This window comes from Salmo trutta, chromosome 10 (genome assembly GCF_901001165.1).
Source record: "Salmo trutta chromosome 10, fSalTru1.1, whole genome shotgun sequence".
NCBI classification, from domain to species: domain Eukaryota; kingdom Metazoa; phylum Chordata; class Actinopteri; order Salmoniformes; family Salmonidae; genus Salmo; species Salmo trutta.
This window is the reverse complement of record NC_042966.1, coordinates 35,568,589-35,840,994: the sequence shown is the minus strand read 5'-3', so window position 1 is coordinate 35,840,994 and position 272,406 is coordinate 35,568,589. Positions and strand designations below refer to the sequence as shown.

The 272,406-nt window shown below is 43.7% G+C and overlaps 7 protein-coding genes, 1 long non-coding RNA gene and 1 other non-coding gene across 16 annotated transcripts; 5 read left to right on the top strand and 4 right to left on the bottom strand.

Annotated features, from left to right (window-relative positions):
• Positions 1-572: 572 nt before the first annotated feature.
• LOC115201655 (metalloproteinase inhibitor 2-like) lies at positions 573-8,766 on the bottom strand. The gene is made up of 5 exons (XM_029765461.1): positions 8,271-8,766; positions 4,351-4,451; positions 4,142-4,250; positions 3,426-3,550; positions 573-3,321 (listed from the first exon to the last, which is right to left on the bottom strand). Exons 1-5 carry the CDS (start codon positions 8,398-8,400, stop codon positions 3,124-3,126), a joined length of 663 nt encoding a protein of 220 aa, XP_029621321.1. The 5' UTR covers positions 8,401-8,766; the 3' UTR covers positions 573-3,123.
• A 46,906-nt stretch (positions 8,767-55,672) lies between these two features.
• On the top strand, positions 55,673-68,301 carry LOC115201654 (inhibitor of apoptosis protein). Its single transcript, XM_029765460.1, has 3 exons — positions 55,673-55,813; positions 67,579-67,863; positions 68,152-68,301. Exons 1-3 carry the CDS (start codon positions 55,807-55,809, stop codon positions 68,166-68,168), a joined length of 309 nt encoding a protein of 102 aa, XP_029621320.1. The 5' UTR covers positions 55,673-55,806; the 3' UTR covers positions 68,169-68,301.
• A 1,128-nt stretch (positions 68,302-69,429) lies between these two features.
• LOC115201649 (cytohesin-1-like) lies at positions 69,430-115,486 on the top strand. Of its 8 annotated transcripts, none has more exons than XM_029765450.1 (13): positions 69,430-69,657; positions 92,347-92,429; positions 99,423-99,487; positions 106,869-106,935; positions 107,039-107,157; positions 107,937-108,017; positions 108,101-108,213; positions 108,315-108,463; positions 109,582-109,693; positions 111,473-111,549; positions 111,650-111,721; positions 111,851-112,005; positions 114,704-115,486. In XM_029765450.1, the coding sequence occupies exons 1-13, from the start codon at positions 69,627-69,629 to the stop codon at positions 114,780-114,782; spliced, it is 1,203 nt and encodes a 400-aa protein (XP_029621310.1). In that variant the 5' UTR covers positions 69,430-69,626; the 3' UTR covers positions 114,783-115,486. The 8 variants fall into 8 exon arrangements, with proteins under 8 accessions (XP_029621310.1, XP_029621312.1, XP_029621315.1 ...); XM_029765452.1 differs by lacking the exon at positions 69,430-69,657 and adding an exon at positions 75,876-76,570 and having other exon boundaries at positions 109,582-109,694; positions 111,471-111,549; XM_029765456.1 differs by lacking the exon at positions 69,430-69,657 and adding an exon at positions 76,178-76,366 and having other exon boundaries at positions 109,582-109,694; positions 111,471-111,549.
• Positions 115,487-115,564: 78 nt separating this feature from the next.
• On the top strand, positions 115,565-213,848 carry LOC115201650 (dynein heavy chain 17, axonemal). The gene is made up of 77 exons (XM_029765459.1): positions 115,565-116,743; positions 118,308-118,498; positions 118,592-118,784; positions 124,687-124,786; positions 124,882-124,967; positions 125,058-125,183; positions 125,390-125,542; positions 125,665-125,751; positions 125,896-126,063; positions 126,787-126,903; positions 126,997-127,265; positions 127,481-127,676; positions 128,029-128,175; positions 128,333-128,441; positions 128,526-128,629; positions 128,724-128,861; positions 129,499-129,642; positions 129,735-129,920; positions 130,048-130,302; positions 130,688-130,857; positions 131,179-131,401; positions 131,600-131,716; positions 131,836-131,922; positions 132,011-132,163; positions 132,405-132,653; positions 132,901-133,023; positions 133,137-133,259; positions 133,492-133,808; positions 133,925-134,051; positions 134,150-134,302; positions 134,422-134,547; positions 135,511-135,750; positions 142,769-142,929; positions 143,118-143,274; positions 143,387-143,491; positions 143,623-143,780; positions 143,966-144,104; positions 144,258-144,485; positions 145,000-145,137; positions 145,333-145,465; positions 149,490-149,617; positions 149,759-149,907; positions 151,895-152,177; positions 152,542-152,715; positions 153,871-154,244; positions 154,376-154,478; positions 154,646-154,793; positions 154,994-155,085; positions 155,297-155,458; positions 155,597-155,761; positions 155,937-156,128; positions 156,270-156,536; positions 162,660-162,821; positions 162,957-163,190; positions 170,079-170,339; positions 172,190-172,407; positions 172,564-172,771; positions 176,563-176,678; positions 176,942-177,134; positions 177,748-177,983; positions 178,081-178,203; positions 178,571-178,775; positions 192,540-192,704; positions 192,785-192,925; positions 193,045-193,215; positions 193,451-193,573; positions 200,246-200,439; positions 200,518-200,666; positions 200,761-200,888; positions 203,628-203,855; positions 204,464-204,655; positions 205,267-205,446; positions 205,529-205,711; positions 205,801-205,983; positions 208,836-208,979; positions 212,305-212,530; positions 213,513-213,848. Exons 1-77 carry the CDS (start codon positions 116,405-116,407, stop codon positions 213,758-213,760), a joined length of 13,383 nt encoding a protein of 4,460 aa, XP_029621319.1. The 5' UTR covers positions 115,565-116,404; the 3' UTR covers positions 213,761-213,848.
• On the bottom strand, positions 199,295-199,347 carry LOC115201795 (U7 small nuclear RNA). Its single transcript, XR_003879828.1, has one exon. It is a non-coding gene; the product is annotated as a U7 small nuclear RNA (small nuclear RNA).
• On the bottom strand, positions 212,680-240,866 carry LOC115201648 (CDP-diacylglycerol--glycerol-3-phosphate 3-phosphatidyltransferase, mitochondrial). Its single transcript, XM_029765449.1, has 10 exons — positions 240,631-240,866; positions 231,378-231,588; positions 231,022-231,196; positions 230,735-230,924; positions 230,455-230,633; positions 227,711-227,910; positions 227,259-227,550; positions 225,476-225,624; positions 225,065-225,203; positions 212,680-213,745 (listed from the first exon to the last, which is right to left on the bottom strand). Exons 1-9 carry the CDS (start codon positions 240,789-240,791, stop codon positions 225,084-225,086), a joined length of 1,677 nt encoding a protein of 558 aa, XP_029621309.1. The 5' UTR covers positions 240,792-240,866; the 3' UTR covers positions 212,680-213,745; positions 225,065-225,083.
• Positions 223,215-223,612, bottom strand: LOC115200884 (extensin-like; the record flags this gene model as incomplete). Its single annotated transcript, XM_029764000.1, has 2 exons — positions 223,215-223,325; positions 223,568-223,612. Coding segments are annotated over 2 exons (156 nt in total), but the record flags the coding sequence as incomplete, so codon positions are not given.
• Positions 240,867-250,379: 9,513 nt separating the features above from the next.
• LOC115201647 (suppressor of cytokine signaling 3) lies at positions 250,380-257,468 on the top strand. Its single transcript, XM_029765448.1, has 3 exons — positions 250,380-250,804; positions 255,558-255,975; positions 256,228-257,468. The coding sequence occupies exons 2-3, from the start codon at positions 255,880-255,882 to the stop codon at positions 256,801-256,803; spliced, it is 672 nt and encodes a 223-aa protein (XP_029621308.1). The 5' UTR covers positions 250,380-250,804; positions 255,558-255,879; the 3' UTR covers positions 256,804-257,468.
• Positions 257,469-258,099: 631 nt separating this feature from the next.
• Positions 258,100-259,444, top strand: LOC115201646 (uncharacterized). Its single transcript, XR_003879783.1, has 2 exons — positions 258,100-258,357; positions 258,413-259,444. It is a non-coding gene; the product is annotated as an uncharacterized LOC115201646 (long non-coding RNA).
• Positions 259,445-272,406: the final 12,962 nt, after the last annotated feature.

The window sequence follows — 272,406 nt, the reverse complement described above, 5'->3', positions numbered from 1 at the left end:
ATATTATTTTGGGTGATAAAACACTGATCACTTTCAATATTCACCATTTCCAGACTGTAGCTATTGAGTCACAATGTCAATTCCCTGAGCAGAACATTTCTTTAAAAGGTTTTAAATCGGTGTTAGCATTTTCATTGTGATGCATTTCCAATAAGCAGTGATCTTCAGAATGCCACATTGTTGACCACTGCAGGGATAACAATCAGCCCCAAAACCATTAAGATCTCAAATGTGGTATCCCTTATTCTCAACGTCAAGCATACTCAAATCCAAATTTACCATCCCTGTACTTGAAAGTTCATTCAACAGGCAAAGTACTTCAAGTACTCCGTGCAATTTGGGAAGCAGGCTGTTTTCTATTCAGTCAGCACCCTTCAGTCAGGTAACCACAGGAGGTTGGTGGCAACTTAATTAGGGAGGATAGGCTCATGGTAATGCAATCAACTGTTTGATGCCATTCACTCCTTTCCAGACATTATGAGCCATCCTCCCTTCAGCAGCCGCCACTGGGTGCAACACTTCATTTAAACCAAGGATTGATAACTACCAGCAGCACAGACACACAGAGAAAGTTATTTCAAAAGGTTTGGTTTTATTTGATAATACTGTTGTATATTTTTGTCCATCAACTGAACGTCCACAAAGGATTAAACATGCAGAGTCTGGATGTATTCAAACTCAACCCTTTTATCTCACTCTGCCTTTCTCCCACACACCCAATCCCCCCTCCATACCATGTGTACATCAGAAAGCTTTGGATAAGGTAGAAGAAATATGGCATTGCCTTCTGAAAGATAAGTCTGTGTTTATCTAGCCAATCTTCTTTAGATCTATGCAAGTGCCTTCCTTGCAAGTAGGTGGCTAGGAGTGAGATTCTTTCTCTCGCGTGCTCCCAGCGAAAGACATTCACCACGTCATCGTTATTATTATTATTATTATTAAAGAGACTTGATAGGGAGAAACAATCTATATGTAAAATGTAATCAAAATGGAAACAGCCCACTCTTATATTATGCTTCTGATACTTTCAATCCAAATGAATATATATAGCATTATTTTGAGATGTTAGGAGTATGTGTCCATCTAAGACACTATATCCTATTGACATGGTTTCCTGAGAGGTTACACACTTCTCCAGGCATCGGGGATTCGATCTTGCAACCTTTCGGTTACTAGTCCAACGCGCTAACCACTAGGCTACCTGCCACAATGTAAGATCTGAACACTTGCACAGCGCAACGGATTGTAGTTAAGACTGCCTGGAACGCGGCTGTCTGGTTGTGTCCCGTAAGGCACCCTATTTCCTATGTAGTGCGCTACTTTTGACCAAGGCCCATATAGTGCACTATGTAATGGAATAGGGAGCCATTTGGGACACACATCTTCCTGTCTGGGGTACTATATTAAGAACACTACAGAGAATCACACGGTTCTCTCTACTCAAATTCCTCTTCAAAAAGTATAAAATTGAGTTCTGACAGAATTATAAAAATACAAAAGTATATGCGTAACTCCTCCCACCAGCCTCCAATGAGGCATGGTACCATACAGCAGTGGAGGCTGGTGGGAGCAGCTATAGGAGAAAAGACTCATTGTAATGACTGGAATGGAGTCAAACATATGGAAACCACGTTTAACTCCCTTCCATTCATTCCAGTCCAGCCATTACAATGAGCCTATAGCTCCTACCACCAGCCTCCACTGCTGTATAGCCATCAAGGGAGAGAAGGGGTAGTGGGTGGAGACAGAGGGGGGGTGTTGAGTCTAGAAAGACCGTCGAGGGGAGGGCGGCATAGGGGTGAGGGTTATGGAGAGTGGGGAAGGGCAGGGGTAAAATGAGATACCATCAACGTCTGACATACTTCACAGACTGGTGAGACACGCATCCTAGAAGGTTGTTTTAAATGTTATTCACAGATCTGTCTCTGACTGGGATGCTTAGAGTACAGACAAAACCAACGCAATCACTTAGAAAAACTAAACTATTTTCTTTCTAAATGTCGATTAGAATAATCTGGGAAGCCCCACCTCACCAGCAATCTGATTGGTGATAACATGAGCATGAGAAGCAACATCAAATAGCATTTAACTAGAGGAGATAAACACAAAAAGGCAACTTGGATCAAACAGAATGAGGAAACATTGTCTAGCCATCATTGAATAGATATGGGGTTGTTCTAACCTGGGTAGTTTGAGAGAGGAAGGAGTTTAGGGGCAAAGAGTTGCACTTGATTTAGACCCCCCCCCCCCCCCAGCCCAACAGGTAGGCAGAGTTCTCCCTTTTGCAACCATTCCATACAGTAGGTCAAACGGTGAGTTCTCTGCCCAGGAGGTGCACAAAAGGAGTTATATCAAGTGCACCTTTCTCTTTAAGGGTTCTGTCCAAAATGGCACCCTATTCCCTATAGAGTGCACTACTTAACCTGGGCGCTGGTAAAAAAAAGAGAAAAAAAAGTAGTGCACTCTATAGGGAATAGGGTGCCATTTGAGACACCAATCGTTTAAAAAAATCAGTCCTCCTGACGCCAGCCTCAGGGGGGGATGTGAAAAATCACTCGACCAGTCTGTCTCACGACCCTAAATCTCTACAAACACCCTGAGCCAGTCTAGCTCCTTCCCCTAGCCTCTAACCCTTCTGTTTGTTGACCTGAAGGAACCAAGTATGTGTAAGCAATTTGACAAAATAAACATTCAGGGAGCTATGTGGATCGATTACCCAGGAGGATACAGAGGGGAGGACAAGTCATAATGTCTGGAATGGAGTCAATGGAATGGTATCACTTATTCCGTTCCAGCCATTACAACAAGCCAATCCTCTCCAATTATGGTGCCACCAACCTCCTGTGTATGCCATCACCATACTACAAATACAGCAGGTCCCTTCAGATCTGCAGACAGAAGGGGGTAGTAGCTAGGAGTTGTTTTTGAACCAGTAAACAATTTCACCGATCTCGCTCAAATCAATCAGCTTTGCCTCGTTATATTTTATGTGTATCATATTCATCTTGCCCTTCCACACAGAACTTATTTTCTCCTAATATTTCACTAAATTGTTTAGATTTATTTTTCTTAAAAATCAGGCTTTGCAGTGGGCAGCTGGAAGGGGGTGTTGGCAGGAAGTGACTAGGGGTCCTCGATGTCCAGGAACTCCTTCTTGGGCGGAGCATTACCGCGGTACCAGGAACAGGAGCCGTCGGCCCTCTTAACGCAGGCATAGTGGTTGGCTTGGCGACCATGCACCTGCTTCTCCATCATCAGGTCTGTCCACAGACACTCCTCTGGAGCGGAGATGGCACAGGGCAGGGAGGGGCAGCGCACAATCTACACAGAGACACACCAGGTTAAGACAAGTCACAGGAGATGTTTCCCTACCAAACAACCTCCTCCAAATCCCCATCCTGCCCTGCTCCCCACCACCTCCCTACCTTGCAGTCACAGCCCATCTGATAGAGCTGAGTCAGACTCTTCTTCTGAGTGTGGCTCATGGACTCCCAGGGAGTGATGTAGTCACACAGGGTCACATGCATCTTCTCACCTGCCTCCACCTTGCCTGCAGAAGAAAACATAAGGCAGGGAAGAGGTCCTCTTTAAAAAAAAAACAGCAACAGAAATGTGGTTCTGAAACACTAAATCAAACATGCTTTTCTTTTCCTCCCTTCCTTAGATGGGGACAGACAGCGGTTAGAAAAGGGAGAGGGTGTGAGGAGTAGAATGAGGAGAGGGGTGAGTCATTGAAAGGCTAGTCTTACAGAAAATGGTTTTCACCATGCCAAGGTCCATCGGGAATCCTAAAGGAGGAAACAGTAGCCTCAGCAGTCCCTGGCCTGGTGTTCCCTGTAATTAGGCTGTGTGTGTGTGAGAGAATGAGTAGGGAAACCAGAGCACGCATTGATCTAATGCCCCTCTGTGTCTCGCTTTACGTCTTGCCCATGTCTGCTCCAGTGGTGCTCACTCGGCACCTTCTGGCACAGCCTGATCACAGATCTGTTTGTGCCGTCTTGCCAACTCCTTATAACACTAATGCCTGTAAGAGTAGGCAAGGCAACACAAACAGCTCTGGGATCAGGCTACTTCTAGCACAGAGCGGAGGGAGATTAACTATGCCATCAGTGTGTGGTAGGGTCCAACAGACAATCCTCACCTGAAATCAGGTAATCCTTCTTGCCACTGGTATCAAAGGTAACGCCACACACAGCGGAGACCGGAGCAGTGAAGATCTCCTCAATGTCCTGGTCAGGACCCTTATACATCTACAACAGGTCAGATGAACACAAGTCTCATATCTTACACATCCACAGGTGACGTGTTAAAGAGGTCAGAGGGGGTTAGAGGTCATGGATGTATTCTCACCTTGATCTGTTTGACGTCATACTGTATCATGGTGATGGGGTTACCGTAGATATCATTCCCAGTATCTACCTCCTTCTCACCCACCACCGCCGCTCGGATCACTGCAGGGAGACAGGATCAGAGGACATCAACACACACAAGTCCCGAAAACAAAGCTTCTGTTTGAATTCCTTCTCCCACCACATCTAGTTAACCACCTGCAGATGGTGCCCAGGCAGCCTGAACAGCCTCTACTGCAGCCTGACGTTCCTACATCACAGTAAACCAACGATACAGGGAGTCAAAATAGTCTTCGTTGTTTTGACTGTTTCAGGATGTGAACAAGCTGCCAGTAACATTCCAGATGTTCATGCCCCAGATCACATCACGATTTGTTAGCACATATGATTAGGGAGAGATGTTTCGGCCAGTGAGAGCACAAGGCTGTGATTTAGGCACATTATCGAGAGAAAGAGACAAAATGTAGTGACACCGAAGGATAGAAGACAGATCTAGTATAAGCTGTAGTTCCTGTGTTTTAAAAGACTCACAAACGACATCATGCTTTAGCTATGGGAAGGGAAAATATGAGCAATACGCAAGAACGTAAAACTCACAGGAGAACAAATAAAATGTACACACTCCACAGGGGTGACTGCCATTGCCCTGTTCCCTCGGGTTCCCTTTCTGGCGTGGAACACAAGCAGACATGGGAGGAGTTCACTGCAGAGTTGACGTCCGACTCCCTCATTTCTCCCCTGGTCCAGGTCGCATGCTTTTCTGCACATGTAACCACTCCCCAAGTTCATAGAGGGAGCCCACTGAGGGTGATGCAAACACACGGAGCGCCAGCAGTATACCTGGCTGGCTCGATCTCCTGAATCCTGTGGAGTTTTTCCCCTCTCGTTTCCTGACCTCATTCAGACCCAGAAGCTAATGAGCACCAAGGACTCTGGGAATAGAACAGGGTAGACAGCACGCTCAGCTCAGGGAAACAGTGATTCTGTGATTTGGGACTGCTGCCTGTTTAATGGCATTTCCGGAATCATGTTTTCCTAAATAGGCTCCATTCCCCCCCTGCTACTTAACTAGGTCATATGATCAGCCATGTTAAGAGAGCAGAAACTTAGGACAGAGAGGTTCATGCACCTCAAGCCAACCATATGTAACAGTATAGCTTCCGTCCCTTTCCTCGCCCCAACCTGGGCTCGAACCAGGGACCCTCTGCACACAACAGTCACCCACGAAGCATCGTTACCCATCGTTACTCATCGCGCCACAAAAGCCACGGCCCTTGCAGAGCAAGGGGAGCAACTACTTCAAGTCTCAGAGCGAGTGACGTCACCGATTGAAAAGCTATTAGCGCGAACCACCGCTAACTGACTAGCCATTTCACGTCGGTTACACGCCATAGCTATGCAGAAAACCTATACATGCATACCACCAGAACTACACATTTTTCCACGAAAACCCCCATATGAACACATACCACATCCTGAGTTCCTCTAACCCTCCGCTCCGTTATCCACCACGCTAAATGAATGGACAAAGCCATCGATCATGTGACACCATTCATTCCTATGTGAAGACTCAATAGTGCCTTTGAAGCCCAGAAAGTCAGTTAAGATGTCTCATTTGGGATATTTATGTAGACATAACAGTTTGAGCTACTCCAGGAAGTGACATTGCAGCCTAGCTCAGTGTTGCCCCCTCTCATTAAGCATCTCAAGTTGAAGACCGACCGGGTACTGCAGGCTGCCATTAGCTACTGTAAATTATCCTTATATCCTGTGTGGTATTTTAAAATAATTGGTTCAAGGACATACATCTAGTGTAGTAGAAGCAATTATTGGTATTGTCACCGTCTTTGAGATATGCATTTACATGAAGATTGGCCTGCCTTCCACCCCCCTTTCACTATAAATGGGGGATAATGTCTTCTGCAAACAATGCCTGCAGTACCGGTTGGCCTTGGACTTCCATGTCTTTATGAGAGGGGGCGGTCATTCTCCCCTGGAGTAGACGGGCTAGGGTAAATGTTCATCACATAGCTGTTAATGTCACGCCTCTGTGGCCTACAGGCTCTGTTCTGTCTATTGGCTTAGTACACAGACATCTCATTTCCTCAGAGTATAGATGGGAGCTTAGCTTAAGCATATTCTTGGCCTCTCTGAAAATTAACTTATGTCGATGAGCTCATTTTAAAATGTTATTTAAACCTTTATTTAACTAGGCAAGTCGGTTAAGAACAAATTCTTATTTACAATGACGGCCTACCACGGCCAAACCCGGACGACGCTGGGCCAATTGTGCGCCGCCTTATGGGACTCCCAATCACTGGCAGTTGTGATACAGCCTGGAATCGAACCAGGGTCTGTAGTGCCTTAGACCTTTGCGCCACTCGGGAGCCCTAAACTTAGTGGGACTGCTACACCAAGAGGTACTTGTAGGTATGCATAGTCACTGATTAGAATGACCAGGAAGGAGATGACTTCTGAAGAGGAGTGAACAATGTTGACAAAGTCAGAGGATCCCACCCTGTAAGTCAGTCAAGTCTGTGTCTCCCTATTCTCATGGATACCATGTATATTTCTGAGAGGTCCTTGACTTTTATTACTTTTTCCTTTTGAGTACCCAGAACTGACAGCCAGATGTCATACACTGCCAGATGGACATATTCGTATGTAACTGAGAGAAGGCTATACATCCCAGTGGTGTGTACTGTACGTCTGTGCAGTCTTGGGCGTTACACTCAGTCTCTTTGAAGTGATGTGTGCGTCTGTTTTGCCATCCTGCTACATTAGGTCGGTGCAGAGCAGGAAAACCCCAGAAAGATTCCTGTCATTCCTCACAACTACACCCCAAAGAGAGCGAGAGAGAAAGAGAAAGAGAAAGAGAGAGAGAGAGAGATGGGGAGAGAGAGAGAGAGATGGAGAGAGAGAGAGAGAGAGAGAGAGAGGAGAGGAGAGAGATGAGAGAGAGAGAGAGAGAGAGAGGAGAGAGAGAAGAGAGAGAGAGAGAGAGAGAGAGAGAGAGAGGAGAGAGAGAGAGAGAGAGATGGAGGAGAGAGGAGAGAGAGAGAGAGAGGGAGGAGAGAGAGAGAGAGGAGAGAGATGGGGAGGAGAGAGAGGAGAGAGAGATGGAGAGAGAGAGAGAGAGAGAGGAGAGGGGGAGAGAGAGAGAGAGAGAGAGAGATGGGGAGAGACAGAGAGAGACAGAGAGAGACAGAGAGAGACAGAGAGACAGAGAGAGACAGAGAGACAGAGAGACAGAGAGACAGAGAGACTGCTGTGACAGACTTGTTCAGAGGGATTCAAGCAGAATTTATACTACCCTGTTTATTCCATCCTAGTTTCCCCTGCTCTCTCTCCCTCTTTATGCCTTCCTCTCCTTCATGTTCTATTTGCTGTGCCACGTCCACAAGGCAGACTGCTCTCCTAGTCCCAAGGCAGATCCCAAAGCACTCTAAACTCATAGGGGACTGTGTGTTGGTCCTCTGTTTTACTGTACATGGCTGCAGCATAGTCAGGTGGAGACAAGCCTTCAGGTCTCAGGCAAAGTTACTAATCATCATGAAAGCCAACCACCTCAGTTACACATTTCCTGTTGTATCAAGCAACAGGAAACCGCAAGTGTGCAAATGAATAAGTAAAGAATACACTTTGTTTACATCCCAAATGGCACCATATCACCTACATTAACAAGTTACAGTATGAACGAACAAACTACAATGTGAACGTACAAACTGACACGTCCATCATATGTATAGGCATAAGCCTGAGAGACTGCATAAGTGACCAACTAACTTATCCCACCGCTGCCACCAGTGTAGCGACAGACACACCACTACCTGTCATGAAGGACCAGACCTCTTGACAGAGGCTGTAGTAGAGAAACAACATGTGCACGTGAGGGCGTAGCCGTTGCCGGTCTATACTCACCTACGTCCGCGTTACAGAACGCCTGTTGTGGGTGCACCGGGGCGCAGCTGCACGCTTCAACGAGCTTCTCCGCCTGCCACAGAATCAGCACCGTCAGGGTGCAGAGGACGCCGTTAATTGATAACGGCATTTTCTCCCGCTGTCTCCGTTGTTTACCGTCTTTTGAAATGCGGGGGGGGGGTGAAATGCCCGTATAGAGAGTGAATTTCGCCGAGTGGGCTGTAGGTGTGTGTCTGTGTGGGTAGGCTATGTGTCAACGGCTACAATGACCGTTAACCAAGACCAAATAACGGAAGAAACCCGCAGGTCCTGAGCCCCAGGCGCTAGTAGTCCCTCGCAGGGAAAAAACAAGTGTGTGACCTTCACTTTTAGTCGTTGCACGTTTCTATCTGTTGGGCGCGTTATCATTTCTCTGTGATTAGGCAGCTTTTAAGGCTGCTGAAGGATGGACTCCTCCCCTCTCGGTGACGATTCGTCCAGCGGTAAGCGCTCGAGCCCTGGGTTAAAAGTTTTCCTATTCTCTTTGCCCGCCCGCCCGCCCGCCTGCTCCGGCCGAACGCAACGCCACGCCTACGGACGTAGTTTTTTCTCCACATTGAGGGGGTTCGATTAATCTCGCCCGGGCGCCCGTGTAGGCGTGTTTGGCACCGACAGAAAGTTGATTGCATTCGATTTGGAACCGGGCTGACTCCCGGGCATGGGGCAGGTGCCCGGCTCTGTACGACCTGAGAAGTCAGCTCAAAACAAAAGTGATGTAATTAAGCACGTGTAGTAATTAGTAGGATTCAGTGTTTTCCTATGCAAACGTGATAGCTTTGATAGATAGATAGATAGATAGATAGATAGATAGATAGATAGATAGATAGATAGATAGAGTGTATTTGATCATTTAAAACACAATACAACCACACATCTTGATAATGCATTTCAAATCATCAAGGATGAAACGATAACAAAAAAAATTGTGGTCCTCTTAAATAAATGGTGAAAATGTTTTACAAACATAACATAGTAGGCCTAGGCTAGAGATACAGTATAATAATAAATAATAATACAAATTTACTTGGGTTACAGATACAGTATGATAATAAATAATAATAAAAATTTACTTGGGTTACAGATACAGTATAATAATGAATAATAATACAAATTTACTTGTATAAAACGTTTTTATATATATATATATATATATATATATATATATATATATATATATATATATATACACAAACGGTTATCTGCCTTCCCAATGAAAACTAGTTAGAAAACTCTAACATTTATTTTGTGGAAAAGAGATGTATGTTTCTGGACAATGCAACATGCTGCCTCGTTGACAACATGGAACAATGGCGTAAATAACGGTTTGATTTGAGAAGGGTGCTCCTCCATCACTTTTGCCCTATGACATGATGGGCCTTTTCAACCCGGGCCAGTGTAAAATAACTCCCTCATTGAGCATGGATCTGAGTACTTTCTCAAGGAGTTCTTGAATGGAAATCCATTCTAGACTGTCTGATTGGTCCCAGGAACTGATGGATTAGGCCAGAGCCAGAATACAGGTGGTAAAGCAGTGTTTGAAAATTCGTCATTGGCTTTGATACTCTGATTGGTTAAAGATGATCCAATCACTGATGACTTTGTTTTGTACTGGAAGCGAAAGAAACAAACACCTGTTTAGGAGAGGTGCTGGCTAGCGGAGTAGAACACCTGTTTAGGAGAGGTGCTGGCTAGCAGAGTAGAACACCTGTTTAGGAGAGGTGCTGGCTAGCAGAGTAGAACACCTGTTTAGGAAAGGTGCTGGCTAGCAGAGTAGAACACCTGTTTAGGAGAGGTGCTGGCTAGCAGAGTAGAACACCTGTTTAGGAGAGGTGCTGGCTAGCAGAGTAGAACACCTGTTTAGGAGAGGTGATGGCTAGCAGAGTAGAACACCTGTTTAGGAGAGGTGCTGGCTAGCAGAGTAGAACACCTGTTTAGGAGAGGTGCTGGCTAGCAGAGTAGAACACCTGTTTAGGAGAGGTGCTGGCTAGCAGAGTAGAACACCTGTTTAGGAGAGGTGCTGGCTAGCAGAGTAGAACACCTGTTTAGGAGAGGTGCTGGCTAGCGGAGTAGAACACCTGTTTAGGAGAGGTGCTGGCTAGCAGAGTAGAACACCTGTTTAGGAGAGGTGCTGGCTAGCAGGGTAGAACACCTGTTCAGGAGAGGTGCTGGCAGAGTAGAACACCTGTTTAGGAGAGGTGCTGGCTAGCGGAGTAGAACACCTGTTTAGGAGAGGTGCTGGCTAGCAGAGTAGAACACCTGTTTAGTAGAGGTGCTGGCTAGCGGAGTAGAACACCTGTTTAGGAGAGGTGCTGGCTAGCGGAGTAGAACACCTGTTTAGGCGAGGTGCTGGCTAGCAGAGTAGAACACCTGTTTAGGAGAGGTGCTGGCTAGCAGAGTAGAACACCTGTTTAGGAGAGGTGCTGGCTAGCGGAATAGAACACCTGTTTAGGAGAGGTGCTGGCTAGCAGAGTAGAACACCTGTTTAGGAGAGGTGATGGCTAGCAGAGTAGAACACCTGTTCAGGAGAGGTGCTGGCTAGCAGAGTAGAACACCTGTTTAGGAGAGGTGCTGGCTAGCGGAGTAGAACACCTGTTCAGGAGAGGTGCTGGCTAGCAGAGTAGAACACCTGTTTAGGAGAGGTGCTGGCTAGCGGAGTAGAACACCTGTTTAGGAGAGGTGCTGGCTAGCAGAGTAGAACACCTGTTTAGGAGAGGTGCTGGCTAGCAGAGTAGAACACCTGTTTAGGAGAGGTACTGGCTAGCAGAGTAGAACACCTGTTTAGGAGAGGTGCTGGCTAGCAGAGTAGAACACCTGTTTAGGAGAGGTGCTGGCTAGCAGAGTAGAACACCTGTTTAGGAGAGGTGCTGGCTAGCAGAGTAGAACACCTGTTTAGGAGAGGTGCTGGCTAGCGGAGTAGAACACCTGTTTAGGAGAGGTGCTGGCTAGCAGAGTAGAACACCTGTTTAGGAGAGGTGCTGGCTAGCAGAGTAGAACACTTGAAAAATAAATGAGAGCCTCACACTCTAGGAGCTCAGATGCTATAATTTAATAACCTAATAACCATCGTTTTAACATAGAAGCTGTCTTCATCAGGGTATAATGACAAACACTGCAGGTCACTATTTATATAGTGTCAAAGGACACACACAGGTGTCTGTAATTATGGTCGGGTGTGTCTTGATATCATTGGTTTATTTACAGATATAATTAGAACTTATAAAAAACATAAATGGATGGCATTCGATCATAGGTACAATTTGGCTACATAGGCCTACAAACATTTACAATGAATAGCAAAATCACAATAATCACAAGAATGGCTTCAGATCAAAGTCTATGTTGAGACCGATGGGAGCAAGGGTCTTTAAATTAAAGATCCAGGCAGCCTCTCGTTTTAACAATAAATTGTCGAGGTCACCCCCTCTCCTAGGGAGGGTGACGTGTTCCATGCCGATATAACGTAGGGACGAAATCGAGTGGTTGGCTTCCAAAAAGTGGGCCGCAACTGGGTACGTCGAGTTTTTGCAGCTAAAGCTGCTACAATGCTCCGAGATTTGTACTTTTAATGCTTTGTTTTGTACAACACACCTCATTTTGACCTCGACACAAACGCCTTCAATAATGGCACTCTCAGACTGAAGTATGTAGCGAACAATAAAGCAGCGGAATAATTCAGTTTGAGTCGTCAGGGAACTATTCTCCTCTCCTGTAAGGGTCCTGTGTGTAGCTGGTGTAGAGAGTCAGGCGCAGGACAGCAGATATGAGTAGAACAACACCAGGTCTGTAAGGGTCCTGTGTGTAGCTGGTGTAGTGAGTCAGGCGCAGGACAGCAGATATGAGTAGAACAACACCAGGTCTGTAAGGGTCCTGTGTGTAGCTGGTGTAGAGAGTCAGGCGCAGGACAGCAGATATGAGTAGAACAACACCAGGTCTGTAAGGGTCCTGTGTGTAGCTGGTGTAGAGAGTCAGGCGCAGGACAGCAGATATGAGTAGAACAACACCAGGTCTGTAAGGGTCCTGTGTGTAGCTGGTGTAGAGAGTCAGGCGCAGGACAGCAGATATGAGTAATCAACGTACTTTACTCAAAAATACAAATATACAAGGTAACAACACGAGCCCACAAAGACGGACCGAATTACAATAAACAATCACTCACAAACACAACATGGGGAACAGAGGGTTAAATAATAAACAAGTAATTGGTTGAGTGAAGCCAGGTGTGAAAGACAAAGACAGAACCAATGGAAAATGAAAAGTGGATCGGCGGTGGCTAGAAAGCCGGTGACGTCGACGGACGAACGCCGCCCGAACAAGGTGAGGTGACCTCACTGTGCGAGGTCAAGAGGTCAGGATGATTTATATCTAGCTTTTTATGCTGTGATTGTTGGTCACCAGAGTTGGGATTTTACGACTGACAGTTGACCTTTAAAACAGAATATGTTGAAGTACATCTATGACAACAGTTGCATGTATGGGGGCAACCTCTGAAAGTGACTCACAAGATATAGACAGTATGACAGATAGTTCAGAAGTACAAACGTGTGTCACTGTCACCATGGAAACCCCAAAAGCGGTCGTCAACCCAATCCGGACAAATAACCTTATAACCTTACAGAATTTGTCCATCCCTTTTGCAAACACTCACACAAATATTTCTGTGCTTGTGTTTATAAGTGTTCTATAACAATGCACTACCAACTGAATGTCTCTGTTGGTGCAGATTATGTTGTACATTTCAGGGGTAAATGTGTATGACATTGGATTTGTGCATATAATACTGATATGGGATTTTATGGGATTTTCAATTGATTATGTATTTCTTTGTTTACTTTTGTTTCCATAAAAGCCCATTTGGACGGCTGTTGAAAATTAGCGCAAGCTAGAAACAATATAGTGCAATGCATCAGACGATTGTTTGTGCAATGTGTCAATGTGTTTGTACTTGTCCCTATCCGAAAATATGTGCAGGGTGTGTGTGTTTGTGAGAGAGAGACAGAGAGACAGAGAGAGAGAGACGGACGGACGGATGGACGGACAGCTGTAGTTTAGTGGATGTGGTGACCAACACAACTGGGAAACCATGTAGAGAATGTGCAGCGTGTGCCCAGATCGGGTGGTTTAGTCATCTCTGTGCTCTCCTCTATCTCGCTATGAAATGACCCCAAAACAAGTCATCTCTGTGCTCTCCTCTATCTCGCTATGAAATGACCCCAAAACAAGTCATCTCGGTGCTCTCCTCTATCTCGCTATGAAATTACCCCAAAACAAGTCATCTCTGTGCTCTCCTCTATCTCGCTATGAAATGACCCCAGAACAAGTAATCTCTGTGCTCTCCTCTATCTCGCTATGAAATGACCCCAAAACAAGTCATCTCTGTGCTCTCCTCTATCTCGCTATGAAATGACCCCAAAACAAGTCATCTCTGTGCTCTCCTCTATCTCGCTATGAAATTACCCCAAAACAAGTCATCTCTGTGCTCTCCTCTATCTCGCTATGAAATGACCCCAAAACAAGATGGCTGCTCTGTAGTCAAGTCATCATAGTCCATCTGTAAAGATCAGCACTATCATCGTCAGCACAGGCAGTTAACCATCACGATGATAATGTAGATGTGTGTGATAAAGTATACCAACCGGTATGGAGGCAAAAGGCAAGGCTCGTCATCGTATGAGGGTGTGACTTGGCACACTTCCTCTGTCACTTCTGCTTTCTGGTAGGTTGTTACAGGGTGAGGATGTTACACAGAAGTTGTTCCCAAAAGAGACATGTCGCAATGGCCAGGGCTGAGAATTGTGAAAGTGACAGCTAAGTTGGTACACACTCATACATACATGCATTCGCTCACGTACACAGCTTCTCACACACACACAGGTAATCACACACAGACACAAACTGTATGATGGTTATTCCATGAAACCGGTACGATTTGAATCCCTCTGACCTATATTTTAAGTATTGGGCCACCAAAATCTAATTTAAAAAAGAAATGTCCCCTGTAATGAAGTTTAAGAAAATCTTTAATATCAGAAAATATCTTGTTTTCAACTGACACCAAGCATTTTGTCATGTCCTCCATGGCTTTCATTGAATTTTTACTTATGACTAAAAAAACTTGCAAATAATCCATACATTTTGCCATTGATGTAAACATCTATTTGTGCTATTTTGCTGAGAATGCATTTTTCCAAATAAATCCATGATTATTGATTAAAATCACAATATTTAGTTACGTATCCTCAACCCCGCTACGCCAACCAATCTCCCCCCATAAAAATACTGAACTTATCCTTATGTGCAATCATCAACTGGAAGTGACATCATTACAAGCCTTCTGAACTGTCACACCCTGATCTGTTTCACCTGTCTTGTGCTTGTCTCCACCCCCTCCAGATGTTGCGCATTTTCCCCATTATCCCCTGTGCGTTTATACCTGTGTTTTATGTTTGTCTGTTGCCAGTTCGTCTTGTCAAGCCTACAGCGTGGTTTTTCCTGTACTACTATTCGCTCTAGTCCCTGTTTTCTAGTTCTTCTGACCATTCTGCCTGCCCTGCCGTTCTGTACCTTACTGACTCTGCCCTGGATTACTGACCTCTGCCTGCCCTGAGCCTGCCTGCCGTTCTGTACCTTACTGACTCTGCCCTGGATTACTGACCTCTGCCTGCCCTGAGCCTGCCTGCCGTTCTCTACCTTACTGACTCTGCCCTGGATTACTGACCTCTGCCTGCCCTGAGCCTGCCTGCCGTTCTCTACCTTACTGACTCTGCCCTGGATTACTGACCTCTGCCTGCCCTGAGCCTGCCTGCCGTTCTGTACCTTACTGACTCTGCCCTGGATTACTGACCTCTGCCTGCCCTGAGCCTGCCTGCCGTTCTCTACCTTACTGACTCTGCCCTGGATTACTGACCTCTGCCTGCCCTGAGCCTGCCTGCCGTTCTCTACCTTACTGACTCTGCCCTGGATTACTGACCTCTGCCTGCCCTGAGCCTGCCTGCCGTTCTCTACCTTACTGACTCTGCCCTGGATTACTGACCTCTGCCTGCCCTGAGCCTGCCTGCCGTTCTCTACCTTACTGACTCTGCCCTGGATTACTGACCGCTGCCTGCCCTGAGCCTACCTGCCGTTCTGTACCTTACTGACTCTGCCCTGGATTACTGACCTCTGCCTGCCCTGAGCCTGCCTGCCGTTCTGTACCTTACTGACTCTGCCCTGGATTACTGACCTCTGCCTGCCCTTGACCTGTCGTTTGCCTGCACCCTTGTTTTGTCAATAAACATCTGTGATTCGAACTGTCTGCATCTGGGTTTTATCCTGAGTCCGGATATGAACAACATGGTGCAAAGACAGGAAAGTTATCACATTCTTTTACATCTATATTTCATTGATTTTTATTGTTAGATTGGGGCCATCGAGCTCAACAACTCAACTCTGTTACATGAAATAAAAATATTATTTATTGAATAAATATATGCAATTTCTTAATTCAATACCTGACATGTGGTCTCCTGTTCTTCAACACATGAGAAGCAATGGTCATTTTGATCAAAAAAATTGATTGAATCCGACTACACCGGCTCTGACGTTCGTTGGATGTGGCAGGGCTTGCAAACTATCACTCATACAAAGGGAACCCAGCCGCGAGCTGTCCAGTGAAGCGAGCATACCAGACGAGTTCAATGCGTTCTATGCACACTTCTAGGTAAGCAACACTGAACCATGCATGAGAGCACCATCTGTTCCGGACGACACGCTCTCCATAGCCGATGTGGATAAGACTTTTAAACAGGTGTCGTGGAAATTCTTACACAGGGACACTCAAAGTCAATCTTAAATGAATCATCCTTTATTTGTCAGCACGGGGTTCAAACCAACTCAATGCACCATAGTACAGATGTCAATCAGGAGCTCTGCCTGGGCAGTCCCAGCAGTTGTCTTATATACGGCTGTACACAGACAAGTTATATTTGCATGATTTAACATAATTAATTAATTATTACCATTTTGTTTCATTCATGAACCAATACTGGTTCATAAGATGTGACAGACCAATACTTCACGAATCTTCTTCTCTCTAAGCTGAGACCTTGAAACTGAGTTATCTTTCATTCGTTCTCAAAACAAGATCTGGGAGCACTGCCAAATTTCAGCTACTGATACATAGTCCATCTGTACGTAGTCCATCTGTAAATAGCCCACCCAATCTACCTACCTCATCCCCATATTGTATTTACTTTTCTGCTCTTTTGCACACCAGTATCTCTACTTGCACATCATCATCTGATCATTTATCACTCCAGTGTTAATCTGCTAAATTCTAATTATTCGCTCCTATGGCCTATTTATTGCCTACCTCCTCATGCCTTTTGCACACACTGTATATAGACTTTCTTTTTCCACTGTGTCATTGACTTGTTTATTGTGTTATTGGCTTGTTTATTGTTTATTCCATGTGTAACTCTGTGTTGTTGTCTGTGTCACACTGCTTTGCTTTATCTTGGCCAGGTCGCAGTTGTAAATGAGAACTTGTTCTCAACTAGCCTACCTGGTTAAATAAAGTGTCTTCAATGAAATTTTTAACCTCTCCCTGACCCGGTCTGTAATATCTACATGTTTCAAGCAGATCACTGCATCACCCCATAGCACTCACATCTGTAGCCCTGGCTCACAGCAACACCATTCTCCCAGACAGTGGTGGAAAAAGTACCCAATTGTCATACTTGAGTAAATGTAAAGATGCCTTAATAGAAAATGACTCAAGTAAACGTGAAAGTCGCCCAGTAAAATACTTCTTGAGTAAAAGTCTAAAAGTATTTGGTTTTAAATATACTTAAGTATCAAAAGCAAATGTAATTGCTAAAATATACTTAAGTATCAAAAGTAAAAGTATAAATCTTTTCAAATTCCTTATATAAAGCAAACCAGGCCGCACCATTTTCTTGTTTTTGAAATTTACAGATAGCCAGGGGCATGCTCAGACATCATTTACAAACAAAGCATGTGTTTAGTGAGTCCACCAGATCAGAGCCAGTAGGGATGACTAGGGATGTTCTCTTGATATGTGTGTGAATTGGACCATATTCCTGTCTTGCTAAGCATTCAAATGTACTACTTTTGGGTGTCAGGGAAAAAGTATGGAGTAAAAAGTACAATATTTTCATTAGGAGTGTAGTGAAGTAAAAGTAGTCAAAAATATAAATAGTGAAGTACAGATACTAAAAAAAAAACAATTAAGTAGTACTTCCAAGGATTTTTACTTAAGTACTTTACACAACTGATCCCAGACACCCTGGACCCACTCCAATTCAGAAACCGCCCCAACAGATCCACAGATGATGCAATCTCTATTTCTCTCCACACTGTCCTTTCCAATTTGGACAAAAGGAACACCTACGCGAGAATGCTGTTCATTGACTACAGCTCAGCGTTCAACACCAGAGTACCCTCAAAGCTCATCACTAAGCTAGGGTCCCTGAGACTGAACACCTCCCTCTGCAACTGGATCACTGCACGGCAAGCCGTACCGATGCACCAAGTCTGGAACTAACAGAACACTGAACAGCTTCTACCTCTAAGCCATAAGACTTCTAAACAAGACGGCTAAATAAACTCAGAACAAAAAGAAATGTCCTGTGTAAATATTTGTATGAAGAGGAGTAGAGGAGTAAAACAAGGTTGTCCACTATCGGTATATCTATTTATTATTGCCATCGAAATGTTAGCTGCTAAAATTAGATCAAACAATAATATTAAGGGATTAGAAATCCGAAGGCATCATTGTACGCTGATGAGTCATGTTTTCTTTTAAAACCACAATTAGAATCTCTCCACGGCCTCATAGAGGATCTAGATACTTTTGCTATCCTCTCTGGATTAAAACCAAATTAAAGTGTACTATATTATGTATTGGATCACAAAAAATACTAATTTTACATTATCGTGTAGTTTATCAAAGAAATGGTATCTGAGATGGACATACTCGGTATACAAATTCCAAAAGAAAGAAATGATCTCACTCCAATACATTTTTATAGAAAGTTAGCAAAAATAGATAAGATCTTGCTACCATGGAAAGGAAAATACCTGATCACCCTGATTAATTCTGTAATCATATCACAGTTTACCTATTTGCTTATGGTTTTTCCTACACCTAGTGACCTGCTTTATAAATTATATGAACAAAAAATATTCAATTTTATTTGGAACGGCAAGCCAGACAAAATTAAAAGGGCCTATTTATATAACGAATATGAATTCGAAGGGCAGACATGATTAAATATTAAATCATTAGACCTCTCACTAAAGGCATCAGTCATACAAAAGTTATACTTAAATCCAAACTAGTTCTCTAGTAAATTGGTAGGAATGTCTCATCCTATGTTCAAGAATGGCCTTTTTCCCCTTTATTCAGATTACACCTGCTCACTTTCGGTTGTTTGAAAAGGAAATAATCTCCAAAATATCGTTATTTTTTAAACAAGCCTTAGAAAATTGGTTGCAATTTCAGTTCAATCCACCTGAACAAGAACAAATAATACAACAAATATTGTGGTTAAACTCAAATATACTAATTGATTAAAAAAAAGTATTTTTCAAAGAAATGTTTAAAAAAGGTCTAATTTTTGTGAATGATATCATAAATAGGACTGGTGGAGTTATGTCACACATGCAGCTAACACAGACATATGGAAATGTCTGCTCTACCCAAAATTACAACCAATTAGTTGCAACATTACCACAAAAATGGAAGAGGCAAGTAGAAAAAGTAAGGAACTTGTATGTCGGCCCTGAATTAAAGAACATAAATGGTTAAATAAAAGTGTGATAAATAAAAACATATACCAATTTCATTTATGGACCAAAAAACTGACAGCTGTGCCATATAAATTCCAAAATAGTTGGGAAGAGATTTTCGATGTACCCATTCCATGGCACATGGTTTATGAATTGATACGCAAAATAACGCCGGATTCAAAACTTTGAATTTTTCAATTTAAATTACTATACAAAATTCTTGCAACCAATAGAATGTTATATATTTGGGGGATACAATCTTCCCAGCTCTGCAGATTTTGCTGTGAGGAGGCAGAGTCATTTGATCATTTATTTTGGTATTGTCCATATGTAGCTCGTTTTTGGTCACAGGTCCAGGAATGGCTGAAGAACTACAACATTTACCTAGAACTAACGCTGCAGATAGCAATGCTGGGTGATTTGAAAAGCCATAGTCAATCAATCAATAATGTAATAATTGTTTTAGCAAAAATGCTTATTTTTATTTAGAAGCTATGAGAATAGAAAGGTTCAGTACTTTTGTGAAGCATCACAGCACAATTGAAAAATATATGGCAAATAGAAATCCAAAATGGATGATGTTGAGAGATAGATGGGAGGGGTTGAATGGAGCTGAAGGGCGGGACTAATAACAAAATAACCAATGTAAAACATACGGGGTCTGTAAAATGTATATAGGTTCAGAAATGTTGCGAAATAGCACAGATACAAATATAAATCAAACTGGATGGACATCAGAAATAGAAGAAGGACTAAAAACAAACAAAATATAACTATTATAAAATAGATTGTGTCTGTAAAATGTGTATAAGATGTATAAACTGAAGGTAGAAGTCTAAGTGTTTATTAGTTTACTCCAATTGGGGGAAGGGTGGTAGGGTTTGCGGGGAATAATAAAGGTATATTTATCTACATAGGCATGTGTATGTACAGTATATGGATATATCAATTTACCCAAAAAATATACGGGGGATTGGAAATGATGCAGACAATTACATTGATGGAAGCAACAATCTTTCCGCAATACTAAGCTGATCCACCCCTTTAAAAAATGTATATATATATATATTTGTATGAACATAACAAGATTCAACAACTGAGACATAAACTGAACAAGTTCGACAGACATGTGACTAACAGAAATGGAATAATCAAAAGTAACAGTCAGTATTTGGTGTGGCCACCAGCTGCATTGAGCACTGCAGTGCGTCTCCTCCTCATGGACTGCACCAGATTTGCCAGTTCTTGCTGTGAGATGTTACCCCACTCTTCCACCAAGGCACCTGTAAGTTCCCGGACATTTCTGGGGGGAATGGCCCTAGCCCTCACCCTCCGATCCAACAGGTCCCAGACATGCTCAATGGGATTGAGATCCGGGCTCTTTGCTGGCCATGGCAGAACACTGACATTCCTGTTTTGCAGGAAATCACGCACAGAAGGAGCAGTATGGCTGGTGGCATTGTCATGTTGGAGGGTCATGTCAGGATGAGCCTGCAGGAAGGATACCACATGAGGGAGGAGGATGTCTTCCCTGTAACGTAAAGCGTTGAGATTGCCTGCAATGACAACAAGCTCAGTCCGATGATGCTGTGACACACCGCCCCAGACTATGACGGACCCTCCACCTCCAAATTGATCCCTCTCCAGAGTACAGGCCTCGGTGTAATGCTCATTCCTTCGATGATAAACACGAATCCGACCATCACCCCTGGTGAGATAAAACCACGACTTGGCAGTGAAGAGCACTTTTTGCCAGTCCTGTCTGGTCCAGCGACAGTGGGTTTGTGCTCATAGGCAACGTTGTTGCCGGTGATGTCTGGTGAGGACCTGCCTTACAACAGGCCTACAAGCCCTCAGTCCAGCCTTTCTCAGCCTATTGCAGACAGTCTGAGCACCGATGGAGGGATTGTGCGTTCCTGGTGTAACTCGGGCAGTTGTTGTTGCCATCCTGTACTTGTCCCGCAGTTGTGATGTTCGGATGTACCAATCCTGTGCAGGTGAGTGTTACACATGGTCTGTCACTGCGAGGACGATCATCTGTCCGTCCTGTCTCCCTGTAGCGCTGTATTAGACGTCTCACAGTACGGACATTGCAATTTATTGCCCTCGCCACATCTGCAGTCCTCATGCCTCCATGCAGCATGCCTAAGGCACGTTCACGCAGATGAGCAGGGACCCTGGGCATCTTTCTTTTGGTGGTTTTCAGAGTCAGTAGAAAGGCCTCTTTAGTGTCCTAAGTTTTCATAACTGTGACCTTAATTGCCTACCGTCTGTAAGCAGTTAGTGTCTTAACGACTGTTCCACAGGTGCATGTTCATTAATTGGTTATGGTTCATTGAACAAGCATGGGAAACAGTGTTTAAACCCTTGTTACGTTCCCCACTTTCTGTGTTGTGGGTTTGTTTGTGTGTATTTCAGGAAATGGCTTCCTGAAGTCCAAAGCAGCTGATTGGTCGACCCCAGTGCAGATTGGAGCTCTGACCCCACTCTCTTGTCAGGAGAACAGCTGTTTTCAATTACCGACTCCTTCTGCAGGTTTAAAAGCCAAAGTTCCTTTGTTAGGAGAGAGCGTCTTGTTATGTCCTGTGTTGGTTGTTGCTCAGAGAGAGCGTCTTGTTATGTCCTGTGTTGGTTGTTGCTCAGAGAGAGCGTCTTGTTATGTCCTGTGTTGGTTGTTGCTCAGAGAGAGAGCGTCTTGTTATGTCCTGTGTTGGTTGTTGCTCAGAGAGAGAGCGTCTTGTTATGTCCTGTGTTGGTTGTTGCTCAGAGAGAGCGTCTTGTTATGTCCTGTGTTGGTTGTTGCTCAGAGAGAGAGGGTCTTGTTATGTCCTGTGTTGGTTGTTGCTCAGAGAGAGAGCGTCTTGTTATGTCCTGTGTTGGTTGTTGCTCAGAGAGAGCTGCTTGGGAAGTCATGTGTTTTGTTAGTCTGTATGAATTTTTGTAAAGTATTTTGTAGCCGGTCCCGCTGACGTTTGTGTATGCCATCGGACTGTGTTTTTGACTAGTGAAATTGTTCGCTTTAAGTTTATTCTGTTTCATTTGTTCCCGGGGGGGGGGGGGGGTGGAAGGCACCTTGGGAGTGCTTAGGCATGAGGCCTGCGGGCATAAATATACCCGTAGTATGTACTCTGTCTATGCACACTAGGTAAGACCTGGGCGGACCACCTCTGTATTTTGGTTAGTGTGCTAGTTGGGTAAGTTGTGGGTAGTTACGGTAGGAGAAGGGGCTCTTTAACTTTTACTTTCTTTGCTTTGGTTCCATCCAGCCCCTTCTCCCCAAATTACTGTGTGATGGGAATAAATTACATGTAAATTGTAATATATTCTGCCTCTGTCATCCCTACCCACACCTACAGTCACATACCTCTATACCTACAGTCACATACCTCCACCTACAGTCACATACCTCTATACCTCCACCTACAGTCACATACCTCTATACCTCCACCTACAGTCACATACCTCTATACCTCCACCTACAGTCACATACCTCTATACCTCCACCTACAGTCACATACCTCTATACCTCCACCTACAGTCACATACCTCTATACCTCCACCTACAGTCACATACCTCTTTCACTCCACCTACAGTCACATACCTCTATACCTCCACCTACAGTCACATACCTCTATACCTACAGTCACATACCTCTATACCTCCACCTACAGTCACATACCTCTATACCTCCACCTACAGTCACATACCTCTTTCACTCCACCTACAGTCCCATACCTCTTTCACTCCACCTACAGTCACATACCTCTATACCTCCACCTACAGTCACATACCTCTTTCACTCCACCTACAGTCACATACCTCTATACCTCCACCTACAGTTTCATACCTCTATACCTCCACCTACAGTCCCATACCTCTATACCTCCACCTACAGTCCCATACCTCTATACCTCCACCTACAGTCCCATACCTCTTTCACTCCACCTACAGTCACATACCTCTATACCTCCACCTACAGTCACATACCTCTATACCTCCACCTACAGTCACATACCTCTATACCTCCACCTACAGTCACATACCTCTATACCTCCACCTACAGTCCCATACCTCTTTCACTCCACCTACAGTCACATACCTCTATACCTACAGTCACATACCTCTATACCTCCACCTACAGTCACATACCTCTATACCTACAGTCACATACCTCTATACCTCCACCTACAGTCACATACCTCTATACCTCCACCTACAGTCACATACCTCTATACCTCCACCTACAGTCACATACCTCTATACCTCCACCTACAGTCACATACCTCTATACCTCCACCTACAGTCACATACCTCTATACCTCCACCTACAGTCACATACCTCTATACCTCCACCTACAGTCACATACCTCTATACCTCCACCTACAGTCACATACCTCTATACCTCCACCTACAGTCACATACCTCTATACCTCCACCTACAGTCACATACCTCTATACCTCCACCTACAGTCACATACCTCTATACCTCCACCTACAGTCACATACCTCCACCTACAGTCCCATACCTCTATACCTCCACCTACAGTCACATACCTCTATACCTCCACCTACAGTCCCATACCTCTATACCTCCACCTACAGTCACATACCTCTATACCTCCACCTACAGTCACATACCTCTATACCTCCACCTACAGTCACATACCTCTATACCTCCACCTACAGTCCCATACCTCTATACCTACAGTCACATACCTCTATACCTACAGTCACATACCTCTATACCTCCACCTACAGTCACATACCTCTATACCTCCACCTACAGTCACATACCTCTATACCTCCACCTACAATCACATACCTCTATACCTCCACCTACAGTCACATACCTCTCACTCCACCTACAGTCACATACCTCTATACCTCCACATACAGTCCCATACCTCTATACCTCCACCTACAGTCCCATACCTCTTTACCTCCACCTACAGTCACATACCTCTATACCTCCACCTACAGTCACATACCTCTATACCTCCACCTACAGTCCCATACCTCTTTCACTCCACCTACAGTCACATACCTCTATACCTCCACCTACAGTCACATACCTCTATACCTCCACCTACAGTCACATACCTCTATACCTCCACCTACAGTCCCATACCTCTATACCTACAGTCACATACCTCTATACCTCCACCTACAGTCACATACCTCTATACCTCCACCTACAGTCACATACCTCTATACCTCCACCTACAGTCACATACCTCTATACCTCCACCTACAGTCACATACCTCTATACCTCCACCTACAGTCCCATTCCTCTATACCTCCACCTACAGTCACATACCTCTATACCTCCACCTACAGTCACATACCTCTATACCTCCACCTACAGTCACATACCTCTATACCTCCACCTACAGTCACATACCTCTATACCTCCACCTACAGTCCCATACCTCTATACCTACAGTCACATACCTCTATACCTCCACCTACAGTCACATACCTCTATACCTCCACCTACAGTCACATACCTCTATACCTCCACCTACAGTCACATACCTCTATACCTCCACCTACAGTCCCATTCCTCTATACCTCCACCTACAGTCACATACCTCTATACCTCCACCTACAGTCACATACCTCTATACCTCCACCTACAGTCACATACCTCTATACCTCCACCTACAGTCACATACCTCTATACCTCCACCTACAGTCACATACCTCTATACCTCCACCTACAGTCCCATTCCTCTATACCTCCACCTACAGTCACATACCTCTATACCTCCACCTACAGTCACATACCTCTATACCTCCACCTACAGTCACATACCTCTATACCTCCACCTACAGTCCCATACCTCTATACCTCCACCTACAGTCACATACCTCTATACCTCCACCTACAGTCCCATAACCTACAGTCACATACCTATACCTCCACCTACAGTCACATACCTCTATACCTCCACCTACAGTCACATACCTCTATACCTCCACCTACAGTCACATACCTCTATACCTCCACCTACAGTCACATACCTCTATACCTCCACCTACAGTCACATACCTCTATACCTCCACCTACAGTCACATACCTCTATACCTCCACCTACAGTCCCATACCTCTTTCACTCCACGGGGAGTTGAGTGTAGCAGGGTGTTGCGTTCCCTCCAAGAGGCTTGCGTAACAACCCTTTACAATGAACATCTGAAGTCATTTGGATTTTACAAATTATCTTTGAAAGACCGGGTCCTGAAAAAGGGACGTTTCTTTTTTTTCTTTTTTTTCTGAGTTTAGCTAATCAAGTGGCTACCCGGACTACCTGCATTGACCCTTTTTTACCACTATCTCTCTTGCACTAACTCTGGACTCCACTCACACATACTTACATTGACAACCCAACACACACACACTACATACGCCCCCACACACAACATGCACACGCATGCATATTGATGCCACACACTTTCACACTCAACACATATGCTGCTGCCTAGTTACTTTACTGCTACCTACTGTATATGTACAGTACATAATGACCTCATACCCCTGCACATTGACTCGATACTGGTACTCTCTACTGTATATAGCCATGTTATTTTCTACTCGCTATATAAAGCCAATGGGCAGCCTGGAGGGGGGTGTAGACAATCTCAAGGACAGGTGAAACAGATCAGGGCGTGACAATCCCCCCTTTCACCCCAAATGCTCTTCCACATACTTCCAGGGGGATCTTTCCATCTGCACACAGTGTTAATTAACAGCCTGTGGCTCTGGCATAAGACAAATTATCTGTCCATCAGAGAACAAACAAATATGTTCCTTTGGACTTGGCCAGAAGAATTTGTTGATGCCATTCCGGTGCATGGACTTCACCTTAATGTGATCTTTCTCTACATCCTTGATGATGCCAGGGTATCCTTCATGGTCATAACTGACAACATACCACTCCCCTACGTGATTAAGTTCAACGGCGCCAGGTCGCCATGTGGTGTCAGCTTTATTATGAGATGCAGGGAGCTTGTTAGATGCTGCAGGGTCACCCAGAGTTGCCTCTTTGAGCTGAAAACAAGGACAATCCACTGCCACTGTCCTTCTTGCACAGACAAGTAATGTCCCTGTATTTTATCTGGCCTGGTGAGACACTGATAACCTGATGACTCTTCATCGTTCTTTTAGTGGCATCTAAGGCAGGCATCTGAGGTGAGAAGAGATAGCATATGATCTAAGGCAGGCATCTGAGGTGAGAAGAGATAGCATATGATAAGATATAAAGAGTAACAAACACCTTATACATTTCAATACTCAACCAGCTACTGTACAAGAAAAATGGCCCAGGCTGATTTTCAGGAGTTGAGAGGGGTGTTTGGGACTGCAGCAATGCCCTGGCTCTGAGTATCCTTTTAAATCTCTCCATTTCTTCCTTTCTGCAGACTGCACTCTGCCACTGAGTTCAGCTATTGCCTTCTTCTTCCCTGTCTCTTTATCTTTCCTCCATTTCTCCCTCTCTTTCTCTAGATACTTTCTCTCCTTTCTGGGTCAGTATTAGATCGTTCTCTGTATTGCCGCTGTCTTTCAGCTGCACTAAGAGGAGGTGCCATTCCTTCAGAAAGACCTGATTCAATTGATATTTATTTATTCTTAAAATACTATACATGCTATATATACACTATGTTATACAATTTATGAACAAAAACACATATTTTGAAACACATTACTGCAAGATATCCATTTGTCCACCCTGCTGAGTGCATGTCCACCCTGTTACGTGTACATGGATAACAGGGTGGACAATAACAGGGTGGACATTTTGAGCTAAAATTAGCAACTATGCTCCAAGTGATCGTGATGAAGCTAGGATAATGGCTGCCACTTGAAAAGGAATTTACATTATTTGACAAATATATTTTGAAACTATTAAATTCGATTAACATCTTTTGTATTTTTGCTTAACAGGGTGGACATGTTATGCTTCCCACATCACATCACCAACATATGATGATGAAAATGTAATAGTATGAAATCTAGATACTTTTTTCGCCAAGGAAGTTACATAATTTCCTGTTTGTAATGTCATTGTAGAAAATATATATTTTCTTAAAGTGCCAGTAACCACAATGTAACAGGGTGGACAACGATGTTGAGGATGTACAGAAAAAAGTCAATATTCTTATAAAAAGTGCAGCATTTAACATAAAAAGACTATACATAAGAACATTTATAGAAGAAAATTAGGAAATATTTTTTTTAAATGTTTAATTTTATTCCTAATTATTCTCGTTGAAGTTGATTGAGCAGCACTTGGGACATTGAAAAATGTCCTCCTTCCACTGAAATAAAATAGTGTAAAATGTACTTTGAGACTAAAATGTAAAGAAATGTAAGTCTGTCATTATGCTTCTGTTACCGTGGAGGCGTTTACACATAAGGATCCTTCTGAAATTTGATCCAGTGGATATTTTTTAGATACAATTTTGAATGATTGATCTTGAGGACATTTTTACATTTTAGTAATTTAGCAGACGCTCTTATCCAGAGCGACTTACAGTAGTGAATGCATACATTTCATACATTTTTTTCCATACTGGTCCCCCGTGGGATTCGAACCCACAACCCTGGCATTGCAAACACCATGCTCTACCAACTGAGCTACACGGGACAAAAATAACACTTCAGTGATATTGACCCACCGCTGAAAAAGGTTAGAAATGTTCACACAATTTTTTTTATGATTCTGATGACCTGTTCAGTGTGACCTGTTCTGACCTGTTCAGTGTCACCTGTTCTGACCTGTTCAGTGTGACCTGTTCTGATGACCTGTTCTGACCTGTTGACCTGTTCTGATGACCTGTTCAGCGTGACCTGCTCTGACCTGTTGACCTGTTCAGTGTGACCTGTTCTGATGACCTGTACAGATGACCTGTTTAGTGTGACCTGTTCAGATGACCTGTTGACCTGCTTTGATGACCTGTTCAGTGTGACCTGTTCTGACCTATTGACATGTTCTGAGACTGTTGACCTGTTCTGATGACCTGTTCTGATGACATGTTCAGTGTGACCTGTTCAGTGTGACCTGTTCTGACCTGTTGACCTGTTCAGTGTGACCTGTTCTGACCTGTTGACCTGTTCTGATGACCTGTTCAGTGTGACCTGTTCTGACCTGTTCTGATGACCTGTTGACCTGTTCTGATGACATGTTCAGTGTGACCTGTTCTGACCTGTTGACCTGTTCAGTGTGACCTGTTCTGACCTGTTCAGTTTGACCTGTTCTGACCTGTTCAGTTTGACCTGTTCTGACCTGTTCAGTGTGACCTGCTCTGAATACCTGTTCAGTGTGACCTGTTCTGTTGACCTGTTCTGACCGGTTGAGTGTGATTTGTTCTGACCTGTTGACCTGTTCTGATGACCTGTTTATTGTGACCTGTTCTGACCTGTTGACCTGCTTTGATGACCTGTTCAGTGTGACCTGTTCTGACCTATTGACCTGTTCAGTGTGACCTGTTCTGACCTGTTGACCTGTTCTAACCTGCTGACATGTTCTGAGACTGTTGACCTGTTCTGATGACCTGTTCAGTGTGACCTGTTCAGTGTGACCTGTTCTGACCTGTTGACCTGTTCAGTGTGACCTGTTCTGACCTGTTGACCTGTTCTAACCTGTTGACCTGTTCTGATGACCTGTTCAGTGTGACCCATTCGGACCTGTGACCTGTTTTGACCTGCTCTGATGACCTGTTCAGTGTGACCCATTCTGACCTGTGACCTGTCTGATGACATGTTCTGACCTGTTCAGTGTGACCTGTCTGATGACCTGTTGACCGGTTCAGTGTGACCTGTTTATTGTGACCTGTTCTGACCTGTTAACCTGTTCTGAAGACCTGTTCTGACCTGATGACCTGTTCAGTGTGACCTGTCCTAATAACCTTTTATGACCTGTTGATCTGTTCTGACCTGATGACCTGTTTAATGTGACCTGTTCTGATGACCTGTTCAGTGTGACCTGTTCAGTGTGACTTGTTCTGACCTGTTGACCTGTTCTGATGACCTGCTCAGTGTGACCTGTTCTGATGACCTGTTGACCTGTTTTGACGACCTGTTTAGTCTGATCTGTTCTGAAGACCTGTTCAGTGTGACCTGTTCTGACCTGTTGACCTGTTCTAACCTGTTGACCTGTTCTGATGACCTGTTCAGTGTGACCCATTCGGACCTGTGACCTGTTTTGACCTGCTCTGATGACCTGTTCAGTGTGACCCATTCTGACCTGTGACCTGTCTGATGACATGTTCTGACCTGTTCAGTGTGACCTGTCTGATGACCTGTTGACCGGTTCAGTGTGACCTGTTTATTGTGACCTGTTCTGACCTGTTAACCTGTTCTGAAGACCTGTTCTGACCTGATGACCTGTTCAGTGTGACCTGTCCTAATAACCTTTTATGACCTGTTGATCTGTTCTGACCTGATGACCTGTTTAATGTGACCTGTTCTGATGACCTGTTCAGTGTGACCTGTTCAGTGTGACTTGTTCTGACCTGTTGACCTGTTCTGATGACCTGCTCAGTGTGACCTGTTCTGATGACCTGTTGACCTGTTTTGACGACCTGTTCAGTGTGACCTGGTCTGACCTGTTCTGATGACCTGTTCTGACGAAATGTTCACTGTGACCTGTTCTGACCTGTTGACCTGTTCTGATGACCTGTTCTGATGACCTGTTCTGACCTGTTCAGTGTGACTTGTTCTGACCTGTTGACCTGTTCTGATGACCTGTTTATTGTGACCTGTTCTGAAGACCTGTTCTGATCTGTTGACCTGTTCTGATGACCTTTTATGACCTGTTGACATGTTCTGATGACCTGTTCTGACCTGATGACCTGTTCTGACCTGTTGACCTGTTCTGATGACCTGCTCAGTGTGACCTGTTCTGACCTGTTGACCTGTTCTGATGACCTGCTCAGTGTGACCTGTTCTGACCTGTTGACCTGTTCTGATGACCTGTTCTGATGACCTGTTCAGTTTGACCTGTTCTGACCTGTTGACCTGTTCTGATGACCTGTTCATTGTGACCTGTCCAGTGTGACCTGTTCTGATGACCTGTTCAGATGACTTGTTCTGACCTGATGACCTGTTTAGGGTGACTTGTTCTGACCTGATGACCGATTCATTGTGACCTGTTCAGTGTTCTTTCCTGCTATGTTTTTGTTTGTTTAGTATTTTACTGCAGTTGGATTAATACAACTCAGTTGATTTCAAATTTATATTTATGGTTATATCTATGAACTACAATGTTTATATGTTTAAATCTTGGAGTGAATTTTAGAGAAAACAAAAGCAATTTATATGGAAGCTGTATTTGTCTCTTCAACCCTGTAACCCTAGTCTCAACCCTGATACTCTAGTCTCAACCCTGTAACCCTAGTCTCAACCCTGTAACCCTAGTCTCAACCCTGTAACCCTAGTCTCAACCCTGTAACCCTAGTCTCAACCCTGTAACCCTAGTCTCAACCCTGTAACCCTAGTCTCAACCCTGTAACCCTAGTCTCAACCCTGTAACCCTAGTCTCAACCCTGTAACCCTAGTCTCAACCCTGTAACCCTAGTCTCAACCCTGTAACCCTAGTCTCAACCCTGTAACCCTAGTCTCAACCCTGTAACCCTAGTCTCAACCCTGTAACCCTAGTCTCAACCCTGTAACCCCAGTCTCAACCCTGTAACCCCAGTCTCAACCCTGTAACCCTAGTCTCAACCCTGTAACCCTAGTCTCAACCCTGTAACCCTAGTCTCAACTCTGTAACTCTAGTCTCAACCCTGTAACCCTAGTCTCAACCCTGTAACCCTAGTCTCAACCCTGTAACTCTAGTCTCAACCCTGTAACCCTAGTCTCAACCCTGTAACCCTAGTCTCAACCCTGATACTCTAGTCTCAACCCTGTAACCCTAGTCTCAACCCTGTTACCCTGTTCAGATGACATGTTCAGTGTGACCTGTTCTGACCTGTTCAGAGTGACCTGTTCTGACCTGTTGACCTGTTCTAAACTGTTGACCTGTTCTGATGACCTGTTCAGTGTGACCCATTCGGACCTGTGACCTGTTTTGACCTGTTCTGATGACCTGTTCAGTGTGACCCATTCTGACCTGTGACCTGTCTTATGACATGTTCTGACCTGTTCAGTTTGACCTGTTAACCTGTTCTGAAGACCTGTTCTGACCTGATGACCTGTTCAGTGTGACCTGTCCTAATACCCTTTTATGACCTGTTGATCTGTTCTGACCTGATGACCTGTTTAATGTGACCTGTTCTGATGACCTGTTCAGTGTGACCTGTTCAGTGTGACTTGTTCTGACCTGTTGACCTGTTCTGATGACCTGCTCAGTGTGACCTGTTCTGATGACCTGTTGACCTGTTTTGACGACCTGTTTAGTCTGATCTGTTCTGAAGACCTGTTCAGTGTGACCTGGTCTGACCTGTTCTGATGACCTGTTCTGACAATGTTCAGTGTGACCTGTTCTGACCTGGTGACCAGTTCTGATGACCTGTTCAGTGTGACCCGTTCTGACCTGTTCTGTGTGACCTGCTCTGATGACCTTTTCACTGTGACCTGTTCTGACCTGTTGACCTGTTCTGATGACCTGTTTATTGTGACCTGTTCTGACCTGTTGACCTGTTCTGAAGACCTGTTCTGACCTGATGACCTGTTCAGTGTGACCTGCTCTGATCTGTTGACCTGTTCTGATGACCTGTTCTGACCTGATGACCTGTTTAGTGTGACCTGGTCTGATCTGTTGACCTGTTCTGTTGACCTGTTCTGATGACCTGCTCAGTGTGACCTGTTCTGACCTGTTGACCTGGTCTGATGACCTGTTCAGTGTGACCTGTTCTGATCTGTTGACCTGCTTTGATGACCTTTTATGACCTGTTGACATGTTCTGTTGACCTGTTCTGACCTGTTGACCTGTTCTGATGACCTGTTCAGATGACCTGTTCTGACCTGTTCTGATGACCTGTTCTGATGACCTGTTCAGATGACCTGTTCTGATGACCTGTTCAGATGACCTGTTCTGACCTGTTCTGATGACCTGTTCAGATGACTTGTTCTGACCTGATGACCTGTTTAGGGTGACTTGTTCTGACCTGATGACCGATTCATTGTGACCTGTTCAGTGTTCTTTCCTGCTATGTTTTTGTTTGTTTAGTATTTTACTGCAGTTGGATTAATACAACTCAGTTGATTTCTAATTTATATTTATGGTTATATCTATGAACTACAATGTTTATATGTTTAAATCTTGGAGTGAATTTTAGAGAAAACAAAAGCAATTTATAAGGAAGCTGTATTTGTCTCTTCATCCCTGTTACCCTAGTCTCAACCCTGTAACCCTAGTCTCAACCCTGTAACCCTAGTCTCAACCCTGTAACCCTAGTCTCAACCCTGTAACCCTAGTCTCAACCCTGTAACCCTAGTCTCAACCCTGTAACCCTCAACCCTGTAACCCTAGTCTCAACCCTGTAACCCTCAACCCTGTAACCCTAGTCTCAACCCTGTAACCCTAGTCTCAACCCTGTTACCCTGTTCAGATGACATGTTCAGTGTGACCTGTTCTGACCTGTTGACCTGTTCAGAGTGACCTGTTCTGACCTGTTGACCTGTTCTAAACTGTTGACCTGTTCTGATGACCTGTTCAGTGTGACCCATTCGGACCTGTGACCTGTTTTGACCTGTTCTGATGACCTGTTCAGTGTGACCCATTCTGACCTGTGACCTGTCTTATGACATGTTCTGACCTGTTCAGTTTGACCTGTTAACCTGTTCTGAAGACCTGTTCTGACCTGATGACCTGTTCAGTGTGACCTGTCCTAATACCCTTTTATGACCTGTTGATCTGTTCTGACCTGATGACCTGTTTAATGTGACCTGTTCTGATGACCTGTTCAGTGTGACCTGTTCAGTGTGACTTGTTCTGACCTGTTGACCTGTTCTGATGACCTGCTCAGTGTGACCTGTTCTGATGACCTGTTGACCTGTTTTGACGACCTGTTTAGTCTGATCTGTTCTGAAGACCTGTTCAGTGTGACCTGGTCTGACCTGTTCTGATGACCTGTTCTGACAATGTTCAGTGTGACCTGTTCTGACCTGGTGACCAGTTCTGATGACCTGTTCAGTGTGACCCGTTCTGACCTGTTCTGTGTGACCTGCTCTGATGACCTTTTCACTGTGACCTGTTCTGACCTGTTGACCTGTTCTGATGACCTGTTTATTGTGACCTGTTCTGACCTGTTGACCTGTTCTGAAGACCTGTTCTGACCTGATGACCTGTTCAGTGTGACCTGCTCTGATCTGTTGACCTGTTCTGATGACCTGTTCTGACCTGATGACCTGTTTAGTGTGACCTGGTCTGATCTGTTGACCTGTTCTGTTGACCTGTTCTGATGACCTGCTCAGTGTGACCTGTTCTGACCTGTTGACCTGGTCTGATGACCTGTTCAGTGTGACCTGTTCTGATCTGTTGACCTGCTTTGATGACCTTTTATGACCTGTTGACATGTTCTGTTGACCTGTTCTGACCTGTTGACCTGTTCTGATGACCTGTTCAGATGACCTGTTCTGACCTGTTCTGATGACCTGTTCTGATGACCTGTTCTGATGACCTGTTCTGATGACCTGTTCAGATGACCTGTTCAGATGACCTGTTCTGACCTGTTCTGATGACCTGTTCAGATGACTTGTTCTGACCTGATGACCTGTTTAGGGTGACTTGTTCTGACCTGATGACCGATTCATTGTGACCTGTTCAGTGTTCTTTCCTGCTATGTTTTTGTTTGTTTAGTATTTTACTGCAGTTGGATTAATACAACTCAGTTGATTTCAAATTTATATTTATGGTTATATCTATGAACTACAATGTTTATATGTTTAAATCTTGGAGTGAATTTTAGAGAAAACAAAAGCAATTTATAAGGAAGCTGTATTTGTCTCTTCATCCCTGTTACCCTAGTCTCAACCCTGATACTCTAGTCTCAACCCTGTAACCCCAGTCTCAACCCTGTAACCCTAGTCTCAACCCTGTAACCCTAGTCTCAACCCTGTAACCCTAGTCTCAACCCTGTAACCCTAGTCTCAACCCTGTAACCCTAGTCTCAACCCTGTAACCCTAGTCTCAACCCTGTAACCCTAGTCTCAACCCTGTAACCCTAGTCTCAACCCTGTAACCCTAGTCTCAACCCTGTAACCCTAGTCTCAACCCTGTAACCCTAGTCTCAACCCTGTAACCCTAGTCTCAACCCTGTAACTCTCAACCCTGTAACCCTAGTCTCAACCCTGTAACCCTAGTCTTAACCCTGATACTCTAGTCTCAACCCTGTAACCCTAGTCTCAACCCTGTAACCCTAGTCTTAACCCTGTAACCCTAGTCTCAACCCTGTTACATGACCATTTTGTGACACCATTTTGGAAAGGTTATGAAATATGGAGTTAATGTTTGTTGAGCTCAGTCTGAAATGTTTAGAGCAATCATGAGAATATAGATTTTAGTTCAAATTCTGAAGTGAAACCATACTTTTGATAAAACAATTGAGTTCGCTTCACAGTGTCCATTTCAGGCTTGAGTATAGCAAAAGTATGAGATATTATGTACATTTTATATTTGCAATTATTGAATTAGTTTGAGGGACATATGATTAAAAGGGAAATTTTAGATTTTATTACAAGTATCTTTTATAATCACATTCAGACAACTTCCATAACGAGGTTGAAGACAAATGGTGTCCATATCGGAACAAAAATGTCCGTTAATAATAGGGTTTGGATGCCTGAGATGGAAAAAATGTCCTTTATGTCGTGGGGTGTTCAGAAAAATTATTTGTTTTTGTAAAAAAAATCAAAAAATGTCAAAGCCCAAATATGAAACATCTGTGAAAATGGGTATGTTTTAAAATGAATATATTGTTGAGGGGAAAAGCTTGTCCCTTGGAGCAATAGCAGCACCGTGTGGCATACAGGACAGAGTGCTGATACTTTTTTGCACTAGTCTGATTGCAAGAGAGTTGGCTAAAACAGAAATGGCAACCAGGCCAGTGTATAAAATCCTCTGGTTTTAGAGTCAAGTGTTATCCAGACAAAGATGGAGACTTCTAGAAATAATGTTTTATCATAATCATAGTATGATTTGATCTACAAGCACACAGGTAATCACACACACACACACACACACACACACACACTCATCATTCCACACGCGCACACACACACACACACATATAGAGCTAATGTGGATCCATAATAAATACAAATACACACATCCTACTACACCGGCTCTCTATGACCCAGTCTGTCATACCTACAGTACAGTTTCAACCACCATAGTCCCTGTGCCCAAGAACCCCAAGGTAACTTGTCTAATGACTATCGCCTCATAGCACTAGCATCTGTAGCCAGGAAATGTTTTGAAAGGCTGGTCATTGCTCACATCAACACCATCATCCCAGAGACCCTGGACACACTCCAATTCACATACCACCCCAAGAGATCCACAGATGACTCAATCTCTATTGTACTCCACACCAACGACAGGCCCGATCACCGACGACGATGAAACAACCTACAGGGAAGAGGTCAGAGACCTGGCGGTGTGGTGCCAGGACAACAACCTCTCCCTCAACGTCAGCAAAATATATGAGCTGATCGTGGGACTACAGGAAACGGAGGGCCAAGCACACACCCATTTCATATCAACAGGGCTGTAGTGGAGCGGGTCGAGAGCTTTAAGTTCCTCGTTGTCCACATTAAGGACCCATCATGGTCCAAACACACCCGCACAGTCGTGAAGAGGGCACAACACTGCCTCTTCCACCTCAGGAGGCTGAAAAGAGTTAGCATGAGTCTTCAGATCCTCAAAACATTCTACAGCTGCACCGTTGAGAGCATCTTGACTGGCTGCATCACCACTTGGTATGACAACTGTTTGGCATCTGGACCGCAAGGCACTACAGAGGGTAGAGCTCCCTGCCATCCATGAATTCTATACCAGGCCCTAAAAATGGTCAAAGACTCCAGCCACCTAAGTCACAGACTGATCTCTCTGCTACCGCACGGCAAGTGGTACCGGAGCGCCAAGTCTGGAACAAAAAGGCTCCTGAACAGCTTCTACACCCAAGCCAAAAGACTACACTTGTTGTGTTCGACGCATGTGACAAATACATTTTTATTATAATTTTATTTGAAATACCAATCATCTGAGTGCAGGAGAAAGTTTTAATTTTCTCTCTCTACAAAAGTAACCTCTCCCTTTCAACTGTGTTGGTTGGCATGACAACCAGGTTTGATGCATTTGTGAGAAGTGTCTGGGGTGGATGGATGGGTGAGAGAGAAAGAAAAGGGGAGAAAGAGGGAGGTAGAGAGAGGGAGATAGAGAGCTTGTGCTCACTTTCAGGGCCACTTACTGTAGTAAAAACATCTCTGTAATCTGGAAACAGACATACAAGCACTATTATAAGATAGCGGTGCTGAGGATGGTGCACGTCTTGACGGCTCTTGCTGGACTTATCTTTTTTTTTTTAACCCTTTTTTGTCCCCAATTTCGTGGTATCCAATTGGTAGTAGTTACAGTCTTGTCTCATCGCTGCAACTCCCGTATGGACTCGGGAGAGGCGAAGGTCAAGAGCCATGCGTCCTCCGAAACACAGCCCAACCAAGCCGCACTGCTTCTTGACACAATGCCCATCCAAACCGTAAGCCAGCCGTACCAATGTGTCGGAGGAAACACCGTACACCTGGCGACCGTGTCAGCGTGCACTGCGCCCGGCCTGCCACAGGAGTCGCTAGTGCGCGATGAGACAAGGATATCCCTGCCGGCCAAACCCTCCCCTAACCCGGACGACGCTGGGCCAATTGTGCGCCACCCCATGGGCCTCCCGGTCGCGGCCAGCTGCGACAGAGCCTGGACTCAAACCCAGAATCTCTAGTGGCACAGAATCTCTAGTCGCACAGCTCCCCCTGCGCCGCTCGGAAGGCCCTGGACTTTGCTTTTTTATTGCTATTTTTGCATTAATTATTACTTTGTTTGCTCAGAATATTCGTGCAAAAATGTCCTACGACTGACAAACACTTCTGGATCATGAATCAGAAGTTACATACTTATCTCTCAGCCTCCCAGATTTGGAAATACTACATTCACTCCTTTGTTCCAACTCGTGTCCTTTTTCAAGGCGCCGTAGATCACCAACACAGAGGATTGGAGTGATCCAATATCTGTAATAACTGTGGTTACATACATAACCTTCATTATGTAGCATTACATTGGATCACTCCAATATGGTATCACAATACCAGATTCATCGAGGAACTAGCTAAGGGCCAGACAGAAAACAAAGTCATGTTGGACTGAGCTCAGGGCAGTTATAGTTGCTGTGTCCCTCCGTTCCCACTCAGGGAAATGGAGGCAACACCCAGCACAACCATCCCAATCTCAATGTTGGGGGCAACTTGACTCGATAGTACCTAGAAAAGGCTCTAGAAGATGCCCAACTGGCCGAGGCGCAAATGTCATTGAGGGGAACTCCTCACAGCAGGGCCCACGATGTAGCTACTCCTCTAGTAGAATGCGTCACTACGGCAGAGGCCAGCTGGCCAGTCGATATGCTGTAGTAATAGTGTCCACAATCCAATGTGAGAGACTTTGCATCGATTGGCTCTGGCCCAGAACTCTCTCACCATAGCAAATGAATAACCAATCAGACATATTGCCTGTGTCTGTGTAATGTAGGCCCTGATCTGACACAGAACACTTGGGGAAAAACACCCAGCAGTCGCAGGAGGGGCATATGCGGAAAAATATAAAGGCCAGTTTACTTCTTTCAGACAGGACCTTCGGCAAGAATGAAGGGTTAAGATGGAGGGTGACACTCCTCTTGTCTGGACCCATTCGGAAAAAACATTCAGTGCTCACTGAAAAAGTTAACTCACCCTCTTAGTGGAAGTAATAGCCAACAGGAATGACACCTTCGTGGATAAGTGCTTCAAAGACATCGACTCTAAGGGCTCAAGGGCGGCTTAGCAAGTGCTGACAGCACCACGTCAATGTTCCAGCTTGGCACTGAGCAGGTCACTGCTGGACACAGACGTCGAACTCCCTTCATACAATTGGAGAGCAATGGATAGCCAGCCATGGGTCCCTCTTGGCTGTCGTCATGACCTGCCGAGATAGAGGCTAACACACTCTCAATGTGGATGCCGCTTGGCCCGCATCGAGCACTGATTGTGAAAACCGCTTGCACGTATGACTCTCACAACAGGTACAGAACATGCCCTACCGCATTTGATATGATGCATTGGTGGAAGAACACATGCTTAGTTTGTAAATTATCTCTGTGTGTTGGAGTGTGCCCCTGGCTATCTGTAAACAATCTCTGAGTGTTGGAGTGTGCCCCTGGCTATCTGTAAACAATCTCTGAGTGTTGGAATGTGCCTCTGGCTATCTGTAAACAATCTCTGAGTGTTGGAGTGTGCCCCTGGCTATCTGTAAACGATCCCTGAGTGTTGGAATGTGCCCCTGGCTATCTGTAAACGATCTCTGAGTGTTGGAGTGTGCCCCTGGCTATCTGTAAACGATCTCTGAGTGTTGGAGTGTACCTCTGGCTATCTGTAAATAAAAATAGAAAATGTGGCCGTCTGCTTTGCTTAATGTAAGGAGTTTTAAGTGATTTAGACTTGTACTTTTGATACTTAAGTATATTTTAGCAATCACATTTACTTTTGATACTTAAGTATATTTAAAACCAAATACTTTTAGACTTTTACTCAAGTAGTATTTTATTGGGTGACTCACTTTTACTTGAGTCATTTTCTATTAAGGAATTGTTACTTTTACTCAAGTATGACGATTGGATACTTTTTCCACCACTGGTCGGGACAGTAACATTAGTCCTTTAAAAAATATATGCTTTAAGGAATTTAAAAAAAATATTTGGGTATTTTTTTTTATTTGTTTGTTTAGCTCACATAATACAATTTAAAAGTATGCATTAAGGTGTTTGTAATATAATAAACTATAAATGTAGACATTTATAAATACATTTATATAGCTTCCATAATCTCTTTTTACAATGATCTACATCAATGGGACTGCATTAGAGAGAGCAGGCAGTTTTACATCACTGAGTACTTGACATGGACCAACAACACCACCACTCTTGTCAAGAGGGGGCAACAGCATCTCTACTTCCTATTTATTGTATGTATTTTTATTTTAACCTTTATTTAACTAGGCAAGTCAGTTAAGAACAAATTCTTATTTACAATGGCGGTCTACACCGGCCAAACCCAGACAAAGCTGGGCCAATTGTGCGCCACCCTATGGGACTCCCAATCACAGCCAGTTGTGATACAGCCTGGAATCGAATCAGGGTCTGTAGTGACACCTCTAGCACTGAGATGCAGTGCCTTAGACTGCTGCGCCGCTCGGGAGCCCTAAGGTGGCTGAAGAAATTCACCTCTCCAAATACTACTGCTGGACCATCGAGAGCGTCCTGACCAGTTGCATTATGGCCTAGTACAGGAATTGCTCCATCCACAACCGCAAGTCCCTCCAGCAGGTGGTGAAGATGGCCCAGTACATCACTGGGGCCGTGTTCCCACCCATCCAGGACATCCAGTGGTGGAAAAAGTACCCAATTGTAATACTTCAATAAAAGTAAACATACCGTAAAATAAAATGACTCATGTAAAAGGGAAAGTCACCCAGTAAAATACCACTTGAGTAAAAGTCTAAAAGTATTTGGTTTTAAATATACTTAAGTATCAAAAGTAAAAGTAAAAGAATAAATCATTTCAAATTCCTTATATTAAGCAACCCAGATGGCACCAGATGGCACGATTTTCTTGTTTTTTAAATTTACGGATAGCCAGGGGCAAGCTTCAACAGTCAGACATCATTTACAAACAAAGCATTTGTGTTTAGTGAATCTGCGAGATCAGAGGCAGTAGGGATGTTCTCTTGATAAGTGTGTGAATTAGACCATTTTGTGTCCTGCTAAGCATTCAAAATGTAACGAGTTTTGGGAGTCAGGGAAAATATAAGGAGTAAAAAGTGCATTATTTTCTTTACGAATGTAGTGAAGTAAAAGTAAAAGTAGTAAAAAATATAAATAGTAAAGTAAAGTACAGATACCCCAAAAAACTACTGAAGTAGTACTTTAAAGTATTTTTACTTAAGTACGGTACACCACTGAGGACATCTACTTGAAACGGTGCGCATCAACAAGGACCACATACACCCCAGCGTGAGGTCACTTCCTGTTCATTCCCGTACCATTGGGCAGACAGTATCGGAGCATGAGGTCTAATACCAACAATCTCAGAGACAGTTTCTATCTATAAGCCATTAAACTGCTGAACACTTGAACTGGACTGACCACCTGCACTGACTCTCCACACCTTAGCACACATGCACTCACACGCGCATGCATGCGCACACACACACACACACACACACACACACACACACACACACACACACACACACACACTGATGCTACCAGACTTTGATGTACTATTGCTAACAGTTTAAACACTCGCCCCCAAATTCCCCCCTTCCCTGATATGTGTAAATATTGGAATATACATTTTGCCTTCCTGTATTATAAGAGCAACCATGTACATAAGACTAATAAAACTTGAAACACGCTCACAGTGCCTCATTGAAACACGCTCACAGTGCCTCATTGAAACACGCTCACAGTGCCTCATTGAAACACGCTCACAGTGCCTCATTGAAACAGGCGACCAGGCCGGTGGTAACTGTTGTTTGTTTGACACAGAAATGTTCTCTTCAGTTTCCCACCAGGGCTCTTTAGATCTAGCTTGGCTGACTGGTCTGGAGTCAGTTTGGTATCAGCCAGACTGCTATAGATCTAGCTTGGCTGACTGGTCTGGAGTCAGTTTGGTATCAGCCAGACTACTTTAAATTTAGATCTGATTAAGTACTTATTTCACATACAGAATTTTGTTTTTTAGTTTCAGTGTTTTATAGATTCGGTTTCCCACCAGGGCTCGTTAGATCTAGCCTGGCTGACTGGTCTGGAGTCAGTTTGGTAATATTGTTATACAACCCTCTCACACACAATGCTGTATTTCTGCTTCTCTTCTGTTTCCGGAACAAGGATGAGAAGAATGAAAAGAAGAAGAGTGAAAGGAGGGGAGAGAAAGGAGGAGAGAGAAAGGAGGAGAGAGAAAGGAGGAGAGAAAGGAGGAGAGAGAAAGGAGGAGAGAGAAAGGAGGAGAGAGTGAGGAGAGAGAAAGGAGGAGAGAAAGGAGGAGAGAGAAAGGAGGAGAGAGAAAGGAGGAGAGAGAAAGGAGAGAGAAAGGAGGAGAGAGAAAGGAGGAGAGAGAAAGGAGGAGAGAGAAAGGAGGAGAGAGTAAGGAGAGAGAAAGGAGGAGAGAGAAAGGAGGAGAGAAAGGAGGAGAGAGTAAGGAGGAGAGAGAAAGGAGGAGAGAGAAAGGAGGAGAGAGAAAGGAGGAGAGAGTGAGGAGAGAGAAAGGAGGAGAGAGAAAGGAGGAGAGAGTAAGGAGGAGAGAGTAAGGAGGAGAGAGAAAGGAGAGAGAAAGGAGGAGAGAGAAAGGAGGGGAGAGAAAGGAGGAGAGAGTAAGGAGGAGAGAGAAAGGAGGAGAGAGTAAGGAGGGGAGAGAAAGGAGGAGAGAGAAAGGAGGAGAGAGAAAGGAGGAGAGAGTGAGGAGAGAGAAAGGAGGAGAGAGAAAGGAGGAGAGAGAAAGGAGGAGAGAGTAAGGAGGAGAGAGTAAGGAGGAGAGAGAAAGGAGAGAGAAAGGAGGAGAGAGAAAGGAGGGGAGAGAAAGGAGGAGAGAGTAAGGAGGAGAGAAAGGAGGAGAGAGAAAGGAGGAGAGAGTAAGGAGGAGAGAGAAAGGAGGAGAGAGAAAGGAGGAGAGAGTAAGGAGGAGAGAGAAAGGAGAGAGAAAGGAGGAGAGAGTAAGGAGGGGAGAGAAAGGAGGAGAGAGTAAGGAGGAGAGAGAAAGGAGGAGAGAGAAAGGAGGAGAGAGTAAGGAGGAGAGAAAGGAGGGGAGAGAAAGGAGGAGAGAGAAAGGAGGGGAGAGAAAGGAGGAGAGAGTAAGGAGGAGAGAGAAAGGAGGAGAGAGAAAGGAGGAGAGAGTAAGGAGGAGAGAAAGGAGGAGAGAGAAAGGAGGAGAGAGAAAGGAGGAGAGAGTGAGGAGAGAGAAAGGAGGAGAGAGTAAGGAGGAGAGAGTAAGGAGGAGAGAGTAAGGAGGAGAGATGTCACGACTCCCGCCGAAGTCGGCCCCTCTCCTTGTTCGGGCGGCGTTCGGCGGTCGACGTCACCGGCTTACTAGTTGCCACCGATCGATGTTTCACTGTTCGTTTGGTTTTGTCTTTATTGTGTACACCTGTTTTGAGTTTCCCTAATTATGTTCATTATTTAAACCTCTGCATTTCCTGTTTGTCTTGTCGGTGATTGTTTGTCTGTTTAGTGTAGTTGGAGGTGTTTCTCCAGACTATGTATTTTTCTGAGAAGATGGATTGATAAATTTTAGTAAACACGTTTTGTTTACCTTCATCCCTGTGTCCTGCGCCTGACTCCTCCACTTCTCTAAGAAAATCCATTACAGAATCACCGACCACAAATGGAGTCAGCAGGAGCAGCCAGTTCTCCTAGTCATATAGAGGAGCACGTTCAGCAGCAGGCTAAAATGATCCAGGATCTAATGACGGCCATGGATTGCGTGCTGCTGACCATGGAGAGAGTAGAGAGGAAAGGATGTCCCGTCGACCCAGCCACACCACCGCCCGGCACACCTCTGGATCCTATCCAACCGCCGTCTGGATCCGGTGGGATTCGGCTCTCGCTCCCGGGAGCGTATGACGGAGCAGCTGCCGGGTGTCAGGGGTTCCTACTCCAGCTAGAGCCAGCCGCCGCCCTCGGGACGCGAGAGAGTGAGCGCCCTCATCTCCTGTTTGACTGGTAAAGCCCTGGAGTGGGCCAACGCCATCTGGGAGGTGGAAGACCCGACTCGGGAAAACTACGAGGACTTCTCCCGCCGCTTTCGGGCAGTGTTTGATCATCCACCAGAAGGAAAAGCGGCGGGAGAGCGCTTGTTCCATTTAAAGCAGGAGATGAGGAGCGCTCGGGAGTTTGCACTGGATTTTAGAACTCAGGCTCTGTTTACCACGGCTCCAGTGCTGGCGCATCCTGATCCCTCCTTAGCGTTCATAGTTGAGGTGGATGCATCCAAGGCTGGAATAGGGGCTGTGCTATCTCAGCGCTCGGGTAACCCACCAAAACTCCGCCCCTGTGCTTTCTTTTCGAAGAAGCTCAGCCCGGCGGAGCGAAACTATGACGTGGGGGATAGGGAGTTGTTAGCTGTTGTCGGGGCTCTGAAAGCGTGGAGACATTGGCTTGAGGGGGCTAGACACCCTTTCCTCATTTGGACTGACCACCGAAATCTGGAGTATATTCGGGCAGCGAGGAGACTGAACCCTCGCCAGGCTAGGTGGGCTATGTTTTTCACACGCTTTTCTTTCACTCTTTCTTATAAACCAGGTTCCCAGAACGTCAAGGCAGACGCACTGTCCCGGCTGTATGATACAGAGGAGCGGTCCACAGAGCCCACTCCCATAATTCCAGCCTCATGCCTGGTGGCACCGGTGGTATGGGAGGTGGACGCGGACATCGAACGGGCGTCACGTGCAGAACCCACTCCCTCCCAGTGTCCCGTTGGGCGCGTGTACGTGCCGTTTGATGTTCGCGATCGTTTGATCTGTTGGGCCCACACATCACCCTCCTCTGGTCATCCTGGTATAGGTCGGACAGTGCGCTGCCTTACGGGGAAGTACTGGTGGCCCACGTTAGCCAAGGACGTGAGGGTTTATGTCTCCTCCTGTTCGGTATGTGCACAGTGCAAGGCACCTAGACATCTGCCCAGAGGGAAATTACAACCCCTTTCCGTGCCGCAACGACCGTGGTCACACCTATCGGTGGATTTCGTGACGGATCTTCCCCCGTCATAGGGGAACACCACGATCCTGGTCGTTGTGGATCGGTTTTCTAAGTCCTGCCGTCTCCTTCCTTTGCCCGGTCTCCCTACGGCCCTACAGACTGCGGAGGCCCTATTTACCCATGTATTCCGGCACTACGGGGTGCCTGAGGATATAGTCTCTGATCGGGGTCCCCAATTTACGTCTAGAGTCTGGAGGGCGTTTATGGAACGCCTGGGGGTCTCGGTCAGTCTTACCTCAAGGTTCCACCCCGAGAGTAATGGGCAGGTGGAAAGAGTCAACCAAGAGGTGGGTAGGTTTCTGCGGTCCTATTGCCAGGACCGGCCGGGAGAGTGGGCATCATTTATCCCTTGGGCGGAGATGGCCCAAAATTCCTTACGCCACTCTTCCACTAACCTTACCCCTTTTCAGTGTGTGCTAGGGTATCAGCCGGTCCTGGCACCATGGCATCAGAGCCAGATCGAGGCTCCTGCGGTGGATGAATGGTTTCGGCACTCGGAGGAGACATGGAACGCTGCCCATGTACGTCTGCAACGAGCCATCAGGCGGCAAAAGGCGAGTGCCGACAGCCACCGCATTGAGGCCCCGGTTTATGCACCGGGGGATCGGGTCTGGCTCTCGACCCGAAACCTGCCCCTTCACCTGCCCTGCCGGAAGCTGGGTCCGCGGTTTGTGGGGCCATTTAAAGTCCTGAGGAGATTGAACGAGGTTTGTTATAGGTTACAGCTCCCCCCTGATTACCGTATTAACCCCTCGTTCCATGTGTCTCTCCTCAGGCCGGTGGTGGCTGGTCCGCTCCAGCAGTTGGAGGTACGGGAGGTTCCTCCGCCCCCTCTGGACATCGAGGGGGCCCCGGCATATACCGTACGAGCCATTATGGACTCCAGACGTCGGGCGAGGGGCCTTCAGTACCTCGTGGAGTGGGAGGGGTATGGCCCGGAGGAGCGAAGCTGGGTACCGGCGGAAGACATCCTGGATCCATCGTTAATCCAGGATTTTCATCGCTTCCGTCCGGATCGCCCTGCTCCCCGTCCTCCGGGTTGTCCCCGAGGCCGGTGTCGGCGCGCTGCTGGAGCCGCGCGTCGGGGGGGGGGGGGGGGGGGGGGGGGGGTACTGTCACGACTCCTCTCCTTGTTCGGGCGGCGTTCGGCGGTCGACGTCACCGGCTTACTAGTTGCCACCGATCGATGTTTCACTGTTCGTTTGGTTTTGTCTTTATTGTGTACACCTGTTTTGAGTTTCCCTAATTATGTTCATTATTTAAACCTCTGCATTTCCTGTTTGTCTTGTCGGTGATTGTTTGTCTGTTTAGTGTAGTTGGAGGTGTTTCTCCAGACTATGTATTTTTATGAGAAGATGGATTGAAACATTTTAGTAAACACGTTTTGTTTACCTTCATCCCTGTGTCCTGCGCCTGACTCCTCCACTTCTCTAAGAAAATCCATTACAAGAGAAGTCCGAGACCAGCAGTCACATTAAGTTTATTTCCCACGCAGCAGAAAAGATCGTAAAGGATCGTCACTCTGAGCCCATGATTGATTCCGATCAACGATAGATTTACAGGTAATTTCCAATTGAGCCGGAATATGCACCGTTTACCGTGAATGTGGAAACATTGCCTTTTAAAGGTGCACAGCCGACAAAACATGATCAGATTTTATCCCGGCCTGACTCTGTGTGTGTGTGTGAGTGTGTGTGCGTGAAATGTTCTTAGAGAAAGTGTCACTGTCCTTGAAAGCGAAAGTAAACAAATAAACCAAATTTCAAAGGCTTCAAACCCCCCACCCAATTATGAATGAGTCTGTTGTTTCCAAGCAACTCCACGAGTGAGATAGACACAGAGATTTAATTAGCGATAGAAAATATATTTACTCTGAGAAAAAGATTGAGGCCTTTCCAAGTAGGTCCCCCATTCGTATGTTTGTGTGTGTGTCTGCTCTCATCCTTTCCTCCCCCTATGTCAAACTGCTCATTTTCAGAAGTTGGCTCTCGAGAGATGAAACCTAGAGCCTTAGGCATGTAAAGGCCAAGGTCAGTCTTAGTTAGTCAAGGTCAGGGGCAGTCAAGGGTGGTGGTTGAGACAGGTTGAATGTGGTCACAGAGGAACTGCACTAGAGTTCAGAACTAATTTGAATAAATAGGAAAGGAGAGAAGAAGAAGAGAAAGGAGAGAAGAAGAAGAAAAAGGAGAGAAGAAGAACAGAGAGGAGAGAAGAAGAAGAGAAAGGAGAGAAGAAGAACAGAGAGGGTTGAGCAACAAAGGGGAAACAAAGAACGAACAAATAACTGAAAAGAGAATGAGAGACAAGGATTTAGAGAGAAAAGGGAGGGAGAGCAGAAGACAAGACACTTGGAAAAAGTGAACCATTAAATCAAATAAATATAAAACGTTATTTGTCAAATGCTTTGTAAATACCAGGTGTAGACTAACTGTGAAATGCTTACGGACGGGCTCTTCCCAACAATGCAGGGAGAAAGAAAATAGAGAAACAATAGAAAAGTAAAACACGTATTAATAAAAGTAATAATAAATACACATAATGGTTATAATAACTTGTCTATATACACAGGGTACCACTACTTAGTCGATGTGCAGGGGTACGAGGTTATAGAGGTACAGACACTACATGGCCAAAAGTATGTAGACACCTGGTCGTGGAACATTCAGCCACAAGAGCATTAGTGAGGTCTGGCACTGATGTTAGGCGATCAGGCCTGGCTCGCAGTCGGTGTTCCAATTCATCCCATAGGTGTTCGATACGGTTGAAGTCAGGGCTCTATACAGGACAGTCAAGTTCTTCCACACCAATCTCGACAAGCCATTTCTGTATGGATCTCGCTTGGTGCACGGGGGCATTGTCATTCTGAAACAGGAAAGGGACTTCCCCAAACTGTTGCCACAAACTTGGAAGCACAGAATCGTCTAGAATGTCATTGTATGCTGTTGCGTTAATATTTCCCTTCACTGGAACTAAGGGGCCTAGCCCAAACCATGAAAAACAGTCTCAGACCATTATTCCTCCACCACCAAACTTTACAGTTGACACTATGTATTGGGGCAGGTAGCGTTCTCCTGGCAATCGCCAAACTCAGATTCGTCCGTTAGACTGCAAGATGGTGAAGCGTGATTCATCACTCCAGAGAACGCATTTCCACTGGTGAAAATGAGCTTCCCCAAACTTGAAACTCATGCGCTGCGTATGTATGCCAAATAGGCTCTACACCCGCTGTAAAGCGGATTAATGTGCTTAATTTTAAGAAGTTATTTGGCCACTTTAGTTGTGATACAACCCTTATCAAAACATATTGGCCTATGGGCTATGCTACATGAGGTGTGTGACTATGATTTGAAAAAGTCAACAACAAAAAAAGCATGCGCTGTTTGCCTTAAGCTGGGCATGATTCACAAGTCATAGGCTAATATTGTCACCGATCACACTATTCTTGATTTAATCTTGTCTTTACATATAGTAAATAATATATGTGTGAATTTTGTTTTGATTTAGAATGGACCATTATTATGCACCTGTCGGGCAGAGGGGGGAAAAAAAATTAAACTATGCATTTAAATAGCGAATGGAGGACGCTTTTCCTGTGGTTTATTTTCATGCCAGCTAGGTAGTCTATACTCCTGTTTTAAAGATAAGCAACGTGTTTAATATTAGGAAGGTTTAGAAATAAATGTAGTAGGCCTAGCATATAGAAAGCTGATGGGATCCTCTTCTTTTTAATAGAGGCCATCACTCTGTTTTCTCATGCAATTGCATAGCCTGTAAAAATGTTGCGCAACATGAGCTCATGGGCTCTCATTAAGTGTTTGATTAATTTTACAATTACATTTGCATTGATGTCAGAGTGATTAGAGGGACAATAGAGTGCTGAGTACCAGGCAGTTAGCAAGTTTGGTAGGCTACTAATGACCAGCAGCAGATTCAGAGCTTGGAAAAGACTAATTACCGTGATTAAATGGTCACATGGAATTTGACTGCCATCATGAATGGTGACTGCCGGTGTGGCGGTAATACCGTCACCGTAACAGCCCTAGATGTGAGCCATCACCAGACTTTCAAAGCTGTTCATGGCTAAAGATGTGAGTGCTATGGGACAATAGTCATTTAGACAGGTTACCTTTGCGTTCTTCGGCACAGTGACTATGGTGGTCTGCTTGAAACATGTAGGAAACATTATAAAGGGAGATGTTGGTGGGAATGCTACTAGGAAATAGCATTATAAAGGGTGTTGTTGGTGAGAATGCTACTAGGAAATAGCATTATAAAGGGTGTTGTTGGTGAGAATGCTACTAGGAAATAGCATTATAAAGGGTGTTGTTGATGGGAATGCTACTAGGAAATAGCATTATAAAGGGTGTTGTTGGTGGAAATGCTACTAGGAGATAGCATTATAAAGTGTATGAATTAATGGTTGGATTAGAATCGCCGTTAGAATCATTGGCCAGTATAGAGAATTAAGTAAAACCAAGTCCAAATCCCTATCTCCATCCATGGCTAATTTAGGAAAGGGACAATCTTAGCTAGTTAGCTAGCCACCGGAGGACAACACAACGAGATGCAACAATTCAAGTTGTTTCTGTCAATGCCGTATGCTCTCATGCAATTTGATAGGACTGAAGTCAAAATCCAAGCAAGCTTCCCTTGTCACTTTTTTTTTTTGGTGCACCAGGACCATTCACAGTTGCCCTCGCTCAGTTTAGCTCAACACTGATTGGCAAAGTTTTTATACTTTTTTTCTTCAAGGGAGGCCAAATGCTCGCTGGCTTCCCTTGCATTCCATTCAATGCTACGGGCAGCAACAATGTCATACTCGTTTGGACCAGACAGCATCAGATAGACGGCCTACACGTAGAGAGACAGAGGGGCGTTGTTTCACTCGCTCGGATGCTTTCTCCTGTGCAATACATTCAGCCTCTTGCAAATTCAAGGAAAATTATGAAACACAGAGAGACGAAAGCTACATTATTTTAATAGTAAAAAAGGGGAGCAGAAGGTGTGTGTGTGTGTGTTTGCTTGTGTAATATGTAATCCGTTCTAAGAATACTTCAGCAACTGCTAGAGAGAGAGGGGGTGTTGGAAAGAGAGTGAGTAAGCAGCAAACTGAAAAATAGAGGAGGGAGGTCAAGTAAATTAATGACAGTGAAGAGGAGAGAGAGTGGGGGGAGAGAGAAAATAAGAGCGCACTCATAGGAGAGTGAATTAGTGTTTGGCAGAGGACGGGAGAGAGCACTGGAGGTTGGATCATTCAGGGGAGCGCCTAGTGAGCTGGACCCAGAAACTGCGCCTCGACAGTGGGATTGATAAACCTGTGTGTGGAGGGGTGCTGCCTGTAGGGACAGACAGAGTCACAAGACAAGAAGAGAGAAACAGGGAAGAAAGAAGAGGACAGAGAAAAGAGGAGACACTAAGAACATCGGAACACTTAGCTTCAACACCTAGTTCAACACCTAGTTCAACACCTAGTTCAACACCTAGTTCAACACCTAGTTCAACACCTAGTTCAACACCTAGTTCAACACCTAGTTCAACACTTAGCTTCAACACCTAGTTCAACACCTAGTTCAACACCTAGTTCAACACCTAGTTCAACACCTAGTTCAACACTTAGCTTCAACACCTAGTTCAACACCTAGTTCAACACCTAGTTCAACACCTAGTTCAACACCTAGTTCAACACCTAGTTCAACACCTAGTTCAACACCTAGTTCAACACTTAGCTTCAACACCTAGTTCAACACCTAGTTCAACACCTAGTTCAACACCTAGTTCAACACCTAGTTCAACACCTAGTTCAACACTTAGCTTCAACACTTAGCTTCAACACCTAGTTCAACACCTAGTTCAACACCTAGTTCAACACCTAGTTCAACACCTAGTTCAACACCTAGTTCAACACCTAGTTCAACACTTAGCTTCAACACCTAGTTCAACACCTAGTTCAACACCTAGTTCAACACCTAGTTCAACACCTAGTTCAACACCTAGTTCAACACTCACACAGACACAGTGTAATGATGGGGACTGTCAGTGAGCTGTGTGCTTCCAGTTTCCAGGCATTTCTTTGTCCAACAGTCAGACCTGCAGCAACTAAAGGTAGGTCACCTCTAATCATCCAGGATAACAGAAACAAGTTTATTTCCTGCCAAAACAAGAGGACCACAATGGAAACTAGATAGTAATTTTCCATGAAGAAAAATTGGTGGGACTTGCTTTAACTCTTTACAAGTATGTTTCTGGTAGAGGAAGAAGTTTAAAACGTTTTACTTAAGCCAAGAAGTTAAATATAGTCAAAGTTAATTTAGTCAAATAAATGGTCTGATTACTTTAGATTGTGGGGCAGTTATATCACATATTTCATCACAAACAACTAGACTCAGACTAGCATACTACACTCTTATACACCATCCTACTAGAATACCACAGGATATGCAAACTGTAATAACAGAGTAGGAGGCAATTGTAAAACTTTATATTATCCCAAGCATTTATCCCTTACTTCAACCATACATTAATTTCTTAATCAAAGGATAAAGATGTTAAAAGGAAGTTATGACTGGATAGATAAATAAATAGGATGTATACATACATGGATAGATAAATAAATAGGATAGATAAATAAATAGGATAGATAAATAAATGGATAGATAAATAAATAGGATAGATACATACATGGATAGATAAATAAATAGGATATATACATACATGGATAGATAAATAAATAGGATAGATAAATAAATGGATAGATAAATAAATAGGATAGATAAATAAATGGATAGATAAATAAATAGGATAGATACATACATGGATAGATAAATAAATAGGATAGATAAATAAATGGATAGATAAATAAATAGGATAGATAAATAAATGGATAGATAAATAAATAGGATAGATACATACATGGATAGATAAATAAATAGGATATATACATACATGGATAGATAAATAAATAGGATAGATAAATAAATGGATAGATAAATAAATAGGATAGATAAATAAATGGATAGATAAATAAATAGGATAGATACATACATGGATAGATAAATAAATAGGATATATACATACATGGATAGATAAATAAAGTAAGGATATATACATACATGGATAGATAAATAAATAGGATAGATAAATAAATGGATAGATAAATAAATAGGATATATACATACATGGATAGATAAATAAATAGGATAGATACATAAAGTAAGTATACAGGGATAGAGAAGACCTAATGGATGAAGGGTTAAAATGAGGATAAGTTGGACTGATTTGGTATGATAAAGGAATTCATGTATGGTTGAAGATATAGAATGTTTTTAAAAGTTTTTAAAAGTTCCATGGCAGTTAATTCAACAGTGGGAAGTTAGCTAAATTATTTGACGTGGTTACTAAAACAGCTGTACCTCTTTAATAGATATTTATGTTCTCATTTCCATATTTTAATAGCATAGAAGTAGACCAAGATGTCATACCCTTTAATAAGTTTTTGTCTAAAAGTGCTGGGAAAGTGGTCAAAACGGCAGCTGTTTCAAAAAATGAAGATGAAAGTTGTTCATGCCGTTACTAAAACAGTTGTATCTGTACAATATATTTATGTTTCAATTCCAGATATGAATAGCAGCGAAGTAGACCAAGATGTCATACCCTCCACATTTTTTGTCAAAGTTCTTGGTTAAGTGAAATTGAAATTGGCCCAGCGTCGTCCAGGTTTGGCCTGGGGTAGGCCGTCATTGTAAATAATAATTTGTTCTTAACTGACTTTCCTAGTTAAATAAAGGTTACATTTATTTTATTTTATTAAAAAGTGGTCAAAACTGCAGTTGTTTGGAAAAAGTTTGAAAAAATGTGTTAATGCAGCTCCTAAAACAGTTCTATCGTTAGATCCGTATCGGATATTTTTATTCCGTGGACAGATTTGAATAGCAGAGAAGTAGACGAAGATGCCATACATTCTAACTTTTTATCTAACTTGCTCGGAAAGGGGCCAAAATGTCAGTTATTTAGAAAAAGTTACAGAAAATATTTTGATGCAGTCACTTGAACAGCTGTAATGTATGATTGGTACCAGATAATTCTGTTATTATTTCAGATTTGAATAGCAGAGAAGTAGAGGAAGATGTTATACCCTCTTTTAACGTTTTGTGTAAGTGTTTGGCAAAGTCATCAAAGTGGCTGATTTGTCTCAAAAGTTGCATTGTTGCATTTACAGTGAATGGAAGTGATGATGTCACAATGGGAGCTTTAGAATGTTGAAAAAAGTCACATTAAAGTGGATCTGACAGCATTTTAGTGAGCAGAAAAAAGTTATTTGTTTCTAGACATTTTGAGCCTGTATTTGAACCCACAAATGCTGATGCTCCAGATATGCAACTAGTCTAAAGAGGGACAGTTTTATTGCTTCTTTAATCAGAACAACAGTTTTCTGCTGTGCTAACATAATTGCAAAAGGTTTTTCTAATGATCAATTAGCCTTTTAAAATGATAAACTTGGATTAGCTAACACAACGTGCCATTGGAACACAGGAGTGATGGTTGCTGATAATGGGCCTCTGTAGATATTCCATTAAAAATCAGCCATTTCCAGCTACAATAGTCATTTACAACATTAACAATGTCTACACTATATTTCTGTGCAATTTGATGTTATTTTAATGGACAAAGAATTTGCTTTTCTTTCAAAAACAAGGAAATTTCGAAAGTGACCCCAAACTTTTGAACGGTAGTGTATGTAGATATGCTAGCCTATTAGCCACGTTATGACTGACTTGTGATCATTGTCCTTACTAGTTTGATTGTACTGACATTCCCAGACTTAGTTACATTTGTCAGTTTTTCCCCAAATGTTTTGTCATTGAAACTGAAACAGTACATCCTGAATGGAGGAAGCAAACAATGTACCAGGCCAGCTGTGATTTGCAACCTGATTACTATATTTTTGGGACTACCAAGAAATGTATTGGTGAATTATATTAATCATGCATTGAACTGCATCCATCTATTCTCCAACAATGCCTTAGTGTACGTCATGGAATGTTGAGTCAAAAAGAACCTATTTTTAAAACCTGCAAAGTTGCTTTTGTAGTATAAACTAGGAATTGTATATTTTTTGCTGATATTATGATTGTTTGTTGGTTTCATATCTGCAAAGTAGATCAAACGCTGTCAGTTCCACTTAAAGTGAATGTAGATGGACAAAAAGGACAAAAAATACAATAGTATATCAAATATCAAAAAGGTGTATACAAGCAGACTATTCCAGAGCAGTCTGCACATTTTAATGGTGTTTCTAGCTTAAACGATTATAAGAGGAGTAGCGTGCAGAAGAAGAAGTATGACAAAGTCAGGACTTTTGCTTTACAAGTCCCATCTAATAAGTTGATAAACTCTTTTGTGTTGTCCTCAATGATTTGAAATGCATTGTCTTCAGATGTGTGGTTGAATTGTAAAATAAATCAACACAAACATCAAAATCCCTCTACTGTGACCGTTAACAAATATACAAAGATTGATGTTGTGTCACAGACAGTTCCATATCAACGTTCTGTTGCCGTGGTGATTTATAGAATTCAGTGAAACTCCTCAGGCTGATGTGCTCTGTGGTAATGTGGGGGGGTGGGGTGACATTTCATGAGAGAGAGAAAGTGTGTGTGGGTGTGAGATAAGTGGACTGACACGTTTTGAGCCTCTTGTGGACCATGATCTTTCTTCCTCTATCTCACTCTTCTCATTTGCTTGCATTTTCCATTATTCAACCACTCTGTCCAATCTGTCCCTCTCCCCCTCTCTACTTTTCTCGATCTTTCTCTCGTTCTCTCCCTTCCTCTGTTTTAGTCCTCTCATGCCACTGTGGTTAATTCCCCATTCACCATGGCTTAAATCAAATTTACTGATAAACTCCTTAAGCAGAAAGTCAGATTTACTATTTATATACCTTACTTTCAGAGGCTTAAGCAAATATATTTTATTATATTTTCAGTTTTATACCTTCATTTCAGAAGCTCTTCCTCTCACTGTTCTCATACTCATTTTAATTTCCCCGTCTCCCCAACTCCCCGTCTCCCCGTCTCCCCGTCTCCCCGTCTCCCCAACTCCCCCTCTCTCTCCTGTTCTTTATGCCATATTTTCTTTCTCCGAAGCCAAACTCAGTTAATAAAGTTCTAATTCAAGCACACAGCTGCTAAGTCCCTCTCTACTTCCATCCTGTTTATCGGTCTCGCTTCTCTGTGTGTGTTGCCTCTTTAAAAAGAACAGCTCAACTATACTATTTTCACATTTCTATGCCAAGCCAAACCAAGTCAGGCCAAGCTGTACTGCATCCACCATAGTTGCTGGAACTGTGCTGAAAAGGACAATCTGTAAATATAATATTATAATCTGCACGGTACAGTTCTGGTTCGCACGATAGTGTCATCTTCCTTCATTTTATTTATTTTTTAATCAAACTTGTTCGTCCGTGACTGGGCTGCAACATGGTGTCATACACTTTAAATGATGTAACGAGAATGTCATTATAGTGAGTTAATGAACTGGTTTACTGGCCAGGTTTTTGTTTTATATTGTTTAAACCCGCCTTGTCTTGGGTTTCCACTAGATGGGCCAGCGGCAAAGTCAAAATTGTCTATATCGTAAATATTTGTCTAAACCAAAAAATGCTTTTTGGTCTTAATTTAAGGTTAGGGTTAGGCATAAGGTTAGCAGTGTGGTTAAAGCAAAAATCCACCCTAAAACTATATTATGGTATTTGTTTCATTAGTCCACTGTTGATAAAGTCCGAAAATGTTTTACATGTCAGCAATCAAGTTTTCAAGATCATACCGGCTGTATTTCTGTATATTGAAAGTTAAACTTTCTTGAAAACTTGATTGCTGACATGCAAAACATTTTCGGACTATATCAACAGTGGACTAATGAAACAAATACCAAAATATAGTTTTCCTTTAAACACACTGCTAATCTTATGCTGAACCCTAACCTTAAATTTAAATGAAAAAGCACATTTTGGTTTTAATGAATTTTTACGATGTAGACAAAGTTTTTGGGTGGAATTTTCCTTTAAGATTCGGGTAAGATTTAAAATCAGATGTTAAAAAGAGGCGGGGTTTATGACTTTGCCTCTGGCCCAGGCAGTAACAACCACAGTCTTGAGTAAAAGTTATAGAAATAGGCGGGGTTTATGACTTTGCCTCTGGCCCAGGCAGTAACAACCACAGTCTTGAGTAAAAGTTATAGAAATAGGCGGGGTTTATGACTTTGCCTCTGGCCCAGGCAGTAACAACCACAGTCTTGAGTAAAAGTTATAGAAATAGGCGGGGTTTATGACTTTGCCTCTGGCCCAGGCAGTAACAACCACAGTCTTGAGTAAAAGTTATAGAAATAGGCGGGGTTTATGACTTTGCCTCTGGCCCAGGCAGTGACAACCACAGTCTTGAGTAAAAGTTATAGAAATAGGTGGGATTTATGACTTTGCCTCTGGCCCAGGCAGTGACAACCACAGTCTTGAGTAAAAGTTATAGAAATAGGCGGGGTTTATGACTTTGCCTCTGGCCCAGGCAGTGACAACCACAGTCTTGAGTAAAAGTTATAGAAATAGGCGGGGTTTATGACTTTGCCTCTGGCCCAGGTAGTGACAACCAGTCTTGAGTAAAACTGTCTAACTTTCTCTTTCGTTTTCTTGCGTGCACACAAGGCATTTTCCGATTTTCAACAGAGTATGGCAGGTAACTATTAATCTTTTAATACAGAATGAATGTGATATGTTGCTGGGAACAACAATTTCTCTAATTTGTGTGTACTGTATCATAGTATTGTAAAGGGAGAGAATGCACTCAACTCTTATCCTCTTGCCTAAACAAATGATTGGGTGCTTGGAAGCAGATTCCAACAAATTATCACATCAAAAGTGAAAAATTCCAGCACTCACTTGGATTATGTTGCCATGAGAGAATGTAAAACAAAGTTTCAATTGTAATTTATATATTAGTGAGTGCTGGCCTTTTTTGTATTTTGTTGTATCATAGCAACCTGTTCTACTTGTTTGTGTGGTAAATATGTGTGCACCACTCCTATCATCACTAAAATGAAAGAGTTAAAACGTGTACAACTTGTTTTTAGTAAAGTAATGAAATTACTTCGGTCAGCCAGTCATCACACAGCAACGTATTCTTGCTTCATTGATTGTTTTTTGTTCTCTGAAGATAAAAGGGAGACGAATATGACAATATTACGGACGACACCTTTAAATACTTCTAGTATTATGCCGTGTACAGGGCTGTAGCTACGGTATGAGTAGTGACGGTTGATTACTCAGAGCTTCATTATCTGTTCATAATGCACATTAGTGACATCTGCTGGTCAACAATAAATGCAATGTGTGATTATCAGATATACATTCATTTTTGGTCTACTGTCTTCATCAGAACTCTGTGGCGCAGTGGTAAATGGTTGGCTTTAATGGTCAGTCAATAATCAGTTGTAGTATCCGGTTCGCATCTCATGCTTCCCTTTTTTGCCTTCATGTTTACTGATGTTCAAAAACTGAATCTATGCCATTATTTTGGGTGCTTTACACAGAAGCTTATACAATACCAAATAAAACAAATTATTTGAACAGTGCAGAAAGTGTGGTTTCACATTAAACAATTTTCAAAACAGTGTGCCTTCAACGGAATTCGACCTCATACCCTCACGTCCCTGAATGTTCCATAGTTCCCTTCTCTACCTGCTAAACTACCGGTCAGATAAAATTGACCGTACAAAATGCTTAATATTTTTGTAAGTACAGTGTCCAGTAGAGGTCGGTGTTAGAAAGCAGCTTGGAATCGAAGAAAGCACTTGAATTGAGTGGGATCTCGCATTTTGCAACACACGTTTTGAAAAAGCACGTGATCAAACACGTTCTTCTGATAAATAGATCCAGGCATCCACTCGCTGCTTCGAATTTATGCTGCGTTTAAGACAACTGGGAACTCGGGGAAAAACGAGCTCCAACTGAGAAAAATCGTTTTGAAGGGTCATCCAACTCGGAATTCCAACTCAGGAACTCTGCCCTCTTCCTAGAGCTCCAACTTTCCGATCTGAAGATCACTGACGTCATGATTTGATCTCATATTTTTCCGAATTCCCAGTTGTTTTGAACGCGGCATATGCCGGTTCCCATCGTCACGTATTTCATTAAAGCCGTATGACATCTTGACAGACGCCTCTCTCGATCAGTTTTGCCTTGCTACTGAACTGACAAGTGTAGCGTTTCCCTTTCGAAAAAAGATTGCCGTTAGAGTGCAGTACAACTGCAGTATGCTGCAAATACTGCGTCCAAAATAACACCGTTGTTTTTTACTGCAGTCATTTTGCATTGTAACTGCAGTTTTGTTTAGTTACTTTATTCTCAACTTGTTTCTCTAACTTTATTGCAAGTCAAGCTAGCTAGCTAAAAGCTACCACTGTAGCTAGCAACCCCCACCTAACAATTATCGTCAAAAACAAACGTCACTACCATTAGAGCCCGATCAATAAGAGATTTTAGGGAGGCAAAAGTCACCGATTACGATATATCTGCCAAAATATGGGTTTTTAGAAGTGAAATGAAAAACATAAAAATCTCACAAATTGTGCTACAAAGGACTAACAGATACTCTAAATTATGATTTCTTCACTAAGTATTAAGATGTATATTATTTATGAACATTGTAGTGACTAAATGCTACAATTAACATTATTCAAGAACACTATTTAAGAACATAAACAGCAACTATATCCTCTATAAATACAAAAGTACAGTTGAAGTCAGAGGTTTACATACACTTAGGTTGGAGGCATTAAAACTCGTTTTTCAACCACTCCACAAATGTATTGTTAGCAAACTATAGTTTTGGCAAGTCGGTTAGGACATCAACTTTGTGCATAACACAAGTAATTTTTCCAAAAATTGTTTACAGACAGATTATTTCACTTATTATTCACTGTATCACAATTCCAGTGGGTCAGAAGTTTACATACACTAAATTGACTGTGCCGTTTAAACAGCTTGGAAAATTCCAGAAAATGATGTCATGCCTTTAGAAGCTTCTGATGGGCTAATTGACATAATTTGAGTCAATTGGAGGTGTACTTGTGGATGTATTTCAAGGCCTACCTTCAAACGCAATGCCTCTTTGCTTGACATCATGGGAAAATCAAAAGAAATCAGCCAAGACCTCAATTTCCAAATGCCTGAAGGTACCACGTTCATCTGTACAAACAATAGTACACAAGTATAAACACCATGGGACCACGCAGCCGTCATACCACTCAGGAAGGAGACGCGTTCTGTCTCCTAGAGATGAACGTACTTTGGTGCGAAAAGTGCAAATCAATCCCAGAACAACAGCAAAGGACCTTGTGAAGATCCTGGAGGAAACAGGTACAAAAGTATCTATATCCACAGTAAAATGAGTCCTATATCGACAAAACCTGAAAGGCTGGTCAGCAAGGAAAAAGCCACTGCTCAAAAACCGCCATAAAAAGCCAGACTCTGGGTTGCAACTGCACATGGGGACAAAGATCGTACTTTTTGGAGAAATGTCCTCTGGTCTGATGACACAAAAATCGAACTGTTTGGCCATAATGACCATCGTTATATTTGGAGGAAAAAGGGGGAGGCTTGCAAGCCGAAGAACACCATCCCAACCGTGAAGCACGGGGGTGGCAGCCTCATGTTGTGGGGGTGCTTTGCTGCAGGAGGGACTGGTGCACTTCACAAAATAGATGGCATCATGAGGAAAGGAAAATTATGTGGATATATTGAAGCAACATCTCAAGACATCAGTCAGGAAGTTAAAGCTTGGTCGCAAATGGGTCTTCCAAATGGACAATGACCCCAAGCATACTTCCAAAGTTGTGGCAAATGGCTTAAGGACAACAAAGTCAAGGTATTGGAGTGGCCATCACAAAGCCCTGACCTCAATCCTATAGAAAGTTTGTGGGCAGATCTGAAAAAGCATGTGTGAGCAAGGAGGCCTACAAACCTGACTCAGTTACACCACCTCTGTCAGGAGGAATGGGACAAAATTCACCCAACTTATTGTGCGAAGCTTGTGGAAGGCTACCTGAAACGTTTGACCCAAGTTAAACAATTTAAAGGCAACGCTACCAAATACTAATTGAGTGTATGTAAACTTCTGACCCACTGGGAATGTGATGAAAGAAATAAAAGCTGAAATAAATCTCTCTCTACTATTATTCTGACATTTCACATTCTTAAAATAAAGTGGTGATCCTCAGTGACCTAAGACGGAATTTTTACTAGGATTAAACGTCAGGAATTGTGAAAAACTGATCTTAAATGTATTTGGCTAAGGTGTATGTAAACATCTGGCTTCAACTGTAAATATGAAACACTTGTTCATCTTACCTTCTTAGGTACAACTTAAAGATTTGTCTATCTATGGCAGTGGATAAGAACGCAGAAGTGTTTGTGCTGAAGCACCACAAGCACACTAATAAACAAGAAGGGCTGAGTGAATTAAACTTTGCCTTAAAGTATTTCTTAAACTGCACTTTTCAAGATCCCAAGATCACAAACTATGCAGGGAAATTATTGAGCCAGATACCTGCCAAAAGGTTGAACGTACATTTCTTTAGGATTGTAAGAAAAGCCATGCGTGAAACATGAAACGTAAATGTTAAAATAGATCTGTAAACGTTCAAACCCGATGTTACGACTATGAATTAACATTTACACATTCAATTCTTACTTTTTGTCTCCCTTTACTCGGTTACATATCTTTTTTATGAATACAAACTTTTGTCAGTAATGTGGCATCTGCAAAGGACATGAGCCGAACATATCTAGTCGAAGTCAGCTAGTCAATCAAGCAAGTCTAGCCCAGATGTTAGTTGCTTTGCAGCTTCTGGTTTCATTTACAAAATAAAAGTCTAGAGCTTGTTTAGAACTGCATTCAATAATGACATTATACCGGCAGAAGACATAGTATAGGCTTGGGCCTTCAGTAAATGGCTTGTGTGAGAATGATACTATAAAGACACAGAAGAGCCTTGTCTAGAATAACTGCCTGAGCTTCAAAATAGACAGTAAATATGATTTAGGCTAGGCCCATTCTGGTATCTAAATATGCCATGCTGTTGTGTGTTATTTAATGTAATCTTGTAATCCAAGATGGCGTAGCAGTAAGACGTCTTTTGTCCTCGTCTTGTCGTGGCCCGTGTATATATATTTTTATATATTTTTCTATGCATATCTTCTTATATTTTTCTAACCCCTTACTTCAAAATACTCTCTTGCAACCCGCCTCACCCAATGTGGTGTGGACCTGCTTTTTCTCTAAAGTATTTTTCTTTACCTCTTACTAGAATCTCCAACATAAGCTAGCCAGCTAACGGTCATCAGCTAACCTTTAGCTCGGAAAGCTCTCGCCAGTTTGTACAACGCGATTCAACCAGAGCATACCGGACCTATTTTTCTCTCCATATCCCCGGATTCATACCGCAAGCTCTGAACCTTCTCACCTTCCGACCTTCGCAGCTAACGTCCCCTGAATGCTAGCTGTCTAGAGCACAACGGACTGTTAGCTTACGAGGCCCATCGAATACATTCTGAAGCTACTAGCTAGCAGTCAGCTATCCTTTGCTAGCGGTCATCAGCTACCTGTATCCCGGACAAGTCTTGTCAGTCTGTACAGCGCGACTCAAACCAGAGGTAGTCGGACTTATTCTTCTCCATATCTCCGGATTCATACTGCAAGCTCTGAACCTATTTAAAAAAAAAAAATTATTATATATATATATATTTTTTTTCCCCACCTAGAATTATAGCAGCTAACGTCCCCTGAACGCACAACCTCTAATCCACGGCCTGCTAGCTATCTAAAGCACGCTGGCTGAAGAGGCCCTTCGGACAGATTTCTTTGGCCACTATACAGGTTTTGCCAATTGGCCTGGTTTACCACACGGAGCCCTGCTGATCCGTCCGCTGATGTAACTGCACAAGGAGGCCACAACAGACTTTCCTCCGTCGCGTCGCCCCTCCAAGGTCTTTCTGTTAGCCTGCTAGCCCGCCGCTAGCTGCCTGAAGCCACGCACTGGACTCGTATGATCACCCGGCTACGCATGCCTCTCCCTAACGTCACCATGCCTTGTCCATTGCTGTTTTGGTTTGTAACTATTGTTTTATTTCACTGTAGAGCCTCTAGCACTGCTCAAAACGCCTCGACTAACAATTTAGTTCCACCTCCCACACACGCAGTGACGTCACCTGGTTTAAATGCTATTTCTAGAGACAATATCTCTTTCATTATCACTATATGCACAGGTTTACCCCCACTGTATTCACATCCTACTATACCTTTGTCTGTACATTATGCTTTGAATATATTCTACCGTGCCAAGAAATCTGCTCCTTTTACTCTCTGTTCTGAACGTGCTAGACGTCCAGTTCTGTTAGCCTTTAGCCGTACCCTTATCCTACTCCTCCTCTGCTCATCTGGTGATGTAGAGGTTAATCCAGGCCCTGCAGTGTCTAGCCCCACTCCCATCCCCCAGGCTCTCTCATTTGTTGACTTCTGCAACCGTAAAAGCCTTGGTTTCATGCATGTTAACATTAGAAGCCTCCTCCCTAAATTTCCATTTCTAACTATAACATTTTCCGACAAGATGTTGCAATCTACTGCAAAGATAACCTGCAGAGTTCTGTCTTACTATCCAGGTCTGTACCCAAACAATTCGAGCTCCTACTTCTAAAAATTAACCTTTCCAGAAACAAGTCTCTCACCGGTGCCACTTGTTATAGACCACCCTCCGCCCCCAGCTCTGCCCTCGACACCATATGTAATCTGATTGCCCCCCATCTATCTTCTGAGCTCGTGCTGCTAGGTGACCTAAACTGGGACATGCTTAACACCCCGGCCATCCTACAATCTACGCTTGATGCCCTCAACCTCACACACCTTATCAATGAACCTACCAGATATAACCCCAAATCCGTAAACACGGGCACCCTCATAGATGTCATCCTAACTAACTCGCCCTCCAAATACACCTCTGCTGTTTTCAACCAAGATCTCAGCGATCACTGCCTCATTGCCTGCATCCGTAATGGGTCTGCGATCAAACGACCACCCCTCATCACTGTCAAACGCTCCCTAGCAGGCCTTTCTAATCGACCTGGCCGGGGTATCCTGGAATGACATTGACCTCATCCCGACAGTAGAGGATGCCTGGTTGTTCTTTAAAAATGCCTTCCTCACCATCTTAAATAAGCATGCCCCATTCAAAAAATTTCGAACCAGGAATAGATATAGCCCTTGGTTCACTCCAGACCTGTCTGCCCTTGACCAGCACAAAAACATCCTGTGGCGTTCTGCATTAGCATCGAATAGCCCCCGTGATATGCAACTCTTCAGGGAAGTTAGGAACCAATATACACAGGCAGTCAGGAAAGCTAAGGCTATCTTTTTTAAACAGAAATTTGCATCCTGCAGTACAAACTCAAAAAAGTTCTGGGACACTGTAAAGTCCATGGAGAATAAGAGCACCTCCTCCCAGCTACCCACTGCTCTGAGGCTAGGAAACACTGTTACAACCGATAAATCCACTATAATTGAGAATTTCAATGAGCATTTCTCTACGGCTGGCCATGCGTTCCACTTGGCTACCCCTACCCCGGTCAACTGCCCGGCACCCTCCACAGCAACCCGCCCAAGCCCCCACCATTTCTCCTTCACCCATATCCAGATAGCTGATGTTCTGAAAGAGCTGCAAAATCTGGACCCCTACAAATCAGCCGGGCTAGACAATCTGGACCCTCTCTTTCTAAAATTATCTGCCGAAATTGTTGCAACCCCTATTAGTAGCCTGTTCAACCTCTTTCGTATCGTCTGAGATTCCCAAAGATTGGAAAGCTGCTGCGGTCATCCCCCTCTTCAAAGGGGGAGACACTCTAGACCCAAACTGCTACAGACCTATATCTATCCTACCCTGCATCTCTAAGGTCTTCGAAAGCCAAGTTAACAAACAGATTACCGACCATTTTGAATCACACCGTACCTTCTCCGCTATGCAATCTGGTTTCAGAGCCGGTCATGGGTGCACCTCAGCCACGCTCAAGGTCCTTAACAATATCATAACCGCCATCGATAAGAGACATTACTGTGCAGCTGTATTCATCGACCTGGCAAAGGCTTTCGACTCTGTCAATCACCACATTCTTATTGGCAGACTCAACAGCCTTGGTTTCTCAAATGATTGCCTCGCCTGGTTCACCAACTACTTCTCTAATAGAGTTCAGTGTGTCAAATCGGAGGGCCTGTTGTCCGGACCTTTGGTAGTCTCTATGGGGGTGCCACAGGGTTCAATTCTTGGGCCGACTCTCTTCTCTGTATACATCAATGATGTCGCTCTTGCTGCTGGTGATTCTCTGATCCACCTCTACGCAGACGACACCATTCTGTATACTTCTGGCCCTTCTTTGGACACTGTGTTAACTAACCTTCAGACGAGCTTCAATGCCATACAACTCTCCTTCCGTGGCCTCCAACTGCTCTTAAACGCAAATAAAACTAAATGCATGCTATTCAACCGATCATTGCCCGCACCTGCCCGCCCATCCAGCATCACTACTCTGGACGGCTCTGACTTAGAATACGTGGATAACTACAAATACCTGGGTGTCTGGCTAGACTGTAAACTCTCCTTCCAGACTCATATTAAGCATCTCCAATCCAAAATTAAATCTAGAATCGGCTTCCTATTTTGCAACAAAGCATCCTTCACTCATGCTGCCAAACATACCCTCGTAAAACTGACCATCCTACCGATCCTTGACTTCGGCGATGTCATCTATAAAATAGCCTCCAACACTCTACTCAACAAACTGGATGCAGTCTATCACAGTGCCATCCGTTTTGTCACCAAAGCCCCATACACTACCCACCACTGCGACCTATATGCTCTCGTTGGCTGGCCCTCACTTTATACTCGTCGCCAAACCCACTGGCTACAGGGTATCTACAAGTCTCTGCTAGATAAAGCCCCGCCTTATCTCAGCTCGCTGGTCACCATTGCAGCACCCACTCGTAGCATGCGCTCCAGCAGGTATATCTCACTGGTTACCCCCAAAGCCAATTCCTCCTTTGGTCGCCTTTCCTTCCAGTTCTCTGCTGCCAATGACTGGAATGAACTGCAAAAATCTCTGAAGCTGGAGATTCCCATCTCCCTCACTAGCTTTAAGCACCAGCTGTCAGAGCAGCTCACAGATCACTGCACCTGTACATAGATGGGCTGTATACAGATGGGCTATCTACCTCATCCCCATACTGTATTTATTTAATTATTCTGCTCCTTTTGCACCCCAGTATCTCTACTTGCACATTCCATCTTTTGCACATCTACCATTCCAGTGTTTAATTGCCATACTGTAATTGCTTTGCCACCATGGCCTATTTATTGCCTTAATTCCCTTATTTTACCTAATTTGCACTCACTGTATATAGACTTTTTGTTTTCTTTTTTTCTTCTGTATTATTGACTGTATGTTCATTCCATGTGTAACTCTGTGTTGTATGGGTCTAACTGCTATGCTTTATCTTGGCCAGGTCGCAGTTGCAAATGAGAACTTGTTCTCAACTAGCCTACCTGGTTAAATAAAGGTGAAATAAAATAAAAATAAAAAAAGGCCATATAATTGCATAATACATAATACATTACATCTAATCCCCCCAAGTCGCTCTGGATAAGAGCGTCTGCTAAATGACGTAAATGTAAATGTTATAGCCATGTGGATCTATTGTGGTGATCATGTAACCTAATGAATCACACATTTTCAAGTATTTGGGAGCCTTTTATTAGCCATTTTGACTGTTGTACTTGTGAATTCCACTCAGTATGTAGACTTGTTATAGCCATTTGCGTGCGCAACCCCATCCCGCAGAAGCTATTTCCATATCAATAAATGAGACAAAACCAAATATTGATTGAGTCTTGGCTGTAACCTGTCCTGAGCGAAATAGCCAAAGGGTCCCAAAATGGTCAAGACTATCTATAAGCCTATTCTTATTGTCAGATCTGCCACTACATGTGCTTTCTGAACTATTTTGTTTAAAATGTCATTAGAGGCTATATTTAAAGGCCTGTGAGCTAGGGTCTCTTTTGCAGGCGAGCCCTTTAATAAAAACTGTTATAAAACACAAATAGAGTTCTAAAATTATTCCGCAAGACACCTGTACCCAAAAATGGTTGCAATGCCTACAAGTTGAAGGCCTATTTTTTTATTTAGATAAGGCCTAAATTAAACATTGAATTATTAAAGTGATAGGCTAAATATCTTTGGACAATTTTGATAATTTTGAATACACACATGGATTTCTATAAATAAATGGAGAAGACTGTTCTATTTCTTTTTCATTTAGTTCCTATTGCAACTCAGAGACTGACTGGATGACATACTGACTGACTGAACTGAATGAAGGATGAGTGAAATGTTCAAATATGTTGGAATGACAAGTCGCATACATCATGAATGCTCTGCACTTTATTTGGCTAGTAGGCAAATAGGCCTACATTAAAGTATAATGACTCTATGACTGCATGCCACCAGAAGGGAATCTTCTCAAGCTGAGGTGTGTTTTTCTGAAGGCTCATGGTGATGTGGTGCTGCATGGCGATCACAAGCTATTCAACTGGGCAGCAGTGTCGTGATGGAGGGAATGGCATTTTTGGAGACTACCTAAGACCACTGCAACAGAGTTATTGTAAAGTGTGGGAATAAGCTTATGCCAGACTTAGCCTATGTTTAACCTCTCCCTTGTTCATTTCAAAGTCCATATGTTCATGATCCGATTCATGTAAATCATGTCAAATTATATTAAATTCATTTTAACCGCTCCTACGGAATATGCTTTGGCAAGATTTTGAGTGATGAAAGAAATATTTAAATATTCTATAAAAAAATATTTTCAGTGGCAAAGACTCCAATGGTCATAAATAATTCATAGATTCACCAAACATCTATTATTATTTTATTATTATTATGATTCATTATTCCTGGTATCAAATCAAATCAAAGTTTATTTGTCACGTGCGCCGAATACAACAGGTGTAGACCTTACAGTGAAATGCTTACTTACAGGCTCTAACCAATAGTGCGAAAAAAAGGTATGTGTGTGTGTGTAGGTAAGTAAAGAAATAGATCAACAGTAAAAAGACATTTGAAAATAAGAGTAGCAAGGCTATATACAGATACCGGTTAGTCAGGCTTATTGAGGTAGTATGTACATGTAGGTATGGTTAAAGTGACTATGCATATATGATGAACAGAGAGTAGCAGTAGTGTAAAAGAGGGGTTGGCGGGTGGTGGGACACAATGCAGATAGCCCGGTTAGACAATGTGCGGGACCACTGGTTGGTCGGGCCAATTGAGGTAGTATGTACATGAACGTATAGTTAAAGTGACTATGCATATAAGATAAGCAGAGAGTAGCAGCAGCGTAAAAGTGGTGGGGGGGGGGGGCACAAAATGCAAATAGTCCGGGTAACCATTTGGTTACCTGTTCAGGAGTCCTATGGCTTGGGGGTAAAAACTGTTGAGAAGCCTTTTTGTCATGCGGTAGTAGAGAGAACAGTCTATGACTGGGGTGGCTGGGGTCTTTGACAATTTTTAGGGCCTTCCTCTGGCACCGCCTGGTGTAGAGGTTAAAATAAGGTGTAAAAAAATAAAATAAAAATACATAAAAATACCGATTACCGATTGTTATGAAAACCCGAAATCGGCCCTAATTAATCGGCCATTGCGATTAATCGGTCGACCTCTAATTTCCTCCAATGTTATAATGAAAAGGTGCCTCTCGTTCACAAAGCACACGTTTTCTGGAGACTTGTGGGAGGAGTGCTGATGACTTCGCCCACTGTATGTGCTTTCGGTAGCCTGATAGCATCCAGACAGAAGAAGATGCACACAATGCATCCCTGACCACCTCCTGAAATGGTCAGCCAGATCTGAACATAGTCAGACCACAAAGCGACTTTTGAGAGTCTAGACTCGTCTTTTCAATGCAATCTTCGTATTCTGATAGCCAGGAGACTTACATGCGACTTCTGCTATGTCCCTTATGAAAAAAAAAAAAAACGATTGCAGTTAGAGTGCAGTATAACTGCAGTATGCTGCAAATACTGCATAAAAAATAAACGTTTTATTTACTGCAGTAATTTTGTAGTGTAACTGCAATTAGAGTGCAGAATAACTGCATTAATTCTGCAATTACTACGTCCAAAACACTACAGTCGACTGCAGTTACTGCACTTTTACTGCAGTTTCAAAACTGCAATCTTTTTTTGTAAGGGGTAGTCTGTTTCTACATGTTCTAGTGCTTAATGCTGATTCAGGTGGTTTCAGGAATTTGTTTGTTACAGAGACTGACGGTATCAAACGTATGATTGTCAATAACCATTCTCTAATAATCATTCTCATTTGTTCTCTTTCTTTCAATTTGGACAGCCGAACTATTGAACGGGGAAAGGGGGAACATTGTGAAGGGATTGAACGAGGCCAACATCAAACTTCTGGTAGATAAACTCTTTAACCAAAAGGTGATCAATCAATTTGAGAAGGAAGCCATAATGGAGACACATGGGCGGGCAGATAAAGCACGTGCCCTTGTGGATATGACCTATGCCAAAGGTGAACATGTGTCTGAGCTCATGATCACCCTACTAAAGGATGTTGACCCCGTGCTGTTCAATGACGTCTTTTTAAAAGCGGATTCCATGGATGGATCTCCAGGTAAGGAAGGATAAAAGTTATTCCAGCCACCACATAGTTATTCCAGCCCACTGGGGTTACAAAATTCCGATAACGTACCCAAAATTCCCAGGTTTTTGAGAAATCCTGGTTGAAGGATTCCGGATTTCATGCTTATTCCCTCCTGATTCTAGGAATCTTCCCACCAGATTTTCTGGAAAAACATTAACATTTTGGGAAAGTTGTCAGAATTGTGCTACCCTACCTAATGTGTAATTTCAAACTAGTGTAATACTGCGGTTGTGACATGCTCTATTTTTCTCTCTGCAGTTTTCAACCTGAGGTGATGTGAGATGATTGAAGAGGAGAAAATAGCCACCTTTTAATACCACAATCTGGAACCTGTAGATTTTTCTGTTGTTTATACCTTATCATCCTTTCAAGGTTAAAAAGCATTCTCAATAAATAATCTACATTGAAGGTGTTGTTTGTCCTCTCCCTTCCTCTGCTTTTGTCCTCTCCTGCCACTGTGGTTTTCCCCATGGCTTAAATAATTTGACTGATAAACTCCTTAAACAGAACGTTAGATTTACTATTTATATACCTTCTTTTCAGCAACTCTTTCTCCTTGGTTCTGAAGATATCAGTGGCATTTCCTGTAATGCTCTCTCTCCCAGCATATCCTGTTTTCCTCTCTCTGTGGCCAAACTTAGTGAATGAAGCTCTGATTCAAGCACACAGCTGCGCTTTAAAACCCTCTCTCCCTCTTTTGTCCCATTTTGCCCCTACTCTTCATCTCTCTTCTTTCTCTTCCTCTCTTGTCTACCCACATCATTTTCTGTCTCTCTCTCTCTGTCCTTGCATACTCTCACATGTTTGCACTCTCTCTCTAGCTTTCATTGCTATAATGGAGAGTTAAAATGGTCCTTTAGCCTGTCATCACGTCATTCACCATTCAGAGGTCGAGCTCTATGAATCTGTCATCACTAGTTACCACAGCCACAGTCATATACCCCATCCATTTCTACAGTTTTTCTTCTTAAAATTAGATTTTAAACGTAACCCTAACCTTAACCACACTGCTAACTTTATGCCAAACACTAACCTTAAATTAAGATAAAAAAGCAAATATTTGTTTCCAATTTTGACTTAAACTGAGTAAACAAAATATTATCCAAGACAGACTGACCAGGTGAATCCAGGTGAAAGCTATGATCCCTGATTGATGTCACTTGTTAAATCAAATCCACTTCAGTCATTGTAGATGAAGGGGAGGAGACAGGTTAAATCATTATTTTTAAGCCTTGAGACACGAATTGTGTGTATGCCATTCACGGACAAGACAAAATATTTAAGTTCCTTTGAACAGGGTATGGTGCGAATGCAACGCTGCTGGTTTCCCATGCTTCCCAGTTTCCCATGTGTATCAAGAATGGTCCACCACCAAAAGGACATCCAGGAAACTTGACCGTTGCCACAACTGTGGGAAGCATTGGAGTCAACATGGGCCAGCATGCTTGTGTGACTTCTGGGGGTGGAGCTTAGCGAATATCGGGATAGCAAAGCTTCTGATTGGCTGCCCAGTAGCAAGTATTACTAAACCACGCCTTGTTTCACCGCATGGGACGCCCCAGTTCTGAGTCAATTCACAGCTGTTACACGTCAATTTAAGATATAAAGTCGACAAAAAGTCAGTTTAAAAATAATATATATATTTTGTATGAGCGCTCCAATTTAATAGTTGCTACGTGAGCAGCAATTTGTGAAGTTTTTGAAAAAGGATTCGTAGTTTACAGAAAGGCTACATGATGGTTCTGAAGTCGGCAGACGGAGTGGGTAAGTAGCGCCAGACTTAATTAGCCAATGCTATTTAATGTAGGCCCTAGCTTTATAAACAGTTAATACCTGTATGCTATTTCATCTAAGTTATTGCTACCTTGTTTCTGTTGGCTATTAGTCACATGTTTTCGCCGTGCTTTTTACGGTTGACTGGCTAAAATAACTTACCCAGCTTGCAATAGCGCAACAGGTCTTCATATGTTAATTTCCAGACCACCTTAGAACAAAAAGTTAATTTAGCGGACTGAGTTGAGGCCATGCAGCGGTGTGTGTATCACTGAAATCATAATGCGTGTGTGTCTACGATACATCGTTCCTACAACAGCCGAAGACGTAAGATGCGTTTTCCAAAACACCACGCAGCGAGAGTGTTTGCTAAGTGCGTTGTTGAGGCATGTGTCGATACTAATTGGATCAAAAGAAAAGCAGTGTTGCTCTCGGATCAGCTTTCTCCATTCAAATCTTACCTTAAAGAGCAACTGAAGGCAATAAAAGTACTTACTTTATGTTCGTATATCCATCTTTATTTATTATTGTAGCGTTGTCGAGAAGGAACCTGCAAGTAAGCATTTAGTTGGACGATGTATTCCATGCGTAACCAGTACATAGACTAATAAACTTCAACAACTTCTCTGGTAGAAAACAGCAGTTGTGGACTCAAGTCATATGACAAATGTGATGACTTGATTTGAGACATGACTTGAAATTACAAATAATTTGTAGACTGCAAATTGACCGCAAGACGCCCAAACAGATAATATTTGACTAAAACATAATAATTTCAAACCTTGCTTACATTTGCAGGGTTTCTTCTGGATCAGAATGGGGCTTAGGTGGTGGGGGCATGGCCAATGGTGCTGTCGCCAACTGAACATTTTAAAAGCCCTCCTGTTGGCCGCAGTGACAAGTATCCAGTTTTAGAGCTCATTTCCTGCAATTATACACATTTTGCAGTGAGGCTGAGAGAGAAATGTTAATTTATGCCAGGATTCACCTAGCCAGTCTATGTCATGGAAGGAGCAAGTGGGTGGGGGGGGCAAATAAAATCACGGGCTGCCAGTTGGGGAATCCTGGTGTACGTGGCTTAATCTACACACAGCCAGAGACAGTAGCCACAGCATTGCCCTTGGAAAATGAAAAAAAAAACACTGCAACAGATTGGCTAGTGAAACGCACACTCTGCACTCTGATCGGACCTTCAAACTGTCAATCAACACAGGTCGGGTGAGCTAGCAAACGGATATAGGATCGGGTGCAGTGCAAACGTCAAATTGTAGAAAGAGAGGATTGCCATAACTAAATATGCAGCTCCCTTTTTCGATCTTGTCTCATCGCTGCAACTCCTCAATGGGCTTGGGAGGCCATACGTCCTCCGAAACATGACCTGCAAAACCGCGCTTCTTAACACTTGCTAAACCAAGCCAGACGCACCAATGTGTCAGAGGAAACACCGTTAAACTCACGGCCGAGGTCAGCCTGCAGGCGCCCGGCCCGCCACAAGGAGTTGCCATAGCGATGTATTTGAAATATTTGCTTTTGCTTTCACACGTTTCTAATACTACAATAATTGCTAGCGTTTCATATTCCATTACCTTACTGTTTATTGCAACACGTAGACGTTTCTTGTTTGAAACAGAAATGATCCACTCCAATTTGCATACCGCCCCAACAGATCCACAGATAACGCAATCGCACTCCACACTGCCCTTTCCCACCTGGACAAAAGGAACACCTATGTGAGAATGCTGTTCATTGACTACAGCTCAGCGTTCAACACCATAGTGCCCACAAAGCTCATCCCTAAGCTAAGGACTCTGACTTAACACCTCCCTTTGCAACTGGATCCTGGACTTCCTGATGGGCTGCCCACAGGTGGTAAGGGTAGGAAACAACACATCTGCCACACTGATCCTCAACACCGGTGCCCATCAGGGGTGTGTGCTTATCCCCTCCTGTACTCCCTGTTCACCCACGACTGCGTGGCCAAGCACGACTCCAACACCATCATCAAGTTTGCTGATGACACAACGGTGGTAGGCCTGATCACCGACAACGTTGAGACAGCCTATAGGGAGGTCAGAGACCTGGCAGTGTGGTGCCAGGATTAAAACCTCTCCCTCAATGTGAGCAAGACAAAGGAGATGATTGTGGACTACAGGAAAAGGAGGGCCGAACAGGCCCACATTTAACATTGATGGGGCTGTAGTGGAGCGTGTCAAGAGCTTCAAGTTCCTTGGTGTCCACATCACCAACAAACGATCATGGTCCAAACACTCCAAGACAGTTGTGAAGAGGGCACAACGCCACCTTTTCCCCCTCAGGAGACTAAAATTTTGGCATGGGTCCCCGAGATCCTCAAAGTTCTACAGCTGCACCATCGAGAGCATCCTGACAGGTTGCGTCACCACTTGGTATGGCAACTGCTTGGCATCTGACCGCAAGGCGCCATAGAAGGTTTTTTATTTAACCCTTATTTTACCGGGTAAGTTGACTGAGAACACATTGTCATTTACAGCAACGACCTGAGGTATATGGCTCAATACATCACTGGGGCCAAGCTTCCTGCCACCCAGGACCTATATACTAGACGTTGTCAGAGGAAGGCCCAAAAAACTGTCAGACTCCAGTCACCCAAATCATAGACTGTTCTCTCTGCTACCGAACGGCAAGCGTTACCGGAGCACCAACTCTAGGTCCAAAAGGCTCCTTAACAGCTTCTAATCCCAAGCTATAAGGCTGCTGAACAATTACTCAAATGGCCACCCAGACTATTTACATTGCCCCCCCATCATCCTTGACTCAGTACCCCCTGTATATAGGCTACCTGTCCTTTTTTTTTTTTTTTTTTTTTTTTTTAAGAACACTGACTCATTCAAGGGTTTTTATTTATTTTTACTATTTTCTGCATTGGGGCGGCAGGGTAGCCAGTAGTGGTTAGAGCGTTGGACTAGTAACTGAAAGGTTGCAAGTTCGAATCCCTGAGCTGACAAGGTACAAATCTGTCGTTCTGCCCCTGAACAAGGCAGTTAACCCACTGTTCCTAGGCCGTCATTGAAAATAAGAATTTGTTCTTAACTGACTTGCCTAGTTAAATAAAGGTAAAAAATATAAAATAATAATAGTCAAGACATCAAAACTATGAAATAACTTATGGAACACATCACAACATCAACTGTTCAGAGGACACTGTGTGATTCAGGCCTTCATGGTCAAATTGCTGCAAAGAAACCACTACTGAAGGACACCAATAAGAAAAAGAGGCTTGCTTGGGCCAAGAAACATGAGCAATGGCCATTAGACGGTTGGAAAAGCATTCCTCATGAAGCTGGATGAGAGAATGCCAAGAGTGTGCAAAGCTGTCATCAAGGCAAAGAAAGGGTGGCTACTTTGAAGAATCTAAAATATAAAATGTATTTTGATTTTTAACTTTTTTGGTTACTACATGATTCCATAAATGTTACTTCATAGTGTTGACGTCTTCAAATATTCTACAATGTAGAAAATGGTAAAAATAAAAACCGTTGAATGGGTAGGTTTGTCCAACTGTCTGTCATGTGGGCGCAGGCAAAATTGATCATGCTGCAGGCAGCATAGAGAAGAAAAGTACATGTTTAAAACTGATAATTGATCACGTGGTGCAAGAATGAATGCAATGATGGACACAGCTTTGTAGAAACAAAAACATACACAGCCTCTGCTCAACAAAATGTAGAACAAATCGTTTGGCGTGCTGCAGTTCGCAAACGATATTGTGCTTATCACTCTCATGGCTATCAAGCGATACATTCTGCCAAAATAGTCATTCACAATCTAATCCATGTGCGGCCACAACTAGATCTTGTTTCAAAGTACCAATAAATAATCTTATCTGTATGCCTAGCAATCAAAAGTTTTAAAATCACGCTTTTACAAGTCTGTCACAAATGTCAGCTCCAATAAGCCCCTTATGGTGAACTACATGTGAATGAGAAGCTTGTAGAATCATGACTATTTCGAGTCATCGTTCGCCGGTAGGGGGTCCTGCGTGCCCTGGGCATAACTGACTCAAATTAACAAAATGAGTAGAAGGATTAATTAGCAGTAAAACATTGAAATCAGCCCTAGCCTTATCAGGAAGCCAATATAGAGAGACTAGCACTGAAGTAACATGATCAAATTTTGGGGTTCTAGTCAGAATTCTAGCAGCTGTGTTTAGCACTAACTGAAGTTTATTTGGTGCTTTGTCCGGGTAGCCGGAGAGTAGAGCACTGCAGTAGTCTAATCTAGAAGTGACAAAAGCATGGATTATCTTTTCTGCATAATTTTTGGACAAAAAGGTTCTGATTTTTGCAATATTATAAAGATGGGGGGGGGGGGGGGGGGGCTATTCTTGATATGTTTCCGTCAAAGAGCGATCAGTGTCCAGAGTAACAGTGAGGTCCTTCAGTTTTTTTCCAGACGACTGTACAACCATACTGATTTAATTGGCAAATCCAACAGCAGAACACATTGTTTCTTGGGACCTAGAACTAGCATCTCTGTTTTGTCTGAGTTTCAAAGTAAAAAATGTGTCCACATCCACAGGCTTCCAAGGTAGGCAATTTTGGGGCTTCACCATGTTTCATCGAAATGTACAGCAAGCAGTGTGTCGTCCGAATAGCAGTGAAAGTCGACATTGTGTTTCCAAATGACATCACCAAGAGCTAATATATATATATATATATATATATATATATATATATATATATATATATATATATATATATAAATAATGGGTCTAAAACCAGACTGATACATTTCATATACATTATTTGTCTTCAGGAAGGCAGTGAGTTGCTGTGCAACAGCTTTTACATTTTTTTTTTGAGGGGAACGGGAGATTCGATACAGGCAGATTTTATTTTTTAAATATAAAAATTCTTGGTCAAAGTTTGGCCTTTTCAAGAGAGGCTTTATTTACTTCCACTTTTTTTGTGTGAGTTTGATACACAATATGCAGCTTGACGGTTTAGAGGCCATGACTATTTCCATGAATGTGTTGAGATACAGGATTAAAAAACTTGAGTCTCCATTGATCCTAGGTCCTGGCAGATCTGTGCAGACTAAGGACAGCTGAGCTTTGGAGATATACACAGAGGAGTTTGTCATTTATTTTCTGATGATCATGATGTTTTCATCTGAGAAGTTCATGAATTTATCACTGCTGAAGTGAAAGCTATCCTCTCTTGTTGAATACTGAATAATTTTTTTTTTTTTTTTTTTTTTAGCTTTGCAAAAGTATCAAAACATGTTTTGGGATTGAGGGCTCTTTGATATTGCACGGTACTGTCTTTCCAAGCTAGTTGGAAGACTTCTAGTTTGGTGGAGCATCATTTCCGTTCTAATTTCCTGCAAGCTTGTTTCAGGGCTCTGTTTTTTTCTGTATACCAGGGAGCACATTTCTTGCGACAAATGTTTTGTTGTTAGGGGTCAAACTGCATCTAGGGTATTACGGAAGGTTACATTTAGATCCTCAGTTAGGTGGTTAACAGATTTTTGTACTCCAACGTCCTTGGGTAGGTGGAGGGAGTCTGGAAGAGCATCTAGGAATCTTTGGGCTGTCTGAGAATTTATAGCACGGCTTTTGATGATCCTTGGTTGGGGTCTGAGCAGTTTTGTTTGCAATGTAATAAAATGGTGGTCCGATAGTCCAGGATTATGAGGAAAAACATTTAGATCCACAATATTTATTCCACGGGACAAAACTAGATCCAGGGTATGACAGCTCTGAGATTTAACGATGCTCCTATGAAGGTTCTAACGATGAACTTAACCTTAAGATGCTTTTGGGAAACTGGGATCAGGTCTGTCAGAGGCAGCAGTCCAACCTGGAAGCACACATTGAGTAATAGACTCACTGCGGTTAATGTACTTTAGCATCTCTTAGAGGACAAGTTGTTCATGTAGCCTGATTTAAATTTTAAAAAAGTGAAATAATTGAAAAGAGTGCCCTTGTTGCATAGTGGTTTGTTTATCATTAAGTCAGAGATCATGTTCAGTGCTGGAGGTCATTGGTGTACAGTCTGACAGTTATGAGTACACATACCTAGGGCTATGTGTGAGAGTCCACGGGGTGGAGACTGTGTATAATGCTTGGAGGCAAAGAGGGAGGAGTTGCGGGGGAGGGTTTCCCTCCTGTAATGTCAGTGATTTCTCAACAAATGGTAGAGCGATTGAGCTGAACACGCCTCTGGTTCACACACATCTGCTCTCATGCTCTTCCTCTCTCCCTCTGTGGTGTGGTGGAGCAGCTAGCCTGTTACCTTGCTCGCTCTCTCACTCTCTCATTACAAGCTTGTAGTAGTGTGGTGATGTGAAAGACAGATGGTAAGCTTGGCAGGTAATTAGGGGTTAAGGACAGTCAGCCTGGTTGCAGGGGAGAGGGGGGGCCGTGTTGGTTATTTTAGTATCGTTCCACAGGATTGGAGGGCTCAGAGGGACTGGGATTGTCTGGGTTATACTGCTTGGCTGGACTGGGGCACTGGTGGGTTGCCATGAGACAGAAGAACCAGGCTAATACTGGTCTGCTGTACTGGGAGAGAAGTCTGGACTATATTATTGAGAGAGTACTACTACTGCGAGACTGGATTATACAAAGACTGGACTGTATTTTTTTTGAGCTGGAGTTTTTCTGGGCTGGACTGGGTGAGAAGTGTCTGGTACTGGACCTGGGAGAGTCATTCTACAGGTACTGGAGACTGTGTGTGAGTGGGCTCTGTGGAGACTGTGGAGACTGTGTGTGAGTGGGCTCTGTGGAGACTGTGTGTGAGTGGGCTCTGTGGAGACTGGTAGACGGACTAAAGGGTGAAGCAAGTGTTCTGGGAGAGACCTGCGTCTGGACCTGTGTTATACTGGTAACAGTGGGAGGACTGGGAGAGACAAACTCGCTCAGGTAGGAACACTACACGCTGTGTGTCTACTCATATTATCGTCACACTGCTAGGAAACAGCCACCTCTTGACATCAGGAAACACTCAGCAAAAATATAGTACATGCTGTATCAGCTGATAACGCAGTGTGTGTGTTAAGGTCTGATTTGAGAGATGCAACAGTAACTGCATGCTCTTATAAGTGCGTGGGCAGAACAGTGCATGAGTGTGTCTGTTTGGATGGACAAGACTACACAATGTAACCAAACTATGCCTCCCAAGCCTTCTCAATACCCACCAGAAACATTGAACTGCTGTAATATACTGGTAGCTAGTTTTAACAAATGTATCAGGTCAATGCTGATTGTAAAATATTCACAATACAAAAGATGATTCTTCATTGTTTTAAATGTATTTATTGATCAAGTAAGAGGAGCCATTTAGACTCCAAGTGGCCTTAACATAGACTCTTTACCATTACAGCACTATTTAACCCATTGATTACAGCACTATTTACCCTGTTAACCCAATCATTACAGCATTCATGGTGTTGTCACTGATACACCTTTCAAAGCAAGACGTTTTTCCGCCAACTTTAGCATCCCGCCTTCTTTTTGTCCACTTTCTTTTATATATGAAAGGTATTGCTGGCAACAAAGCTATGCATGACCTAGTCATGATTGAAGTAAATTCCTGCCTACGGCTTAGTATGAAATGTAGCCGTAATGCTGAGGCGAACTTGGCACGCACTACACTCTTAAGCTCTTGATGGTTGTTAGGCAGCGCCCGTTACTACTATCCTCCTGGCAGTTCTACACTTTACGAGGCATGTCACTTTACCCATCTCTTCACCAAATGCACTGTTTTCTTAACCACAACTGGATGGATCCATAGAGGATTACTGTGGGAATAGATATCACTGAATGACTAACATATTGGAATAAAGTAGGCTAATGCAATTGAAGGTTTCAAAATGTTGCTTACTAAAAGTCATCCAATTTTTGTAATACATTTGAAGCAATATTACCAGTGGTGTAGAGTACTTAAGTAAAAAATACTTTAAAGTACTACTTAAGTCGTTTTTTGGGGGTATCTGTACATTACTTCACTATTCATATTTTTGACAACTGACTTTTACTCCACTACATTCCTAAAGAAAATAGTGTACTTTTTACTCCTTACATTTTCCTTGACACCCAAAAGTACTTGTTACATTTTGAATGCTTAGCAGGACACATTTTCCAATTCACACACTTATCGGGAGAACATCCCTGGTTATTCCTACTGCCTCTGATCTGGCAGACTCGCTAAACACGAATGCTTCGTTTGCAAATCGTGCCGTCTAGGTTGCTTAATATAAGGAATTTGAAATGATTTATACTTTTACTTTTTATACTTAACCAAATACTTTTAGACTTTTACTCCAGTTGTATTTTACTGGTTGACTTTTACTTGAGTAATTTTTAAGGTATCTTTACTTTTACTCAAGTATGACAATTGGGTACTTTTTCCACCACTGACTATTTCTGCACCGTTTCATGCTGCTTTGAGACAAGCATGAGGACATGATAAATCAATCAATGTCTGATTTTTTTTTTTTCTTTCCACTGAATCTGTTTGGATATTGGTTAGACCAGAATTAGGCTTTGGAAATGTTATCTAAGTTGAGGTGAGTGCTGCTCATGATCATCTTGTCTGGTTGGCTCATTTTATTTGCACTAATCACAACATTTAGCCAGCATGTTATGTAGCTTCACAAGTGGATTATTTTGCTCTTCACTTGCAGTCGCTCAGTAGCCTAGGCCTACTCCCAACCAAAAGCCTGTGACTTGTCTTAATCAATTCAATGTGATTTTGTTTCACAAGAACCTCTATGTATATTTGGTTAATTCTCTGGCTGGGCCAAATACGTGGAGGTGGTATAGCTCATCTATTTGTTTGCTGATCTATCACTGATTTATAAACTGGGTGGTTCGAGCCCTGAATGCTGACTGGCTGACAGCCGTGGTATATCAGACCGTATACCACAGGTATAACAAAACATATATACATTTTTACTGCTCTAATTACGTTGATAACCAGTTTATAATAGCAATAAGGCACGAGGAGGTGTGGTACAGCGGTTCCTCCTTTAAAAGTAGCGAGCTTACACTGCGGGACTTAGAGGTACCCAGCGTCATGGCTTCATTGCTCCAGACCACCACAAGGGGGAGTTAGAGCTCTCATTATGCATTTGGGTCCCAAGGTTTTAATATGACCAATCACATTGAGTGGTTCCAATAACAAATTTGACGTGGGCCATCTGTCGCTGGTGACTTTCTTCAGCAAAGATGGCTGACAAAACATTACGGTGGAAGCTAATTTATGTAATTATAACGTAATAACGAGTCAAGCAAAAAATGTACAATTGAGAGGAATATGTTAGTTAATGTAGAGACAAACGATGGTGCATATTCTTTGTCATAAAGTACATTTATGAAAATCGCTATTTAGCAAGTTAGCTGACTAGCTAACATTAGCCAGCTAGCTAATGTTATGACATGAGTATGAAATTGGTATTCAGGTTGATTAATGTGTTGGGACTCCTGAGAGAACCTGCAAACCAGGCTGTCTTATGAAACAGTGGATGTAAAGAATCTAGCTAGCTAAAGCTTTTACTGCACATTGAATGTACAACTATTTATTTGCTTATTGTGTAGTGGAGGATAAAAATAACTGTATGCCTATGGATGTGTAGCTAGCTACTGTATATAGCCGATCTGTGTATGGACCCTAAAACATTTGGTATGAATATTACTTCAGAACCTATGAACCTCAGCTATCATAGTTGTTGTATCAACTTCAAGTCTGAATGGCATTAATGAAGCCTATGGATGGAGTAGAACATAATAACTTTATTGTGCCAAGGATGCAAGTCCTATATACACACACATGTACTGTAGTTATTACCACACATGAGATCCCCAGTGTAGCCTGTACATTGAATATATTCACTGATCATGTACTCTTCCTTGGCAAATAAATGTGCAGTTCAGGTATGAATATCTGAGACATTCTTTTTCAGTCATATCCAATACCAGGTGTATCAAACTCCATGTATGTATGTATGTATGTATGTATGTATGTATTACAGATATACACTTCAACAGTGTTTACCGCTCCTGGGACATCAATGATTACACAGTGTAACTATGCAATAGATTAGAAACATGATTTCAGTAAAAGCTGATTTTGTAATTCATATATACAGGGGGGAAAAAACACTACAACTACACTTCCTATGCATATCGAACTCCCTTCATCTGAGGACACAGGATAGGTGTAGTATTTCAGTGAGATACTTAATTTCAACCAGTGGAGAATGTGAAACGATTTATTGAAAGTTCATTATCCAGGTGTTTATAAATGCGTAATACATGCATTATAAATATTAAGTTCAATCAGTACTTCAATGCACATATGGTGTGCATTATAAAGAGGTGGGGAGAGGTATAGAAGACAGAACTAACTATATAGCTAGGTGTCATCTAAAATAACCCTAATTTATAAGACTGTTCTTATTTGATTAATGGTGGTGTGACCACATCTATGTGAAGCTAGCCACAATAGTGGACTTTGCAGTTAGCCTTCAAAATAAAAGTAGGGCATAATTTGATTTGTGTACATTTGCATTACTGTCAATGACATTGCTATTTTGAAGGCAAACCGCAAATTCCACTATTGTGGCTAGCTTCACAACACATGACCCGGTCCGGTCAAGCCTCACTAACCAGATGACGAAAGCTGGTTGCTTATAACGTTAGCTTTGGGCAACAGGATTAAGTACCTGGTTAGCTTTTTATTTTCATGAACTGAAGTTCAATTTCAATAGGCGAACAACAAGTGGCAACCTAGCTAATACTTACTCACAAGGATTCCTAAATCATTGCTTAGAATAATGAAAATTACTGCAGTTTCTACTGGTCATTGTTTTCAGGCTGGTTGTATTGGTGCTAGTTAGGTACCAAGCTAAAGCTAGCTACCCCAAAAGTTGCGGTCAAACAAACAATGCTTTATTACCAACACGATATTGTAAACACATCGTTCGAGGGCGGTGTCTTCTTGTTTGCAGACTTTTTTTGTACAGCTTTGACAGTGCTACGGTATCTTTTTTGACACGCAAAGACCCAAACGGCGTTCCATAGTATGTATGTTGTGAAGCTAATAGCGGTGACGCTATTACTGTGTTACTCCGGTAGGGCAACATCAGAAAAATAGCACACTTGGTAGTGTTAACCGGTGCTCGACAAGTTGGCGAAAGCCAACATCCCCCACAACAGAACGGTTGATTGTCAAGGGCAATGAATTCCATTATCTTGGCTTTAATGGATTTCGCCTTTGAGTTGTCTCACTGAAATTTTCTTACTCTTTCAAATGACTGCTCCACTTGTTGACTGCTCCATCCACATAGCAGACATTGTGGGCTAGGTTAGGAATGCTGTGTTGCACGTATAGCGCAACATTTTACGTCATGCACCTTTCATTACGTCATGTACCTTTCATTATATAGGTATGTCAGCTTTGACATCGGTTTTGCACATCGGGCGTTAAACTAGACATCGGCTGATACCGATGTTGGGATTTTTAGCTAATATCAGCCGACTATATCGTGCATCCCTAATTTCAATGTAAATCATCTCTTTAATAATACTTCCTGTTGACTCGACCAAGTGACCTCTCACCTATGATCATGCTGTGCCCTCTGTGTCAGCCAGTTCAGATGCGGGGGGGGGGGGGGGTTCACCAACTCAGCTGATATAACCTAGAAGATTTAGGGAGAAGGGGGAGGAGCAAAAGTCCTTATTAGACTTTTACACTACCAGATCACAAATTAATGCATAAATACCACTTGAAGCTTGATGATGACTTGATTATTTGAATCAGTTGTGTAGTGCTAAGCAACAGCTGGTGAGGTGTCAGGTTCACCTCTGTACTTAAAGGGTGATTATTCCAACTCTCTGAAATGCTGCAGAACTGCCTGCAGACGAGGTAGGAACACATATCCCACACAGAAGAGGTGGCTAGAATTTGACAGGTCAAGGTAGCCGTCTTCCTCCAAACTGTGCTGCAAGTTGTAGTATTGACATGTCACAGCACTCCAAACATCTCCCCATAAGCATTCCACTCTAACAGAGTGAAAGAAAAGGTTTTGCGGGGGAGATATCTAATCTCTGTGGCCATGTGGTTTTCGTCCATGAATAGTGAACACTGAGGTGGGTCCAAGGTTATAGAAATGCAAGTGTGTGTGTGCCTCTGAGTGGTTACTGACTGTATGTGACGTAGACACCTGTCTGAGTGTACCTGAAACATTTAAATATAGAGGGCTATGTGTCTCACCACTTGGTTATTGCAAGGCTAACACCCAGGGAAATCATGACTTGGCAGCAGCAGGGGCTTGATGGTCCAATGAAAATGGCTGAGTGTTTATGTGGTGTAAATCTGGAAAGGTTTTATTAATGCTTGTGAGACAGGTTCCATGTACAACAAGACAGGCAGAGGAAGAGAGGAAAAAGAACACAGAACAGTTAATTACCTCTGGTTATGGACAGAGGTAATTTTGCCAGTAATAAAGCTTCCACGGCCTGTTCCTCAGACAGTGAACATCTGGCTATATCTACATTTTCCACCCCTTGATCAGCTCTCCTTAACAATTTATGATTTGTATCAATGTGGATGAGAGACAGGGGAGCAGGACAGAGTATTTTTGCCGAGGAATGCAAGGAAGCTGGATCATTCTGGCAATGATATCTGCACCATCTACACGCAGCAAAGACTCCCTAACTCTTCTCTACAAAGACTCCCTAACTCTTCGCCATTGTACACGATGGCCCATTGCTCTGAAGACTTCCTTTGACCATTCTAAAGCCTGCATGGGGCATCCTTGCCTTAATGGCCCTGACTTTCTGGTCTAACACTTCATCTGACATATCAGAATAGCATTCCCTGACAGACATATTGTGTTCTTTCATCCTTCTGTAAAAAAATCTAACCGTTACACTGTCATAAAATGTGATTATATATCGACTATGAAACAAATAGGACATGGCCTACTTATGAGTTGCCATGAAAGTTAGATGAATTCAACTGAAAAGGGCGAGAACAGGTGTTCGTAGCTAAATGCTTTTGGTTAGCTTGAGAATAATAATTGCATTATTTATCATTCTACGGTATGTATGAAAAATAGTAGAATGTTGTGAACTGCCACTGAATCGTAGGAGCTATGTAGAAGTTGGACAGAAGAACGCCCAGTGGTGCTTACCCTGAGATGCCATCATCACACAGTCCTTCTTCGTAGGTGTCCGCTATAACTTCCTTTGTGTCGGAAAGAAAGGCTGAACAGTATTGGTTGTAGCCAAACTGACACTCAAATGGAGGGTGGTTGACTGCGAGTTTTGTTTTCAAATACATTTTTTGTTCTCAAAATATTTTTGGGGGGATAAAATGCATAAAGTTTTGCGCTCTATTAAAAAAATATTTGATTGCAAATGTTTGTTTTTTTACGTTGAAGCCTATTTTGCTTTCAGAACAATAATTTTGAATTTAAAACACACACATGGTGGAGGCTTAATCAAGCTAGTTGTCTTGACTACTTTCTTATGCCATTCTCTCTGGCACCAAAAGTTAGTGTTGATAGGGGACAGAATGCGGTCAGATCATCACATAATTGGCATATATATTACTCTTACAGAATTTCCATGTGGGTAAGGATATTAGAAATTGAATCAAAGCCTACTAGATGATAAATTGTTTATAACTAGGACAGAAGAATTTATAGCTGACTTTTTCAGACATAACATAGGTACAGCAGATCCCCTTATTGTATGGGACACTTAAATGTGCCTTTAGAGGCCATGCAATTCAGTACTCATCTATAAAACAAAAGCAATTTAGATCAAGAGTCCATATTAACAAAGGAAATTGAAGGACTAACAGTACAGTTGGCTAGCAATAAAAACTGTACCGTAGAGGCACAGAATAAGTTAGAGGAAAAAGAAATGGAGGAACTTAATCAATAAATATCCAGTGTAATATATTATAAAAAATAAAGTGAACTGGATGTAATATGGGGAAAAATTCACCAAATTCTTTTTCAATCTTCAGTATAGAAATACTACCAATTATTTTCATTTTTTTAATTGTAACTTGTTACAAATGATATTTTGAAAGAGGAAGTAAAGTATTTGATATTTTCGTTTCAGTCTCCATCTCCACTAACTGCAGCAAATTGTATGGATTATTTTCCTAATAATAATGTAAAATTAACATCAGTACAGAAAGACTCATGTGAAGGTCAAATTACAGAGGAGGAACTTCTTGATGCAATTAAAGCCTTTATGGCTGGGAAAACTCCAGGGCTGGATGGCATACCTGTGAAAGTATACCAAACCTTTTTTGATACTCAGAGGACCATTATTAGCATGTTTTAACCACTCCTATATAAATGGTAGATTTTCAGACACGCAAAAAGGTCTATCATTATTACTGAAACAGGACCCAAGTTGTGTGTGAGTGTGTGTGTGTATGGTCCATTTAAAAAATTGGAGACCTCTTACACTTCAGTGTTGTGACGCAAAATGCTTGGCGCATAGAATTAAAGTATTGTCAGATATTATTCATCCTAATCAGACAGGTTTTTTTTACGTGGACGATACATTGGAGATAGTATAAGACAAGTACTGGAAATGATAGAATACTATGAAATATCGGGGACACCAGGCCTGGTTTTCATAACTGATTTTGAAAAGGCTTTGGATAAAGTACGACTGGATTTTATATATAAATGCCTAGAATATTTCAATTTTGGGGAAACTTTTATAAAATGGATTAGATATGTATAGTAAATAATGGCTACATCTCAGAAAGTTTAAAACTATCTAGAGGAGTAAAACAAGGTTGTCCACTATTGGCATATCTATTTATTATTGCCATGGCAATGTTAGCTGTTAAAATTAGATCAAACCATTAATATTAAAGGATTAGAAACAAAGGTGTCATTGTACGCTGATGATTCATGTTTTCTTTTAAAATCACAATTAGAATCTCTCCACGGCCTCATAGAGGATCTAAATACATTTGCTGTCCTCTCTGGATTAAAACCAAATTATGATGAAGTGTACTATATTACGTATTGGATCACATAAAAAATGCTACTGTTACATTACCGTGTAGTTTACCAATTAAATGGTCTGACGGAGATGTGGACATACTCGGTATACAAATCCCAAAATAAATAAATGATCTCACTCCAATAATTTTTTTATAGAAAGTTAGCAAAAATAGACGATCTTGCTACCATGTAAATGAAAATATCTGTCTATTTGTGGAAAAATCACACTGATTTAACTCTTTAGTCATATCACAGTTTACCTATTTGCTTATGGTTTTGCCTACACCTAGTGACCTGCTTTTTAAATTTATGTGAACAAAAGAAATTTTAATTTTATTTGGAATGGCAAGCCAGACAAAATTAAAAGGGCCAATTTATATAACGAATATGAATTGGAAGGGCAGACATGATTAAATATTAAATCATTAGACCTCTCACTAAAGGCATCAGTCATACAAAAGTTATACTTAAATCCAAACTGGTTCTCTAGTAAATTGGTAGGAATGTCTCATCCTATGTTCAAGAATGGCCTTTTTCCCTTTATTCAGATTACACCTGCTCACTTTCGGTTCTTTGAAAAGGAAATCATCTCTAAAATATCGTTATTTTTTTAAACAAGCCTTAGAAAGTTGGTTGCAATTTCAGTTTAATCCACCTGAAAAGATAGAAGAAATAGCACGTTCGGTGAACAGGTCAGGGTTCCATAGCCGCAGGCAGAACAGTTGAAACTGGAGCAGCAGCACGGCCAGGTGGACTGGGGACAGCAAGGAGTCATCAGGCCAGGTAGTCCTGAGGCATGGTCCTAGTGCTCAGGTCCTCTGAGAGAGAATTAGAGAGGGCATACTTAAATTCACACTGGATAAGGCAGGAGAAATACTCCAGATATAACAGACTGACCCTAGCCCCCCCGACACAAACTACTGCAGCATAAATACTGGAAGCTGAGACAGGAGGTGTCGGGTGACACTGTGGCCCCATCCGACGATACCCCTGGACAGGGCCAAACAGGTAGGATATAACCCCACCCACTTTGCCAAAGCACAGCCCCCACACCACTAGAGGGATATCTTCAACCACCAACTTACCATCCTGAGACAAGGCCGAGTATAGCCCACAAAGATCTCCGCCACGGCACAACCCGAGGGGGGGCGCCAACCCAGAAGAAATGTTTCAAAAAAGGTATCATTTTAGTGTATGATATCATAAATGGGACTGGTGGAGTTATGTCACACATGCAGCTAACACAGACATATGGAAATGTCTGCTCTACCCAAAATTACAACCAACTAATTGCAGCATTAGCACAGAAATGGAAGAGGCAAGTAGAAGGGGAAAGTAAGGAACTTGTATGTTGGCCCTGTATTAAAGAACATTAATGGTTTAAGAAGTGTGATAAATAAAAATGCATACCAATTTCATTTAAGGACCAAAAAACTGACAGCTGTGCCATATAAATTGCAAAATAGTTGGGAAGAGATTTTCGATGTACCCATTCCATGGGACATGGTTTATGAATTGATGTGCAAAATAACGGCAGATTCAAAACTTTTAATTTTTCAATTTAAATTACTATACAACATTTTTGCAACCAATACAATGTTATATATATGGGGGATACAATCTTCCCAGCTCTGCAGATTTTGCTGTGAGGAGGCAGAGTCATTAGGTCACTTATTTTGGTTTTGTCCATATGTAGCTCGTTTTTGGTCACAGATCCAGGAATGGCTGAAGAATTGCAACATTTTCCTAGAACTAACGCTGCAGATAGCAATACTGGGGGATTGGGAAAGTCATAGTCAGTCAATAATATAATAATTAATTTAGCAATAATGCTTATTTTTAATTTACAATCTGTAGAAGCTATGAGAATAGAAAGGTTCAGTACTTTTGTGAAGCATCACAGCACAGTTGAAAAATGTATGGCAAATAGAAATCCAAAATGGATGGTGTTGAGAGATAGATGGGAGGGGCTGAAGGGTGGGACTAAACAAGATAACCAATGTAAAACATATGGGGTCTGTAAAATGTATATAGGTTCAGAAATTTAGTAAATTAGCACAGTTACAAATAGAAATCAAACTGGATGGACATCAGAAATAGAGGAAGGACTAAAAACAAACAAAATATAACTATTGTAAAATAGATTGTCTGTAAAATGTGTATAAGATGTATAAACTGAAGGTAGAAGCCTAAGTGTTTATTAGTTTACTCCAATTGGGGAAAGGGTGGTAGGGTTTGCAGGGAATCATAAAGGTATATTCTTAAGGTATGTATATCTATATAGGTATGTCTATGCATATAAAGTGGGGGGAAAAAGTGTTTGATCCCCTGCTGATTTTGTACGTTTGCCCACTGACAAAGAAAGGATCAGTCTATAATTTTAATGGTAGGTTTATTTGAACAGTGAGAGACAGAATAACAAAAATATCCAGAAAAACGCATGTCAGAAATGTTTTATAAATTGATTTGCATTTTAATGAGGGAAATAAGTATTTTACCCCCTCTCAATCAGAATGATTTCTGGCTCTCAGGTGCCTTTTATACAGGTAACGAGCTGAGATTAGGAGCACACTCTTAAAGGGAGTGCGCCTAACCACAGAAGAGTGGCTCAAGAAGAAGCACATTAAGGTCCTGGAGTGGCCTAGCCAGTCTCCAGACCGTAATCCCATAGAAAATCTGTGGAGGGAGCTGAAGGTTCGAGTTGCCAAACGTCAGCCTCGAAACCTTAATGACTTGGAGAAGATCTGCAAAGAGGAGTGGGACAAAATCCCTCCTGAGATGTGTGCAAACCTGGTGGCCAACTACAAGAAACGTCTGACCTCTGTGATTGCCAACAAGGGTTTTGCCACCAAGTACTAAGTCATGTTTTGCAGAGGGGTCAAATACTTATTTCCCTCATTAAAATGCATATCATTTTATAACATTTTTGACATGCATTTTTCAGGATTTTTTGTTGTTATTCTGTCTCTCACTGTTCAAATAAGCCTACTATTAAAATTATAGACTGATCATTTCTTTGTAAGTGGGCAAACGTACAAAATCAGCAAGGGATAAAATACTTTCCCCCCACTGTAGTTGATGTTGGAAGTTTACATAGACTTAGGTTGGAGTCATTAAAACTCATTTTTAAACCACTCCACAAATTTCTTGTTACAAACTATAGTTTTGGCAAATCGGTTAGGACATCTACTTTGTGCATGACACAAGTAATGTTTCCAACAATTGTTTACAGATTATTTCACTTAATTCACTTTATCACAATTCCAGTGGGTCAGAAGTTTACATACACTAAGTTGACTGTGCCTTTAGACAGCTTGGAAAATTCCATAAAATGTCATTAACATTTTAGTCATTTTAGCAGACGCTCTTATCCAGAGCGACTTACAGTAGTGAATGCATACATTTCCTTTTTTGTACTGGTCCCCCGTGGGAATCGAACCCACAACCCTGGCGTTGCAAACACCATGCTCTACCAACTGAGCCACACGGGCTTTAGAAGTTTTGATAGGCTAATTGACATCACTTGAGTCAATTGGAGGTGTACCTGTGGATGTATTTCAAGACCTACCTTCAAACTCAATGCCTCTTTGCTTGACATCATGGGAAAATCAAATCAAAAGAAACCAGCCAGGACCTCAGAAATTCAATTGTAGACCTCCACAAGTCTGGTTCATCCTTGGGATCAATTTCCAAACGCTTGACGGTACCACGTCCATCTGTACAAACAATAGTACGCAAGTATAAACACCATGTGACCACACAGCCGTCATACCGCTCAGGAAGGAGACGGGTTCTGTCTCCTAGAGATGAACATACTTTGGTTTGAAAAGTGCAAATCAATCCCAGAACAACAGCAAAGAACCTTGTGAAGATGCTGGAGGAAACAGGTACAAAAGTATCTATATCCACAGTAAAACGAGTAAAACGCTCAGCAAGGAAGAAGCCACTGCTCCAAAACCGCTATTAAAAAAAAGACAAGACTATGGTTTGCAACTGCACATGGGGACAAAGATTGTACTTTTTGGAGAAATATTATGTTTGGCCATAATGACCATCGCTACGTTTGGAGGAAAAAGGGGGAGGCTTGCAAGCCGAACACCATCCCAACCGTGAAGCACGGGGGTGGCAGCATCATGTTGTGGGGGTGGTTTGCTGCATGAGGGACTGGTGCACTTCACAAAATAGATGGCATCATGAGGCAGGGAAATTATGTGGATATATTGAAGCAACATCTCAAGACATCAGTCAGGGAGTTAAAGCTTGGTCTCAAATGGGTCTTCCAAATGGACAATAACTCCAAGCATACTTCCAAAGTTGTCAAAATTGCTGAAGGACAACAAAGTCAAGGTATTGGAGTGGCCATCACAAAGCCCTGACCTTAATCCCATAGAAAATGTGTGGGCAAAACTGAAAAAGCATGTGCGAGCAAGGAGGCCTACAAACCTGACTCAGTTACACCAGCTCTGTCAGGAGGAATGGGCCGAAATTCACCCAACTTATTGTGGGAAGCTTGGGGAAGGCTACCCAAAACGTTTGATCCAAGTTAAACAATTTAAAGGCAACGCTACCAAATACTAATTGAGTGTATGTAAACTTCGGACCCACTGGGAATGTGATGAAAGAAATAAAAGCTGAAATAAATCATTCTCTCTACTATTATTCTAACATTTCACATTCTTAAAATAAAGTGGTGATCCTAACTGACCTAAGACAGGGAATTTTTATTAGGATTTAAAGTCAGGAATTGAGAAATTGAGGTTAAATGTTTTTGGCTAAGGTGTATGTAAACTTCTGACTTCAACTGTATGTATATCGAGATATATTTACCAAAAAAAAAAAGATATGGGGGATATGGAAATAATAAGAGATGGGGGATTGGAAATGATGCAGACAATTACATTGATGGAAGCAACAATCTTTCTGCTATATTAAGCTGATCCACCCCTTAAAATAAAAAGACACAACTGTACCTCCATAGCATATATCAATCTGCATGTGAATAACCAGACCTTAATACAAACTTGCTATGCAGATGTCTTTTGTTATGCTAACTAGCTAGCAAGAGGTTGCATATCAACAGCATCAACTTCCGGTAGAGAAGGCAAAGAGCAAGTACGCTCAACTGAAAGTTCGGTTACACTACAATTAGGGTGTGGAAATGTTATGCCCCTTAGAAATGAATTTAGAATCCTCCAATCCTCTTATGCTGTAGCCTACTCCCGACCCTCACGTTGTACAGCACCATATTTTCCATTCTGTCCTAACGGAAACCCTGAGGATTTCATTTTTTAGTTTTTCTCGGAATAGAAACATCATATTAATCAAATTATTCCAAATTTCTTAATCAATCCCACATACTATGTTATTACAAATAAGGTTTTAAATGATCTGGTATTGCCAATATGGAAGACTATCAAATGCTTCTCAAAGATGCATTAACAAACTCAAAGATGCATGGTCAAACTTGCATTAACAAAAACTGGCTGACAAATGAATAACGTGCCACAGACGCAAGGTGTGCTGCAGTATAACACAACTTTTACATTTACATTTTAGTCATTTAGCAGGCACTCTTATCCTGAGTGACTTACAGTAGTGAATGCATACATTTCATACAGTTTTTTTTTTCTGTGCTGGCCCCCCGTGGGAATCGAACCCACAACCCTGGTGTTGCAAACACCATGCTCTACCAACTGAGCTACAGGGAAGGTTAAAGGAGGAACCACTGTATATTGCCAATATACCACGGCTAAGGGCTGTTCTTAAACACGGCTCAACACGTCGTAGCATGATAAACATGTAGCCTAACGTGCAGGGCTATTATTTCAGCCAGGTCACCTGTGATACAAGTCAGCATTCGACGTCCATCCATGTCTGAGGTAGGACTAGGCGGTATACCGTATTTTGCTATATACCAGTGTTGATGCACGGACCAGTTTGGGTTTTTACTTCTATAACGGTATTGGAATGTTTGGTTTGTTATTAAATGTGATACGCCGTGTGTAACGTTCATTTGTCAAGTCTACTTGAGGCATCCCTCTCCGCTCTCTCGCTCTCCATGCAGCTTTCCACACAGACCTAGTCCCACCCCGTCACTCAAGTAGCGCGTTTGTTTTTGCTTGATCACGACACACTTTCGTTCTGTCTGCAAGGTCAGTGCAGCTTTTGCAACAATGTTGACGACAAGGATGTTGTTTCCACTATTGATCTTAATATAAATCCACAGGCGTTCTATAATTACAATATTAATTTGTGCAAACAGCTAGTTTGTATTTTCTTAGCAAGTTAAGCTAAATCGTGTTAGCCACTAAGGCTAATCGCTAGTTAGCTGGCTAGCCAAAGATTATAGGGACCCCTAGGGAACACCTGAACATCACTTTGGTTCCTATCCTGTCACAATAACTCGTTCATGGCATTTTCATTCGTTGTCATGTCAAAAAAATAAGAATTTGTTCTTAACTGACTTGCCTAGTTAAATAAAGGTAAAAAAAAAAACCCACTGTATTCAAAGTGCCCACGATTATTTATTTTCTAGCTATAGAATTAGAATAAACATTCTCTTTCCATGATTCCAAAGGTTCACCCAAGTGTTTTGATCTAAATTGCAAATTTAGTTAAAAATAAGGCCTATTTTTTAAAAAAAAATTTTGCCCATATCGTGGCAGTGTGGAAATTCTCAAATGAGTGCAGGAAATGCATAAATTGATGGAAATGCAGGAAATAATTTTAGGTTGAATTGAACTGTATAAAACAATCAGAATGGAGAAAGACCCATTGAAATAATTTAGAATATATGTGTTGCCACCCTAGGGTCACTCACTACTCATAAAGCAAATTTACAACTTTTTTATTAATCAAAAACATAAAATACTGAAAAAGGCTATGATATTTTGGCCATATCGCCTAGTCTGAGGAAGTCGGAGATGAATGTGGAAACCAGCCACTAGGGGCAACAGTGAATGCTGTTACCTACAAGTAACTTTTGGTTTTGCGTTGTCGACGGGGATGGTGGCTGGGCGTTTGGAATCAGAGGCAGATGCTAAGGTTGTATTTATGAATCCAGCGATAGAAAGTCGTTTTTTCATATTTTTGCTTTAAGCATACCCCAAATCTTAATCCTTACTTTAACCATTCTGAGTGATTGCCTAACCTTAAGAATTCTGAGTTAATGCATAGACTTAACCCTAACCTTTTAAAAAGTGTGTGTGTGTGTGTGCTCGTGGAAGTGAGATGTTATTCTCGGCTCCAATTTTAAAATGGGAGCTGATAGTTTGGTCTCCTGCTCCAGCCTACTTCAGCTGCCCTATGGTGTAATGGGTGTGTCCTATGGTGTAATGGGTGTGTCCTATGGTGTAATGGGTGTGTCCTTTCTTCCTCCCCGATGGACATGTGGTTATCTCTTATCTTTGTACTGCATATATTGTTCAGGCCTGTGTGGGTGTCTGGAAGGTTTTGGTTGGTCTTGTGAGTGCTTGCAGGATGGGGGAGGGTTGGATGAAGAGGGAGGGATGTGGCTGGTTTGTAGTGTGTGCCACCCCAGTCAGTGGCTAGGAGGGTGTTGGGGTGGTATTATTTTGATTGATTTAGGCTATGTTGCCATGGTGACTCAGAGCACTGTTATTCTCACCCCCCCCCCCCCCCCCCCGCCCTTAGTACCTGATGATCTGAGTCCCGAGGAGAGACGGGAGTTGGAGAGCATCCGCCGTAGGAAACAAGAACTACTGCAGGACATACAGGTATTTACACAGAGTAGCAAACCGCTGGCACTTTCAAACCATTACGGCCAAATGCAAAGCGGCTGATTCTATTATGGAATGTCAACTTTCTCTCTCTGCGGTTTCAATTGCTTAATGAATTGTGAAATCCAAGAACCGCATGTCCTAAGAATGAGGACCTCCTCCCCTGCACAGTATGCCTCTTCACTAACCAGTCATGAGAGAGGGAGACAAAGAGAAGGAAGAAAGGAGGAGAAGGAAGAAAGGAGGAGAAGGAAGAAAGGAGGAGAATGCATTATGTCCACTAGAGCATTACACTCTTTCATGATAGATGAGGCTCTGTCCAGTGCTGTGTTTGTGTTTCTGTCTAGCCTAGTACTGCACTTCCCCCATACCCAGCATTTACCCTCTGATCTGGAAGAATTAGATCCTACAATGGGATTGTGTGTGTGTGCGTGCGTGCATACAGTACCAGTCAAAAGTTTGGACACAGCTACTCATTCCAGGGTTTTTCTTTATTATTCTACAATGCAGAAAATAGACTGAAATAACACATGGAATCATGTAGTAACCAAAAAAAAGAGTTAAATAGAAAATATATTTTGATTTGTCTTTCAAAGTAGCCATCCTATGCCTCTGACCGCTTTGCACACTCAACCAGCTTCATGAGGAATGCTTTTCCAACAGTCTTGAAGGAGTTCCAACATATGCTGAGCACTTGTTGACTGCCTTTCCTTCACACTGTGGTCCAACTCATCCCAAACCATCTTAATTGGGTTGAGGTCGGGGGATTGTGGAGGCCAGGTCATCTGATCCATGGTGGAAAAAGTACCCAATTGTCATACTTGAGTAAAAGTATAGATACCTTAATAGAAAGTTACTCAAGTCAGCCAGTGAAATACCACTTGAGTAAAAGTATTTGGTTTTTAATATACTTATGTATCAAAAGTAAATGTAAACATAATTTAGAATTCCTTATATTAAGCGAAGCAGACTGCACCATGTTCTTGTTTTAACATTTTACGGATAGCCAGGGTCACACTCCAACAGTCCAACATTATTTACAAAAGATGCATTTGTGTTTAGTGAGTCCGCCAGACCAGAGGCAGTAGGGATGGCCACGTGTTCTCTTGATAAGTGTGTGAATTTGGCTATTTTCTTGTCTTGTTAAGCATTCAAAATGTAATGAGTACTTTCAGTTGTCAGGGAAAATGTATGGAGTAAAAAGTACAACATTTTCTTTAGGAATGTAGTGAAGTAAAAGTAGTCAAATATAAATAGTAAAGTACAGATACCCCAAAAAGCTACTTAAGTAGTATTTTTACCTATGTACTTTACACCACTGCATCTGATGCAGCACTCCGTTTCTCTCCTTGGTCAAATAGCCGTTACACAGCCTGGAGGTTGTTGAAAAACAAATGGTAGTCCCACTAAGCGCAAACCAGATGGCTGCAAAATGCTGTGGGAGCCATGCTGGTTAAGTGTGCTTTAAATTCTAAATAAATCAGACAGTCACCCGCAAAGCACCCCCACACATCACGCCTCCTCCTTCGTGCTTCACGGTGGGAACCACACATGCGGAGATCATCTGGTCACCTACTCTGCGTCTCGAAGACATGGCAGTTGGAACCAAAAATCTAATTTTCACTCATCAGACCAAAGGACAGATTTCCACCCGTCTAATGTCCATTGATCGTGTTTCTTGTCCCAAGCAAGTCTCTTCTTCTTATTGGTGGCTGTTAGTGGTTTCTTTGCAGCAATTCAACCATGAAGGCCTGATTTACGCAGTCTCTGAACAGTTGATGTTGTGATGTGTCTGTTACTTGAACTCTGAAGCATTTATTTGAGCTGCAATTTCTGAGGCTGGTAACTCTAATGAATTTATCCTCTGCAGCAGAGGTACCTCTGGGTCTTCCATTCCTGGCACATCAGTTAATTGAAATGCATTCCAGGTGACTACCTCATGAAGCTGGTTGAGAGAATACCAAGTGTGCAAAGCTATCATCAAGGCAAAGGGTGGCTACTTTGAAGAATCTATAATATAAAATATATTTTGTTAAATAAATCACTTTTTTTTGGTTATTACTTGTTTCCATATGTTATTTTATAGTTTTGATGTCTTCACTATATTATTCTACAATGTTGAAAATAGTAAAAATAACGAAAGTCCCTTGAATGAGTATGTGTCCAAACTTTTGACTGGCACTGTATATACAGTGCATTTTGAAAGTTTTCAGACCCATTGACTTTAACGTTACAGCCTTATTCTAAAATTGATTAAATTGTTTTTTCTCTCCCCTCAATCTACACACAATGCCCCATAATGGCAAAGGAAAATCTGGTTAGACATTTTTGCTAATTTATAAAAAAATAAATGGAAATATTACATTTACATAAGTATTCAGACTCTTTACTCAGTACTTTGTTGTAGCACCTTTGGCAGTGATTACAGCCTCGAGTCGTCTTGGGTATGACGCGACAAGCTTGGCACACCTGTATTTGGGGAGTTTTTCCCATTCTTCTCTGCAGATCCTCTCAAGCTCTGTCAGGTTGGATGGGGAGTGTTACTGCACAGATATTTTCAGGTCTCTCCAGAGATGTTAAATTCCAGGCTCTGGCTGGGTCACTCAAGGACATTCAGAGACTTGTCCCAAAGCCACTGCTGCGTTGTCTTGGCTGTGTGCTTGGTACGTTGTCCTGTTGGAAGGTGAACCTTCACCCCAGTCTGAGGTCCTGAGCGCTCTGGAGCAGGTTTTCATCAAGGATCTCTCTGTACTTGGCTCCGTTCAGCTTTCCCTCGATCCTGACTAGTCTCCCAGTCCTTGCCGCTGAAAAACATCCCCACAGCATGATGTTGCCACCACCTTGCTTCACCATAGGGATGCTGCCAGGTTTCTTCCAGACATGACACTTGGCATTCAAGCCAAAGAGTTTTATCTTGGTTTAATCAGACCAGAGAATCTTGTTTCTCATGGTCTGAGAGGTGTCTTTTGGCAAACTTCAATCGGGCTGTCATGTGCTTTTTTTTTTACTGAGGATTGTCTTCCGTCTGGCCACTCTACCATAAAGGCCTGATTGGTGGAATCCTGCAGAGATTGTTGTCCATCTGGAAGATTCTCCCATCTCCACAGAGGAACTCTAGAGCTCTGTCAGAGTGCCCATCGGGTTCTTGGTCACCTCCCTGACCAAGGCCCTTCTCCCCCGATTGCTCAGTTTGGCTGGCCGGACGGCCAGCTCTAGGAAGAGTCTTACTGGTTCCAAACTTTTTCCATTTAAGAATGATGGAGGCCACTGTGTTCTTGGGGACCTTAAATGCTGCAGACTTTTTTTTTGGTACCCTTCCCCAGGTCTGTGCCTCGACACAATCCTGTCTCGGAGCTCTACAGACAATTCCTTTAACCTCATGGCTTGGTTTTTGCTCTGACATGCACTGTCAACTCTGGGACCTTATATAGACAGGTGTTTGTGCCTTTCCAAATCATGTCCAATCAATTGAATTTACCACAGGTGGACTCCAATCAAGTTGTAGAAACATCTCAAGGATGATCAATGGAAACAGGATGCACCTGAGCTCAAATTCGAGGCTTATAGCAAAAGGTCTGAAAACTTATGTAAGGTATTTCAGTTTTTTATTTTTATCTTAGCTAACTTGGATTAGCCAACACAACATGCCATTGGAACACAGGAGTGATGGTTGCTGATAATGGGCCTCTGTACGCCCATGTAGATATTCCATAGAAAATCGGCCGTTTCCAGCTACAATAGTCATTTACAACATTAACAATGTATACACTGTATTTCTGATAAGTTTGATATTTGAATGGACAAAAAAAATTAGCTTTTCTTTAAAAAACAAGGACATTTCTAAGTGACCCCAAACTTTTGAACGTGTGTGTAATATATATTTACACACACACACTGAACAAAAATAGAAATGCAACAGTTACAGTTCATATAAGGAAATCAATCAATTGAAATAAATAAATAATTTCCAAATATTTGGATTTCAGATGACAGGGCAGGGGCGCAGCCATGATGGGTGTGCCTGGAAGGGCATAGGCCCAACCACTTGGGAGCCAGGCTGACCCACTTGGGAGCCAGGCCCAGCCAATCAGAATGAGTTTTTCACCACAAAAGGGCTTTATTAAAGACAAATACTCCTACAATACATATAAGGAAATTAGTCAATTGAAATGTGTTTATTAGGCCCTAATCTATGGATTTCACATGGCTGGTCAGGGGCGCAGCCATTGGTGGGCCTGGGAGGGCATATGTAAGTGTCACACCTGCTCCAGCTCCCCCTCCCTGGCGCTCGAGGGCACCAGGCTACCCGTCATCATACGCACCTGTTACCATCATTACGAGCAGCTGTGCTCATTGGACTCACCTGGACTGCCTCACTTTGTTGATTTGTCCCTGCATATGTGTCTGCTTATCTGTGTTGTGCCCTGTAGTTGCATTGTTTGTCGTGTCGCGTTTGTGTCCAGACACTTTTCTTGTTCCGTTGCATGTCCGTCTATATTAAATCTATATTAAATCTATATTAAATATATTAATTATATTAAAACTCCCTGTACCTGCTTCTCATCTCCTGTGTTGAGCGTTACTAAGTACATACATATATACGTATGTACAGTGGGGGGGAAAGTATTTGATCCCCTGCTGATTTTGTACGTTTGCCCACTGACAAAGAAATGATCAGTCTATAATTTTAATGGAAGGTTTATTTGAACAGTGAGAGACAGAATAACAACAAAAATATCCAGAAAAACGCATGTCAAAAATTTTATAAATTGATTTGCATTTTAATGAGGGAAATAAGTATTTGACCCCCTCTCAATCAGAAAGATTTCTGCCTCCTAGATGTATTTTATACAGGTAACGAGCTGAGATTAGGAGCACACTCTAAAAGGGAGTGCTCCTAACCGCAGCTTGTTACTTTTATAAAAGACACCTGTCCACAGAAGCAATCAATCAATCAGATTCCAAACTCTCCACCATGGCCAAGACCAAAGAGCTCTCCAAGGATGTCAGGGACAAGATTGTAGACCTACACAAGGCTGGAATGGGCTACAAGACCATCGCCAAGCAGCTTGGTGAGAAGGTGACAACATTTGGTGCGATTATTCGCAAATGGAAGAAACACAAAAGAACTGTCAATCTCCCTCGGTCTGGAGTTGCAATGATCATGAGAACGGTGAGGAATCAGCCCAGAACTACACGGGAGGATCTTGTCAATGATCTCAAGGCAGCTGGGACCATAGTCACCAAGAAAACAATTGGTAACACACTACGCCGTGAAGGACTGAAATCCTGCAGCGCCCGCAAGGTCCCCCTGCTCAAGAGTACATATACATGCCCGTCTGAAGTTTGCCAATGAACATCTGAATGATTCAGAGGACAACTGGGTGAAAGTTTTGTGGTCAGATGAGACCAAAATGGAGCTCTTTGGCATCAACTCAACTTGCCGTGTTTGGAGGAGGAGGACTGCTGCCTATGACCCCAAGAACACCATCTCCACCGTCAAACATGGAGGTGGAAACATTATGCTTTGGGGGTGTTTTTCTGCTAAGGGGACAGGACAACTTCACCGCATCAAAGGGATGATGTACGGGGCCATGTACCGTCAAATCTTGGGTGAGAACCTCCTTCCCTCAGCCAGGGCATTGAATATGGGTCGTGGATGGGTATTCCAGCATGACAATGACCCAAAACACACGGCCAAGGCAACAAAGGAGTGGCTCAACAAGAAGCACATTAAGGTCCTGGAGTGGCCTAGCCAGTCTCCAGACTTTAATCCCATAGAAAGTCTGTGGAGGGAGCTGAAGGTTCGAGTTGCCAAACGTCAGCCTCGAAACCTTAATGACTTGGAGAAGATCTGCAAAGAGGAGTGGTACAAAATCCCTCCTGAGATGTGTGCAAACCTGGTGGCCAACTACAAGAAACGTCTGACCTCTGATTGCCAACAAGGGGTTTTGCCACCAAGTACTAAGTCATGTTTTGCAGAGGAGTCAAATACTTATTTCCATCATTAAAATGCAAATAATTTTATAACAGTTTTGACATGCGCTTTTCTGGATTTTTTTGTTGTTATTCTGTCTCTCACTGTTCAAATAAACCTACCATTAAAATTATAGATTGATCATTTATTTGTAAGTGGGCAAACGTACAAAATCAGCAGGGGATCAAATACTTTCCCCCCCCACTGTTTATGTCTGGATCTGAATGCGAGTGTGTGCTGCTCTCTGCGCGTACACGGCTTTGAGCATTAGGAGAGTATGTATGAGAAACAAGCCACAGTACCATCCCCCAATACACACATCCCCCTCTGCCCAGTGCTGCTGTGTAAAGAGATTGATTGAGTTCATTAGTGGGTTTGACTGGCTCCCCCCTTTTGTTTCATCTCTGTTTCTGTGTCTTTGATCTTAGCGGCTCTGATTAGCCAATCAGGGTCTTAGATTTTGACCTGACCCTGAATGGGACTGTGTGAAAGGGAGAGCGAGAATGCATATGACAGAGAGAGAAAAAATGTTAAACTGGTGTCAAGGGCAAAGAAAGCAGGGGATTGTAGATCTGGGTCAGGTGAAGGGAGGGCTGGAGGAGGGAGGGTTGGTCTGGTTTGACCCCAGCTAGTAGAAGGTGCACCAGTTACCTGTGGGGGACCATCTGTAGAAGATTCACCCACTCTGCACACAACCCATAGAACTGCCTAAACGTAACATCTCTTACACAACATGTACAGTACCTGTATGCCTCCTGTCAGAACCCTGGAAACCTCTTGTTCAGAAGCAGATATTTCACAGTTGGTGAAATACACCAATGACACGCTCTCTCGCCTTTATTCCTCCCTCCTTTTTAGTGCCTTGGGTATTAGTATTATCTGAAGCTGGAGAAAAGCTGCTCTGTGAGATTGAGGGAGGGTCAGATTTCTCGTGTGTGATTAAGTGACTGATAGATCTATTTGATCTAACTGTACCATATTCATTATCTTTCTCTCTCTCTCCCTCCATCTAGAGGCTGAAGGATGAGATAGCAGAGGTGACAAATGAAATTGACAACCTAGGCATTACCGACGAGAGGTGTGTGTTTCCATGTCCTGTTATTGCCTTTGTATTTGATTGTGTGCAACTCTACTGAGTAATGTACTGTATGTACTTTGTGTGGGGGAGGGAGTAGACACCGTGGTGTTGGGGGTAGACACCGTGGTGTTGGGGGTAGACACCGTGGGGGAGGGAGTAGACACCGTGGGGGAGGGGGTAGACACCGTGGGGAGGGAGTAGACACAGCGAGGATGGGTGTTGGGGGAGGGAGTAGAATCATCCTTAGTGAAGTGTCCCCAACCTCCCCACCCACTGACCCATGGTATCGGTAATGATGTGATGATGTCAGTGATCGTGTGTGCGTCTCTCATCAAAGACACTGATGGGTCTGGGACAGTGGTCGCCCCAAGGCTACAGACACTTAAATGAGTTAATGGGGCCTTTAATTGAGTGATGGTGTTAATTACATGTATGACGTCTTTAGAGCGCATAATATAACTCTATATATTATGAGCTCTAAAGACACTAAAAAGCCTTTGTAAACCATTCATAAAGCTTTTATACACCTTTATAGATATACCCTTTCTACAGTCGTGGCTAAAAGTTTTGAGAATGACACAAATATTAATTTTCACAAAGTTTGCTGCTTCAGTGTCTTTAGATATTTTTGTCAGATGTTACTATGGAATACTGAAGTATAATTACAAACATTTCATATGTCTCAAAGGCTTTTATTGAGAATTTCATGAAGTTGATGCGAAGAGTCAATATTTGCAGTGTTGACCTTTCTTTTTCAAGACTTCTGCAATCCGCCCTGGCATGCTGTCAATTAACTTCTGGGCCACATCCTGACTTATGGCAGCCCATTCTTGCATAATCAATGCTTGGAGTTTGTCAGAATTTGTGGGTTTTTATTTTTTCACCCGCCTCTTGAGGATTGACCACAAGTTCTCAATGGGATTAAGGTCTGGGGAGTTTCCTGGCCATGGACCCAAAATATCGATGTTTTGTTCCCCGAGCCACTTAGTTATCACTTTTGCCTTATGGCAAGGTGCTCCATCATGCAGGAAAAGGCATTGTTCATCACCAAATTGTTCCTGGATGGTTGGGAGAAGTTGCTCTCGGAGGATGTGTTGGTACCATTCTTTATTCATGGCTGTGTTCTTAGGCAAAATTGTGAGTGAGCCCACTCCCTTGGCTGAGAAGCAACCCCACACATGAATGGTCTTAGGATGCTTTACTGTTGGCATGACATAGGACTGATGGTAGCGCTCACATTGTCTTCTCCAGACAAGATTTTTTCCAGATGCCCCAAACAATTGGAAAGGGGATTCATCAGAGAAAATGACTTTACCCCAGTCGTCAGCAGTCCAATCCCTGTACCTTTCGCAGAATATCAGTCTGTCCCTGATGTTTTTCCTGGAGAGAAGTGGCTTCTCAGCTGCCCTTCTTGACACCAGGCCATCCTCCAAAAGTCTCTGCCTCACACCTGCCTGCTGCCATTCCTGAGCAAGCTCTGTACTGGTGGTGCCCTGATCCCGCAGCTGAATCAACTTTAGGAGATGGTCCTGGTGCTTGCTGGACTTTCTTGGGCGCCCTGAAGCCTTCTTCACAACAATTGAACCGCTCTCCTTCAAGTTCTTGATGATCTGATAAATGGTTGATTTAGGTGCAATCTTACTGGCAGTAATATCCTTGCCTGTGAAGCCCTTTTTGTGCAAAGCAATGATGACGGCACATGTTTCCCTGCAGGTAACCATGGTTGACAGTGGAAGAACAATGATTCCAAGCACCCACCCTCCTTTCGACGCTTACAGTCTGTTATTCGAACTCAATCATCATGACAGAGTGATCTCCAGCCTTGTCCTCGTCAACACTCACACCTGTGTTAACGAGAGAATCACTGACATGATATCAGCTGGTCCTTTTGTGGCAGGGCTGAAATGCAGTGGAAATGTTTTTGGGGGATTCAGTTCATTTGCATGGCAAAGAGGGACTTTGCAATTAATTGCAATTCATCTGATCACTCTTCATAACATTCTGGAGTATATGCAAATTGCCATCATACAGAGGCAGCAGACTTTGAAAATTAATGTTTGTCATTCTCAAAACTTTTGGCCACGACTGTACATTTTATAGGGCATAGACACTGAGTGTATACAACATTAGGAACACTTACTCTTTCCATGACATAGCTTTCACCTGGTCAGTCTATGATTCCTTATTGATGTCACTTGTTAAATCCACTTCAATCAGTGTAGATTAAGGGGGAGTAGACAGGTTAAAGAAGGATTTTTGTATATTTTTTTCAAAGCTTTGAGGCAATTGAGACATGGATTGTGTATGTGTGCCATTCACAGGGTGAATGGGCAAGACAAAAGATTGAAGTGCCTTTTGAACGGGGTATGGTGGTAGGTGCCAGGTGCACTGGTTTGAGTGGGTCTTAGAACTGCAACACTGCTGGGTTTTTCATGCTCAACAGTTTCCCATGTGTGTTAGGAATGGTCCACCACCCAAAGGACATCCAGCTAACTTGACACAACTATGGGAAGCATTGGAATCAACATGGGCCAGCATCCCCGTGGAACGCTTTTGACACCTTGTAGAGTCCATGTCCCGATGAATTGAGGATAAAAGGAGGGGGGAGGCGCAACTCAATATTAGGAAGGTGTCCTTAATGTTTTGCACATTTTATAGGGCAATCTATAAAGTGTGTATAAAAGCTTTATGAATGGTTTACAAAGGTTTTTTTAAACAATTTACAAAGGCGTTAGTGTTCTAAAGGCCGAGTGCTGAGTCGGTTCGGTTCGATTATTAATATATAATCCCGAATTTCTATTTTGGTTTTGATAATTTTTTTAAACATTAAATGCGTTGTGTGTTTGAATGCTTTAACAACCCATAATGAAACAATTCATAAAAGGTCCATGATGGTAGTGACTGATCATGATTTCTTACCTAGCAGGCTTAAAAGAAACCCAGACCAGACAAGTAACAGCACAATGGAGTATGGTCATTGTAGTTAATTATTACATTTTGTGCACTAAACTATGTAGAACATTGGCCTGTTGGAAACTACATCTCACAGTTCGGACATGAGAATTACTCTAGAGAAACTGCGGCGCATTGAGTTGACAATAATAAAAAAAATTATGCAATTCTAATAATTGAACCGACTTCGGTCAATTAGTTGTTTAAAAAACTAAAAATAACCAACATTTCTGTTAATCGCTCAGCACTATAAAGGCCATTTGAATTGTTTTCGAAGGCTCTATGCATGCGTTACTGACTTCAAGTGGAACTGACAGCGTTTTAACTACTTTGCAGATATGATACAATCATAATATCAGTCAAAAAAATAACATTCCCAGTTTGTTACAAACTTTATAAGAGTTTTTTAAAAATAGGTTCTATTCGACTCAAAATTCCATGACGTACAGTAAGGCATTGTTGGAGAATAGATGGATGCAGTTCAATGCATGATGAATATAATTTTACAATACATTTGTTGGTAGTCCCAAAAAAATACTGAACTTGAACAACCAGTTAGCATAGTTTGTAAATTCACTCTGCCTATCTACTCTGAATAATTTCAGAGCACTCTTGTCTGAGTGTGCCAGAGTGCAGAATAACTGATGAATTTAAGAATGCGCAACACCAGCTGAATATGACCGGTGTCAGTAAATGTGGGCAAAAAAGGTAAGTAGTCTAGAACGCAGCTCTACTCGGCCGAGTAAAATAGTCAGTGAAGTGTTCTTGTGTCTGGAAGTAGCTAGCAAGTTAGCCAACTTTAGCCAGTTAGCTCGGGTGCTTGACTGCCGTTGTGAGGAACGCTCGGATCAACCCTCGGCCAGTGTTAATCGTACAGTGTACGCGCTGTCTGTTTGTAAATTCAATCTGACAACGCTCTGAATTTACGAATCACTCCGAGCACACGGACACACTGGAGGCAGAGGCTATCTATGAACGCACCCTTAGCTAGTTGTCAGTCAAATGAATTTCGCATTGATCAAAATTAATAGGCGGGCAGGCAAGTTCACATTTTAAACGTGGGTTTGGACAAGCATGCATAGGCAGGCAAGCTGCAGAAGGACGAGCAGGCTACTATTTCCCATCGTTTATCAGTGCAACTAGCTGAAAATGTTTGCGAGGGTTTTTCTAATGTCCCCTAGCATTAGTTGTTGATCTTGTTGATGGGCATAAGTGAGGGAGAGAAAGCTTACCTTTTACATGGTTGTTTGATCAATAGGACTGTAAAGTGCCCAAATGTAAGAGGACTCCCGTGATATTACACCGAACAAAAATATAAGTGTAACATGCAACAATTTCAAAGATTTTACTTAGTTACAGTTCACATAACAAAAATCTGTCAATTGAAATAAATAAATTGGGCCCTAATCTATGGATTTCACATGACTGGGAATACAGATATGCATCTGCTGGTCACAGATACCTTAAAAACAAGGTACTGTAGGGGTGTGGATCAGAAAACCAGTTAGTATCTGGTGTGACCACCACTTGCCTCATGCAGCGCGACACATCTCCTTCGCATAGAATTGATTCAACGGTTGTGCGAAGTTACTGGATATTGGTGGGAACTGGAACAAGCGGTTGTACATGTCGATACAGAGCATCCCAAACATGCTCAGTGGGTGACTTCTGGTGAGTATGCAGGCCATGGAAGAACTGGGACATTTTCAGCTTCAAGGAATTGTGTACATATCCTTGTGACATGGGGCCATGCATTATCATGCTGAGATGTGAGGTGATGGCAGCAGATGAATGGCACGTTAATTAATGAGCCTCAGGATCTCGTCATGGTATCTCTGTGCATTCGTTGTCTGTAGCTTATGCCTGCCCATACCATAACCCCACCGTCACCATCTCAGACATCAGCAAACTGCTTGCCCACACGACGCCGTACACGCTGTCTGCCATCTGCCCCGTACAGTTGAAACCGGGATTCATCTGTGAAGAGCTCTTTCTCTACTGCACCTGCTGTCTCGAACTCTGAATGATCGGCTATGAAAAGCCAACTAACACTGACCTGTTGCACCCTCTACAACCACTGTGATTATTATTATTTGACCCTGCTGGTCATCTATGAACATCTTGGCCATGTACTGTTATAATCTTCACCCGGCACAGCCAGAAGAGGACTGGCCACCCCTCAGAGCCTGGTTCCTCTCTAGGTTTTGTTAAGTCGCGTCAATTCGAATCTGGTATCGGAACAAAATAGTCAGCACATAGTAACTTCTGATTTCTTTGTACTTTAATTAATGCAAACACTTGAAGGGTAAATAGGTGGTTCGTATATACGGGCTCCCTGTAACACCTCGCAGGGCAAAACAGAGAACTGAAAATGACATAAGTTCTTCCTTAAATACTTCTTGACAGACGTAGTTCCTGAGGGCCTGTCATAGTAGAGGCTTGGGTGTGGTTTAGACTTACTCCAGCCTATCGTTGGCGTGCAGGCTGGTCCCAGCCTCTAGACGCATCTTTGTTGCCAAGCATAGTTGTCTTCTAGCTTATCTTCGTGTGTGTACCCGAGAGTCAGACACCCAAGGACAGTGTCTGTTCTTGTGCCACAGCCATTTTCCCCTCTATTAGTTCCTCACATACACCTGTCCTTGAGCGGCCCCACAACCAGGCATTGTGTGTGTCACGAGTCTACTCAGCCTACACTACTAGCCAGCAACCCTCCAGTTAGTCATGTCTATTATATGTCGCTCAATCTATGTTAATACAATATAAATTTCTTATGTTTAGCATTAGTATTTATAATTTATGCACCACAACTCATTTTATTATATAGGTTTAAATAGTTGTATTATATTGGTTATGCAAACAAATAGTTGGTTAAACCCTAACAGTTTCTTCCTAGGTTCCTGCCTTCCTAGGGAGTTTTTCCTAGCCACTGTGCTTCTAAATCTGCATTGCTTTCTGTTTGGGGTTTTAGGCTGGGTTTCTGTATAGCACTTTGTGACATCAGCTGATGTAAGAAGGGCTTTAGAAATACATTTGATTGATTTGACTATTCCAGCGTGCCAGTGGCCATCGACGGTGAGCATTTGCCCACTGAAGTCAGTTACGACGCTGAGCTGCAGTCAGGTCAAGACCCTGGTGAGGACGACGAGCACGCAGATGAGTTTCCCTGAGACGTTTCTACAGAAATTCTTTGGTTGTGCAACGAACAGTTTCATGGGAGTAGACACCGTGGTGATGGCGGTGGGTGTCTACTCCCATGAAACTGTTCGTTGCACAACCAAAGAATTTCTGTAGAAACGTCTCAGGGAAACTCATCTGCGTGCTCGTCGTCCTCACCAGGGTCAAAGAATTCTCACCAGACGTCACCCATTGAGCTTGTTTGGGATGCTCTGTATCGACAGCTTGTTCCAGTTTCATCAGCTGTTTGGGAGGCTGTTCACAGGTGATCCTGCAGGTGAAGAAGCCAAATGTGTAGGTCCTGGGCTGGCATGGTTACACGTTGTGAGGCCGGTTGGACATACTGCCAAATTCTCTAAAAAGCTGTTGGAGGCTGTTTATGGTAGAGAAATGAACAATCAATTCCCTGGCAACAGCTCTGGTGGACATTCCTGCAGTCGTCATGCCAATTGCACATGCCCTAAACAATTGACATCTGTGACGTAGTGTGACAAAACTGCACATTTTAGAGAGGCCTTTTATTGTCCCAGCACAAGGTGCACCTGTGTAATGATCATGCTGTTTAATCAGCTTCTTGATATGCCACACCTGTCAGGTGGCTGGATTATCTTGGCAATGGAGAAATGCTCACTAACAGGGATGCAAACAAATTTGTGCACAACATTTTTGAGAAATAAGCTTTTTGAGGGTGAAACATTTCTGGGATCTTTTATTTCAGCTAAAGTGGGACCAAAACTTTACATGTTGGGTTTTTATATTTTTGTTCAGTGTACATATTTGCAGAAATCCATTCATGTTTATTTTGTGGCTTTTGGCGAATACGTTGTAATGCTCTGAAGTTGCGCTGTTGCTACTGCCTGTAAACACACAGTCCACTTCAAAGTGAATGGTGGCAAATGGCTTGTTTGCATAAAGGCCTACTGTAGCTCTAATTGGCTCTGGCGCACCGATCTGCATAGACTCCGGTCCTGGACGAGACAAATGGTTTTATTACCTGCGGTGTCTAATTGTCCAACCCACGGCCGCTTTCCCACTGTATATTGCTATATAATTTTCACAAATGCCTTACTATACATCATTCCCGAACATTCAAAAAATTAATGGAAATGTGAAACTGACCATATTTAAGCACTTGCTTGTCAGAAAATGTAAAAAAGGTGTCATTCTTCCAGGGGGTGTATATGAACAGATTTTAATAAGATTTCATGTTGCTAAAACACTGTCAGTTCCACCTTAATGACGGTTGTGTCTGTAGGAAAAGCATGCAGAGAAACAAGCAGGTGTCCATGGGGTGCAAGAAGTTTAACATGGACCCAAAGAAGGTGAAGCCCAATAGTAAACCAGCCTCTATCACCCACTCTGTCCTGTGATTGGTGCTCTGGCTGTGGTTCTGTGTTCTGATTGGCTGTGTGTACCATCAATCAGGGGATCCGGTTTTTGATTGACAGCGGTCTGCTGAAGAACACCAACGATGACATCGCACAGTTCCTCTATAAAGGGGAGGGGCTAAACAAGACCGCCATCGGAGACTATCTGGGGGAGAGGTGAGAAACGTGTGAGAGCAAAAAGTGAGCGAGAGTAAGAGTGTGGGAGAGACATCGAAAGAGATTGATGGATGAGCTATTAAGTGGGTTAATGCAGGGATTCCCAAACTCGGTCCTGGGGCCCCCCCTGGGTGCACATTTAGTTTTTTTTGTCCTAGCACTACTCAGCTGACTCAAATAATCAAAGCTTGATGATGATGAGTTGGTTATTTGTATCAAATCAAACTTTGTCACATGCGTCGAATCAACAAGTCTAGAGCTTACCGTGAAATGCTTACTTACAAGCCCTTAACCAACAGTGCAGTTCAAGAAGAGTTAAAATATTTTGCAAGAAACAGCTGTGTAGTGCTAGGGTAAAAACCAAAACTGGCACCAAGGGGAGGCCCCAGGACCAAGTTTGGGAAACTCTGGGCTAATACATTCTCAACTCAGTGATATTGATTTGGCCCATTTCTTTCTGGACACACACATGTGCTGGCCACAGAGAGGAGGCAAGGATTAGGAGATTATGGATTTAATCTATTAGATTATATTTGGGTATGTTTCTGGTTTCATAGCTTTTCTCTGATAAATCTCCTTAACTAACCTAGGTCCTGTTCAGTTGGCAAGAAACATTTGGATATGGAATGAAACATGAAGAAACCGCATTGAACTTGTCCAATAAGAAACACTACTTTTCAGTTTAAACGTTTAGCTACAGTATTCCCTACTGAATGCAACGCTGATCTATTCGCTTTTATGACCATACACCTGAATACTGTTTGTATGTGTTTCTGTAGAGAGGATTTCAATCTTGAGGTTCTACAAGCCTTTGTGGAGCTGCATGAGTTTACTGACCTTAACCTGGTCCAGGCCCTCAGGTAGCACATATACACACATGCTCACCACACACACACACACACACACACACCACACTCTTATGTTTGCGTGTCCTCTCCCCCAGGCAGTTCCTGTGGAGTTTCCGGTTGCCAGGTGAAGCCCAGAAGATCGATCGCATGATGGAGGCTTTTGCCCAGAGATATTGTCACTGTAACCCTGGCGTCTTCCAGCACAGCGGTATAGAAAGGCCACCGCACACACACACTTACGCAAGCACGCTCACACACACACACACACACACACACACACTAACCTCCCCGTCCCTCTCTGTGTTCCAGATACGTGTTATGTGTTGTCGTTTGCTGTGATCATGCTGAACACCAGTCTCCATAACCCCAATGTGAAGGACAAACCCTCCCACCAGAGATTCACCGCCATGAACAGAGGAATCAACGATGGCGGAGACTTACCCGAGGACCTACTCAGGGTATCTATCAATCTGTATCTCTCCCCATCACCCTCTCCATCCCTCTGTCCTTCTACCAAGCTCTCTCTATTCCCCCCCTTTTCCTTTTTCTATACCGGTCTCTTCCTCCCTCCCTCTATCCATAGTGTACTAGGATTGTCTGAGGACCTGAGCCCTATACTATGTACGTGGTTTGAGGAGTTAGCAAGGTAACTTTGGTCAGTTCTGAGTTCAACTCTGGATAAATGGTACCATGAAAGTCGCTCACCTTTTAGCCAGGTCAATTTCTATGGCAACGAATCCTTCAGAACTAACCTGCTCCCGGGTGGGTTAGCGACTAAGAAAGTTTTTTTTTTTAAGCCTCCCGCTTTTGGCTGGATGTGCCTGTGTGGTTCATCCATGCATCATCTGTTAGCAGAATTACTGTCTTACCTCAATTAGCCACGAAATCCCTAGTTTGAAAGCGACTGTTTTCTTGAATCTGTGCCGTGCCATTTTCCCTGCATTTCCCCACACGTGGGCTGGCCCCCTAGCAATTCCAGTTCTAGCCAATGAGCTTCAGCCCCTCGCATTTTCAGAGACAACTTTGGGTGCTACTCACAGAACTACTGGCTAAAAAGTATACAAAAGTACTGGAGAATCTATTTTTAATACTTTTATTTCATAAAAAATGGTGCTCACGATAAGCACACCAAAGACAGCATTAACGATACGTAATGAAAGAAAGACTGCTCTTCAACGAGCCTATATCACACCATAGCCTGCTGAATTTGCTAGATAACTTTTCTTTCATTTTGATTTCGGCACAAATGAAAATGTGACATTGACTCGCCCATGGATTGATCTTTCAGCATTGTCTCAGTATTGTCTCAATGAAGAGTTTGGCTTTCGACTAGCTACTTGTGACATGCATGCACAGTTACAAGCCTGCTAGATTTAGCGGCAGGTGGACAATCAATATCCAACGTCGTAGTACGGATAAAGCCTGAGCTGAAGCTAACTGAAGCTGGTTAACTTTAGAAAACCCTGAGTAGATCTAGCTTCAATTGTAGTATACCCCCATCCTGTGTTTGCATCAAACGTCTAATGATCTCTTTCTCGCCCTCTCCTTCTCTTTCCATTCCTTTCTCTCTTTGTAGAACCTGTATGAGAGTATAAAGAACGAACCCTTTAAGATCCCAGAGGATGATGGGAACGACCTCACACACACTTTCTTCAACCCCGACCGGGAGGGCTGGCTACTCAAACTAGGTGAGTGACAACTTTGTAGTTTACAGTAAGTGGAGAACAGGACAGACAGTTTTATTGATGTTTCCACTCTGGTGGACAGATGCATACCAACACTCTCCAGTTTGGTCTTCTCAGTCGTACATATATTGAACAAAGATATTGTCACGGGGTCGTTGAAAGGGGACCAAGGCGTAAAGTGCTCATATTTTTTTATTTTATGATAACACTTCAACAAAATAACAAAACGACAGCCAACAGTTCCGTCAGGTATGTAGACAAAACGGAAAACAACTACCCACAAACCCCAAAGGAAAACAGGCTGCCTAAGTATGGCTTTCAATCAGAGACAACGAAAGACACCTGCCTCTGATTGGAAACAATACCCGGCCAAAACCTGGGAAAACAAAACATAGAAATAGAATACTAGAAAACCCCCACCCATAAACAGAAAACCCAAAACCACCCAACACAACCACCTGTCATGCCCTAACCGCTCTACTATGGCAAATTACCTCTTACAAGGGTCAGGACGTGACAGATATAATGCAACATGTAAAGTAGGGGTACTCAACTCTTACCCTACGAGGTCCGGAGCCTGCTGGTCCTACCTGATAATTAGATAATTAATTGCACACACCTGGTGTCCCAGGTCTATATCAGTCCCTAATTAGAGGGGAATAAAGAGAAACTGGCTTTGAGGTCCAGAGTTGAGTTTGAGGGATGTAAAGTGTTGGTCCCATGTTTCATGAGTTGAGAAAACAAATCCCACAAATGTTCCATATGCACAAAAAGCTTATTTCTCTCAAATGTTGTGCACAAATGTGTTAATATCCCTGTTAGTGAGCATTTCTCCTTTGCCAAGCTAATCCATCCACCTGACAGGTGTGGCATGTAAAGAAGCTGATTAAACAGCGTGTAACCACGCCAGCCCGGGACCTCCACATCCGGCTTCTTCACCTGTGTGATTGTCTGTGACCAGCCACCCAGACAGCTGATGAAACTGAGGAGTATTTCTGTCTGTAATAAAGCCCTTTTGTGGAGAAAAACTCATTCTGATTGGCTGGTCCTGGCCCACGCAGGGCTGCACCCCTGCCCAGTCATGTGAAATCCATAGATTACAGCCTAATACATTTGATTTAAATTGACTGATTTCATTATATGAACTGTAACTCCGTAAAATCGTTGAAATTGTTGCATGTTGAATCTTAATATTTTTGTTCAGTATAGAATAGAGCCTAATTATGGTATAACATTTGTAGAAATATTAATGGCTTAATGTAGTTTCTTTTGTCTTTTTTCTTCATTTGTTTTGTTTTGGTGATTTTTGGTCTCCAGGAGGTATGTAATATGTATGTCTGGATTGGAAACTTTACCCTCCCCAGCCTGTATGTGCTTTGCTTCAGGTTGCTGGTCCTTACTACCCACCTCTCTGTCCAATTAAAATCTACTGTTAACTATGATTTCATTATAAAGAATGAAATGGTGTTTAATTGTTGGCAAGATGTGATTGATCTGCTCTGTGTTACTCATGCTGTGAGGTCTAAGGTTATCAACCTCTAAACGCAAACAACCTTTAAACGTAACCCTACCATCCAATCAACATGTCATCTAATGCATTGTGTTCATGGTCGACTTTGTTGTCGTCATGATGTGCCTTCTGAGAAGCATGACTGCATTAAAGATGACCTGGTACTGGCTGATGTCTGTGCTGCTGTCTGTCTGGAGTGCCTAGGGGCAACTTTAATCTGTGCATTTAGCTTCTATGAATCTTGATTGAACTCTGACCTTTAACCCCCTCAGGAGGGCGTGTGAAGACGTGGAAGAGACGATGGTTCATCCTCACAGACAACTGCCTGTACTACTTTGAGTACACTACTGTGAGTTGCTCTTTCTATTTCTCTCTTTTTCTGTCATGCTTTTTCTCCATTGCTTTCTTTCAATGTATCAATTATGAGCTATAACCTTCTCTCCCTCCAGGATAAGGAGCCTAGGGGTATCATCCCTCTGGAGAATCTTAGTATTAGAGAGGTGGACGACTCTAAGAAACCAGTAAGTTACTCTCTCTCCCTCTCTTTTCCTGTGCTCTTTCTCCTGCCATTCTCCCTGTTTCCTTTTAGAAGCCTCTGTCACACCTCTCTCTCCCACCCCCCCTTCTCTCTTTCTCTCGCTCTCTCTCAGAACTGTTTTGAGCTGTTCATCCCGGATCACAGGGATCAGGTGATCAAGGCGTGTAAGACCGAGGCGGACGGACGCGTTGTCGAGGGCAACCACACCTTCTATCGAATCTCCGCCCCCACAGCCGAGGAGAAGGAAGATTGGGTCACCAGCATCAAGTGAGATCTTGGCTGTCCCAATAACCTCTCCTTCTTTCTGAAGTGTACACACATTCACTACTCTGCACAAATTTAAAAGCATTGGATTGGTGTAGACATGGGCTAGGGGGACTTATACTATAATAAACAGATCACTGACCATTTCGAATCCCACCGTACCTTCTCCGCTGTGCAATCTGGTTTCCGAGCCGGTCACGGGTGCACCTCAGCCACGCTCAAGGTACTAAATGAAATCATAACCGCCATCGATAAAAGACAATACTGTGCAGCCATCTTCATCGACCTGGCCAAGGCTTTCGACTCTGTCAATCACCGTATTCTTATTGGCAGACTCAATAGCCTTGGTTTTTCTAATGACTGCCTCGCCTGGTTCACCAACTACTTTGCAGACAGAGTTCAATGTGTCAAATCGGAGGGCCTGTTGTCCGTGATTATTTTTAGTGCCGACTTCATTGATGCAGAAGTCAGTACAGTACAAGCAGTCAAAGCCAACTGTTTCTCCCTACCATCTAGACAGGCAGTATCTAGCAACTTGAAAGCTAACACTGCATCCGGGAGAACCATGTCGTACTTGCGCATCCTATTGTACCTCTGTTCCAAATCAATGATGTAGTCCGTCATTGCAAACTAAATATCTCTCGTAACACTGTCAAAGTTTGAATATGCCTCGTAGGCACGGTCTTTCTCTTTAAGAAATACAGAATCCAGTGCTCTGATCAAAGTTCCCATACCATCATCATTGTTCAAATCCTCAATGGATATTTCCAGTGCTGTATCTCTCGCTCTTCCCTCAAGCGATAATTCCACCGCAAGTGCTTGCTTTTTCGCGTCCAGATTAGTAACCCGTGTCCAGATTCCAAGTTCATTTTTCCAACTTTCGTACGACCTCTTCCCGTCGAAGCGAGGTGGCACATTGTAGTTATTAACCATCCTCTGCTACCAATGTTAACTCGAAATGACACAACGACAAGGTTCCAGTTTAACAAAGTTTACTATACCGTATGAACACACTACAAGGTAGCCATTCCACTCTCGGCTAGGTCCATCAACGAACAGACGTCCTGCGCAGGCGCACTCCTGACTGAGTGATAGCCCCGTAATAACAGAAATATAGGGATACTTAAAACATGAACTTAACAGTCCGGACCTCTGGCAGTCTCTATGGGAGTACCACAGGGTTCAATTCTCGGGCCGACTCTTTTCTCTGTATATATCAATGATGTCGCTCTTGCTGCAGGCGATTCCCTGATCCACCTCTACGCGGACGACATCATTCTGTATACTTCTGGCCCTTCCTTGGACACTGTGCTAACAAACCTCCAAATGAGCTTCAATGCCATACAACACTCCTTCCGTGGCCTCCAACTGCTCTTAAACGCTAGTAAAACCAAATGCATGCTTTTCAACCGTTTGCTGCCTGAACCTGCCCGCACCTGCCTGCTAGCTTCACCACCCTGGACGGTTCCGACCTAGAATATGTGGACAACTATAAATACCTAGGTGTCTGGTTAGACTGTAAACTCTCCTTCCAGACTCATATTAAACATCTCCAATCCAAAATCAAATCTAGATTCGGATTTCTATTTCGCAACAAAGCCTCCTTCACTCACGCCGCCAAACTTACCCTAGTAAAACTGATTATCCTACTGATCCTCGACTTCGGCGATGTCATCTACAAAATAGCTTCCAATACTCTACTCAGCAAACTGGATGTAGTCTGTCACAGTGCCATTCGTTTTGTTACCAAAGCCCCTTATACCACCCACCACTGCGACCTGTATGCTCTAGTTGGCTGGCCCTCTCGACATATTCGTCGCCAGACCCACTGGCTCCAGGTCATAAGTCTATGCTAGGTAAAGCTCCACCTTATCTCAATTCACTGGTCACGATAACAACACTCACCCGTAGCACACGTTCCAGCAGATATATCTCACTGATCATCCCCAAAGCCAACACCTCATTTGGCCGCCTTTCCTTCCAGTTCTCTGCTGCCAGTGACTGGGACGAATAGCAAAAATCGCTGAAGTTGGAGACTTTTTTATTTCCCTCACCAACTTTAAACATCAGCTATCTGAGCAGCTAACCGATCGCTGCAGCTGTACATAGTCCATCTGTAAATAGCCCACCCAATCTACCTACCTCATCCCCATACTGTTTTTATTTTATTTACTTTTCTGCTCTTTTGCACACCAGTATTTCTACTTGCACATCATCATATGCTCATTTATCACTCCAGTGTTAATCTGCTAAATTGTAATTATTCGCTCCTATGGCCTATTTATTGCCTACCTCCTCATGCCTTTTGCACACACTGTATATAGACTTTCTTTTTTTCTACTGTGTCATTGACTTGTTTATTGTGTTATTGGCTTGTTTATTGTTTATTCCATGTGTAACTCTGTGTTGTTGTCTGTGTCACACTGCTTTGCTTTATCTTGGCCAGGTCGTAGTTGTAAATGAGAACTTGTTCTCAACTAGCCTACCTGGTTAAATAAAGGTGAAATTAAAAAAAATACCAGTAATTTCCTTTCATATCCATGAAGGAAAGTGAACATGTGCACATTTGGGAGAAAGGAGATATTTTTGGGACACAACCCTTCTCTTACTTCCATCCTGTTCTGTTCTTGATATGTATGATCCTGCTCTAGTCCTAAGCCAAATGTAAAATCTAAATTGCTCTCCCCCCTCTTCCCTGTAGAAAAGCCATCAGCAGGGACCCCTTCTATGAGATGGTGGCAGCCCGGAAGAAGAAGGTGTCGGCTCTGACGAACCTATAGGAAAGGCCCAGGCTCCAGCACTTCAGCAGGAGAAGCAGGCCTCTCTCTACTCTATGGCCCACTGTCTATGGACAATGGACCTGAACTAAAGGACCTATGGAATTATGTACATAAGAAAGCAGAATATCCCCACAATCTGAAAGGTGGAAGCTGTCATATTGATTACATGTTGCTTTCTTCAGATTCACAAACACTGGAGGGGAAGGATTTTGAAGGGGCACGGGTTTAGGATGGAGATGAGGATTGGACCTCCTTCAGCGCCCTCTACAGGAAGTTACATCATGCAATATTTTGTTTTGATATAAAATGAACAGAGAAAGGTGCCATTAACCTCTTTTTACATAAATCTCTTCTCATAGTGCTGTCATTACTACAGAGCATCATCTCTTTCTCAATGATTCCCATAACAAACCACCACTGTTTCCTCTCTCGCCGTCTCTCTCTCTCTCTCTCTCTCTCTCTTCTCATAGTGCTGTCATTACTACAGAGCATCATCTCTTTCTCAATGATTCCCATAACAAACCACCACTGTTTCCTCTCTCGCCGTCTCTCTCTCTCCTCTTACAGGTGGAGATGATACTTTGTTGTTTGTTAAATGTTTCCGGGCCATTGGCCTGTGTCAGTGATCCGGGGTGAGATATGGGAGCTGAGTTGGCACAATAGTTTAAAAAAATACTGTCTCGGCTGAAAGCCTTGTTATGCCATCACTGTGTTAGTTCTGCTCTTAATTTAGTTTTTTTGTTTTGATACCTCTGTTACTACAACTGCACAGTCACGTGGTATGGAGGGAGGGGAGAAACAAATAAAGAAGGGGAGAGGGAAACAAAGGATCGTAATATATCACTACTCAGGTTAAAATGGTCTCCTATTCTGATATTGTGACGAGTACTTTTGCAGAAGCAGCAGTAAGTTTGCAGGGAAGGATAAAAGATGAAGACCTTTTACAGTTATTATACAGTTGTATGCTGTCTGTTACAAATGTGTTCTGTCATCAATGACCCCTTTGGAGGGCTCTGTTTTTGTTTTTCTTTGGCAGATAAATTAATCAGCAATTTTTTTGTTCACAATGCACTGCTTATGATATGTAAATCAAGCTTGAATTATTTGTTTATTTATCAATAATACATATAATTTCTTGTAAAGTTGTTTTGTATCATAAAGGTTTGTGCTTCTTTTTGCCATCATATTTTTGGTTATTTGATATCAGATAACCAGATCTCAGATGAACAAATCTCATGTTTGTCTCATATTTGCTTTGTTTAATATTTGACTTGATAGGTGAAGTTAACACACAACTTTAGAGATTTTTCCATTGGATTTAACCAAACAAGACAGAAATGGAGACAGCCATAGAGATCCACCTCTGGGCACAGCAATGACAGGATCAACATTCAATAGCTCGAGCCTTTGTCGCTCATTGACAGTCCAAACAAAAACCGTTAGGAATGGGTGAACGTTCTGAGCACGAGGAACGGATTTCACATTTGATTTCCAACGTTTTGTCAGTTGAAGTTTAGAAGTTTATCTTGGTAGTTAACGTTAATCTAACCAGCTAACGTACACTGACTATTAAGGAATAGCTAGCAAATAGCTGACGGTGGCTGTCAAAAGATTACGATAACATGGAGGGAGAAGATCAGAGGATCGTGTTTTTACAGAACGTAACTTTAAAGGCACTAAAGTTGAAACCGGACAAATGGCAGAAGTTTATTGCTGGGGAGGAAACCCGAACTTTGATCGGCAACTTCATTGAAAAATCCGACATCAATAGCCTTGTTATTTCTCTAAATGCAGCATCCCAACTTGTTTGCAGCCTTGAGTTTCCGCAAACAATTAAAAACAAAGCTGTATATTTTATCAAGAAGGATAAAGAAGTTATTACAAAAGACAATATAAAGAATGTATTTATTGGAGACGTCGCGAATTCCCCAGTGGACGCTACAATCGGCGCAATTGAGGGGGTGAGTAATGTTAGGCCAGGCCGCCTAGCTAGCCCAATGTCAACTAGTCCACAAGCCACTGCTTGACTTGGACTGAAATAGGTGCCGGTGTTGTACCGAAACCCCCTCCCTTCCCTTTGCGTTCTTCATTTCTGCGACTTGCATGCTAGTTGAGATTTCTGCTCTTCACTGTTCTCAGTTTAGCCTACGTTTCACCGATTTTAGTAGCAGAAAGCATTTTTGTCTTAAGTTTTCGCTTTGGCAAGTTGTTTCAAGTGTATGTGGCGGTTTATATTTAACGGTACAGTTGAAGTCGGAAGTTTACATACACTTAGGTTGGAGTCATTAACTTGCTTTTCAACCACTCCACAAATTTCTTGTTAACTATAGTTTTGGCAAGGTGGTTAGGACATCGACTTTGTGCATAACACAAGTAATTTTTCCAACAATTGTTTAAAGATTATTTCACGTATAATTCACTATCACAATTCCAGTGAGTCAGAAGTTTACATACACTAAGTTGACTGTGCCTTTAAACAGCTTGGAAAATTCCAGAAAATGATGTCATGGCTTTAGAAGCTTCTGATAGGCTAATTGACATCATTTGAGTCAATTGGAGGTGTACCTGCGGATGTATTTCAAGCCCTACCTTCAAACTGGGCTACCTGTGTGGCAGGTAGCCTAGTGGTTAGAGCATTGGACTAGTAATCAAAAGGTTGCAAGATCAAATCCTTGAGCTGACAAGGTAAAAATCTGTTGTTCTGCCCCTGAACAAGACGGTTAACTCACTGTTCCTAGGCTGTCATTGAAAATAAGATTTTTTTCTTAACTGACTTGTCTAGTTAAATAAAGGTAAAACAAATATTTGTAGACCTCCACAAGTCTGGTTCATCCTTGGGAGCAATTTCCAAACACCTGAAGGTACCATGTTCATCTGTACAAACAATAGTACGCAAGTATAAACACCATGGCTGAAGGACAAAGCCCTGACCTCAATCCTATAGAAAATGTGTGGGCAGAACTGAAAAAGCATGTGTGAGCAAGGAGGCCTAAAAACCTGACTCAGTTACACCAGCTCTGTCAGGAGGAATGGGACAAAATTCACCCAATTTATTGTGGAAGGCTACCCGAAACATTAAACAATTTAAAGGCAACGCTACCAAATACTAATTGAGTGTATGTAAACTTTTGACCCACTGGGAATGTGATGAAAGAATTAAAAGCTTAAATAAATCATTCTCTACTATTATTCTGACATTTCACATTCTTAAAATAAAGTGGTGATCCTAACTGACCTAAGACAGGGAATTTTTACTAGGATTAAATGTCAAAAATTGTTGAAAACTGAGTATAAGTGTATTTGGCTATGGTGTATGTAAACTTCTGACTTCCACTGTAGGTGCAGGAGCTCTGCAATATTTTTGAGCTAATATTCTAACTACAAGAGGAATAGGAGCTCAAGCAGTAGCTAGAACATTTGAGGTACTGGTACTCGGCTGCAGTGAGCTCCTACCCAAGACAAGCACTGGTTGTAGCTATTGATAAATTAAATGGTCGCTCATAAATTTAACAAGTGTTTCTCCAGATTGCATACCCTCTACACACCAACAAAGACAACACCAGACGCTGGCCCAGGGTGGTTTCAGATGATGTGTCTCGCCATGCACACAAACTGAAGAATGAAGTGTTCGTCGTTGGAGGTCAAATCAAAGGCAGAACATTCCTGCCATTACCAGCAAACGCAGATGCTCTTGAAGATTCAGAATACACCTACCGGTATTAGACTGTCACCTCCTTTAAAGACTCAAATCGCATAATACATTGACCGTTGAAAATAAACAGTACATTGTCTCCTTTCCCCCAATGCAGGCTCTCTTGCGCCATTGACAGTAAGTTGATGCATGCCTTTGAGACGGTGATAATCGACTGGACTCACCAGGTGACAGAGGTTCTTAGTAAAGACTCTGCCCAGCCGATCCTGGATGGACTGAACCCACTGCCCAGAGTGGAGTTTGATTTCTGGAACAACAGACTCATGAACCTGGAGTGTATTTATGCACAGGTACCCTATTTTACAATATGAACGATGATATTGTTGTTTGGAACGTGTGTCTTTGTGCGTTCTCAGTGCTAGGAGCTGTCCATGGTTCTGATTGGGTTAATCCAACAATGGGTGGTGTTGAATCGACAGCGAAAGGGGACCTGCATTAGCAGGTCTGGATTCAATCAGATCAAGCATCAACCTAGCCTGCTGTCTCACACAATTATTCCGCTGATCTGTCATTCTCTACATACTTTAGTCTGAGACTGCCATCATTGAAGTTGTTTGTGGTGACGAGGGGCGTTGAACAAAACAAAGTCATAAGCGATTGTATTGTCTCTAACCGATCAGAGTATCAAAGCCAATTACACATTTTCAAACCACCGCTTTACCCGCGTGTGTTCTGGCTCTGGTCCAACCCATCGTTTTCTGTACCAATCAGACGGCCCCGAATGTGCTCGCATTCGGTGAAGGGTTGGGTAGGTACTCAGATCTAGACTCATTGCGGAGAAGAAACTAACGTCTGTGGGTGTGGCGTAGTGTTTCGCCGGAGAAAGGAGTATGGATAGCCAGTAATAACCAGTGTTAACCAGCGTTGGCTGCAGTAATGGTGCACAACTCCAGGATTCTTGGAGATGACTCCGACTCCTGTGGTTGGAGTAAAAGGAGTCGACTCTTGCTCAACTCCGACTCCTGTGGTCGTAGTTGAAGGAGTCGACTCTTGCTCGACTCCCAAAACATTCTGAAACGGATGCGCACACATGTACACATCACCTACCTAGAGGACTGACATGAGCATGATGCTGCCCACTTGCTCATCAACTTAGCCTATAAAATTCCTATATTGTTTGAATTTAGAAGGTGATGTCTAGGAACTAGAATAAGTCAGATATTTCTGCTGTGCGCAGGATCCCAGAGCAGACGTTGCACTCTACGCTGATAAGCCTATTCTATGCCATGTTATAGCCCTATTCGGACGGGTATTACTAGAGATGTTGGCTATGTAATTATTATCCAAGCATGTGCATTATTCCAGAGGACGATTCACACAGGATATTTTTTTCCAAATTGCTCCGTAATTCTTATTTTTTCCCAATTTAATTGACTCTTATAACGGAAGCCTGGAGGTTTTTATTCTACGTGTGAAGATATTTCAACATCATGTCTAGACGTCAATAGTCTACACTGATAACTCGTGCTTGGCTGCCAAATGTATAGGTGTCCCCATAATATTTACAGTGGCAAGAAAAAGTATGTGAACCCTTTGGAATTACCTGGATTTCTGCATAAATTAGTCATAAAATGTGATCTGATCTTCATCTAAGTCACAACAATAGACAAACACAGTCTGCTTAAACTAATAACACACAAATTATTGTATTTTTCTTGTCTATATTGAATACATAATTTAAACATTCACAGTGTAGGTTGGAAAAAGTATGTGAACACCTAGGCTAATGACTTTTCCAAAAGCTAATTGGAGTCAGGAGTCAGCTAACCTGGAGTCCAATCAATGAGATGAGTTAGAGCTGCCCTGCCCTATAAAAAACACTCACAGAATTTGAGTTTGCTATTCACAAGAAGCATTGCCTGATGTGAACCATGCCTCGAGCAGAAGAGATCTCAGAAGACCCAGGATTAAGAATGGTTGACTTGCATAAAGCTAGAAAGGGTTACAAAAGTATATTTTAAAGCCTTGATGTTCATCAATCCACGGTAAGACAAATTTGTCTATAAATGGAGAAAGTTCAGCACTGTTCATCCTGCAAAGATGACTGTAAGAGCACAGCGCAGAATGCTCAATGAGGTTAAGAAGAATCCTAGACTGTCAGCTAAAGACTTACAGAAATCTCTGGAACATGCTAACATCTCTGTTGATGAGTCTACGATACGTAAAACACTAAACAAGAATGGCGTTCATGGGAGGACACCACGGAAGAAGCCACTGCTATCCAAAAAAAACATTGCTTCACGTCTGAAGTTCGCAAAAGAGTACCTGGATGTTCCACAGCGCCTCTGGCAAAATATTCTGTGGACAGATAAACTAAAGTTGAGTTGTTTGGAAGGAACACACAACACTATGTGTGGAGAAAAAAAGGCACAACACACCAACATCAAAACCTCATCCCAACTGTAAAGTATGGTAGAGGGAGCATCATGGTTTGGGGCTGCTTTGCTGCCTCAGGGCCTGGACAGCTTGCTATCATCGATGGGAAAATGAATTCAAGTTTATCAAGACATTTTGCAGGAGAATGTAAGGCTATCTGTCCGCCAATTGAAGCTCAACAGAAGTTGGGTGATGCAACAGGATAATGACACAAAACACAGAAGTAAATCAACAACAGAATGGCTTCAACAGAAGAAAATACACCTTCTGGAGTGGCCCAGTCAGATTCCTGACCTCAACCCGATTTTAAAATGCTGTGGCATGACCTCGAGAGCGGTTCACACCAGAGATCCTAAGAATATTGCTGAACTGAAACAGCTTTGTAAAGAGGAATGGTCAAAATTCCTCCTGACCGTTGTACAGGTCTGATCCGCAACTACAAAAAACGTTTGGTTGAGGTTATTCCTGCCAAAGGAGGGTCAATCGATTATTAAATCCAAGGGTTCACATACTTTTCCCACCCTGCACTGTGAATGGTTACACGGTGTGTTCAATAAAGACATGAAAACGTATAATTGCTTGTGTGTTAGTTTAAGCACACTGTGTTTGTCTATTGTTGTGACTTAGATGAAGACCAGATACAATTTTATGACCAATTTATGCAGAAATCCAGGTAATTCCAAAGGGTTCACATACTTTTTCTTGCCACTGTAAATTGATGGTGTGCTCATAATCATTATTTTAGCGATCCATGGTTGACGTCCTTCCTAATAACAATGCCCACATCTTGCTGATTTGAGCTTCTGAAAACCTTCAGGAAAGTAGCTCTCCAGGAACAGGGTTGGAGAACCCTGATCTAGGACATCAACAGCCAGCCAGGGTTTCATTAAATAAGCTTTAGGAATAATACTTTTTATTGCACATTTAGGCATAAACTGATGCATTTGGCGACTTTCAACTTCAATTCGCTGGCACTATGAATAATAGCTTAGCCATACTCATTCCTAGCCTAGTATATACTTTTAGTCAATTTACGAGGCATTGCAAGACAAGACGTTGCGAGATATACAGATTACCAAGATATAGCCTATGCGCACGGTTCTGACTGTCTGCCTATCTGCACCGATCCGCTCTCTCCATCGCTGGCTCCCCTGCGCTTTCTTTTTGCTATGAAAAACGCTAGTGTGTGTTTGGTCTTCGGTCTGTTGCGTGTAGAATAGCTCAGCCTACTCATTGATAGCCCCTACTTTAGTGAACTTGTTTGAGACATTGCGATAGTTCGACATTGCGATAGGCTACAGCATTGCGATAGCCAATACATCTTATTACCGATGTACAGTTCTGACTGTCTGCCTGGTGGCTGTCATGCCTACCTATGGCTGTACCCTTACCCTCTCTCTCCCTCCCTTTGCTGGTAAAGATACAATAGTTTGTTCTCGGATGTAGACAATGGCAAATAGTTTCCTCTGTTGCAGAAATACTGAATTTTATGAGGCGGAATCGAAGCTTGACACCCTCAAATGGAAGTCGACACCGGGAGTCGGCGGGCAAGGACTCGAAGAATGTAATATTTTGGAGTCGACTCCCCATCACTACATAGCAGATGTTTCGGTGGTGTCATTCACTTTCAATGGAAGGACAGCGATAGTGGGCGACTGAACAGGGCGGGACTCTCGAAATTAGAAACAATTAAATTGGCTAGTTCAGCTGTCAAGAAATGAGCGGGTTGTAAACTTGATCTTACTGCTACGATTGGATAGAGCAAGGCTGTATCTCTGCTCCCTTTCACATCTCCCCATCGCTCATATACTTGCTTCTCATATCACTTGCAGCTGTTTACTGCTAATATGAGAACTAGCTATATGGCGTAAAGCCACAAATGTGAATAATATTTAACAAGGAGAGCGACAGTAGGAAAAAAAGATAAAACAATGACGCACGTTCTGTCTGAATGACTGAAATCTGCCCATAGTTTGAGAAGTGAGAACACACACGCACACTGATCTAAAGTGTTCTTGGTCCATAAACATGTAGGAAGATTCTTAGGTAGCTAACCCTATTGACAACCTTTATTTAGGCATTTTAAAACACTTTATTCTTTCCCTATTATGACAATCATCTAATCCGAATATCAATTGTCTATTTACAGTTACGATTGCGGCTGGTTGATTTTGGTCACTGTGTCAATTCATCCAGTTCTCAATACTGCACCTTTCTGTTGGAGAATGAGCTAGCTTGCTGCTGCACCTTTCTGTTGGAGAATGAGCTAGCTTGCTGCTGCACCTTTCTGTTGGAGAATGAGCTAGCTTGCTGCTGCAGATCTTTCCAGCTAGACATTCCTCTGCATTGTGCAGGTGGTGAGTGGCAGCTGGCATAGCAACAATTTTGCTATGTAGAGGGACTATCGGCTAAGCCGGTAGAGAAAGGCCAATAGAGTAGAAAAGGCTAATATCGGCCCAGCTGATTATCAGTCGTTCTCTTGTCCTTAGACCTTAAGGAGTAATGGTAACGTTAGCCAGCAGCATACCACCCTGCATCCACTGCTGACTTGCTTCTGAAGCTAAGCAGGGTTGGTCCCTGGATGGGAGACCAGATGCTGCTAGAAGTGGTGTTGGAGGGCCAGTAGGAGGCAATTTTTCTTCTTGTCTAAAACAATATGCTATTTCCCTATGTAGTGTGCTGTATTTTGGATGGGTTGTTGAACAGGTGTCCTGTGTAATGCACTGATTTACAACGGTTATGTTTAATAACCATACACCATCGTCAACAGAACAATAAAATAAATGGGTCAAACAAAACCCGGTAACTACCAGCATACCGTGCACAAGCACTACAACAAACAATTACTGACAAGGACATGGGGGGAACAGAGGGTTAAATACACAAAATGTAATTGATGGAGTTGGAACCAGGTGTGATGATAGACAAGACAAAACCAATGGAAAATGAAAAGTGGATCGGCGATGGCTAGAAGGTTGGTGACGTCGAACGCCGCCCGAACAAGGAGAGGGACCAACTTGGGCGGAAGTCGTGACATCCTGTCTGTGGTCATTAAAGATCCCATGGCACTTATTGTAAGAGTAGGGGTGTTAAACCTGGTGTCCTGGCTAAATTCACAATCTGGCTGTCATACCATCAGCGTCATCTAACCATCCCAAGCTTACAATTGGCTCATTCATCTCCCCCGTAACTATTCCCCAGGTTGTTGCTGTAAATGAGAATGTATTCTCAGACAATTTACCTGGTAAAATAAGGGTAAAATAAAAAAAATACATTAGGTTTCTTAAGAGTACATTCTGGGCTAAGTATGAGCTGACATATTGATGAGTTGCTGCTCCTGTGTGTCACAAATGACTCCCTTCCTTATTATACCTACTGCGTTACAACTTCTAAACGGTGCTTGTAGAAATCACAGGCTCTATCGATGTTAGCTATAATGACTCTCGAATGTCAAACCATTGATGTTAGGCTAATGCATGTTTCCATGTTAATTTGGATGGAGGATTTATGGCAATCAGTCTAATTTGAGTGTTTGAATTCGTAAAGCAGCTGCATGAACTTCTAACGCGGCTGCGTGGGGTTTATCGGATTATAGTCTGTGTGGTTTAGTTGCATCCAATGGCAGTGTCCATGATAAGGTAACGCAACAGGCCGCTTGTGGATTTGACAGCTCTAATGCACTTCCGACACTGCCAAAACAACGCTACGTGGATGTCAATCTGATTGAATCTAGCCCAAACTCGAGCTGCGCTGCAGGTATCAGGAGTGTGAATACCGATAGGTCAATTGGTCGTGGTCCTTTCTTTTTTTCTGAAGTTGATGGATCCAAAAGTGTGCAAGATGGCAGAAATTGTTGAAAAAGCATCAAGTACCTACTGGCCAGCACTGAAGAGTATCTACAGGGATGTCAATGAAGGTTAAACAACGTTTTCACTAACTCAGATTTCTCTCTTTGAACACAAATGGTCGTGGACCTGCATGCATTTCATGTTATGCCACCCTCCTCTGTAGGTCGGACAGAAGCACGGGATATTGTGCTTTATCTGAAGCCACTGCAGAAGATACTTGATGAGATTGAACAGTTGGAGTACTCACAGGTGAAAACAGCTTCATGTGTCCATCCTTTTAATTCTGATAATTATCTTTCAACCTTCACTTTACATCTTTTCCCTCTGTCCTATTTGCAGCTGCCAACCTACGTGGGAGCTGTGATGCACACAGTGTGTCTAACCTGGGCTAACTCTGAGCACTACAGCCACCCTGCCAGGATCATTGTCATCCTCCAAGAAATTTGCAACCTCTTCATTGATATGGTAATTGTCAGTTATGTTTTTTCAAAGTGCATGTCTTTTCAATGTCTTTTTAATAACTCCAATCAGAATATACTTACCCCCTAGCCCCCCCCCCCCCCCCCTAGACACTTCTCAGACCTAGCCACTACTACAAAAACACATTTCACCTAGTAAAGAAACGGCTACATACGTTCATATTTTGGAGACTGTCCTCCTGTGTGCTGCAGACAAGGAACTTCCTGGGTCCAGAGGAGGTGATGAAGGGCCTTATGGGGGAGATCGACGAGATTCTGGGAAACATCAGGATGAGCATTGTCACCTTGGTGACCCTCAGAGAGACTTACAACCAGTGCAAAGTCGACATTGACAAATACTTCAAAGTAAGTATACATTCTTACACTCTCACCTATTTTACAACACTCAAGGCAACATTTCATCAAACCTTCAAGTGTTACAACTCTATGACTAAAGTCAACTATCTCGGTACATTTGTGTCTTCTAGAATGGAAACTCAAAGACCTGGGATTTCCCTTCACACCTGGTGTTTACCAGGCTGGATGCCTTCCTGCAGCGTCTACAGACCATAGAGGTACGCACACACACACACACACACACACACACACACACACACACACACACACACACACACACACACACACACACACACACACACACACACACACACACACACACACACACACACACACACACTGGGCTAACCTGCGTCTGGTAGGAGGTGTATGCGGTGTCAGTGGAGCTGCTAAAGCTGGAGAAGGTGGACATCCAGGGGGTCCGAGGCAGCGCCCTGGGAAACATGGTCTTCAGCATCTACGAGGAGTTCCTTGAACTCATCAAAATATTTGCAGAGTGCAAATACGACGCCATCGACACAGGCAACAAGGTAACCAACCTTGGCTCTGGACAAAAGTAGTGCACTACTAGGGAATAAGGTGTAATGTCAGACGCAGAGCCAGCTGTGTTGTTCAGAGTAGTGCACTACTAGGGAATAAGGTGTAATGTCAGACGCAGAGCCAGCTGTGTTGTTCAGAGTAGTGCACTACTAGGGAATAAGGTGTAATGTCAGACGCAGAGCCAGCTGTGTTGTTCAGAGTAGTGCACTACTAGGGAATAAGGTGTAATGTCAGACGCAGAGCCAGCTGTGTTGTTCAGAGTAGTGCACTACTAGGGAATAAGGTGTAATGTCAGATGCAGAGCCAGCTGTGTTGTTCAGAGTAGTGCACTACTAGGGAATAAGGTGTAATGTCAGACGCAGAGCCAGCTGTGTTGTTCAGAGTAGTGCACTACTAGGGAATAAGGTGTAATGTCAGACGCAGAGCCAGCTGTGTTGTTCAGAGTAGTGCACTACTAGGGAATAAGGTGTAATGTCAGACGCAGAGCCAGCTGTGTTGTTCAGAGTAGTGCACTACTAGGGAATAAGGTGTAATGTCAGACGCAGAGCCAGCTGTGTTGTTCAGAGTAGTGCACTACTAGGGAATAAGGTGTAATGTCAGACGCAGAGCCAGCTGTGTTGTTCAGAGTAGTGCACTACTAGGGAATAAGGTGTAATGTCAGACGCAGAGCCAGCTGTGTTGTTCAGAGTTGCTCCTCTTTCCCTCTCCCTCAGAGCTTTGATGAGAACTTCAGGAAGTTCCAGGACAAGATCTTGGACTTTGAGAGACGGTTAGGCACCATCCTGTGCCAGGCTTTTGATGACTGTGCCTCCACAGAGTCTGCTGTCAAGGTCAGTCTTAATGTAAGGTCTTCTGAAACCTAAAGTATGTACAGTAGTGAAAGTCACTCTTCAAAACCCCCTTCCATTTCCTCCTGCATGTAGATGTTGGACATGTTTGGCTTCATCCTGGAGCGCCCTCACATCCAGAACCAGATCTGGTCTAAGTACAAGGAGCTGGTGGAAATGTTCAGCTCAGAGCTGGACCACACCAAGCTGGTGTACGACGCCCAGATGGCAGCCGTGGAGACATGTAAAGGCTTCCCGCCCATTGCCAAAAACATGCCCCACGTTGCCGGGCAACTCAATTGGGCCCGGGAGGTACAAGACCGCATCCAGATCCCCATGAATAACTTCAAGGCTATCCACCACCCGTACGTGCTATAGTATGGTCCACCACTCATACTCTAGTATACACTACTGTCAGTGTCCTGGTTAACCATGCATAAAGCATCTGAGACCCCTCACCTATTCACCTTTTTTTCTATGACTACGCATGTTGAAATGAAATGCATTAAAATAGCCCAGCAGACAGTTGCTGTCAGTGTGTATTGGAGGCTAACAGTCCTGTGTGTTGTGTTGTATCTAGGTGTATGGACACGGATGAGGCCAGGCTGGTGTTCCAGAAGTATGAAGAGATGATGGGGCTGCTGCACCAGTACTGTGTGAGCGTGTACACAGAGTGGACATCCCGGGTCGGCACTGACTGCCAGTTCAACCTGGAGCAGCCTCTGCTTCTACGCAACACCAAGAACAACGTCCTCAGTGTCAACTTCAACAAGCAGGTCTGGCTGGGACACACCCTCTAAACACACACACACACACACACACACACACACACACACACACACACACACACACACACACACACACACACACACACACACACACACACACACACACACACACACACACACACACACACACACACACACACACACACACACACTCTCTCTCTCCAAACACACACACACACACACACTCTCTCTCTCCAAACACACACACACTCTCTCTCTCCAAACACACAGTCTGTCTTGACACTTTCTATAGATTGAACAGACTATGCTAGAGTTAGCCATATCAATGTGTGTCTGGTCTGTGAGGTGTGAAAGGAGTAACATGTTTATCTCGCTGCAGCTGGTGGCCGTTCTGAGGGAGGTGAAGTATCTAACCATCCAGGGCCAGCAGGACGTGCCTCCCAGCGCTGCTGAAGTCTTTTCCCAGAGTGAGACCTTCAGGAAATACGTGGGCAACCTGGACCTCATCGTCTCCTGGTACAACCAGGTACAGGACAGGATACTGGAAGGGAGGGCATAGACAGATGGATGAATATATGTATGTTTGGTTAACATACAAGGAGTGGAGTTTTAATTCTAAAACTGCAACTGAAAGACACAAACTCAATGTAAAAACCTTCTGAGGTGGTATCTATCATCCACAGATCCTAGCCACAGTCCTGCCAGTGGAGTTTCCGCTGCTTGAGGAGGAGCTGAAGGGCATCGATGAGAAACTGGCCCTGGCTGAGAGCACTCTGAGCTGGCACGGGGAAGGTACTGGACTGAAGGCTGATGATCACAACATTACTAGTCATATTCATAACAGATGGCCATAATGATCACTTATGTGTGTGCCAGGTGTGTGGGAGTACATCCAGCAGATGAGAGACAACTTGCATGACTTTGAGAGCAGAATCAACCAGGCTAAGACCAACGTGGAGGCCATGCACCTAATCATGGAGGTTAGCACTGTCTATGTGATACACCCCTGCTTTCCTCTCTGGACTGTACAACTGGAGGGGAGATGTGATGCTTGTATTGTGATGTGACTGACAGGAGTGGTCTGTGAGCCCCATGTTTGAGAGAAAGGACAATAAGGACTCTCTGCTGGACCTGGATGGAAGACAAGCAGCCCTTAACAAGAAGTACGCTGCCATCAAAGAGTCTGGCGAGAAACTCCACCAACTGACACAGGTAAAGAAACAACTACTACATACAGTATGTAACAAACAGTGAATAAGTACACTATGGGAGAGTGTTCAGTACACTGAGTGTACAAAACATTAACAACACATTCTATTGAGTTACACCCCCACCTTTTGCCCTCAGAACAGCCTCAGTTCGTCACGGCATGGACTCTACAAGGTGTCGAAAGCGTTCCACAGGGATGCTGGCCCATGTTGACTCCAATGCTTCCCACAGTTGTGTCAAGTTGGCTGGATGTCCTTTGGGTGGTGGACCATTCTTGATACACACAGGAGAGTGTATCAGCAGAGTTGCAGTTCTTGACACAAACCAGTGCGCCTGGCACCTACTACCACATCCCGTTCAAAGGCACTTAAATATTTTGTCTTGCACATTCACCCTCTGAATGGCACATACGCACAATCCATGTCTCAATTTTCTCAAGGCTTAAAAATTGTTCTTTAAATTGTTTCCTTCCCTTCATCTACACTGATTGAAGTGGATTTAACAGATGACATCAATAAGGAATCATAGTTTTCACCTGGTCAGTCTATGTCATGGAAAGAGCAGGTGTTCTTAATGTTTTGTAAAGTCAATGTTTGGTAAGTGTGCCATGCTGAAGAGACTGTGTATCTGGTGTCTGTAGGAGAATAAGAAGCTGTTTGGAGCAGATGAGAACACTGACTCGTGGATGGCCTACGTCGACTACATTGATGACAAAGTCCTGGACGGGTTCTACAAAGTCGTCGATGTGTCTCTCAAGTTCCTTGCTAGTAACATGCTCGCCAAGGTATAATTCATCCCGGAGACAAACACTCACAGATATATGTCGTGTTAATTCCCTTTATGTGCTAATAACTGGTGTGTTTTGTTGACTTGCAGTCGAGTATAAACCCACTGTTTGAGGTGCGTTTTGAATTGGAGGATGGAGACACATCGTTCTACCCGTCTTTGGTCTATGGCATATCTGATGGCTTTTACGATCTGGTTGAGAGTCTCATCCAGGATGTGTACAAAGTTTCTGAACTAGTTCCTCGGATATCAATGACCAACAGAACATGCTACGATGTGAGTACAACCCTGTGTGTGTGTGTGAGATTGAATGTTACCTATGTGTGTATCCCATTTTGAACCATCATACCCTGTGTAAACTATGGTGTGTGTCTTTGTATGTTTCTCCCATGTGTCCCTCAAGGTGGAGTTGGATGAGATGTCAGAGCTGTCAGACATGCGTGAGAATGTATTGAACCAGGTGGTTGGGGCCATGAAAGAGGCCCAGGAGTATCGGGACGTGCTCTATAAATACGCCTACCTGTGGCAGGATGACAGGGACGACTTCATGGAGCAGTTCCTCCTCTACAGCAAAGTTCTTACCCCAGAGGAGATTGAGGCGCACGGAGAGGACAGCGTGCCCAAAAACCCCCCCACACTGAAAGATTTCAAGGAAGAGGTACAGAAAGAAGTCCCTGGCTGCATCCCAAATGACACCCTATTCCCGTAGGACTTCGGTCAAAAGTAATGCACACTTTAGGGAATAGTGTGCCATTTAGGATGCACCCCTAAAACACAGTAGGGACTCTTAGCAACTTATGTAGGACATAGGAGGTTGGTGGTCCCTTTATTGCGGAGAACGGGCTCGTAGTAATGGCTGGAGTGGAATGACTGGAATGATATCAATATATCAAACACATGGTTCCCATGTGTATGATGCCATTCTATTTACTCTGTTCTGGACATTATTATGAGACGTCCTCCCCTCAGCAGCCTCCACTGATGTAGGAGTGTTAGGTTCTCCAGGGTTGGTCCCAATGAGTGCTGTGTGTGTTCCCCTACAGATCGATACGTATGAGAAACTGTACAAGGAGGTGAGCAACTTGGAGAACTCCCAGGTGCTGCAGCACTGGCTCCAGATTGACATCCGTCCCTTCAAACATTCCCTGCTCAACACTATCAAACGTTGGAGCCTCATGTTCAAACAGTTCCTCATAGATCGAGTCACCAACAGGTACAGACCAACAGTGACAGGACAATAGTACTGCTGGGTGTTGCGTTAAAGACCTTCAGAATGGGACTCATTGGTAAGATGAGGACTTTCTTCTACTGTTAATTGTCTGCTGCTGCTGTGTGGATGTGTGTGAGCGCATCTTTGTCCGCGTGTGTGTGTGTGTGTGTGTGTGTGTGTGTGTGTGTGTGTGTGTGTGTGTGTGTGTGTGTGTGTGTGTGTGTGTGTGTGTGTGTGTGTGTGTGTGTGTGTGTGTGTGTGTGAGCGCGTCTTTGTTTGCGTGTGTTTGTGTGTGTGTGTGTGTGTGTGTGTGTGTTCTCCTAGCCTGAGGGACCTGGACGGCTTCATCAAGGAGGTGAAGGATGGGCTGACCAAGACAGTGGAGGAAGGGGATTACCAGGGCCTGGTGGGGGTCATGGGTCACCTGATGAGGATGAAAGACAGACAGGCAGCCACAGACACCATGTTCTCCCCTCTCAAGGAAACCATCCAGTTCCTCAAAGACTTTGGAGAGGAGCTGCCTGACGAGGTCCATGCTCAGCTACAGGTAGGCGACACACAGATCTGACTCCATGTAAAAGTGGCACCTTACTACAGATTTAGGATCACTAGAGATATTGTTTTATAGCAGCTCTCTAAGCAAGGGCAGAACCTCTTTACTGCATGGGATTCCCTTCATCAATAACAAAACAAGAAGCTGAGCTTTATTTAGCCTTTAAACATGAAATGATGTGTCTTGGTTTAGGATCTTCCAGAGCACTGGAATAACGTGAAAAAGACATCCCTCCAAGTCAAACAGAACTTGGCTCCATTGCAAGCACATGAAGTCAACATCGTCCGAAGGAAATGCCAGCAATTTGAGGTAATTTTTAACACATCGGTATATGTAGCTACATCTATGTAAATCACATAGCGACGACGGACGAAGAGAGAGATACTGTATGGGCATGGTGTGAAGCTGTGTGTCCTGTGTGTCCACAGATCAAACAGTATGAGTTTAGAGAGAAGTTCAGACAGCAGCCCTTCTTCCAATTCTCTTTTGAAAACCCACACGGGGCTCTCGATGATGTGAGTAGTTCAAAATCTTTTGTGGATCTAATTTAAGCTCTGTGTTGAGTATAAACCCTAAACCTTCCAATCCGGTGGGTAACCACAGATTCAGATGAATATCATGGGCTTGGAGGAAGAGATGGCGGGCCTGTCAGATTCGGCCGGTCTGTTTGAGGTGAATGTTCCCGACTACAAACAGCTCAAAACCTGCCGCAAGGAGATCGTCCTGCTCAAAGAACTCTGGGACATGATCCTGCTGGTAAGACTCCACAGCTCACAGGCATACTGGTGTTTTGAAAAAAAGCATAAACATAATGGGAGAAAAATCTGGATGCATGCAATAGTGTCACTCTGGTTAATCGATTTTTATTTTATTCATCTTGTTTGGAGCATTCTCTACTCTGATCTTATGCTGACCTGTGTCAATGGTTAGATAATCAATGAGACTGATTCAATAGATTGATGGACAGTGAGTAACTGTGTGCTGGTTGTGGCTGCAGGTGAGTGGCAACATGGATGACTGGAAGACCACCCTGTGGAAGGACATCAACGTGGAGGAGATGGATATGGACACCAAGAAGTACGCCAAGGACATCAAGGGGCTGGACAAGGAGATGAGAGCCTGGGACGCCTTTACCGGATTGGACAGCATGGTGAAGAACATGATGACGTCACTGCGCGCCGTGGGAGAACTGCAGAACCCGGCCATCAGGGACCGCCACTGGCTGCAGCTCATGATGGCCACCAAGGTACAAGTCAGCTTCAGTCAAAGGCACCAATGCTCCTGTCCCAAATGGCACCCTATTCCCTTTATAGGACTATATAGGAAGTAGGATGCCATTAGGGATGCATCCAATGACATTGGAAAATGCTTCTCTCCATTTCCTTATTACATTCAGGACTGACGATGTGTCATAAAGAGCTGATACGTTATCATATAGCTAAGAGCTAGGTTATAAAGCTTTTACTGAACCTGTAATCCATGTCCACCCCCAGGTGAAGTTTGATATGTCTGAGAAGACCACCTTTGAGGACCTGCTGAAGCTCAACCTGCACCAGTTTGAGGACGAGGTGCGCAGCATCGTGGACAAGGCCGTCAAGGAGTCTGGCATGGAGAAGGTGAGGACACATATAGAAACTATAGTGGTTAGGCTAGTGATTATAGTGAACAGGCCTTTTAGTCTCTCTCCCCCTACTAACCCCTGCCCTGTGGTCTCCTTCCTTCCCCTCAGACTCTGGCCGAGCTGGACAGCACGTGGAGCTCCATGGTGTTTGAACACGAGCCTCATGGCCGGACAGGCACCATGCTGCTCAAACCCAACGAGGAGCTGGTGGAGACTCTGGAGGACAACCAGGTACACGACACACAACACACAACCACATCAAACAGGATTAGATAGGCAGTCACCACACTCATTTCATGCAGTGCCAGTAGTGCACTGTAGAGTGTCATTTGAGATCTGTCCATTGAGTTCCATTCACTGGGAGCTCCATCATTTGGCTCCCTGTGCAGATGTACTTCCTGATGACTATGGAGATGCATGACATCAATGACTAACCCCTGTTCTTCTTCTTTGGTGACCTTAGGTACAGCTGCAGACTCTGATGACCTCCAAGTACATTGCTCACTTCCTGGAGGAGGTGTCTGGCTGGCAGCATAGGCTGTCCACTGCAGACTCCGTCATCTCCATCTGGTTCACTGTGCAGCGCACCTGGACCCATCTGGAGAGCATCTTCATTGGCTCTGAGGACATCCGCTGCCAACTGCCCGAAGACTCCAAACGATTTGATGGCATCGACATGGACTTCAAGGAAATCATGGCTGAGGCAATGAAGGTTACCAACGTGGTGGAGTCCACCAATAAGAAAGGGCTTCTGGAGAAACTGGAGGGTTTGGAGACAGGGTAAAACAATGGCTTAGAACAGATATAGCTACATTATATAAGATTTCAATGTTGCCCTGGTTTGACCATGCCAATCAATGACTATAATGGTTATCTCCATGTGTGTTGCCCCTCAGACTTGCTATGTGTGAGAAGGCTCTGGCTGAGTACCTGGAGACCAAGCGTCTGGCCTTCCCCAGGTTCTACTTCGTCTCCTCTGCTGACCTGCTGGACATCCTGTCCAATGGAAACGACCCTGTGGAGGTACGCTTCTAGGCAGCCAGTACATCTACAGAACAAAGCAACATACCACATATTATCCCATATTTCCAGTGTGTGACTGCCTGTATTCCCATCTGCAGGTCAGCAAGCATCTGTCCAAGCTGTTTGACAGCCTGTCCAACCTCAAGTTCCAGCTGGACGAGAGTGGCAAGCCCATCAAGGTGGCCCTGGGAATGTGGAGTGAAGAGATTGAGTATGTCACCTTTGACAAGGACTGTGACTGCTCAGGACAGGTATGGAAACAGTCATATACTACTGTATAACTAAGTGTCTAACTCTTACATTATGGCTCTGTATACTACAGTCAATGCTATGCAGTATTTTTAGATGTTCCTTCTGTGTTTGTGTGCAGGTGGAGATGTGGCTGAACCGTGTGCTGGAGAGGATGTGTGCCACTCTGAGAGTGGAGTTTGGAGAGGCTGTCCAGGCCTACGAGGAGAAACCCAGAGAACAGTGGCTGTTTGACTACCCAGCCCAGGTCTGTACTCTCACCTATCTCTTGGTTAAACATGATTTTAGAAATGTTATCAAATTTATTGAAAATAAGATACAGAAATATCTCATTTACATAAGTATTCATGCCCCTGAGTCAGTACTTTGTAGAAATACCTTTGGCAGTGATTACAGCTGTGAGTCTTTCTGGGTAAATCTCTAAGAGCTTTCCACACCTAGATTGTGCAACATTTGCCCATTATTATTTTCTAAATTCTTCAAGCTCTGTCAAATTGGTTGTTGATCATTGCTAGACAACCATTTTCAGGTCTTGCCATAGATTTTCAAGTAGATTTAAGTCAAAACTGTAACTCCGCCACTCAGGAACATTCAATGTCTTCTTGGTAAGCAACTCCAGTATAGATTTGCCCTTGTAATTTATGTTATTGTCCCGCTGAAAGGTGAATTCATCTCCCAGTGTCCAGTTGAAAGCAGACTGAACCAGGTTTCCTCTAGGATTTTGCCTGTGCTTTCCTCCTTTACATGTATTTTTTATCCTGAAAAATGACCCAGTCCTTAATGAGTAGAAGCATACCCATAACATGATGACGCCACCACTATACTTGAAAATATGAAGAGTGGCCTCTCTTAAATATGGCGTTTGCCTCTCTTGCGGCGTTGCTTCCTGTTTCGAGTCCCGGGGATTAGGGCCTGGTCCGGAGTAAGCAGAACGTCCAGAGCTGCCAACACGTTGAAGTAGAAATTGTCATCCAAATTAAGTTTTCTGATCGCTGTTCTGATGTCCAGAAGCTGTTTTCGGTCATAGGAAATGATGGAGAGGACATGTATAACAAAAGTTAAGATCAGTGTAAAAAAACACAAATTAGGAGCCCGTGAAATGGCTGCTATCCACTGCAGCGCCATTTTGATTTGTGTGCAGATAACGCAAATCATCACAAAAAATGTTGTTGCATGTACATATCTCAACCTGTGTTGTGTTGTGTTCCAGATTGCCCTGGCCACCACTCAAATCTGGTGGACCACAGAGGTGGGCATAGCATTCGCCAGGCTGGAGGAGGGCTATGAGAACGCCCTCAAGGACTACTTCAAGAAACAGGTGACCCAGCTGAACACTCTGATCACGCTGCTAATTGGAAAGCTGTCCAGAGGAGACCGTCAGAAGATCATGACCATCTGTACCATCGACGTCCACGCTCGAGACGTAGTCTCCAAACTCATCAGCACCAAGGTAAGCCTAACCCTCTCTCTGTCGGGAACCACTGAACTAACAAGCAAAACAAAACTGGTCTAGGATTAGAGTTATTTTTTTAAATTATTCATTTCGATATCTCAAATGTGGGATTCTCCAGAATCTCAGAAGCTCGAAGAACCAATCACACACGTATGTCAGAGACAGACAGGTCAAGTAGCGAACAAGGTGAGCCCCTCCCCTCATCGTAAGGATCCACTCGCCCACCCTCTGGTCTTCTCACCTCTCTTCCTCATGAAGAGTACTACTCTAAGTGCTCCTTAGCACGACTTGATCTGTTTGCATGTTAAACTGTTCACAGGTGTGACATGAGGTTACAACACAGAGCACATGTTTTCAGCTTTCGTCTTCTGTGTTGGCTGACTTTGCCGAAAGGAAAGTTTTCACTTCAGGCAAGAATTTGCATTTCTGCTTTTTCTTACCATTGTCTCCTTTGGTAGCTAGCGTCACATGGCTTGGCTCGCTTAGCTGCAAGGCTTAGCTAACCTGGCTAGCTCGCCACAAGGCTTGCTATGTTACCGACTAGTTTTCTACCTGGAAGGGTAAAATTAATAGCTTTCTCTCTCATTAAGCTCAACCCACTACCATGCCGCAGTGACTAGATCGACGTCCTAGCTTCACTGCTTATTGGTAGAGAGCCATGCTTTTGTTTGTCGCAAGACCAACAAAGCGTTAGCTTCCTTTGGCTAACATTGTGCTAACTAGCTAGGCTACTTACCCACGAGGTGAACGCTAGCTATGTTTCACTTTGTTCTCGGGTTAGGTGTTTTCTGGAGCCATGGAGCCTGCTAACTCGGCCCAAGGAGTACCGAGCAAGGCCCCTGCCCGAGCACCGGCACATCCGTGCCCATGTGGGTCAACCATATCAGGCAAAGACACGCACACATTGGATGTTGTCTGCCTGGGTCTCGAACACTCGCAAGCAACGTTCGATGACCCCCAGTCATGCGTCCACTCCCCTCTCGCACCGTCCCAGGCAAGCAACTCCTTCCAGCTATCCCAGCTTATGTGGCGGAAGCCAAATGTAATTGGGATAAACCCCAAACTAGATGAACTTCACAGGGTGGTGCAAGTGCATGATTATCGATGCTTGGCTGCCGTTTGACAAATACAAATAATCTCTCTCTTTTGTCCATAATAATCTCATCATGTAGGCTTTACGTGCGCTCTAGCCAACAGCGAGCAGACTGTATCTGCACGTGCCAATACCAGAGTGGGCACACTCACTATGTAACATTTATTGTGAGAAAACCATCAGTAGAGTTGTAAATTTGATGGAAACCCATTTAACTTGTATTTTTTATTCGGTACAAGAAAATGTAAAGGTATTTTTATGTGCACTACGTCATCACGCATAGCCTTTTATCTGCAACAATTCAATTTGATGGAAACACATCTCTGGTGGGAAAATGTGTGTATTGTTTTTATCAGGATTTTAGAATATGCTCAATAAAATCTGTCGCAAATTGGATGGAAACCTAGCTATAGACTGACCAGATGAATCCAGGTGAAAGCTATGATCCCTTATTGATGTAACTTGTTAAATTCACTTCAATCAATGTATATGAGGAGACAGGTTAAAGAATGATTTTTAAGCCTTGAGACATGGATTGTGTATGTGTGCCATTCAGAGGGTGAATGGGCAAGACAAAAATGTAACTGTACTAGACTAAACTGTACTGTATGGTACGGTACTGTATGGTACAGTACGGTACTGTATGGTACAGTACTGCACTCTACTCAGGGCTTGACATTAACTTTTTTAGCCACTTGTCATTTGGACAAGTATGACAGATTTTTTACTGAAGCCCCCCCCACCCTAAAAAAAGTCAAACACCATCATCCAAAAGCGCGACTGAAAATGAATGAAGTACATAGGAGGAAACAGAAATAATTTAGCCTAGGCGCAGATGGAAAAAGTGACACTCATACCATGATCAGTTTCACCTGTCCTTGTGATTGTCTCCACCCCCTCCAGGTGTTGCTGATTTTCCCCAGTGTATTTATCCCTGTGTTTCCTGTCTCTCTGTGCCAGTTCGTCTTGTATGTTTTTCTAAGTCAACCAGCGGTTTTCCCGTTCTGCTTTTTGCTATTCTCCTTTTTCTAGTCCTCCCGGTTTTGACACTTGTCTGTTTCTTGACTCTGTACCCGCCTGCCTGACCATTCTGCCTGCCTTGACCACGAGCCTGTCTGCCACTCTGTATCTCCTGGACTCTGATCTGGTTTTGACCTTTTGCTTGTCCACAACCATTCTCTTGCCTAGTCCTTTTGGATTAATAAACATTGTAAGACTCCAACCATCTGCATCTGGGTCTCACCTTGTGTCATGATAGACACAGTCAAAGAGCCCTTCGCTGGCTGTGTGTCTTGTGATGGGTTGTAAATCATCATGGGCTGCGGAGCAACTCTGCTGTCCTCAGAACTGGATGATTATAAATTAATTAGCATTTTTTTCCTCCTCTCTTTTAATTTGTATTTATTTCACCTTTATTTAACCAGGTAGGCCAGTTGAGAATAAGTTCTCATTTACAACTGCGACCTGGCCAAGATAAAGCAAAGCAGTGCGACAAAAACAACAACACAGAGTTACACATGGGATAAACAAACGTACAGTCAATAACACAATAGAAAATCTGTGTACAGTGTGTGCAAATGAAGTACGGAGGTAAGGCAATAAATAGGCCATAGTGTCTAAATAATTCCAATTTAGCAATTAACACTCTTATTAGGCCTAGGCTACTATACTTGTTGTAGGTACAGTGAGGGAAAAAACGTATTTGATCCCCTGCTGATTTTGTACGTTTGCCCACTGACAAAGAAATTATGTCTATAATTTCAATGGTAGATTAATTTGAACAGTGAGAGACAGAATAACAACAAAAAAATCCAGAAAAACGCATGTCAAAAATGTTATAAAATGATTTGCATTTTAATGAGGGAAATAAGTATTTGACCCCTCTGCAAAACCCTTGTTGGCAATCACAGAGGTCAGACGTTTCTTGTAGTTGGCCACCAGGTTTGCACACATCTCACTCAGGAGGGATTTTGTCCCACTCCTCTTTGCAGATCTTCTCCAAGTCATTAAGGTTTCGAGGCTGACGTTTGGCAACTCGAACCTTCAGCTCCCTCCACAGATTTTCTATGGGATTAAGGTCTGGAGACTGGCTAGGCCACTCCAGGACCTTAATGTGCTTCTTCTTGAGCCACTAATTTGTTGCCTTGGCTGTGTGTTTTGGGTCATTGTCTGTCATGCTGGAATACCCATCCACGACCCATTTTCAATGCCCTGGCTGAGGGAAGAAGGTTCTTACCCAAGATTTGACGGTACATGGCCCCGTCCATCGTCCCTTTGATGTGGTGAAGTTGTCCTGTCCCCTTAGCAGAAAAACAACCCCAAAGCATAATGTTTCCACCTCCATGTTTGATGGTGGGGATGGTGTTCTTGGGGTTATAGGCAGCATTCCTCCTCCTCCAAACACGGCGAGTTGAGTTGATGCCAAAGAGCTCCATTTTGGTCTCATCTGACCACAACACTTTCACCCAGTTGTCCTCTGAATCATACAGATGTTCTTTGGCAAACTTCAGACGGGCCTGTATATGTGCTGTCTTAAGCAGGGGGACCTAGCGGGCGCTGCAGGATTTCAGTCCTTCATGGCGTAGTGTGTTACCAATTGTTTTCTTGGTGACTATGGTCCCAGCTGCCTTGAGATCATTGACAAGATCCTCCCATGTAGTTCTGGGCTGATTCCTCACCGTTCTCATGATCATTGCAACTCCACGAGGTGAGATCTTGCATGGAGCCCCAGGCCGAGGGAGATTGACAGTTCTTTTGTGTTTCTACCATTTGCGAATAATCGCACCAACTGTTGTCACCTTCTCACCAAGCTGCTTGGCGATGGTTTTGTAGCCCATTCCAGCCTTGTGTAGGTCTACAATCTTGTCCCTGACATCCTTGGAGAGCTCTTTGGTCTTGGCCATGGTGGAGAGTTTGGAATCTGATTGATTGATTGCTTCTGTGGACAGGTGTCTTTTATACAGGTAACAAACTGAGATTAGGAGCACTCCCTTTAAGAGTGTGCTCCTAATCTCAGCTCATTACCTGTATAAAAGACACCTGGGAGCCAGAAATCTCTCTGATTGAGAGGGGGTCAAATACTTATTTCCCTCATTAAAATGCAAATCAATTTATAACATTTTTGACATGCGTTTTTCTGGATTTTTTGTTGTTGTTATTCTGTCTCTCACTGGTCAAATAAACCTACCATTAAAATTATAGACTGATCATTTCTTTGTCAGTGGGCAAACGTACAAAATCAGCAGGGGATCAAATACTTTTCCCCTCACTGTAGGTTGCACATTGCTAGAATAATATGTCAATAGGCCTTGGCCAACTACGCAGTTCTTTCATAACCTTTCCTCAGCTGTAGCCTAAGTTTTCTTTTGACTCCTCATTAGATTTTTCCATCCATTGTTTAATCAGTATCACTATGGCCTAAAATATTTATTATTCAAAATAAATCTGTGAATGAGAATAGCATTGACACCACGGCTTTCATAATGATTCCCATTTAAAATCTGCAACTTTAGGACATTAAAGACTTTATTAGAATATTTTGGAAAATACTCTTCATAACTTTAATTTGTCTTAATGCTTTTATGCTATTTCAATTAGTAGGATTAGGCTTTTGGTAGTTTGGTTCTCAATGGCAAGGAAGGATGCTTTGCTCAACTTTAAGGTTTGTTCAAATTCAGATATTTATATCTTGTTAATGTTTCTTCCATCTCTCATTATTACCTTTGGTCTCCCATGTTTTGGGGTTCAAAAACAACTTAAAACTTTCTGAGCTAGCCTAGAACTCTGTTAGATTCATTCATTGTTTGATCATGAAATAGCACGGCAGAAGAAATGTAGCATGCATTAAACTGAAACAGTGGCTTAACAGGGCAAGTCATATTCATATCAAGTGTAGAGAAATTTGAACATTTTGGGTTATGCAACAATAAGACAGCAGATTTTCCGTGATAAAAATAGACTTTGGCTATTGGCCCAGATCATTTGGGACAGAGAAAAAAAAATAGTATTTTCTGACCAGATATTTTGCGCTGCTTTGGTGAGACTCTTAGCTCTAGCTACATTGTTCTCTTGCTTTGTGTAAATATAACCTATTTATTGAAATAGGCTATAGCAAATAGGAATATAGGCAATTCACTCAGAATGTCAACCATGCCCTGCTATGCGCTGCAGCAGCACCGCTGCCTGATCCTATTCTGATCCTAACTGTTTGTTATTGTGATTTTTTTCACTTGTCCATTCGGACAAATTAAATCTATATTCTGGTTGTCCGACTTTTTTTAACTTGCCCTGGACAAGTGGTCAAGCCTTAATGTTGAGCCCTGCTACTGTACTGTGCTGTACTATACTGTGCTGTTTAAACTTGGGAAACATAGAGGTCTATGATTGGTTCAGATTTGGTCCAGTCCGTAGTGGCCTTAATTTGACCCAAAAAAATACATCTATGATTGGTTCAGATTTGGTCCGGTCTGGACTGGCCTTGCTCCTTGAACCCTTCCCATTCTCATGCGTTCGCTCTCAAGGAAGACGGAGAGAATCGTCTCTAACCCCCGAGTGTGCCTTTTGTGCCATGGCTCTCCCCCCGGCACTAGTTCAAGCACTAGGGGAAGGCATCGGCCATCACAGTAGTACCTCTTGGCCTACTGAGGATGAGAACGGATGAGAAACGCTGGGTGTTTGCCCAACGTGTTTGCACAACATGTTTTCCCAACATCTGTGTACGCGGCGTAACCTCAATCGTCAGATAAAGGTGACCTCCGCATGGCTCTCAGTCACTGGAAGAGCCCCTTGATCTTCGTTTCTGGCACTCCGCTAGGGGTAGTGGTGACGACAGATGCGTCATTCACGGGCTGAGGCGCAGTTCACGAGGGGAATGCAATAAACAGAGTGTGGACCCCACAACTCCACATTGCTCACATAAATTACCTCGAATTGCTGACAGCGTTTCTTTCACTGAGACACTTTCTACCCTCCCTTCGGAATTGCCACATCTTGATCAGAACGGACACTACGACTGTGGTGACTTACATCCAACTCTTTGTGTCCTGGGTGCCTCCCTGCGAGGGAAGGCCCCTCACGCGTCAACAGTTATCACATTGGATTGTGGAAGCTATTATATTGGCCTATAATAGCAAGGGGTTACAGCTTCCGAAAGGCCTGAGGGCTCACTGAACCAGAGGTATGGCTACATCTAGAGACCTGTTCAAGGGCATCTCCTTGCAGGAGATTTGCAATGCGGCTTGTTGGGCATCCCCTCATACTTTTTTGAGGTTCTACTGGCTAGACGTCACTGCACGTTCTTTGGTGCGTACTGTTCTCAGTGTCGGGGCCTCTGAGGGTTGATACAATGAGACTATCTGGCTTCGGAAAGAGAGCACATTTGCGATATGCGAGTTGGCCATATCCCACATGTGAGATATCGAAACGAATAATTTAAAGATAATTTAAGATTATTTGCGTAACCCTGGTTCTCTGATATTATGAGTGAGATATCTCACCGCATTCCCTTACTTGCAAGAGTGTGAGGAAGTTCGGCATGCTCGAGAATGACCAGAGGGCGGGCGAGTAGCTCCTTATGATGAGGGGAGGGGCTCAACTTGTTCGCCACTCAATGTTTTGACCAGGGTCTCTGGTGTTTTGACTAGGGTCTCTGTGGTTTTGACTAGGGTCTCTGTGGTTTTGACTAGGGTCTCTGGGGTTTTGACTAGGGTCTCTGGGGTTTTGACTAGGGTCTCTGGGGTTTTGACTAGGGTCTCTGGGGTTTTTACTAGGGTCTCTGTGGTTTTGACTAGGGTCTCTGTGGTTTTGACTAGGGTCTCTGTGGTTTTGACTAGGGTCTCTGTGGTTTTGACTAGGGTCTCTGGGGTTTTTACTAGGGTCTCTAGTGTTTTGACTATATGCTCTGTCTCTGTCTTTTTGTTCCAGATTGATAACGTCGGGGCGTTCATGTGGCAGTCTCAGCTGAGGCATCGCTGGGACGACCATAACAAGCACTGCTTCGCCAACATCTGTGATGCCCTGTTCAGATACTCCTACGAGTACCTGGGAAACACCCCACGATTGGTCATCACCCCGCTGACTGACAGGTGCACAAACCAATCACAGCTCAGCTCATATGAATTCTATCTAATCCATCAAAATATATATTTTCACATTTGATCTTTACCTCAATACTCATTTTGTCCCAAAAATGACAAACTGACATAATGTCTCACTCCGTTCTGTTCAGTTCTGTTGTGTGAGCGATCATGTAGAGAGTTTCTGTCTCCCCCAGGTGTTACATCACTCTGACCCAGTCTCTCCATCTCATCATGGGCGGGGCTCCGGCCGGTCCTGCCGGTACCGGGAAGACCGAGACCACCAAGGATTTGGGCCGAGCCCTCGGCATCATGGTCTATGTATTTAACTGCTCTGAGCAGATGGATTACAAGGTGAATCTGTTGCTCAGACTTCTTATATTGCCAAAAAATGTCATCTTATTCAAGCATACAATAGATTCTGCTGTGGTTTCTGATTGGGCCTCATGTTGTCCTGCCTTTCCAGTCTTGTGGAGATATCTATAAAGGTCTGGCTCAGACTGGGGCCTGGGGCTGCTTTGACGAGTTCAACCGAATCTCTGTGGAGGTGTTGTCTGTCATCGCTGTACAGGTAAGTTACTCCTCTATTTCTACACCACAAACCTTGATCGTGATCTCTCTCCCCCTCCTCTCTTTCTTTCCCCCATCTCTCTCCCTCCTCTATCTCTCTCTCATGGTGACACTGATCCTACTCCCCCCCAGGTGAAGTCTGTTCAGGATGCTATCAGAGATAAGAAGATCATCTTTAACTTCCTGGGTGAGACCATCAAGCTGATCCCCACTGTGGGAGCCTTCATCACCATGAACCCGGGTTACGCTGGACGTGCAGAGCTACCGGAGAACCTCAAGGCTCTGTTCAGGTACCATACACATAGTGGATCTTTCTCTCTCTGCCTGTCTATCTCGCAAACTCTCTCCTTCTGTCAGCCTCACCATCGCTTTATCTTCTTTCTCCCTCTTTTTCGCAGACTGTTTCTCTCTCTGTCACCATCTCTTTCTCTCTTGCCCTTACTTGTCTTCATACCTGAGTGTCTCTCTCCTGTAGGCCATGCGCCATGGTGGTGCCGGACTTTGAGTTAATCTGTGAGATCATGTTGGTGGCTGAAGGCTTCATCGACGCCAGAGTCCTGGCCAGGAAGTTCATCACCCTCTACACCCTCTGCAAAGAGCTGCTTTCCAAACAGGTACAGTAGCTACCTCACTGCTTTAATACACTGTCACTCTCACCCTATTCACCCAGACTTGCTGTCTGCTCACAACCACAGAGATTTTACATTCTCACCATCTCTTTAAAACATCTTCATATAGTTTCCTTTGTGTTGTGTTTGTGTGTACAGGACCACTATGACTGGGGTCTTCGTGCCATTAAGTCTGTGTTGGTGGTGGCCGGCTCTTTGAAGAGAGGAGACCCGGGTCGCCCGGAGGACCAGGTCCTGATGAGAGCTCTAAGAGACTTCAACGTCCCCAAGATCGTGATGGACGACTCGCCTGTGTTCCTGGGACTGATTGGAGACCTGTTCCCTGCTTTGGACGTCCCCAGGAAGAGAAACCTGGACTTTGAAAAGGTCGGACACACACACACACACACACACACACACACACACACACTTGCCTCTCCTTAACTAGACAGAACACAGGACAGAGGTGGGAAGGGCAGAAGTAACATGAGCACTCATATAAATATACACCTGTGTTTATACAGTATCTATCTATCATCTGAAGTAAAAAATGGTTGTCTTTGTTAAAAAAGTAGTTTCTGATGCTACAGATGTAGGATCGTAATTTGATCACCCTGTTGCAGGATAACTTTTATGCAATGCAGGAAATGTAAAACTTGTAGTGTATTTGTGGTTTAAAAAGGCTTCTGAAATTTGTAATTTCCACATAGAAATTTCAGACTTGATTTTCCCTTACGAAAAATGTATCAGCCTCTACAACAAAATTTCCATTCATTATAATCCACATAATAATTCCAATTTCCTGATGCTTCAGGATTATTTTCCTTGCTGTAGCGAACTGGCTCAAATTAACATCCTACATCTGTAACTGAGGTATTTGTTGTGTGGGTGTGTATCTCAGGTAGTGAAGCAGTCAGTGCTGGACCTGAATCTGCAGGCGGAGGACAGTTTTATTCTGAAGGTGGTTCAGCTGGAAGAGCTGCTGGCCGTCCGACACTCCGTCTTCATCATCGGCAATGCCGGCACTGGCAAGTCCAAGGTACCATAAACCCTCATCCCTCTAACATCTATTGTGCTTTTCTGACTCCAGTTGTCTGGAAAGAGTCTGCATTTCAAATGCCACCCTATGGGCCCTGGTCAAAAGTAATGCACTTAAAAGGGAATAGGGTGCCATTTTGGATAGAGACAAATGTTCTGTTTGGTTAGAAGCCAAACTGTTGTGTTGTGTCTCCAGGTGATGCGCTCACTGAATAAGACCTATCAGAACATGAAGAGGAAGCCGGTGATCGTGGATCTGGACCCCAAGGCTGTTACCTGTGACGAGCTGTTTGGCATCATCAACCCTGCCACCCGAGAATGGAAGGACGGTACGATGGAACTAGTTAGGCTAAAATATAGTTGAAACGTGTAGTCAATGAAGCCCTAACAACACAATAAGTCAAGCAGCTTTGCATCTGGACTTCTCTCTCTAGTTCTAGTCACAATGCCCCATCTGTGCAACCTGAGTTAATAGTGTTGAAGTGTTTTTGAGTAGTGTTGCATGGTATACCGGTACCACATTAATATCACGGTACTAAAACGTCATGATACCAACATTTTAGAATACCGTAGTACCGTTTCATATGATACTACCGACTTTTTCATCCTTACCAATCTAAAGTTATAAAATGTTTATGAAGTCAGTTTTGTTTATGCATTCAGTTGAATTTAATCAACAGCCACTAGTCTCTTGTACTCATGTCCAATAACATCCACTTCACTTTCATGTGCATATCACGTGTGGCAGCTATAATCAACCAGCCTCATCTTCTACCAGCCCTCACTTACCTGTTTCTCTCCATCCGCTCTTCACATCCCCTACCAGCCCTCACTCACCTGTTTCTCTCCATCCGCTCTTCACATCCCCTACCAGCCCTCACTCACCTGTTTCTCTCCATCCGCTCTTCACATCCCCTACCAGCCCTCACTCACCTGTTTCTCTCCATCCGCTCTTCACATCCTCTACCAGCCCTTACTCACCTGTTTCTCTCCATCCGCTCTTCACATCCCCTACCAGCCCTCACTTACCTGTTTCTCTCCATCCGCTCTTCACATCCCCTACCAGCCCTCACTCACCTGTTTCTCTCCATCCGCTCTTCACATCCTCTACCAGCCCTCACTCACCTGTTTCTCTCCATCCGCTCTTCACATTCCCTACCAGCCCTCACTTACCTGTTTCTCTCCATCCGCCTTCACATCCCCTACCAGCCCTCACTCACCTGTTTCTCTCCATCCGCCTTCACATCCCCTACCAGCCCTCACTCACCTGTTTCTCTCCATCCGCTCTTCACATCCTCTACCAGCCGTCACTCACCTGTTTCTCTCCATCCTCTCTTCACATCCCCTACCAGCCCTCACTCACCTGTTTCTCTCCATCCGCTCTTCACATTCCCTACCAGCCCTCACTCACCTGTTTCTCTCCATCCGCTCTTCACATTCCCTACCAGCCCTCACTCACCTGTTTCTCTCCATCTGCTCTTCACATCCCCTACCAGCCCTCACTCACCTGTTTCTCTCCATCCGCTCTTCACATTCCCTACCAGCCCTCACTCACCTGTTTCTCTCCATCCGCTCTTCACATCCCCTACCAGCCCTCACTCACCTGCTTCTCTCCATCCGCTCTTCACATCCTCTACCAGCCCTCACTTACCTGCTTCTCTCCATCCGCCTTCACATCCCCTACCAGCCCTCACTCACCTGCTTCTCTCCATCCTCTCTTCACATCCCCTACCAGCCCTCACTCACCTGCTTCTCTCCATCCGCCTTCACATCCCCTACCAGCCCTCACTTACCTGCTTCTCTCCATCCGCCTTCACATCCCCTACCAGCCCTCACTCACCTGCTTCTCTCCATCCTCTCTTCACATCTTCTACCAGCCCTCACTCACCTGTTTCTCTCCATCCGCCTTCACATCCCCTACCAGCCCTCACTCACCTGCTTCTCTCCATCCTCTCCTCACATCTTCTACCAGCCCTCACTCACCTGCTTCTCTCCATCCGATCTTCACGCGCGTCTATTCCTCTGTCAGTTTTTTGGGATACAGACCCAGACCCTGATGAGTCTTCTGTTGTTAGATTTGTACGTGTGTTACATTGGAGCAGCGTGCAAAGTGAGCAATGTTGATACATTGTATCATTTTATCGCCTGTTATAACCAATAGCACAGACCAGTCTGAGTAGACTTTGCAAGTTCAGTGTCATGCAGCCTCTGAGTGTTAGAGAGGGAAAATGGAGCACCGCTTCGCAAGAGGCATGCTTGCAGCTTTACAGCAAAGAAAACGGCTTGTCTCTAGCCCAAACGGTTCAATGTGACCCATATTACCAGAGGTCTTGTCTCTAGCCTAAACGGTTCAATGTGACCCATATTACCAGAGATCTTGTCTCTAGCCCAAACGGTTCAATGTGACCCATATTACCAGAGATCTTGTCTTTAGCCTAAACGGTTCAATGTGACCCATATTACTAGAGATCTTGTCTCTAGCCTAAACGGTTCAATGTGACCCATATTACCAGAGGTCTTGTCTCTAGCCTAAACGGTTCAATGTGACCCATATTACCAGAGATCTTGTCTCAGCCTAAACGGTTCAATGTGACCCATATTACCAGAGATCTTGTCTCTAGGCTAAACGGTTCAATGTGACCCATATTACCAGAGGTCTTGTCTCTAGCCTAAACGGTTCAATGTGACCCATATTACCAGAGGTCTTGTCTCTAGCCTAAACGGTTCAATGTGAGCCATATTACCAGAGGTCTTGTCTCTAGCCTAAACGGTTCAATGTGACCCATATTACCAGAGGTCTTGTCTCAGCCTAAACGGTTCAATGTGACCCATATTACCAGAGGTCTTGTCTCAGCCTAAACGGTTCAATGTGACCCATATTACCAGAGATCTTGTCTCAGCCTAAACGGTTCAATGTGACCCATATTACCAGAGGTCTTGTCTCAGCCTAAACGGTTCAATGTGACCCATATTACCAGAGATCTTGTCTCAGCCTAAACGGTTCAATGTGACCCATATTACTAGAGGTCTTGTCTCAGCCTAAACGGTTCAATGTGACCCATATTACCAGAGATCTTGTCTCTAGCCTAAACGGTTCAATGTGACCCATATTACCAGAGATCTGGTCTCTAGCCTAAACGGTTCAATGTGACCCATATTACCAGAGGTCTTGTCTCTAGCCTAAACGGTTCAATGTGACCCATATTACCAGAGGTCTTGTCTCAGCCTAAACGGTTCAATGTGACCCATATTACCAGAGGTCTTGTCTCTAGCCTAAACGGTTCAATGTGACCCATATTACCAGAGGTCTTGTCTCTAGCCTAAACGGTTCAATGTGACCCATATTACCAGAGGTCTTGTCTCTAGCCTAAACGGTTCAATGTGACCCATATTACCCATATTTGATAACAAACAACGTTGTTCAGTCATGTTAGCTAGCTAGCTAACAACCTGGTAACTTGACAGTAGGTTTAGGTAAATTTAATTAGCACAGGAAGAAAGGAAAATGCTCTGCTACTCATGAGATGTGCTTCAAAAGGTAGGATTCATATAGACCTAATGTAAGCCTAAACTATATCAACAATCTATTTCTTTCTGGTGCACCTTAAATTCTGTTTGGTGCCTAACATTTTAAAAGTTGGGAGCAGTGTGTGTGTGTGTGTAGTGTGTGTTGTGTGTTTTTACTAGAGTGAGGGAGACAGAGAGTGTGTGTTTGTTAACTGAAGAGTAAACAAGGTTTCATGCAGTGTTTTCTCCTTACTGACACAATGACATGCAGATCATTATGCATGTATCTCACAGGAGGTTGGTGGCAGACACACACAAACACACATACACAGACCTTAATTGGGGAGGACGGGCTCGTGGTAATGTCTGGAGCAGAATCAGTGGAATGGTATCAAACACGGTTTCTAGGTGTTTGAATGCCATTCCATTTGTGCCGTTCCAGCCATTATTATGAGCCGTCCTCCCTTCAGCAGCCTCCACTGATGTACTGCTTATTCCTTCCTCCCATTGCTCCAGCCAAATCACAGCTAGGCCTTTTGCAAATATAAGCAAATCAGCCATTCTATGCAGTATTCTATTAAACGCTGAACAGTGTGACATTAAATTCAATGTGTTGTATTGAGTAGAAGTGTACATTTCAGTGAGAAGTTTTGGAGAACGTTTATAAAACGTGAACAAGCGTCGGGGGACGGGGCAAACAGGATGCTAGGCCACTGATTTCTTTCCACCGTGGTATCGTGATACTTGGCCTGGTATCATATCATTTGTAAAATGTTGATATCGTGACAAGCCTATTTTGGAGTCTGTCCGGTTGTTGTGTAATGTTGTGTGCCACGCTGGTTGCAGGTCTTTTCTCCTGTGTGATGAGAGATTTGGCCCTCATCAGCCATGACGGGCCCAAGTGGATCGTACTGGACGGAGACATCGACCCTATGTGGATCGAATCCCTCAATACTGTCATGGACGACAATAAGGTCTGTGTGTGTTTGTGTGTGTACCTTGACCTCAGGGTGATCTGGAACACCTCCAGGTTGGGGATTTTGGCAACGTGGTGAGACAGAGACTGCTTGTGTGTGTGTGTTTGTATGGTCCTAACCCCGTGTGTGTGTCTGTAGGTGTTGACTCTGGCCAGTAACGAACGCATCCCTCTTAACTCCACCATGCGTCTGGTGTTTGAGATTAAGGACCTGCGGACGGCTACTCCAGCCACCGTGTCCCGGGCTGGAATCCTCTTCATCAACTCTGCTGACCTGGGATGGAGCCCGTCAGTACCTCCCTACACATACACTATACATACAAAAGTATGTGGACACCCCTTCAAATTAGTGGATTCGGCTATTTTAGCCATACCCGTTGCTGACAGGTGTATAAAATCGAGCACACAGTCAATCATCTCTGTAGACAAACATTGGCAGTGGAATTGCTCGTACTGAAGAGCTCAGTGACTTTCAATGTGGCATCGTCATAGGATGCCACCATTCCAACAAGTCAGTTCATCAAATTTCTGCCCTTCTAGAGCTGCCCCGGTCAACTGTAAGTGCTGTTATTGTGAAGTGGAAACGTCTAGGAGCAACAATGGCTCAGCCATGAAGTGGTAGGCCACACAAGCTCACAGAACGGGACTGCGGAATGCTGAAGTGCGTAGCACGTTAAAATTGTCTGTCCTTGGTTGCAACACTCACTACCGAATTCCAAACTGACTCTGGAAGCAACGTCAGCACAAGAACTGTTTGTCGGGAGCTTCATGAAATGGGTTTTCATGGCTGAGCAGCCGCACACAAGCCTAAGATCACCATGTGCAATGCCAAGTGTCGGCTGGAGTGGTGTAAAGCTCACCGTTTCCACGCTCTGGAGCAGTGGAAACGCATTCTCTGGAGTGATGAATCATACTTCACCATCTGGCAGTCCAATTTGGGTTTGGCGGATGCCAGGAGAACACTACCTACCCGAATGCATAGTGCCAACTGTAAAGTTTGGTGGAGGAGGAATAATGATCTGGGGCTGATTTTCATGGTTTGGGCTAGGCCCCTTAGTTCCAGTAAAGGGGAATCTTAATGCTACAGCATACAATGACATTCTAGACAATTCTGTGCTTCCAACTTTGGCTACAGTTTGAGGAAGGTCCTTTCCTGTTTCAGCATGACAATAGTCCCGTGCACAAAGACAGGTCCACACAGAAATGGTTTGTTGAGATTAGTGTGGAAGAACTTGACTGGTCTGCACAGAGCCCTGACCTCAACCCCATTGACCACCTTAGAGATTAATTGGAACGCCGACTGCGAGCCAGGCCTAATCGCCCAATATCAGTGCCTGACCTCACTAATGCTCTTGTGGCTGAATGTAAGTCTCTGCTGCAATGTTGCAACATCTAGTAGAAAGCCTTCCCAGAAGAGTGGAAGCTGTTATAGCAGCAAAGGGAGGACCAACTCCATATTAATGCCCATGATTTTGGAATGAAATGTTCGACGAACAGGTGTCCACATACTTTTGGTCATGTAGTGTACATTAAATCGAACACCTCGGTGGTGTCTCATATGACACCCTATTCCCTATAAAGTGCACTACTTTTGAACAGGGACAATAGGGCTCTGGTCAAAAGTAGTTCACTACATGGGGAATAGGGTGCCATTTGGGATGTGGTCCGTAAGTCATATTGTCATTATATAACACGTTAGGGTCAATTTCATTTGAAATTCCAATTCAATTCTTGAATTCACTCATGAAGTGGAGAATTTATGTTGAATTCAATTAGAATTTCAACAATCTTCAAGTTATAGATTTGGAATTAGACTGTTTGAATTGGAATTGTAAAAATAATTATATTTGGAATTGATTTGAATTGGAATTCAATATTTGTACATTTTCCAGTTGATGGAATTAATGCATTTAGTATAAGAAATGGACTGCAATTTGTATTTCTATAGTTCCAGTATAGCTATGCTGACTGAACAGTGACATGATCAGCCTAAAAGCCTGAGGGAATTGAATTCTAATTGGAATTTGTAAAATTGTTGGGGATAATATTTAATTGCGAATTTAGTTATTGGAATTTACCTAACATTGGAAATCAGAGGAATTGAATTATCTCTGAATTCAAAGTCTGACCTAGAATTTGAGTTGAATTAAAAGGAATTTACAGGGAGAGAGAATTGAATTAGAATCCATGAATTTGTGGAATTAACCCTAAACCTGCAACACATATTTATTGACCTGAGTGACCGTGTGTCCTGTCTGTTTGTGTGTTCCATCAGGGTGGTGACCAGCTGGATCGAGAAGCGAGAGGTCCAGTCGGAGAAAGCCAACCTGTTCATCCTGTTTGACAAGTACCTGCCTACCTGTCTGGAGAAGCTCAAGTTCGGCTTCAAGAAAATCACTCCTATCCCAGAAGTCACACTGGTCCAAACCCTGCTCCACTTCATGGAGTTTCTACTGGTGCCTGAGAACACCCCGCCCGACTCCAACAAAGAACTCTACGAGCTCTACTTTGTGTTCGCCTGCATCTGGGCCTTCGGGGGGGCCATGTTCCAGGACCAGGTAGCTACCCACTCAGGACTACGTTCATCCTCAATGGGTGCAGGGTTCTCCCCAAGGGGTGCTGTGCCACCTTGTGGACTATGAAAAATAAAATAAAGTAAAAAGATTGCAGATAGTGGCAGTTACAGGTGTTTAAAAACGCAAAAATCTCGAGTCCAAAGGGGGTCACTGCACCCCTCTAGGGCCCTGGTCAAAAGTAGTGCACTATATAGGGAATAACATGCAATTTCAGAGGCAGCCAGGGTAATATTTTCACTGTGCGAAATGCAGACTCTCCATGAACAAGTGAAGGAAAGTGACAGTCAGATTCTGCTGAGTTCAGACTAACTTAACTTTTCTCTCTGTCTGTGTGTTTGGTCGGTAGCTGACAGACTACCGTGTGGAGTTCAGTAAGTGGTGGGTGAATGAGTTCAAGACCATCAAGTTCCCATCTGCAGGGACTGTGTTTGACTACTACATCGACAGAGACTCCAAGAAGTTCCAGGCCTGGACGGAGTTAGTCCCCAAGTTCCAGCTGGATCCAGACCTCCCACTGCAGGTCAGAGTTCTGTCTGTCTGCCTAGCAACTCACCCAATTAATGAATGACACGGTGGACTAACTCTTAGCTTCTAGGACTCTTAAGACATTGTAGTTTGTCTTTGCTAGGAGGTGTTCTGCAACAGTGTTGTAATAAGACGTTTCTCTCAAATAAATTGAGATTTTGGAGAGTTAATTGAGCTGACAGCCATTTTGCGTTGTTTCGCAATGGATTTAGTCATCAATTTAGCAAGAGGGTATTGTTTTATTAATGTAGTAGTGTGTGTCCCCCACCCCTAGAAAGCTACGGCCTTTGGCTTTCACCTGGAATAGTTTATTTATGTCTGACAAAAAAAAAAGTCAACCCATATGATCTAGTACACAATAAAAGTATAATAAAACATATAGAAATATGATGATATGTGACCCGTTTCAGGAAACTAGGCGTATGTCACAAGTCACGACTTGACAGGAGAGGGGTTATGATTAAAAAAAAATGTGAATGAATAAGCCTTTTCATACTTTTGCCAAAATTTGTTACATTTGTGAACGTCTAACATTTGGGCCATTTAAACAGCATGTGTACCGCCTACAGACAAGGGGAGAAGGGCTATGTAAAGGGCTTGGTTTTGTTGTTCTGAGCAAATGCAATGTGTCTGCCTCCGACGTAAAACAAATGTTTGACTTCAACACACAATTACTTCTTTACTTATTTTAGGTTTAAGAAAGTGTGTAGATTGTATTCTTTATCATAATGCTATGAAAGTTATGTATTTAGATCCGCCTGCTTGAGACAAATTCAACGATTGCTTTGCCATGTCTGTGGCATGAAGCAGCCGAGCTGGATAAATGTTTTTCTAAGGACTGCCCTTTTGATGTAATGTTGCAGTGAAGTGATATAAATCGATGTAATGATACAGCCGACCACCAGAGGGAGGCAAATACAAGTTTATTCGACAGAGGACGTTTACGTGCTCCTAGGAAAATCTGGATTGCTGTCTTCTGACTTATAAAACAGTGAGAAATCAATCAAATAAGTCCTGTAAACATCTACATATTTTTTTAAGGAATTCTAGTGCCCGATTTCAGTGACAGTCAGCTTAAGAGGATTGTTAAGCACCAGATTCTGAAGAGTTATTCTGCTGACCTTTACCCTCTGTCTCCTTTTCCTCTCAGGCGTCTCTGGTTCACACGGCTGAGACCATCCGTATCCGCTACTTCATGGACAAACTGATGGAGAGGAAGTTTCCTGTGATGTTGGTGGGCAACGCGGGCAGTGGCAAGTCAGTCCTGATGGGAGACAAGCTCCGCAGCCTCAGCACTGATTACTATGTGGTCCAGTCTGTCCCCTTCAACTTCTACACAACCTCGGCCATGCTGCAGGCCATACTGGAGAAACCCCTGGAGAAGAAGGCAGGTCGGAACTACGGCCCCCCCGGCAGCAAGAGTCTCATCTACTTCATAGACGACATGAACATGCCTGAGGTCGACAAGTACTTCACTGTGGCTCCGCACACACTCATCCGCCAGCACATGGACCACGGACACTGGTACGATCACAGCCATTGACTAGTCAACCACTACACAACATAACTACAATCACTGTTTTGATCCCTCTCTCTCTCTCTCTCTCTCTCTCTCACCCTCACTTTCATCCCCCTCTCCCTGCCTCCCTTCCCAGGTATGACAGAGCCAAGCTGACTCTGAAGGACATCCATAACTGCCAGTACGTGGCCTGTATGAACCCTACAGCTGGCAGCTTCACCATCGACCCCCGACTGCAGGTACTCACCAGACTAACGCTAAACACAAGGCTGGAGAAGAAGCGTAGTAGAAGAAACCTCTCTAGTTGTTCTGTTTTAGACCGCTCTTGACCCTCTGCGTCCCATAGATGCCGTATGTATGGTAATATACTGTAAACCTGCTCCCCCTCTCTCTCTCTCTCTCTCAGAGGCACTTCTGTGTCTTTGCGGTGAGTTTCCCGGGCCAGGACGCACTCCAAAGCATCTATAACTCCATCTTCACCCAACATCTGGACATGAATGGCTTTCTCCCCGCTGTCAAGAAGTTCTGCTCCACGCTGGTCACCTCTGCAATCAGTAAGAACACTACCTAGAAACACTGAGATAATTATCATGTCAACCTGAAAATGTAATGACTTAATTCAACATCTCATCCATCTCATTTTATGATATTGAACTTGTGTCAGAGATGGGGGAAACCAATGCATTATATAGGCCTACAGTATTTGCCCTGTTTCCATGTTCTTACCTATCTGTGTGTATATTTTCTTCTCCAGTGTTCCACCAGAGGATCTCCACCTCCTTCCTTCCCACGGCAGTCAAGTTCCACTACGTCTTTAACCTCAGAGACCTCTCCAACATCTTCCAGGTAAACCCTTCTCCCTTACATCTATCTATATGATGGGCATCTTGATCATACATCATAAAGTTGGTTTGAGACACTTTGTTATGGATTACTGAGGAGAGGAATGAGATATCTTGCTGTGTGTGTGTGTAAATGTGGTGAGAGGTCACCATCATGTTAGTGCCTGTGTGTGAGATGTTCAATTCGTCCCTGTGTCTCTCCTGTTTGCTGCCAGGGTCTTCTGTTCTCCATGCCAGAGTGTGTGAGGGCCCCTGCTGAGCTGGTGAGACTGTGGCTTCATGAGTGTGACCGTGTGTACGGAGACAAGCTGGTGGAGGAGAAGGACATGGTGCTGTTTGCCAAGATTGAGGGAGAGATCTGCAAGAAGTGCTTCGAGGTAAGACTTAACACACACACATACACTCATTGTCTGATATTGAGAAAAAAAATCTAAACTAAAGTTGAATAAAGTTATTCAATATTAACAGCAGATTTCTCATTGTCCATATTGCTGTGTATTTTCCTCTGTCTGCAGGAAATTGATGCAGGTTTCCTCTTTGAGAAGCCCAACATCTTTTGCCACTTTGCCCAAGGCATCGGCGAGCCTAAATACTTCCCTATTCCAGACTGGGTGGTTCTGAACAAGCTGCTACTGGAGGGCCTGGACAGCTACAACGAAGTCAATGCTGTCATGAACTTGGTGAGTCCACCATGACACACTACAAAAGCAAATACCTTGTGTTGGCATCGCGCCATCACTGGAGAGTACCCAGAGTAGTTAAAAACCTGATTGAGATGAAGAGAGAGTCTAGTCCTAGACCTTCCTGTGACCCTGTTTGTTTGTGTGTGTGCGTGCATATGTGTTTGTTCTTCAGGTGCTGTTTGAGGACGCAATGTCCCATATCTGCCGTATCAACCGTATCCTGGAGTCTCCTCGCGGTAACGCCCTGCTGGTCGGGGTGGGCGGCAGCGGCAAGCAGTCTCTGTCTCGCCTCGCTGCCAGCATCGCCAACCTGGAGGTGTTCCAGATCACCCTGAGGAAAGGCTACGGCATCCCCGACCTCAAGGTGTGATACTATGCTCTGGCCACCTGTTAACCTCTGTTAAGATGCTGACACACATCTCCCCCACTCCTCCCTTGCCCTCCTCTCTCCTCCTCCTCTCCCCACCCTCCCTCCCCACCCTCCTCCCTCCCTGTCTCCTGGTAGTTGGACGTGGCCGCCCAGTACATGAAGGCTGGGGTGAAGAACATAGGGACGGTGTTCCTGATGACCGACAGCCAGGTGGCCGAGGAGGAGTTCCTGGTGCTGATCAATGACCTGCTGGCGTCGGGGGAAATCCCTGGTCTGTTCCAAGACGATGAGGTGGAGAACATCATCGTTGCCATGAGGAACGAGGTCAAGGCTGTGGGCCTGCCAGACTCACGCGAAAACTGCTGGAAGTTCTTCATCGACAGAGTCCGTAAACAACTCAAGGTGATACTCAGTGTGGCCAGTCTGGCTTGTCATTGGGGGTTGTTGAAGGTTTTGGTCTGTATGTTCAGCGGCGTTACAGAGGGGTCACCCAGCTAGCACATAACGTTCTGAGAACCATATGTTTCTTAGAGCTTGGTTGAAGCGTGGTTGTCAATCAATGAAATGTATTTATAAAGCCCTTTTTACATCAGCAGATGTCACAAATTGTTTATACAGAAACCCAGCCTCAAACCCCAATTAGAAGGAATGCAGATGTAGAAGCACAGTGGCTAAGGCAGGAATCTAGGAAGAAACCTAGAGAGGAACCAGGCCCTGAGGGGTAGCCAGTCCTCTTCTGGCTGTGCCCGGTGGAGATTATAAGAGTACATGCCCATTATGGCCAGATCGTTCTTTAAGATGTTCAAACGTTCATAGATGACCAGCAGGGTCAAATAATAATCACAGTGGTTATAGAGGGTGCAACAGGTCAGCACTTCAGAAGTAAATGTCAGTTGGCTTTTCAATGCCAAGCATTCAGAGGTCGATAGACAGAGGGTCGAAACAGCAGGTCCGGGACAAGGTACTGTGTTCGGTGAACAGGTCAGGGTTCCATAGCCGCAGGCCGAACAGCAGAAACTGGAGCAGCAGCACGATCTACTCGGTACGGGGACAGCCAGGAGTTATCAGGCCAGGTAGTCCTGAGGCATGGTCCTAGGGCTCAGGTCCTCCGGGAGGGGAGAGAGATGGAGAGATGGGAGAGTTAGAGGGAGCATACTTAAGATCACACAGGACACCAGATAAGACACGAGAATTACACCAGATAGGACAGACTGACCCTAGCCCCCCGTCACATAGACTATTGCAGCATAAATAGTGGAGACTTACTACCCTGAGACAAGACGGAGTATAGCCCACGAAGATCTCCCCCACCACACGAGCCCGAGGGGGCGCAAAACCAGACTGGAAGATCAGTGACTCAACCCACTGAAGTTAAGTATATCGAGAGAAAAAAAAGCCTTGCATGATGTGATGCACCCCTCCTAGGGACGGAATAGGAGAGCACCAGCAAGCCAGTGACTCAGCTCCCGTAACAGGGTCAAGGGGCAGAGAATCCCAGTGGAGAGAGGGGAGCTGGCCAGGGAGAGACAGCAAGGATGGTTTGTCACTCCAGTGCCTTGTCATTATCCTTCGCACCCCTGGGCCAGACTACACTCAATCATAGGACCTACTGAAGAAATGAGTCTTCAGTAAAGACTTGCAAACGTAATAAGATGGTGGTCTGATGGTCCAGGATAATGAGGATTTTTTTTTAAAGATCCACAATATCTATTCCACGGGACAAAACTAGATCCAGGGTATGATTGTGGCAATGCGTAGGTCTGGAGACATGTTGGACAAAACCCACTGAGTCGATGGCTCCGATAGCCTTTTGGAATGGGTCTGTGGACTTCTCCATGTGAATATTGAAGTCACTAAAAAAATTTATATTACATGCAATGACTACAAGGTGCGATAGGAATTCAGGGAACTCGGCGGGGAACACTGTATACGGTCCAGGAGGCCTTTAAACAGTAGCTATAAAAAGTGATTGAGTAGGCTGCATAGATTTCATGACTAGAAGCTCGAAATACGAAAACAGTCATTTTTTTTCTTGTAAATTGAAATTTGCTGTCATAAATGTTAGCAACACCTCCACCTTTGCGGGATGAGCGGGGGATATGGTCATTAGTGTAACCAGCAGGAGAGGCCTCATTTAACGCAGTAAATTCATCAGGCTTGAGCCATGTTTCAGTCAGGCCAATCACGTCAAGTTTATGATCAGTGAAGGATTTAACAATAAGTATTCCTATTTTGAGATATGAGGTATTATCACAATCTCTTTCAGTAATGGCTAACAGCCTGCACCCTATCTCATTGTGGAGTTAGAGCCCTGTCTATGTTGATAGATAAGATGAGAGCACCCCTCCAGCTAGGACGGATTCTGTCACTCTTCCGCAGGCCAGGCTTGGTCCTGTTTGTTGGTGAGAACCCAGAAAGTGGTCCAGTTATCCACAAATTCGAAAAACTGTTTTCAACCAGCGATTTATGTGAGTCGGCTGTAAACCTCATCACTCCCCGTAACTGGGAGGGGACCAGAGACAATTACTAGATATCAACACATCTTTCTAGCTAAGTTACACACTCAAGTTATGTTGCGCTTGGTGACCTCTGACTGTTTAATCCTAACATTGTTGTTGCTGACGTGGATAACAATATCCCTATACCATCTACACCAGTGTTCCCCAACTGGCGACCTGCGGGCCGAATTTGTTTTCTGAGCAAAAACCAAAACTTTTTTTTGTGTGTGGAATTGTCATTGTTGGACATAAAATACAAAAAAAACACCAGGAAATCAGCTCCAATTGATTTTAATTTAAGAAATCGGTTTCCAAGTATCAATAATCAATATCAATGGAATACTAGAAAAAAAACAAAAAAAAAACATGAGAAATAAGAAATACACTATATATACAAAAGTATGTGGCCACACAAGCACACAGAATGGGACCACTGAGTGCTGAAGCATGTAGTGCATAAATATTGTCTGTCCTCGGTTGCAACACTCACTACCGAGTTCCAAACTGCCTCTGGAAGCAATGTCAGCACAAGAAATGTTCGTCGGGAACTTCATGAAATGGGTTTCCATTGGCCGAGCAGCCGCACACAAGCCTAAGATCACCATGCGCAATACCAAGCATCGGCTGGAGTGCTGTAAAGTAGATTTGTAACAGCCTAGACATTACAAACAGCTCTCGACCTTCGCTTCTCCCGAGTCCATACGGGAGATGTAGCGATGAGAAAAGACTGTAACAACCAATTGGATACCACGAAATTGGGGAGAAAACGGGATTAAAAAATGTTTTAAAAAAAGAGGGCTCGGCTGACTTTTTTCTGACTAGCGAATGGAAAAGTAACCTAGTTAATTTAAGTGAAAAAGTAGCCCGCTGAAAATGAGCCCTTAATCAGCTGTATAGCCGATAGCCGCGCTAGTGGCTCGTTTCTTAAAAGTTCAAACATGGTTACATTTAATGACATTTTTGGTAATGTTCTAGGAACGTTCTCCAAATGGTATGGCATTGGGAATGTTCTCAAATAGTTCAGAGAATGTTAAGAAACAACGTGCTTCTGTGGGATTTTCTGTACTCCAGCATAACGTTTCCTACAGGTTTCCTCATGGTTCTATTTAAAGTCATGTTCTCAAATTGTTCAGAGACCACTGGCTGTCACACTGGTGGTTATGAGTCATGGAGGCAGTAAAATTCCACGTGACCTTTTAGTCATGGTAATTAGGCTTCTCAAAGCTCTGATGCTGCTGCTTGTCATTAGTAGCCTACCAAACTTGCTAACTGCCTGGTACTCAGCACTTTATTGTCCCTCTAATAACTCTGACATCAATGCAAATGAATTCGAAAATCTAATCAAACACTTCATGAGAGCCCATGCTCATGTTGAGCAACATTTCTATAGGCTATGCAATCATACAATAAAACAGAGATGGCATGTAGCCTAGCCCATAGGCCAATATGTTTTAATAAGGTTTGTATCATAACTAAAGTGGCCAAATAACTTCTTACAATTAAGCACATTAATCCGCTTTACAAGGGGTGTAGAGCCTAACTGGCATACATAAGCAGCACTTAAGTTTGGGGAAGATAACGTTCTCCATAAAAATGCACCTTTATAATAAAAGCATTACATGCATAATTGCATTTGCGGTCACTTTTGCTAATGGTGTTTTCCACTAATGGAACATTTGCGCTTATAGCCTACTGCCGTGTGCGCATTGCTGCGCTTATAATGTGAAGAAATAGCTTAATAGTTTAGCAACATTTTAAGCTAAAAGTTCTGATCTGTTGTGTTAGCCCCATTGCGTAAATATTTGTTGGGGATGCTAGTGGTTGTATTAATTTGGGATCTATCGCATCCCACAACTGTCCCAGACTATGTTTGGAATAATTATTTCTCACAATTGGATAAGGACGCAGGCAATTGCGTCCCCGATGTGTCTGTCTTCACTTGTAGCCTGTGAGAAATACCCGATCACGTGACGGAGCACGCAGCACTCAGGGAGAAGGGCACAACGGCTACTGGCCGCAAAAGGCATGGATTTTTTAGGGTGCATCACGGCCACACAAAGGAGATACCGCCGTGAAATTCTAGGCATTATTAAGTGATTGTCAAATTGTGAATGAGTGACTGATGTAGTGTGTTCAGCCTGTGCACAACACAAAGCAGAGCTCATGCCTTTCAAGCAATTTTTTTCAAATCATCATTAGAGTTGTATCATGCAGCCTTACAATGTATTAAAAATAAAAAGAATATAGCCCAATGTTTGAAGAACAACTAAAGTTACATTAATAACTCTAAATTAAGCATATAGGAATACCTATTTATTTGTTAACCGCTCAAATCGTTTGGAGAAAATATCCTTTCTATTTCATTCAGCTTTGTTCAATTGTATTCTTAACTATAAAATAATAATGTAATTCTAAGCAAATCTTGTCTGTTCAATGAACTAGTGTAGCCCACAGCCATTTGGCATAGCCAGATGAGGACCTAACATAAGAACAACTCAGAGTAGGCTATTCTGTTCTTCTGAAATAGGCTACATTTTCTTCATATCATGCTTCTTTAGACCTGTCTAAAATAAATAATGGATTTATTGTAAAGGTGAAGGCTATAATACGTGGATTTATTAGACTTTTTAAAATGTAGTTGTTCCAAAGCTCAGCATCAGTGGAAGCAAGAAGATGCTATATTAGTTTATGTTAATTAACGGTCAATTACAGTGAGACCGACAGTTATTTGCTTGAAAATCACTGGCTGACGAAATTTCGTGACCGCCACAGCCCTATTGGTGCGGTCTACCCAACGCATCACCGGGGGCACACTGCCTGCCCTCCAGGACACCTACTGTACAGCACCCGTCACAGGAAGGCCAAAAAGGTCATCAAGGACATCAACCACCTGAGCCACTGCCTGTTCATCCTGCTACCATCCAGAAGGCGAGGTCAGTACAGGTGCATCAAAGCTGGGTCCAAGACTGAAAAACAGCTTCTATCTCAAGGCCATCAGACTGTTAAATAGCCATCACTAGCCGGCCTCCACCCAGCACCCTGCCCTGAACTTAAGTCAGTGTCACTAGCCGGCTACCACCCGGTTACTCAACCCTGCACCGTAGAGGCTGCTGCCCTATGTACATAGACATGGAATCACTGGTCACTTTAATAATGTTTACATACTGTTTTACTAATTTTACATGTATATACTGTATTTTAGTCAATGCCACTCAGACATTGCTCGTCCTATTATTTATATATTTCTTAATTCCATTATTTTACTTTTAGATTTGTGTGTATTGTTGTGAATTGTTAGATACTACTGCACTGTTGGAGCTAGAAGCACAAGTATTTCGCTACACTTACAATAACATCTGCTAAATATGTGTATGTGACTAATAAAATTGATTTCACTAGATCCATGGATAGATAACAGAAGATTATAGGATTTTGGATTTTCACTGATGCCATGTCACAATAAAAAATGCATGATTAATGCATGAGCAAATACATTTCCATGTGTCCTATCCGTGTTTGGAGTTCAACATTTTTTACCCAAAATAGTTAGGGGTAGTGATGAGGTATTAAAAGTCTTATTGAAACATTAAGTGAAAGGTTTAAGGAAGTTAGTTAAAAACCTCCAAATAACCTTAAGATTCCATTCTTAGAGTGTTAAGAAAACTTTCAATAATAACCATAAAACTTTCACAACATTTAGAGAATGTTCACACAATGTTATTTAATTACCTTCAAATCATTTCCATTCTCAGAGCATTAATAAAACCTCCCAGGCAGACTTTCAGGGAACCAGAGTAAAACGTTCTCAGAACCTCCCTGCAACCTAAAAATGAACATTCCCAGAACAGGCTACATTTTCACTTCTGTTCTCAGAACATTTAAAAAACATTTAGTTTTACCAGTCAGGAAACGTATGGCTTCGTTGCCACAACCAATGTGAAACCAAAAACAGACATTCCCACAACTTCCAAGGAACCAAATATGCTAGCTGGGTAAAGTGTGTGTGCGCATGTGTGTCGTCCTGTAGGTGATCCTGTGTTTCTCTCCGGTGGGATCCACTCTGAGGGTGCGAGCCAGGAAGTTCCCTGCCGTGGTCAACTGCACTTCCATCGACTGGTTCCACGAGTGGCCAGAGGAGGCGCTGGTGTCTGTCAGTGCTCGCTTCCTCTCCGAGACAGAGGGCATCATGGTGAGGAAGACATGTTACACCCCTCGACCCCGTTCCAAAACAATCCCTAGCCCCTTCCCTGAGTTGCCTCATGTAGACCCCTCATCTAGCTTTTACTGTATTCCTGTGTGTCCGATTTTCTCTCTTCCACCCCAGCCCGAGGTGAAGGACTCTCTGAGCCAGTTCATGGCCTTCGTCCATAAGACAGTGAATGAGATGTCCAAGTTCTACCTGCTGTCAGACCGTCGCTACAACTACACCACGCCGAAGACCTTCCTGGAGCAGATCAAACTCTACCAGAACCTCCTGGCCGTCAAGAGGGGCGAGCTGCTGTCCAAGATGGAGCGCCTGGAGAACGGATTAACCAAACTGGAGAACACCTCAGCTCAGGTCAGATATACAGTATACCACCACACACACGGTCTGGGAGTTAGTTATCCACCTGCACTACATTTAACACAAACAGGCTATTACATTTTATACTGTATCAATATCATATCTTCATTTTAAGATTTCGATATAATTTGTGCCTGTTCCATCTCTGTCCGACTGTGTTGAGAAAGCTACTCATTCAAATTAGTGGATTCAGCTATTTCAGCCACACTCGTTGCTGAAAGGTGTACTGTATAAAATCGAGCACATCGCCATGCAATCTCCATAGACAAACATTGGCAGTAGAATGGCCTTAATGAAGAGCTCAGTGACTTTCAACGTGGCACCGTTATAGGATGCCACCTTTCCAACAAGTCAGTTCGTCAAATTTGTGCCTTGCTAGAGCTGCCCCAGTCAACTATAAGTGCTGTTTTTGTGAAGTGGAAACGTCTAGGACAGTGGTTCTTAACCTTGTTGGAGGTACTGACCCCCACCAGTTTCATATGCGCATTCACCGAACCCTTCTTAATTGGAAAAATAAAATTCAAAACATAGGTATATATTTTACTGGTGCACAAAATGAACCGTGCATCAACATCAGTGTTCAAAGAACAAAACCATTAAAACATGATTTTCACACAAAAACAAAAACATAATAATGAATATTTACTGCAAATCAGTGTGACTTCTGCTGTTGCCTTTCAGAGACCAGTTCAGAAATGCGCGGCTTCACCTTGGCAAGTGCCACTCTCATGTCATTTTCGCAACAAAGTCTGTTCCTTTTCTTCGTTTTTATGTCCAGCATCCTCGAAAAGGATTGCTCGCAAAGATATGTTGTAACAAACGGTATGAAAATCTCCAGAGCTTTCTTAGCAATAACAGGGTACGTTACCATTTGTTGACACCAAAACGTTGAGAGCGTTGTTGTTCTAAAGAGTTGCTGTTGAACCTGGCTCTGCTGAATTTCAATGATTTCATCGAGGTATTCATCATTGATATCTGTTGTCTCAACACTAAACGTGAACGGCTGTCTCACCCATGCTGGATATGACTCTCTTGTAGGGAAGTATCCGTCGAGAGACTTTGCAAGCTCATCTAAGTGCGTGGCAATTGCTTCCTTGAATTCAGCGAGCGTTGTGTTCTTGTATTGTCCATCTCCATGCAGCTTAAGGAAGTGTTCTCTTAGTTTTACCGGTGCTAGACTAGAATTACTCAACTTGGCATTGCAAATCAGGCAGTTAGGACGCTGACTCTCATCACGTTCCGTTATACATGTGAATCCATATTGTACATATTCGTCCGACCACTTTCTTTTTTTGCTCGACATAGTTAGTATGAAGGGATTAAAATATTAAGAAAGAAATCACACGACGTACCATCACGACAGTCACAATTCGACTACTGAGCGCGCCAAATTCCCTGCAGCACAGATAGGCCAAGCGATGTTGCGTGATCACCTGCAGCCAATGATGGCCAAGCGGGGCGTGTCATCACGAATCATATGAGTCGGGTGTGTGTCTTGACCTCCGCCGAACCCCTGAGACTGACTCACCGAACCCCTGGGGTTCGATCGAACCCAGGTTAAGAACCACTGGTCTAGGAGCAACACTGCTCAGCCGCGAAGTGGTAGGCCACACAAGCTCACAGAACGGGACCGCCGAATGCTGAATAGCGTAGCGTGTAAACATTGTCTGTCCTCGATTGCAATACAACACTCACTACTGAGTTCCAAACTGCCTCTGGAAGCAACATCAGCACGATAAACTGTTCGTCGCCAATTTGTAAGTCGCTCTGGATAAGAGCGTCTGCTAAATGACGCAAATGTAAATGTTAATTACACATTATCTTAACATCTGACTCCAGAGTGCAATTTGCAGTCGATGACATTTCAGGTTTAGATATGATCATTTATCACAAAGTAGTTTGGATGTAGTGAACTAACTTTGGTTAAGTAAACTGTATTTTTCTTAAATGACTTAAATGTAATGTAAATGTAATTACATAAGGTTGGGCAGCGTACTCTGCTGTCATCGATCGCTAGACCAGAAATAGTCAAAAGTTGAAATTTTTTCCCTACTTCCTCGTTAAGCAGACATAAGCACACTTGGCACCATCGAGATGCGGATGTTTACTTTCTACACAAGTTGTTCTTTTTCAGTTTCGTCCTAAGAACAGATTGTAGTGGTAAAATTAAAAGGTATACATTTTTTGGTGCCATTTAGGCAAAATGGAATTCTAAGCGTCACTCCAGTTAAAACAGGCTCTGCGAACGTTCGATTCCATTCATGCATTTCCATCAATTACTGCACTCATTTGAGATAATTTCCACACTGCCACGATATGGGGGGAAAAACTAGGCCTTATTTTTAACCAAATGTTGCAATTGCGATTTAGATCAAAACACTTTGGTGAACTTTTGGAATCATGGAAATAGAATGTTTATTCTAATTCTATAGTTAGAATATAAATAATAGTGGGCACTTTGAATACAGTGTTGTTTGACATAACAACGAATGAAAATGCCATGGACAAGTTATTGTGTCCAAAGTGATGTGCAGTGTTTCCTAGGGGACCCTATAATCTTTGGCTACATTAAATCTTTATTCATGTAGCCAAGATATTCATGCTTCGCCTATTCCTCTTTGATTTAGAAGACACTGTTGCACAAACAACATGCTGATTTAGGTGCTGGTATCAGCTAGCATTAAGCATCTCCAATCCAAAATTAAATCTAGAATCGGCTTCCTATATCGCAACAAAGCATCCTTCACTCATGCTGCCAAACACACCCTCGTAAAACTGACCATCCTACCGATCCTCGACTTCGGTGATGTCATCTATAATAGCCTCCAACACTCTACTCAACAAACTGGATGCAGTCTATCACAGTGCCATCCGTTTTGTCACCAAAGCCCCATAGACTACCCACCATTGCAACCTGTACGCTCTCGTTGGTTGGCCCTCGCTTCATACTCGTCGCCAAACCCACTGGCTACAGGTTATCTACAAGACTCTGCTAGGTAAAGCACCGCCTTATCTCAGCTCACTGATCACCATAGCAGCACCTACTTGTAGCATGCGCTCCAGCAGGTATATCTCACTGGTCACCCCCAAAGCCAATTCCTCCTTTGGCCACCTCTCCTTCCAGTTCTCTGCTGCCAATGACTGGAACGAACTGCAAAAATCTCTGAAGCTGGAGACTCATAGCTCCCTCACTAGCTTTAAGCACCAGCTGTCAGAGCAGCTCACAGATCACTGCACCTGTACATAGCCCATATGTAAACAGTCCATCTATCTACCTACCTCATCCCCATACTGTATTTATTTATCTTGCTCCTTTGCACCCCAGTATCTCTACTTGCACATTCATCTTCTGCACATCTACCATTCCAGTGTTTAATTGCTATATTGTAATTACTTCGCCATCATGGCCTATTTATTGCCTTAACTTACCTCATTTGCACTCACTGTATATAGACTTTTGTTTTCTTTTGTTCTACCAGATTATTGACTGTATGTTTTGTTTATTCCATGTGTAACTCTGTGTTGTTGTATGTGTCGAATTGCTACGTTTTATCTTGGCCAGGTCGCAGTTGCAAATGAGAACTTGTTCTCAACTAGCCTACCTGGTTAAATAAAGGTGAAATAAAAAAATAAAATAAAAAAGTCAAGCATGTTTCCTCTGCTGAAGGTAGCTAACGTTACCAGTCTAGCAGTGACTACCATGGCATAGGTGAAATTGATTGACAGTGTGTATCCAAAAGATAGATAGCTAACTTGCCTAGTCCAGCTAGGCTAGCAAGCTAGCTAACAATATGTTAACTCTAATCGAGAATCTTGTGAAGAAAATAGTTATTGTATCGCATCGCTTCTCAGCTGTTGTTGAAATAGATTCCCCATCCGTTTAGCCTGAATATCCCTCTGATAATCTTTGGTCACCGTAAGCATCATTCTTGATAGCCACAAACCACTGGCAGCATCTGGGTAAATCTCTGGTTGGTAGAACAGTGAAAGATAACACATTTTTGCTCTTGTTTGTGATTAGCACAGCCAGACAGAACACCACACGGGGATGATGACAAACGTCAGTGAAAAACAAACGTTTAAAAATATAATTGCGTAGAGATGTTCTGAGATTACTGTGTGTCGGTGGTTCGAAGTAAACAATGCCATCAACCAAGTTTGAGTGCACACCCCATCCACCAAGCAGGGCTGTACCTGAATTTGCTATGAATGCCGGAATTTGTGCTTCACTATAAGCAGACGAATAGACAGAAAGTCGAAACTTCCCAATTCTATCAGTGAAATTAAAATGCGCTTTGGTTTGGATGTTTATGACAAAAACATAATGTTGTTAAAATAATACTATATGCCGTGGCAGAGCCAGAGTGAAATTCCCCTTTAAACCAAATGAAGTGTGCACAAGCTTTAACTAAGCTTAAGCCACAGATAATGTAAAGAATACATCTATGGTACAACTCTTTCTTACCATGTGCTAGCTGGCAAGCAACTGGCTATTTTGTCGGGTGGGTTCCACCACTGACGTGTGGGCTAATCACTAGCTAGCTACAGTGGCTTGCGAAAGTATTCACCCCTCTTGGCATTTTTCCTATTTTGTTGCCTTACAACCTGGAATTAAAATAGATTTTTGGGGGGTTTGTATCATTTGATTTACACAACATGCCTACTACCACTTTGAAGATGCAAAATATTTTTTATTGTGAAATAGGACAAAGAAAACGGACAACTTGAGCGTGCATAACTATTCACCCCCCCAAAGTCAATACTTTGTAGAGCCTCCTTTTGCAGCAATTACAGCTGCAAGTCTCTTGGGTTATGTCTCTATAAGCTTGGCACATCTAGCCACTGGGATTCTTGCCCATTCTTCAAGGCAAAACTGCTCCAGATCCTTCAAGTTGGATGGGTTCTGCTGGTGTACAGCAATTTTTAAGTCATTCCACAGATTTTCAATTGGATTGAGGTCTGGGCTTTGACTATGCCATTCCAAGACATTTAAATGTTTCCCCTTAAACAACTCAAGTGTTGCTTTAGCAGTATGCTTAGGGTCATTGTCCTGCTGTAAGGTGAACCAGTCTCTAATCTCTGGAAGTTTGAAACAGGTTTCTCTCAAGAATTTCCCTGTATTTAGAGCCATCCATCATTCCTTCAATTCTGACCAGTTTCCCAGTCCCTGCCGATGAAAAACATCCCCACAGCACGATGCTGCTACCACCATGCTTCAATGTGAGGATGGTGTCCTCGGGGTGATGAGATCTTGGGTTTGCGCCAGACATAGCGGTTTCCTTGATGGCCAAAAAGCTACATTTTAGTCTCATCTGACCGGAGTACTTTCTTCCATATGTTTGGGGAGTCTCCCACATGCCTTTTGACGAACACCAAACATGTTTGCTTATTTTTTTCTGGCCACTCTTCCGTAAAGCCCAGCTCTGTGGAGTGTACGGCTTAAAGTGGTCCTAGGGACAGATACTCCAATCTCCACTGTGGAGCTTTGCAGCTCCTTCAGGGTTATCTTTGATAATTTTGTTGCCTCTCTGATTAATTCCCTCCTTGCCTGGTCCGTGAGTTTTGGTGGGTGGCCTTCTCTTGGCAGGTTTGTTGTGGTGCCATATTCTTTCCATTTTTTAATAATGGATTTAATGGTGCTCTGTGGGATGTTCAAAGTTTCTGATATTGTTTTATAACCCAACCCTGATCTGTACTTCTCCACAACTTTGTCCCTGCCCTGTTTGTAGAGCTCATTGGTCTTCATTGTGCTGCTTGCTTGGTGGTGCAGACTCCCCTTGCTTAGTGGTGCAGACTCTGGGGCCTTTCAGAACAGGTGTATATATACTGAGATCATGTGACACTTAGATTGCACACAGGTGGACTTTATTTAACTAATTATGTGACTTCTGAAGGTAATTGGTTGCACCAGATCTTATTTAGGGACTTCATAGCAAAGGGCTGAATACATCTGCATGCACCACTTTTACAGGTTTTTTTTATATATAATTTTTTGAAACAAGTTCTTTTTTCCATTTCACTTCACCAATTTGGACTATTTTGTGTATGTCCATTACATGAAATCAATTTAAATGATAGGTTGTAATGCAACAAAATAGGAAAAATGCCAGGGGGGGGTGAATTATTTTGCAAGGTATTGTACTTGGCTTGCTGACTAGCTGGGGTTGTGGGGTTAAGCAACGTTAGCTAAAGCAAAAATAGCCAGTTGCCTAGCTGCAAACATGTTTGTTAAAACCAGATGAAGTGTGCACAAGTATTAACTAAAGAATGCAAAGAACACATGTATGGCACAACAACTATTAGCTTTCTTACAATGTGAACAAGTTTTCCACCAGCAGTTGTCTGTTGCCATCACCATTGTTTGCTATAAGGTGAGGGTGGTTGACTCGTGAAGAAACAAATAAATGTATGGATGAAACATGAAATACATTGTGGCCATAAGGATTATCTTGCAAGTTTTGACAACATTTTTGTTTGATTAGAGTTAGCAAGCTAGTCCCATGGGTGAACCCATGCTATGTCTTTGCTCTGCTAGCTATACGCCGAGTGCGGCAGGAAATGCTGGTGCGTTTATTTATTTTTACAAAAGCATGTAGAAAGCGGGTAAAATAAGTATTAAACGATATCATGACGTGCCTATGTCATCGATATCAAACAAAATCGATATAATCGAATTATCGATATTGGTGCCCACCACTAGTCATTACTGTATTAGGCATTGATAACCCACCAAACTTTAATTTACCAATGAAGTTGACTAAGAACATATTCTCCTTTACACCAATGATGAACAACCTGCAGAAGAGTTGCACAGCGTTGTCTTCTGTCTCTGATGTGTGTGTCGTTGTGTTCTGTTCCTGATGTGTGTGTTCCCTCCACCAGGTGGATGATCTGAAGGCCAAGCTGGCCGTGCAGGAGGTGGAGCTCAAGCAGAAGAACGAGGATGCTGACAAGCTCATCGAGGTGGTCGGTGTGGAAACAGAGAAAGTGTCCAAGGAGAAGGTCATAGCCAACGATGAGGAGCTCAAAGTGCAAGTAATCGCCAAGAATGTGGGAGAGAAACAGAGGTCATGTGAAGAGGACTTGGCCAAAGCAGAACCTGCCCTGTTGGCTGCCCAGGAGGCTCTCAACACTCTCAACAAGGTCTGGATGTGTGTGGGGGTTCCTAAAATCCCCAAATGTCCCCACAAGGATAAAACAAGGAAAATTCTCCCTGGAGGGGACATTTCCCACATCCCCATGAAGACAAAGGCTATTTTAAGTTTAGGGGTTTGGGTTAGAATTAGGGTTAGAATTAGAGTTGGGGTAAATGGTTAGTGGTTATAGTTAGGCTTAGGGAATTTGAATGGAAAATCATTTTAGGTCCCCACAAGGATAGAACATAACGTGTGTGTGTGTGTGTGTGTGTGTAAGTATGTATAGAGCTTTCAACACATTCTAGGATAGTTAACCTCTGGGCTAGCCAAATTCAAAACAACAAAAATCTCATAATTAAAATTCCTCAAACATACAAGTATTATACACCATTTTAAAGATGAACTTCTCATTAATCCAACCACAGTGTCCAATTTCAAAAAGGCTTTACGGAGAAAGCATTCCTTGCGATTATGTTAGGTCAGCGCCTAGTCACAAGAAAACATACAGCTATTTTCCAGCCAAAGAGAGGAGTCACAAAAAGCAGAAATAGAGATAAAATGAATCACTAACCTTTGATGATCTTCATCAGATGGCACTCATAGGACTTCATGTTACACAATACATGGATGTTTTGTTCGATAAAGTTCATATTTATATCCAAAAATCTCAGTTTACATTGGCGCGTTATGTTCAGTAATGTTTTGCCTCCAAAACATCCAGTGATTTTGCAGGGAGCCACATCAATTTACAGAAATACTCATTATAAACGTTGATATAAGATACAAGTGTTTTACATAGAATTAAAGATACACTTCTCCTTAATGCAACCGCTGTGTCAGATTTCAAAAAAGCTTTACGACAAAAGCACACCATGCCATAATCTGAGTACAGCGCTCAGACACCAAAACAAGCCATACAGATACCCGCCATGTTGTGGAGTCAACAGAAGTCAGAAATAGTGTTATAAATATTCACTTACCTTTGATGATCTTCATCGGAATGCACTCCCAGGAATCCCAGTTCCACAATAAATGTTTGTTTTGTTCGATAAAGTTCATCTTTATGTCCAAATACCTCCATTTTGTTTGCGCGTTTAGTCCAGCATTCCAAATTCACAAAGCGCGCGCGTTTAGTCCAGACGAAAAGTCAAAATAGTTCCATTACAGTTCGTAGAAACATGTCAAACGATGTATAGAATCAATCTTTAGGATGTTTTTATCATAAATCTTCAATAATATTCCAACCGGACAATTCCTTTGTCTTCAGAAAGGAAAGGGAATGTGGCTTGCACTCACGGCTGCGCGCATGACTGAGCTCATGCCTTTCTGCCAGACACCTGATTCCAATAGCTCTTATTCTCTCCCCATTCTCAGTAGAAGCCTGAAACGACGTTCTAAAGACTGTTGACACCTAGTGGAAGCCTTAGGAAGTGCAATATGACCCCACAGAAACTGTATATTGGATAGGCAATCACTTGAAAAACTACAAACCTCAGATTTCCCACTTCCTGGTTGGATTTTTTCTCAGGTTTTTGCCTGCCATATGAGTTCTGTTATACTCACAGACATCATTCAAACAGTTTTAGATACTTCAGAGTGTTTTCTATCCAAATCTACTAATTATATGCATATTCTAGCTTTTGGGCCTGAGTAGCAGGCAGTTTACTCTGGGCACCTCATTCATCCAAGCTACTCAATACTACCCCCCTTTCCCAAAGAAGTTAACAAGATTAGTAGGAATCGAGCATTGAAACTACTGTAGTGAGCCTAAAATGCCGAAGAGCGTATGTATGTGTTGTTCAGTGAGTTAAGTGACTCTGTGTGTCATATAACCTGTCTGTTCCCGCTGTACTGCAGAACAACCTGACAGAGTTGAAGTCGTTTGGCTCACCTCCGGAGGCGGTGGTGAACGTGATGGGTGCTGTGATGATCCTGATGGCCCCCGGAGGGAAGGTGCCCAAAGACAAGAGCTGGAAGGCTGCCAAGAACACCATGGCCAAGGTGGACGCCTTCCTGGACGCCCTGATCAACTACAACAAGGAGAACATCCCTGACACCTGCATTAAGGCCTTCCAGTGAGAAACACAAACCTAGCTGACATCCAAACACTTTGGCTGATTCATCAGGAAATCTTTATTTCTCTGAAGATTTGAGTCCCTTTTCCCCTTATTTTCTTTTATATCTTGTTGATGATAGATTTTGTGTGTATCTTCTCTTTATTCCCTGTGCAGACCGTTTAAGAACGACCCCACGTTCGAGCCAGAATACATCCGCTCTAAGTCACTTGCTGCTGCAGGTCTGTGTTCGTGGTGCATCAACATTGTAATGTTCTACGAGGTGTACTGTGATGTGGAGCCCAAACGCCAGACTCTGGCCCAGGCCAATGCTGAGCTGGCCGCTGCCTTGGACAAACTCTCCATCATCAAGACCAAGATCAATGTGAGAGAATACAATAGAATTATTACAAAACCGATTAACTAGCCTTCTAATATAGTTGCACTCGCTAAATCTAGGGGTCTTAGTCCTAGTTAACTGGCCTGTAACCTGATTTAAGATGTGCATCTACAGTGAGCTTCAAAAGTATTGGGACAGTGACATTTTTGGGGGAACTCTTTACTCCAGCACTTTGGATTTGAAATGATACAATGACTAAAAGGTTAGAGTGCAGACTGTCAGTTTTAATTTGAGGGTATTTTCATCAATATCAGGTGAACTGTTTAGAAATTATAGCACTTTTTGGACATAATTCCCCCATTTTAGGGGACCAAAAGTATTTGGCGAATTCCCTTATATATGACCGATCGGCTCGATTTGAAATTGTGTTTTTTACATTGGATAAAAGGAGAGACTTAGAGCTAGGAAATGGCATATCATACACTACAGTTGAGGAACAATGGGAAAGTAATTTTGCTTTGAAAGTTGATAAACTTGTAACCTCACTTTTGAGAAAATGGCACTATGTTTTTGTACCTACCTTCTTTGTTTACACCCATTCAGCATCGTTCACACCCTCTTAAAAGCTTTAGCCCCACCCATCTCTTTAAGGATTCACATGTGAGGCTATGTAGTAAACAACCAAAGATTTCAAGACTAAAGGCTGGCTTATACTATGGGTTTGTTCGTACATTTAATCTGGAGTGCCAGAGTGTGCTCTGGGTGTTCGTAAATTCAGAGTGTTTCGCCTCTCGGAGCGTTCAGAGCGCACACTGGACGCTCTGGCCGAAAAGTAGGGTTGGTCAAAGCGTTCTGACCCAACAACAGCAGTCAAGCACCCAAGCTAACTGGCTAACGTTGACTAGCCTGCTAGCTACTGCCAAACAAAAATGAGAGAACAGCTCACTCTGACCATTTTACTAGCCCTAGACCTGGTTAGGCTGTTTTATGTTATCCAGAGCGTTGGTGAATGCAACTGTGCTGCTGGCAACAATTTAATTATGCTTTTTGCCAATGTCTACTGACACAGCCATATTCAACGGGTGTTGAGCGTTCGTAAATTCGTCAGTTATTCTGCGCTCTGGCACACTCAGATGAGAGTGCTCTGAAATCGGAGTAGATAGCCAGAGCGAATTTACCAGTTACTTCAAACAACAGTTGTTGCAGTGACATCATAAACATTCTATTGAAATAGTTACTTGCATAGTAGAGTCTGTTGTTTAGACATGTAGCTAGCTAGCTAAACAATGAACCATAATCCCAACTCATAACGTTACTACCCTGCATGAATCTGCAGGTAGCTAACCAACCATGTTAGCTAGCTAACCTTAGGCTACAACTAGCAATGCAAATGGCTCTGAGATACAAATAATATTACTACACAGATCATACGCGTAACGTTAGCTAGCTAGCCAGCTAACGTTAGCTAGCTAGCTAACAGTACACTTTAACTTGAAATGAAAACAACTTTCTGATAAAATTAGAAAGGCGTAATATCTGAAAATGTAGCTTGCTAGACTCTCTTACCCGTATACATGGATGAATGCTTCTCCCTCTCTTTGTCACGGTTGCCTTTAGTTTGAAGATATAATCCGGAGACAGGTGTTTTATTAAACAGCCTTCTGTGTGTTCTCTTTTCGACTCCGTCTACATGTTTGCCATCAAACGTCAGAATTTTCTCCATCTCCTTTGCTATTATACTTTAATTCCATTGATTTCAAAACTCGGTCCTCCAGAAAGTGGAGAGCGACACTTATTCAGTTCTACTACGTGATATCTTTAAAAAAAAGCTGTGTTAGAAAGGATTACCCACACATATTGACCAGCTCATATTATAGACAGAAGGTGGACCAATCCAAACTCATCTCTCGGCATGTCCGGCCCACTCATTATCTCAGCCAATCATGGCTAGCGGGAAGGATGCTGTCTTTTTCCATGGCTAAACCAACTAGGCTCGTAATTTAACAATTGTATTTGCATTTACAGATGTCATACAAGTGTGTTATTAAGGCACATGAAAGTTCACATGTTCCAGAAGGCATTTCTGCCAAAAAACGTTCAAATGGCTCTCCTGTGAAGTAGTGACCCACGACATACACCTAGTTTCCTGAAACGAGTCACATATGTGTATTAAAGTAGTCAAAGGTTTAGTCCCATATTCTAAGCACGCAATGATTCTACAAACTTGTTGGATGCATTTGCTGTTTGTTTTGGTTGTGTTTCAGATTATTTTGTGCCCAATAGAAATGAATGGTAAGTAATGTATTGTGTCATTTTGGAATCACATTTATTGTAAATAATAATAATAGAATATGTTTCTAAACACTTCTACGTTAATGTGGATGCTACCATGATTACGGATAGTCCTGAATGAATCGTGAATCGTGTGATGAGTGAGAAACTTAGATGCAGAAATATAATACACCCCCAAAATGCTAACCTCCCCTGTTATTGTAATAGTGAGAGGTTAGCAATGCGTGTCTTGGTGGTATGATATTTGTGCATCTGTAACTTTCTCACATCATTATTTTTGATTAATTTAGATTCACCTGATATGGATAAAATTACCCTCAAATTAAAGCTGACAGTGCACTTTAACCTCATAGTCATTGGATCATTTTAAATCCAAAGTACTAGAGTACAGAGCCAAAACAACCCCGATTCTTTTGGAGCTCACTGTATGTGAGAAATCAGCGTATGTGCCAAGGTGTTGAATGTATGTACCCAGGAGACATCTACCTTACCTTAAAGGGCAGCTCCGCCACTTTTCAACCTCATATTCATTATCTCCAGCACCAGCCAGTGCTTTTCGGTCTTATGTTCCAAAATGAAATGGTGTTTCTGGCATTGGATAAAAGTACAGACTCAAAGCTTTAAAATATTATATCATACACTGCAACAATGTGAAAGTAATGCTGCTTTGAAAGTTGATCAAATTGTCACCCTACTTTTGAGGAATGGCCCTTGAAAAGTTTTTACACTTCTTTGTTCACACCTGTTATAAGCCTTAGCCCCATCCATCTCTTTAAAGATTCACATGTGAGCTAGTGTAGTAAACAACCAAAGATTTCAAGACTAAAAGTAGTGAAAGTAGTTGCCTATATTAAGGAAAAACTCCAGGTAAAAATACACTTTATAAAGACTGTAAGATCAATAAAAGTAGTGCTAATCATGTTGGTGGTAATTGAAATAATCAAAAGATGTTGTTTTTGCTTTATATACCAAGTGTTGTCATCGATTCCTTGTGGAGACTCCACACCGCTGCTTTTGTCACATGAGATGGCAGCAGCTTTGCGCCAATGTTATTGTGTTCTGGGTGGCGTCCTGGTAATACTATTGCATTATCCTCTGCATAGTTGTTGAAGTTCACAACTCGCTGCAAATCCTCATGCTTCAGGTGTAACCTGTACTTGCTTGGGCCGGCACTCTTTTTGATAGGAGGCATTAGACCATTATCCTTGCATCGTTAAGTTGAGAGGACTAGAAATCAAATGTTGAGTCAACTTAAAAAATCAAGGCAATCAGCTGCAATACGATTTCTAGTTTACTCAACTTTGACAAATGTGTTGAGACAACTCATGAATGTATGTTAGCAGAGATTTTCTTACACAAAGTTGAGTGAACTAGAAATCATATTGCAGCTGGTTTCCTTGATTTGACTCAAGTTGACATAAACTTACAGTGTAGAATGGAATAATTCCATTGTGAAACAGAAATGTGCCTTGTTGCTGTCTTTCTATTCTCACCCTCCCGGTCTTATTATCCATGAAAGAGGGATGTTGTTGTCTTGTATTTAGCAACTGAATGCTAACCTGGCCAAACTGACGTCGGAGTTTGAGAAGGCCACATCGGACAAGCTGAGGTGTCAACAGGAAGCAGACGCCACCAATCAGACCATCTCCCTGGCCAACAGGTGACGTGCAGCTACAGTACAGTACAGCACAGCACAGCACAACAAAACACAACCACAGACACGGGATGACACTCACTGCCTGTGCCTTCCTGGTTAAATTCAAACTGTCTCTTTGAACATTTGATTCAGTTTAAGTATAGAGATGATATTTTAATATTTTTAGAATTTGAAATTATATCTTTCATTTAATAAGATTTAGTCTACCATCTTTGATAACTGTCATATTGACACATGTGGTGTGACTGTGTTTCTCTCTCTGGCAGGCTGGTGGGAGGTCTGGCCTCAGAGAAGGTGCGTTGGTCAGAGTCGGTGGCCCAGTTTAAGATCCAGGAGAAGACTCTGAGTGGTGACGTCATGCTCATCTCTGCCTTCGTCTCCTACGTGGGCTACTTCACCAAGAAGTACCGCATTGAACTCATGGACAAGTACTGGCTGCCCTACCTCAAAGAGCTCAAGGTACACCACACCTAACACTACCTCAAAGAGCTCAAGGTACACCACACCTAACACTACCTCAAAGAGCTCAAGGTACACCACACCTAACACTACCTTAAAGAGCTCAAGGTACACCACACCTAACACTACCTTAAAGAGCTCAAGGTACACCACACCTAACACTACCTTAAAGAGCTCAAGGTACACCACACACCACACACTCCTAACACTACCTCAGCGAGCTCAAGGTACACCACACACTCCTAACACTACCTCAGAGAGTTCAAGGTACACTCCTAACACTACCTCAAAGAGCTCAAGGTACATGACACACTCCTAACACTACCTAAGAGAGCTCAAGGTACACCACACACTCCTAACACTACCTCAGAGAGTTCAAGGTACACCACACACTCCTGGCTCAGCACACAAACCATACGTCAGTAACAGAAACATCACAGTCAGACCCGGGTCACTGAATGAATAGAATGATAAATCAGTTCAACATGACTTAATCACCTGAAAGGAGATTGACTTGCATGAGTGTGTTATCAATTAAACATTTGCTAAACAGCAAAGTGATGCAGATGTAGTATACTGTAGTAATCTCCTGTTCCACTCCTCCCTCTCCCAGGTCCCCATCCCGATCACAGAGGGGCTGGATCCCCTGATGTTGCTGACAGATGACGCAGACATCGCTGCCTGGAGCAACCAGGGCTTGCCTAGTGACCGCATGTCCATTGAGAACGCCACTATCCTGTGCAACACAGAGCGCTGGCCGCTCATCGTGGATGCCCAGCTCCAGGGAATCAAGTGGATCAAAAGGAAATACGGAGACAACCTCAAAGTCATCCGGCTGGGACAGAAAGGGTCAGTCCTTCTCACACACAGTCCAGATAGAGTAGCCAGTGTGTGGTCTTGTAGACCAGGCATTGATATACTACCTATCCTGTGTGTGTGTGTGCAGGTACCTGGACAGCATCGAGAGCGCTGTGTCTAACGGAGACACTCTGCTGATAGAGAACATCAGTGAGAATGTAGAACCCGTCCTGGACCCTTTACTGGGCAGGAACACCATCAAGAAGGGCAAGTAAGTCACCACATCATCGCCTCTATATACCACTTACAGCCCTCTGACACCCCTCCCTGGGCCACTATGACTCCTCACAATGTCTGCATCCCATATTCCCTATTTAGTGCACTACTTTTGACCAGGTAGTAGTGCGATATATATTATTTTGACCAGTCAAAAGTAGTCCACTGCTTAGGAATACGGTGCCATTTCGGACACACACAATGGCTCCACATAGGGCTGGGGTGTCAAACTAATTTTCCTTGCGGACCACATTCGGTTTTCACTGAGGTCCGGAGGGCCACACCTAAAATTTATTATATTTCTTTGCTGTCCAATAAAAAAAAATTGTCCTTCAGTCTTTCTCATGCATTCTGTCTGGCAGGTACATCCGGATAGGAGACAAGGAGGTAGAGTACAGCCCTAGCTTCCGTCTTATCCTGCACACTAAGTACTTCAACCCTCACTACAAGCCTGAGATGCAGGCTCAGTGTACACTCATCAACTTCCTGGTTACCAGAGACGGGCTGGAGGACCAGCTGCTAGCCGCCGTGGTCGCTAAGGAACGGCCAGACCTGGAAGAGCTCAAGGTGACAAAAAGCCTTTTTTTATACCTAGAGCTAGCATGCGTCCTTTGTTCTGATCTGATCTACATTCTGATTGTAGCTGTTGCATCTACACATGGTAGTAAAATGTCTCTTATCCGTCCACTGTGTCCACATTGTGACCAGATATCCTCCCTGTATGCAAATTATTTGAAAGGTATTCTTCCACACTTGTAAGCCTGCATTTATACAGGCAGCCCAATTCTGATATTTTTTTACACTAATTGGTCTTTTGACCAATCACATCAGATCTTTTTTTTTTTTTAAATGTCAATTTGGCTGCCTGTATAAACGCAGCCTAAGATATCTCACAATGCCTGTCTGACTACTTCCGGACGTGGTCGGGAACATCTAATCACAATCCAATCACAATGTCTTTTAGTTGTCTACACCTGTAGAAGACATATTATAGGCAGGGGTGTAGAGCGTGGGGGAGCGGCGCTCCCTTACTTTTTCCAATTTGAGAATAACTAGAGGTGGCAAAACTATTTCTGGAAAAAGTATTCTAAATCAAATATACTAAATAACCACTCAAATTCCATGAAAAATTATAGAATGACAAACCAAATAAATATGTATAGCAGCCTAGAGTTAGGTAAATGGTGGTTTGTTCCCTGTCTTCTCTCTGGCGGTGGGGAGAAGAATGAAGAACTGTAGGCTATGGCGGAGGCCATGCTGGGTGGCGAGCTCTTTCGGTCTAACTTCGAAGCGCACTTTGAGCAGGCCAAATCCAACTTAACAAGAACAGCAACAGACAGAAAACTCTGAGGGGTTTGTTAAAACGGCTGTCCTCAAAACGGTTTGTTATGGACTTGGGCCGTCTTGTCTTAAATTCAGTTTTCCATGGTCTTAAAAAATGCGACCGGAGATGAATACAGTGTTTCCGCTATGTTGTGCAGCTGCTTAATTGTTGACACCATGACAAAATCCGAAATAAAAAAAATAAACATCAAATCATAGCCTACTCCTACCAAGGCGCATTTTCAAGATGCTAGAGAGCTCCCACATGTAGCCTACAACTCTGTGTGTGCATGTGCCTCTGCAAGTCTGCTGTTGCCAGATCAGAGAGTAAGGTAGGCTACAAAATAGATAGCCAATTCGAAACATTGCTTGTTGCTAGGGTAGTTAGTTCACTCGTTAGCTTGCTAGTTAACTATTTAGCTATTAAATGATTTGGTCGGGCCTCCCGAGTGGCGCAGCGGTCTAAGGCACTGCAGTTCTTGAGGCGTGACTACAAATCCGGGTTTGGTCCCGGGCTGTGTGGCAGCCGGCCGCGACCGGTAGACCCATGAGGCGACGCACAACTGGCCCAGCATCGTCCGCGTTCGGGGAAGGTTAATCCAGACGGGATTTCCTTGTCCCATCGCACTCTAGCGACTGTTGTGGCGGGCCGGGCGCACTGACACGGTCGCCAGTTGTACGGTTTTTCTTCCGACACATTGGTGTGGCTGGCTTCCGGGTTAAGCGAGCAATGTGTCAAAAGCAGTGCATCTTGGCAGGGTTGTGTTTCGGAGGATGCATGGCTCTCGACCTTCGCATCTCCCGAGTCCGTACAGGAGTTGCAGTGATGGGACAAGACTGTAACTACCAATCAGATATCACGAAATTGGGGAGAAAAAGGGGGGGGAAAAGAAAATAAATTGGGTGAAACAGTATAGTGCATTATCTTCATAATTCCTATAATGAAATGTGTCTGCCCTGCCCATGTGCCTGTTTCACTGGGGCATGCTGCAGTGATAATGAGCAAGCCACTTTTTACCACTGCGCTCCTGTAAAAAAAATGTTTTCTGATTCTAGCTATAAGAAAAAAACAGCTATCCTGTGTAATAATACTTGACACAGTTGAAGAGAGGATGTTCTCAGGTTTGTGCAGGTATATTTTTTATTTCTCAGCTGTGTATTTTACAACCAAGAGATTTGATTTGACATGGATTTGAGATACTGAGACGCACGGAATGAGGATTGGCCTCAAAATTTGTATTAAATTGCATTTCAAGTGGCATTAAAAAATTATTAAATTCAACTTGATGGAACCTGCAGATACCCTTGTAATAAATAAAATAAACAAAACACAAACAACGGACCCACATGAAAACAGAGTCAATAACACCTGAGGAGAGAACCAAGGGGAGTGACAGATATAGGGAAGATAATCACGGAGGTGATGGAGTCCAGGTGAGTGTAATGAGGCCCAGGTGCTCGAGACTATGGTGACAGGTGTGTGGGATAATCAGCAGAGGCCGGAGAGGGAGTATACGTAACAGTACCCCCTCCCCGACGCCCGGCTCCAAATGAACCCGGGGATCAGAAGTGGACCAGTCACCCCTGCTGATGTTCGAGAACCTGTCACGCCAGCTGAGGCGTGGGATCTTGTCGAGTCAGCTGGGGCGCGGGAACCTGACAGATTGGTTGAGTCAGGGGAGCCTGGCGATCTGGTTGAGGCATGAGAACCTGAAGAGCCGGTGGAATCAGGGGAGCCTGGCGATCCGGCGGAGGCATGAAATCCTGACGAGCTGGCTGAGGCAGGGTAGCCTGGCGATCTGGCTGAGGCATGATAGCTCGGCGATCCGGCTAAGGCAGGGGAGCCCGGCGATCCGGCTGAGGCATGAGAGCCTGTAGCAGTTCCCGGACCCGACGTCATTGCACTGACACAAAAAATGAAATACAAAAAAACACTCCCTGATGCTTCCCTTTGGTGAGGTGTTATTCTGTAACGAGTGCACTGAGAGTCGGGAAGCAAGTTCAGGTAGTGAGTGTTTTTAATAAATAATATAAACACAAACAATGCACCAACATGAAAAGAGTCAATAACACCTGAGGAGAGAACCAAGGGGAGTGATAGATATAGGGAAGATAATCAAGAAGGTGATGGAGTCCAGGTGAGACAGGTGTGCGGAATAATCAGCAGCCTGATGACCTAGAGGCCGGAGAGGGAGTATACGTGACAACATCAAATCAATTGCATGTGCTCTATTGCTCTGAATTTGCTCTCAATTGATAATTGATAATATTGGAAGAAAAAGTACAACAAAACAAAAATCTGTGTGGCCCTCTGAATGATTGTTTCAACCCAAAGTGGCCCCCTAACAAAAAATTGTGAGTAACACTGCTCTAGTGAAAGGAGCATAAACTGCACTGATTCCAGCAAAATATGCCAAGGCGCTGAAGAATGAGCTGCCTCATGCTAGCTAGCAGGAAAACAACGAGGACACATTCAATGTATTGGTATTTAGCTATGTTTTCAGCGATTGTAGGGCTCTAGCCATTAAATTCTGGTAATTGTCTCGCCCCCATGTGTTTCCTCAGTGAATGGTCCTTGCTATCCCTCCCTCTCTCCCCCCCATTGAAGTTGACATTTAAAATGGTAAGGGATTAAGGTTTAGCATAGGGACATCCCAAGGATCCCAGGATAGCACTAACCTTCAGTGAAAGGTGTCAAGTAGCTGGCTAGCTAGCTAGCAATTGTCATGTGAATTTGGACCAGTCCCTTACAAATGACAATGAACCCATACATCAAAACCTAATTCAAGAAGATAATTCAAGAACATTTAATTGCACATTCCTATGAAACTGATTGAATTCAATCAAATGATTGGCATGCAGTTTGGGTAAAAACAGTCAAAAGTGATTGACAGTGATGATGGCCTATTTTGAAATTAGGTGTGCCTAACTTAGTGTCTAAGGATATTAAAAGTTATTGAGACAATATGTGTGGGCATAGGCAGACATTGCAATTGGAGGGTGCATTTTAGCCATATTCTATATTGGTAGGTTACATCTGTCGGTAGAACGTTTGGGTTAGGAAATGATGACGTCAATTACTTTTTTTTGCGCTCCCTCAACTACAAAAATAGTACTACACCACTGATTATAGTACACAATAATATGCAATTATGAATGTGAGATGCATTCAATAGAAAGGTTGAATCTTACTACAGTATCCAGTGTTAACGTAAGGAAATAAGGCTTCAGACAGATGTGAACACAATAATGACTTAAAATGATATGCTGTATGTAATAGGCTTCTATTACATCTAAAGGATAATGCAGTATAAGAGAACATGAATTAAAAAGCAGAATACAGCTGCAGTGTCTACACTGCTACACAATACAAGTTATTCTATGTAAACATAGACGGTAAACTATAAAGTGGCCTGTAAGGACACGTGACCACTGCAAGGCGCAATAACTGCATACTCACGTTTTTTATTACGCCTCATGTCCACCAAATGCATCAAACTCTGCGTTTCGGCGGTAGTCATTGATTGTCAATGGAGCAGTCCACAACGCTACATTGGTGGTGCGGCACTAGGCTGCGGTGCGTTCTGTGTACCGCATGCGTTCAATACATTCAACTCCTGCACGTTGCTTTACAGTGCGCTGGCACAAACAGAAGTACACACACAGACTCCAACTAGCTAGCTTTTAGCTAGTTGAAAAGCAAAGCACATGTGCATCAAGTATGGAAAATGCGGGCTAGACATTGGGCAAAACACATGCATCTGGTGGACATTGCGCATTAGTCGTATAGGGATACACTGTCCAACGACATGCTTACTTGCAGGTATCTTCTTGACAATGCTACAACAATAAGAAATAATAAAATATAAGAATACGAACATAAAGTAAATTGCTTAGTAGAATAGAATAAACATTTTAGCATAAGTATAATACAGGAATGCACAATTTATAGTCCAATATGAACACGTGTTTTGGGGAAGGGAGGAACTGGAATGTTTACTCAAAACAAAAAGTTATAAAAGTATGCTTGACATTTAGAGAATAAATCATATCTAGTGTAACGGTCGTCGTACATAGTGGACCAAGGCACAGCGGGTCGAGGGCTCATAGTGACTTTTATTGAACACAAACAAAACAAGAAAAATGATCGATCGAACGAACAGGATTGCAGGCTACTCATACAGCTATGCAAACAACAACTTCCCACAAAGGGACAGGTGAAACAGGGCTACCTAAGTATGACTCTCAATCAGCAACAACGATGTACAGCTGTTCCTGATTGAGAGCCATACCAGGCCAACAAAGAAATACACAACATAGAAAACCATAGAAATACAAAACAAGAACATTACCCAAAAACCCCGGAACACATAAATCAAACACCCCTCTTACATAAATACATATCCCATTAAACCCCGAACCACATAAATCAAATACGCCCTGACCAAACTACAATAACCAATAACCCCTTATACTGGTCAGGACGTGACATCTAGTTTGATGATTCTGTGACAAACGGTGAATTAGTTATTGATTTATACATCTTTAAATTGCATTTTATAGATTTTATGTATTTCTATAAAATCTAAACTGGAATTTGTATTCAAAACAAAGGTTGTAAAAGCATGCTAGACATTTAGAGAATGAATAATATCTACTTTGATGATTCTGTGACAAGCAGTGAATTAGTTAGTGATTTTTACTATTGTAAATGGATTTTGGTGAATATCTGATGAATGTCTGATGAATGTCTGTTGAATGAGTGAATATAAAACCCACTTTACCTCGGTAATATTCTTATAGGCCTACATAAAGACACATAACTGCAATGCACCGTGTGCATGACGCATAGAACATTTTTAGCCTGGCTAACTAGCTAGCTAGTAATGACGATGCATAAGCAACTTACAACTCAATAATAACCCCCTCGAATTACTTCATCCCCCGACAGCATACAGAAAACATCACATACAGTATTACTACTCACTTTTAGATGCACGCACAAATACAGTTAAACATGCTGCAACTGACTGGAGGTGGGACTTAGAACGAGCAGGCTAAATAGAATGTCTCTGATTGGATAGAAAGTCAGGGGTGATTGACTGATGAGCTGTCGGCCATTCTAACTAAAGGAACAAACTAGGGGTGCATAGGGTAATCTAAATATGAAGACCTGAGTGGAAGCTCCTCAGAAGAGGAAATGAGGGAACATCCTCCTCAGTGATTTTCATAAAAATAAAAATAATGAAACATTAAAGTGATCCTTTTTAGATAAAACTATACAAAATATATTCACGTCACCAAATAATTGATTAAAACACACTGTTTTGCAATGCAGGTCTACAGTAGCCTCAACAGCACTCTGTAGGGTAGCACCATGGTGTAGCCGGAGGATAGCTAGTTTCCGTCCTCCTCTTGGTACATTGACTTCAATACAAAACCTAGGAGACTCATGTAGGGCTGGGCGATATGGCCAAAATATTATATCACTGTATTAAAAAAAATAAAAATGGATGGTATGACGGTATTTGACGGTACTTTTAGTTTTTGAATAATAAAAGTTCTACATTTGCTTTTTGAGTAGTGAGTGATCCTAGTGCTTTATGAGTAGTGAGTGATCCTAGTGTAACAGTATAGCTTCTGTTCCTCTCCTCACCCCTACCTGGGCTCGAACCAGGGACCCTCTGCACACATCGACGACAGCCACCCTCGAAGCATTGTTACCCATCGCTCCACAAAAGTCGCGGCCGTTGCAGAGCAAGGGGAACAACTACTTCAAGGTCTCAGAGCGAGTGACGTCACCGATTGAAACGCTATTAGCGCACAGCCTGCTAACTAGCTAGCCATTTCACATCGGTGTGGCAACACATACATTCTAAGTGATTTCAATGAGCCTTTCTCCATTCTTATTGTTTTATACTGTTCAATTCAACTTCAACCAAAACAAGTTTCAGCACTTATCATTTATGCATTTCCTGCACTCAGTTGCAGTGGTGGAAAAAGTACCCAATTGACATACTTGAGTAAAAGTAAAGATAAGATAATAAAAAATTGTAAAAGTGAAAGTCACCCAGTAAAATATTACTTGAGTAAGAGTCTAAAAGTATTTGGTTTTAAATATACTTAAGTATCAAAAGTAAATGTAATTGATAAAATGTACTTAAGTATAAAAGGTAAAAGTATAAATCATTTCAAATTCCTTATATTAAGCAAACCAGATGGCACCATTTTCTTTTTTTCTTTTTTATTTACGGATAGCCAGGGGAACACTCCAACACTCAGACATACAGTGGGGGTAAAAAGTATTTAATCCCCTGCTGATTTTGTACGTTTGACCACTGACAAAGAAAGGATCAGTCTATAATTTTAATGGTAGGTTTATTTGAACAGTGAGAGACAAAATAACAACAAAAATATCCAGAAAAATGCATATCAGAAATGTTATAAATTGATTTGCATTTTAATGAGGGAAATAAGTATTTGACCCCCTCTCAATCAGAAAGATTTCGAGCTCCCAGGTGTCTTTTATACAGGTAACGAGCTGAGATTAGGAGCACACTCTTAAAGGGAGTGCTCCTAACCGCAGCTTGCTACCTGTAAAAAAGACACCTGTCCACAGAAGCAATCAATCAATCAGATTCCAAACTCTCCACCATGGCCAAGACCAAAGAGCTCTCCAATGATGTCAGGGACAAGATTGTAGACCTACACAAGGCTGGAATGGGCTACAAGACCATCGCCAAGCAGCTTGGTGAGAAGATGACAACATTTGGTGCGATTATTCGCAAATGGAAGAAACACAAAAGAACTGTCAATCTCTCTCGGCCTGGGGCTCCATGCAAGATCTCACCTCGTGGAGTTGCAATGATCATGAGAACGGTGAGGAATCAGCCCAGAACTACACGGGAGGATCTTGTCAATGATCTCAAGGCAGCTGGGACCACAGTCACCAAGAAAACAATTGGTAACACACTACGCCGTGAAGGACTGAAATCCCGCAGCGCCCGCATGGTCCCCCTGCTCAAGAATACATATACATGCCCGTCTGAAGTTTGCCAATGAACATCTGAATGACTCAGAGGACAACTGGTGAAAGTGTTGTGGTCAGATGAGACCAAAATGGAGCTCTTTAACATCAACTCAACTCGCCGTGTTTGGAGGAGGAGGAATGCTGACTATGACCCCAAGAACACCATCCCCACCGTCAATCATGGAGGTGGAAACATTATGCTTTGGGGGTGTTTTTCTGCTAAGGGGACAGGACAACTTCACCGCATCAAAGGGACGATGGACGGGGCCATGTACCGTCAAATCTTGGGTGAGAACCTCCTTCCCTCAGCTAGGGCATTGAAAATGGGTTGTGGATGGGTATTCCAGCATGACAATGACCCAAAACACACGGCCAAGGCAACAAAGGAGTGGCTCAAGAAGAAGCACATTAAGGTCCTGGAGTGGCCTAGCCAGTCTCCAGACCTTAATCTCATAGAAAATCTGTAGAGGGAGCTGAATGTTCGAGTTGCCAAACGTCAGCCTCGAAACCTTAATGACTTGGAGAAGATCTGCAAAGAGGAGTGGGACAAAATCCCTCCTGAGATGTGTGCAAACCTGGTGGCCAACTACAAGAAATGTCTGACCTTTGTGATTGCCAACAAGGGTTTTGCCACCAAGTACTAAGTCATGTTTTGCAGAAGTGTCAAATACTTATTTCCCTCATTAAAATGCAAATCATTTTATAACATTTTTGACATGCATTTTTCAGGATTTTTTTATTGTTATTCTGTCTCTCACTGTTCAAATAAACCTACTATTAAAATTATAGACTGATCATTTCTTTGTAAGTGGGAAACCGTACAAAATCAGCAGGGGATCAAATACTTTTTTCCCCCACTGTAATTTACAAACAAAGCATTTGTGTTTAGTGAGTCCTCCAGATCAGAGGCAGTAGATGACTAGGGATGTTCTCTTGATAAGTGCGTGAATTGGACCATTTTCCTGTCCTGATAAGCATTCAAAATGTAACGAGTACTTTTAGGTGTCAGGGAAAATGTATGGAGTAAAAAGTACAGTATTTTCTTTAGGAATGTAGTGAAGTAAAAGTAGTCAAAAATAAAAATAGTAAAGTACAGATACCAAAAAAATGACTTAAGTAAAAATACTTGCAAGTAGTACTGAAGTAGTACTTGAATGTATTTTTACTTAAATACTTTACACCACTGCTCAATTGAGATAATTTCCACACTGCCACATAGCGCTGCACAATATGGGCAAATAATCTAGGATTTATTTTTAACCAAATGTTGCAATTGCGATTTGACTTGGGAATTCGAGCAAAACTGTTGGAATCATGGAAATAGAATGACTATTCTAATTCTATAGTTAGAATATAATAGTGAGCACTTTGAATACAGTGTTGTTTGAGATGACAACGAAATAAAATGCCAGGTAGGAGTTATTGTGACAGGGTAGGAACTGTTTTGATAAGAGTTTCCTAGGGGACCATATTAGCTTTGGCTACATTGCATGCTTTCTCTTAGCAACTTCGTGTAGCTAACATATTCTTGCTTTGGATATTCCTCTTTGATTTAGAAGATACTGTTGCATAAACAACATGCTGATTTAGGAGTTCACCATCCCTGGTATTATCAGGCTGTATTAGCTAGCTACGTTTGCTCTTACTCAGTACATTTATTTTCCAGCTAGCTATTAGTATTAGCGGCTAACATTTTGTGTCTCACAAGATTTAGAGCAACTTGCTAAGAAAAGACAAACTAGCTGATGTAAGAAACACAAGCTTCTGGTGTCATTGTAGAACGCTAGTGGATTTATATTAAGAAGCAAAGTGAAAACAGCATTGTTATCAACATTTTTGCATGTGCTGCATTGACCATGCAGACTAAACAAGTGTCTCGTGGTTGAGGAGCATCTATTGCGCTCCTTGAGTGACAGGGGGCGTGGCTAGGTCTGTGGAAAGTGGCGCGGAGAGAGATGACTGATGTAGCGAAGTACACTATAAACATTGACATTACACATGGCGTATCACATTTAACAAACCAAACATTAAAATACCGGTATAGAAGGTAAAGTAAAAAATCTAAACCGGTCCATGCATCAATACCTGATACGTTATACTGCCTACATGGTTCTCAACCCCTTCCATAGTACACAGTGATTATGCTAACTTCTGGAGGACATTCTCCAACCTTCAGAGCTCTTGCAGCATGAACTGACATATTGTCCACCCAATCAAAGGGTCAGAGAATTAATACTCGTACTGAAAGCATAAACTACAGCTTCTAACATTGTGGCAACAGTTTGGGGAAGGCCCTTTCCTATTTCAGCATGACAATGCCCCTGTGCACAAAGCGAAGTCCATACAGAAATGGTTTTTCGAGATCGGTGTGGAAGAACTTGACTGGCCTGCACAGAGCCCTGACCTCAACCCCAATTAACACCTTTGTGATGAATTGGAACGCCGACTGCGAGCCAGGCCTAATCGCCCAACATCAGTGCCTGACCTCACTAACGCTCTTGTGGCTGAATGGAATCAAGTCCCTCGCAGCCTTGTTCCAACATCTAGTGGAAAGTCTTCACCGAAGGGTGGAGGCTGTTATAGCAGCAAAGGGGGGACCAACTCCATAAAACCCATGATTTTGGAATGATATGTTCGATGAGCACGTGTCTACATACTTTTGGTCATGTAGTGTATCTGCAAATCAAATTTTGCAGCAACATGATCCATAAGGAAGGCTACTACGTTTTTTATTTTACTGTTTACAATTCACAAACTTGATTCCCAAGATTCTATTCACCGTGATTGAACCAAATCCCAACCACTACAGTGACGAAGCGAATCGGTCGATTCGTCAAAAGGAATAGTTTAAAATGAATCTGTTAAACATTTATTTGTATATTTGTTTGGGAAAAATGTTAAGCGGGGCATCTGTTATACATCAAGTCAAATTTGTATGGCCTTAGCTTCTCCTTCACACAAATCCAGATAGCAGATGTTCTGAAAAAGCTGCAAAACCTGGACTCGTACAAATCAGCTGGGCTAGACAATCTGGCCCCCCTCTTTCTAAAATTATCCGCCGCCATTGTTGCGACCCCTATTACTAGTCTGTTCAACTTCTCTTTCGTTTCATCCGAGATTCCTAAAGATTGGAAAGCTGCCGCGGTCATCTCCCTCTTCAAAGAGGGTGACACTCTAGACCCAAACTGTTACAGACCTATATTCATCCTGCCCTGCCTTTCCAAAGTCTTCGAAAGCCAAGTTAATAAACAGATCACTGACCATTTCAAATCCACCATACCTTCTCCGCTGTGTAATCCGGTTTCCGAGCTGGTCATGGGTGCACCTCAGCCACACTCAAGGTACTAAATGATACCATAACCGCCATCGATAAAAGACAGTACTGTGCATCCGTCTTCATCGACCTAGCCAAGGCTTTGACTCTGTCAATCACCGTATTCTTATTGGCAGACTCAACAGCCTTGGTTTCTCAAATGACTGCCTCGCCTGGTTCACCAACTACTTCTCAGATAGAGTTCAGTGTGTCAAATCGGAGGGCCTGTTGTCCGGACCTCTGGCAGTCTCTATGGGGGTACCACAGTGTTCAATTCTCGGGGAGACTCTTTTCTCTGTATATATCAATGATGTCGCTCTTGCTGCGGGTGATTCCTTGATCCACCTCTACGCAGACAAGCTTATTCTGTATACATCTGGCCCTTCTTTGGACACTGTGTTAACAAACCTCCAAACGAGCTTCAATACCATAAAACACTCCTTCCGTGGCCTCCAACTGATCTTAAACGCTAGTAAAAACTAAATGCATGCTCTTCAACTGGTCACTGCCCGCCCGTCCAGCATCACTACTCTGGACGGTTCTGACTTAGAATATGTGGACAACTACAAATACCTAGGTGTCTGGCTAGACTGTAAACTCTCCTTCCAGACTCATATTAAGCATCTCCAATCCAAAATTAAATCTAGAATCAGCTTCCTATTTCGCAACAAAGCTTCCTTTGCTGACGCTGCCAAACATACCCTCGTAAAACTGACTATCCTTCCGATCCTCGACTTCGGCGATGGCATTTACAAAATAGCCTCCAACACTCTACTCAACAAGCTGGATGCAGTCTATCACAGTGCCATCCATTTTGTCACCAAAGCCCCATATACCACCCACCACTGCGACCTGTATGCTCTCGTCTGCTAGCCCTCACCACATATTCGTCGCCAGACCCACTGGCTCCAGGTCATCTATAAGTCTTTGCTAGGTAAAGCTCCGCCTTATCTCAGCTCACTGGTCACCATAACAACACCCACCCGTAGCACGCGCTCCAGCAGGTATATCTCACTGGTCATCCCCAAAGCCAACACCGCCTTTGGCCACCTTTCCTTCCAGTTCTCTGCCGCCAATGACTGGAATGAATTGCAAAAATTGCTTAAGTTGGAGACTTATATCTCCCTCAGTAACTTTAAGCATCAGCTATCTGAGCAGCTCACCGATCGCTGCAGCTGTACACAGCCCATCTGTACACAGCCCACACACCAGTATTTCTACTTGCACATCATATGCACATCTATCACTCCAGTGTTAATTTGCTAAATTGTAATTACTTCGCTACTATGGCCTATTTATTGCCTACCTCCTTACTCCATTTGCACACACTGTATATAGATTTTTTCTATTGTTATTGACTGTACTTTTGTTTATTCCATGTGTAACTCTGTGTTGTTTTTTGTCGCACTGCTTTGCTTTATCTGTTCCAGGTCGCAGTTGTAAATGAGAACATGTTCTCAACTGGCCTACCTGGTTAAATAAAGGTGAAATAAATAAATAATAATTAAAATAAAGGGGCGTGGTTTTCTCACAGCTCACTTTGTGCAATCGTGGGTGAGAGTGTCATTCCAGTTTATCTAATCTGTTGTGTTATGTCATTAAATGTTTGGTATTTGGTATTTTATTAGGATCCCCATTAGCTGTTGCAAAGCAGCTGCTACTTTTACTGTGGTCTACACAAAGCATGACATAATACAGAACATGAATAAACAAGAACAGCTCAAACACAGAATTAAATACATTTAAAACAAGACAAATAGAACTAAATGATTGTGTAATGACTCAACACAGGAAAAAACAGAGACATTTTCTAGGCTTGCATTCATCTATTACGTTTACATTTTAATATATTGCATTTACATTCAGTAGCATCCATCAGTTAAATATGACTATGGCTTGTAACAAAGGCTTTGTGTCAATTGAGAACTGTTGACTAAATCAGTGGTTCTCAGTTCTCCTCAGGGACCCCCAGCCATGGCAGGGTTAGCACACCCGATTCAACTAGTCAATTAACACAATAATACACCTATGGAATTTTTACAATTTAATATGGCTCACCAGAATAAAAAACCCTGTATGGTTCTTCAAAAGGTTCTTTGTAGAACCTTTGAGATCGAGAAAGGTTATTTATAGAACCATTTTCCATAAAGATAAAGAACCCTTTGCTATTTAGAACCTTTTTAATGATTCTTTGTCGCTTAGGAAAGGGTTCTTTATAGCACCATAAAGGTTTATTTGAGAACCTTATGAGCATGGTTCTTTATAGTACCTTCAAATAAGGGTTCTATATAGCACCCCAAAAGGGATCCGCTATGGTTACAAGCCAAATAACCCTTATTTGGCACTGTAGAACCATTTTTGTGTGTGTAGAGAGAGGGCAAGCCAAATCAAGCAATGAAAAATAATATCCAATATAATTGATCTGGTTTGTGACAACAACAAAAAAGTCAGTTCCCCTGTGTTCAAGTGTATTTCTTCAGGATGAGTGGTAGGTGGTGTGGCTCCGGGGTGAAGTGTTGGGAACCACACAACTTGATCTAGGATCAGCTTCTACATTCCCCAACCATTTTATCCATTAGTGGGGAAAATGCAAAACGGACCCAACTCTACTCTACTCCGGGTGCTGTGACTAACCCGTCCCCGTTGCTCTGTGATGTGTATATAGGCTGAGCTGACCAAGCAGCAAAACAACTTTAAGATTGTGCTGAAGCAGCTGGAGGACTCTCTGTTGGCTCGCCTCTCGGCCGCCTCTGGCAACTTTTTGGGAGACACCGCCCTTGTAGAGAACCTGGAAATCACCAAAGCAACCGCCACCGAGATCGAGGAGAAGGTACACACAAACACACTTTCTCTAATGATGGTCTATTATGGTGTGAAGGTGAGTGGAGTGTTTGGGTTTGTGGCCTTCAGGTGCGCGAAGCAAAGATAACAGAGGTTAAGATCAACGAGGCCAGAGAGAACTACAGACCTGCGTCGATACGAGCTGCTCTGCTCTACTTTATCCTCAACGACCTGAACAAAATCAACCCCATCTACCAGTTCTCCCTCAAGGTAACACTCCACAGGACTTTAGAATCACACTCTCAATACTCATGACTTTATTATCAACCTCAGAACTAATATTTTATGAATACTTGGTTTTGTGTGTGTGTGTCTGTCTGTGTGTGTAGGCCTTCAGTGTTGTGTTTGAGGTGGCCATCATGCTTACAGAGCCGGCGGACGAGGTGAAACACAGAGTGAACAACCTGATAGACCAGATCACCTACTCTGTGTTCATGTACACCAACCGCAGTCTGTTTGAGAGGGACAAGCTTACCTTCATCGCTCAGGTCGCATTCCAGGTCAGAAAACACACCAGACAGACTAGTGAATAGAGTGCCCTATGAGCCCTGGTCAAAAGTAGAGCACTAAATAGGGAATAGGGTACCGTTTGGGATGCAGACAGAATGACTTTTGACAAAATAGGAACTTACAGAATCAAAGTGACATTTGGTGACACACATAGGCCCATATACTTACGTAGAACATTTCTGCTTGGTGGATGAGCATACTATTCATATATGTGTGTGTGAGTAGATCTTGCTGATGAAGAAGGAGATCAACCCTACTGAGCTGGACTTCCTCCTGAGGTTCCCGTACAAAGCTGGCCTGAGCTCTCCGGTCGACTTCCTGGCCAACCAGGGCTGGGGTGGCATCAAGGTGGGCACAGCCCAAACACACACGCACACATACTCTACACTCTCAGAAGAAAGAGTATGGTTAGGGTACAGTATTGTAACCAGGGGTACAAAAATATCAACATTTACATAATGTCCTTTCAGAGGTACACATATAATCTCACATGGTACTGTGCGGTACCTTTTAGGGTACATGTGCGGATAATCTATTATAATGGTATATTTTGAATATAAAGGTACAGTCATCACACACACTCAAATGCCTCACCCATCATTATAATATTTCCCAGCATGCTCTATTGCAAGTTTATTTTTTTGAATTGTTTGTTTGAATGTGTGTTTTTGCATGCACATTGATTGATCTTATGCTACACAAAGATAAATGAGAACAAAGAAGGAACCCGCACACTGTTCTTGATAGTATCACTGCTCTTTAATAAGCTTTACGTATCGGCCTCAAAAGCTCTGACGAAGGCCGTGAGGCCGATACGTAAAGCTTCTTAAAGAGCAGTGTGCGGATTCCTGCTTTTTTCTCATCTTATTCAACTGTTACCATGCACCTGCAAAAAAGATAGCTCAGACGTGCAAGTGCCTTTTGATTATTTTTTTTATTTTTTACACAAAGACAAATAACATACAATTTTCTAAACGAATCCAAGCTGTTAGAAGTTGGACTTATTGCCAGAGGTGGGACCAAGTCACTATTATTTGAGTCACAAGCAAGTCTCAAGTCGTGTCCCAAGTAGAACGGATCAAGACTCGAGTCAAAGTCGTGCATTCTAGGAGCAAGTCAAGTCACAACTTTTCAAGTCAAGTAAAAAAATATATATACACTGCTCAAAAAAATAAAGGGAACACTTAAACAACACATCCTAGATCTGAATGAAAGAAATAATCTTATTAAATACTTTTTTCTTTACATAGTTGAATGTGCTGACAACAAAATCACACACAAATAATCAATGGAAATCCAATTTATCAACCCATGGAGGTCTGGATTTGGAGTCACACTCAAAATTAAAGTGGAAAACCACACTACAGGTTGATCCAACTTTGATGTAATGTCCTTAAAACAAGTCAAAATGAGGCTCAGCGGTGTGTGTGGCCTCCACGTGCCTGTATGACCTCCCTACAACGCCTGGGCATGCTCCTGATGAGGTGGCGGATGGTCTCCTGAGGGATCTCCTGCCAGACCTGGACTAAAGCATCCGCCAACTCCTGGACAGTCTGTGGTGCAACGTGGCGTTGGTGGATGGAGCGAGACATGATGTCCCAGATGTGCTCAATTGGATTCAGGTCTGGGGAACGGGCGGGCCAGTCCATAGCATCAATGCCTTCCTCTTGCAGGAACTGCTGACACACTCCAGCCACATGAGGTCTAGCATTGTCTTGCATTAGGAGGAACCCAGGGCCAACCGCACCAGCATATGGTCTCACAAGGGGTCTGAAGATCTCATCTCGGTACCTAATGACAGTCAGGCTACCTCTGGTGAGCACATGGAGGAGTGCCAAAGAAATGCCACCCCACACCATGACTGACCCACCGCCAAACCGGTCATGCTGGAGGATGTTGCAGGCAGCAGAACGTTCTCCACGGCGTCTCCAGACTCTGTCACATCTGTCACGTGCTCAGTGTGAACCTGCTTTCATCTGTGAAGAGCACAGGGCGCCAGTGGCAAATTTGCCAATCTTGGTGTTCTCTGGCAAATGCCAAACGTCCTGCACGGTGTTGGGCTGTAAGCACAACCCCCAACTGTGGACATCAGACCCTCATACCACCCTCGTGGAGTCTGTTTCTGACCATTTGAGCAGACACATGCACATTTGTGGCCTGCTGGAGGTCATTTTGCAGGGCTCTGGCAGTGCTCCTCCTTGCACAAAGGCGGAGGTAGCGGTCCTGCTGCTGGGTTGTTGCCCTCCTACGGCCTCCTCCACATCTCCTGATGTACTGGCCTGTCTCCTGGTAGCACCTCCATGCTCTGGACACTACGCTGACAGACACAGCAAACCTTCTTGCCACAGCTCGCATTGATGTGCCATCCTGGATGAGCTGCACTACCTGAGCCACTTGTGTGGGTTGTAGACACCGTCTCATGCTACCACTAGAGTGAAAACACCGCCAGCATTCAAAAGTGACCAAAACATCAGCCAGGAAGCATAGAAACTGAGAAGTGGTCTGTGGTCACCCCCTGCAGAACCACTCCTTTATTGGGGGTGTCTTGCTTATTGCCTATAATTTCCACCTGTTGTCTATTCCATTTGCACAACAGCATGTGAAATTTATTGTCAATCAGTGTTGCTTCCTAAGTGGACAGTTTGATTTCACAGAAGTGTGATTGACTTGGAGTTACATTGTGTTGTTTAAGTGTTCCCTTTATTTTTTTGAGCAGTATATATACAGTTGAAGTCAGAAGTTTACATACACTTAGATTGGAGTCATTAAAACTAGTTTTCAACCACTCCACAAATTTCTTGTTAACAAACTATAGTTTTGGCAAGTCGGTTAGGACATCTACTTTGTGCATGACACAAGTAATCTTTCCAACAATTGTTTACAGACAGATTATTTCACTTATAATTCACTATCACAATTCCAGTGAGTCAGAAGTTTACATACACTAAGTTGACTGTGCTTTTAAACAGCTTGGAAAATTCCAGAAAATGATGTCATGGCTTTAGAAGCTTCTGGCTAATTGACATCATTTGAGTCAATTGGAGGTGTACCTGTGGATGTATTTCAGGGCCTACCTTCAAACTCAGTGCCTCCTTGCTTGACATCATGGGAAAATCAAAATTAATCAGCCAAGACCTCAGAAAAAAAATTGTAGACCTCCACAAGTCTGGTTCATCCTTGGGAGACATTTCCAAACGCCTGAAGGTACCACGTTCATCTGTACAAACAATAGTTCGCAAGTATAAACACCATGAGACCACGCAGCCTTCATACTGCTCAGGAACGAGACGCGTTATGTCTCCTGGAGATGAACGTACTTTGGTGCGAAAAGTGCAAATCAATCCCAGAACAACAGCAAAGGACCTTGTGAAGATGCTGGAGGAAACAGGTCAAAAGTATCTATATCCACAGTAAAATGAGTCCTATATCGACATAACCTGAAAGGCCACTCAGCAAGGAAGAAGCCACTGCTCCAAAACCGGCATAAAAAAAGTAGACTACGGTTTGCAACTGCACATGGGGACAAAGATCGTACTGTTTGGAGAAATGTCCTCTGGTCTGATGAAACAAAAATAGAACTGTTTGGCCATAATGACCATCGTTATGTTTGGAGGAAAAATGGGGAGCACGGGGGTGGCAGCATCATGTTGTGGGGGTGCTTTGCTGCAGGAGAGACTGGTGCTCTTCACAAAATAGATGGCATCATGAGGAAGCGAAATTATGTGGATATATTGAAGCAACATCTCAAGACATCAGTCAGGAAGTTAAAGCTTGGTCGCAAATGGGTCTTCCAAATGGACAATGACCCCAAGCATACTTCCAAAGTTGTGGCAAAATGGCTTAAAGACAACAAAGTCAAGGTGTTGGAGTGGCCATCACAAAGCCCTGACCTCAATCCTATAGAAAATCTGTGGGCAGAACTTAAAAAGCATGTGCGAGCAAGGAGGCCTACAAACCTGACTCAGTTACACTAGCTCTGTCAGGAGGAATGGGCCAAAATTCACCCAACTTATTGTGGGAAGCTTGTGGAAGGCTAACCTGAAACGTTTGACTCAAGTTAAACAATTTAAAGGCAATGCTACCAAATACTAATTGAGTGTATGTAAACTTCTGACCCACTGGGAATGTGATTAAATGTCAGGAATTGTGAAAAACAGTTTAAATGTATTTGGCTAAGGTGTATGTAAACTTCAGACTTCAACTGTATGTATACATGCAACGACTTGTTCAACTACAAATCTTTGTCTATCGAGGCTACAGGACAGCCCTTTTCATTATTTTGTCTACAACATATTTTTGTTAGCAGCCTATGTAATTGTAAAATATAGACCTTGTAGCAGCAGAAGGCAAGGCAGGTTGACGAGCTCAGAGTGTACATTTATTTACAGGTCTTGGTGATCCAATGGTGAAAGCACTATATCATACAAAATATACACAGGGAATAGTCTCTGTATCAGGCTTAAACTGCCCTATCTGAGAAACCAAATAGAATTTGTCTAACAGGAGCTCAAACAAGTAGGCCTATATAATAAGTACTTGGCCCCCAGGACCATACAATTACCCAATTGGCAATTATAACCAATAAAATGGTTCTACAATGTTAAAGGAAATTTCCACATCCATTGCTACGTTGGTCTTACGTAGACGTAATGATTATTAATGATATTCCAACACCATGCATACATGGAACAATCATTTGATCTTATTCAACGTTCTGACTCCAAAGCGTGGAGCGCAGGCCATGTCGCCTATTTGTATGCGCACTAAGGCGCAACAAAAATGACAGACATTGGACAGACACGCGCAACTCTGACATAACCCGGGAAACATGAACAAATGAAACTATATATTGAATTAAATAAATATAACTTCTACCTCATGAGTCTTGCGAATGTCCATGTGCACTATAAACATCACGCCCACTGTGAGCAGGGTAAGAAATGGTTGGCTATAAAATGAAAATGTATCGTAGGCCTATCAAACAAGAAACAGAAATGTCAACGTGTTGCAGTAAACAGTAAGGCAATGGAATGATGAAACGCTAGCAATTATTGTAGTATTAGATGGAATATAGATTTACCACATAGGGCCTATGCATTTAAACGTGTGAAAGCAACAGCAAATATTTTATTTCAACAAGAGGAAGAAAAAAAACTACTGGCGGGAGTCTGGAGATTGCACGTGAAGAGCAGCGCCTCTTCGCCACAGTAATATTTCATTTTAACAACACATTCCAAATACAAGCTTCATAAGTAAATTATCAATATTAAGCAATTGTTACATACCAAAAGACCAGTAGACCTATGCTAGTAATTGTTGCCACCATTGCTGGTGAGCTTGCAAAGTAAACAGTTAATATTCTTGATCACCAATTTTTTTTGGAGCTGCATATTTATTTATTATGGCAATCCTCTCACTACAATCTGACGTTTGCGCTTCACCGGAACCTATAGCTGTACAGAAAATCAACAATCTGTTGCTAGCTCACCCCTGTTTTGATTGACAGTTTGCTGGTCCAATCAGAGTGCCCACTGTGCGTTTCACTTGCCAATCTCTAGCGTTTTTTTTGCAAGGGCGATGCTGCTGCTACTGTCTCTGGCTGCGTGTAGCCACGTAGCCAAACCATATACTTGATGAATCTATTATGATCAAGATGAACAATCAAGCATGGAGCAATCAACTATTCAGTGACCTCTCGTGCCCTGTGGGTTGGGGCATTGTTATCCAATGGGGACATAGCTATGGTTGCCAAAATAATGACCTGCCCAACATTTTTGTACATGACCCTAAGCATCCCAAATGAAAAAATACTATAGTATACAATGGTATTAATTATATAGTATTTACTGTAGTGTTTTTGTGGAATTTACTGTAGGATTCACTGTATACTTTTTTAATACTGTAGTATTTACAGTTAATTATAGTATAACTACTGTAGTAAGATAACTGAAGTATATACTATAGTAATTAATGTAGTGTTTTTGCGGATTGTAGTGTACTGTAGTATTTTTGCATACATTACTGTAGTATTTACTATAGTGTTTTTGTTTTATTATCTTTGACATATAAGTGGGCTTTCTCCTTCAGGAAACCTACTGGAGAAATACTAAAAGAGTACATTTTCCAGTCTGTAGGTAGGTTGTACTGGGGTCTGAAAAGATAGTTCAGAGCTTCTGCTCTTTTCTATAACCTGTTGGGAACACAATATATACTTGGCATTTACTTGGCATTTAGCTTTCTCACTTATAGGTGTCACAAATTGTGAAATGGGGGAGGGGAATGGGCATGGTATATGCAAATTAAATACTGTAGTATTTACTATATTTTAAAAAGTGTAGTGTTTTTGCTGACTGCAGTATTTACTATAGTATACTACAGATTGCTAATTACTGTAGTATTCTATAGTAAACTTTAGTATTTCATGTGGGATGATGGGATGTTAATTGCTTAATTAACTCAGGAACCACACCTGTGTGGAAGCACCTGCTTTCAATATACTTTGTGTCCCTCATTTACTGAAGTGTTTCCATTATTTTGGCAGTTACCTGTATGTAATGTGTTGTCATAAAGAGTTTAATTTCAATGATCAAACCATGTCTCTGTCACTAGCAAAAACAGTCATGGGTGGTACTGGTAACTCAGATTTACTTGAAAGACACCCTGGGAAATATGCAAAAAGGCTTTACACCCTACAGTGTTAAAACAACACCCCAAAACCTTTTTGCCACTTAAAAGGAACAAATGACCTTGTCAATGTGATGGTACCCTAAAAAGGCAAGGGTACATTGATGTACCTATAACTAAAAGGTACAAATTACGTACCACTACAGTGACAAGCGTTTGTACACCTTTATTTCTGAGAGTTTACCGACAATCACACACACACACACACTCTACTGACACACACTATCCACCTGCAGAGCTGAGTAATAGAGGTTTGTGTGTGTGTGTGTGTGTGTGTGTGTGTGTGTGTGTGTGTGTGTGTGTGTGTGTGTGTGTGTGTGTGTGTGTGTGTGTCAGGCCCTGTCGGAGTTTGATGAGTTTAAGAACCTGGACCGGGACATGGAGGGATCTGCAAAGCGCTGGAAGAAGTTTGTTGAGTCGGAGGCTCCGGAGAAGGAAAAGTTTCCTCAGGAGTGGAAGAACAAAACGGGCCTCCAGAAACTCTGCATGATGAGGTGTATGAGACCGGACCGGATATCCTACGCAGTCAGGTACAAGACACACACTCCAGTGTAAAGGAAGCAGATGTTTGTTCTGGTAATGTTGAGTGTTTGTTCTGTGTGTTGTAGTACCTTTGTGGAGGAGAAGATGGGTACAAAGTACGTGGAGGGGAGGAGCGTGGAGTTCGCCGTATCATTTGAGGAGAGCAGCTCGTCTACTCCCATGTTCTTCATCCTCTCCCCGGGAGTCGACCCCCTCAAAGATGTGGAGGCTCTAGGTCTGTACACGCACGCACACACACACATACTTGCTGTAGGGCCTTGAACCCTATCTGTTTCATGTCTAACCTGCCATCCTTTCATTTGGTCCAGGTAAGAAGATGGGTTTCACCTTTGACAACGGGAAGTTCCACAACGTGTCTCTGGGTCAGGGCCAGGAGGTGGTGGCCGAGGCTGCTCTGAACATGGCAGCTAGAGAAGGACACTGGGTTATACTGCAGGTACACTGAATGGGCACCACTTACTCCTTACTCACAGGCTGGAGTTTGAACAGTATTGTCTTCATCTCAAATGGAACCCTATTCAACTATATAGACCGGAGAACAGTAGGTTCTTATGTAAATGGTTTATTTTTTGCCTAATTCCATACATTCTTTTCCCCAAATTCCATTTTCTCCATTTAGTTTTTTCAGGTTTTCACTCTCAAAATCACACTTTTTTAATAGAAAAACAACAACATTGTCTGTTCTAAGTCCACAACAATACTTAAACCACATCAGGAGACCTCTTTTGAGGTTTGGGAAAAATATAAGAAATTTTCATTTTTGGATGAAGATGCGCTTTAATTCAAGTGTGCACCAGCAAGTTACTTGTTTGGTTAGTGGTGTTTCTGTAGTGCACATGTGATTGCAGAGTTTGATAAACAAATCGCCACTGCATTAATGCAAATAATCATAATATTGTTCTGTCAGGTCCACATAGACTACTTTGTAGTTAACATTTAATTGTTGAAGGTTATCATTGGCATCATCACTAAAGGCCACTAGCCAGCAGATCCGACCCGCTTGCGTACAGCTGCACTAGGGTTGGCCAGGCTTCCTGTGTAGATTAAGACACTGCAGTTTACTTAAAGACTAGCAGTCGTTCAATCTTCTCGGTGTAACAGTTGGGATAATGGGACAATTCGAAGTACCCTGCATTTCTCACCCCTTGATTGAGGTACGTTTTCCGAGCCATATCTCATGCCAGCTCCTCTGTGTCTTAATCTACACAGGAAGCCTGTCCGATCCTAGTGCAGCTGTAAGCAAGCGCGTCGGATCAGCTGGCTAACGGCTACATAAAGTAGGCACACACAGAGGGGCATTCCCGCATTGCCTCTTCAGAAAGTTGAAGGAAAATAGGAATCAATGATGCATTTTGTTAATCTCTTATGATAATCTTGGGCAAATTTATACATTTTCTAATAAATTCAATATATTTAGTTGATTTCCTACTAAGTTCAATACATTTTTGAATATTATTGAATTCCGTTTTAATGTCTGAATTCCATGATTCTGTCTGCGTTCTCCGCATGGCAGATTTGATTGGGTCCTATAATAGGTGCCATTTGGGACACATCCATTGTCATGGAATATTTTGTTCCAACGTGAAGGATATTTTTTCCTAATGCTTTATATGGCTCTGGTTGTTATTAAACTGCATGTAACCTAATATAGACTAGTTATAGACTAACTACAATGAGCAAAAATATAAACGCAACATAGAAAGTTTTGATCCCATGTTTCATGAGCTGAAATAAAAGATCCCAGATAATGATCGATACGCACAAAAAGCTTATTTCTCTCAAATTATGTGGACAAATATGTTTACATCCCTGTTAGTAAGCATTTCTCATTTTCCAAGATAATCCATCCATCTGACAGGTGTGGCATATCAAGAAGCTGATTAAACAGCATGATCATTACACAGGCGCACCTTGTGCTGGGTACAATTACATTTGACATTTTAGTCATTTAGCAGACGCTCTTATCCAGAGCATACATTTCATACATAATTTTTTATTATTTTATTTTTAAAAGGCCACTCTAAAATGTGCAGTTTTGTCACACAACACAATGCCACAGCTGTCTCAAGCATTGAGGGATTGCAATTGGCATGCTGGCTGCAGAAATGTCCACGAGAGCTGTTGTCAGAGAATTTAATGTTAATTTCTCTACCTTAATTTCCTACATCTGAGACCAGCCACCGGACAGCTGATGAAACTGTATGTTTGCACAACTGAAGAATTTCTACACAAACTGTCAGAAACCGTCTCAGGGAAGCTCATCTGCATGCTCGTCGTCCTCACCAGGGTTTTTACCTGACTGCAGTTCAGCATTGTAACCAACTTCAGTGGGCAAATGCTCACCTTCGATGGCCACTGGCATGCTGGAGAAGTGTGCTCTTTACAGATGAATCCTGGTTTCAACTGTACCGGGCAGATGGCAGACAGCGTGTATGGTGTCATGTGTACGAGCGATTTGCTGATGACAATGTTGTGAACAGAGTGCCCCATGGTGGCAGTGGGTTTATGGTATGGGCAGTCAAAATCTATGGACAACAAACACAATTGCATTTTATTGATGGCAATTTGAATGCACAGAGATACCGTGACAAGATCCTGAGGCCCATTGTTGTTTTTTTCTTCCGCCGCCATCACCTCATGTTTCAGCATGATAATGCACGGCCCCATGTCGCAAGGATCTGTACGCACTTCCTGGTGGCTGAAAATGTCCCAGTTCTTCCATGGCCTGCATACTCAACAGACATGTCACCCATTGAGCATGTTTGGGATGCTCTGGATCGACAACTTGTTCCAGTCCCCAACAATATCCAGCAACTTCGCACAGTCATTGAAAAGGAGTGGGACAACTTTCCACAGGCCACAATCAACAGCCTGATCAACTCTATGTGTTGCACTGCATGAGGAAAATGGTGGTCACAACAGATACTGACTGGTTTTCTGATCCACGCCTCTACCTTTTTTTAAGGTATCTGTGACCGGCAGATGCATATCTGTATTCCCAGTCATGTGAAATCCATAGATTAGGGCCTAATGAATTTATTTGAATTGACAGATTTCGGTACATGAACGGTAACTCGGTAAAATCTTTGAAATTGCTGAATGTTGCGTTTATATTTTTGTTCCGTGTATATAGACTACTCGCCAGGTATTCAATAATAAACTCTCCCCTTTGTAGAACATCCACCTGGTGGCCAAGTGGCTGGGCAGCCTGGATAAACTAGTGGAGCGCTACAGCATGGGTAGCCATGATGACTATCGCGTGTACATGTCAGCTGAGCCTTCGCCCACGCCAGAGTCGCACTACATCCCCCAGGGCCTGCTGGAGAATGGCATTAAGATCACCAACGAACCGCCCACCGGCATGCAAGCTAACCTGCACAAGGCCCTGTATCTCTTCAACCAGGTAACACATACGTATGCTCACACACACAAACAGTATTTTTACCAGTTGGTGCTGAAACGGAGACAACTATGCATATACACTGAGTTTACAAAACATGCTCTTTCCATGACAGACTGACCAGGTGAATCCAAGTGAAAGCTAGGATCCCTTATTGATGTCACTTGTTAAATCCACTTCAATCAGTGTAGATGAAGGGGAGGAGACAGGTTAAGGATTTTTAAGCCTTCCCTTAAGACATGGGTTGTGTATGTGTGCCATTCAGAGGGTGAATGGGCAAGACAAAAGATTTATGTGCCTTTGAACGGGGTATGGTAGTAGATGCCAGGTGCACCGGTTTGTGTCAAGAACTGCAACGCTGCTGGGTTTTTCACGCTCAACAGTTTCCCGTGTGTATCAAGAATGGTCCACCACCCAAAGGACATCTAGCCAACTTGACACAACTGTGGGAAGCATTGGAGTCAACATGGGCCAGCATCCCTAGGGGGGGTGGAACTCAATATTAGGAAGGTGTTCTTAATGTTTGGTGTACTCAGTGTACAGTACATGCACACACTTAAATTGAATTTGAGTTGAATGTAATCTCTTCCCTATCTCTACGTGTGTGTTAGGACACTCTGGAAATGTGCTCTAAAGAGTCAGAGTTCAAGGTGATTCTGTTTGCGTTGTGCTACTTCCACGCTGTGGTGGCTGAGAGGAGGAAGTTTGGAGCTCAGGGCTGGAACAGATCTTACCCCTTCAACAACGGAGACCTCACCATCTCCGTCAATGTGCTCTACAACTACCTGGAGGCCAACTCCAAGGTGAGTGAGTGACTGGCATCACCAACTACCTGGAGGCCAACTCCAAGGTGAGTGAGTGAGTGACTGGCATCACCAACTACCCGGAGGCCAACTCCAAGGTGAGTGAGTGAGTGAGTGACTGGCATCACCAACTACCCAGAGGCCAACTCCAAGGTGAGTGAGTGAGTGACTGGCATCACCAACTACCCGGAGGCCAACTCCAAGGTGAATGAATGTGTGACTGACATCACCATCTCTCAATCAGCCTAGAGCTTTATGGCCCTGCTGCACAACAGCCATCAGCCATTGAGGGACTGCTTCCTTTGAAATCAATGAAAGCTGCTATACCGTTTGCGTTGCATCGTGTCCAGTGTCAGTTTCCAAGCTCAAGAATCGCTGAGGTTCAATGCTCGATGGCTGATGTGCGCATTCATTCTAATCAAATAAGTTGATTTTGGTTGGTTTCTGTGTAGCAGGTACAACGGCACATTGGTGGCGATGCTTGTAGTGTGTGTCTGACCCCACTCTCTCTCTCCCCCTTCTTCTTTCTCCATTTCTCTCTCCCTCCATTCTCTCACCCCACCTCCCCCTCTCTCCCTCCATTCTCTCACCCCACCTCCCTCTCTCTCCAGGTGCCGTGGGACGACCTGCGCTATCTGTTTGGGGAGATCATGTACGGCGGCCACATCACAGACGACTGGGACAGGAAGTTGTGTCGTACCTATCTGGAGGAGTATGTCAGACCTGAGATGCTTGAGGGAGAGCTGTACCTCGCACCCAGCTTCCCTGTACCACCCAACTCTGACTACAAGGTTTGGAACACACACACACACGATAACAACCTTGAAAACTACAATTATTGTTACCTATCAGTAACCCTCAGTGTGTGTCCAGGGCTACCATATGTACATAGATGAGGTGCTGCCTCCAGAGAGCCCCTACTTGTACGGCCTCCACCCCAACGCTGAGATTGGCTTCCTCACCATCACTTCAGAGAAGCTGTTCCGCACCGTGCTGGAAATGCAGCCCAAAGAGTCGGACGCAGCCGGGGGAGGAGGGGTGTCCAGAGAGGATAAGGTATGAAAAACACTATCACCACACCTCAGAGCCTTTAAGTAACCCCCACTAGAGTCCTGACCTGTGTGTGCCTGTGTTTTCCCCTACAGGTGAAGGGCATCCTGGATGAGATCCTGGAGAAGCTACCAGATGGTTTCAACATGATAGAGATAATGGCCAAGGTGGAGGAGAGAACTCCCTACATCATCGTGGCCTTCCAGGAGTGTGAGAGGATGAACTTCCTCACCAAGGAGATCACGCGCTCTCTCAAAGAGCTCAACCTCGGACTCAAGGTACGGGAGAGACAGAGTGTGTATGTGTGTAACATAACATCACAGTGGTTGTCTGTAGTCATACTGAAAGGAATGGTGTGACCGATGTTCTCTCAAATTCTTTCCAGCACTGAGCAAATTTCAGGTCTGCTGAGCGCAAATTTGAACGTTGTGAAAATTCTGTGCAACTTCCAGCGCACGTTTACAGTGAACAATCAGGCTGTACCCACTTTAAGTTACAGTTTTAACAGTGGTCAATTAGGCTGCTGTGGCTATTTGATCATAATGTAAACCTACCAGTGGCTTACCATCAAAAACAAATGGAGAAAATACATCCCATAACATTTTAACATGGAAATAGCTGTTCTGTCATTCAGCCTATAGTAGCAGCCGATGTGTGGTGTTCAATGTAGGTCTACATTCCATGGGTCTTTTGAAAAAAAACATGCAGGGCTTGACATTAACCTGTTTATCTACCTGTCCTTCAGACAAGGAGGCGACTGAAAATGTTGTTGTTTGATGCAAGAAACCACTTTACAAAATAAAATGCATAATTATTTCCATACCAAATTATTCTACCCTGTCTATTGACTACTTAGGTTATTCAAGCCTGTCTCAAAACACAACACTGCCCCTTTAAGACAACAAAAAAAGCTCTTTACCTGAATCGCTTTTCAAAGATGTCTAGAAATGTACATGTTTTATGTTCTTGTAGGAAGCAATCACTCCCCCATTGCTGACTACAAATCATCTATAACTGGGCTAATACCTCACTAACTAGCAAAGAATATGAACAAAATGTGCATCTCTCGCTTTCATCTCAAAACAAGCGCATCTACTCACGATCACTTATGCGGTAAATAAAGTCCAGTTCAAAGTAAATGGCACAGATCCATACAGTATATGTCAATGGTCTATTTGTATATACAGTAGCCCTACTGCAGCTCTGATTGTTTATGCCACACCAGTCTGTGTAGAGTACGGGCTGAGTAATGCGTGTCAATGCAATAGAATCCTACTCCGATGCGTTCTGCCTACAACAAAATCTCTTGCATAGTTAGTTTTGTTTCGGTATGTTGCATTGAAAGTGGCTAATATTGTGTTGATTCGATCCACAGTAAAGGGAAACATTGAAAGTGTTAACAGGGAAAACTCTAGAACAGCGGTCACCAACCTTTTCTGAGTCAAGATCACTTTGAGTCAAAATGCAAGCTGAGATCTACCGCTTAGATTGTTTTTTTACATGACTAAAAAACGTAAGCCTATACAACATTAACCAATTAAAAACAGTACTGTATCAATGAGGTTTGTGCAGTAAGCTATAGGCCAAATACATTATCACCGCATATTAGCTTTGCTTGAATTGCCCTGCCAATGCATTGTTGTTTCAAATTTTGAGGTAGGCTATATGATCATATCGGTAATAGATCCGTTGTTATATTGTGAGGCATAGCTGAGTGAGCATACATTTAAATCATTTAATTTATTTATTTTACTGGGCTGATGGTGCCTGCATGTGATGGTCAGTCTCAGTAGAGGGAGAGAGCAGCAGACTGAGGGTCTGCCTCTTAACACCCCTCAGCTCTCTCTTTCCTCCGCTGACACTGGCCATAAAGGAACACCGTCTTCCAGCTGATGGCGAAATATGAGTAGCACCTGTTAGGTTCTAAAAAGTGAAGGGCAACTATGAAAAGCTAAAACCAAGTTTATTCACCCAATGTGTCAGACAGCTGAACAGACAAAGACATGTTCCCACCAGCACATATACCCCAATTTAGGTGAAGTCTCCTCCTTCCCTCTAAACATGACATATTTATTGCTAGGTAGGAAGTTAAGTGATGTGGGTAATAATCTGTTCCTTCTCCTTTACTGTGACCTGACCTCGGCCCCTATTCCTCACTAATCCACAGCTCTCCACCTTCATCAGTGCCTTTACCTTACTTAGTAACATTCCAAGCCCCTTGCTCATATCCAACCTTAATTGACTCCCCCATATATATTCCTCCTACAGAAAACCATTAACTTCTGGTGTAACAACCAGACTGTGGCTCTTCTCCTTTCCATAGGATACCTGATGATTAACAATATTACAAGTTTAGAAGTCAGAACCCATCACACTGCATTATTTCTGCCTCATGCACAAATTCATGTTTTTACTCCAATGAACGGAGAGGGAAATATTCCTTGATATTAAAAAAGACCCAAACCGCTAATAATAACAACGCAAGCCTATAAATACACTTTCCTACTCATTCATTAGGCTGAGTGGATATTGGAAGAATGTGCATTTTATGGCTTATAAAAGTGTTGACAGTGCTGAGTCAAATTAAACTCACTCATTTAAAAAAAAGCAGCTATTTTCTGTATTTGTTGACAGTCTCTCTCTAGTCATGGTTTTAAACATATGGAAATCAAAGTATCAACTCTGCTGTAGCTTTCTTTTATGCCTGCTACTTACTACAGACACGGTAGTCTGAGCAATCTGATTGGCCAGCAGTAGGCCTATAGTGCACTTGATTTGCTCACTGGGCCCCCCCGGGAAGGCAGAGTCTGTACCTTCAGACAAATGAAATGGCAACAGTTCGCCTACCTGGCGTGCAGGGCAGCTATATCGGGTGCACCTACCGCCAACAGCCCGAGACTAATAAAAAAAAGAAAATAGGAACAAGGATTTTTAAAGAAATGTTTAAAATGGAAAAGGAATGCCATGGAGATCAATTGACTGGTTGATGACCACTACTCTATAAAGTTCAATCTCCTGCTTCTCTCTGTGGGCTGATATTTCTGCAAGGCAGTCCCGGGGGATACTGTGCGCAGCTCAGATGGAACATTGGGTGTGACGTTGTCTTGTCTGTCCGTCTCTGTGTCTGTAGGGTGAGTTGACAATCACAACCGACATGGAGGAGCTGGGTAACGCTCTGTTCCTGGACACGGTGCCAGAGTCCTGGACCAAGCTCGCCTACCCCTCCCTGCAGGGCCTGGGGGGCTGGTATGCAGACCTGCTGCTCAGGATCAAGGTACAACACCATAATATACTCTCTGATCAGGAGACATTTTTGCCCTCAGAACAGCCTCAATTTGTCGGGCCATGGACTCTACAAGGTGTCAAAAGCATTCCACAGGGGTGCTGGCCCATGTTGACAGTTGTGTCAAGTTGTCAGGATGTCCTTTTGGTGGTGGATCATTCTTGATACACACGAGAAACTGTTGAGAATGAAAAACGCAGCAGCGTTGCAGTTCTTGACACAAACTGGTGCACCTGACACCTACAGTTGAAGTCAGAAGTTTACATACACTTTAGCCAAATACATTTAAACTCAGTTTTTCATAATTCCTAACATTTAATCCTAGTAAAAAATTCCCTGTCTTAGGTCAGTTAGGATCACCACTTTATTTTAAGAAATTGAAATGTCAGAATAACAGTAGAGAGAATGATTTCTTTCAGCTTTTATTTCTTTCATCACATTCCCAGTGGGTCAGAAGTGTACATACACTCAATTTGTATTTGGTAGCATTGCCTTTAAATTGTTTAACTTGGGTAAAACGTTTCGGTTAGCCTTCCACAAGCTTCCCACAATAAGTTGGGTGAATTTTGGCCCATTCCTCCTGACAGAGCTGATGTAACTGAGTCAGGTTTGTAGGCCTCCTTACTCGCACACGCTTTTTCAGTTTTGCCCACAAATTTTCTATGGGATTGAGGTCAGCGCTTTCTGATGGCCACTCCAACACCTTGTATTTGTTGTCCTTAAGCCATTTTGCCACAACTTTGGAAGTATGCTTGGGGTCATTGTCCATTTGGAAGACCCATTTGCGACCAAGCTTTAACTTCCTGAATGATGTCTTGAGATGTTTCTTCAATATATCCACATCATTTCCCTTCCTCATGATGCCATCTATGTTGGGAAGTGCACCAGTCCCTCTTGCAGCAAAGCAACCCCACAACATGATGCTGCCACCCCCATGCTTCACGGTTGAGATGGTGTTCTTTGGCTTGCAAGCATCCCCCTTTTTCCTCCAAACATAACAATGGTCATTATGGCCAAACAGTTCAATTTTTGTTGTTTCATCAGACCAGAGGACATTTCTCCAAAAAGTACGATCTTTGTCCCCATGTGCAGTTGCAAACCGTAGTCTGGCTTTTTTATGGCGGTTTTGGAGCAGTGGCTTCTTCCTTGCTGAGCAGCCTTTCTGGTTATGTCGATATAGGACAAGTTTTACTGTGGATATAGATACTTTTGTACCTGTTTCCTCCAGCATCTTCACAAGGTCCTTTGCTGCTGTTCTGGGATTGATTTGCACTTTTTGCACCTAAGTACATTCATCTCTAGGAGACAGAATGCATCTCCTTTCTGAGCGGTATGACGGCTGCACGGTCCCATGGTGTTTATACTTGCGGACTATTGTTTGTATAGATGAACGTGGTACATTCAGGCGTTTGGAAATTGCTCCCAAGGATGAACCAGACTTGTGGAGGTCTACAATTTTCTTTTTGATGTCTTGGCCGATTTCTTTAGATTTTCCCATGATGTCAAGCAAAGAGGCACTGCGTTTGAAGGTTGGCCTTGAAATACATCCGCAGGTACACCTCCAATTGACTCAAATCATGTCAATCAGCCTATCAGAAGCTTCTAAAGCCATGACATCATTTTCTGGAATTTTCCAAGCTGTTTAAAGGCACAGTCAACTTAGTTTATGTAAACTTCTGACCCACTGGAATTGTGATACAGTGAATTATATGTGAAATAATCTGTAAACAATTGTTGAAAAAAATTACGTGTCATGCAAAGTCGATGTCCTAACCGACTTGCCAAAACTATGGTTTGTTAACAAGAAATTCGTGGAGTGGTTGAAAAACGAGTTTTAATGGCTCCAACCTAAGTGTATGTAACTGTACTACCATACCCCGTTCAAAAGGCACTTAAATCTTTTGTCATGCCCATACACAATCCATATCTCAATTGTCTCCAGGCTTAAACATTCTTTAAACTGTTTCTTCTTCATCTAAACTGATAGATGTGGATTAACAGGTGACATCAATATGGGATCATAGCTTTCACCTGGTCAGTCTCATGGAAAAAGCATGTTTTGTACACTCAGTGTATATGCATAGAGAGAAAAGTGCATAAAAAAGGGAATTACATTCCATTAATATGTACTTAACTCCGGTCGGAATTCCCCCCAACTGAACCTAATAAACAACTTCTACTTTTGAAAATGGCCTGTGTGGCGTGATGAGTCAAACATTTATTATTGTCAAAATTTACTACACAGTGCAAATATGATAATTGGTCATAAAGTCAGTCTTGTCCAAAACTGAGATTTGCAAGAGAATTTGGAAAAACATGTATGTCACAGAATGAAGGGTTTTCCTTGGGTTGGCAGGGTTCTCCCCAGGATTTTTAAAAAGGTGGTGCTGCTGAGTATGTTGGCTGGGGGCGTCCCGGAGAGGGCAGTGCTGCTGCCCTTTGGACTCAGATTTGCCATTTTCTGCAAAAACTGGCCTTGTATGATATTTATTATCTCTATTTTTTTTCTTATTTTCTACAGTGCACAGCACCCCTCTTACATTCTTTGGGGTGAAGCCTGGTTGGGTTTATTTCAATCCTGCCCACAACACCCATTTAATCAAATTCAGAGCGCAGCTGCACGCTACCCGATTGTAATGCCTATGGTTAATATGGTGACATATATCCCTATGGGGATTACACAATGTTCATGCGACAATATTTTTTAAAATGTCAATAGCTCCAAATTTCAATGACTTAACCTCATACCAACTATAAAATCATATACTAATATTGAAAGAATTTAATGAGACAACTAGGTGTGCAACATGAAAATATTGTTCCATTTACATTGTGTAATTTATTGGACGGTCCCCAACTAGCCCCAAAGATAGGCTATCCAAAGTCAAACCAACTTTGCCACGGTCGCACACAGGCCGGCTGAAGCTAAATTGGGCGAAAAAAGTCGGCTAGCTTGCTTGCTAGTCTAGGCGACTTCGATACAAAACCTGGTTAGACTGTTTCAAGTTACCCTTCTAGTTGAGTGACTGTACAGTTTTGGCAGAGTTAAAGTACAAACACTTCAAAGCACAGCTCCAAAACCCAGATGTTCTGTCGCATTTCCTAATGAGGAGAATTGAATCGATGCTAAACCAGGAAGTTCAGCCCTCCTTTAAAGCCAGGTAATTTCCAATTGAGCCGATATAGCAGCGTTTACCGAGAATGAGATCTCCGCGAACATTGTATTTGAAAGACGCATTATCGATAACACGCGATCGTATTGAATATTCTGTCCATACATACTCTGTTGAACGCTTTTGTCTGTGTATGTGTGTAGGAGTTGGAGTCGTGGACAGCAGACTTCGCTCTCCCCACCACGGTGTGGCTGGCAGGGTTCTTCAACCCCCAGTCGTTCCTGACAGCTATCATGCAGTCCATGGCCAGGAAGAACGAGTGGCCTCTGGACAGGATGTGTCTGTCTGTAGAGGTGACCAAGAAGAACCGCGAGGACATGACCAGTCCACCCAGGGAGGGGGCCTACGTCTACGGACTCTACATGGAGGGTACGGGTTATCATCTTGGTTGCATTCTAAAAATGCCATGCCGGATTTGTTTTATATCTCCAAAGTGATACACTGTATAACACATTTGCTGCAATTGTATCCATTAGCATCCATCTCCTGGAGATGAATAAGTCAGTCAATAACCCACATCAGGTGCAGTCAAACCTTTAATACCATTTAAAAAAATAATCATGATATTTTAGGTTACAAACAGTCATCCATCCACACACAGTGCCCAGTTCATTTTCGGGGGTGACTCACTGTATGAGCTGGTTAGCGCAGGAGTTCCCAAACATTACAATAAAATCTATCGGCAAAAAAACATTAGCTAACATGGGCTAGTTGATCTGGACATTTCTGAATAAATAGCTGTCTAAGATATGGAATGACTGACATGACTGACATGACAAGAGGAACTGATGATGCACTACCCAAATTTCACCTTGTGCATTCTACTATTCCAACTTACTTTCAAGTTCAGTTCCTGGGATGACTCACTGTATGAGCTGGGTAGAGTACCGTAGTAAACACTGCTAGATCAGTTCTCCTCTCAACTGTTCTTAAGGCTCCTCCAGGGATCTCAAAACTCCACACACAGCGGGCTGTCTAGTCACCACACACACACACACACACACACACACACACACACACACACACACACACACACCTCTCATGTACCAGATTCCACTGTCAATACAAAACTAATGGAATGGTTATGGAATGTACAAAACATCCTGTGCTAACGGTCCTCCTGCTGGCAACATGTACTCAGCATATTAATGTTTGTAGTTAATGGAAAACACATAACTAGTTTCCGTCACAAAAACACTGCTATTTCTCAGGCATTAGTAACTAAGTGGTCCATTTGTACAGTATTGTAGATATTCACAACCATACATTCTCATTGTGGAGAGATGTTTTTATATTTTTAGAGTTGAACTTTTTACGGTAGGTATGTGTGTGTCTGGTTGTGTATGTGCAGGGGCACGCTGGGACACCCAGACGGGGGTGATAGCAGATGCTCGTCTGAAGGAGCTGACCCCCAACATGCCGGTGATCTTCATCAAGGCAGTACCGGTTGACCGACAGGAGACCAAGAACGTGTATGAGTGTCCCGTCTACAAGACCCGCATGAGGGGTCCCACCTTCATCTGGACCTTCAACCTCAAGACTAAGGAGAAGCCTGCCAAGTGGGTACTGGCCGCTGTCTGCCTCCTGCTCAGCGTGTAAGAGAGGCAAGAGAAGACAAACACTCAGACCACTTTCATCCGAAATACCTTTTTCATTAATAAAAAGCATCAATGTTGCACAAAAAGAATTACAGATTTCTGTCATCTATGTCTATTGGAGGAATGTGATGAACACAGCCATCAGTGAGGTAAGATAAAGATGTGTGTTGAGCTTGGAAACAGCATGAAACAACTCCACTGTATCATAGTACAGCTTTCTCACTGTCCCAGTGTTCCTAGGAAGGTCCACTAGGGGGAAGCCAAGACAAGCATGGTTAGGACACAGATGCAAGGAACAGTACAATACAAGCATGCACACACAAACCTCAGGTGATAACCTTTTGAATGGGAAAGTGAGGTGTGATCATTGGAAGGCTTCCAGCCTGTTGTCAGTACAGTAAACGTACTGTAGATAAAAACATCCATTTTTAACTACTCAGCTATTGTTAGAGCTAAGCTTTTTTCTTCCCCCCCACCCTTCGCCAGATAACAGCTACAGTAAGTATTTAGTTCAACCACAGACTTATATAACCACATTTAACTTCTTACAGCGAAATGCTTACTTATAAGCCCTTAATCAACAATGCAGTTAAGAAAAATACGTGTTAAGTATTTACCCCAAAAAATTAAAGAGCAACAATAAAATAACAGTAACGAGGCTATATACAGGGAGTACCAGTACAGAGTCAATGTGCGGAGGGACAGGTTAGTCAAGGTAATATGTACATGTAGGTAGATGTAAAGTGACTATGCATAGATAAACAGAGAATGGGGGCGTGTTCGGCCCTCCTTTTCCTGTAGTCCAAAATCATCTCCTTTGTCTTGATCACATTGAGGGAGAGGTTATCCTGAAACCACACTACCTCCTCCCTATTTATTTCACCTTTATTTAACTAGGCAAGTCAGTTAATAACAAATTCTTATTTTCAATGACGGCCTAGGAACAGTGGGTTAACTGCCTTGTTCAGGGGCAGAATGACAGATTTTTACCTTCTCAGCTAGGGGATTCGATCTTGCAAACTTTTGGTTACTAGTCCAATGCTCTAACCACTAGGCTACCTGCCTATAGGCTGTCTGATCGTTGTCGGTGATCAGGCTTACCACTGTTGCGTCGTCGGAAAACTTGATGGTGTTGGGGTCGTACTTGGCCATGCAGCCATGGGTGAACAGGAGGGGACTAAGCACGCACCCCTGAGGGGCCCCCGTGTTGAGGATCAGCGTGGCAGATATGTTATCTACACTTACCACCTGGGTGCGGCCCGTCAGGAAGTCCAGGATCCAGTTGCAGAGGGAGGTGTTTAGTCCCAGGGTCCTTAGCTTAGTGATGAGCTTTGAGGGCACTATGGCAATGAACGCTGAGCTGTAGTCAATGAATAGCATTTTTCACGTAGGTGTTTCCTTTTGTCCAGGTGCAATAGAGATTGTGTCATCTGTGGATCTGTTGGGGCTGTATGCAAATTGGAGTGGGTCTAGGGTTTCTGGGATAATGGCTACAGATGTAAGTGCTACGGGTCGGTAGTCATTTAGGCAGGTTACCTTGGTGTTCTTGGGCACAGGGACTATCGTGGTCTGCTTGAAACATGTTGGTATTACAGACTCGGTCAGGGAGAGGTTGAAAATGTCCGTGAAAACACTTGCCAGTTGGTCAGCGAATGCTCGGAGTACAATTCTTGGTAATCTGTCTGGCCCTGCAGCCTTGTGAATGTTGACCTGTTTAAAGGTCTTACATCGGCTACGGAGAGCCGATGTAAGACTCAGTTGGTAGAGCATGGTGTTTGCAACGCCAGGGTTGTGGGTTCGATTCCCACGGGGGACCAGTATGGAGAAAAAAAATGTATGAAATGTATGCATTCACTACTGTAAGTCGCTCTGGATAAGAGCGTCTGCTAAATGACTAAAATGTAAATGTAAATCACACAGTCGTCTGGAACAGATGGTGCTCTCATGCATGCTTCAGTGTTGCTTGCCTCGAAGCACCCATAGTCATTTAGCTCGTCTGGTAGGCTCGTGTCACTGGGCAGCTCGCGGCTGTGCTTCCCTATGTAGTCTGTAATAGTTTGCAAGCCCTGCCATATCCGATGAGCGTCGGAGCCGGTGTAGTAGGATTCGATCTTAGTCCTGTATTGATGCTTTGCCTGTTTGATGGTTCGTCAGAGGGCATAGCGGGATTTCCTCTAAGCGTCCGGGTTAGAGTCCCGCTCCTTGAAAGCGGCAGCTCTACCCTTTAGCTCAGTGCGGATGTTGCCTGTAATCCATGGCTTCTGGTTGGAGTATGTACGTACGGTCATTGTGGGGACAACATCATCGACGCACTTATTGATGAAGCTAGTGACTGATGTGGTGATCAACTTTAGTAGAAAAACAGTTCTTGAGGGCTGTTTGCGATTTCGTTCATACCGGTGAACCGGTGTTTGAGTGGAGTGGTTGCAATATCAACAGTCCCTTATCTCTGGTATATCTTGGCATCATTTAAAACGAAGTTTATATTGTATACAGCGTAATGGACATTCTGTATAATGCCTAATGTCTCAGGAAAGGCTGTGAGTTGGCAATACTCAGTATAGAAAACAGTCGGCCCACAACCTGCAAGAACTTATACAGGATACTAACATCAACATTAAAACTGTCATTCCAAGTCACAATTCCATACCTAAAACCTTGAGTTTGTACAAAATAACCTGAATGGACTACTACCACCAAGGACTTCAAACAAGCCAAACCCTGCAGAAGAAACACAGCGAAACATGGAAATAAAATCTAACACAAAATTGAGTGAGTAATGTTCAGTCTGAAGCCAAAAAGTAAAAGACAATCTCTAGGTAATTTTGTTATATAAAGCTTCTTAAATAAGGCTATCAAGCTGCTAGGAAAGAATCTGACAAACTATCACTGAAGTGAGGTATGAAAACTCTTGAGCCTAACAATGGCAGGAGACTTTCACAGCCCCCCCCCCCCCTCCCCTCCATCTGTGCAGAGAATATATCCTCTTCAGAATCCCCAAAATATAACAGCCACAGAACAACTTTGTTTGGACATCGTAAAAGGACCATTTCGCCAACACTTTCAAAATATAGCTAGCTAACAACCTCCTTTTTCCACGTGGAAAAGACGGACAGAGACTTGCTAGCTGGGATTTTCTACAAGGAATCTGCCTCCCGAGAAAAGCTTCTCCCAAGTGGTTGTGACACCTACTCCCATTGCCTGGATTCCACCTGGCGATCTGTAAACCGTCTGCCCTGGCCTGTTTCCCCGTCTGCTGTAGGTACCCCTCTCTCCCGAGCTTTCAGTCACCTCCAGCACACATGCACTGTTGAGGCGAGTGACTGACACCATCGGTTACACAGACTCTTGGCCTCCCATCTTATTCTAACCACCTCTCACCAGCTTTGTATTCATGTTACCTGATGAAATTGCTGTACAATATGATTCAAATGTTATAAATCAACACTGCAGAGCGCTCCCTGTCCTCTGCCGTGCCCTGAATGTATTACTGCTGATTATATCTGGAAATGTGCATGTACACCCTGGCCCATCTACTGTTGCTAACCCCAATTCTGATTTGTGCTCTGCTTCACTGATTTCTGCACGTTAACAGTAGAAGCGTATTACCTAAAATATATCAATTGAAAGTGTGGGTTCACAGCTCCAATCCAGATGTGTTGGTCATTACAGAGACGTGGTTAAGAGAGTGTTTTGAACACTGATGTTAACCTTTCTGGTTATAACCTTTTTCTGCAAGACAGATCTTCCAAAGGTGGGGGAGTGACAATCTTTACCAAGGAACACCTTCAGTGCTCGGTTGTCTCCACCAAGTCTGTCCCCAAACAATTTGATTTGCTCGTTTTACGCATTAATTGCTGGTTGTTATCGGCCACCATAAGCTCCTGCCTGTGCCCTAACCACCTGACCAAGTCCTAAAGCAATGAGACTCCCTAAATCTTTCTCATATTATTACCAATCCCACAAGGTATGACTCAAAACACCCAGAAAAGTCTACTCCCATTAATGTTATCCTTACAGGTCATTACAGAAAACACCAGACTGATACCTTAGTGATCACCGTTTTACAGCCTGTGTTTGTAATGGCTGCTCAGTGAAATGACCTGTCTTGACTTGTCATAGATGCTTGCTAAAAAACTTTAATGAGAAAGCCTTCCTTCACAATCTGGCCTCTGTAAATTGGTATAGAATCAGCTTGATCCCCTCTGTCAAACGCTTGGAAGACCTTTTTTTCTATATTTTCAGTGGTATCGTTAACAAATACAAGCCCATAAAGAAAATGAGAGAGAGGAGAAAAAAAAGAACAGGTTCAGCCCCTGATCTGGCAGAGTTACTCCACCTCAAGAATTCAATTTGCAAATCGCTCGGCACACGCATGCTGACTGGCTCTCGTTCATGCAAATTATAAATAAGTGCATTCAGGCTATCCGGAAGGCCAAAGTTAAAGTAACTAAGAAGCAGTTCGCTTCGTGGGTCTAACCCCAAGAAGTTCTGGAAAACAGTTAAAGACCTGGAAAATAAACCCTCCCCACGTCCCTTAATGTCGATGATGTGGTTGTTACTGACAAGGAGCACATGGCTGAGCTCTTTAAAATCACCACTTCATTAAGTCAGGAGTCCTATTTGACTCAGCCATGCCTCCTTTCCCATTCAACATTTCCTCATCTCCCACCCCTTCTAATGTGACTATCCCTGATGCTCCCCCCTCTTTTTCCCCTGCCCGCTACAAACTTTCTTTCTGCAGGCAGTCACTGAGTCCGAGGTGCTAAAGGAGCTCCTTAAACTTGATCCCCAAAAAAAACATCTGGTTCAGATCCTTTCTTATTTAAGGTCGCTGCCCCCATCATCGCCAAACCTGTCTCTCCGAATCTGGGGAGGTTCCCATTGCTTGGAAGGCAGCCACCAGTGCGGCCTTTATTAAAAGGGGAGATCAAGCTCATCCTAACTGTTATAGGCCAATTTTTATTTTGCCCTGTTTATCAAAAGTGTTGGAAAAACTTGTCAATAACCAACTGACTGGGTTTATTATTCTCTTGGGTATGCAATCTGGTTTCCGCTCAGGTTATGGATGTGTCACTGCAACCTTAAAAGGTCCTAAATGAGGTCACCATTGCCCTAGATTTTAAGCAATGTTGTGCTGCTATTTTTATTGACTTTGCCAAAGCTTTTGATACGGTAGACCATTCCATTCTTGTGGACCAGCTAAGGAGTATTGGTGTCTCGGAGGGGTCTTTGGCGAACTACCTCAGAGTGCAGTGTATAAAGTCAGAACATCTGCTGTCTCAGCCACTGCCTGTCACCAAGGGAGTACCCCAAGGCTTGATCCTAGGCACCACGCTCTTCTCACTTTACAGCAACAGCTCAAGCAGTAGGAAGCTCTCTCATCCATTTATATGCAGATGATCGTCTTATACTCAGCTGGCCCCTCCCCGAATTTGTGTTAAATGCTCTACATCAAAGCTTTGTGTCCAACAAGCTTTCTCTAACCTTAACCTTGTTCTGAACACCTCCAAAAGAAATGGTCATGTGGTTTGGTAAGAAGAATGCCCCTCTCCCCACCGGTGTGATTACTACCTCTGAGGGTTTAGAGCTTGAGGTAGTCAGCTCATACAAGTACTTGGGAGTATGGCTAGACGGTACACTGTCCTTCTCTCAGCACATATCAAAGCTGCAGGCTAAGGTTATATCTAGACTTGGTTTCCTCTATCGTAATTGCTCCTCTTTCACCCCAGCTGCCAAACTAACCCTGATTCAGATGACCATCCTACCCATGCTAGATTACGGAGACATAATTTATAGATCGGCAGGTGAGGGTGCTCTCGAGTGGCTAGATGTTCTTTATCATTCGGCCATCAGATTTGCCACCAATGCTCCTTATAGGACACGTCACTGCACTCTATACTCCTCTGTAAACTGGTCATCTCTGTATACCCGTCGCAAGACCCACTGGTTGATGCTTATTTATACTTCCCTACAGAAAATACACTAACCTTCACACATTACATGTGTATTGTTTGATAAAATTGATTTTACCAAACAAAACTTTGCTACACTGTATTTCTGGGACCCTCAGGATGACAAATCAGAGCAAGATTACTGAATGTAAGTACATTATTTACCTTCAGAGGTGAATGTATCAAACCAGTTTCCGTTATAAGTTGTTGCGCACTCTCCTCAAACAATAGCATGGTATTCTTTCACTGTAATAGCTACTGTAAATTGGACAGTGCAGTTACATTATTGTTAATCTAAGCTTTCTGCCCATATAAGACATGTCTATGTCCTGGAAAGTTCTCGTTACTTACAACGTCATGCAAACCCCCTTAGTTCAACCGTCCCACCGATCCCGTAGAGGTTACACAAAAACCTGGACCTACAGGCTTTGGTAAACATTTGCACACAAAAAAGGACTTCAGGGGAATCTCTCCAGTTGGATTTAAATTATTTAATTTCAACTTGAATATTGCAGCCTATTTGTGTATGGGCTGCAATAGTGGCTGAACTCATCCTCAGGCCTAAAACCTTTTTCCTCATTGTTAGGCTATTTGATGTGATATTTTTATAAATAGCAGATAAATACGTTATATGCAGTGCCTTGAAAGTATTTAGACCTAGACTTTTTACACATTTTGTTGTTACGTTAGCCTTATTCTAAAATGTTTTTTTTTTATTTATTTTTAAAAAAATGTTATTAGAAATATACCTTATTTACACAAGTATTCAGACCCTTTGCTATGAGACTCGAAATTGAGCACAGGTGCATCCTGTTTCCATTGATCATCCTCGATGTTTCTACAACTTGAAGTCCATCTGTGGTAAATTCAATTGATTGGACATGATTTGGAAAGGCACACACACACACACACACACACACACACACACCTGTCTATATAAAGGTCCCTCAGTTGACAGTGCATGTCAAAGCAAAAACCAAGCCATGAGGTCGAAGGAATTGTCCGTGAGCTTCAAGAATGGATTGTGTCGAGGCACAGATCTGGGAAAGGGTACCAAAAAATGTCCGCAGCATTGAAAGTCCAAGAACACAGTGCCCTCCATCATTCTTAAAATGGAAGAAGTTTGGAACCAGACTCTTCCTAGAGCTGGCCGCCAGGCCAAACTGAGCAATCGGGGGAGAAGGGCCTTGGTCAGGGAGGTGACCAAGAACCTGATGGTCACTCTGACAGAGCTCCTCTGTGGAGATGGGAGAATCTTCCAAAAGGACAACCATCTCTGCAGCACTCCACCAATCAGGCCTTTATGGTAGAGTGGCTAGACGGAAGCCACTCCTCAGTAAAAGGCACATGACAGCCCGCTTGGAGTTTGCCAAAATGCACTTAGACTCTCAGCCCATGAGAAACAAGATTCTCTGGTCTGATTAAACCAAGATTGAACTATTTGGCCTGAATGCCAAGCGTCACGTTTGGAGGAAACCTGGCACCATCCCTACGGTGAAGCAAGGTGGTGGCAGCATCATGCTGTGGGGATGTTTTTCAGCGGCAAGGACTGAGAGACTAGTCAGGATCGAGGGAAAGATGAACGGAGCAAAGTACAGAGACATCCTTAATGAAAACCTGCTCCAGAGTGCTATGGACATCAGACTGGGGCGAAGGTTCACCTTCCAATAGGACAACAACCCTAAGCACACAGCCAAGGCAACGCAGGAGTGGCTTCGGGACAAGTCTCTGAATGTTCTTGAGTGGCCCAGCCAGTGCCTGGAATTGAACCCAATCAAACATCTCTGGAGAGACCTGAAAATAGCTGTGCAGCAACGCTCCCCATCCAACCTGACAGAGCTTGAGGATTTTTATTTAACCTTTAACTAGGCAAGTCAGTTAAGAACAAATTCTTATTTACAATGACGGCCTACACCGGCCAAACCCGGACGACACTGGGCCAATTGTGCGCCGCCCTATGGGACTCCCAATCACGACCGGTTGTAATACAGCCTGGATTCGAACCAGGGTGTCTGTAGTGACGCCTCTAGCACAGATGCAGTTCCTTAGATCGCTGCGCCACTCAGGAGCCGATCTGCAGAGAATGGGAGAAACTCCCCAAATACAGATGTGCCAAACCTGTAGCATCATACCCAAGAAGACTAGAGGCTGTAATCACTGCCAAAGATGATTCAACAAAGTACTGAGTAAAGGGTCTGAATACTTATGTAAATATGATATTTCCTTTATTTGTAATATATTAGCAAACGTCTAAAAATCTGTTCTTGCTTTGTCATTATGGGGTATTGTACGTAGATTGAGGGGGGAAAAAAACTAACAATTTTAAATACATTTTAGAATAAGGCTAACAAAATTTGGAAAAAGTCAAAGGGTCTGAATACTTTCCGAAGGCACTGTAAAGCTATAGATAGTACACTGCGTTATGAAACAATCCCTAGTAAGCTAGTGTTTTGAAGGTGGACCGACATTCATTTTTGCATTAAGACTGGTTTTACGCACAACTTTCTATCCAAGCTGGGAGAGACCATGCGGGGGGGGGGCTCTGACCATGCGGGGGGGGGGCGGCTCTGACCATGCGGGGGGGGGGCGGCTCTGACCATGCGGGGGGGGGGGGCGGCTCTGACCATGCGGGGGGGGGGGGGGGGGGGGGGCGGCTCTGACCATGCGGGGGGGGGCGGCTCTGACCATGCGGGGGGGGGGGGCTCTGACCATGCGGGGGGGGGGCGGCTCTGACCATGCGGGGGGGGGGCGGCTCTGACCATGCGGGGGGGGGCGGCTCTGACCATGCGGGGGGGGGGGCGGCTCTGACCATGCGGGGGGGGGGGCGGCTCTGACCATGCGGGGGGGGGGGGCGGCTCTGACCATGCGGGGGGGGGGGGGCGGCTCTGACCATGCGGGGGGGGCTCTGACCATGCGGGGGGGCTCTGACCATGCGGGGGGGCTCTGACCATGCGGGGGGGGGGGCTCTGACCATGCGGGGGGGGGGCTCTGACCATGCGGGGGGGGGCTCTGACCATGCGGGGGGGGGCTCTGACCATGCGGGGGGGGGGGCTATGACCATGCGGGGGGGGGGGGGGGCTCTGACCATGCGGGGGGGGGGGCTCTGACCATGCGGGGGGGGGGGGCTCTGACCATGCGGGGGGGGGGGCTCTGACCATGCGGGGGGGGGGGCTCTGACCATGCGGGGGGGGGGGCTCTGACATGCGGGGGTGGGGGCGGCTCTGAACATGCGGGGGGGCGGGCTCTGACCATGCGGGGGGGGCTCTGAACATGCGGGGGGCGGGCTCTGACCATGCGGGGGGGGGGGGGCTCTGACCCATGCGGGGGGGGATCTGACAATGGGCTCTGACCATGCGGGGGGGGGGGGCTCTGACCATGCGGGGGGGGGGGGCTCTGACATGCGGGGGGGGGGGGGGGGCTCTGACCATGCGGGGGGGGGGGGGCTCTGACCATGCGGGGGGGGGGGGCTCTGACCATGCGGGGGGGGGGGGGGGGCTCTGACCATGCGGGGGGGGGGGGCTCTGACCATGCGGGGGGGGGGCTCTGACCATGCGGGGGGGGGGGCTCTGACCATGCGGGGGGGGGGCTTGACCATGCGGGGGGGGGGCGGCTCTGAACATGCGGGGGGGGCTCTGAACATGCGGTGGGGGCGGGCTCTGACCATGCGGGGGGGGGCTCTGACCATGCGGGGGGGGGGGGCTCTGACCATGCGGGGGGGGGGGGCTCTGACCATGCGGGGGGGGGGGGGCTCTGACCATGCGGGGGGGGGGGGGCTTGACCATGCGGGGGGGGGGGGGGGCTCTGACCATGCGGGGGGGGGGGGGGGGCTCTGACCATGCGGGGGGGGGGGCTCTGACCATGCGGGGGGGGGGGGGGCTCTGACCATGCGGGGGGGGGGCTCTGACCATGCGAGGGGGGGGGGGGGCTCTGACCATGCGGGGGGGGGGGCTCTGACCATGCGGGGGGGGGCTCTGACCATGCGGGGGGGGGGGCTCTGACCATGCGGGGGGGGGGGGCTCTGACATGCGGGGGGGGGCTCTGACCATGCGGGGGGGGCTCTGACCATGCGGGGGGGGGGGGGGGCGGCTCTGACCATGCGGGGGGGGGCGGCTCTGAACATGCGGGGGGGGGGGCGGCTCTGAACATGCGGGGGGGGGCTCTGAACATGCGGGGGGGGGCTCTGACCATGCGGGGGGGCTCTGACCATGCGGGGGGGGCTCTGACCATGCGGGGGGGCTCTGACCATGCGGGGGGGGCTCTGACCATGCGGGGGGGGCTCTGACCATGCGGGGGGGGGCTCTGACCATGCGGGGGGGGCTCTGACCATGCGGGGGGGGGCTCTGACCATGCGGGGGGGGGCTCTGACCATGCGGGGGGGGCTCTGACCATGCGGGGGGGGGCTCTGACCATGCGGGGCGGGGGGGGGGCTCTGATCATGCGGGGGTCCAGAGAAACTGCGTTACGCCAGCGGATACCAGGGCTGTTTCTGAGAGGCAGGAGGGAGGATGGATGTTCATCTATAGATAACCCTGTTTCCCGGACCAGGTCAGTCAACAGACCCGGATCCCACCTCACATGCTCAGTGAGAGAGTGTGTGTGTGTGTGTTAATTTCCATTTCTAAATTTCTTCATTTACCAGAACTACACAGTAACAAAAACAAACTATAGATAAACATCTTTGTTCATGTATTTGGATGCTTGTGGAGTATGACAAGGAATGTGTGGCCCCATCCATCATTGTTCCCTCATGGCAGCTGATCACGCACTGACATTTAGTGGCTATTTGTCTCACTGAGTAACATTGTGGTGACGAGACACCTCCCCTTCAGCATTTACCGTAACCATAAAAAGAAAATACTTCCTGTAAGGCAAGTCTACATCCCTGTTAGAACACACACAATAAGCCACCCTTCCCCCGTCTAAGCTGCTTCTGACCCCACTGCCTAGTACACCGCCTACTCTAGCCATCAGCACAATGACTTTTCTCTCACACTCACACAAATGGGTCCAGATGATGACTACAGAATGTTGATGCTGAGGGGTCAAAGGCCAGATGGGTCAGACAGTTTCTCTCAGAGAGACGGGACGTTGAGTAGGAGGAGGGAGTAAAGTGGATAAAGGTGTGTGAGGGGGAGTAGGATTCAAATCAGTGGTAGCTGGGTTCAGCTCCTGAGGTTGATGCGGCCTTGGGCTAGGTTGGGTTTGGGTTGAGGGCTGGTACACATAGCAGTGGCTAGGGACACTTTGGAGAAACCCAGTTCTGCCATTCTATAAAAAGCTGTACTTGTGTGACTAGGAGACGATCGTTCAGAGGGAGTATGTGGGTGTGGTACCTGTGGCGTGGGCATTACCTTTGTTTGGCTGTTTCTCTCAGAAGAATTTCTTGATGAGGGGAGTGACCAGTTTGACCCACAGCTTGACATGGCGATCTGGCTGCTGGAACGTAGAGCTGGACACCTCTGTAGACCTCTGGTACAACATCTCCTGCTCCTGTTACACACACACACACAGACAGAGAGTAATTGTGTGAGTGAGAGAGAGTGAATGAGTTTGTGTACACATATGAGATACACAGCAGGTTTCCCTGCTTGCTCGCTGCTTTGCATATTACTACCAGCTTCACATAGCTCATGATCCCAGGGACTATCAAATTAGTTGCATTTTGTAGACAGGCCTTTTGGTTGAGAGCTGTATAAAACAGAGCCATAGTATCAAGCCATCAAGTCTGTTTAAATAAAGTTGTGTTGGTTTGAATGGCCTACTTCCTGCAAGTGGGCCTGTAGTTCCTGGTTATCTGTTACTATGGCGATCTGGGCCTCCAGGTCCCGGTGCACCGAGCGGTAGCCAAAGTTAGGAGAGCCAATCAGAGTCAGGCACGGCCGCACCTGCCCCCGCAGGTAGTACCACAGCCCTGCAGAGAGAGAGAGAGCGAAGGATGAGGGAAAAGGGAGGGAGGAGAGGGAGATTGGTGGAGGAAGGAAATGGAGAAAAAGGGAGAGCAGTTTCCCAACATCAGTGATTTGTTCTGCAGCTGGGGGTCAGGGTCAACTCTAATGGTCATTGATTCTCTCCCAGCTGGGTGCTGTGATTTCTCCCGTGCAGTGTGTGCTGTGATTACGGGAAACGGCCAGCCCGCACTGCTTTATCTAATAAATGGGACTTCTACGATCGTGTGAAATTACATTCCACTGACGCTGCTTCACTGTGTGTGTGTTCATTTCTCCCCTCTCTCGCAGTGGCTCAATCTGGCTTTTGAAGAAAAAAAACAAGAATTGACCTAGCTACTAATGCACCACTAACATTTCAGTTGTTTAGAATATTCTTTGGGACACATGACCATTTTATTGTATAAATGAAGTATCAGCTAAAGGTTGGTGGTAGTTCAGATATAAGTCCTTAGAGCATTGTTTCATGTTTAAATCTGGTTCTCGTTGACCATGTCCACAACTATAAAGGAAACACTAAAGCACACGCACACAGAAACCCCCAACGTCTATCCAAACCTAGGAGTGACTGTTTCCCTGGCTCGGGGCTAAGGGTGAATTAAAAAAAATATAATAATAATAATAATAATAATAATAATAATAATAATAAATATATATATATATATATATATAATGTACCTACGCAAGTCAGTTAAGAACTAATTCTTATTTTCAATGACGGCCTAGGAACAGTGGGTTAACGGCCTTGTTCAGGGGCAGAACGACAGATTTTTACCTTGTCAGCTCAAGGATTCGATCTAGCAACCTTTTGGTTACTAGTCCAACGCTCTAACCACTAGGCTACCTGCTGGTTACTAGTCCAACGCTCTAACCACTAGGCTACCTGCTGGTTACTAGTCCAACCCTCTAACCACTAGGCTACCTGCTGGTTACTAGTCCAACGCTCTAACCACTAGGCTACCTGCTGGTTACTGGCCCAACGCTCTAACCACTAGGCTACCTGCTGGTTACTGGTCCAACGCTCTAACCACTAGTCTACCTGCTGGTTACTGGCCCAACGCTCTAACCACTAGGCTACCTGCTGGTTACTGGTCCAACGCTCTAACCACTAGGCTACCTGCTGGTTACTAGTCCAACGCTCTAACCACTAGGCTACCTGCTGGTTACTGGTCCAACGCTCTAACCACTAGGCTACCTGCTGGTTACTAGTCCAACGCTCTAACCACTAGTCTACCTGCCGCCCCGACTTCACATGGCGTCGTCTCTCACGCAACATGTCTGGGTTACCACAGGGACAGAACAGCAGAGCCAGAGAACAGCTGTCTGTCAGGGTGGAATTGGCCCTATGAGTGAGTTCCAAATGGCACCCTATTCCCCAATACCTACTTTGTGTACTACTTTTGACCAGGGCCCATAGGGCTCTGTTAAAAAATGGAGCGCACAATATAGGTAATAGGGTGCCGTTTAGGATGCCCACTGTCTGACCATGGAACGTCACTACCAGTCAACTCACAGCCAAACAGAACTAATCACAACAGAGTAGAACCATTCAGAATCAATCTAGGCTCTAAGGCCAAGGATTATATTGTGTGTGTCCCACCCTTGGCGTGGAAGGTCCAGTGTGCTCTGTGGTACTCGTGAAGGTGAACTCTCTCCTGCTGTCCCAGCTGACACACTTTGCTGTAGAACTGTCTGGCAATGTGGATGTAGGCCGCTGGGATCTCCCCGGCAATGCCCTTGGCGCCGAAAAACCCGTTGACCTCCGGGGAGGCGGTGAGGATCCGATAATCGGCGCCCACCCCCAGAACCAGCGACATGTAGGCCCTGGTCAGGTTGAAATACCCCGACGTCAGAAACACAGTTGCACCGGGACCCGCATCTGTCAACAAACGCTGCAAGGAAATAAGATAGTTGTGTTTCAGTGAGAGGACACTACCACATTTTTACATTTATTAAGTCACCCAAAAAATAAAAATATCACATGCGATGGGAGTTATTTGTTGAATATTAGTTGATGAGGGTAGTGGTGTCCAGGTGTGTGTGTGTAACTACCCGTGTGATCTCCTCATCCACCTGTATTCCCAGAGGTTTCATCTGAACCAGAGGAAAAACCCAAGTGTCCTCCTTCCCTCCTTCACCCTTGCTCTCCCGCTTCAAACGTTCGGATTTGGCGATGTCTTGGCGCGTACGAGCCGTGTTCACCACCTCCATGATGTGTTGCCGGGCCGACGCCGAGAAATCATCCCGATTACCTGGTGACAAAATAATGTAGGGATGTGAGAGGAAAACAGACCGACCTGGTTAAAACTAGAATCCTTAGTTGCTACATCCATTTTTGGACTTGTAAATGAATGATATACAGTGAGGGAAAAAAGTATTTGATCCCCTGCTGATTTTGTACATTTGCCTACTGACAAAGAAATTATCAGTCTATAATTTTAAATTATAGACTGATCATTTCTTTGTCAGTGGGCAAACGTACAAAATCAACAGGGGATCATATACTTTTTTCCCCTCACTGTATACCAATGAATTCTTGAAGAATATAACTTATAAATGCCTCATGAGCTTAGTGCAACTGTCACACCCCATCAGATCCCAAAATATCAGCTTGTTTTTGTCCCATGTTTGTAAACAATGTATAGCCTCAAAACGCAGTTAATACTATAAATGTTAGCATGGCTGGTCAGGCCTTGCATCCATAGTTCTGTCTATGAATTTCAGAGTGGTTCAATTTCTCCAGGCCCATCCCTCAGCTTTTTAACAAAACAGAGGCGTGCTGCCCGCTTTGTTATTTTTGCAATTAACAATTCTAGCTTTAACCATACACAAACTCTCTCTCCCCTCTCACACACACACAGTATGTGTGCAGTAGAGCAGGTGAGTGTGTAAAGTTAGTTCTGGGCATTACGGCTATGGGTCAATATCTGGACTACGCTTGCCGGCTGGCGCCACACACGGACGTGACAGAGAGCGAGATACCTGCAAGCCTCAGCATGAGTTCATTCTAAAGATGTGCTTTTACTGTAAAGTTTGCCCTCTTCCAGCAGGAGAACTTCATTCACTAATGATTAGCGCATCTTCCCACTGTGTTTACCAGCAACTCCGTGACTTCACCGCTCTATTTCTGGTCTCTGTGACAACTGTGGTCCGGTTCTGCAGACATGATGTCATTTAGCACCAGACCCAACATCCTGACTGAATGTTCTCTGGTTACACACTATTTTTCTGTCTACCTCTCTCTCTCTTTCATTCACACACATTCCAGTTCTCTGATTTCACTGTGTGTCTGAGCTGGAACAAGCTACACTTTCAACTAATCCGATTCCAAGGACCTTTCCAAGAACAACGCATTACACTACATTTAGAACTTGCCAGCCAAGCTGAGCAAAGAGTTAAGCACCTTGGGACTCTGTGTGTGTGTGTGTGTGTTATGTGCTTATATACGGTACATTCTGAAAGTATTCAAACCCCTTCACCTTTCATTAATTTAGCCTTATTCTAAAATGTGTTAAATAACATTTACTCAATACCCCATAACGACTAAGTGTAAACAGGTTTTCAGAAATGTTTGTAAATTTATTAAAAATAAGTATTCAGACCCTTTGCTATGAGACTCCAAATGGAGCTCAGGTGCATCCTGTTTCCATTGATCATCCTCGAGATGTTTCTACAACTTGATTGGAATCCACCTGTGGTAAATTCAATTCATTGGACATGATTTGGAAAGGCACACGTCTGTCAATATAAGGTCCCTCAGTTGGCAGTGCATGTCAGAGCAAAAACCAAGCCATGAGGTCGAAGGAATTTCTCGTAGAACTCAGAGACAGGATTGTGTCGAGGCACAGATCTGGGGAAGGGTACCAAAAAATGTCTGCAGCATTGAAGGTCCAAGAACACAGTGGCCTCCATCATTCTGAAATCGAAGAAGTTTGCAACCACTAAGACTCTTCCTAGAGCTGGCCATCCGGCCAAACTGAGTCAATCGGGGAGAAGGGCCTTGGTCAGGGAGGTGACAATGAACCCGATGGTCACTCTGACAGAGCTCTAGAGTTCCTCTGTGGAGATATGACAACCATCTCTGCAGCACTCCACCAATCAGGCCTTTATGGCAGAGTGAGGACGGAAGCCACTCCTCAGTAAAAGGCACATGACATCCCGCTTGGAGTTTGCCAAAAGGCACCTAATGGACTCTGACCATGAGAAAAAAAGATTCTCTGTTCTGATTAAACCAAGATTGAACTTTTTGGCCTGAATGCCAAGAGTCACGTGTGGAGGAAACCAGGCACCGCTCATCACCTGGCCAATACTATCCCTACGGTGTAGCATGGTGGTGGCAGCATCATGTTGTGGGGATGTTTTCCAGCGGCAGGGACTGGGAGACTAGTCAGGATCGAGGGAAAGATGAAGAGCAAAGTACAGAGAGATCCTTGATGAAAACCTTCTCCAGAGCACTCAGAACCTCAGACTGGTGTGAAGGTTCACCTTCCAACAGGACAACGACCCTAAGCACACAGCCAAGACAACGCAGGAGTGGCTTCGGAACAAGTCTCTGAGCCCGGATTTGAACCCAATCGAACATCTCTGGTGAGACCTGAAAAACACGGTGCACCGTGTTTTCCATCAAACTGACATGCGTTTTATACCTCTGTAGGGGTGCACCGTGTTTTCCATCAAACTGACATGCGTTTTATACCTCTGTAGGGGTGCACCGTGTTTTCCATCAAACTGACATGCGTTTTATACCTCTGTAGGGGTGCACCATGTTTTCCATCATACTGACATGTGTTTTATACCTCTGTAGGGGTGCACCATGTTTTCCATCATACTGACAGAGTCGTCAGGCTGTAGCTGTAATGACACGTCTCCCACGGCGCCCACCAGATCAGAGAAGAAGTCTGCCACCTCCCAACAGTTCTCCAGGAGCACATAGCGGTCCTGTCTGTTGGTGAAGTACGAGTCACTCAGGTTGGCCCTACGGAGGGACGGCAGACATGGAAGAGACAGGTTGAAAGAGGGATACCAAGCAACATCAACTGTATGACAAAACCACCAACAACAACAGTGTGTGTGTACCCGCTGATGATGAGGTCATCGTCAAACAGGTAGGCTTTTATGTGCTGTACCCCGATGGTCTCGTTGAAGCGCTGTGGGACCAGGAGCCGGAGCAGCCCTCTCAGGTCAGGGGTATGGTACAGAGACACACGCATCCGACTACTGTACTGCTGCAGCAACGGCAGCAACATGGTCCTAGAGTTAGTCTGACCTAGACACAGAGACAGAGGGGGGGGTCACAGACACCCATTGAGCTTGGTAAGAGTTACATGGCATTTTCCCTCTCACATACACACAACCCCTCCTACCTCGTGAGCCGCGTGTGTAGTCTAATAGAATGGAGACCTGCAGGACGGAGTTGTCAACCTCCTGTGAACGCTGCAGAGCTTCCTGCATACAGTCCACCAGGTCCTGTTCCAGGGGTCCTGTACCCAGATACAGCGAGGCCATCACCACTCGCCTCTTAGCCGTCTTTATTCGAGCCTGAACAGAAACAAGAAATTACAGTTTAAATCAGGTATTACAGGACACAAACAAGGAGGCTTCATCATCAGGGGGCTTTAACCCCCCCCCCCCCCCCCCCAAAAAAGTGATTATTTACATATTGTTTAGTACACCACATGACTTAGGGAAAGCTCCACACCCTCTCACACACACACCTTACCTTCATTGCCTGGTAAAACTGGTCAGGGGAGGTGAGGATGTGGATGTGTGTGCCAGGCACTCTGAAGGCGGGCACATGTTCTGCCATCCAAAGGAAGCGGGCATGGAGGCCATCGGTGCCCTGAGCTCCAGTCGACCCGGGGGATCTGAAGAGAGGAAGCGGAGAGGGGTCTGCCTCTGCTAGGAGAGGGGCTAGGAGCAACAAAGACGACCTTGGGGGAGGAGGGTGGGCATGGAGAGGAAGAGAGAGGGAGGAGGGAGAGGAATTACTTCCATAGAAGCCTACAGCTAGAGTGGTAATTGCCTCCTATAGATAAACACTGAACAAATGGCAGCCGATGAATGGTACGACAACGGGCCTCAGGATCTTGTCACGGCATCTCTGTGCATTAAAATTGTATTGATAAAATGCAATTGTGTTCGTTGTCCGTAGCTTATGCTTGCCCATAACATAACCCCACCATGGGGCACTCTATCCACAACTTTGACATCAGCAAACCGCTCACCCACACGAAGCCATGCACATTGTCTGCCATCTGCCCGGTACAGTTGAAATTGGGATTCATCTGTAAAGAGCACACTTCTCCAGCGTGCCAGTGGCCATCGAAGGTCAGTTACAACGTTGAACTGCAGTCAGCTCAAGACCCTGGTGAGGACAACAAGCAAGCCAATGAGCTTCCCCGAGATGGTTACTAACAGTCTGCGCAGCAATTCTTCGGTTGTGCAAACCCACAGTTTCATCAGCTGTCCGGGTGGCTGGTCTCAGACGAGCCCCCGGGGAAGAAGCCGGATGTGGAGGTCCTGGGCTGGCATGGTTACAAGTGCTCTGCGGTTGGACGTACTACCAAATTCCCTAAAACAATGTTGGAAGCGGCTTATGGTAGAGAAATTACATGTTGCATTTATATTTTTGTTCAGTATACAAACATTTGCTATGCATACAAAGCCATCCCCCGTCCCCACTTCGGTCAATCAGATCACATCTCTATTCCTACTCCCCATCTACAAGCGTAAACTCAAGGGGGAGCTACCAAAACAGAGAATAGTAAGGTGATGGACAGAGTAGGCAGATGCTGCAGGACTATTTTGAGAATACTGATTGGAATATGTTCAAAGATTCATCCCCCCAGGACTCATCCATCAACATTGAGGAATATACATCGGTCACAGGCTTCATTAGGAAATGTGTTGATGATGTACCCACAATAACAATTGTTGTTGTCATGTTGCTATCATGCCGTGTTGTCTTAGGTCTGTCTTTATGTAGTGTGTCTCTCGTTGTGATGTGTGTTTTGTCCTATATTTTTAAATCCCAGACCCCCTCCCCGCAGGAGGCCTTTTGTTAGGCAGTCATTGTAAATAAGAATTTGTTCTTAACTTGCCTAGTTAAATAAAATAAAAAGACCAAAACCCCTGGATGAACGTACCATGCTGAGAGACCATACTGCAGCATTTATTGTCAGCACAACAAAACCCGATGACTCTGGCGTGCGACGTGTATAAGGCAAGCAGGTACATGCTCTGAATCCATTAGGGATGCAAAAAGATAGACAAAAATTGATGTGGCAAGGACTACAACCCATCACAGACTACAATGCCAAATCCAGCTGTGTGGTGCCCACGAAGTCTCCCTCCCAGACGAACTTAACACATTTTATGCTCGCTTTGAGGCAGACAGTCATCCAGGAAGAGACTCGCTGCTCCAGATGCTTTCGCTCACCAAGGCTGACGTGAGGAAAACTCTCAAAGAGAGTGAATACTCAAAGCCGCCGGCCCAGATGGCATCCCTGGCCGCGTCCTCAGTGTGTGTTGACCAGCTGGCAGGCGTCTTCCCTGACATTGTCAACCTGTCCCAGGCAGTAGTCGCCACCTGCTTCAAGGAGACGACCATCGTACCAATGGCCAAGAAAAACAAGGTGACATGCCCAAATGACTATCACCCTGTCGCGCTCACCCCGGTCATCATGAAGTGCTACGAGAGGCTGGTCATGGCCCACATCAAGGCCAGCATGCCAGGCACACTGGACCCACTCCAAAAGATCCTATTCACACGGCTGTAACACATCTGGACAAGAGGAACACCTATGTGGGAATTCTGTTAGTTGACTACAGTTCAGATCAGCATTGAACACCATTGTTCCCACCAAGCTCAGAGCCCTGGGTCTGGACACCACCCTCTGCAACTGGATCCTGGTCTTCCTGACGGGCAGACCACTGGCTGTGACGATTGGCAACACCATCTCCTCCACATTGACTCTTAACACAGGGACCCCCAGGGGTGTGTCCTCCCTGTTCGACCACGTGGCTTTGCACGACACCAACTCCATCGTCAACTTTGCTGACGACACCACATTTGTAAGCCTGATAACCAACAACGACAAGTCAACCTGTAGGGAGGTAAGTGGACTGGCATTGCGGTGCCAGAACAACAACCGCTCCCTCAACGTCAGCAAAACAAAGGAATTGATTGTTGAATTCAAGAAGCAGAGAAGGGAACATGCCCCGATCCACATCAACGGGACTGCAGTAGAGTCATCAGTTAAGTTCCTCAGCGTCCACATCACTGAGGACTTGACATGGACCAACAGAGTCTCTACTAGGGTTGCAAATGGTCAGAAACTTTCCAGTAAATTTCCCAGAAGTTTTCCATGGGAAGTTAAGCCCGGGAATTTGGGGAATTGTGCTTAAATTCATTAAAAAAAAAAGATATCTTATAACAGGTCAAATTTTTTGTGGGATTCAAAAAAGTCAATTCTAGGTCTTGTGGCATATTTTGGTTAAACTATTCCCAATTCAATGGAATTGCAACCCTCTGCATGCACAGTGCATTATTCCATCACATGCACAGTGCATTATTCCATCACATGTACAGCTGATTGTCAAGATCTTGCACACTAATAAGATGCTATTGAGCCCACACCTCTACACTGTCTGAGCCAAGGACTACATGCTTTCTGGTCATTTTGATTACAATACTGTGTTGTGTCTCTAGTATGATTAAATGAGATGACAGGCTACTTTATCAAATCAATTACGTGTTTGAATTAAATCATACAACAATTAACTCATTAATAACCTGGGGCACCACGGAAGCATTCGTTTATATAGAGCAGCTATCTTTTATATCAATAGCAGTCAGTCATTAATTATTCTTTACCTTCTATCAGTCTCATCTGAACGTTGTAAAATCCTCGGTTATCTGTTATCTAGCTTAAATTATGAATCAGCGATAAGCCAATTTGTATAAGTATTTACTAACTAATCAAAATCACAGAAATACATGAACACACACAATTGGTTATTGGTTACTAACAATGAAACAATGAAAAAGTCCTTTGCGGGCAAAGCCGATATGGCGGCTTGTTACACAAAGGGGGTTGGGTTTGAATGAAAGAGCGGGAAGACTGAGGTACAAAGGAGATTGGGTCTCTATCGGACCTTGAAACTATGCTACCGTAAATACAGAATCTTATGCATTCTAATAACCACCCATTCGGAAAAGGAAAACGCAATATTTACTCTGAGCTGCACATCGAATGATTGGTTTGTCCAGCAGAGATCGACATTGTCCTTTGAAGAATCTTTCTGGTCGTAGTGTTGTAGAGCGGATACGTTATAGCCTGTCATTCTTATTAGGAGATTGTCTGTCCTTTCCTAGGCCACGTACATATACAGCTGCAGCTGATAACTCCTATTCACTAAAGAAGAAGTAATACATCCTAGAAGTCGAGTTAAGTTAATACCATTTTGCCATAATCAGATCGCGCAGTATTCTGGCTGGTCTAGTAGAAATTCATCCTTCCTGCGTGGTGATCGTCACCTCCACATGATCTGGTCTCATGTACATTCCGTTATGTAGAGTGGATATTCAACCATTCGCAGCCACAGCTCACGCTGAAGTTTGCTTAGTCTGGCCTGAATTGGGTCACGGGGGCTTTTATACTGGAGAAGAGAAGGACGTGTTTCATCCCTCTCCAACCAATGTCTGTTCACTTGGCCACTGTGTGAACATAGTTTACTTATGAAAACAATTCTCTCATTTAGAAGGCTAAAATTAGATTTCATCTTTTCACAAATAGTTTTATATTTAAACATTTAAATTGCACAACAATTCTATGTGAATCTGATAACTACAATGTGTAGACTTTCCAAGATACATTTTATGTCATCCTATCATCAGATATAATGTCCCAGACAACATCTGATCTGACATCATATTCTTTAAGTACCAACGGACACTTTCAATTGGTTGAGAAAGGGGAAGTATTGTTCCATTCCCCAACCTTTTGATGTTACCATAGTTTCTCTGTGGTACTAAGGGCTTTCCAAGAGTCCATTCAGAAGAGTGGAGAGAAAAGGGAGAAAGGTATTTATTGGGTGGGGTCATAAACCTCACCCAACGTCATGACAACTGGGTGGGGTGAATATATTTTATATGACATATGATTATTTTTGTTAACTAGTAAATAGCAGCCTACAGCCAAGTGTGTTTAAATCATTTCTAACTTGTTCACAATTTCTGCTAGTTAGTTTTTGCTATCATGTGGGTTTTAGCATGCTTGAGCCTGCTAACTGAGGAGTGTTAATTCACCTGTTTACATACATGTTTCATTTTAAAACATTTATCTTACAAAGTAGTTGTTTAATCTAACTGCTTAACTATTTATCTGTACATGGAATTGTAGTCTGGATTTTTCCCCCCTAGTCTTCACAGGAAAATGCCACGGGCACTATCTGATGTGTGGAGACATTTCACTGTAGCTAATGTAGAAGGAAAAGCTGTGTACATTTGCAAATATTGTGCCAAATCATATGTGAAGAATGCAACAAAGATGCAGAATCATCTGGCCAAGTGCATAAAGTTCCCTCAGCGCTCACAACAAGCAACCTCGAATAGAAGTAGAGGGACTTTTGTCAAAGGTGAAAATGATGAATCAGACACCTTATCGATAGCAACAGCTCATGGTCCTCCTGGAATCAGACGTTTTTTTGACTCAATGGAGGAATGTAGTCAGAGAAATGCTGATGAATGTCTTGCTTGAGCTGTGTATGCAACTGATTCACCTCTGATGCTCACAGGCAATGTGTATTGGAAGAGATTTCTGAATGTTCTTTGCCCAGCATACACCCCTCCAACCAGACATGCTTTATCTACTTATTTGCAATTCTGTCTACTTATGATAAGGTAAAAGGTTTATGTTTCTGTCTCTATATGATATGGTAAATATATCCAATGCAAAAAACATCTACATTAAAATGGTATTAATATTAATTTGCAAATATTTCCATTAATTCCCACACATTCCCATTAATTCCCACAGAAAGTTTTCACCTCTGAATATTCCCCAAAACGTGCAACCCTAGTCTTACATCCTAATGCGGCTGAAGAAATTTGTCATGCCACCCCGGGTCCTCTCCAAATACTACCGCTGCACCATCGAGAGCATCCTGACTGGTTGCATCACGACCTGGTACCGGAACTGCGCCGTCCACGACCGCAAGGCCCTCCAGTAAGTGGTGAAGACGGCCCAGTACGTCACTGGGACCGTGCTCCTACCCATACAAGACATCTACTCGAAACGGTACATGAGGAAGGCCCGTAGCATCATCAAGGAACCCACACACCCCAGCCACACCTGTTCACTTACTTACCATCAGGCAGACAGTATCGGAGCATGAAGTCAGATAACTGTCTCACAGACAGTTATCAATCTACAAGCCATCAAAGTGCTGAACACTTGAACTGGACTGACCATCTGCTCTCATTCGCCGCACACACACACCAGAACTACTGCTACCAGGCTGTATCACAACCGGCCGTGATTGGGAGTCCCATAGGGCGGTGCACAATTGGCCCAGCGTCGTTAGGGTTTGACCGTCATTGTAAATAACAATTTGTTCTTAACTGACTTACCTAGTTAAATTTTAAAAAACTGCGTGTCCCCTTATCTCATTGGGCGCGTTCCTCTGCCCAGACGTTGCGGACGTATGCCAGATCTTACAACGCCTGGATAGGCATTTAAGTATCGGCTAACCACAACATATGTTATAGCAATTTGTCAGTCGATGACACAGTTGATGATGTGGTACTCAACCATTGGTTGATTCATGCAACATCTGAGCAAGGGAATGCAACCATTATGCTGTCAAACACACGTCTCGAGATGATCATCTTCCTCAAAAGTGAGCAACGAATTCCACTAGATGAATTCCACTAGATGAAAAGCCAAAATTTGTATAACATTTGCATTTAAAGTACTCAATTTTTGAAATTTCAAATTCTATAAAACGTTATATTTTCACATAACTAAAATGCCTAGTATTTAGAACGCAAGTCTAGGTATTCGGACACATAGCCAATATGTACCGGTGACAGCTTAGTAAAGGCAAGCTATTTCAGTTGTGGGAATGTGGTTGCCTTGTGTATTTGTATGAGTCCTCGAGGGTGAATTTAGATCATTGTGTGCCTTCCATTTATACACAGTTTCTTATTACAACCAAGTCTACGGCAACACAATCCTCCCCTCCTTTACCTCACAGTCAGAAGGCCATTGACAGACGTGTCTTTCATATCCTATTAAGCATTAAACGGAAGAAAACAGACAAACATGGAGGGACTACTTGAACTCAATTTCCAACTTCAAAACGTTTTGCTATGGTGTGCCCTAATGAATATTACCCAGAATACATGCAAGCGTCTCCCTCCCCTCTGTACCCTTTCCCTTGTCTCTCGGCTAAGTGGAGCACTGACACTGTGTAGCCAAGCCTCTAGGTGCCATGACCATTCTGTCTACGGCCATTATATAGCCTAGCAGGTCTAGGTGATGATATCTTCATCCGAAAGACCTGAGGAGGCTAAAGCTCAAAGTTGTAAGCTCATAGTCGCTCTATGGTAGCTACTAAAGATGATGTGAAACTGAGGCCTGTGACTATACTCAGGCGTGGACAGACAGACAGACAGACAGACAGACAGACAGACAGACAGACAGACAGACAGACAGACAGACAGACAGACAGACAGCCTGAAGTTGCAACAACTGCCTTTCAGGAAACCACAAAAAGACCCAAGAGAGATTTCCTCATGCTGACAATTTCTGAGCTAGTGTTCCTCTACAAACAGAGACTTGACAACACAAGGAGACAGAAATAGGAATTCACAGATAAAAGTATGCCTAAAGCAACCAGAAGCTTATGGAAGGGAAGACATACACTATATACACAAAAGTATGTGGACATCCCTTCAAATTAGTGCATGTGGCCATTTCAGCTACACCTGTTGCTGACAGGCGTATAAAATCAAGCACGTCGCCATGCAATCTCCATAGACAAACATTGCCAGTAGAACGGCCTTACTGAAGAGCTCAGTGACTTTCAACATGGCATCCTTTCCAACAAGTCAGTTTGTTAAATTTCTACCCTGCTAGAGCTGCCCCGGTCAACTGTAAGTGCTGTTATTCTGAAGTGGGAGAAAAAAAAATAGTCTGTCCTCGGTTGCAACACTCATTAGAGTTTCAAACTGCCTCTGGAAGCAACGTCAGCACAAGAACTGTTCGTCGGAAGCGTCATGAAATGTTTCCATGACCGAGCAGCCGCACACAAGCCTGCACAGAGCCCTGACCTCAAGCCCATGAAACACCTTTGGGATGAATTGGAACACAGACTGTGAGCCAGGGCCAACATCAGTGCCCAACCTCACTAATGCTCTTGAGGCTGAATGGAAGCAAGTCCCCACAGCAATGTTCCAACATCTAGTGGAAAGCCTTCCTAGAAGAGTGGAGGCTGTTATAGCAGCAAAGAGGGGGGGGGGCAACTCCATATTAATGCCCATGATTTAGGAATGAGATGTTGGATGAGCAGGTGTCCACATACCTTTGGTCATGTAGTACATCTGGCTAGTTAGCTATATCTACAGATCATGTTTGAGATAAAACTGTTCCGTCTCTACAGCCATTAGTCCCATCACCTAGCTAGTCTAAGTGATGATAGCCTTCTTAGGTCATGGGGTTGAAGATAAAGCTCAAAGTTGTGTCCCAAATGGCCCCATATTCCCCTCAGTGTACTACTTGCCCTGGTCAAATGTAGTACACTATATAGGGAATATGGGGCCATTTGGGAGACAGGTTTAGTCTGAATGAGGAGTAGCCTTGACTACCCAGGGTTGATCTCCCCTTCTGGATGACATCCTCCAGACTCATCTTCCCTGTAGCTCAGTTGGTAGAGCATGGTGTTTGCAACGCCAGCATGGTGTGTGCAACGCCAGGGTTGTGGGTTCGATTCCCACGGGGGACTAGTACAAAAATAAATAAAATAAAATGTATGCATTCACTACTGTAAGTCGCTCTGGATAAGAGCGTCTGCTAAATGACTAAAATGTCAAATGTAAATGTAGTAGTCTGTGTTTTGGTTGGACCACCAGAACGGTGCACAACTCAGGGAGTCCAACCAAAACACAGACTACATTGTGTCCCAAAGCAACCTCCAGAACCGACCTTGGCACTCCCAGTTAAGCCTAGGCCAGAGACAGACTCAGAGCTCAGTGTGTGTGTGTGTGTGTGTGTTGCTCTATGGTAGATAATAAAGATGTGAAACTGAGGCACGTGACTATATGCAGGTGTGGACAGACAGACTGACTGACTGGCAGACAGATATCTGGCAGTTGTTGCAACTTCAGGTTTTCAGGAAACCACAAAAAAGACCCGAGAGAGATTTCCTTATTCTGAGAATTTCTGAGTTACTGTTAACGTTACTCTACACAGAGACTTGACAACACATGGGGTGGACATTTAAATTCACAAATAAAAGTAGGCCTAAGCAACCGGAAGCAAGTTCAAGGGGAGATAATGTTTTGCAACGCTTACATGTGCTGGCTGAACTTGCACGCTGATGCTTATCATGTAACCTTCGCCATGACCATAATATTATCAAATTACATTATGAAACTATTCGCAAGCAACAATCAGATTACAACAGAACACGTGTGGCAATAATATTTGACGCACGCTAGAAAAATGACAACATAGCTTTTTTTCCTACATTATGAAAGAACACAGAAACATTGTGTAATTAAAGACTGGCTGCACACTTATTACATCTCTGCCACGACAAGTGGTTGGCTAGAGGAGTTGTTCTCATAGTGGAGTTGACATACCCAGCTAGAGGTTGTCATGTGAGCGCTGTCATTACGTCTGACGAAGAAAAACAGTGTGGTCTCTGTTTTTCTTCTCCACTTAAGTTCCACAACAGTCGTATCTTACCCTCTCCTCCGATCGCGTGTACGGAAGAATCGGTCTGATATTCGGGTGAAAACCCCAGCCAGGGCCGGCGTGAACACACAGTACCCCAGCCTCCTCCACGTTATGGGAGCCGCCATCTTTACAGCCGTTCTTCTTCGGTTGGGTTTATCGGCGGTTGGCATCCAACGTTATGGTGCATTACCGCCACCTACTGTACTGGAGTGTGGGCCAGAGACACGGAGAAATTAAATCCTACCTGCCAGCCAAGTTGCTCTTAAAAAAATATAACAAATATTTGAGACTATATCTAAGGACGTTCTACTCAATATACTCTAAACTAATCTATTGTATCCCCTTCTCCCTCATACTAGATCTCAGCCTCTCTCTTTCCCTCTGATACTGTAGCAATACATGCTCCACGGTCTCTGTTTCCTGGCAGCAATCACACTTTCCTGTTGGATGCTTTTCTATCACATTTAAGGACTTATTCAACTTTTAAGGAATTATTCAACTGGCTGTGTCCCACCCTAAAAAAATAGCCTCCTCTCTTCTGTTCCTTCCTGCCGTCCTCCTCTCCCCAACTTTCCTCTGTACTAGAAATAATGCCTTCCCTTAGTTTCTCTATTCCCCTACTCCTGCCATCTCTGCACCATCGCTGTCCATATCAGGCTTGTTCATTGAAACTACAACCTCAACATCCCCACTTCTAAGTGCTTGTTTAGCCAGTACATCAACTGAGATCTAGTGTTTCCAATGAGGTCTGAGCTGCCGAACCATATGCTATACTGCCATAGTCTATTACAGATTGGATCAATGCAACATGCATGGTTCTCAATGAGGAACGCCCATCCCCCCCACTCCTTCCCTGCCAGACAGCGCATCACATATAGCACCTTCTTACACTTTCCCACCACTCTCTCAATGTGTTCTGCCCAGGTCAGTCTAGTGTCAAAGTATACCCCAAGAAACCTGAAGGACCCTACCCTCTCCAAGTTTCTCCCATATAACCTCAAACATACCTCATCTCCCACCTTCCTCCTGGTAAAGAACACTGTCTGAGTTTTCTTTACAGAGAACCTAAATCCCCACCTTAATGCCCACCGCTCTACCTCTTCAATTGCTTCCTGTAACTTTCTGACTATATATGGCACATTTCTTCCCCACTTCCATAAGGCCCCATCATCTGCAAATAACGACCTCCCAATATCCGTCCGTCCCTGAGAGTAAACATCATTGATCATGACTGAGAACAACAGAAGACTAATCACGCTCCCCTGCAGTGTACTATTATCCACCAGGTAGCTGCCTGATAGAGACTTCCCCACCCTCACCTGGATAGAACTCCAAACAGGAAATCCTTTATCCAGTTGTATGTTCTTCCTCCTACCCCCATAATATCCAGCTTGATTAACAACCCCTCCTTCCACATCATATCATACGCCTTCTCCACATAAAAAAGACAGCTACAACAGTCTCCTTGTTCACCTGAGCCTTCCTGACCTCTGCTTCTAAGCAGAGTACTGGGTCCATAGTTCCCCTCCCGTTCCATAATCTTACATACATGTGGTGTTAAAGCTATTGGCCAATTGCTTGTTGGCCTCGTTGGGTCCTTCCCTGGCTTCTGGATTGGTACCACTACTGCCTCCTTCCAGATGGTTGGAAGTTTTCCCTCCTCACACACTCTGTTGTACAACACCAATACCTTATCCAGTTCCTCATCACTAAAATGGGCCAACATAACATAGCACACCTCATCTGTCCCAGGTGAAGTTAACCCAGCCTTACCTATTGCCCTTTTCATCTCTGCCATGGTAAATGGTTAATTCAACTCATCATTTACATCCTCCCTCCTATCCAGCACTCCAGGATGCTCCTCTCTCGTTCTCTCTCTCCCCCTCTGCCCCTCCTCTGACAAATCTGCCAAGCTATGCACTTTGGCCATCATCTCTGCCTTCTCCTCATCTGTTACTGCCACATCCTCCCCACTCGTCAACACTGGATAATCCCACTCCCTTCTGACCCCACTCATCGTCTTAATTATCCCCCACACTTCTCCCACAGGTGTCGCCCTTCCAATGGTGTCACAGAACCAACGCCAACATGCCCTCTTCGCCTGACGGATAGTTCTCCTCACCAGGGCCTGCTTGAACTGAATGAGATGCTGGAAGTTATGCATCCTTTTCAGTACTTTAAATGCCTTGTTCTTACTCCGCACCATTTCCTCACCCTCCTCCTCCTCCTCCCTGAACTCTTAGGTATAGCCTCAGTAGCTGCCCTCACTAAAGCTGTTCTCACCCAGTTATTCATACTATCCACATCCCCTCTCATATCCACCCGAACCATCACCTGCTCACTCAGCTCCTGAAACTGATCCCACTTTGCCCTTCCAAACATCCACCTGCCTACTCCATCCACTGACACCTCCTCCTCCCTTCCGCCTACTGTGAATACTATGGGGTAATGATCACTCCCTACTGTCGACTCCTCCCATAACTCCCACTCACAGTTTCCTGCCATCGCACTAGATACCAGAGTGAGGGCCAAGGCAGATTCTTTCCCTGTGGCTACATCAATCCTGGTCCCTCGGCCATCATTCAGGCGCCCAAGATCTTTCATTTCTATCATACTTTCCATCACTTGGCCATTTCCATCCGTCCGTTCCACCTTCCCCCCAGAGCGTGTTGTGGGCATTAAAATCCCCACACCACATTACTTTACTTCTATCCGGCCCTCCACCCTCTCCAGCACTTCCAGGTCCAATATCTGACACAGATTGTAGTATTGTAGTTCCACTATCACCCCTCCTCTCAGCCACACCTCCACCACCATATATTCCTGTTCAATACCTTTGCCTAGCATCCTGTAGGGAAGTCCTTGTTTTATTCTTGGCAATTTCTCGCATTGAATAGCCTTCATTTCTCAGAACAAGAATAGACTGACAAGTTTTAGAAGAAAGGTCTTTGTTTCTTGCCTTTTTGAGCCTGTAATCGAACCCACAAATGCTGATGCTCCAGATACTCAACTAGTCTAAAGAAGGCCAGTTTTATTGCTTCTATAATCAGGACAAGTTTTCAGCTGTGTTAACATAATTGCAAACAGGTTTTCTAATGATCAATTGGCCTTTTAAAATGATAAACTTGGATTAGCTAACACAACATGCCATTGGAACACAGGAGTGATGGTTTCTGATATTAGGTCTCTGTACGCCTATGTAGATATTCCATTTAAAAAAATCAGCGGTTTCCAGCTACAGTAGTCATTTACAACATTAACAATGTCTACACTGTATTTCTGATCAATTTGGTGTTATTTTAATTGACAAAAAAAACTTGCTTTTCTTTCAAAAACAAGGACATTTCTAAGTGACCCCAAACTTTTGAACGGTAGTGTACGTTGTAAACTTTCCTTCATCGGCCAGGTTGTAGCATCGTCATGATGGGTATAGTATAGGGAAAATTTGAGTGTCATTCAGTAACCTAAACCTATCGATGTTACATTGAGCTGGGTGAATGGAATATGAATGACAGTCATCCAATATGCTGTAATAGAAAATTAGGCCATGCTCATAATAAAAAAAGCATCCTCGTTAATCATAAACGGCACCAACCGCCACTGATATATATATATGTGTATATAGACTGAACAAAAATATAAATGCAACATGCAACAATTTATATGATTTTATTGAGTTACAGTTCATATAAGTGAATTGAAATCAATTAATTGGACCCTAATCTATGGATTTCACATGTCTGCGAATACAGATAAGCATCTCTTGATCACAGATACCTTGGATTAGAAAACCAGTCAGTATCTGGTGTGACACATCTCCTTCGCATAGAGTTGATCAGGCTGTTGATTGTGGCCTGTGGAATGTTGTCCCACTCTTCTTCAATGGCTGTGCAAAGTTGCTGGATATTGGCGGGAACTGGAACACGCTGTCGTACACATTGATCCAGAGCATCCCAAACATGCTCCATGGGTGATATTTCTGGTGAGCATGCAGGTCATGGAGAACTGGGATATTTTCAGCTTCCAAGAATTGTGTACAGATCCTTGTGACATGGGGCCCTGCAGTATCATGCTGAGACATGAGTTGATTGCGGCCGATGAATGACATGACAATGGGCCACAGGATCTCCCCATGGTATCTCTGTGCATTCAAATTGCCATCGATAAAATGCAATTGTGTTCGTTGTCTGTAGCTTATTCCAGCCCATACCATAACCCCATACCACAACCTCAATGCCACCAGTCTACGGTTGTGTAAACCCACAGTTTCATTAGCTGTCCGGGTGGCTGGTCTCAGACAATCCCACAGGTAAAGAAACCGGATATGGAGGTCCTGGGCTGGCGTGGTTACACGTGGTCTGCGGTTGAGGCCGGTTGGATGTATAAAATGGCGCCGGAAGAAATGGCAGCAGTTTTACGGGCGCCCAAACAATTGTGCTATTATGTGTTTTTTTCATGTTATTTGTAACTTATTTTGTACATAATGTTTCTGCAACCGTATCTTACGGCAAAAAATAGCTTCTGGATATCAGGACAGCGATCACTCACCTCGGATTAGACAAAGATTTTTTCTTCAATAAGCAAGACGCACAGGACATTCTCCAAACACCCGGCAGGGCCAACATCCCAGTTATTTGCAAGAGGAAGAAACACAGGTACAGAGGACACAGAGCGGGATGCCTCGTGAGGACGCGCAGAAGGCGAGTGGGAAAGCTGACATTACGTCAATATTTCTTGCCAACGTGAAATCATTGGACAATAAATTAGACGAGGTGCGATCACGAATATCCTACCAACGGGACATCAAAAACTGTAATATCCTATGTTTCACGGAATCGTGGCTGAATGACGACATGGATATTCAGCTAGCGGGATATACGCTGCACCGGCAAGATAGAACAGCACACTCCGGTAAGACGAGAGGGTCTGTGCATATTTGTAAACAACAGCTGGTGCACAAAATCTAAGGAAGTCTGTAGATTTTTCTCACCTGAAGTAGAGTATATTGTGATAAATTGCAGGCCACACTACTTGCCTAGAGAGTTTTCAACTATACTTTTTGTGGCTGTTTATTTACCACCATAGACAGATGCTGGCACTAAGACCGCACTCAGTCAGCTGTATAAGGAAATAAGCAAACAGGAAACCACTTACCCAGAGTCAGCGCTCCTAGTGGCCGGAGACGTTAATGGGAAACTGAAATCAGTTCTACCAAATTTATATCAACATGTTAAATGTGCAACCAGAAGGAAAACAATTCTAGATCACCTGTACTCCACACACAGAGACATGTACAAAGCTCTCCCTCGCCCTCCATTTGGTAAATCCAACCACAACTCTATCCTCCTGATTCCTGCTTACAAGCAAAAATTAAAGCAGGAAGCACCAGTGACTCGGTCTATAAAAAAGTGGTCAGATGAAGCAGATGCTAAACTACAGGACTGTTTTGCTATCACAGACTGGAACATGTTCCGGGATTCTTCTGATGGTATTGAGGAGTACACCACATCAGTCCCTGGCTTTATCAATAAGTGCATCGAGGACGTCGTCCCCACAATGACCGTACGTACATACCCCAACCAGAAGTCATGGATTACAGGCGACATTCACACTGAGCTAAAGGGTAGAGCTGCCGCTTTCAAGGTGCGGGACTCTAACCCGGAAGCTTACAAGAAATCCTTCTATGCCCTGCGACGAACCATCAAACAGGCAAAGCGTCAATACAGGGCTAAGATTGAATCATACTACACCGGCTCCGACGCTCGTCTTATGTGACAGGGCTTGCAAACTATTACAAACTACAAAGGGAAGCACAGCCACGAGCTGCCCAGTGACACGAGCCTACAAGATGAGCTAAATCACTTCTATGCTTGCTTCGAGGCAAGAAACATTGAGGCATGCATGAGAGCATCAGCTGTTCCGGACGACTGTGTGATCACGCTCTCCGTAGCCGACGTAAGTAAGACCTTTAAACAGGTCAACATACACAAGGCTGCGAGGCCAGATGGATTACCAGGACGTGTGCTCCGGGCATTTGCTGACCAACTGGCAGGTGTCTTCACTGACATTTTCAACATGTCCCTGATTGAGTTTGTAATACCAATATGTTTTAAGCAGACCAGCATAGTCCCTGTGCCCTAGAACACAAAGGCAACCTGCCTAAATGACTACAGACCCGTAGCACTCACGTCTGTAGCCATGAAGTGCTTTGAAAGGCTGGTAATGGCTCACATCATCACCATTATCCTGCACATCTGTTTATAGAACCATGATGAAACCTGTAGGAAATGTTATGCTGAAGTACTGAAATTCCCACAGTAGAATGTTACTTCTTAATGTTCTCTGAACCAACACACCTGAACACAAATTTTGTTACTTAATAAAACCTGTTGGGGCTAGGGGGCAGTATTTGCACGGCCGGATAAAAAACGTACCCGATTTAAACTGGTTACTACTCTTGCCCAGAAACGAGAATATGCATATAATTAGTAGATTTGGATAGAAAACACTCTGAAGTTTCTAAAACTGTTTGAATGGTGTCTGTGAGTATAACAGAACTCATATGGCAGGCCAAAACCTGAGAAGATTCCATACAGGAAGTGCCCTGTCTGACAATTTGTTGTCCTTCTGTTGCATCTCTATCGAAAATACAGCATCTGTGCTGTAACGTGACATTTTCTAAGGCTTCCATTGGCTCTCTAAAGCCGCCAGAAAGTGGAATGGGGTGTCTGCTGTCTCTGGGCGAAGAACAGCAGGAGAGTTTGTAAGTGGTCAGCCTGGGGACTGTGAGACTGAGATGCGCATTCACGAGAACGCTCCATTTTTTTCATTCAGCCTTTGAATGAATACAACGTTGCCCGGTTGGAATATTATCGCTATTTTACGAGAAAAATAGCATCAAAATTGATTTTAAACAGCGTTTGACATGCTTCTAAGTACGGTAATGAAATATTTTGACATTTATTTCACGAAATGCGCTCGCGCGTCACCTTTCGGATAGTGACCTGAACGCACAAACAAAACGGAGCTATCTGAATATAACTATGGATTATTTGGAACCAAAACAACATTTGTTGTTGAAGTAGAAGTCCTGGGAGTGCATTCTGACAAAGAACAGCAAAGGTAATCCAATTTTTCTAATAGTAATTCTGAGTTTAGTGAGCCCCAAACTTGGTGGGTGTCAAAATAGCTAGCCGTGATGGCCGAGCTATGTACTCAGAATATTGCAAAATGTGCTTTCGCCGAAAAGCTATTTTAAAATCTGACACCGCGATTGCATAAAGGAGTTCTGTATCTATAATTCTTAAAATAATTGTTATGTTTTTTGTGAACGTTTATCATGAGTAATTTAGTAAATTCACCGGAAGTTTTCGGTGGGTATGCTAGTTCTGAACATCACATGCTAATGTAAAAAGCTGGTTTTTGATATAAATATGAACTTGATTGAACAAAACATGCATGTATTGTATAACATAATGTCCTAGGAGTGTCATCTGATGAAGATCATCAAAGGTTAGTGCTGCATTTAGCTGTGGTTTTGGTTTTTGTGACATATATGCTTGCTTTGAAAATGTCTGTGTGATTATTTTTGGCAGGGTACTCTCCTGACATAATCTAATGTTTTGCTTTCGCTGTAAAGCCTTTTTGAAATCGGACAATGTGGTTAGATTAACGAGAGTCTTGTCTTTAAAATGGTGTAAAATAGTCATATGTTTGAGAAATTGAAGTTATAGCATTTTTGAGGTGTTTGTATTTAGCGCCACGTGATTCCACTGGCTGTTGACTAGCGTCCCACCTCACCCAGACAGGTTAACTCAATATAGGATAGAGAGAGTTTTGTCGATGCTGAGAACGGAATGTATATGTTTTTAAATAACATTCTTAGAACGTTCTTTGAATGTTACAAAAGTTTTTTATGAAACTTTTTCTTCACTTTCTGATAACAGAATGTATGTTTTTCAATAACATTCTAAAATGTTCTCTGAACATTACTAAAGTTTTCTTGAGTTTTTTATGAAACATTTTATTCACTGTCAGAACAGAATGTATGTTTTTAAATAACATCCTTAATTCAAAAGGCACTCTCACATCTGAACAATCTTTTTTGCAGGTGCATGGTAACAGTTGAACAAGATGAAGGAAAAAGGAAACCGCACACTGCTCTTGAAATTAGCACCCTTATGTAGACCTAGCTCCACCCACATCTGTTCCATGCATCGAAAGGGTTTGGAGGCGAAGGAAAAAACAAGCAAGTGCTACCAAATATAACAATATACATTTCATAAATATTTGAATAAAGTGTGTAAATAAGACATTAAACACGTCTGTAAAACCAAAATGAGGACATAGACCTACCGAGCAAGTTTTCATTAATCATTAGGTACATCGTACGAAAAACAGAGTAATCTTAAATAGGAGCATAATTCATGTTCAAATTCACAACATAACATACATAGGCATCTCATCAAGTCCTTTAGGAAATTATGTCTGAAGGGTGAAAATCCAAAAACATTCTCTTTCACTCAGAGTATTATTAATATCACCTCCCCTGTCTGATATCTTAACTTTCACTATACCACAAAATCTAAAGGTAGAAATGTCATGTTTTTGGTCATTAAAATGTACTGCGACTGGATAATCCCTGTCGTTTCTTCTGATTTAACTTTTACGTTCACTGATTCTCTGTTTGAGAGAATGAGAGGTTTTACCTGCATAGCACAGCCCACGTGGACATTCAATAATGTAAACAACATGGGTGGTGGAACACGCAATAATGTCATTTATTTGGAACCGTTTTCCTGTATGTGGATGGCAGAAATATTCACACATCATATTGTTGCACTGTTCGCATCCTTTCCATTTAAATAACATTCTTAAAATGTTCTCTGAACGTTACTAAGGTTTTCTTGTTTTTTTTATGGAATGTTTTCTTAACGTTCTCAGAACAATTTGAGAACATTTAAATAGAACCATGAGGAAACCTGTAGGAAAAGTTATGCTGAAGTACTGAAATTCTCACAGCAGAATGTTGCTTCTTAATGTTCTCTGAACTATTTGAGAACATTCCATGTCAAACCAGTTGGAGAATGTTCCTAGAACATTACCAAAATTGAAATGAAATGTAACTTTTAGGAAACGTTCTGTTAAACTAATGAAATACTAAGAAATGTTTTTTTTGTTTGTTAAGTTCCTTAAATCTCCTGAGAATGTTCAAAGCCAAGCAACTATCTTGTACCATTCCCAGAATGTTGTGGGAAGGTTGTATGCAAAATAACCATAAGACAACCACACTCTAACCAAGATCTAAGGTTCTCAGAACGTTATGTGCTAGCTGGGAGGCTACCCTAAATTGGGTCCCTTGTCTAAATTCTAGCCTAGGCCTACTGTAGGCAAGTAAGCATGAGTCTAAATTGTGTAACACTGTTTATCAGTGCGGTCAGCAGTAGGCTAATAGTTAAAAATATTGGGCTAGTAATTGAAAGGTTGCTGGTTCGTATTCTCGAGAGAACTAGGTGAAAAACTGTATGTGCCTTTGAGCAGGCACTTAACCCTAGTTGCTCTGGATAAGTGAGTCTGCTAAATGACGTGAATGTAAAGTACAATGTAGGCTAGTTGTCAGTCAGGAATTATGGGTTTCCTCAAGGGTAAATAAACATCTTCAACTCTTTCATCTTGTCAGGGCGGAGTGGAGGGAAAGGGAGGACTCACCAGCTAATACGGGAATCGCCCCGTAAAAGAAGGTCACACTGATTATTCTTTTGTGTGTGTGTGTGTGTGTGTGTATTTACTGGAAGAACTTCGGAGCGGAGGAGGTGGAGCCTTACGAATATCAGCTCTATAAGCTCTATAGACTACTCGTTGGTCGCTGTAACACAACTACCTCCGGTTGCTGGATAGAGAAAGAAGGAGACAGTATTGTTTATTATCTATTGCACTTGCTTTGGTAATGTAAACATGTTTCCCATGCCAATAAAGCCCTTTGAATTGAATTGAGAGAGAATAAGAATGGGGGGGGTGGGGGCGACGTCTTTACCGACAATAGCCTACTACGGACCCGTTCCTCTGTCGGTTAGAAGAGACAGGAGTTAATGACCAAGTTTATAAATGATTTAACTCGGGGACTTTGGATATTTTCTCCCCCCGGAGAGGAACGCTGGAGCCCGAGACAGGAACCGTCTCCAAGGTAAATAAACAGGCTCCATACCCGGTGCTTTGACCGTTACTCTATGGTGCGTAAAATAGCATAGTGCATGTGTGCATTGTGCAATTGGGCAAAACGTTATCATAATGGCGATATGGTGAGCTTTTAGGGCTCGAGCAATTGCCTCTAAAACATCCTAGGGAGACAGCACTACTACGAACAGCAGGCGGTAATGGCGCAATGCAGAACAGTACTCCTATTTGGGACACACGCTAGGCTATATAGTCTACTCATTCTCCTTATTTCAGATAGCATTGTCTATTTCTGCGTTTTCGTTTTAAGTCATGTTTCTATTCTGTGGCTGGAAGAGGCTCCAGCTTGGCACAGACGGAGGCCGTGTTTCACAGATGCATAGCGGGCAGTTATGGCGCCGCTTCGAGTAACAACAAGAGGCGGTCCTGGAGAATGAAGATCCATCCATTATTGTGCCGGGCACGTTCCGTCTCGCTCCAAATGCAACGACCAGCAGCACAGTGAGACCGCCAGACCAGACCCATCCGGGGTAGCCAATTTACTGTGAAACCGGAGAACCATAGCCGCTCTGCTGGTGCGAGCAGGCTGCATGGGAATGAGGTTGTTTATTCAGAATGGACCGGGACTCATTCATAAAACTCGGTATACTGAGAATCCCCCCGGGGGAGGGGGGGGGGGATTGAATCGTCTGACTGTATGCTGGAGATAGAGATAATATGTTTAATGCAGCCTATGATGTACACTGAACAAAAATACAAACGCAACATGTTGTTCCCATGTTTGTTTAACTAGGCAAGTCAGTTAAGAACAAATTCTTATTTACAATGACGGCCTAGGAACAGTGGGTTACCTGCCTTGTTCAGGGACAGAAAGACAGATTTTTACCTTGTCAGCTCGGGGATTCGATATAGCAATCTTTCGGTTACCGGCCCAACGATCTAACCACTATTCTACCAGCCACCCCAAATGTTTCTTGAGTTGAAATAAAAAAATCCCAGAAATGTTCAAAACACACAAAAAACGTATTTCTCTAAGTGTTTATGCACAAATGTGTTTACATCCCTGTTAGTGAGCATTTCTCCTTTGTCAAGATAATCCATCCACCTGACTGGTGTGGCATATCAACAGCGTGGTTACAGCATGATCATTACACAGGTGCACCTTGTGCTGGGGGCAATAAAAGGCCGCTCTAAAATGTGCCGTTTTGTCACACAACACATTATTGTTTTTTATTTGTAATACATTTTCAAACATTTTTCTAAAAACCTGCTTTTGCTTTGTCATTGTGGGGTATTGTCTGTAGATTGATGAGGAAAAACAATAATTGAATCCATTTTAGAATAAGGCTGTAACGTAACAAAATGTGGAAAAAGTGAGGGTTCTGAATACTTTCCGAATGCACTGTGTGTGTATATATACGCTGAACAAAATATAAACGCAACATTTAACAATTTCAAAGATTTTACTGAGTTACAGTTCATATAAGATAACCAGTCAATTTAATACATGAATTAAGACCTAATCTTTGGATTTCACATGACTGGGCAGGAGTGCAACCATGGGTGGGCCTTGGATGGCATAGGCCCACCCACTTGGCAGCCAGGCCCACCCACTCGGGAGCCAGGCACAACCAATAAGAAAAAAAAATCTCTAAAAAAGGGTTTTATTACAGATATAAATATTCAGACCCTTTGCTATGAGACTCAAAATTGTGCTCAGGTTCATCCTGTTTCCATTGATCATCCTTGAGATTTTTCTATAACTTGATTGGAGTCCACCTGTGGTATATTAAATTGATTGCACAGCCACACACCTGTCTATATAAGGTCCCACATTTGACAGTGCATGTCGGTGCACGTCAGAGCAAAAACCAAGCCATGAGGTCGAAGGAATTGTCCGTAGAGCTCCGAGACAGGATTGTGTCGAGGCACCAATCTGGGGAAGGGTACCAAAAAAATGTCAGCTGCATTGAAGGTCCCCAAGAACACAGTGGCCTCCATCATTCTAAATGGAAGAAGTTTGGAACCACCAAGACACTTTCTAGAGCTGGCCGTCCGGCCAAACTGATCAATCGGGGTAGAAGAGCCTTGGTCAGGGAGATGACCAAGAACCCGATGGTCACTCTGACAGAGCTCAATAGTTTCTCTGTGGAGATGGTTGTCCTTCTGGAAGGTTATCCCATCTCTGCATCACTCCACCAATCAGGCCTTTATGGTAGAGTGGCCAGACGGAAGTAACTCCTAAGTAAAAGGCACATGACAGCCGGCTTGAAGTTTGCCAAAAGGACTCTAAGAACAGGAGAAACAAGATGAAACCAAGATTGAACTCTTTGGCCTGAATGCCAAGCGTCACGTCTGGAGGAAACCTGGCACCATCCCTACGGTGAAGCATGGTGGTGGCAGCATCATGCTGTGGGGATGTTTTTCAGCGGCAGGGACTGGGAGACTAGTCAGGATTGAGGGAAAGATGAACAGAGCAAAGTACAGAGAGATCCTTGATGAAAACTTGCTCCAGAGCGCTCAGGACCTCAGACTGGGGCGAAGGTTCAACTTCCAACAGGACAATGACCCTGAGCACACAGCCAAGACAACGCAGGAGTGGCTTCGGGACAAGTCTCTGAATGTCCTTGAGTGGCCCAGCCAGAGCCCGGACTTGAACCCGATCGTACATCTCTGGAGAGACCTGAAAATAGCTGTGCAGCGACTCTCCCCATCCAACCTGACAGAGCTTGAGAGAATCTGCAGAGAAGAATGTGATACTCCCCAAATACAGGTGTGCCAAGCTTGTGGCGTCATACCCAAGAAGACTTGCGGATGTAATCGCTGCCAAAGGTGCTTCAACAAAGTACTGAGTAAAGGGTCTGAATACTTATGTAAATGTGATATTTCAGTTTCTAAAAACCTGTTTTCGCTTTGTCATTATGGGGTATTGTGTGTAGATTGATGAGAGGGGAAAAAAACTATTTAATCCATTTTAGAATAAGGCTGTAACGTAACAAAATGTGGAAAAAGTCAAGGTGTCTGACTACTTTCCGAAGGCACTGTGTGTGTGTATATGTGTGTGAGATATATATAAATATATATATACAGTGAGGGAAAAAAGTATTTGATCCCCTGCTGATTTTGTACGTTTGCTCACTGACAAAGAAATTATCAGTCTATAATTTTAATGATAGGTTTATTTGAACAGTGAGACACAGAATAACAACAAAAAATCCAGAAAAACACATGTCAAAAATGTTATATATTGATTTGCATTTTAATGAGGGAAATAAGTATTTGACCCCTCTGCAAAACATGACTTAGTACTTGGTGGCAAAACCCTTGTTGGCAATCACAGAGGTCAGACGTTTCTTGTAGTTGGCCACCAGGTTTGCACACATCTCAGGAGGGATTTTGTCCCATTCCTCTTTGCAGATCTTCTCCAAGTCATTAAGGTTTCGAGGCTGACGTTTGGCAACTCGAACCTTCAGCTCCCTCCACAGATTTTCTATGGGATTAAGTTCTGGAGACTGGCTAGGCCACTCCAGGACCTTAATGTGCTTCTTCTTGAGCCACTCCTTTGTTGCCTTGGCCGTGTGTTTTGGGTCATTGTCATGCTGGAGTACCCATCCACGACCCATTTTCAATGCCCTGGCTGAGGGAAGGAGGTTCTCACCCAAGATTTGACGGTACATGGCCCCGTCCATCGTCCCTTTGATGCGGTGAAGTTGTCCTGTCCCCTTAGCAGAAAAACACCCCCAAAGCATAATGTTTCCACCTCCATTTTTGACGGTGGGGATGGTGTTCTTGGGGTCATAGGCAGCATTCCTCCTCCTCCAAACACGGCGAGTTGAGTTGATGCCAAAGAGCTCCATTTTGGTCTCATCTGACCACAACACTTTCACCCAGTTGTCCTCTGAATCATACAGATGTTCTTTGGCAAACTTTAGACGGGCATGTATATGTGCTTTCTTGAGCAGGGGGACCTTGCGGGTGCTGCAGGATTTCAGTCCTTCACGGCGTAGTGTGTTACCAATTGTTTTCTTGGTGACTATGGTCCCAGCTGCCTTGAGATCATTGACAAGATCCTCCCGTGTAGTTCTGGGCTGATTCCTCACCGTTCTCGTGATCATTGCAACTCCACGAGGTGAGATCTTGCATGGAGCCCCAGGCCGAGGGAGATTGACAGTTCTTTTGTGTTTCTTCCATTTGCGAATAATCACACCAAATGTTGTCACCTTCTCACCAAACTGCTTGGCGATGGTCTTGTAGCCCATTCCAGCCTCGTGTAGGTCTACAATCTTGTCCCTGACATCCTTGGAGAGCTCTTTGGTCTTGGCCATGGTGGAGAGTTTGGAATCTGATTGATTGATTGCTTCTGTGGACAGGTGTCTTTTATACAGGTAACAAGCTGAGATTAGGAGCACTCCCTTTAAGAGTGTGCTCCTAATCTCAGCTCATTATCTGTATAAAAGACACCTGGGAGCCAGAAATCTTTCTGATTGAGAGGGGGTCAAATACTTATTTCCCTCATTAAAATACAAATCAATTTATATCATTTTTGACATGCGTTTTTCTGGATTTTTTGTTGTTATTCTGTGTCTCACTGTTCAAATAAACCTACCATTAAAATTATAGACTGATCATTTCTTTGTCAGTGGGCAAACGTACAAAATCAGCAGGGGATCAAATACTTTTTTCCCTCACTGTATATATATAAAAACACGGTTTGTTATGAATGAAGTTTTTCAATAGAGATAACTCTCACTCTCTCTCTGCAGCTGTCTGCAGTGGGTGGTCTCTCTGAGGTCCTCTCTGGACTGCTCCTCAGTGTCTTCACTCTGGGAATCACGTCCGCTACCCTATTCCTCCCCTCCTCCCTCACGTCCTCTCCCCTCCTCCCCCCACACGTCCTCACCCTTCCTCCTCCCCTCCTCCCTCACGTCCTCTCCCTTTCTCCTCCCCTCCTCCATCACAACTCACCTCCTCCCCTTGTACCTCCTCCCCCCTCCCTGCTCTGGACCCCCCACCCCTCGGTCAGCAAGCCGAGCAGGGGGGGTCAGGGCGCCATGGTAACCCATAGCAGGCACGACCCCCCCAGCCATGAGCAGCGTTACCCACCCAGAGGCCAGAGGTCAGGGGTCAGACGTTCACCCCCTGCGCTACAAACCCTTCAGCTCGCACGCACACTACCAACAGGCCAGTTCAACTCTGTCATCATGTGGCAGCTCCACATGTACTATATGCAAACTAGCTAGCCTCTTACTAAATGCTAACCCATCATCATCATTATTCCTCTCAGTCTCAGATGGTTTGTCTAATTGTTATCATTACAGCATCATATATTATAGTTCCTCTGCCAGGTGCTGTGTGTATAGTATATTTGATGTACCTACTTTGCATAAATGAAACAATTGTTATATTAAAACCTATTATTTCCCCATGTTCCAGGTGCTGTGTGCGGTGCGTAAGTTACAGGAGAGTGGGTTCTACTGGGGTGCGGTGGGGGGTCGTGAGGCCAGCGCTCTACTCCGCTCCCAGCCCCCCGGGACCTTCCTGGTCCGAGACTCCTCCGACCACCACTACTTCTTCACACTGTCGGTCCAGACGGCTCGTGGGACCAAGAACCTCCGGATCCACAGCCAGGGGGGAAGCTTTTACCTGCAGCCCGACCCCCACTGCACGCACACGCCCCCGCGTTTCGACTGTGTGCTCAAACTGATTGGACACTACATGGGGAAGGAGGGAGGTGGAGGAGGAGATAGGGAGGCCGGGGTAAGGACAGGGGGAGGCATGGCTGCGGCTGCAGGGGAGACTGTGGGGACAGGGAGTTTGTATCTGATCCACTCTGGGGGAGAGAAGGTTCCGTTGGAGCTGCGTCGACCCCTCCCCTCCTCCCTGTCCTCCCTCCAGCACCTGTGTAGAAGGACCCTGAACGGACACCTGGGGGGCCCGGATCCCCCCGACACACACCAGCTCCCTCACACTCTAAGAGACTTCTTGGCGGAGTACGATGCTCCCATCTAACACACACACACACACACAGTTCAGTTTGGGGGTTTCCCCGTCTTACGGTTGAGGATAGGATTTGGAGAGGGTAAGCTGATCCTAGATCGATGCCACTGCTTTCCTATCAAGTGGATCCTCATATAGGTAGCCATGGATACGCCTCTCCTGGAGAGACTGTCAATGGGAGTCAGGAAAACGCTGGGGGTCAAAGGTTGTTGCCCTGTCAGCCAGTTAGCCGTTCTCCCAGCGGAAGCTGTGATTGGGTAGTCAAAAAGATTAAAGTGACGCAGACAGTGAACGTGCACACACGCAAGCAAACACACACACACATGCAAGCAAACACACACACACACGCAAGCAAACACACACACACGCAAGCAAACACACACACACGCAAGCAAACACACACACGCAAGCAAACACACACAGACACACACGCAAGCAAACACACACACACACACGCAAGCAAACACACACACACGCAAGCAAACACACACGGAAGCAAACACACACTTTAGCAAGGGCTTTAGGAGTGTTGTCAGAAAGGTTTCCTGTGGGTTTGTTGTGCTGCTGTGGCTGAGGAACAGCTCTTTCTGTTGATTAGCAGAAGCTTACCTCTCCTCTTTCTCCTGTCTGACATGTAAAATGGGTTGACTGGATTGAGAGGGAGAGAGAGAGGGAGAGAGAGAGAGGGATTGAAGTATAATGAGAGAAAAGGAGAGAGAGGGTGGGGAGTATGGCAGTGAATGTCAAACGAGGGGCCATAGCAGAGTGAATGTGTTTGTGTGCATGGTGTCGTACACATTTCCACTGCTGCATGCCAACTAGCATGGCCTCATAGGAAGGTGTGAGGGATCATGGCTGACAACAGCCTCTAGCCTCACACACATAGACACACACACACACACAGAGATACACACACACACAGATAGACACACACACAGGCACACATACAGCTATACTGCAGCTTTGGAAGCTCTTCTGTTAGAATGTGATGGAGGTGCCCCTGTCTCTCCCTCTTGTCTTTACCCCCCCCCCCCCCCACATATCTCTCTGAGAACAGGAGTTGTGACAGTGAGTCTGAGCAGACCACTGTTAGTCAGACAAAAGCCCTGGCAGACAACCAAAGCTAACAGTGGATCTTATTATAGTCCCAGGGGGCCGGCAGGCAGACAGACAGACAGACAGACAGGCAGGCAGGCAGGCAGGCAGGCAGGCAGGCAGGCAGGCAGGCAGGCAGGCAGGCAGGCAGGCAGGCAGACAGACAGACAGACAGACAGACAGACAGACAGACAGACAGGCAGGCAGGCAGGCAGGCAGACAGACAGGCAGAAACAACAACGGGTGTGTCCCAAATAGCACCCTATTCCCTTTATAGTGCATTACTTTGGGACCGTGTGGACTCTGGTCAAAAGTAGTTCACTATAGGAAATAGGTTGCCATTTGAGACACAGGCAGAAACAACTACAACTGAAGCAGAACATAGTCAGAAGTCGAGTGAGAGAGGTTAGGAAAGGGTGAGGAAAGAGTGAGGAAGACAAGTAGGGGTGAGGCTGGGGGAGAGGGGGAGAGGTGAGGAAAGAGTGAGGAAGACAAGTAGGGGTGAGGCTAGGGGAGAGGGGGAGAGGTTAGAGATGGTTTTCAGACCACAGAGACGTTGACAACCCCTTCATTTGGTCTGATGATGATGGTAGTGATGATGATGATGATGATGATGACGAAGACGTGATAATAATGATTTTGATGATGATGTAGTGTTACGCTGAATCCATGTCTTCCTGATAGAAGTCTAATTAGTAGAAGATCAACGTTTGTCATTTTTAACATTTACTAACAACATAATGTTTACATGTGTCGCATCAGCCCAGCTACATGTGAAGTACTCGTCTTTCATAAAGACTGCTCATAACCTCGCCACTAGACTGGCAGACAGGGCAAACTATCTGGAACAAAAAAAACTAAAAGCATTACAAAATAGAAATGAATAAAGGAACTTTGCACATATTTATATTTCTAAGATATTTCAATGCTTAATATTAAAGCACACTTTTTTGTAACCAAATTGAACCGATTCTCTTTGTGCCTCTTCATTTATGTAGGATTACACGTCTGTCTGTCTGTGTGCGATTTAATTAACACTTTAACTGAATGTGGTGTCAATTTAAACCCCTCTGATGTTAACCCCTCTAGAATCAACTCTCAGATATAACACTTTTTTACCTCAACACGAGATTTTAACACCTGCAAATTTGCTTTGTGGGGAACACGTGAAACATTTCTCTGGTAATGTGCAGTGTACTGAACTGTAGTGTGTGTGTGTGTGTGTGTGTGTGTGTGTGTGTGTGTCTGTGTGTCTGTGTGTGTGTGTCTGTGTGTGTGTGTGTGTTTTGAGAGGGAGAAAGAGGTGAGGGGGTCAGAGAGAATTAGTGTATGTAAGGTCAGAGAGGTGAAAGGTTCCCCGTGGGAGAGATTTATGATGGTCTGTGGTTAGCACTGTGTAAAAGGTGTACGTAAGGGTCTGGGTGGAGAATTTCTCAATAGTGTGAGTAACTCTCTCTCTCTCTCTCCCCCAATTCAATTCAAATGGCTTTATTGGCATGGGAAATATGTTTATATTGCCAAGGCAACTGAAATAGAGAATAAACAAAAGTGAAATAAACTATCTCTCTCTTTCTCACACACACAGTTAGACGGTGTTACAAGTGCTATGGTTTAGAAATACACTATGAGGTTTCCTGTACACATTCACACAACTGAGAATGAATAACCACAATCACACTTACACAGAACATCTCTCCACTTTCTCACATCATAAAGGAAAAAACACACAACTACAGATGTAGGATTTTAATTTGAGCCAGTTTGCTACAGCAGGAAAATAATCCTGCAGCAACAGGATATGTGGATTATAATGAATGGATTTTTTTTGTAGGGGTTGATACATTTTTCTGTAGGGAAAATCAAGTCTGGAATTGTAAAGTGGAAATTGCTAACTTTAGAAGCCTTTTCAAACCTTGAATACACTACATGTTTGCATTTTCCTGCTATGCAAGAAAATTACTGCAACAACAGGATGATAAAATTAAGATACGGCATTTGTACACAGTTTCATTTCTAAACTTGTGGTTTCTACCTCAAGATTTTCATGAGAGAAATCATGTTACTTTCCAAATTCACACAACCAGTTTAGATGTACGCACGCACGCGCGCGCACGCACGCACGCACGCACACACACACACACACACACACACACAAACCTTCACACAAAGCTTTACCGCTAGTGCCTCCCCTTCTCCATAAACCTCTGATTACATCATTGATTGACAGGGTCAGCAACATTGACGGGAATAGGGCCATAAACTATTACAGTAATGTTTACTATCTGGCTCCCATCAGGAAGACTCTCTACTTCCTGGTTCAAACAAATACAAAGACCGCACTGTGTTAGGCAATTCCCAGAGCCCTGCATGATAACAATACCCAGTGCACAACATGACAGCAACAGCCTTGCAGACAATGCATTATGTTTTTCATGACAACATGACTAGGAAATACTCTGGGCCCTAATGTCAAAGATGAGATATAACTAAATGTTTTGTTGCCAAGGAGATATCTAGAATAACACAACTCATATGTATAACACAGTCCCTAGTCAGTGGGGTCCAGTCTATCAGTAAATACACTCTGTTTGAATTTTATTGTGCAAGCGCATTGTAAGTACATTCCATATCCATTAGGGACATATTCAGAGAGAGAGAGAGCGAGAGAAAGAGACAGAGAAAGAAAGAGACAGAGAAAAGAGAGAGAGAGACAGAGAAAGAGACAGAGAAAGAAAGAAAGAGAGAGAGAATGAAAGAGACAGAGAAAGAAAGAGAAAGAGAGATGACCCACACCTACAAAAGCAACAAACCACAGGCAGGTCAAAAAAACAAAGAGGGGTTCCCCGATGCATTTAGTTGTTTCAGGCAACCCCTCCCACAAAACACATACACACAGCAGTAGGCTTGCTCTGGGCTGTACCTAACAGGAAAGGAATGCAGTGGGCTTTTACACATCTGGCCTGAGGGCCTACGGGGATAGTAATGTGCAGTGAACTGTAGTGTGTGTGAGAGAGAGTGAGTGAGCGAGAGAGAGAGAGAGAGAGAGAGATTGAGGGATAGAGACAGAGAGAGAGAGAGAAAGAGAAAGAGAGAGAAAGAGAGCGAGAGAAAGAGAAAGAGAGCGAGAGAAAGAGAGAGAGAGAAAGAGAGAGAGAGAGAGCTCCTGAGTTCTTCTGCAAAATTATAGAATTAGAGTTGGATAAATGTAGATTAACAGTTTTTATCACAAGGACTTATACAACATACTAACCTCAACATCAAATCCTTCAATCCAAATCCAAATTCCATACCTAAAATCTTGATTTTGGACAAAATTACCTGAATGGACTATCAAGAAACAAAAACTTCTAACAAGCCAAAACCTGCAGAAGAAACACAGCGGAACATGGAAATACCATCCAACACAAAACACAACAATGCAAAAGAGGGACTATCGTGGTCTGCTTGAAACATGTTGGTATTACAGACTCGGTGAGAGAGAGGTTGAAAATGTCCGTGACAACACTTGCCAGTTGGTCAGCGAATGCTCGGAGTACAATTCTTGGTAATCCGTCTGGCCCTGCAGCCTTGTGAATGTTGACCTGTTTAAAGGTCTTACTCACATCGGCTACGGAGAGCGTGATCACACAGTCGTCCGGAACAGCTGGTGCTCTCATGCATGCTTCAGTGTTGCTTGCCTCGAAGCGCCCATAGTCATTTAGCTCGTCTGGTAGGCTCGTGTCACTGGGCAGCTCGCAGCTGTGCTTCCATTTGTAGTCCGTAATAGTTTGCAAGCCCTGCCACATCCGATGAGTATCGGAGCCGGTGTAGTACGATTTAATCTTTGTCCTGTATTGATGCTTTGCCTGTTTGATGGTTCGTCGGAGGGCATAGCGGGATTTCTTCTAAGCATCCGGGTTAGAGTCCCGCTCCTTGAAAGCGGCAGCTCTATCCTTTAGCTCAGTGCGGATGTTGCCAATAATCCATGGCTTCTGGTTGGGGTATGTACGTACGGTCATTTTTGGGACAACATCGACGCACTTATTGATGAAGCTAGTGACTGATGTGGTGATCAACTTTAGTAGAAAAACAGTTCTTGAGGGCTGTTTGCGATTTCGTTCATACCGGTGAACCGGTGTTTGAGTGGTGTGGTTGCAATATCAACAGTCCCTTATCTCTGCTATATCATTTAACATAAAACTAAGTTTATGTTGTATACAGCGCAATGGACATACTGTATAATGCCTAATGTCTCAAGAAAGGCTGTCTGAGTTGGCAATACTCAGTATAGAAAACAGTCGGCCTGCAACCTGCAAGGACTTATACAGGATACTAACCTCAACATTCAAACAGTCATTCCAATTCACAATTCCATACCTAAAACCTTTATTTTGTACAAAATAACCTGAATGGACTACTACCACCAAGGACTATCAAGAAAAACAAAAACTTCTAACAAGCCAAAACCTGCAGAAGGAGCCCAGCGGAACATGGAAATACCATCCAACACAACATTGCGTGAGTAATGCGTGAGTAATGTTCAGTCTGAACCTACTTTCTGAAGCCATAAAGTAAAAGACAATAATCTCTATGTAATTTTGTTATATTAAGCTTAATAAATAAGTCTTCTAAGCTGCTAGGACAGAACTGACCTGGCTGCTACTTCAATTAGCACTGAAGTGTGAAGTGACGCCTCCAACTCAATCATCAAGTTTGCAGACGACGCAACAGTAGTAGGCCTGATGACCAAGAAATTACGAAACAGCCTACAGGGAGGAGGTGAGGGCTTTGACTTGGCACTTAAAACCCTCACAAACTTTGACAGATGCACAATTGAGAGCATCTTGTCGGGCGGTATCACCGCCTGGTACGGCAACTGCACCACCCGCAACCGCAAAGCTCTCCAGAGGGTGGTGCGGTCAGCCTGACGCATCACCAGGGGCAAACTACCTGCCCTCCAGGTCACCTACAGCACCCGATGACACCGGAAGGCCAAAAAGATAATCAAGGACAATAACCACCCGAACCACTGCCTGTTCACCCCGCTATCATCCAAAAGCCGAGGGCAGTACAGGTGCATCAAAGCTGGGACCGAGAGACTGAAAAACAGCTTCTATCTCAAGGCCATCTGACTGTTAAATAGCCATCACTAACATTGCTCGTCCAAATATTTATATATTCTTAATTCCATTCCTCTGCTTTAGATGTGCGTATTGTGTGTATTGTTGTGAAATTGTTAGATTTTACTTGTTAGATATTACTGCACTGTTGGAGCTACACCCGCTACACCCGCAATAACATCTGCATGTGGCCAATACAATTGGATTTGATTTGAAATGAGAGGTGTGAAAACTATTGAGCCTAATGGCAGGAGAGCTTCACAGCCCCCTCCTCCCCCAAATGCAGAGGGCTTTGAAGCCCCCATGGCTTATCCCTGTGCAGAGGTAATTACAATACAGTACCTCATGGATATAAAAAATTACATGGCACGGAATATGTAAAAATTAAAAAGCTCCTCAAGGACAATCCAGAGACACTATTTGCTGACTGCTACAAAGAGGGGAACGTAAGCAACTTACCCAAAGAGTGTTTTGGCCCAGGGTGGAAACTCAGAATACTAGACATTGAGGAAATTGAAACAACCTCTGTCAACGTGTACAAGTCTGGGACAGTAATGGTGCAGGGTATCCCCCCCCCAACAGGACCCGGTGGGCAGAAGGTGGAGATGGACGGCTTCTCTACGGACTGAGGTGAGAGAACTTAAAGAGGCACACATGGCACTGAAGGAACTGAAGGAGGAGGTGAGAAAGGTAAGTTGTGACAGAGAGCAGGACACTCCCCCAGAGAAGCCAACAGAACAGCCCACCTCAGCCCGGACCACAACCTCAACACCACATTGGGACAGACAACACAGGACCCACCAACCCAACAGACCCCACCCCCTCCCGACAGCCCCCCTGTCAGCTCCCCTGATAGGCTTCTGGACAACCCCCAGACATCCACTGAGGACACACAAAAGCCAGAGATTGTGCTGCTCATTGACTCAAAAGGCAAATATACTGCTCAAAAAAATAAAGGGAACACTTAAACAACACATCCTAGATCTGAATGAAAGAAATAATCTTATTAAATACTTTTTTCTTTACATAGTTGAATGTGCTGACAACAAAATCACACAAAAATAATCAATGGAAATCCAATTTATCAACCCATGGAGGTCTGGATTTGGAGTCACACTCAAAATTAAAGTGGAAAACCACACTACAGGCTGATCCACCTTTGATGTAATGTCCTTAAAACAAGTCAAAATGAGGCTCAGTAGTGTGTGTGGCCTCCACGTGCCTGTATGACCTCCCTACAACGCCTGGGCATGCTCCTGATGAGGTGGCGGATGGTCTCCTGAGGGATCTCCTCCCAGACCTGGACCAAAGCATCCGACAACTCCTGGACAGTCTGTGGTGCAACGTGGCATTGGTGGATGGAGCGAGACATAATGTCCCTGATGTGGTCAATTGCATTCAGGTCTGGGGAACGGGCGGGCCAGTCCATAGCATCAATGCCTTCCTCTTGCAGGAACTGCTGACACACTCCAGCCACATGAGGTCTAGCATTGTCTTGCATTAGGAGGAACCCAGGGCCAACCGCACCAGCATATGGTCTCACAAGGGGTCTGAGGATCTCATCTCGGTACCTAATGGCAGTCAGGCTACCTCTGGCGAGCACATGGAGGGCTGTGCGGACCCCAAATAAATGCCACCCCACACCATGACTGACCCACCGCCAAACAGGTCATGCTGGAGGATGTTGCAGGCAGCAGAACGTTCTCTACGGCGTCTCCAGACTCTGTCACGTCTGTCACGTGCTCAGTGTGAACCTGCTTTCATCTGTGAAGAGCACAGGGCGCCAGTGGCGAATTTGCCAATCTTGGTGTTCTCTGGCAAATGCCAAACGTCCTGCACGGTGTTGGGCTGTAAGCCCAACCCCCACCTGTGGACGTCGGGCCCTCATACCACCCTCATGGAGTCTGTTTCTGACCGTTTGAGCAGACACATGCACATTTGTGGCCTGCTGGAGGTCATTTTGCAGGGCTCTGGCAGTGCTTCTCCTGCTCCTCCTTGCACAAAGGCGGAGGTAGCGGTCCTGCTGCTGGGTTGTTGCCCTCCTACGGCCTCCTCCACGTCTCCTGATGTACTGGCCTGTCTCCTGGTAGCGCCTCCATGCTCTGGACACTACACTGACAGACACAGCAAACCTTCTTGCCACAGCTCGCATTGATGTGCCATCCTGGATGAGTTGCACTACCTGAGCCACTTGTGTGGGTTGTAGACTCCGTCTCATGCTACCACTAGAGTGAAAGCACCGCCAGCATTCAAAAGTGACCAAAACATCAGCCAGGAAGCATAGGAACTGAGAAGTGGTCTGTGGTTACCACCTGCAGAACCACTCCTTTATTGGGGGTGTCTTGCTAATTGCCTATAATTTCCACCTGTTGTCTATTCCATTTGCACAACAGCATGTGAAATGTATTGTCAATCAGTGTTGCTTCCTAAGTGGACAGTTTTGATATTACAGAAGTGTGATTGACTTGGAGTTACATTGTGTTGTTTAAGTGTTCCCTTTATTTTTTTGAGCAGTGTACATTCAAGAGGATAAACTTTTTCCCAAACACAAAGTGGCTAAACTCTGGGTCACAAACACTAGACATGCCCTGGAGCTGTTGTCAGAGGACAGACTAGGGTCCCCAGCCACATCATAACTCACACGGGCACAAATAATCCGAGGGCCCAGCAGGAATGGGTGGCCACAGCATTCAAGGGAGTGATTGAAAAAGCTTCTTCACCCTGCTACCACGAACATACTTTCACCCTGCCACCATACAGCAGGTGAATGCAAGCATTTCACGAGACTGTGCCTCAAAACCTAATGTCTACATGGCCCACCACTCCACCCTGGACTTGAACAGCCTTTACGACCAGGTCCACCTCTACAAGGCAGTGTGATGGAAATGTTATACATGTGCTTTTCTAATATCCAATTTCTGTGTTCATGCAAGTGACTGATTGAACGAATCCTCACTCCTCAGTATCTGCAATTTGGCAGTATGCCCAGACCTTGTTTGGAGAACAAAAGTTTCAAGGTCTCAGTTTAGAGAGAAGAAGCCTTGTGAGGTTTTGGTCTGTCACATGTTATAAACCAGTATTGGTCGGTCTTACTCCATGTGTAACTCTGTGTTTTTGTTTTTTGGTCGCACTGCTTTGCTTTATCTTGGCCAGGTCGCAGTTGTAAATGAGAACTTGTTCTCAACTGGCCTACCTGGTTAAATAAAGGTGAAATAAAAAATAAAAAATGCAGTGTATGATATACCATTGTGTAGCTCTGTCTCTCTGCTTTTATCCAATCTAAAAAACACAATTTCAAATGTTGTTACTTAATAAAACCTGTTGGGGCTAGGGGGCAGTATTTGCACGGCCGGATAAAAAACGTACCCGATTTAAACTGGTTACTACTCTTGCCCAGAAATGAGAATATGCATATAATTAGTAGATTTGGATAGAAAACACTCTAAAGTTTCTAAAACTGTTTGAATAGTGTCTGTGAGTATAACAGAACTCATATGGCAAAACCTGAGAAGATTCCATACAGGAAGTGCCCTGTCTGACAATTTGTTCTCCTTCTGCGGCATCTCTATCGAAAATACAGCATCTCTGCTGTAACGTGACATTTTCTAAGGCTTCCATTGGCTCTCAGAAGGCGCCAGAAAGTGGAATGACGTCTCTCCTGTCTCTGGGCAAAAAACAGCAGGAGATTTTGTGAGTGGTCAGGCTGAGAACAGTGACACTGGAGATGCGCATTCATGAAAATTCTCAATTTTTTTCTTTCAGCCTTTGAATGAACACAACGTCGGTTGGAATATTATCGCTATTTTACGAGAAAAATAGCATAAAAATTGATTTTAAACAGCGTTTGACATGCTTCGAAGTACGGTAATGGAATATTTAGATTTTTTTTGTCACGAAATGCGCTCGCGCGTCACCCTTCGGATACTGACCTGAACGCACGAACAAAACGGAGGTATTTGGATATAACTATGGATTACTTGGAACCAAAACAACATTTGTTGTTGAAGTAGAAGTCCTGGGAGTGCATTCTGACAAAGAACAGCAAAGGTAATCCAATTTTTCTTATAGTAAATCTGAGTTTATTGAGGGCTAAACTTGGTGGGTGTCAAATTAGCTAGCCGTGATGGCCGGGCTATGTACTCAGAATTTTGCAAAATGTGCTTTCGCCGAAAAGCTATTTTAAAATCTGACACCGCGATTACATGAAGGAGTTCTGTATCTATAATTCTTAAAATAATTGTTATGTATTTTGTGAACGTTAATCGTGAGTAATTTAGTAAATTCACCGGAAGTTTGCGGTGGGTATGCTAGTTCTGAACATCACATGCTAATGTAAAAAGCTGGTTTTTGATATAAATATGAACTTGATTGATCAAAGCATGCATGTATTGTATAACATAATGTCCTAGGAGTGTCATCTGATGAAGATCATCAATGGTTAGTGCTGCGTTTAGCTGTGGTTTTGGTTTTTGTGACATATATGCTTGCTTTGAAAATGGCTGTGTGATTATTTTTGGCAGGGTACTCTCCTGACATAATCTAATGTTTTGCTTTCGCTGTAAAGCCTTTTTGAAATCGGACAATGTGGTTAGATTAACGAGAGTCTTGTCTTTAAAATGGTGTAAAATAGTCATATGTTTGAAAAGTTTAAGTTATAGCATTTTTGAGGTATTTGTATTTAGCGCCACGCGATTCCACTGGCTGTTGAATAGGTGGGACGCAAACGTCCCACCTTGCCCAGGGAGGTTAAGACTGAATCAAGGAGGTTGGTCACATATACACCGACAGTAGATATGAGGTTGGTGTAGTTCATGATTTTGGAACATTGTGGAAGAATAGAGGATTTTTGAGCTTGTGTCCTCTCTGTTGGAGCTTGTTCAACTCCCCTCGTTAATCTCGGTGATAAAGTGTCAGGCCCATACTCCCTCTAAAGATAACATTTCTCTGGGGAATGCCAAGGCTGAGTGTGCAGCTAAACGGGCTGCATCCTCTTCTGTTTCCCCCTCCTACAGATGGCAGTAGTTCCAGCTCCCACCAACTTTTTCATTGTTAATTATATCATTGCTTTACAGGCCACGGCTGATGCTTCAGAGAAACGCAAGTGGGCTGGGTGCTGTCATAAGGACGCCTCGGGTGTATGGTTTGATGAGGGGAGCAGACCTGCCATGCCCCGTTGTACATTCCATTTCCTTGCAAAATTGGTCAAGACCATGTGTCATATTGGATATTGTAAATAGATATTGATGTACAGTAGGTTTTACTGTGTTTGTGGAAAATTTCTGAACATTTCTTTTTGGATTTGTATGACTAACAATGTTGGACACGGCATTTCAATATCCCCTGCGTCCCATCCAAGGCCTGAAGAACCCTTTGAACACTTAATGATGGACTTCATTGAGTTGACCCCTTGTGAGGGGAATAAGTATTTTTTGGTGATTGTTGACATGTTTTCTAAATGGATTGAAGCTTTCCCTTGCAGGAGAGACACAGTGGCTGCTGTGGCGAAAGCACTCGTGAGAGAGATCATACCCATCAAAAATATCTTCTGACAATTGTTGAAATTTTGTAAATGAGATTGTTCAATCCCTATCAGAGGATTTGCAGATTGATTTGAGAACTCATTGTGCCATCATCCCCAATCTGTGGGGGTGGTCAAAAGGCCGAACAAATCTCTGAAAATTAAATTAGTCAAATTGATTGGTGAAACAATCCTGACATGGGTGAAAGTGCTTTCATTGGCACTGATGACTATGAGAGGCAGATCCCATACAGTCACTGGTCACTCTCCACAGAAGGTACTGACTGGCCGCCCCATGAGAATGCTGAATACACCTTTTTCCCAGAACAGGTTGTCCCTGCAAGGAATAGAGGAAGACATGGTTAAGTATTGTGTCACCTTAACAGTGTTCTTTAGACTATTTTCCCCCGGGTGAAGGCTTCTTTGCCAAATCTAGCAGGTGGAGGTGAACACTGTTTGAACCAATGTGATTTCGTAGTGGTGAAAGACTTCAGGAGAAAGAGTTGGAAGGACCCCCATTGGAGAGGCCCATACCAATTTCTTCTGACCATCCCCACAGCGGTAAAGGTTGCTGAGAGAAATACCTGGATCCATGTGTCGCACTGAAGACGAGTTCCTGATCCAGAAGATGATGATGGGCCCTCGCCAGTTCCAGTGGTGCAGTGTGGCCCTCCTCTGCATTAGCACAGGAGTGCTAATGAGGACAGTTGGTTGTCCCCTTGTGGGAAACCTAACAGAGGGCAGAAGGAGACCTGAGAGAAGGGGCCAATGAAGGCCCGGAGTAGAGACCCAGAAGTAGATGGTCATCGTCGAAAGAGAGCCCTGCTGGGCCCTCACAACAATGAGGACAATTTGTTCTTGTCTAGAGCAGAAATGGTTTCTAATCTTACATCTGGACATCTGGGTGTGTGGTTTGGGGCAAATTAAGGTAGGAGCAGGTTTACCGCTTGTGGGCGTTAGAGGTAAATCTGACTGTTCAAATAGACTTACCATTCTTAGTGGAAATGCTACGTAGCCCTGACCCCATGACATCCTCTGCATTACAGAACCACACAGGCCCACCATTTGCTAGGCCAGATAATACTTTACTCCCACCCATCTCAGTAGCAGGAGTGATGACAGCTCCTTGGTGTATTACAGGAGAAGGAGGAAATCATTTGGGTGAACTAGAATGTAATTGTACAATGTATCACAATGGATCCAATACCTGTAAGTTAACTGTTAACAATGCCGACACTGGGGAACCTGATAATGTTACTTATGGTATTTCAGTCTATAATGTTATTATCCCTTTAAGAGGAGCTCCGAACGGAACCTACTGGTTGTGTGGGAAATTGGCTTACTATAGCATTCTCCCTCGAACTGGGGAGAGACATGTACTGTAGGGTTTGTGGTGACAGCTATGAGAACCGTTCCGAATAATGAGAGGGATTGGAATGCTTTGTTTAAAGACTACAGACATCCTGGAATGAGGAGAGATAAGAGATCTCTGGCGGACACCACTCACACTCAGGCACCTGCCTCCAGGTTCTTTGGGGTGTTTTTTCCTGGGTATGGGGTTGCATGTGCGTTAGACCAAGTTCATAACATCTCTAGACACATAGAGAAAATTGGCAATGCTACTCCAAATGCCCTGGAAGAATTTAATGGGGAAATTAAAGAATTGCGTAAGTTAGCTCTGCAAAACAGAGAGGCCCTTGACTATTTTTTGGCAGGTCAAGGGGGCACTTGTGCAATCATTGGTGATGAATTTTGTACATTTGTCCCAGATCACTCTTCTAATGTGACTGATCTTGCTGAATACATTGCCTCTGTTGTTAAGAATAATTATCCAAAACCAGATTGGACGCTTGCAACTTGGAATTGGAATCTCTCCTTGGAAGTTGGGGATCCCAAATTGCCCAATGGGCTACAGTGTGTGCTTTTTGTTTAGTTTGCTTAATTGTGTTATTAACAGGCTGTCAGGGGATCTGTGCCTCTCTGGCTGGTAAGATTTCAGCAGCTATCATGTTTTCTGTTCCTCCAGAAGATGGTGAAACTAATGAGCTGCCAACTATGCCAACTAGCTCCCATTTCCCCCTGTAGATACGGACGATGATAATGATTGAAAGTTGTTTTCGTTTAACAAGAATTGTTAAACAACAGGGTTTTATATTTTGACTAAGTTGATGTCCCAGGGACAGTTAGAAAAACATAGGTCAATCTAACCCGATTGTGGTAAGAGATATGGAAACAATGGATAACATTGAGAGATTTATTCACCTCTGAATCTACAGATCCCTTGTGTATGTGTGTGTATTTTTGATATTCACTCCCATTAATAGAAGTATAACCTTTATTATGATTATAGTATTACCATACTAAGTGGATTGTACAACCCAGAATATGAAGAGTTTGAAATGATGAAGTATCAGGTTTTTTACTTTAATAGGAGTATAGGGAATGATTACATTAAAATGTAATGATTATTATCACACAAGTGATAAGAGGATGGAATGTGATTGACATTTATACATGTGCTTTTCTTATAACTAATTTCTGTGTTCTATTCATGTGCTGTTCTAATAACCAATTTCTGTGTTCATGCAAGTGACTGATTGAACGAATCCTCACTTCTCAGTATCTGCAATTTGGCAGTACACCCAGACCTTGGTTCAGTTATCTCAGTTTCAAGGTCTCAGTTTAGAGAGAAGAAGCCTTGTGAGGTATTGGTCTGTCACATGTTATGAACCAGTATTGGTCAGTCACATGAATGAGGGATCAGAAGACACTGTGGCCCCATCCGATGATACCCCCGGACAGGGCCAAACAGGGGGCCTGTTTGGCCCTGTCCGGGGGTATCATCGGATGGGGCCACAGTGTCTTCTGATCCCTCCTGTCTCAGCCTCCAGTATTTATGCTGCAGTAGTTTATGTGTCGGGGGGCTAGGGTCAGTCTGTTACATCTGGAGTATTCTCTTGTCTTATCCGGTGTCCTGTGTGAATGTAAATATGCTCTCTCTAATTCTCTCTTTCTCTCTTTCTTTCTTTCTCTCGGAGGACCTGAGCCCTAGGACCATGCCTCAGGACTACCTGGCATGATGACTCCTTGCTGTCCCCAGTCCACCTGGCCATGCTGCTGCTCCAGTTTCAACTGTTCTGCCTGCGGCTACGGAACCCTGACCTGTTCACCGGACGTGCTTGTTGCACCCTCGACAATTACTATGATTATTATTATTTGACCATGCTGGTCATTTACGAACATTTTAACATCTTGACCATGTTCTGTTATAATATCCACCTGGCACAGCCAGAAGAGGACTGGCCACCCCTCATAGCCTGGTTCCTCTCTAGGTTTCTTCCTAGGTTTTTGGCCTTTCTCAAGAGTTTTTCCTAGGGAGTTTTTCCCAGCCACCGTGCTTCTTTCACATGCATTGCTTGCTGTTTGGGGTTTTAGGCTGGGTTTCTGTACAGCACTTTGAGATTTCAGCTGATGTACGAAGGGCTATATAAATAAATTTGATTTGATTTGATTTGATTTGATTTGAAACAAAGCGGTAATGATGAATTAATTATGCTAAATCATGCATATGTGCCTTGTCTGTGTTTAGCCGTATATAGAACTAACGGGACTGCCCCAGCAGAGCTTCTGACAGACGTTCACTATGGTGCATCAAGTTTGTTGGAACCTCTCCAGCTTGGTAACAATAAAGAGTGATTCATTTAATATTAACTTTGAGTGTCCTGTGTAAGAATATCCACAACAGCAGCAATCCCAACTTTTGCCAGGACCCTGAAGGACATCACCCTCAACTGTATCCCCAGCACATCACACATAAGCAACAGAACAACGGACACCCCGACCAGACCAGCAAGACCCCCTCCCAGACCTGCAAGACCCCCTCCTGAAAGACCTGCACTGAGA

Coding starts and splice junctions, on each gene's coding strand:
- LOC115201650 (XM_029765459.1), top strand. CDS start 116,405: ATGGAGGGAGAAGATCAGAGGATCGTGTTTTTACAGAACGTAACTTTA. Junction 125,543..125,664: donor ACATTGACAAATACTTCAAA/GTAAGTATACAT, acceptor TGTGTCTTCTAG/AATGGAAACTCAAAGACCTG. Junction 192,926..193,044: donor TCTACCAGTTCTCCCTCAAG/GTAACACTCCAC, acceptor CTGTGTGTGTAG/GCCTTCAGTGTTGTGTTTGA.
- LOC115201647 (XM_029765448.1), top strand. CDS start 255,880: ATGAGCAGCGTTACCCACCCAGAGGCCAGAGGTCAGGGGTCAGACGTT. Junction 255,976..256,227: donor CGCACGCACACTACCAACAG/GCCAGTTCAACT, acceptor CCCATGTTCCAG/GTGCTGTGTGCGGTGCGTAA.
- LOC115201648 (XM_029765449.1), bottom strand. CDS start 240,791: ATGCCAACCGCCGATAAACCCAACCGAAGAAGAACGGCTGTAAAGATG. Junction 231,589..240,630: donor ACACGCGATCGGAGGAGAGG/GTAAGATACGAC, acceptor TCCTCCCCCAAG/GTCGTCTTTGTTGCTCCTAG. Junction 231,197..231,377: donor AGTTTTACCAGGCAATGAAG/GTAAGGTGTGTG, acceptor GTTTCTGTTCAG/GCTCGAATAAAGACGGCTAA.
- LOC115201655 (XM_029765461.1), bottom strand. CDS start 8,400: ATGCCGTTATCAATTAACGGCGTCCTCTGCACCCTGACGGTGCTGATT. Junction 4,452..8,270: donor GTTCTGTAACGCGGACGTAG/GTGAGTATAGAC, acceptor GTCTCCCTGCAG/TGATCCGAGCGGCGGTGGTG. Junction 3,551..4,141: donor GAAGGATTACCTGATTTCAG/GTGAGGATTGTC, acceptor TTTCTTCTGCAG/GCAAGGTGGAGGCAGGTGAG.
- LOC115201649 (XM_029765450.1), top strand. CDS start 69,627: ATGATGGTTCTGAAGTCGGCAGACGGAGTGG. Junction 108,018..108,100: donor AACCTGGTCCAGGCCCTCAG/GTAGCACATATA, acceptor CCTCTCCCCCAG/GCAGTTCCTGTGGAGTTTCC. Junction 108,464..109,581: donor TACCCGAGGACCTACTCAGG/GTATCTATCAAT, acceptor CTCTCTTTGTAG/AACCTGTATGAGAGTATAAA.